At 34.9% G+C, this 239,478-nt stretch overlaps 5 protein-coding genes and 1 non-coding gene across 11 annotated transcripts; 4 read left to right on the forward strand and 2 right to left on the reverse strand.

Moving 5' to 3' along the window:
• Positions 1–2,531: 2,531 nt before the first annotated feature.
• Positions 2,532–60,067, forward strand: LOC136034498 (uncharacterized). Of its 4 annotated transcripts, none has more exons than XM_065715713.1 (6): positions 2,532–2,623; positions 31,613–31,756; positions 34,892–35,012; positions 47,953–48,266; positions 52,493–53,040; positions 57,535–60,067. In XM_065715713.1, exons 2-6 carry the CDS (start codon positions 31,656–31,658, stop codon positions 57,663–57,665), a joined length of 1,215 nt encoding a protein of 404 aa, XP_065571785.1. In that variant the 5' UTR covers positions 2,532–2,623; positions 31,613–31,655; the 3' UTR covers positions 57,666–60,067. The 4 variants fall into 4 exon arrangements, with proteins under 4 accessions (XP_065571785.1, XP_065571788.1, XP_065571786.1 ...); XM_065715716.1 differs by lacking the exon at positions 57,535–60,067 and adding an exon at positions 55,235–55,403; XM_065715714.1 differs by lacking the exon at positions 2,532–2,623 and adding an exon at positions 15,342–15,415.
• A 12,180-nt stretch (positions 60,068–72,247) lies between these two features.
• LOC136034499 (bifunctional peptidase and (3S)-lysyl hydroxylase JMJD7-like) lies at positions 72,248–99,058 on the reverse strand. The gene is made up of 4 exons (XM_065715717.1): positions 98,973–99,058; positions 80,001–80,154; positions 75,135–75,445; positions 72,248–72,725 (listed from the first exon to the last, which is right to left on the reverse strand). The coding sequence occupies exons 1-4, from the start codon at positions 99,034–99,036 to the stop codon at positions 72,289–72,291; spliced, it is 966 nt and encodes a 321-aa protein (XP_065571789.1). The 5' UTR covers positions 99,037–99,058; the 3' UTR covers positions 72,248–72,288.
• Positions 98,838–130,652, forward strand: LOC136034500 (small ribosomal subunit protein eS12-like). 2 transcript variants are annotated; one of them, XM_065715719.1, is made up of 5 exons: positions 98,838–98,878; positions 116,256–116,305; positions 122,497–122,622; positions 127,190–127,394; positions 130,489–130,652. In XM_065715719.1, exons 2-5 carry the CDS (start codon positions 116,298–116,300, stop codon positions 130,546–130,548), a joined length of 399 nt encoding a protein of 132 aa, XP_065571791.1. In that variant the 5' UTR covers positions 98,838–98,878; positions 116,256–116,297; the 3' UTR covers positions 130,549–130,652. The 2 variants fall into 2 exon arrangements, with proteins under 2 accessions (XP_065571791.1, XP_065571790.1); XM_065715718.1 differs by lacking the exon at positions 98,838–98,878 and adding an exon at positions 109,006–109,092.
• A 9,976-nt stretch (positions 130,653–140,628) lies between these two features.
• LOC136034501 (acyl-coenzyme A diphosphatase FITM2-like) lies at positions 140,629–155,413 on the reverse strand. Its single transcript, XM_065715720.1, has 2 exons — positions 155,316–155,413; positions 140,629–143,228 (listed from the first exon to the last, which is right to left on the reverse strand). The coding sequence occupies exon 2, from the start codon at positions 143,218–143,220 to the stop codon at positions 142,075–142,077; it is 1,146 nt and encodes a 381-aa protein (XP_065571792.1). The 5' UTR covers positions 143,221–143,228; positions 155,316–155,413; the 3' UTR covers positions 140,629–142,074.
• A 2,972-nt stretch (positions 155,414–158,385) lies between these two features.
• LOC136034502 (vinculin-like) lies at positions 158,386–230,822 on the forward strand (the record flags this gene model as incomplete). 2 transcript variants are annotated; one of them, XM_065715721.1, is given in 16 exon segments in its annotated part: positions 158,386–158,487; positions 164,178–164,285; positions 166,453–166,598; positions 170,823–171,018; positions 179,977–180,169; positions 181,587–181,738; positions 192,071–192,376; positions 194,077–194,315; positions 195,572–195,854; positions 202,407–202,584; positions 203,109–203,306; positions 206,316–206,407; positions 214,408–214,486; positions 222,272–222,436; positions 227,890–228,017; positions 230,492–230,822. In XM_065715721.1, coding segments are annotated over 16 exon segments (2,851 nt in total), but the record flags the coding sequence as incomplete, so codon positions are not given.
• On the forward strand, positions 185,080–185,270 carry LOC136035120 (U2 spliceosomal RNA). The gene has a single exon (XR_010619341.1). It is a non-coding gene; the product is annotated as a U2 spliceosomal RNA (small nuclear RNA).
• Positions 230,823–239,478: the final 8,656 nt, after the last annotated feature.

Consider the following 239,478-nt stretch of genomic DNA (forward strand, 5'->3'; position numbering starts at 1 on the left):
TAAGATAGGGTGGCATACGGACATCTGTATTATATACGTTTTCTCATTGCCCTAAACATGAAAAAACCTTAGATCCCATAAAACTTACCAAAATGAAAATGAAATCCAATTTGAAATATGACATTTTGCTAAAGAACTTTCATTTATTTACAACTACTTGAACAAAACTTAGTTTTCGCATTGAATCATAAGCAATAACATAACGTTACCTAAATACAGAGTAAAAAGGGCTCGACGTGTGATTTATTTTTTCTTTTCGCCAATCCCCTTCGTAGGGAAGAATTAAAATCTCTAGTTCCTCACTCTTAGAAATAATTGAAGAGCAGCCAATTCCCCTTCCAAGAGGATCGAGATGGATTATAAATTAGATCATACGTCCTATCCCTTCTCGAAACAAATTCTATAACTATCTAAAGCCTCAATGAGAATCAGGAAATTTGAGTGTAAAAGATGTTTTTGAGGTTTTCGGCACACTCCTTCTGCCCATACAAAAATGCATTGACCCCTTCATAATTGCTCTAGGTACATCTAGTTGTGAATAAAGAAAGTTAGTTAAATCAAGCTTTAAAAGAAATATTCATATTAGTCTTTTATTTTGTAGAAATTCACACACATCGTTAGGAACGAATAGACTGGTATTCTCTGAAATTTGAAAGTTCAACATACAAATTTTTTGAAACATTTAAATCAATTGACTCTCTCAGAATTTTCGCTCGATAGCTTTTAGGCAACCTTTGGACTAAGATTGTTGATGATGCCACAAAATGGTAGAAAACAATTCTTTATTTTGGCATAATCTATTCTTGTGATTAAAAAGGTCAGTACAATATTCAATTCTCTTTCTAATGAGCTTCCTTTTGGTTTTCTAGAATCCAATGGTTCGATACTATTGACCTTGGAGAGGAAAAGATGTGTATTATGAAAAAACAAACAAACAAATAACCACGCATTCCTGACCGTTCATATCGGATAAAATAAACAATTCAAGTATTTTTGTAGATAAAGACTTGAAACCTCTACAATAGTTTTCATATACACTGAATTGGACGGCACAATTTTCACCAAAATAACTCTCCTATTTTGGTTAGTTTTCCCTTTTTAAATATGGGTATATTTTCTCAGACTCGTCACTTTGGATTAACAGCTTTTAACGCAATAAGTTTACCAATACTAGCTGCGTAATATAAAAATAAATAATCCTAAAACTCACTACTTCTATTTTAACATTAGTAATAACAAAGTTTCTGGTGTCACCTGCCTCACCCTCTTGGTAAATTTTCTGATGGTTTTCATAATTTGCGCCCCTCCTACCTTTTGTACCAATAAGAAAGTGAATGAAATCTTTGTGTTGCAAAAGAAAATATTTTTAATAAAAAGAGAACTGTCACCCCCAGCACCCTAATTCAGACTTAATAAAAAAAGGAGTTACAGACTAATTCCTACTTCCCAACCCCAAACTCTTTCTATATTTACCTGAAGGTCAATGGAGGGTTAAAATATCTGGGCAGCCAAACGCATCCTTCAAGGTATCTTCCCCTCTTTAGCCTTCACAATGGTGTACTGCTCCTTTTTCACGATAGCTGATCCGCAATTGTACATCACTGCATATGATCCAATTAAACATAAAGTGAATTGTATTGTAACGGATTACCAACGATTCTTGACTACTAAGGTCCCTGCGTCGGCCCTGCAGTGCATTCCTGCAGCATGGTTCGATCTCTGGGTCTCGTATTACCAAGCTGAGGTCAAACCCACTGCTCCATCACAAGACAAATAAAGTGAATGAACTTAGTTTAATGAAGTTTCAAAATAAATGCCTGTTTTAACCATTTATTTTGCATAGAATACGTGCCGAGACTTTAAAGGATGAAACCGCTAACAACATGATTTGGGACAAAGTCATAATTTGCTACAAGATAAAGGCAGGAAATATCACTTTTCCAGGCGCAATCTTTTTGGCTACTTAGAAAAAGCACTAGAAAGTTAAATTCTCGTTCAAATGAGCCCTATCCAAATTATCTAGAACTACCGTTTTGATACAAAGTTCCCTGAGGAAAAAACGAATAAACACGCATCTAGATCTTGTTTTGAGGAAAAACTCAAAATATCACAATTTCATTCTTAAGAGCTTGAAACCTCCTCAATGAGGTTCTCTAATATACTAAATTCTTGCTGGTGTAGTTTCCATCAAGATTGATTTCAGTGGTTGGTTTCGTCTTTTCTAAAATTCATCGAAGTTTTCTCAGGTTTGTATTTTTTTATGGGTAACTTTGGACTAGATGAACTTTATATATTTTGAATTACAATAGAACACAACTATTTCAGCTTATGCATTTCTTATAAACCTCATCTTTTATATGTTGCAATTAACTTGTATTTCTCCTTTGTAGCAGTTTGCCATCGTGAGGTTTTTGATTCTTGAAGTGAAAATTCTTCAAGTATTCATCAATTAGCGTAAGCTAATAATATTTTCGGCTAGTTTCAAAGGTTCTATTAGTTTTGCAATTTTTTTGGGTCGAATGTAAACCGACCGAGTAACTGACTCGAATGGCAACAAATTCAAGAGGAAAGACACGTTAACCTGCAAATTTTGGACCTGGAACCTGGTTTAATTAAGTAGAAGGTATAATGTGGTTTTGTTCATTTGTATGAATTTCTGTTTAATATAAATTTTTCAAAGTTTTAGATATTTTTTTGCTATCTTGGAAAGTAGGCTAGTTCAATCGGTAAACTAATCTTTCTGAAATAGGCTAGGCCTTAATCAAGAGTTTAAAATAGCCTATGCTACCATGTTATTTTAACATATACTAGGAATATGTTTCCAAACTACTACATCTATCCTTTAGAAGACAGGTTTTGCCTATAGCCTACCATCTAAATTTAAACAGAAAATACTTTACATATATTTCTGGCGTCTTGTCTCTTTTTTCTTGCCTCTAGGTATTGTAACCACCATGTTGTGAAATCAGTAAGATTTTATACAATTTGTAAATTTAAAAATTTAAGTAGTAGCCTAGCTTAAAAAATCTTTGAAACTTTATAAATTAGAGCTGAAGAAAGGTACACATGCAAGACTAAAAACACTTTCCTTGCGCATCAGTTATACTGTAGGCCCCAAGTTATGTTTAGTTATTAGAATGTCATTTCTAACACAAGTATTTTCCAAAGTCACCAAAATCTAGTGGCCTTTAGCCTAAATTGGAATGAGGTAGATACTTCAAAACACCTTAGCTTACCAGGGCATTAGGCGATTAAAGCTTTGAATTCATTTCTGGGTGTTAGTTTGGCATTCTCACTCTCCACAATTCAAGAAACCAGGATATTATTAAAGCTGAATTCATTTTTGGGTGTTAGTGTGGCATTCTCAATCTCCACAATTCAAGAAACTGCTTTAACACAAACTAAAATAGCATACTGACTTATATCATTCCAAAATAAAGAAATGAAGCTTTCAATTAAACATCTGTACTAACCATTTGTTTTGTATAGATTCTATGACTCTTTAGGAACAAATGTTTCATAGGGTGTGTGGTATTACTGCCTCTTAAATTTGGGAGCTCAGTACAGAGTTATTCAACATTTTGATCCCTTGGACATCTTAGAATTTTCAGTAGGGTAAGACAACCAGTACTGGGACACTTTGATCACTCTGTGCACTTTTTGACATTTAATCTACTATAACTACTCTATTGGTCCACCTAGAAACTTGATTTTTTCACAGTTAGAATTGCCTCTGTTTTCTGAACAAGTCGGTCATTAATTTGAATAGTTTTGCATATACAGCCCTACCTATTTGTGCATTTAGCAATAGCTATCAGTTCAGCTAATACTGGGACATAGTTTCTCTTATTGACAAAGATATTATGCAATAATACACTATCTGAGACAGAGGCTTGCTTTATCTTGGACACTTCCAAAAGACCTGTTTAGACATTTTCTGCTGAGATCTATGACTCAGGCTCTTTGTCTTGTTATTAGACAGTTTAATGGTTTGAGATTTGCTATTTTAAATGGGTTTTTCAGAGAGAAAATAGTGGATCCAGGATTTTCTTTGGGGGGGGGGTGCATAATAGGCTGCTTGGATAAACTTGCAAACAAAGAAATACCCACAATTTAAAAATAACATTGACAATTATGCGTTGTAGGTAGGTAGTGGAAATGGTCTAAAGTACTAAAGAGTTTTGCCTTTATTTTAATGTTTTAGGATGAAAAGAGGAGGTGATATGTCATATAATGCAGGGCTTTAATTGGATGAAAATAGGCAGTAAAGTGGCCACCATTTCCTCACAAAAATTCAAAACTTAAATTAATAATTTTTGCACTTCTCATACATTTACTTTCTATTATACAAATCCCCTAAAAAACAACTAGGTTATGTTGTAAAAGCCACCCCTCTTGGCAAAAAAAAACAACACAAAAAACCAAAACAGACTGCCAAAAAAGTAATGATAGGCCTTCTTGTGAAGGCCTTTTGGAGAAAAAAGTAATTTCTCCTCCTTGTTATTATGAAATGAAGATTTTCGCCTTGCAGTTGGCTTTTGCGGTAATACGAACAGGTTCCATTGATAAACCTAAATTTAATTAAATACTTTTTGGCGGTATGTGACATTAGTAGAATCTAACAAAGACCACAAAAAGTGACTAAAGTTTTGTTTCAAACTTTTTTTCAAAAAGAAACAGTCTTAATATTGAAAAATTTGTGAAAAACTCAACTATTAAAAATCAATCACAAAAAAAGATTACTGTCGTCCTGACCAAAACCAGAGCAAGCAGTCCCAACCACAAATTCAACACCATGTCATGGGGGTGCGCCCCCTCGCCCTTATTGGATCCGCCCCTGTTCAGATTGAAAAATCTAGCTGTTATTTGAAGACTGGGCTGCTTTGAGGTGAAGATGCTTACATGAATGAATTCCAGATGCTTAAAACAAATTTAATATATCTTAAAACCATATAACATGTATATGAAAGGGATTGTCCCTCCCTCAACGCCCCGCTCTTTATAGTAAAACTTTGTATAAGAATTCTAGCAAATTCCCCTGTTGTAAAATTTCTCATGAGAAATTTACCCCCTAGAAACTTACCTCACATGGGAAATTCTCCCCATGAAAAATTTCCCTACTCAAAAAATGTATTAATATTTCTCTATAATAGACAACATAGGCAAAAAGGCAAATTTTGTAACTTAGACCAATTCCCAGGAGGATCGTGGTATCTCGAAAGGTATAATTGTTTGGCCTTTCAACTATTCTGAACAGAATAATACTTCTACTACTAACAAATTACCGTAGCACCAAGCCGCCTTAGATCGACCCGGCTAAGCTCAGTCCTCTTCCATCCCAATCTATTCAAAGCTTCCCTCTTTACACTCTCCCAGAAAATCCCATTTCATTTAAAGATTTCTTTATGAAATCTCCCACCCCACCCACAGATGACCAGCTTTCTGTTTAGTCCTAGACGGTCGGCCAAAAATAACAATCTTCGGTAATCTGCCATCCATCTTCCACAAAGCGTGCCCTAGCCATCTTAATCTTTCTCTCATTACAGCCATAGAAAGCAGGATAATATCTCGAAATTTTGATTGGACCATTCTTATAAAAAAAATTCTAGGGTTGGATTTCTTCCAGAATTTTTTTTGCATAAGCTACGATTCCATCTCAAAATAGTCTACTCCTTTAGCATACTTATATTTGAAGAAAGACCTGTTTTCACTTAAGTTATGACCCTTTTTAAGATCACGAGGGACCCCAATGTGTGGCAAATATTTTCGGGAAATCCCCCTCCCCCCAATGAAAAATTTCCCTCACAGAAATTTTCTCTACTGAAAATTTTATGAAGAACTTAAATGTTAGGGTGGTTCTTTTTCAAATTGTCACATACAACTTTTTTGTATTCACAGAAGGAAGCTGGCCTAGTCCTTTTTTTATAAGTCAAAAGTGATTGGAGATCTATCAGCCATGGAAGTAATTTCTGGGTGTAAATACTCCCCCCCCCCGAACAGAAAATAGAATCATTGTTTAAACACTTTCAGAAACGCTTAGGCTTATTAGCCTATTAGGAGCAACCCCCCTATAAGGGAGCAATATGGAGCCACCCCCCTATAAGGGAGCAATATGGAGCAACCCCCCTCTCGTAATATGCTAATTTATGTTCGTTTTAAAATCTAATGTTGGTCCTTACTTCCTTTTGAAAAAATTGTTCTCCGTTCTCTCTTTCAAATTGTAAGTTTGAATTACAATCGCTAAAATTTAATTAGTTACTCAGACAACACTAAAATTAAAAAAGATTGTTTTCAGTTGCTAGCCAGCAAAACAAACAAATTTATAATGAGATCTATAACTCAATAGAATTAACGGGAATGACAACGAGCTATTGTTAATCTGTTTCATTTCAAGAAGTAAATTCCGTCTACGATCACTTAGATAAACTTGCGAACAAAGAAATACCTGCAATTTAAAGCGAACCTCGACAATTATGCGTCGTAGGTATTGGAAATGGTCTAAGGTGCTAAACGAGTTTCGCCTTTATTTTAATGTTTTAGGATGAACAAAGGATGTGATATGCCATATAATGCAGATCTTTAATTGGATGAAAATAGGCAGTAAAGTGGCCACCATTTCCTCACAAAAATCCAAAACTTAAAGTGATTAATATCTTGTTTCAAACTTGTTTGCAAAAAGAAACAGTCTTAATATTGACAAATTTATGAAAAATTCAACTATTAAAAATCAATTTAAAAAAAATCACTTTCGTCCAGATCCAAACTAGAGCAAGCAGTCCCAACCAGAGATCCAACACCATGGCGGGGGGGGGGTGCATGGAAATTACGGAGTAATTTCTATACGGTTTAAGTTTTATTGTCGCTCCTTAATTTCAGTTAAAAATAACTTATTTTTTATTTAATTTCTGAACGTTTTTGAATTAATGCATGTTTTGATTTTGGCTCTCCGCACATGAATAATTAGAAAACAATTTACATATTAATCTATATTTTTGGCTAAATGATTTTCTCGTAGTTTTGATTGGACTATTTTGAGAAGAAAGGAGCGGGGGAATAGACCTAGTTACCCTCCAGTTTTTTGGTTACTTAAAAAGGCAACTAGAGCTTTTAATTTTACGAACATTTTTATTAGTAAAAATATACGTAACTTACGAATTAACTTACGAAACGAGCTTCTATATTCGTATACGTATATGAGGGGGTTCGCCCACTCGTCAATACCACTCTCTTTACACTAAAGCTTAAATTTTGTCCCAATTCCTTAAGAATGACCCCTGAATCACAAAGGCCGTAGAATAAATATTTGATTACTTTAGCGTAAAGAGCAAGGTATTAGGAGAAAGTGAACCCCTCATGTGCGTAATAATTTTACATTTTAAGACATTAATTAATTTTAAATTATTTTACTGTAATTAATTTTACAATTTTACCTTTACATTTACAATTTAACATAAACATTTTAAGTTTTAATGCTGGTCCTTACTTTCAGTTGAAAGAACTTTTTCATATTTATTTTTTTAAATGCAAAAAATCCTTCATGGAAATTTTCTTCCACCATGAAAAATTCCTCCCAGGTAAGTTCGCGAGGGAGGGAGCCTAGGTGTCCTCCGATATTTCTGGTCACTTAATTCCGTTAGAATTTAATTTCCGTTAGAATGAGCCCTCTTGCAACAGTCTAGGACTTATGGGTCGATACGATCACCCCTGGGGGAAAAAACAAAACAAAAACAGAGAAACACGCGTCCGTCATCTATCTTGTGGCAAAAAATACAAAATTCCACATTTTGTAGGTAGGAGCTTGAAACTTCTTCTGTAGGGTTTTCTGATACGCTAAATCTGATGGTTTGATTTTCGTTAAGATTCTATGACTTTTAAGTGGCACTTCCCCCTATTTTCTAAAATAAAATAAATTTTCTCAAACTCGGTAACTTTTGATGGGTAAGTCTAAACTTGATAAAACTTAAGTATTTAAAATCAGCATTAAAATGCAATTCTTTTGATGTAACTATTGTTATAAAAATTCAGTTTTTTAGTTTCGGTTACTATTGACCCGGGTCACTCCTTACTACAGTTCGTTACCACGAACTGTTTGATTAGCCATGGTTTGACGTCCGCAACTATTCGATTTTAATTCATTGGATCTCTTGAATTCTATTGAAATTTTTTCTTGAATTTTCTGGTCATTTTGGGATACACATGAAAACAAGAGCTAAGAGCTCATATGGCACTTGTGACAAGGTCGGAAGAGCCAAGAGCTCATATGGCATGAGCTCTAGCAAAATTCTAAGAATCAATAGATTGTTTTTAAAAGCAAAATCAGAGGCTTAATGCCGGTTAGGATTTAAAATAAGAGCTCTGAGTCACGAGGTCCTAAATATCCAAATTCATTAAGATCCTATCACCTACTCGTACGTTAAAAATACCTCAATTTTTCCTCTCCCTTCAGCCTCCATATGGCCGGATCAGGGAAATCAAATCAATTTGTACTGTTCCCTGACACGCCTACCAATTTTCATCGTCCTAGCATGTCCAGAAGCACCAAACTCGCCAAAGCACTGAACCCCACCACCTAACTCCCCCAAAGAGAGCGGATCCAGTCCGGTCACTTCAGTCACGTATCTACGACATTTATAAGCGTATTCCAAGAATTCCGGTCTCCCTCTAATATCAACAGATTTGGTCAGGATTTGAAATAAGAGCTCTGGGACATGAGTTCCTTCTAAATATCAAATTTCACTAAGATCTGGTTAAAAATACCTCAATTCTTCTAATTTTTCCAAATTAACAACCCCCAGCTCCCCCAAAGAGAACGTATCCGTACCAATTATGTCAATCTCGTATCTATAACTTGGGCTTATTCTTTCCATCAAGTTTCATCCCGATCTCTCCACTCTAAGAATTTTCCAAGATTTCCGGTTTCCAAGATCTCTGTTTTCCCCTTCCGACCCTCTATGTCCTCGGATCCGATTCTAATTGAAAATGGAGTATCTGAGACACAAGATTCTTCTATATAGCAAGTTTTATTAAGATCCGATCACCCATTCGTAAGATACCTCGATTTCACGTTTTCCAAGAATTCCGGTTTCCCCCTCCAACTCACTTCAATGTCACCAGATCTGGTCAGGATTTAAAAAGAGAGTTCTAAAGCACAAGATCCTTCTAGATATCAAATTGCATTGAGATTTGATCACCCGTTCATAAGTTACAAATTCCTCATTTTTTTAATTTTTCCAAATTACTCCCTCCCCAACTCCACCAAAGAGAGCGGATCCGGTCCGGTTATGTCAGTCACCTATGTTGGACTTGTGCATATTCTTTCCACCAAGTTTTATCCTGATCTCTCCGCTTTAACCGTTTTCCAAGATTTTCGGTCCCCCCCCCCCTAATGACACTGGATCCGATCGGGATATAAAATAAGAGATCTGCGTTTCAAGGTCCTTCTAAATATGAAATTTCATTAAGATACGATCACTCTTTCGTAAGTTAAAAATACCTCATTTTTTCTAATATTTTAGAATTAACTCTCCCCCCAACTCCCTCAAAGAGAGCAGATCCGTTCCGGTTATATCAATCCCGTATCTAATACTTGTGCTTATTTTTCCCACCAAGTCTCACACCAATCCCTCCACACTAAGCGTTTTGCAAGATTTCAAGTTCCCCCCTCAATTCCCCCCAATGTCACTGGATCCAGTCGGGATTTAAAATAAGAGCTCTGAGACACGATATCCTTCCAAACTTCAAATTTCATTAAGATCCGATCACTCCTTCGTAAGTTAAAAATACCTCATTTTTTCTATTTTTTTTAGAATTAACCCTCCCTCCCAACTCCCCCAAACAGAGCAGATCCGTGCCGGTTGCGTCAATAACGTATCTAGGAGTTCTGCTTATTTTTCCACCAAGTTTCATCCCGAACCCTCCACACTAAGCGTGTTCCCAGATTTTAGGTTCCCCCCTCCAACTCCTCCCAACGTCACCGGATCTTGTCAGGATTTAAAATAAGAGCTCTGAGACACGATATCCTTCCAAATATCAAACTTCATTAAGATCCCATCACACGTTCGTAAGTTAAAAATACTTCATTTTTTCTATTTTTTACGAATTAACCGGTCCCCACTCCCCCGCAGATGGTCAAATTGGGAAAACGACTATTTCTAATTTAATCTGGTCTGGTCTCTGATACGTCTGCCAAATTTCATCGTCCTAACTTACCTGGAAGTGCCTAAAGTAGCAAAACCGCGACAGACCGACAGACAGACAGACCGACAGAATTTGCGATTGCTATATGTCACTTGGTTAATACCAAGTGCCATAATAATATGGGCTATCAATGATAGCAAGACCGAACCCAGGAACCAGGACTAGGTCCCCTCCCTCTCCCTCCAAAAAATGTTTATCAAACACAAAGAGATGTTTAAAGTATAAAACGTGTGAAATCCAACATTTTATGTATAAAACGTTTTATGGTTGGGTGGAGGGTGATACGTGGGAGGATCCTTCCAAGGGGTGGATTTATCACGGGGAAGCGCATTTCCAAAAAGGGGATGCTGGATTTTCCAGCTTTATTTGAAAAAAAAGAACATTTTTGGTTACTTTTTAAGTAACCAAAAAATTCGAGGGAAATTAGGCCACCTCCCCCGCCCCTTATTGATCAAAATAGTCCGATCAAAAGTTTGAAAAAACAATTTAGCCATACAAAAATAATATGCAAAATCGTTTTAATTATTCAGTTACGATGAGCCAAAATCAAAATCTACATTAATTCAAATGCGTTCAGAAATTAAATTAAAAAAAAGTTTGTTTCCCTGAAAGTAAGGAGCGGCATTAAAACTTAAAACGAATAGAAATGATTCCGTATATAAAAGGGGCTGTCCCCTCCTCAACGCCCCGCTCTTTACGCTAAAGTTTTCTATTGTTTTAAAAAGTACAACTGTGACAAAGAGTTAAATTTTAGCGTAAGGAGTGGGGGCGTTGATGAGGAGACAGCCCCTTTCATATACTGAATCCGTAAAGGAGGATGAAGGGATTAGACCCCTCCTGCTCCCCCAAAAAATTTTCTCCAACACAAAAGACGTATTAAAAATACATAAACGTAGTTTTGATTTTTTTTAAGGTTTCTTTTTGCAACCCCTCCCCCCAGCAAGCCTTAAATGGTATTAAAGTTAAAATAAACAAACCCAAGTTTTTTTGAAACTTTAATAGACTTCTAAATTGCATTTTGAGATCCGATGACAGGTTATGGTTTTAAACCGACAAGACCGGAAAGATAACGAACAAAGTTTGTGCGCAATGTATCGTCACCAATGTCTAGTTTTTTTCTTATTCTCATACTCTTCTTTTTCCCATTTTATTAAACTTTCACATTCTCTTCTTTTATCTTTATATTTAGCCAGTCTTAAACTTTGATCTTCCCTGCTTTCACATTCATTCAAGCGATTCACTTCCTCTTTCATCAAACAGTTCGTGGTAACGAACTGTAGTAAGGAGCGACCCGGCTCAATAGTAAACGAAACTCTAAAAAACGGAATATGATACTAAGAGATACATCAAAAGAATCGGACTCTTATGCTGATTTTAAATATACAAGTTTCATAAAATTTAGTCTTTGTCATCAAAAGTTACGAGCCTGAGAAAATTTGCCTTATTTTGGAAAATAGGGTGAAACACCCCCTAAAAGTCATAGAATCTTAACGAACATAATACCATCGCATTCAGAGTATTAGAGAACCCTACTATGAAATTTCCAAGCTCCTATCTACAAAAATGTGGAACTTCGTATTTTTTGCCAGAAGACCGATCACGGATGCGTGTTTATTTGTTTGTTTTTTTCCCAGGGGTCATCGAATCGACCGAGTGGTCTTAGAATGTCGCAAGAGGGCTCATTCTAACGGAAATGAAAAGTTCTAGTGCCCTTTTTAAGTGACCAAAAAAATTGGATGGGACCTAGGCCCCCTCCAACGCTCATTTTTTCCCCAAAGTCAACGGATCAAAATTTTGAGATAGCCAATTCGATCAGCATAGTCGAAAACCTTAATAAATATGTCTTTGGGATGACTTACTCCCCCACAGTCCCCAGGAGAGGGGCTGCAAGTTACAAACTTTGACCAGTGTTTATACACAGTAATGGTTATTGGGAAGTGTACAGAGTTTTTCAGGGGGACTATTTTGGGTTGGGGGGAGGTTGAGGGGAGGGGGATATGTGAGAGGATCTTTCTTTGGAGGAATATGTCACAGGGGAAGAGAAATTCAATGAAGGGGGCGCAGGATTTTCTAGCATTATTATAAAAAATCAATGAAAAAATAAATATGAAGAAGTTTTTTCAACTGAAAGTTAGGAGTAGCATTAAAACTTAAAACGAACAGAGATTATTACATATATGGGGGGTTCATCTCCTCCTAGATACCTCGCTCTTTACTCTAAAGTATTTTTAGTAATTTCAACTATTTATTTTACGGCCTTTCTGATTCAGGGGTCATTCTTAAAGAGTTGGGACAAAATTTAAGCTTTAGTGTAAAGAGTGAGGTATTAACGAGGGGATAAACCCCCTCATATACGGAATAAAAATATAAGAATATACAAGTTCATTATGCAAGTTAATTCTTAAGTTACGTATATTTTTTACTAATAAAAATGTTTGATAAAAATTAAAAGTTCTAGTTGCCAAAAGATTGGAGGGTAATTAGGCCTCCTCCCCCACCCCTTATTTCTCAAAATCGTCTGATCAAAACTAAGAGAAAGCCATTTAGCCAAAAAAAGAATTAATATGCAAATTTCATTTTCATAATTTACGTACGGAGAGCCAAAATCAAACATGCATTAATTCAAAAATGTTCAGAAATTAAATATAAAAAAACTAGTTTGTTCCCTTCTCAACGCCCCGCTCTTTACGCTAAAGTTTTTTACTGTTTACTAAAAGCAGATTTGAGAGAAAGAGTCAAACTTTAGCGTAAAGAGCGGGGCGTTGAGAAGGGAACAGCCCCTGTTATTCACGGAGTAATTTCTGCTCGTTTTAAGTTTTAATGTGGCTCCTTACTTTCAGTTACAAAAAGATAGTTTTTTTTTATTTAATTAACTTGCAATTCAAATCAAATATGGCTAATTCTTTTTTATATATTTTTTTGGCAGGCCACACGACTCTACACAACTGCTCATTTATTTCATTTAACTGCATAATTACACCATGTGCATCTTTTTCATTGTCCTCTAACGCTTTCAACTTATTTTTTACATGCGATTCCAAGAGCTGTCTTTTAAATGCCTCAATATCTTATCTGTTATTTCATTTCTAATTCGTTTTTCTAAACCTACTTTTCTAAACCCCACATTGTAGAAATTTCTTACTCGTGGGACGCGGTCCTTTTGCTAAAGCTTAATAGCTCTGTGATCAGATCTAATAAAGCTAATGTTCCCATATTAATTGATTCAGGTACAGATTGCGTTTTAATTAGCGCATAATCTACAACACTTGGAGTTGGTCCCGAAAGGCAAGTAATCATCAGATCATGTTCCCCACAAAGCGCCAGGAGCTTTCTTCACCATATATTTATTTTTGTTTTTTCATCCTTGTTACTTAGGATGTTCATCAATTTGCTCAAAAAGTAATAAAAGAATTAAAAACTTTGAAAGAAAATGGCAGAATCACTCCACAGTTGTACAATAATTTCCTCCCTCGTGGTGTTTTTTGCTCAAAGTTTTGTGGATTACCAAAATTGCACAAAGAAGGCATTCCTCTAAGACCCATTGTAGCTAGTACAAAATCACCTGCCTCAAACATTGGAAAATGGTTATGCACTGCATTTAAACCATTGCTTCACTCCCAAAAATCTTATACAAAAAATTCAGTTGACTTATAGAAAAAATGAAACAAATAGACATTTCTGAAAATTCCATATTAAGCAGCTTTGACATAGTTTCTATGTATACTAGTATTGATGTTTCAAAATCTGAACAATTATTACAAAATAAATTGGAAAACAATTACCATCTAATCGAAGAGTCAGCAATAGATCTAGACATTGATGTTCCAATGCATTTGGTTAAATTATGTAACAAATATTCCATGCACTTCCAGTTTCGAGATTCATATTACAAACAGGTAAGGGGCCTTCCTATGGGAGCACCTCTATCAGGCCTACTCGCAAATATTTTCGTCGAGAATCTTGAAAATTGGGCCCTAGATTCGTATTTTCTTAATCATGTGTTTTGGGGACGTTTCATGGACGACGTAATTTCAGTTTTGAATTATGGCGAAAGTGAACTTAAAGGTTTTCTAGAACATTTAAATACTTACGATAGAAACCTGCAATTCACTCTAGAGACCGAAAGAGATGGAAAAATACCTTTTTTAGATGTATTGATAATATGCAGTGTGAATAAACTTGATTTTACGGTTTACAGAAAACCTACGCATAATAATAGATACCTTCACTTCAAATCTAACCATCCTCCACAGGTTAAAAGAGGTGTGGTAATATCTCTTGTGGATAGAGTACTTAATATCTGTTCAGAGCCGTATGTCAAAAAAGAATTAAATTTTATTACAGACATACTTTTTGGCAACGGGTACCCAATTTCTCTCATAAATACTGTTATTGCTCAAAGATTAAAGATGCATTCTTCTGGAGCCTTAAATCCCACACCAGTAAATGATTCGAATAAACCCACAAGCACGATTTACCTACCTTATATTCCGAAAATTACTTCAAAACTGAAAAAAGTTTGTTTAAAGAACAATTTACGTGTTGTATTCACAAGCAATTTAAGTATAATGAACCTTGTCAATTCTGGTAAGGATAAAACCCCAATTACTCGTCTACGAGGGGTGTATCAAATACCATGTAGTTGTGGAAATTATTACATTGGTCGAACCCACCAAAATTTAGGAACAAGATTACAGCAACACAAAGAAAGTATTGAAAAAGCATTAAAATCTAAAAATAACTCCATATCTTTCGATTCAGCTTTAAGTAATCATATTTTTGAAAATCCAAACCATTATGTTCTATTTGACGAAACAATTCTAATTAGCAATGACCTAGGAATCAAACAAACTGTCCGCGAGGCAATCGAAATCAAACGAAACTTAAATAATAATACATCCCTAAATAGAGACTTGGGTGAATACGCACTCAACCCTATGTACACAAAATTAATTATAGAAAATAATCTAATTCAAAATAAAACAAAAATAGGAACAAGCCCAATCCCAAAAGAACTATCAGATTAGCTGCAGAGAAGGCAAATATCGCAATAAGAAATCATTCCAATTTTTAATAAATACAGTTAGTGAAATGAATGAACCTTTTTATCTTGTAAAATGTTAGCTTTTATCAGACAGTCTTGGCTGAACTTTTCGTTAAGAAGTAATGATGCCAAGGCTATTTTAAAAAAATGGATTTTTAACTGAGAACTTTTATTGTAAGTGTTTTATTGTTTTTATTTTTTCTTTGCTGAAGACGGCCCTTAGATATAGGGCCGAAATATTCAAATAGGTTTTGTTGGTTCACTGTCTTGGGAAAAAAAATCCTCATTATTCTCTCTTTTGTTGTTGTATTATGGAAAGGCAGTGTGGTCTTCGTCATTATTTACATGTTTAGATTTTGGCTCACTGCACATTTGCATTTAATTTTTTTTTTTTGTTTAATGGCTTTCTCATAGTTATGATCGGACGACAAAACTTTCTGATAAAAAAGAGGTAGGGGAGGAGGCCTAGTTGCCCTCCAATTTTTGTGTTAAAAATGAAAGCGAAGAAGAAATGATTGTTTAGCTAACAGACATGCAAAAGCGAGTATCAGAACATGTAAAAATAAAAGCGAGGAGCAAAGAATTACGCCTCTAGAGGACAAGAAAAAGCGAAGTGAAATTTCGAGTTCAAAACGAAAGTTAGTAATTATGACGCCACAGGTCCCTTAGGGCCCAAAATCGTGGTGCTGATCTCGATCACGTGGTCCTTCAGTCGGGACGCGCAAGGGAGGTTGGGGGAAAACGATTCGGCCGTTTTGCACATCTTTCCTGCTTATTTTCTCCGATTTCTTCAGGTACCCATTTAGAGCAAGGTTGGTTCCGGCTTAGCTTACAGAGTTAAGCTACTAACTTCCGTCCCAAACCAAATATATATATAGCCTACTCTAAATCTGATGCAATTATTTTTAAAGCATGTCCCGGGAAGATATTTGTCAAGCATTTTGATTCAAAAGGGAATTAAAGTGAAAGAAAAAACTGAAAATAAGTAGCGATATTAAAACTTAAACGAACAAAAATTATTACTAATGTAAGGGGGGCTGTCCTCTCCTCAATTCCTCGCTCTTTACGCTAAAATGTGACTTCTATCCCAATTGTTTAAGAATGACTCCTGAAATACACGGTCTGTTTAATAAGAGTAATGAGCTTTTTTGAATGTTCTAAAAAAAAACTTTGGCGTAAGGACCTTATGTGTGTTTTTCTCTGTATGTCTATCCCTCTCTCTCTTTCTGTGACGGTGTTTCTGTTTGTCACTTCCTCAGAACTAATTACCCTATGTATTCATCTGGCGGTTCAATGAGAGCTGGGATGTTTTGACATTAAAATGCACTGTTTTGAAACATCTCCCTGTCTAAGTACGAAACAATCAGATAACTAACCGTCTCGCGGGTGATATGTTATTGAATATTTTAAACCCAACAAGGAACCAAATAATGACACATGAAAAGACAACAATAGCTTGTTGTCATTTCCTTTAAGGTTAATTGAAATTCATTTGTTTAGCTGGCTAGCAACTAAAAACAATCTTTTTAATGTTAGGGTTGACTGAATAACTAATTTTATTTTATTGTTAGTAATTTAAACTTAAATTTGAAAGACGACGAACAAAAAAAAATTTCAAAATAGTGTAAGGACCAACATCATAATTTAAAACACACATTAATTAGCCTATCACGTGAGGGAGGTTGCTCCATATTGCTTTCTTATCATGAATAAGCTAATAGGCCTAAGCGTTTCTGAAAGTGTTTAAACGATGATTCTATTTTTCGTTAAGGGGGGGGGGGGTATTTACCCCGGAAAATACCCCCATGGCTGATTGATCTCCAATCAGTTTTGACTTACAAAAAACGGACTAGGCCTACTTCTTTCAGCAAAAAAGTTTTTCTTAAGTGCAAAAAAACAAAGTTTGGGCATTAGCTAAATATAATAAAAAGTTGTATGCGACGATTTGAAAAAGAACCACCCAAACATTTAAGTTCTTAATAAAATTCTCAATAGAGGAAATTTTTGTGGGAGAATATTTTCATTGGAGGGGGGGGGGGGGTCCCGAAAATATTTGCCGCACGTTGTGATCCCTTGTGATCTTAAAAAGGATCACAACTTAAGTGAAAACAGATCTTTCTTCAAATTTAAGTATGCTAAATTCTGAAAGTAATCCACAGATATAATTTTTTTATCAGAATGGTCCAATCAAAATTTCGAGATATTATCCTGCTTTCTATGGCTGTAATGAGAGAAAGATTAAGATGGCTAGGGCACACTTTGCGGAAGAAGGATGACAGATTACCGAAGATTGTTATTTTTGGCCGACCGTCTAGGGCTAAACAGAAAGCTGGTCATCTGCGGGTGGGGTGGGAGATTTCATAAAGAAAGCTTTAAATGAAATGGGAATTTTGCTGCTTTTGGTTATCTTGGAAAGAGGTTAGATAAGGAAAATGAAACTTTCAGGGATGTGTCTACAGGCTAAAGTGTGTCCCGGGAAGGTATTTTAAAGTACAAACCTCCACTCCTTCTCCCTCTAGAGGGCCCTGAAATTTGCCTACATGACAGGTTATTGAAATTTTGACAAAATAACATTTTACCTTAATTTTCAGTTACTAGTTGCTTTTTCTCTGCCTTTAGTTCTGGAAATGCAATTCCTGTTATTTGAGTAGAATTTTGAGCCATATCAATGTTTTTTTTTCAAATTTAGGAAATGTATTTGCATATCTTTAAAACCTAATAAAATGGAATTGAGCAAAGTTATGAAGCTGAAAACAATTTGTTGTACTTCAATTAAGCAGAAGATCTAGTTTACAAGGTTTCACTTTTATAACACACATATTTAAAGTTTTCTTTCCATTTTACTGATTTGGTTTATATGTTTATTTTTCTTATTCAGCATCAATTAGTTCAGAATGCCAAGTAAAGCCAGTGAAAAAGAAAAAAAAAATAAACTTTTGTGTTTAGCCTAAGACTACAGGTAGCCTTATAGCTTCCCCCTGCAATCCTCCCATTGGAGGGGGACTGAGATACAGTTGTGACAGCAGTGGACAATCAAATGGTATATTCCTTCTTTTTTAATCTCTTTTCTATCAGTAACCTTAACTTAATTCCCAGGAATTTCACTAGGATTGGATAAACTTGGTTGGTTTTGCTGACTGGCAAGTTTCAATCAGCATATTTCAAAGTTTGTTTTGTATGGCCTGTGTAAACTAAGGTCACTAAAGAGTATAGGCATATTTTCTTGCATTAAGCTTCATTCAACTTTTAAAGGTCAGTAAGTTTGTCATAAGCTTTTAAAAAGCTGCAAACAAGCTTGCTTCAAGCCTGCTAAGTGTCCAATTTTCGCCTTACTACAAGCTTAAACCAAGCCCTGAAAGAAGCTTGCTAAAAAGCCAATAGCAAGGCAAGTATAGATTCTAGCTGTTTTTATAAGTCTGTAATCCTGAAAACATACTTCAAATAAGCCATTGGCAACCAAAACCCTTGGTTCAGCATGTTTCAATCCTGCAATTTTGAAAATATACTCAAATCGAGCCAGTAGCAAACCAATCCTTGAATAGTAAGCAAGTTCTTGATAAATGAAGAAACTGTTGGGCTTGACAAAAGATAGAAACATGTAGATGATCTGTTTGTAGTTGAGGTAGTATTTAGAGCAGGTAAAAGCCAAACTTTCAATTACATGGAATAAATTATTTCTGATGCAGCAAAGCTGACTATGGTTGTAAGTAAAGATAAATGTTCAGTTTCAAATTTCAGACATTTTCAGTTCTTACAACAAGCCAATGTGAATTCAAACCACCAATAGATGCAAACCTCCTCAGCAACAGCACTACCCTGCTAGGGGTAGTGATATCTTCTGAAGGATAAACTAACATTAATTTTCATATGCTCATCTGCCCACTACTAAAATATGCATGTCCTGTTCGGCATTCTGTCTATATAAAAAAAAGAAAGCAATAAAATTGAACAGGTTCAGAAATTATTGCTACGAATCTTTTATGGATGCTCTCTGTTTCATCTCTTCTTCTTTGTCTAAAAAGCTCCTGGAATCCTAAAGAGGCTTCTTTTGGCTTCCAACAAACAAACTTTGAACAACTCATGAAATTACTGCTAATTCTGTTATTTTCTGAATGCCAACAAGAAATCGTAATCATACTCAGTTTGATTGGCTTGTGAGAAGTACAAGTACTCAAGCTGCCTGGCCCTGTCAATTTATAGCCCACAGGCTGGCTGGTACATATATAACTTTTCCTGCTTGATCTAGATCTCTTTTGCACAAGGTAACAAGGGTAAAAGTTTATCAGAGCTGACAAAAGGTATTGATATTGACAGTTTGATGACTAAAACCCTGTGTCACAGGAAAAGGGACATTGCACCCTATTTTGCCTTATAAAGGTCAAGCAGTGCTTGTTCTCAAGCTCTAACTTTGTTCATCCTTTGATACTGAGTCTTAGTTGAACACTGAAGCAGCTTTGTGAAAATACTTGTCATTTTTTGCAAGCACAAGCCTGGCCAGCTTACTGATACCATGTAGTCTTGACATATTGTCAAAACCAAAGAACAGAATGTCAGCTAGAGCGCCTACTTTGCTTTTGGAATACTAAAATGCCTAGAATTAGGCTAGTTTTCAACTTGTTGCTTCCTTTTTGGTTATGGACTAGGAGAACCAACAAATCTATGTCAATACTGATAACCAGAACTTACATCTTTTTTTTTGCAAAGAAAAGATAAATACATAATCATCAATCGACCCACACAGAACAGATCATCAACATCAGAGCACATCTAAGTTTTTTGAAATATCAATAACCTGTCTGAAATGTGCTTTTTTAATAAAAGTTGGTAAAGGTGCATCCACAATGAGGTTAATGTCTTGTGAAGGTTTACACTTTTAAGCTAGAGTATTCAGTCTATAAATTCCAGGAGTATTGACCATGCATTCAAAGGAAGATTTTGTAAGATTGCCATACTCTTTATCTAAAAGCAATCAAGAGTGAATGTAGAATTGAAAAAAAAAAACAACAAAAAAACAGTTGCTGCATGCCCCAAGAAATTCAGAAACTTTATCAGGATGGTGAGGCTCATCTCAGAGATAAAAACAGCTTGTATTTTTGCAGCTTCGTCACATCTTTGGCTAATAACAGCATCAACAATGCAACAAGGGAACAGAAGTTGAATTTGAAATGCTGTAAATTGTTGGTGTAGAAATCTTGTATAGTATTTTTCAAATAGTTGCTTGAGGTATAGGGAAAAGACTAAACATTTGTAATGAAGAGGAGAATCATTCATGTTGACGTCTGGGTATTCAGGCAGCTGTCCGGACTGCTTTCCATAAAAAGAAGGAAAATCCACTTCCATTAGCTTTATAATGTATGCTTGCATATGTTATTATGTTCACAATAGGTAAGTAGATATAGTTTTTCCTTCTGTAGTGAAACGGAATTTGAAAGCAGAGTTGTACTCAACATGAATCAGTGGTAATATGCACCTGAACCTGGTGATGGCTGCTCCAAAGGAGATGGCTTTTGCCATTAGACCTGAATCAAACTAGTTGTCAGCAAACCTCTTCAGTACTCCAACAATAGTAGGGAAAAGCTCCAGAAAAGTGACAGTACTAGAATGCCTCTCAAGCCACCATGTGTCACAAAAGTAAAGAACTTTTCGTTTTTCTATGCAGAAGAGCAGAAGCTAATGACTCAGTTCATGTGGGGGAACAGGGAAAAAAACTGCAACTTCTTTCAAGTTTATATAACATTTGAAGCAAGTCCAGTCTTGGGCCCTTCACCAGTGCAATGTTTAAACAATGTGTATAAATGGCAAATGCATACTACTGGAGTATTACTGCATGGGCGTCTTTGTACAAACCAGACATGCTACTACCTCCATTAAAGCTCCAACTAACTTGTCCATGTCTAGTCCAAACTCTAAGCAGGGACTAATAATCTTGTTTGAAAATCATATGCCAGTTCCATCAGTTCCAACTAACTTGTCCATGTCTAGTCCAAACTTTAAGCAGGGACTAATAATCTTGTTTGAAAATCATATGCCAGGCAACTCATTTGCAGTGTCAAAACGCAAAAAAAATCTTTCTTGTAATTGATCATTGTTATAGAAACAAACAAAAAGAACAAGCTGTTTTTTTAAGTTAAATCACTCACCTCATTAGCCAATATCAAACCACTCTGCAACTTTTGCTGTCAGCAAGGCTATCCAGTACTTTAACAACAGCAAGCGAAAGCTCCTGGAAAGTGACAGTACTAATATGTCTCTTAAGCCACCACATGTCACAAAAGTGAAGAAGTTTTTGATCTTGTGTGCAGCAGAGCAGAAGCTAATGTCTCAGTTCATGTGGGGGAAAAAAAAAAAAACTGCAACTTCTTTCAAGTCCATATAACATTTGAATTAAGTCCAGTCCAGAGCCCTTCACCAGTGCAACATTTAAACAATATGTGTAAATGGCAAGTGTATGCTGTTGTTGTATCTCTGCATGGGTGTCCTTGTACAAATCAAACATGCTACTACCGCTATCAAAGCGTTTTTCCATGTAATCCTCCATACAATCCGTTTATGTTACCCTGTTTCATCATCAATCCTTTTCTCTTATTCAACAAGGATTTTATGGCACCTATTGTTGGTTAAAACAAGCAACAGTCGTGTGAACAGATGTTTTTTTATTAGTTTGAGGTATGATTTTAGAAAGTTGGCAATTATAAACCAGCCACTGTAACTCTAATTCTTGTAGGCTATCCATCTTCATTTCACTCCATCTTTCTCAAGAAATAAAAAAAAAACTTCTTCTCTCTATGTGTTTTGAATTTGAGGAAAAAAGAACAGTTAGACAATCAATATATTATTCCTAAAACAACTAAGTAAATACAAACTCTGTAAAAAAAAAAAACTCTGCTGTGCAGTTTAGCCTCTCAGATAGAGTTATGGACCTATGGCAGCTGCTTTATAACTATAAAAAGGTTTAAGAATTTTTTAACTTCTCTGAGGCATTAAAGAGAGTTAGTATATTACCACAGTCAGGATTTACAAGTAAACTATTCTGATTTAAGACTTGCTGGAGACTCGCAAAAAGGGATGAATGATCAAAAGAATGACAATTGTCAGCTAAGAGCTTGATACAGATCTTAAAAGTACTGTATCTAGGCTTAAACAGATGTATGAAAGATCTGTAAAGGGAAAAAAAATTATTGCTGTGGAGCACTTTCAATTTATTATCAAAGTATACAAAAAAGATCAAGAAGGGTGCTGAGAGTAAGACATTAAACTCTTAAAAAATTCTTTGGGAACTTCGGGAAGGGGTAGACCCTTTAGGCCTCCTCTAAATACACCACTGCCTAGTACTATGTACGGATCAAAACGGCCTTTGGTTGGAATTTTTGGTTAAACAGTGGTTACATGGAAAACAATTCGAAGTTTTAAACTAGATTTACATTGCCTGGGCAACATGAACAGTTGCAGAAGCCCTTTTTTGGCTTCACCAACAAAAGTATTGCAGGAGCAACAATTTAGTTAGGGACTTAAAAATATTGCATTGAAATTCTAGACAATTGAACCTTATCATTTTTTTTATTGTTGGCCTTGTTGAATATTAAAATTTAAAATACGATTTTATAAAGCCCAATTATTGCTGTGTATTTATCCCTAACTTGCCAGAATTGTATTTTTGGAGCTACTCATTCCAAGGATATTGGGAACCAATAATAGGCGCACCAAGTAGGGAAAGGTGCAAATTGCTCATCAACAAAGATAACCATGGTCTAACACAGTGGTTCCCAACCTTTTTCGGTCCGCGTACCCCTAGTCAAGGCCCAAAAAGTTTGCGTACCCCTTTCTTGAGAATCGTTGTTTTACTTTTTTCTTAACTAAAATCAGATTTTCAAAAACACGAGATTTATTGTCCAATATGACGGTGCTTAAATGTACGTACAAAATCAATGAGAAACTTGAGGCTGCTTTTTTGCTAAAATATTATCAAATCTTGGCTCGATGTCACTAACGGCAATTATAAGGTCATTTTGTACACTCAGTCTGTTTCTGTGTTTGGTTTTGATCAATGACATTGCCGAAAATGACACTTCACAAAGGTAAGTGGATCCGAATGGTAACAAAGCAGACATGGCGATTTCACTTAGTTCCTTGCATTCTCCTTTCACCTCCAGCCAAAACTGGGAAACAGTTACATTTTGGAATTTCAGTTCTAAGGCGCGATCACTGGCAAGTTCGATCAGATTCTCTGTAAGCTTGTCACTAAGACCGGAGCTTGAGGTCACGTCTTCAACAAATGGATTTTGGATCCAATCCTGCGTTCTATCTTGGTTCATAATCGATGGGAAATATGACACAAGTTCATCTCGCAACTTTGTCAGATGCTCCCGAATACAATCACAGATTGTGTTGAGGTTATCAATTTCACTATCGTCCGCAAACTTGTCAAGGGTCGGGAAGACACTAACGCTGTTTCTTTGAACCTTTTTAAGCCAGAACTCCAATTTCTTGATGAAAGCACACATCTTCGAATTCAGGGAGAGTTCGTCCGTCCGGAAACCTTGCATTGACAGATTCAAGTCATTCAGTTTGTCGAAAATATCCGCAAGATAGGCCAGCCTGCAGACCCAGTCCTGGTTTTCAAAAAGTGAACTGAATGCAGATTTTTGCTCCAGAAGAAACATATGAACTTCTTGTCGAAGCTCGAAAAGTCTGTTTAAAATCTTCCCACGAGACAACCAGCGAACTTCTGTGTGCAGAAGTAAATGTTGATGTTCTGAACCCATCTCTTGGCACAGCAACTTGAACATTCTTGAGTTCAGTGGTCGAGCTTTGATGAAGTTGATCACTTTTACAGCCTCGTTGAGGGTCTCGTGCAGATGTGCGTTCATCCTTTTCGATGCAAGAGCTTGCCTGTGAATGATGCAGTGCAACCACTTCACCTTTGGATTTTTCTTCCTTATCCAGGCCATGAGCCCATTATTCTTCCCTGTTAGGGCGGCAGCTCCATCACTGCAAACTGATAGACACCAGTCCCACAAGATGCCCCCTTCTGCGAAGAATTTGTCAATCACCTTGAATAGTTCTTCTCCTGTTGTTCTTGACTGTAGGTTTTGACAAAACAGAATATTTTCTCTTATGTCAGAACAGTCTTGATATCGAACAAAGACGATCACCTGGGCTTCACCTGACACATCCGTGCTTTCGTCAAGCTGTAACGCAAACATCTTCGTTCAACTTTATTTGCTCAATAACCTGCATGACAATATCGCTTGCAATGTCTTCTATCCTTCTTGAAATGGTATTGTTCGACACAGGTATAGACTGAAGGGCAGTAGCAGTTTTCGTGTCAAACATTATTTCACTGACTTTCACTAGTGCTGGTAATATCAGACATTCGGTGATGGTGTGCGGTTTTTTCTGTTTCGCAACTAAATATGAAACAGCATACGAAGCCCGGAGAGCCTTTGAAGAAACTGATGCCACTTTTGCAATTTCCAAACAGTTACTAGCGAATGCTTCTTGTTTACGCTTGAAAAACTCTATGGGCTTACCGACATGAGAAGGGTGCACAGTACTGAGATGCCGGTTCATATGCGCAGGTTTCATGGAGCTGTTGGCCAAGACTTGACCACAAAGAACGCACTGTGCATTCACTGGATCAGACTTTGTCGCACTAAATCCGAGCCCTAGGTATTCTGACAAATATCGACGCACTTTGACCGATGATTCGTCATATTTCTTCTTCTTAGGTGCAGGTTCAGAGTTTTGGGTACCATCATTCGGCTTCTTGTTATTCCTGATCAGGAATCTATCCATCTTTGTTTGCAACCACAATTCACGAACTTCGTGTTTCAACAGATGACAAGATACTGAACCCGCTGAGTTTAAATCGAGACCTTACGGCTATGGAGAAAAATTAGCGGGTTACTGAAAGCGAAAGTTTTGAAAATGAGTCTGAAATTACGTACAATGGGTTATGTTATCTGATTTTGAGGGAAATGTTGGAACTGAGTCAGAAACAAGTTTTAAAGATGTAGACTGAATTAATTTTGGGACCTTCGCGTACCCCCTGCGAGGGTTTCGCTTACCCCTGGGGTACGCGTACCACCGGTTGGGAACCACATAGACAGCACAACTCTATAACAGCAAGAAATATTGAAACTTTTAAACGAGCTAATTCAAATCAAAATTAAAAGTTATGGTACCCTTTTAAAGAGTAACAAGAGATTGGAGGGCAAGCAGCCCTTCTCTCAAGCCCCTTCATTTTCCGAACGCATCAAGTCAAAATTCTGAGACAGACATTTTGTTCAGCCTAGTAGAGTGGTCCAGCAACTATGTCTTTAGGGATATTAGGCATGTCAACCCCCCCCCCCCACACACACACAAACGATTATCCCATTGGTCCATTATGCTTTTAAATGCTACTTTAAAATAAACCAAAAAGCATTGTGCTTATGGTTGCCAATAAGACACCTAAGCAACATATATTGAGAACGACTAGGGGTAATAAGTTGAAACTTTTAAATACTACTATTACTAATTCGGCCATTACAATTTAAACAAATAAAAAGAGTGTAAGTGTGTCCAGGTTGTCAAAAAGCATAGATAGTATCTTTTGGGAGCAATTCTAAGTTTTATCTTTCAGGTCAACATTAGAAGCTATTAAATTAAATTGAAAATACTGTTTGTGTCAGGATTAAAAATTCGCAAAAAAAGTTTTCTAACATAAACATAGCAACCCATACTATGGATTATTATAGAGAAAAAAAAATTAGAAAATATAAAATATTGTTTTTTCCATGATAAAGACTATGTTAATAAAAACTGAACAGAAATTTATTAAAAAAACATTTTCCACAAAATAAGCATTACAAACAAGAGTAAAGAGCTCCATTAGGCCAAAAATGAGCAGAAATAAAGTCAAATAATGTTCCAAGTGTAAAACTACAACAAATCAATATCAATAAATAAATGAATTCAAAACGAACAGAAATTACAATAAATAGTCAAGTCAAAGTCAAAACCAGCAAAAATTAACACAAGAAGGGCAGATAACCCCCATGCCTTCTCAAGACTAGAACGCAATTTGCACTTTACTAAAAACAAAATACGTTTAAAACGTTTTCATTTTTCTTACTTTCATAACTAAGAAATTATCAAAACTTCTAAGGAATAAATACCAGTATATGTCAAAAAACTGATAATCCACAGTCATTTGTTTTTTTTCTGTTGTTGTTTTTTTGTAAAGTACAAACTTCATTCTGGTCTTGAGAGGGTATGGGGAATATCAGCCCTACTTATATTAATTTTTGCTCGTTTTGCTTGAGTTTCACTTTGCTATTTATTGTAATTTCTGTTTGTTTTCAGTTTCATTCATTTATGATACCCTATTGTATATATTGCATTATAATCCTACTGGACACACTAAGGTGTGGATCTGATCATGCGTCTTAGTGTTTATGTTACTGACCTGCAACCTCTATGGTTCCATTCAGATTCACTTAGGTCTGATAATTCAAGTGAACACAACTTAATTAGACATGGACAAAAGGTTTTGACATTTTGATGCTGTTTGACAACAAGTTTGAAAGTTTTGATGTTTTCCACGAGATTTATCATTAAATCGAAGTTTTGAAGTGATAAAAAATTCTTTTTTAATTTGAACATAAAAAGAAAGAATTTGGATTGAAAGTCAGAGACAATTTAGAAGCTGAAAAATATTATTCGTTTGTTAGACCAGTGGTTCCCAACCGGTGGTACGCGTACCCCAGGGGGTACGTGAAGGTCCCAAAATTAATTTAGTCTACATCTTTAAAACTTGTTTCTGACTCAGTTCCAACATTTCCCTCAAAATCAGATAACATAACCCATTGTACGTAATTTCAGACTCATTTTCAAAACTTTCGCTTTCAGTAACCCGCTAATTTTTCTCCATAGCCGTAAGGTCTCGATTTAAACTCAGCGGGTTCAGTATCTTGTCATCTGTTGAAACACGAAGTTTGTGAATTGTGGTTGCAAACAAAGATGGATAGATTCCTGATCAGGAATAACAAGAAGCCGAATGATGGTACCCAAAACTTTGAACCTGCACCTAAAAAGAAGAAATATGACGAATCATCGGTCAAAGTGCGTCGATATTTGTCAGAATACCTAGGGCTCGGATTTAGTGCGACAAAGTCTGATCCAGTGAATGCACAGTGCGTTCTTTGTGGTCAAGTCTTGGCCAACAGTTCCATGAAACCTGCGCATATGAACCGGCATCTCAGTACTGTGCACCCTTTATATGTCGGTAAGCCCATAGAGTTTTTCAAGCGTAAACAAGAAGCATTCGCTAGTAACTGTTTGGAAATTGCAAAAGTGGCATCAGTTTCTTCAAAGGCTCTCTGGGCTTCGTATGCTGTTTCATATTTAGTTGCGAAACAGAAAAAACCGCACACCATCGCCGAATGTCTGATATTACCAGCACTAGTGAAAGTCAGTGAAATAATGTTTGACACGAAAACTGCTTCTGCCCTTCAGTCTATACCTGTGTCGAACAATACCATTTCAAGAAGGATAGAAGACATTGCAAGCGATATTGTCATGCAGGTTATTGAGCAAATAAAGTTGACGAAGATGTTTGCGTTACAGCTTGACGAAAGCACGGATGTGTCAGGTGAAGCCCAGGTGATCGTCTTTATTCGATATCAAGATTGTTCTGACATAAGAGAAAATATTCTGTTTTGTCAAAACCTACAGTCAAGAACAACAGGAGAAGAACTATTCAAGGTGATTGACAAATTCTTCGCAGAAGGGGGCATCTTGTGGGACTGGTGTCTATCAGTTTGCAGTGATGGAGCTGCCGCCCTAACAGGGAAGAATAATGGGCTCATGGCCTGGATAAGGAAGAAAAATCCAAAGGTGAAGTGGTTGCACTGCATCATTCACAGGCAAGCTCTTGCATCGAAAAGGATGAACGCACATCTGCACGAGACCCTCAACGAGGCTGTAAAAGTGATCAACTTCATCAAAGCCCGACCACTGAACTCAAGAATGTTCAAGTTGCTGTGCCAAGAGATGGGTTCAGAACATCAACATTTACTTCTGCACACAGAAGTTCGCTGGTTGTCTCGTGGGAAGATTTTAAACAGACTTTTCGAGCTTCGACAAGAAGTTCATATGTTTCTTCTGGAGCAAAAATCTGCATTCAGTTCACTTTTTGAAAACCAGGACTGGGTCTGCAGGCTGGCCTATCTTGCGGATATTTTCGACAAACTGAATGACTTGAATCTGTCAATGCAAGGTTTCCGGACGGACGAACTCTCCCTGAATTCGAAGATGTGTGCTTTCATCAAGAAATTGGAGTTCTGGCTTAAAAAGGTTCAAAGAAACAGCGTTAGTGTCTTCCCGACCCTTGACAAGTTTGCGGACGATAGTGAAATTGATAACCTCAACACAATCTGTGATTGTATTCGGGAGCATCTGACAAAGTTGCGAGATGAACTTGTGTCATATTTCCCATCGATTATGAACCAAGATAGAACGCAGGATTGGATCCAAAATCCATTTGTTGAAGACGTGACCTCAAGCTCCGGTCTTAGTGACAAGCTTACAGAGAATCTGATCGAACTTGCCAGTGATCGCGCCTTAGAACTGAAATTCCAAAATGTAACTGTTTCCCAGTTTTGGCTGGAGGTGAAAGGAGAATACAAGGAACTAAGTGAAATCGCCATGTCTGCTTTGTTACCATTTGGATCCACTTACCTTTGTGAAGTGTCATTTTCGGCAATGTCATTGATCAAAACCAAACACAGAAACAGACTGAGTGTACAAAATGACCTTATAATTGCCGTTAGTGACATCGAGCCAAGATTTGATAATATTTTAGCAAAAAAGCAGCCTCAAGTTTCTCATTGATTTTGTACGTACATTTAAGCACCGTCATATTGGACAATAAATCTCGTGTTTTTGAAAATCTGATTTTAGTTAAGAAAAAAGTAAAACAACGATTCTCAAGAAAGGGGTACGCAAACTTTTTGGGCCTTGACTAGGGGTACGCGGACCGAAAAAGGTTGGGAACCACTGGTCTATGATATTGCTTATATGCCCTTTTGAAAACGTGCATACATACAGTTTTTACTCTAATTGAAACTCCTAAACGTTCCCTAAAAGTTTTATCTTAATATCTTTAGCGTCATTAGTTACATTAACTGTAGTGGTAATATTAAAAGTATAAACATTGTGCCTTCTGGCTAGTTCAAAATCCTCTATGATTTACCCTTAAAGGTGAAAGTTCAAGGTCAGCCTAGATATTCCTTAAAACATTCACTTTAATACCCTTAACTTACACAGTAGCAATAGTTTTAGCAGCAGTAGTAGCAGTATGTGCATACCACCTTTGGTTTCTTCAACATCCCCTTCAACACATGCTGGAAGTGTCAGCTTAATACATACCAACAACCAGTAGCTGTAGTAGTAGCTGTAAAATTAATTATAGTAGCCTTAGTGGTAGTAGCAGTAATAGAGGTAGTAATAATAGTAATAGTAGCAGTAGTGTGAGCAGCTCTGGTAATTATGAATTGCTCAAAATTTTGCTTAAAAATATGCTTGAGCAGCCGGTAGCTGCCGTAGTTTTAAGAATCTTTTCTGTGATTAGGAATAGAGCTAATGTGACCAACTAAAAAATATTTAGTAGAATAATTGAAAGAGGAATGACTTAACAATAGCTGTTATTGGTTAATTAAAGCTGGGCAATTGAACAAAGAATGATTAAAAGAAATGCTTAAATTATCATAATTTAATTTTCAATATATTAAATAATTTTCAATATATTAAATTAAACAATGCAAAGAGTGATTAAATTATCAAGATTATTGGGTTATCTCACCTTCGTGAGTGCAGACTCTATATTAGCTGATGAAACAGATAGGGGACCAGATGTTTGTATATAAATTAGTAAGAATGGTTTTAGCTTTGCTAAAACATTGCTTGAAGGTTTGATTTAGCTGCATTAAAACAGATCTATTTAAAACATTAAAACAGATAAAAAAAAATCAAGCAGCATCAAATTTAAATAATCAAATAGTTAACACTTTTCACTATTAATCATATTCCCACAAAATCAAGAGTGCATCCAGGATTTTTTTTGGGAAGGGGGGGGGGGATCACAAGAAGAAACTTAGAAACGTAGCAAAAATTAGTTTATATGCACCAATAATTGGTTTTTGCACCAATATGGTTGACACAGTAGCTTTACAGGAGATGGTGTTGTCTAAACAAACACCGATTAAAATTTATTTTAAACCACGTTTAGAGAAACATTAAAACTTAGAATTCCAGTACAAAATAGTCAATCAAAGCAAAATGAGAAAATAGGTTTATTAACTTTAACAAAGTAGTTTTCAGCAGAATATTGGGAGGTGGTATTTATAAAGGTCATTGGACAGTAAATCAACAGCACAGGTTTACTGTTATAAGAAAATATTCTTTTGTAGATTTTGTCGATTTTGTTTATTGAGTACTTGTAAAGTATTTTCTTCAACTTGTGGCTGTTCGCTGAAATTGGTAGAATCCAAGGTATTTTTTTCTTTGCTTTGGGAAGTTGTGTAGTGAGGTTAATTAAACTTTCAGGAGCGGGTCCACAGCCTAAACTGTGTCTTGAAAAGGTCTTCTGATGCATCAGTCTTTTTCCCTTCCATCTCCAAAGGGCACTGATATTTATGAACTTAGGCAGACTTTGTGTTTTAGTATCAAAACTTCTGGGAATAGATGCTTAGCACAAGTAAGGCCTAAAAAAAGCAATCTTTCTCTTATTCTTGTTTACTAAATCCTCTGAAAAATCCAAATATAATACATTTTGTAGATAGAAGGCTGAAACTTTATTATTGTATAGGGTTCTCAGATATGTTATATTTATTATGCAATCATTACTAATGAATTAATAATGCCTCATGGCAATCCCATACTTCTTTGTGTGGTTCCTTTCACTAAAATTAAACAAACTATTTCATGTAAGTAACTTTTTCTAGGCAACTGAATTCAATAAATTACCTATATTTGAAACCAGTTGCCATACTTTTACATCTCGAAAGTCACAAGTTTTCTAACCTCACTCAGTACAATATGGAGTCTTTTTTTGCGTTTATAGATCTGTTTTTTTTTTATAAAAAATCTATCACAATTTTGGCAAAAACTTTCAAATCCCACTCGTGAGAATTGATTTTTCTGTTCTTTCTATTCTGATTTTTTTTTTTTTTTTTGAAATCCAATTTTTTGTTTCTTTTCATTTTGTTTCGAATCACATTTAAGGAAAAAAAAGTATGAATTGTTGGTTCAATTTATGTTTGTTGTATATGTATGTATGTTTAGCATACATATTAGATAATTGTTTCTAACTTGAAAATTTTGCTTTAGAAAAGGAGCTCCCAAAAAGAGGTTATTTGTTGATGCATCTATCATGGATCTGAGGCGAAAAGATTTCATGCAAGATGGGACGCCCGAAATCCTTCGACTAGAGAAAACTCCTGTTAGATACAGTGTTACACCCCTTTCAGTACCGTAAGTATTGACAGTACGACTTTCCAAAAAAAAACTGCTTTCCAAGCCCTTTGGTTTCTTAGTGCTATTTAAAATCGTCAAAATCTGTTAATTGTACTTGCAGTTAAGTAATAAGACAGTTATAAAAAACCTTTAAGTGGTTCATAACCTTCTATACAAGTTTGATCAATTAAATAGAGCGATTTCTCCTCTTTTCTCTAGTAATTTTAGGGGAGATTGTGGTGTGAGTAGGGGAGAAAGGGATAATTAAGAAGAACATTTTCGACTTCTCTATGGATGTTTTTGAGCTGACAGTTGGAGATCGCTTTTAAGAAGCAGACATTTGTCTAAAAGAGACAATTGAAAACCAAATCTCATGTTATGTTTATTAAAAATCAATAAATTTTAATAATAAGTCATATATGATTTTCTCAAATGGCTCTGAGACCTTCAAGAAACTGACGAAAACGAAGTCCAAAGTTGAAATATGACTTCAAAGAAAACTCCATAATTACTTTTTTTAAGATAATATACTCTAATTTTCTCCACGTATCTGGCCGATTTTTTTCCGTGAATAAAATATATATATATATATATATATATATATATATATATATATATATATATATATATATATATATATATATATATATATATATATATATATATATTTGCTTTATCTCAAGTGCTAGGCAAAGGTTAGAATCCACTGTCTCCAGTGCTCCCAAAAATATATATTTTTGAATATTTTTGAGAGAATATATTTTCTCTCTCTTTGGACTATTTAACCCATTGTAGTTTGGCTGTTATATGAATAATTGGTTTCTTAAAATTTAATATTTATATTCAGCCAATTTTTTCAAATGAACGACCGCAAACGTAGGTTAGTAAAATAACGCCCATGGGAAAACCCATTAGTTTTTTTTTTGGAGAATTGACCTTACATCAGAAGTCACCAGAAATGTGGTCACAGCATGTGATCACAAGAATGTAATCACAGGAATGTAACAGAAAGTGACCTGAGCTGCTTTTTCTTTCTTCATAGAGACGAACCTTCCCATCTTCTGACACGACTCAGCTAGGTTCCTTGCTTTATAGGAGAGATAATCCTTAATTAGTCACGTGGTTTGATCCATCTATATAAGTGAAGTTACATTTTTTGGGGGGGGGGGGATATTAGACAGAACCTGGCCCCATGGGCTTAAATTTTTAGCTTGTAATAATATACAGATTGGTAGTGGTGGCATAACTCACATTTCAGCAACATGTAGGAGGGTGGTTTAAGGAGGCTAGGGTCCAAGAACCTCACTGTACACTCTTCACTCATACAGGTGGGAAATCCCTGTATGAGCCTGGCTTAAACAAGGTGAATATACCTTTCTGTTGGAATTTACCTGAGAAACTTTTATTTTTATATTAAGTGCAGAATTTAAATCCCTTACGGCATGGGCTGCATTTTCCATGTCATCCTCAGAGCAATAGTTATTGGATCTTTAAATTATTCGGATAGAAATTGCTACCTCGAAATTTTGATATGATTCTTTATTACACAGTCGGATCATATGGGACGTTCAAAGGACCTCAGATTTTCCCCTGATGGATTTTTGGCCCTTTAAAAGAACACTATAGTTTAGATTTTGCAATCAAACAAGCCCCTCGCCAATTTTGTATGATCCTTTGCCTAATATGATGACATTTGGGGGGGGGGGGGTTATACATAAGAGACTTATCCGTTTTTACTAAGTCTAGTCTATTGCTTTTACTGAGATCTCAACTGGTGCCGAAAAAGGGGGTTGTTTTCGAATGGAATGAGAAGAGGTTATGTGAAATGTCAAAGGGAAAAATTAATTTCGTGAGAGAGCCCAAGAGCGAAGCTCGAAACATATTTGGTTGGAGGGGAAGTATACGTGTCTGTTATAGCCTAATATGGCTTGGTTCTGCAAATAAAGCAGCAAAACAATTCCTGCTTTAATGTAAACTCTCGAAGAGGTTCAATGGTTCTTTGTTTTTCTTTTATTATTTATTATTGACCCTGTTCACTGGTATGGTGACCTAGATATTTTCGATTGGATTGTACAGATCAAATCGCCATCAATGAAGTTGCACTGTCTTTTTTATTATGTTTTTTTTTATCTTATTTTTGAAATTAAATAACGATTTATATTTTATTGTTTTTTTTAACTTATGTTGATTTGGTGATTCTATGTCTTAGAGATTCAAAGTGCTTAAAGTCATTTAAACTGGTGATAACTTTACCTTTTGGATTCCTATTTAGCTTTAAAATTTTAATGACTTTTTTTCTCGGTATTGACTGTCTATATGTGATAAAATTGAATAACCTCGCATGGCTTACTACACCTACCATGACAGAAATTACAGCTTTTTATGAATTAACAGTACGTTAGCTCTCATCAAGCATTCAAGTTGATACCTTTGATACCTTTTGATACTTTTGGGTTTAATTTGATACCTTTTGTGGTATGCGGAATCAAAACTTTTGTCATGTTTTTTCTAATAATATGTGGGTACTTTAAACTATATTTACTAGGTTCTTTCGAGATGATAATTAAGATAATATTATATTGACAAACGACTATCATAAGCTAAAAAAAAACAAAAAACAATTAGCCGAATTTTCGTTTCAAGTCAAGTAATTTTAAGACCAAAGCAGAACGTGAGTCAAAAATCAATAGGAATAAAAGAAACAATTTCTAACTAGGGAAAGTTTTGGGTTAAAAAAATAAATGAACATCTCAAAACGCTGAAGCTATATCATGAAGGAGTAACAAATTTAAAGAAAATGGCCATATAAGAAGTGACAATATATGAATAACTAAGAAAGGTAGAAAGTTCTTTATTTACTGCTGAATTTATTTCAGAGGGTGAAAATTTCAAGAAGCATCTTAGTATAACGTGAATCCAGATTCAGTAGGAATAAAAGAAACAATTATATATAAAAAAAAAATCTAACTAGAAAACTGTTTGGGTCGAAAAATAAAAGACCGCAAAACTTAAACAAAAAGAAAAAGAGCTGAAGCTACATTATGAAGGAGCAAAAAAATGGAAGAAAATGGTCATATAAGAATTGAGAATATATGAACAACTAAGACAAAAAGACGAAAAGAACTTTTACTTACTGCTGAATTTATTTGACAGGGCAAAAAGTTCCAAAAGGATCTTGGCTCAGACGAATACAAATACCGGCATCGACTTTCTGAGGGTTTCACGAAGACTTTTTGAAGCTCCGTTACAAAGTACACCAAACCACAAGGATAAGGTAAACTTATTGTCAGTTTTATTGGATTTGCTTTCAATTAATTTCTGAATTTTCCGAAGGTTACGAGCCTAAACATAGAAGCTAGACTAAGCCATAGGCTCGTTTATGATGTAGAAGATAAAATAAATTATGAAGATCAAATTATGATGCAGAAGATCAAATAAATTTTTGCCAACAGTAGAATCGAGTTGTTCAGAAGCTTTGTTAGTAAGATAAAAATTCTCGAATTTTTTTTATTTAGGAAATTATTGGAATTTTGAATATATTGAATTGTCAGAAAAAGGAACTTATTCTGGGAGAGAAACTTGAAAAAATTTGGAAACATTTTGCTGAATATTCTAAAATTAATAAGGTTTTAAGTGTACCCAGTAATCTCTATAACAAAATGATAATTGTTATTGCTATTATACATGTATTTCCCTTATTAATACAAAAATTGATGAGTAATAAATACATATAACGAACGAATTCTAATCATATCAGCTTAAAATGAAAAACTCAAAATAAGTGTTATGACACATTACGTCTCAAAACTAAATTTAAGAAATGGAAGTATCCAACTTAAAATTTTTAACTTCATTAAGATCAGTATGTTTCAAAAAGATATATTGAGATGCATAAATACATACCGGACATTACGAATCTCTGTCCGAAAACATTTATTGAAAAAACATATTATCCTCGAATTATGTCATTTTGGGTATTATTCTAAATTTTGAAAATTTTTTGGTTATATTAACCAAATAATATATTTGGTTATATTAGATTACGAGCCTAAACATGGAAGCTAGACTAGGCTTAAGACTAGACTAAGTCGTTTTATTTGCATCAATTTTGAAGACATATTTGACATGATCTAAGAAGCAATAATTTTTGTTTTTTAAGTTTCAACTCTGCTCTTTACTTTCATTCTGGACTGCAACATAACTGAGGAATTCGTAATTGGTCTCTCATACAGTGCAGGTATTCTAAAACTTTATCTAACGCACTTCCTAAGATTGCCAATAAATACAAACTATTTGATTTAATTGAGTGATCACTCTATACATATAAAAAGAAATTGAAAGAGTTCTTTCTGCCTATAATAGCAGGAACTGAATGTAAAATGATTTATTTGTAAATTAGTTTATAAGTCCCATCCGTGTCTCCATGAGTCGATTTTCTTTTCGCTTCTTCTCTTTCTCTCTTTCTCTATGTACTCCGTTTGAGTTACCGAGGTTTAATTTCTTCTTTTTCTCTTTCTCAATTGTTAAAGGAGACAAAACGAGTTGCCTCCCTGTCTCCTTTGTAAAAGATGTATGTGTATCGTTTCTTGTTTAATAAAGTCAAGTCAAGCCAAGTGGTTTAGGACACATAGTTACCGAAATTAAGTTTTTTGGACATTTAGATTTATTTCCTAATCATTTTACTACTTTTGGCTAAAACCTGAATTTGCACTTAAGCAGAAGAAGATAATTTACCTACCTTTCTTGGATGTTTCATTATCAAAAGAAGAAATAAGACGGTTTTCAATGTTTATAGAAAATAAAGATACAACTACAGATATTTGAACTTTTTTTCGGATGTTTCTGGGAGGGTGTAAAGAAGGAGGAATTGAATAGACTGGGACGGAGGAAGACCGTGCGCAGCTGAGTTGGACTCAGGTGGCTTGGTGATGAAGTGAGCTGTTAGTAGTAGTAGTTGTAGTTTCCGACATTACTAAAAAAAGGATAAATGAGTAGAGTTTTAGATAACTTCAGTTTGTTACTCCCTTGAATTTGGGAGGCTTCGATTTGGGGGATCACGACTTAAGAAAAAATTACTCTAAGAAGGCAAATTATGCTGAAACTACAAGAAATAATTGGAAGAATCTAACGATTCTAAGGAGGCACGAAGTTCAAAAATGGGCGAGTTAATCTAATTAGAAATACATTTTTTTTGCCTGCCGGGGCACTTGGGCAGTCGAAAACACAATCCATCTGGGCCTAATCTTGGGGAAAACTCTTCTGTATTCTTGTAAATTTGGGTCTCATCTTCTTCCTCTTTAGTTGTGCTCTGTTGCAACTCGGTCAATCTAGGCCTAATCTACTGGGAAATTCCTATGTAATCCTGTAAATTGGGGTTTCATTTTTTTCTTTTCAAGTTGCCCTCTGTTGCAACTTGGTGATTCTAGGCTTAATCTTGGGGGAAATTCCTCTGTATTCCTGTAAAGTGAGGTCTAATCTTCTTCCTTTTAAGTCGCACTCTGTTGCAACTCGGTTAATCTAGGCTTACTCTTGGAGGAACTCTCGTGTATACCTGTAAATTAAGGTTTCATCTTCTTCTTAATTTACTCTCTGTTGCAACTTTGTGAATCTAGTCTTATTCTTGGGGAAATTCATCTATATTCTTGTAAAGTGAGGACCAATCTTCTTCCTCTTAAGTCGCACTCTGTTGCAACTCGATTAATCTAGACTTACTCTTGGTGGAACTCCTGTGTGTACCTGTAAATTAAGGTTTCATCTTCTTCTTAATTTACTCTCTGTTGCAAATTTGTGAATCTAGTCTTATTCTTGGGGAAATTCCTCTATATTCTTGTAAAGTGAGGACCAATCTTCTTCCTCTTAAGTCGCACTCTGTTGCAACTCGGTGAATCTAGGCTTACTCTTGGGGAAAATTCCTCTATATTCTTGTAAAGTGAGGTCTAATCTTCTTCCTCTTAAGTCGCACTCTGTTGCAACTCGGTTAATCTAGGCTTACTCTTGGTGGAACTCCTGTGTGTACCTGTAAATGAAGGTTTCATCTTCTTCTTAATTTACTCTCTGCTGCAACTTTGTAAATCTAGTCCTATTTTTAGGAAATTCCTCTATATTCTTGTAAAGTGAGGTCTAATCTTCTTCCTCTCAAGTCGCACTCTGTTGCAACTCGGTTAATCTAGGCTTACTCTTGGGGAACTCTCGTGTATACCTGCAAATTAAGGTTTCATCTTCTTCTTAATTTACTCTCTGTTGCAACTTTGTGAATTTAGTCGTATTCTTGGGGAAATTCCTGTATATTCTTGTAAAGTGAGGTCTAATCTTCTTCCTCTTAAGTCGCACTCTGTTGCAACTCGGTTAATCTAGGCTTACCCTTGGTGGAACTCCTGTGTGTACCTGTAAATTAAGGTTTCATCTTCTTCTTAATTTACTCTCTGTTGCAACTTTGTGAATCTAGTCTTATTCTTGGGGAAATTCCTCTATATTCTTGTAAAGTGAGGACCAATCTTCTTCCTCTTAAGTCGCACTCTGTTGCAACTCGGTTAATCTAGGCTTACTCTTGGTGGAACTCCTGTGTGTACCTGTAAATTAAGGTTTCATCTTCTTCTTAATTTACTCTCTGTTGCAACTTTGTGAATCTAGTCTTATCCTTGGGGAAATTCCTTTATATTCTTGTAAAGTGAGGACCAATCTTCTTCCTCTTAAGTCGCACTCTGTTGCAACTCGGTGAATCTAGGCTTACTCTTGGGGAAATTCCTCTATATTCTTGTAAAGTGAGGACCAATCTTCTTCCTCTTAAGTCGCACTCTGTTGCAACTCGGTTAATCTAGGCTTACTCTTGGTGGAACTCCTGTGTGTACCTGTAAATTAAGGTTTCATCTTCTTCTTAATTTACTCTCTGTTGCAACTTTGTGAATCTAGTCTTATCCTTGGGGAAATTCCTTTATATTCTTGTAAAGTGAGGACCAATCTTCTTCCTCTTAAGTCGCACTCTGTTGCAACTCGGTGAATCTAGGCTTACTCTTGGGGAAAATTCCTCTATATTCTTGTAAAGTGAGGCCTAATCTTCTTCCTCTTAAGTCGCACTCTGTTGCAACTCGGTTAATCTAGGCTTACTCTTGGTGGAACTCCTGTGTGTACCTGTAAATTAAGGTTTCATCTTCTTCTTAATTTACTCTCTGTTGCAACTTCGTGAATCTAGTCTTATTCTTGGGGAAATTTCTCTATATTCTTGTAAAGTGAGGACCAATCTTCTTCCTCTTAAGTCTCACTCTGTCGCAACTCGGTGAATCTAGGCTTACTCTTGGGGAAATTTCCTCTATATTCTTGTAAAGTGAGGTCTAATCTTCTTCCTCTTAAGTCGCACTCTGTTGCAACTTGGTGAATCTAGGCTTACTCTTGGTGGAACTCCTGTGTTTACCTGTAAATTAAGGTTTCATCTTCTTCTTCTTAAGTTGCCCTCTGTTGCAATTCGGTGTGTCTAGGCTTAATCTTGGGGGAAATTCCTTTGTATTCCTGTAAAGTGAGGTCTAATCGTCTTCCTCTTAAGTCGCACTCTGTTGTAACTCGGGCAATCTAGGCTTAATCTTTGGGAAATTCCTGTGTATACTTGTAAATTAAGGTTTCTTTTTCTTCCTCTTAAGTTACTCTCTGTTGCAACTCGGTCAATCTAGCCCTAATCCTGGGGAAATTTATCTATAGTACTGCTAATTTGGGTTTAGTTGTCTTCTTCTTAAGTTGTACTCTGCCGCAACTCCGTCAATTTTGTTCAACTTAAGTAATTTCTAATTCGACTTACTCACGGTGATATAATCTCCCTTTGAGTTTAAAAGAAATGAGTAGTAATTGCTTTGGGTTGAGAATTGGCCTTGGACTTCTCTTCTGTTTAAGCTATCTTGTTTCCCAATAAATCCGCTAAGGATAAATATAAACAGGAAGAGTTATAACAAAAAGAAATAAAGATACTTTTGAAACTTAACAAATCTTAAGGACTTCGTCTTTTCTGTTTTATTTTCTTCATTTTCTCTTTTCTGTTTTTACTCTTACTTTCTCTATGTATCTCTTGCATTTCTTCTTTTTATTCTTTCTGATTATTCTTCCAATTTTATGTTGTAGTATACTCTTTGCATTCGTCGACTTTTAATTTTTTTGAATGTCACTTTTTTCAATGATGATTGTCTAATGTTATAATGAGAAGGTGTAAATAGGTAAATAATACAGAGAGTTCAAAAAGTTCACTCAATGCGAGGTACGTAACGAAAATACAGGTACTCTTAGTATAATCACAAAATCCTTACCGGAGCATTTTGTTTCATGATCGAGTTTCCGGGTTCATCGGGTCATTTTATATCATCGGGTTTACAGTGTCTTGAACAATTTGAATTTATCAAGATCGCTGTGTGTACATTATATTTTGACTATCCTGTTAAAGTGCCTCTACGGAAAATCGTCGCTACTATTACTGCTGAAAAAAAACCGAAACCTCTTACCTTCTTAGTTAATGCATCCATAAGTGCTATCTGGTTTCGATTCATTATTTACCTATAATTCATAAGTTTAATTAAATTGTGTTCTGAAGGTCCGCAAAAGCAAAGTGCCAGTACGATCACTGCTACAGACATTCCGAAACCTCTGGCCTTCTTAGAAAAGATAAGATATTTGTGTAAACAAAATTCTTACCACTAGCCCCAAAGGGTGATTTTGTATTTCTAAGCTAATGTGTTCATAAGTTCTTCTTGTTTTCAATTCAAATTTAATTTTAATTCATAAACTGATTCATAACTTAAGGTGTAATGTATTTTGAGGTGCCGCTACAGAAAAGTGCCGGTACGGTCGCTACTACATAGATTCCGAAACATCTTGCCTTCTCATAAAAGATAAGATATTTATGTAACAAAAATTCTTATCACTAGCCCCAAAGGGTGAATGTGCATTTCTTAGTTAATGTGTTAATAAGTTCTAGTTATTTTCAATTCAAAATTTAATTGCAATTCATAGACTAATTCATTAAGTTAAGGTGCAATATATTCCGGAGCGCTGCTACAGGAAAGTGCCGGTACTGTTACTGCTACAGACAATCCGAAACCTCTTGCCTTCTTAGTTTATATATCAATGCTACTAACAACTTCACTACACAACCGCAGCATCAAGCGGCCTGAGACCAAACCAGCTACGCACGCTCCTCAATCCCAATGTACTCAAAAACCCCCTCTTCACACCGACCTAGGAAGTCACCATTTGCACTAAATCTTTCTTTATGACATCCTCCCTTCCCAATTCCGGACGACCTGCTTTCCTTTTAGCCCTAGAGGACTGGCCGTCTAGTTGGCAGTCTTCTGTATTCCTGCAAATTGGGGTCTCATCTTCTTCCTCTTAAATTGCGCTCTGTTACAACTCGGCCAATCTAGGCCTGATCTTTGGGGAAGTTTCTGTGTATTCCTGTTATTTGGGGTTTCGTTTTTTCCTCTCAAGTTGCCCTCTGTTGCAACTCGGTGAATCTATGCTTAATTTTGGAGGAAATTCCTCTGTATTCCTGTAAAGCGAGGTCTAATCTTCTTCTTCTTAAGTCTCACTCTGTTGCAACTCGGTAAATCTCAGTTTACTCTTGAGGGAACTCAAATTTATACCTGTAAATTAAGCTTTCATCTTCTTCTTCTTAAGTTGCCCTCTGTTGTAACTCGGTGAATCTAGGCTTTATCTTCGGGGAAGTTCCTCTGTATTCCTGTAAAGTGAAGTCCAATCTTCTTCCTCTTAAGTTGCACTCTTTTGCAATTCGGTCATTCTAGGCTTACTCTTGGGAGAACTCCTGTTTATACCTGTAAAATAAGATATCATCTACTTCTTCTTAAGTTGCCCTCTGTTGCAAATCGTTGAATCTTTGCTTAATCTCGGGGGAAATTCCTGTGTATTCCTGTAAAGTGAGGTCTAATCTTCTTCCTCTTAAGTCGCACTCTGTTGCAACTCGGTCAATCTAGTCTTACTCTTGCGGGAACTCTTGTTTATACCTGTAAAATAAGGTATCATCTTCTTCTTCTTAAGTTGTCCTCTGTTGCAACTCGGTGAATCTAGGCTTAATCTCGGGGAAAATTCATCTGTATTCCTGTGAAGTGAGAATCTAAACTTCTTCCTCTTAAGTCGCACTCTGTTGCAACTCGGCCAATCTCGGTTAACTCTTGAGCATATGTATACCTGTAAATTAAGGTTTCATCTTCTTCTTCTTAAGTTGCGCTCTGTTTCATCATCTGTATTCCTGTAAAGTGAGAGTCTAAACTTCGTCCTCTTAAGTCGCACTCTGTTGCAACTCAGCCAATCTCGGTTAACTTTTGAGCATATATATACCTGTAAATTAAGGTTTCATCTTCTTCTTCTTAAGTTCCCCTCTGTTGCAACTCGATGAATCTAGGCTTTGTCTTGGGGAAAATTCCTCTGTATTCCTGTAAGGCGAAGTCCAATCTTCTTCCTCCTTAAGTCGCGCTCTTTTGCAACTCGGTCAGTGTAGGCCTACTCTTGGAGGATATCCTGTTTATACCTGTAAATTAAGGTTTCATCTTCTTCTTCTTAAGTTGCCCTCAGTTGCATTTCGGTGAATCTATGCCTTATCTTGGGAAAAATTCCTCTTTATTCCTGTAAAGTGAAGTCCAATCGTTTTCCTCTTAAGTCGCACTCTTTTGCAACTCGGTCAATGTAGGCTTACTCGTGGGGTAACTCCTGTTTATAACTGTAAAATAAGGTATCATCTTCTTCTTAATAAGTTGTACTCTGCTGTAACTCCGTCAATTCTGTTCAACTAAAGTAATTTCTAATTCAGCTTACTCACGGTAATATAATCTTCCTTGGAGTTTAAAAGAAAAGAGTAGTAATTTCTTTGGGTTGAGAATTGGCTTGGGACTTCTCTTCTGTCTAAGCTCTCTTGTTTCCCAATAAATTCGCTTAGAATAAATATAAAGAGAAAGAGTTATCATAAAAAGAGGTAAAGATACTTGTGAAACTTAACAAATCTTTGGATAAAGGACTTTGTCTTTTCTGTTTTATTTTCTTCATTTTCTCTTGTCTGTTTTTACTCTTACTTTCTCTATGTATCTCTTTTATTTCTTCTTTTTTATTCTTTCTGATTATTCTCCCAATTTTATGTTGTAGTATGCTCTTTGCATTGGTGGATTTTTTACTTTTTCTGAATATCACTTTTTTCGACGACGATCGTCTAATGTTATAATGAGAAGATGTAAAGAGGTAAATCAAACAGTTCGTGGTAACGAACTGTAGTAAGGAGCGACCCGGCTCAATAGTAACCAAAACTCTAAAAAATTAAATTTTGATATCAATAGCTACATCAAAAGAATCGCATTTTAATGCTGATTTTAAATATATAAGTTTCATCAAGTTTAGTCTTACCCATCAAAAGTTACGAGCCTGAGAAAATTTGCCTTATTTAAGAAAATAGGGGGAAACACCCCCTAAAAGTCGTAGAATCTTAACGAAAATGACACCATCAGATTCAGCGTGTTAGAGAACCCTACTGTAGAAGTTTCAAGCTCCTATCTACAAAAATGTGGAATTTTGTATTTTTTGCCAGAAGACAAATCACGGGTGCGTGTTTATTTGTTTGTTTTTTCTTCTTTTTCCCAGGGGTCATCGTATCGACCAAGTGGTTCTAGAATGTCGCAAGAGGGCTCATTCTAACGGAAATGAAAACTTCTAGTGCCCGTTTTAAGTGACCAAAAAATGGAGGGCATCTAGACCCCCTCCCACGCTCATTTTTTTCCCAAAGTCAACGGATCAAAATTTTGAGATAGCCATTTTGTTCAACATAGTCGAAAACCATAATAACTATGTCTTTGGGGATGACTTACTCCCCCACAATCCCTGGGGGAGGGGCTGCAAGTTACAAACTTTCACCAGTGCTTACATATAGTAATGGTTATTGGGAAGTGTACAGACGTTTTCAGAGGGATTTTGTTTTGTTTGGGGGTGGGGCTGAGGGGAGGGGGCTATGTTGGAGGAATCTGTCATGGGGGAAGAAAAATTCAATGAAAAGTGCGCAGGATTTTCTAGCATTACTATAAGAAAACAATAAAAAATAAACATGAAAACGTTTTTTCAAATGAAAGGAAGGAGTAGCATTTAAACTTAAAACGAACAGAGATTAATACGCATATGAGGGATTCTAAAAATACTTTAGCATAAAGAGCGAGGTATTTAGGAGAAGATATATACCTCGCTCTTTATGCTAAAGTATTTTTAGTAATTTCAACTATTTATTCGATGGCCTTTCTGATTCAGGGGTCATTCTTAAAGAATTGGGACAAAACTTACGATTTAGTGTAAAAAGCGAGATATTAACGAGGGTACAAACCCCCTCGTATACATAATAAAAATATAAGATTGTGAAAGTTTGTTACGTAAGTTAATTCTTAAGTTACGTATATTTTTTACTAATAAAAACGTTCGTTAAAAATTAAAAGTTCTAGTTGCCTTTTTAAGTAACCAAAAAATTGCAGGACAACTAGGGCTCCTTCTCCACCCCTTATTTCTCAAAATCGTCTGATCAAAACCAAGAGAAAGCCATTTAGCCAAAAAAAAGAATTAATATACAGATTTCATTTTAATAATTTATGTACGGAGAGCCAAAACCAAACATGCATTAATTAAAAAACGTTCAGAAATTAAATAAAAAAAACTAATTTTTTTAGCTGAAAGTAAGGAGCGACATTAAAACTTAAAACGAACAGAAATTACTCCGTATATGTAATGGGTTGTCCCCTCCGCAATCCCTCGCTCTTTACTCTAAAGTTTGACTCTTTGCCACAATTCTACTTTTTAAAACAATTAAAAACTTTAACGTAAAGAGCGAGGGATTGCGGAGGGGACAGTCCATTTCATATACGGAGTAATTTCTGCTCGTTTTAAGTTTTAATGTCGCTCCTTACTTTCAGCTAAAAAAATTAGTTTTTTTTATTTAATGATACAAAGAGTTCAAAAAGTTCACTCAATGCGAGGTGCGTAACGAAAATACAGGTATTCGTAGTATACACTTAAAATCCTTACCGGAGGCTTTTTGTTTTTTGATGTTTTAGTTCATTGGGTTTACAGTTTCTTGAACAATCTGAATTTATCAAGATCGCTGTGTGTACATTATATTTTGACTATCCTGTTAGAGTGCTTCTATGGAAAAGTGTCGCTACTGTCACTGCTAAAAAAAAAACGAAACCTCTTGCCTTTTTAGTCAATGCATAAGTTAAGGTGCAATGTATTCTGAAGTTCTGCTTCAGAAAAGTGCCGGTACTGTCACTGCTACAGACAATTCGAAACCGCTTCACTTCTTAGAAAAGATAAGATATTTATGTAAAAAAAAAATTCTTATCACTAGCCCCGAAGGGTGAATTTGCATTTCTTAGTTAATGTGTTCATAAGTTGTAGTTATTTTTCAATTCAAATTTAATTTTAACTCATTAACTAATTCACAAGTTAAGGTGCAATACATTCTGAAGTGCCGCTACAGAAAAATGCCAGTACGGTCACTGCTACATACATTCCGAAACCTCTTGCCTTCTTATAAAGGATGAGATATTTATGTACAAAAATTCTTATCACTAGCCCCTAAGGGTGAATTTACATTTCTTAGTTAATGCGTTCATAAATTCTAGTTATTTTCGATTCAAAATTTAATTGTAATTCATAGACTAATTCATAAGTTAAGGTACAATGTGTTCTGAAGTGCTACTGCAGAATAGTGCCAGTACTTTCACTGCTAAAGACAATCCGAAACCTCTTACCTCCTTAGTTAATGTGTTAATACTACTAACAACTCACCGCAGCATCAAGCCGCCTGAGGCCAACAAGCTACACACGCTTCTCCATCCCCATCTATTCAAAGCCTCCCTCTTTACACGCTCCCCGGAAGTTCCCATTTCCCTTAAATTTTTCTTTATGACGTCCTCCCACCCCAACGCGGACAAACTGCTTTCCGTTTAGCCCTAGACGGTTGGCCGAAAAGGAGAATCTTTGGCAATCTTTAATCCTTCATCCGCAGAACGTGCCTAAGCCATCTCAATCTTTCTTGCACTATAGCCCTAGAAAGTGGGATTGAACCGCAATTTTCGCACAGCCTACTGTTTGAAATGCGGTCAGTCAGCCGAGTACCTAGAACAATTCGTAGGCAATTTCTCTGGAAATATTTACCAAATCTTCATCCGCCTTTCAGAACGCCCATGCTTCAGAACCACATTTGTGCACTGTCATCACATTATCTTCCAATATTCTAATCTTGGTTTACATACTTATCTTCCTATTCTTCCAAACTTGCTACATTGAGGCTATTGAGTCGGCTATTGAGCCGACTGAATATACCCCGGCTATTGAGCCGGGTCGCTCCTTACTACAGTTCGTTACCACGAACTGTTTGATTTCGCTCCTTACTTTCAGTTTAAAAAACTTATTTTTTTATTTAATTTCTGAATCTTTTTGAATTAATGCATGTTTGATTTTGGCTGCTCTGGACATGAATAATTAAAACGAAATTTGCATATTGTTTTTTTGTTTTTGGCTAAATGGCTTTCTCATAGTTTTGATCGGACGATTTTGAGAAAAAAGAAGCGGGGGAGGAAGCCTAGCTACCCTCCAATTTTTTGGTTACTTAAAAAGGCAATTAGAACTTTTAATTTTTTACGAACGTGTTTATTAGTAAAAATATACGTAACTTACGAATTAACTTGCGTAACGAACTTCTATATTCGTATATTTTTAATACGTATATGAGGGGGATCGCCCCCTCGTCAATACCTCGCTCTTTATAGTAAAGCTTAAATTTTGTCCCAATTCCTTAAGAATGACCCCTGAATCACAAAGGCCGTAGAATAAATAGTTGAAATTATTAAAGATACTTGAGTGTAAAGAACGAGGTATTGGGAGGGGGTGAACTCCTCGTTTGCGTAATAATTTCTGTTCGTTTTAAGTTTTAATGCTGTTCCTTACTTTCAGTTAAAAAATACTTTTTAATGTTTATTTTTTCATTTTTTTAAATGCTAGAAAATCCTGCGTCCCCTTTATGGAAACTCTCTTCCCCCATGGATAGTTCCCTCCACATAACCTCCTCCCCTCCCCCACCCAAAAAAAGTCCCCCTGAAAACGTCTGTACCCTTCCCAATAACCATTACTATACGTAAAGTCTGGTCAAAGGTTGAAACTTGCATGCCCTCCCACGGGAATTGTGGGGGACTAAGTCCTTCCCAAAACATAGTTATTAGGTTTTTCTTCAACTGGTGTTTTGAGTGGGTTACACGAAGGAAACAACTTTTTTCCTTTTGTCTACGATTTGACTATTTTTACTCAGCATAGCAACAACAAGATATTCAGAGATGACGTGAAACTTTTTTTTTCTACCAGTACCAAGTGTTGGTAACAAATATCCTCTGTAAAATAATCTTAGTTGTTGTTTAGTTGACGTTTGAGCGAATCAACCGCTCACATGCTCTTAGATGCTTAGTTTCCTACGCCAATCAGTTATGACATTTGACTTCCGTGTTCATAAATTCGTGTTGTTCTACATTGCGTTCAAAGCTATGACCTAAGAGTTTTATTTCAATTTTTCCCACTTCGTATCTGATTCAGCATTTTCATGGAGTGAGTTTGCGCGCGATGTTGGTGTTTGCTTTGATGTCATTTGAATTTTCATAGATATGGGTCAAAAGTGTCATCTTTTGACCCTAAAAAAGAGCTATTAAAAATTTAATCTCCTGACTGTCATTACACTCTCTTGCGTCATTTCCTGGAGCACTGGATCTCAGTTATGTAGCCAGCAAAATCCATTGATGAACTTAGGGTTGAAAGAGCTCAGAGGGGTGAATTTTTCCGCACCTAAGTTTTTCCCTTCTCATAGAGAATCAGAACCAGTGCTGATATAATTAATGTGTTCCTGAAGAGGAATAATGTAATCATGAATATTTATTATATCAATGCTCATCTGCTTCTGTCATTCAAACTACCTTCCTCCTTTCAAACTTTATGCTACAAAAGTAAGAAAAAAGGGGGCTAAATCGACTGTTACTGAATAGCATGGTATCTTGCATTCTTAATATGAAGAAGCTATCATGGAAACATTTACGCACTATTTGGTAGGGAATGTGTATTTTATGTAGACCGACATCGCTGTTTCATAGTATTTATTTATTTTATCCTAATTAATTATTTTATTCATACAGTGTAGCAACAATGTAACGTTATAATTTTAGTTCATACCAGCGAATGTCAATGGCCCGGATCTTTCCCCAATCGGAAGCGGATTTAGTCAGGAATCCCAACTAATCCCTCGTGAAGCTCATGTGGAACTCACTGAGGGTTTTGAACCTCTCTCTTCGTTTGCTGCATCGAAATCCCCCATTTTGGGTGGCAGCCAAGAGTTATGCCGGTCATCAGACTATGAAACTGTTGGCATGGAGAGTTTTGTGGGTGAAAATAGGTCTCTGTTTTCCCAAAGACCTGATGTGCGAACTTACTCATCAAAATCTGCGAAAGAAAATGTCAAATACATTAGAACTTTCCGTTGGTAAGTAGTATAAACAATTATATTATGGACAAAATTAAAGAAGTAATTGAGCCAGATGATTGAAACTTTCTGGGAATAGTTGAAATATTAATTACTGAATTTTCTGAAGGTTTCTTTAACTTTCCCCGAAGTGAAAAAACTATTTATTATAATTTTTTACAAATTATCCAAATTAAAGCTTGATAAAGCTTTGTTTTGCTCTGCAAAAAAAAAAATACAAGATCGATCATTTTAAAACTAATTATTTTTATTTTTAGAAATACCCTATTCTTTAGAACTTTCAAGGAAGTACTTGAACCAGGTAATCCAATTCATTAAACTTCCTGAAATTTTCAGTCAATTTGCCTGAGGTGAAGCGATTATTTATTTTAAGGCTTTGTAAAGTGTACTAAAAGTAAAGTTTATTTAAACTTTTGTTTTACCTAATTGAAAAAATATGAATGATTCATCGTTTTAAAATAATGTAAAAAATAATGAAGGTCTGGGATATTTCTGTACGGTCTCATCGCTTTGCTGTGGAGTATTGCAGGAGTATATATTTTCTTTCGCTCGTTGGGTTTTTACTTAAGGAGAGCGCTTTAAGTCAACAAATATATAATAAAAAACTGATTTAAACTGCTTTTACTTTATCAGGTTTCTTTATATGTTTCGTTTATTTTAGGTTAGTGTGTTTACTTTTCTTATTTTTATTTATTTTTTTTTTATTTTTATCTTCCCGTCGATGAAGGCTTGTGGACGGAAGGTGACCTGTTTTCTTCTGTTGTCTGATTGAAAAATTATTATCTTTTTTTTATGTTTTCATTTCATTTTAATTGAAAATATGGCTCGTGTGTTTTCAGTCACAACCATTGAACTAAAATCTTAATAACTTTAAGCAATTAATTTTTTACTATTTAGGATTAATCTCCAAAGAATCCTAGGAAGATGCTGGTCGAAAGTGGTCCGATATGTCAAGGTAAAGGGAGGGTTTGTGTTGGAGGGCGTACAGCCTCAAGGGCCGAACAATCAACAGACTGAAATATTTAGAAAGATTCTGCTTTTAAAGTGTAAAATTTCAAGGATTTATGACATGCGTGATTAATGTGTTATAAGTTTGGATTTTTGTTTTGCAAGTTTTATAGTCAAAAATTCATAAATTTTTGAACGCCAATTTCGGCTGAAATCAAACTCCAATTGTTAAGTGTAGTATTTCAACATTAGGCTCAGGCATGTAATCAAGCAAGCTCCGATTTGTGACAAATTACTCAAAAGAGGTACAAGTATTTTGGAACGGGCCCAAGGACCCTATTCAGTGCTCCCATTCATATAGATCCATGACTTTGGGCTCAAATTTTTAATATTTGTGAAATATTTACTAAATTTGCTTTCTTTTAGACGTCTATGTACCCCTAGATTTGCAATTAGCAATCTCAGGATTTCTTTCAATACAATCTTCGGTGAAAACGGGGGGGGGGGTAAATGGAGCCCAAGGTCCACCTCATTACCCCATCAATAAGATTGAAACTCGTTACATAACCCAGATTGTGACTGTTCTAGGAAATCTCGCCCCTTGAAAACCCTGCTCCTGAGATAACTTGCCCCCTCGCCCCCTGCCCTCGAGATATTCCTTGTCAAGATGTGGGGACTTAGAAATATTTAACAGTTCAAAATAGGGATGAAACCTTTTAATCGACAGTGAACAAATATAAAATTTTAACTGAATATTTCGGAAACATATACAATGTTATTGTATGTCACGGTATATATCACTGTACTTCAGTTTTACTGCTGATGATGGACACTGTAAATGTGTCCGAAATATTTAGTTAAAGTTTTATATTTGTTCACTGTCGATTAAAAGGTTTCATCCCTATTTTGAACTGCTATATTTTCGTCATGGAGAGGCAGTGTGGTCTTCGAAGTTATCTTAGGAATATTAGATTCATTTTTAATCTTGGTTCAGCTTATACTCATGCTGCGATGGTCTTTACTCTTTTTTCTCAATGCTTTCTTCTTCTTCTCCTCTTTTTTTGCCTTTTGCTCCTTTTTTTCGTGATCTGTTGTTATTTTTGTCTGAAAATATATTACTTTGACGTGTTAATTTTGTCTTAATCTTCACTATATTAAGCTAACACACCGAGTTCTGTTCTCTTTTAGCTAAATTAAAAATGTTGTCATAATTATTGTATTAATAAAAATTTACCTTACCTTGCGGAAAAAATGCCTTTGCTAAGATCGCCTCCAAAAAAAAATGGAGATGTTCTAGTAAAAAGGAAAAGGTTACAACAGTAACTTTTCGTCAACTCGAAATAGTTGTGCTGTGGTAATCGTTTGGTTTCTTGGGGCAACTTTTGGACGTAATACGGATGAATCATGACCACTTTTGGCCAATTTTCCAGTTATTTAATACCCTTCTGTGGCAAAACTTTTTACAGTTGTTCTTCGTTTCATCGCCCATATAACATGGAAGAACGGGATCTTAGAAACCTTTGAAGTGGGTCATTCGAGGGATTTCAAGCAAAGGTTCCTACTGGGGAGGAGGGTGTTTGGTGCAGCTTCCCAAATATTGCCGTTCTACTAATAAAACCCGTAGTATGCCTTTTTTTTCCCAGAAGGTGACTTCTAGACATCCCTTAGGGATTTAACAATTTTGGTAGCATTTTCGATTTTCCTCTAATGTGACGCAATAACAGATCATTTGGTATTGCTATGGTTATCTCACTTGCAATCCAACCCTCAAAGTGTCCCAGAGGGAAGTTTTTTTTTTTTTTCATTATGAAAATTTATTTCTTTTTTGAGAGGAAACTACAAGTACAGGATTTGTTTTGATTCTTAACTGAAATATTTTTTATTTCCCGTCTAAGTATATTATGCCAATGAAAGTTTAGAAAAGGACCAGGGGAAATTTGTATGCCGTTCTTTCCTTCTTGCTATAACATATTATTTTTTTTATTGATATCATACTATAAAAGAAAAGAAAGAAAGACCCAGATGTATAAAATAAAAGATAAAAGAAAATATTAAAGAAGATTTTGTTTGATTCTTAACTGAAAATTTTTTTATTTCCTGTCTAAGTATATTATGCCAATGAAAGTTTAGAAAAGGACCAGGGGAAATTTGTATGCCGTTCTTTCCTTCTTGCTATAACATATTATTTTTTTTATTGATATCATACTATAAAAGAAAAGAAAGAAAGACCCAGATGTATAAAATAAAAGATAAAAGAAAATATAAAAGAAGATTTTGTTTTGATTCTTAACTGAAATATTTTTTTATTTCCTGTCTAAGTATATTATGCCAATGAAAGTTTAGAAAAGGACCAGGGGAAATTTGTATGCCGTTCTTTCCTTCTTGCTATAACATATTATTTTTTTTTTATTGATATCATACTATAAAAGAAAAGAAAGAAAGACCCAGATGTATAAAATAAAAGATAAAAGAAAATATTAAAGAAGATTTTGTTTGATTCTTAACTGAAAATTTTTTTGTTTCCTGTCTAAGTATATTATGCCAATGAAAGTTTAGAAAAGGACCAGGGGAAATTTGTATGCCGTTCTTTCCTTCTTGCTATAACATATTATTTTTTTTATTGATATCATACTATAAAAGAAAAGAAAGAAAGACCCAGATGTATAAAATAAAAGATAAAAGAAAATATAAAAGAAGATTTTGTTTTGATTCTTAACTGAAATATTTTTTATTTCCTGTCTAAGTATATTATGCCAATGAAAGTTTAGAAAAGGACCAGGGGAAATTTTTATGTCGTTCTTTCCTTCTTGCTATAATATATTAATTTTTTTTTTATTGATATCATACTATAAAAGAAAAGAAAGAAAGACCCAGATGCATAAAAGAAAAGATAAAAGAAAATATAAAAGAAGAAAGTATAAAGAAAGTATAAAAGAAAATATAAAAGAAAAGAGAGAAATTCAGATGTGAGAATTGAAGAACCTGAGCTAATACTTCAAACAAGGGGGGAGTTGGTTTGACCTAATTTATTCTCAGAGCCCAGTCTTACTGAGGATAAATACCTGTTCACTGACTGTTCTTCATTTTGTCGATGTAACTGGTCATTTTGCTTAGTGATCGTAGGTTAGCCACTTATACGGTTGGTAGCTATCTAGTTGCCAGCAGTATCGGGTAGTATCAATAAGTGATTGATGTTGTAGCTGAATTCTACTCTTGTCTCCCTACTCCTCTTCCTCCAAAAATATTGATAAACTGATATATTCTTTTTGTCTTTATAGTGAACCGGTGGTACCATCTACACCACCTCCATTGCTACCTGTCCCGCACATCAATACTCCTAGGCTGAACCGTGGGATCATGACTCGGATTGGTATTCCCTTTTCTTTTAGTCGCTATTCTGTTCCAAACCAACGTACTAATGCTAACTCAAATGTGAGAATTGAAGAACCTGTACCAATACTTGAAAGAAATGAAATAAGTCGTTTTGGTTCGCCAATAGAGCAAGATGACACTCATAGTGTTATTTTTAGAGGTGCAACACGTATCTCTCCGGCTGCCTCTGTACCGATTGAACCGAATCCTACGAGACCCTTTCCAAGTGCTAGTTATTTTGGAGTAAATGCTCAGATGAGTCAAGAAAGTTCTTCCAGTGAAAGCTCTTCAAATGAATGTTCATCCAATTATTTGATTGCATTACGCAATGAAGGAGTTAATTTTAGACATCGAGGGATTGAAAAACCGAGAAAAGGTTTAGTACGGCGAAGGATTACTTATAAGGAGAGGTCAGCTATGCAACAGAAAAATGCAAAATCAAATGGATATACAGGTAAAATGAATTATTGTGCCAGTGTGGAATAATTGTAAGAAATTGGGCGTGGCAAAGAATGACTGCCATTTTAGTATAAGGTCTACATGTCCATCTGTGATAGTATATGATGCATGCTAGCAACTATGCCAGATATATCATATACTATTATAAGACTGTACATGCGTATGGCATATATAATATGCTTGCTGCTTAAGCTGTCAGTGGTGACTGCATCTGCATACCTATCAGCACATAATTCTACATGGTTGTTTTTAGGAGGTGGGTGGGTAGCGGAGTTTTTTATTCTTTTGTGGAGATTGAGATTTCCGGAAAAATATGTTTTTTGGTGATAAGCTTCTTAGTTTCCCTGTGGGATTAATGAAAAGGAAGGTGATTCCCAGTTTCCCTCCGTGCAGCTTTTATGTCTGTGACAATTGCTTATCTTGTATCTCTCATATTTTTTTCTTTTTTTTTTGTTTCTACATTTTTTTTTCTATAGTAACTGAGTGCTCCTAAATTTGTAACCGAAGCTTTAGTAATAATAATAGTAACAACAATATTTTTTTTTCTAGCATAGTAATTTATATCTGTAATGGTTTATATTTTTGTTATTATATTAAATAAAGTAAAAAAGGTCAATAATATCAAAAGTTTGATTGCCTGAAGTAGTATTGATCCCACAAAGTTTTGACCAATTTATGTTCTTAAATGACATCTCTTCGTAGATCGAAGACCAAATAAGTTATCTAGAGAATTTTGCAAACGTGAGATTTAGAAATGTGATTTCATTTTTTCAAGGTCTTTTGTAGAGATAGATTTCTATTTTGTTTTAATAAATTCGTAAGGTAGAATCTCAACAACAATTTTTACGGCGAAAATTGAAATTCGATGAAAGTTTTCATCTTAACTGCTTGGATATTTTCTTAATTTTGTACATTTGCGTTATAAAGAGGAGCTATATTAACTTATTCTTTTAATTAGCCGAATCTTCCACAGTTTACTTCACAGAGAATTTTCTTCAGTTTCATCTTTTTGGCGTTTGTTTGCTATTAGTTCTGTTTAAATGCATCTTTTGTCCTTTTTTTCAATTTAATTCTTCCTTTTTGTTTTCTTTTAAGATTTAGTTTTGCGTCTTAAAGGTATTCCAGGATATAAAAGCAAAATATCTGGAATATAATTATACAATTGTTTTGCATCTTTTATGAACATAAGGTCCAAATATATATTTATCTATTCGTTATCCAAGATCAATAAAACTTTCTACTTCTTCCGAAATGTGTTTTATCGCATCTTCTCAAATAAATCATTGCCAGAATTGAACCTTCAGTACGAAACTTGAACGAAACGATTATTTTTTGAACGAAACGATAAATTTGTTGACTCAACATATTTTAATGGAAATGGCTTACGAAAGGACTATGAAAAGGACACATTAATTCTATCGTATATTGTAAATTTGTTCACTCGACATATTCTATGAAAAAGGCTTACGAAAGGGCTGTGAAAAGGACACATTAATTCAATCGTATATTGTTAATTTGTTGACTCAACATATTCTATGAACAGGGCTTACGAAAGGGCTATGAAAAGGACACATCAATTCAATCGTGTATTGTAAATTTGTTTACTCGACATATTCTATGAGAAGGACTTAGACTTATCTTAGGCCTTCTCATTCCGGCTGGTGCATATGGCAACACTGGTACCTTTCGGTGACGACTTCTTGTGTACTACCGCCCAAACATAAATGTTGCAACCATATTGTGGTCTTTCCATACACACCACTTCTGCAATATATTTTGGGAATTGTATCCGTCATATAGTTCCCAAGCAGTATTGAATGGTTCAACATCAAAAAACATCCCAAGACTTAGTTTTTGAAAAATATGGCCTTAAGTAATAGCTTTTTTTCTTTTCCTTTTTTTTAATTTAAGAAATACTTGTACCTGTTGCGTCGAATTCCTTATACTTCATTTTATTTATGTCAGCGTTATTAATCTTTAACGAAATTTCATTTCAAAGTTAAGCAGGCGTGTTGTTAGGGGGGGGGGGGCAGTTGCTCCCCAATAATCTGGAGAAAAAAAATTGTTTTGTAGTCCATGCCCCTTGACTATCCGGATGTGGACCCCTCTCAGTTTGATCCTCTAAGCTGACTTATTTATTGAATGTTTTCTTTCTTTTTCCATGTATTTTTTACATTGATGACCAATAGCAAAGTTCTACAATTTGTTTACTCGTTCTCCTAGACAGTCGACGTATTCCTACATATGAGGTGTACAGCCTAAGACTGCAATATGGTATATCTTGGATCTCCATTGTCATCTTCCCTACAATAATGTACAAGATAGGCTAGGCATGTACGGGTGATTCATCAGAACCCACCCCTCTGATTAGACACAAATGTTTATTAAAGCTACTTATCATCTAGCAGGTAATGAAGACGTATATATATATATATATATATATATATATATATATATATATATATATATATAAATATATATATATATATATATATATATATATATATATATATATATATATATATATATATATATATATATCGTGAAAAGAGAAATCACCAATGCTACAGCACAAACACAAAAAAAAAAAAAAAAAAAAAAAAAAAAAAAAAAAAAAAAAAAAAAAAAAAAAAAAAAAAAAAAAAAACAGAAGGAGAAAAGGAAGACTGTTTTCCTAAATTAGTGATTAATATAGACCAGCACTTGAATGAGGCCTTAACCCTACTCATCCATACAATCACATAGGTCAAACAGTATAGCCACACACAATCAACCATAAAGAATAATCCATGGACAGGCAGTCATGTCGTCAATAAGTATAAGTCGTCATTTACCGAACAATAGAAAAATAATATAGACAAATAATTCAGAGGCAACACCCAAAATAAGGGCTCATCAGGAGAATACACTGGCCTATATAGGGTTTCGCCACTCTAAATTCTCTACCCAGCACAGTGTTGTGGCTACCACAGAATATCCATGGCATCCCCGCGTCAGGTATCACCCCCAAAATACATGCCTATGAAAAAAAAAACAGCAAATGTAAAACAACCAAGTAAAACCAAAACAAGCTTATCCTGTTAATATATCCCTCCCTTTAGCAACAATAGGTAAACTAAATATTATAAATTTTACCAAATCACAAATATTAACACATTGCAAAAAACCTGAATGAACTAAACAATTATAGAATTCATCTTTACCATGTGGCTAATTTTTTAAAAAATGCGCTCAATTAGAAACACAATTCAAAATAAATGGCGCTGTGACAACATTTCTCGAACCTCCGAAATTAGTTAAAAATTTCTTTAAGTATTTCTAGATAATTCTTTTGATATTTATTTAAAAGTTCGTTATAATGAAAACTAAATTTTTTAAATTGCCAAGTTAATTTATTTGCAGAAAAACCTCTTGATATCAATTTTTGGCTTAAGATTTTACATCTATTTTTAAAATCAATATAATTACTACAAATCCTTGCATAACGAAGTAACTGCAAGAAAAACGCTGAATATGTGATATTTGAGTGTATATTACTTTCAGGGAATGGGAAACTAATCACTTCAAAATCAAAATCATCCGTTTTATTATACATTTTAAAACTTAATTTATTATTATCACAAATATTAATATTTAAATCTAAGAAATGATCTTCATGACCAGTGCCATGACTAGGCTCAAGAATAAGCTCTGATGGATATATATTTTTAGAAATATCAATGAAATCCTTACAATTTAAGACCAAAATATCATCTAAATATCTTTTATTATTTGACAAAGCATGTTTTAAATTAATTGGATTATTCTTATCCATCATATATTTATATTCTAGTTGACTTAAAAACAAGTCAGCTATAAATGGGCTGGCATATATATATATATATATATATATATATATATATATATATATATATATATATATATATATATATATATCTCTATATATATATATATATATATATATATATATATATATATATAGAGAGAGATATATATATATATACATATATATATATGTATATATATATATATACATATATATATATATATATATATATATATATATATATATATATATATATATATATATATATATATATATATATATATATATATATGTATATGTGTGTGTGTTTGTGTTTACGTATAGAATTCCTTCTTGTGTATCTTCAGAGGGGTTATACGCGTGCAAATTCGTGTCCACCTGCTTAGCACACTTCTTGACTATTAAAATTTGAAGAAGTGTCATAAATTCAAAATTAGTCCCATCTGAAATTACCATGTTGAAGTAAACATATCAAATTACTGCGGGAACTTATGTATTTGTAGCACATTTTCTTAAAACAAACCCTGGCCATAAGAAGAAAAATCGTATTTATTCTCAGATAACTGGCTCATTCGCAGTGTACGTATTTAAAATTTCTCTATTCTAATTTCTAGGGCTTCACTTGTTGCTAAGACACTTAAAAACCACTTTTTATGCTTCCAGGACCCAAAAGACGAAGACAAATTTCCTATACTCCTATAAAAGTGATTGGTACAGGGACTCCCCCGGGATATTCTACACCAAGTGGTGGTGAAACTGATCCTGATATGGATTTTCTAACTGATATCCCATAAGCTCTCAAATAGGAATTAACACTCGTTGAATGCCTCAGATGTCTGTTTTGTTAACGTTTTTCTTTTTATTGGAGTTTGATTGTTTCAATTGGAGTTGTTGCACTAGGGATGTTTCGTAAAAGATATATTTTTATTTTTGTGTTTTGCTTGTTGTTCTGAAAAAACTTTTTATTCTATTCAATCTAAAGCTGGGAGGTTAGAAATGAAACTTTTGTGTTTAGTTGTTTTTGCTGTTAACAAAGCTATTTCTAAATTTGCTTGAGATTTGTTCATTTATTCAAAACTACACTTTTTGCGGCATGACCCCCTCCCCCTCCATCACTTCCCCCCCATAAAGATCTGTGTGTGTCTATGTTTATAATTCATCCTACCCTATTGAAACTAAAATGTAAGATTAGAAATGAAACGTTTGTGTTTATTTATACGTGCTGTTAACAAAACTAATTCTGAATTTGCTTAAGCTTTCATTTACTGATTCAAAACTACGCCTTAAGTGGCATGAGTCTCCCCCCAGATACACACAATTTTCCTTGTCTCTTCCATAAAAATATGTGTATGTCTATGTTTGTAAGTCATCCTATCGCATGGAAACTAAAGTCGTAATGTTAAAAATGAAACTTTTGCGTTTAGTTTTCTGTGCTGTTTGCAAATTTATTTCTAAATTTACTCGATTTTTCGCTTGTTCATTCAAAACTACAATTTATGCGGCATGACACACCCCCCCCCTGCACAATTTCTCTTGTCCCTCCCATAAAGATTTATGTGTGTGTGTTTGTAATTCATCCTATCCTATTCAAACTAAAGCCGTAAGATTATAAATGAAACTTTTGTCTTTAGTTGTTTTTGCTGTTAACAAATCTATTTCTAAATTTGCTCGATTTTTCATTCATTCATTCAAAACTGCACCTTTTGCGGCATCTCCCTCCCTTCTACAATTTTTCTTGTCCCTCCCATAGAGATCTGTGTGTGTGTCTGTGTTTGTAATTCATCCTGTCCTATTCAAACTAAATCTGTAAGATTAAAAATGAAACTTTTGTGTTTAGTTATTTGTGCTGTTATCAAATCTATTTCTAAATTTGCTCGAGTTATTGTTTATTGATTCAAAACTGTACCCTTTTGTTGCACGGACCCCCCCCCCACAATTTTGCTTCTCCTTCCAATAAAAATCTGCATTTGCCTATGTTTATAGTTCATCCTATCTTATTCAAACAAGAGGTGTAAGATGAAGAATGAAACTTTTGTGTTTATTTATCTGTGCTGCGAACAAATATGTTTCTAAATCTGCTCGTGTTTTTCCTCATTGATTCAGAACCGCGCCTTTTGTGCTGCACCCCTCCCCCCACATAATTTTTCTTGTCCCTCACATGAAAGGTCTGTGTTTGAATATGTTTACAATTCATCCTGTTCTATTCGAATCAAAGCCGTAAGATTAAAAAGAACATTTTTATATTTAATTATTGGTCCTGTTAGCAAATCTGCCTCCATGTTTGTTTGTTCATGTTTTGTCTGATATTGATGCGCACCCCCCCAAATACACATTGTTTTTCGTCCGCCCCTTGAAATAGAAGCTGTATGCGTCTACGTTCATAAGTCATCCTGTCCTACTCAAATTTTAGTTAAAAAAAAAACGATTTTATTTATTTATGTGTCTTTTTAAGGGATCTGTTTCTAATTCGCTTAACTGAACTACACTTCTGCGGTATGATATCCACCCCACCCCCCCCCCCAAACACACGTAATTTTTTTTTATTCCTCCGATATAGATAGAAGCTGTGTGAGCCTATGTATATAGCTCATTTTGGCAACCTACGCTTGAGGGCATTTCGAGCTGAAAATACGGTATATTATGTTCGCTTTCAAATTTTATTTCAAGGTTTGGCAAAGTGAGTGCTTTTTTCAATAAATTTTTAGCTTGAAGTTATTAAAGAAAAAAAAACTATTGAAGTGCATCTTGAAATATTTAACTAGGAAACGACTATATTATGTTTTATTTGAATGTTCATGATTTATTATTTCAAAATAATTGCGAAGAAAGTACTGTTGCATTTAAGGTGTTTAAGTTTAAACAGAAGAAGAAGATTTTTGGGACTCGGTGTTTTTGTTTCTGCATCCAAAGGATGCTAATTACTTTTATACTAATTTCTTTGATTGATCGCCAAAAATCTTTTGACGACAAAAAGGTGAAACCGTGTCCAAACGTCCACTAATGAGAAAACTTTAATATTTTCTATTTATGCATTTTCTTTTAAAAAGTATGATTATCGTTTAAATATATGTGCTCCTTAACCACTCAGAAAACTGCTATATTTATCCAGTTCTTTGGTATTCTGACTAATTCGGTATTCTGAACATTCAGACTAATGATACATTTTCTACAATTTTGTAAATACTCAAACTTATCAACGATTTATAGTTTTTTTTTTTTTTTTTTTTTTTTTTTTTGGTTAAAATCTCCAATTACTTGTATTCATTTTAGAAACAACTACTTTCTTTTAAAAGTATGATTTAAGTTTGGACAAGGCAGGTTAATTTGGAAAGTCTTTTATTTCAGCAGATCCTTAGAATGTGTATGTCTTTATAGCATATTTTTTTTTAAATTTGTTGTTTTTTTGTTTATTTGTTTGTTTTCACAAGTTTAGCTGATGCATGTAAGTTCACCGAAGTACAAATTTTGTGTACAAATCAGTAGTATTAGCAAACACCATTTAATCCGCATTTTTCAATTTTTCTGTCAACAAAAGCCAGGGAACCTGTTGTATCTGTTTCTTTCCAAATGTATCTACCCCCCCCCCCCCACCCGGAATAGATTTCTGCGTGTTTACCACTTTTAGCCACTTTTTTAAACTCAGCTCCTACCTTTGAATACTGTTTTCCACCGGGTATTTCTTAAGTATTTCCAGCAGGTGGGTGAGACGCAATCAATGCCTTTTAATTTAAATATTCATTAAATTATTTACGTCCTGATTAAAAAATTACGTGAACATTGTCCGAATATTTGTTTCTCTCCAAATTTTGTCCCTTCTCGAAGTAAATTTATGTGTGAATTTCATTTTTGCCAGTCGTTAAGCCTCCCCCTACCGTTGAATAAGCCACTAGCCAGTTGTGCCAATTCAAGAATATGTATATGGGAAGGTGGGGGTGCAAGGATTTTTTTAATGAAGATGCAAAAATAATGTAATCGAAAAATTGTTTGGGAGGGAGGGCATTTTCTGATTTTTCAAACAAAAATACAGAAAATATTTTGAAAATCCGGGATTCAATTATCCCCCCTCCCAATCCTTCAATTTGCACCCCCGTTTTTGGCGAATAATCTTTTAGTGTTCGATTACCAATATTTACTAAATACTGATCATTAGATTAGAGGAATAGATGATTGATTTAGAAAAAGAACTAGTTAATCTGTTTTTGCATCCAGTCGAGAAATTTAAAAGTTAAACACATTTTTAATCCATTGCATTTTCTATAGTATACCACAAAAGTCAGTGATCAATTAAAGTTAGGCCATAAACTTCGAACTCCTTTTCATTTTTTTCATAGAATGTCATAAAAGCTTGCTTGGCTGTTAAAAACAGGCCACAAACCTCCCCTTCCATTATATTTTTTCAAAGAAAATCATACAAGGTCGCTTAGCAGTTAAAGTTAGGCCGCAAAACTCCCTTTCCATTCCATTTTTTCGCAGAATATCATAGAAGGTTGCTCAGCAGTTATAAATAGGCCATAAATTATCCTTCACATTACATTTTTTCATAAAATATCATAGAAGCTTCAGTAGTTAAGCTACAGAATTATGATTTCTCAGAATTATTAGAATAATAGAATAATTAGATAATTACAATTATAGAATGTAATGGGATAATTATAGAATAATAAAATAATTAGAATAATACAGAATTACTAGAATAATAGAAGCTACAGAGGTAATTAAAGATAAGGTCTAGAATACCCATTTTTGGAAATTCAACTTTTTTTGCAAATTTCCGCATAAAAAAGAGAAAATGTCACGCTGGGCTCCATTCAAACCCCAGCTCGTTGGAATTGAGTCTTCTCACCTCCCCCTTTCAACTGTTGTCGCTTGTCGTGATTGTTAGGGTAATAAATCCAAAGAAAATCGTTTGTGGCAGTACCGAGGCTTTGTGCCTTTAATCTTATGCATTTAACTCTATTTTTCTAAGGCATTCCGTAAACGGTAATATTTTATGTTTGGAATTAAATTAAAAAAAAATCACAAATAGCATTTTACAAGTTTGTACTTGGGCAGGGAAATTCTTGGCCTATTTTGAACCACTGAGGAAGCTTCTAAAAAATTATATGAGAAAATAACATGGAAAAGCATAACTTTAGGAGTTTGGCGGCCTAAGTTAACCTATTACGTAAGCTTTTATGATATTCTGTGAAAAATGGTGATGAGAGGGGAGGTTTTTGGCCTATCTTTAACTGTTAAGTAAGCTTCTATACAATTCTTTGAGAAAATGAAATGGAAAGTGGGTGTTGAAGCAGAACTTTGACTACTAAGTAAGCTCTTATAACATTATATAAAAAAAAATTGAGGGAGGTTTGTGGCCTATTTTTAACTACTAACCAAACTTTTATGATATTTTATGAAAAAGTGAAAGTGAAAGGGAGCTTTTCGGCCTATTGCAACGCAAAGGGAGGTTTGTGGCCTTTCTTTAACTCCTGAGCAAGCTTTTATGACATTCTATGGAGAAATGAAATGAAATGGGAGGTTTTGGCTTTCCTTTAACTGCTAAGCAAGCTTTTATGATATTCTTGGAAAAGATGGAAGGGGAGGTTTGTAGCCTATCTTTAACTGATCACTAGCTTTTATGGTATACCATGTAAAATAAAATGGAAGAAGATGTTGGGCGGAAATTTATGTTCCAAACTTTCGTTTTATTTTTTTTCAATAAATGGAATCAAACGTTTATTAAGTGAAAGGTCTATTTTTTAATTTATGGATTTTATAGCACCTCTCCCAAACTCACACCCGCAAGTTAAGAAGATTCAAGGTACAGCACTTATTTGGGCCAAGGAAACAAAAAAAAGTTGGTTTCAAGTTTAGAACGTTTATTCAAATAAACACATTAAAGATACAACTATATTAAAAACTATCCATAAATAGGATGAAAAAAATTATTATTTACAGAAGTTGTTTCAAGGGATGGGTAGGAAAACCTTCTATTTTTCAGTTATTCTGAATTTTAAACCAGCTTTTTATGGAACATTATAGTACGCTTATAGTATGGTTTCACTTATGCATAAACGCAAAGGTTTTATTAATTTAAAACATAATTTTGCCGGCTGAAGAACCAAATATATTAGTTACGATTCATAACAGAAGCAAGCCAAACGTTTGTCAAATTAAGATATTTTTGAGAAACAGCTATGAAATACGACTGTCAAAGTGAAATTTAATTGTGTTTGAACCTAGCCTTACTCTTCCTGATGTTGACGTTGTTTACCGATGAGAAAAGGACGACAACAACTATTAGTTTACCGATTCTTGTTAACATTTCTGTATAGTATATTCCCCGCTTTGACTCCTTTAGTTTTATTTATAATCATTAGGTTTTAACGCATCTCTATTTTTGATATTTGTTGGTTCTAGCACTAGGAAACCCAGTTGTTAATCAAGAATGTTTTTCTGTATTCTTAATGTAAATGTTGAATTCGGAAATGTAATCAGAATGTTTTCATCGCCTAAAGTTTTGCATGATAATTCTTTTTAAGTTTTTTCTTAACATTCGTGTGTTTTATATTAAAAAACTATTGTTGAAAATTCTTCTAATTTAGTTTTATATTTCAAATTTAAGACTATTCCAGCAAACTCGAAGTCGTTTCTGGAGTTTTTGCTGTTAACCTCTTGATTTCAATCAAACCCTTAAAAAAATAATCACGTCAAAACTGGAAGAGATGGAATAGTTGCGATTGTATATTCGAACTTGTCATAGAGTTGATGAGAATTGCCTATTTTAGTCCTTGAGGGGAACAAACAATAAACATCAGTTTTGTTTCCTAGATTGATGTAGTCAGGTAAATTTGCGGTCAGCTTTCTTAAAGTATTACTATTGTCGTGCTCTGTTTTTCATGAATGTAAAACGTGTGTTTGTTTATAAATCGGCAACTTGTTTCTCTTCTTTATTGGAATTGAAATATTCGTTTAATGGCCGGATGTAAGGGGAGGGCTTAGAGGGGGCAAGCGTCCCGGGCGGCAAAATAAGCTTAAATTGTAAAATTTTTGGACAGAAATTGTAATATTTACAATATTTATGGTCCGGCAGGGTACGGCAAAGTCTACGTTTGTCCTCCCCCCTGAGAAAAAACTAACTTCGACTCTTCCTGAATTCAATAGATTCAACTGGGTCTCCTCATCGTTATTAATTTATATGTATTATTAAAAAGAATAATCTTCTTCGAACTTTTGATGTCTCATCCTCTCTCTTCCTTCACCTCTTGGCAGCTTCAAACATAAGTTAGAGTGGCCATCTTGAAATTTTGAGCCACTTCAAGTAAGGAGTCCTCTGCAATATGCACGAGCATGTTTGATTGCCGGAAAGTAAAACACGGTTTTTAATTTAACATTTAGATTTTTTCCAAATGTTATTGGAAAACACATTTGGGGGGGGGGGTTATATATTTGGAAAGAAACAGATGCAACAGATTCCCTGGTTTTTCTTGACAGAAAAATCGGAAAATGGGAATTAAATGGTGTTTGCTAATACTACTGATTTGTACACAAAATTTGTGCTTCGGTAAAATTACATGCATCAGCTAAACGTGTGAAAACAAACAAACAAATAAACAAAACACAACACATTTGAAAAAATTGTGCTACGAAGACATGAACATTCTAAGGATCTGCTGAAATAAAAGACTTTCCAAATTAACCTGTCTTTGTCCAAACTTAAATCATACTCTTAAAAGAAAGTATTTGTTTCTAAGATGAATAAAAGTAACTGGAGATTTTAAAAAAAAAAATCACAAATCGCTGTTAAGTTTGAGTATTTACAAAATTGTTGAAAATGTATCATTAGTCTGAATGTTCAGAATACCGAATCAGTCAGACTACCAAAGAACTGGATAAATATAGCAGTTTTCTGAGTGGTTAAGGAGCACGTATATATAAACGATAATCATACTTTTTAAAACAAAATGCATAAATTGAAAATAAGTTTTCTCATTAGTGGAAGTTTGTACACGGTTTCACCTTTTTTGTCGTCAAAAGGTTTTTGGCAATCAGTCAAAGAAATTATTAAAAAAGTAGGTAGTCTTGGTCTCCAGCATCCTTTGGATGCAGAAACAAAAAAACCTCCCCCTCCCCCCTGAGAAAAAACCTTAACTCCGGCTCTTTTGAAATTCAGTAAATCCATCCAGGTTCCTCATCTTTATTATCTTAACTTAATCATGATGATGCTTTTCTTCTTACTTTTTATGTCTAACATCCTCTCTCTTCCTTCACGTTTTGGCAGCGTCAAACCAAAACTTCAGTGGTCATCTTGAAATATTGAGCCACTTCCAGTAAGGAGCCCCCTGCAATACGCGCGAGCATGTCGGAAAATAAAACACAGTTTTGAATTTAATTTTAGACACTAATCTTCGATAGAGATTGGAATCTATTTATTAGAGTATACCCTTTGTTCAACCTCTGTATTTTGGTGAATCCCTTCTCAATCTTTTATTCTTTACTGTGATCTCTATTCTTCAGTTTGCCGACAAGTACAACCCGACTTTGATTTTAAATAAAGATAAATACCTACAGATTATGAATGTCCACAGTTTTGTTTCATCAGTGTCGCCATCTCAGTTCTAGTTTCCCCAAAGATAGACTCCATGGATGAACCACCTAGCGGAATTCCTAAAATTGCTGAAAACCTCACACCTCGCCAAGGAATATTTGGCGTTCTGTTAACAGGACTTCAATGGGATAATCATTTGTTGAATAATAGCCTACCCTTAACAGTTCCAGTGCCTTATTTATTAGGTTTAGAATTTCTTTTGTTCCATCTCATGCATTAGAATTATAGCCGATTTGATGTTGTTTTATACGTTTAGGTCGGATAAGCATTTAGTGCTGATAAATTTGTATTTGTTGAATTTTTATCTCGGTATTATACTGTTTTCTAGAATAAATAAATAACGTTTTGCAACCCTTTTTTGTTTTTATTATTGTTTAATTTTTTCTAGTATTCTTTTTTTTTGTCGACTCGCATTTACTGGAGATAAAGCAAAAATATCGAATTCGAAAAAGGGAATAAGATATAGAATAAGATAATTAAATAGGGCTAATAAGGGCCCTATTTAATTATCCATTTTTATAAATAAGATAATTAAATGACGGAATAAGATAATTAAAAGAACTTAAAATGGATGATTTTTCCGCTTTTGAAACGTTTGTGTCTCTGATAAAAATGGAAGTTTTTTGTCTAAGCCAACCAAAGATGAACTCCTCCGGATAAGGAGGAAATATTAAAAACCTTAGAAAATAAATAAAAAACAACCAAAAGCAAAACTATACTACCATTATTAAGTTACTTACCATGTAATATCCTTTCTCTTGCATCATGCTTTTAAGACTGTCTTTTTCGTGATTGTAGCGGAAGCTATGACCATTATTAAGTGGCTTACCATGTTATATCCTTTCTCTTGCATCATGCTTTTGAGACTGTCTCTTTTCGTGATTTTAGTGGAAGCTATGACCATTATTAAGTGGCTTACCATGTTATATCCTTTTCTCTTGCATCATGCTTTTGAGACTGTCTCTTCGTGATTTTAGTGGAAGCTATGACCATTATTAAGTGGCTTACCATGTTATATCCTTTCTCTTGCATCATGCTTTTGAGACTGTCTCTTCGTGATTTTAGTGGAAGCTATGACCATTATTAAGTGGCTTACCATGTTATATCCTTTCTCTTGCATCATGCTTTTGAGACTGTCTCTTCGTGATTTTAGTGGAAGCTATGACCATTATTAAGTGGCTTACCATGTTATATCCTTTTCTCTTGCATCATGCTTTTGAGACTGTCTCTTCGTGATTTTAGTGGAAGCTATGACCATTATTAAGTGGCTTACCATGTTATATCCTTTTCTCTTGCATCATGCTTTTGAGACTGTCTCTTCGTGATTTTAGTGGAAGCTATGACCATTATTAAGTGGCTTACCATGTTATATCCTTTCTCTTGCATCATGCTTTTGAGACTGTCTCTTCGTGATTTTAGTGGAAGCTATGACCATTATTAAGCGGCTTACCATGTTATATCCTTTTCTCTTGCATCATGCTTTTGAGACTGTCTCTTCGTGATTTTAGTGGAAGCTATGACCATTATTAAGTGGCTTACCATGTTATATCCTTTCTCTTGCATCATGCTTTTGAGACTGTCTCTTCGTGATTTTAGTGAAAGCTATGACCATTATTAAGTGGCTTACCATGTTATATCCTTTCTCTTGCATCATGCTTTTGAGACTGTCTCTTCGTGATTTTAGTGGAAGCTATGACCATTATTAAGTGGCTTACCATGTTATATCCTTTTCTCTTGCATCATGCTTTTGAGACTGTCTCTTCGTGATTTTAGTGGAAGCTATGACCATTATTAAGTGGCTTACCATGTTATATCCTTTCTCTTGCATCATGCTTTTGAGACTGTCTCTTCGTGATTTTAGTGGAAGCTATGACCATTATTAAGTGGCTTACCATGTTATATCCTTTTCTCTTGCATCATGCTTTTGAGACTGTCTCTTCGTGATTTTAGTGGAGGCTATGACCATTATTAAGTGGCTTACCATGTTATACCCTTTCTCTTGCATCATGCTTTTGAGACTGTCTCTTCGTGATTTTAGTGGAAGCTATGACCATTATTAAGTGGCTTACCATGTTATATCCTTTCTCTTGCATCATGCTTTTAAGACTGTCTTTTTCGTGATTGTAGCGGAAGCTATGACCATTATTAAGTGGCTTACCATGTTATATCCTTTTCTCTTGCATCATGCTTTTGAGACTGTCTCTTCGTGATTTTAGTGGAAGCTATGACCATTATTAAGTGGCTTACCATGTTATATCCTTTCTCTTGCATCATGCTTTTGAGACTGTCTCTTCGTGATTTTAGTGGAAGCTATGACCATTATTAAGTGGCTTACCATGTTATATCCTTTCTCTTGCATCATGCTTTTGAGACTGTCTCTTCGTGATTTTAGTGGAAGCTATGACCATTATTAAGTGGCTTACCATGTTATATCCTTTCTCTTGCATCATGCTTTTAAGACTGTCTTTTTCGTGATTGTAGCGGAAGCTATGACCATTATTAAGTGGCTTACCATGTTATATCCTTTTCTCTTGCATCATGCTTTTGAGACTGTCTCTTCGTGATTTTAGTGGAAGCTATGACCATTATTAAGTGGCTTACCATGTTATATCCTTTCTCTTGCATCATGCTTTTGAGACTGTCTCTTCGTGATTTTAGTGGAAGCTATGACCATTATTAAGTTACTTACCATGTAATATCCTTTCTCTTGCATCATGCTTTTAAGACTGTCTTTTTCGTGATTTTAGCGGAAGCTATGACCTATTAGGAGACGAGCAAGGCCCATAGCAATCGGAAAAACTAGCCTGAAATCCCTGGCGTGGTGTCAGGTCGGAACAAAAAGTACTCTGGGACGTCCTAAATCGAATAACCCACGCCTGACTCCCAGTACTTATAAAATCCCTGTTCCCCAGCAATTTTTACTTATACGACCATTCCCCCTAAACTTGTCATTCATTAAGAATATAAAATGAAAGAGTGGAATCATGGTGATTAATGATGAGTTTTGAAAATTAAAATTACAGAACCTAGTTTTTGGGAGGACGAGGTGAATCCCACCCCTTTTTTGAGAGGCATAGAAAATACAACAACTGGGCAATTATACTCTGCCCGTTGAAGTTCAGTGAATGAAACAATATCTCAAAGAATTGTCTAAAATATAGTAAGGGATTCTGTTCAGCTTGGACACTGCGTTAATTTTCGTCAATTCTAATGTGAATACATGTTCTTAAAGTTACAAGATCTTCCAGGTCTATTCAAAAATAAGACCAGTGAACATAGACAGAAATTAAATGGATAAATCGTGGTTGTCAAATGCTCTTTTTGTTGTGGATGCAGACAATGTTTTATGAGTAAATTTTGTTCTTTGTCTTCTTTTTACGTTTTTTTTTACCTCTAGAGGACGTTGAAACTTGATTTTACTTGGATAATAAAATATCTGTCAGTTTGGACTAAAGTAATAGTTCGTTTTTTGGCTTTTGTATTTAGACTTCAAGAAATCTTATTTGATTTTTTAAAATATACTTTTTAATTCAAACTTGTACTTATCGTTTCTTCTTCGGCGAGAGACCCCCAAAAGGAGCCGGCAATCACTGCCGACTCTTAAAAAGAGGCACTAGAATTAAAAATTTCCAATCGAAATGTATTTTTGCCAGCCCCTCGGACAAGTTTTTTACTTCACGTGGTGGCTGTTATTACTGTTTTTGCTTCTTTTTCCGGTTTAATAGATATATCTCTCTCTAAAACAAAAAAAGAATGAGCATCTTTCAAGTTTCTATATAGACAAAACGCCTCGCTCTTTACGGTAAAGCTTTTAGTTGTTTTAAAAAGTAGAATTGTGGCAAAGAGTCGAACTTTAGCGTAAAGAGCGAGGGATTGCGGAGGGGACAACCCATTTCATATACGGAGTGATTTCTGTTCGTTTTAAGTTTTAATGTCGCTCCTTACTTTCAGTTAAAAAAAACTAGTTTTTTTATTTAATTTCTGAACGTTTTTGAATTAATGCATGTTTGATTTTGGCTCCCCACACATAAATTATTAAAATGAAATTTCTATATTATTTTTTTTTTTTTTGGCTAAATAGCTTTCTCTTAGTTTTGATCAGAAGATTTTGAGAAATAAGGGGTGGAGAAGGAGGCCTAGTTGCCCTCTAATTTTTCGGTTACTTAAAACGGCAACTAGAACTTTTAATTTTTAACGAACATTTTTATTAGTAAAAGATATTCGTAACTTAAGAATTAACTTAACAAACTTTTATATTCTTATATTTTTATTATGTGTACGAGGGGGTTTGTACCCTCGTTAATGCCTCGATCTTTACACTAAATCGTAAGTTTTGTCTCAATTCTTTAAGAATGACCCCTGAATCAAAAAGGCCGTAGAATAAATAGTTGAAATTACTAAAAACACTTTAGCATAAAGATTGAGGTATTTATCTCCTTCTAAATACCTCGCTCTTTATGCAAAAGTATTTTTAGAACCCCTCGTATGCGTAATAATCTCTCTTCATTTTAAGTTTCTATGCTACTCCTTACTTTCGATTGAAAAAACGTTTTCATGTTTATTTTTTCATTGTTTTTTTTATAGTAATGCTAGAAAATCCTGCGCCCTTTTCATTGAATTTTTCTTCCCCATGACATATTCCTCCAAGGAAAGATCCTCCCACACAGCCCCCTCCCCTCAACCCCACCCCAAACCAAAAAAAAATCCCCCTGAAAACGTCTGTACACTTCCCAATAACCATTACTATATGTATTAAACACTGGTCAAAGTTTGTAACTTGCAGGCCCTCCCCCAGGGATTGTGGGGGAGTAAGTCATTCCCAAAGACATAGTTCTTATGGTTTTCGACTATGCGGAACAAAATGGCTATCTCAAAATTTTGATCCGTTGACTTTGGGAAAAAATGAGCGTGGGAGGGGGCCTAGGTGCCCTCCAATTTTTTTGGTCACTTAAAAAGGGCACTAGAACTTTTCATTTCCGTTAGAATTAGCCCTCTTGTGACACTCCAGGACCACTTGGTCGATACGATGACCCCTGGGAAAAAAACAAACAAATAAACACGCACCCGTGATTTGTCTTCTGGCAAAAAAATACGAAATTCCACATTTGTGTAGATAGGAGCTTGAAATTTTTGCTATAGGGTTCTCTGATACGTAGAATGCGATGGTTTGATTTTCGTTAAGATTCTATGACTTTTAGGGGATGTTTACCCCTATTTTCCAAAATAGGCAAATTTTCTCAGGCTCGTAACTTTTGATGACAAAGACTAAATTTAATGAAACTTATATATTTAGAATCAGCATAAAAATTCGATTCTTTTGATGTATCTTTTAGCATCAGAATCCCGTTTTTTAGAGTCTCGTTTACTATTGAGCCGGGTCGCTCCTTACTACAGTTCGTTACCACGAACTGTTTGATTTGATGTTTGGAAGGATGTCGTGTCTCAGAGCTCTAATTTTATATCCCGACCAGATCCGGTGACATTGCGGGGAGTTAGGGGGAGGGGACCTAAAATCTTGGAAAACGCTTAGATTGGAGGGATCGGGAGGAACTTGGCAGGAAAAATAATCACAAGTCCTAGATACGTGATTGACATAACCGGAACGGATCCGCTCTCTTTGGAGGAGTTGGGGGGGGGGGAGGGTTAATTCTAAAAAAATAGAAAAAATGAGGTATTTTTAACTTACGAAGGAGTGATCAGATCTTAATGAAATTTAATGTTTGGAAGGATATTGTGTTTCAGAACTCTTATTTTAAATCCCAACTGGATCCGGTAACATTGTGGGGAGTTGGGGGGGGGGCTAAAATCTTGGAAAACGCTGAGAGTGAAGGGATCGGGATGAAACTTGATGGGAAAAAATAATCACAAGTCCTAGATACGTGATTGACATAACCGGAACGGAACTGCTCTCTTTGGGCTTGAAAGATGGTTAAGTGTCGCCAAACGCTAGATGGTTTTGATAGCTATTTTGTCGACAAAATTATTTTGTCTTACTATTTTGTACTCTTATAAGTCAGCCATACTCGTTGGTCATATATTTGAATTGAGACAAGGGGACATCTACTCTCCATAATTTATAAATTTGTTACGTAAGGTGTACGATTCCGTAAGTCTTTTTGCATCAATTGTGACCGGGCTTATGATCGAGAGAGTGTATCGATAATATCGATATAGTCCAATTAATATCCAATTAATATCAATTAATATCGATTAATATCGATAGTCCAATTTAAATCGATGGACAAATAAAAAAAAAGTAGGCTGTATATCTAAAACTATATATGTAGTTTATGTATGGCTATATATAAAACTTAGAATTAATGCGGTAAAATGAACGAACACAAATATGGTCCTAATATTTTGATTTCAGGTCTTTCAACCTTTTTCGAAGAGAAAGCAAAGGAAACCGACTTAATATCGTTTTTTTGTTATTGAAAGTGAATCTTTTTAAACGAGAAAACAAAATATAATAGAAAAAACGCAAATTGTATTTTATGAAAATACATAAAAGCACAGGAATAGGGAAAAAAGAAAAGAAAGACGATGTTTTGCTGTGTTCTACTTTCTCAAAATTTATTTTATTTTCTTGTATATTTGCTTTCTCTTTGAAAAAGGCTGAAAGATCTGAAATCAAAATATTAGGACCATATTTGTGTTCGTTCATTTTACCGTATTAATTCAAAGTTTTTACGTATATAGCCTACTTCTTTTTATTTATTCCTCGATCTAAAAGTTATGTAGATATTACGAAACTGTGCCTAACAAATCGAAGCAAAAATTCATAACAAATCTCATTGCATTCTATATTTAAAAAAAGAAATAAAAAAAGGTTAAAGAGGTTCAATATAATCTTCAGGGGGTTTGCCTGTACATAACGTTTCAAGCATGGTATAGTATGCATACTTTATATCATAATCCATATCGTACCAATAATTGACTGCAATGCATCCTTGGGTTTGTCTCACATGATGAAACCACATCGACGGGAGGTACAACAAATCTCCTGCATGAACTCGGCACCTTAACATATGCGCGTTTTTAAATTTGGGGTATTTTTCAACATCCGGATTCAGAGGGTCGATGTCTATCCATGGGATTGGGTCACTATCCTCCAAGCTAACAATTTCAAATTGCCCTGTCGTTTCTTTATATACCGCCTGGGGAACAGTTTTATAGGGTATCCATGGTAAGTCGGTAGGCGGAATGAGGATGAAGTCTTTGTGGCCTTTGATGACTCCGTATATGTTTTCAAACGGATCTTTGTGCACTGAAAAACGGGTAAGTTAAAGTTAATTCGCTAGTTGGTGTTCAATGAACTGAATTATAAGCCCCTTCCCTCACTTCTTATTACCTATTGAAATTCTCCAATCCTATAGCGTTCGAAATGAGATTTATACCCCAGCATCATTACTGTTAAATTTATAAATAAAATACACACTATGAAGAACTACAGGGCAAGTAACGTATTATGTGTATGTTTTTATGAGCTGATTTTATGTACCTTTCAAACGGAGTTTTCATGATTGACTAATCAAGACAGAGGTTTCAGTTTTTTTTGAAGTTGATAAAAGCTGATGGGATATTTTTTTATGAAGGGATAAAAGCTGAGTGACACTATTCACAAAAATGTAGAGGTGGGAGGTCAAGTGTTTTTTTTTTATTTTTTAATGAGGATACAAAAAAAAGGTATTTTTCAAGTTTATCTATTTTTTAAATGAAAAAATGAAAAAAAGTGTTTTTTTTTAATTTAGGGAACAATTGTCACCCCTTTCCTACCCTGTCCCGAATTAGCACTCCTGTGCAAACTTAAAATTCCAGTTTTCCTATCTGTCCAATACATCCAGTAAAAGATACAGACTTGGTATTAGTAGAAAATATTTGGAAATAAATTAATACAGGCTTTTTCAAGGCAATTTCTTCTTATTTCAACTTGAATTCTCTGTAGTACAATTGTAACGTTAAAATCAAGGGAAAACATACATCATTTACAAGTCTCGGGTTTTTCAACCAAATATTTTACTATGGTTTTACCCAGGTATTAGTCTTTTTTTTATTAAATTATTTATTCCACAAAAAAGCAATTTTAATTCTGCTAATGAAATATTATGTTTCAAAAAGCTAAGGAATCCAAATTTTCTAGGCTTAGATTGTTCTTGACAGTTCGATTTCATTATTGATTTTTTGAATGAAAAAACAATTTCATACAGAGAAAATTTTAAACTTAAAACGGGCGGAAATTACATAAAAAATATATCAAGCACAAAGCAAGCGAAGATTAGTAAAAAGAAAACCTAACAAGAAAACAGGTTGATTTCGTTCTTGGTTTTAGTAAAAAGAAAACCTGACAAGAAAACAGGTTGATTTCGTTCTTGATTTTTGGGATGAAAAAAAAAGTTTTCATGACAAGTACCACTGAAAAATTAAAACGAGCAGAATTTATCTCAAAAGATGCCAAACACAGATCAAGCAAAAATTCGGAAATAGGACACCTAACAAGAAAACAGGTCAATTTTATTCTTGATTTTTGTATGAAGAAAGAGTTTTGTATGAAAAAAAAAATGGATAGATCTAAAGCAAATGAACCCAACGATATAAGCATTTTTTACGTCCGGTATATTGTGTATGCAGTGTATTGTGTATAAACTGTAAGTTAGTCACAAAATCGCATTGCGTAGCCTCAAGCAGGTTGATGCAGCAATGAGTTGTTAGTAGCAGGAGTAGAGAAATGAGATCACCAACTGACAATCTTAAAATTTACTTTGCATTTTTTAGATTGAAAACTATGCGCAAAGGTAATGAAAAACATGTGAAAACAGGAATTTTTATTTAAAGTAAGTTTCTCTAAGAAAAAGATTAAAGAATATATTAATTCTGATACAGTGAATAGATAAATCTAAAACTAAAGAATCCAATAATATAAGCATTTTGTCCTTCCGGTGAATGGTGTATCTGGTATATGGTGTATGCGGTGTATCCAGTATATACAGCTGTATGCTGGTCACAAAATCGCATATTTCATAAACAAAGTTTTGTCTCTTATTAGCTTAATATACTTTAAAACGTTTTGTATCTATATAGTGTATCGAGTTTATGGTATATGCGATTTATCTAGTGTATAAAGCTGTATGTTGGTCACAAAATCGGCTGTTTCATAGGGAACAAGATCCTTAATGAAACATAGGGAACAAGATCCTTAATGAAACAAAGTTTTGTCTCTTAATTTATTAATTATTATCTCTTAATTAATTAATTTATTAATTTATTAATTAATTTATTATTTAATTTATTATTTAATTAATTTATTATTAAAATCTCTTAATTAAATTTTTATTTAATTTATTATTTAATTAATTTATTAATTATTATCTCTTAATTAATTAATTAATTAATTTATTATTTAATTTATTATTTAATTAATTTATTATTAAAATCTCTTAATTAATTTATTATACTTGCTGCTTCTTACTTGAAGTTACCGCCCTTTTATCTCCCATCCAGAAGTTGATTAATTTATTAATTAATTTATTATTTAGTTTATTATTTAATTAATTTATTATTAAAATCTCTTAATTAATTTTTTTTTAATTTATTATTTAATTAATTTATTAATTATTATCTCTTAATTAATTTATCATTAAAATCTCTTAATTAATTTATTATACTTGCTGCTTCTTACTTGAAGTTACCGCCCTTTTATCCCCCATCCAGAAGTTGATAGCATCAGGTTTTTTTTCTAACGCTAGGGATGCAAAAACAATTTCTTTTGGAACGTCTTCAGCAATCTCCTGAAATTCCTTCACTAAACTTGAGTCTTGTTTTTGAACATAGTAGACACCATTGGTTTTATCTGGATTTTCAATAATGTCAAGGAAATCGGAAAATTTAATCTTCCTTTCCTCTGGCAAAACGAACTGTCCTTCCCTTATAGCATCTGCATAGCCATTGGGCGTAACTGCAACAGTCACAAATTTATTTCCGATAACAGACCTGAAAAAGAAATAGAGTAGACAAATTAATGATACCACGGTTATTAAACCTAATCCTCAACTTAATAAGGTTATTGCCGTTGATTTTTGCAATTTTACTATTTGCTATTGTGTTCAATAGCCAATTGCAATTGTTGAATTGTGTTCAATAATCATTGAAACGTATTGCAATTAATTATTTACTTATTGTGTTTCAGAGCTCAATAAGCTTTAATTCCATTTGTATTGTGATTGAGACCCTATTCCATCGGCCTTATGTGATTCAGAGCTCATGATCCAGAGCTGCAATTCGGCCATATTGTGTTTCAAAGCTTATTAAGCTGCAACTTGGTCTTTTATTGTGATCCACTCCTTATATTTTTCGGCTTTATTGTGATTCAGAGATCAACAAGATGCAAAAAGACCTTTTACTGTGATTAATTTTAAAAACTTTTTCTACGAAACAAGTATTTCAAAGAAAAGTCAAGAGCTCCATTAAGCCAAAAATGAGCAGAAATATAGTCAAATAATCTTCCAAGCGTAAAACTACCACAAAACGGTAAATGAAACCCAAAACGAAGAGAAATTACAATAAATATCCGAGTCAACCTCAGAACGAGCAAAAATTAACTTGACTAGGGCTGATAAACCCTATGCCTTCTCAAGACCAGAACATAATTTGTGCTCTACTTAGAAAGAAATAAAAATGAAATAAAGATGACCTTGGATTGTCAGTTTAATTGACATATATCGATATGTATTCCATAAAGTTTTGATAATTTTATATTTATGAAAGTAAAAAAGTGAAAACATTTTAAAACGTATTTTGTGTTCAGTAAAGTGCTAATTATGTTCTCAAGACATACTCAAGACCAGAAAACAATTTGCGCTCTACTGAAAAAAAAAACAACAAAAAAACAACAACAACATACAAATGACCGTGGATTGTCAGTTTAATTCACATAACCTGACATTTGTTCCTTAAGGTTTTGACATCTTTTGTTTATGAAAGTAGGAAAGGTGAAAAAATTTCAAACGTATCTTATTTTCAGTAAAGCGCAAATTGTATTCTGGTCTTGAGAAGACATGGGAGTTATCAGCCCTGATCATGTTAATTTTTGCTCGTTTTGAGTTTGACTCGGATATTTATTGTAATTTCTGTTCGTTTTGAGTTTCATTTATTTGTTGATAGTGATTTGTGGTAGTTTTACGCTTGGAGGAATATTTGACTTAATTTTTGTTCATTCTTGGCTTGATGGAGCTCTTTGCTTTTCTTTGAAAAACTTGTCTTGTGGAAAAAGTTTTTGAAATTAATTTCTGTTCGTTTTTTATTAACACAATTTTTTTCATGGAAAAAACAATATTGTATATCTTTTCAGTTTTTCTATAAGAATCCATTGCATGGGTTGATATTTGTACGTTGGAGAAACTTATTAAACAATTTTTAATCTTGACACAAACAGTATAATTTTTAATTTAATTTTATAGCTTCTGAAGTTAATCTGAAAAACAAAACTTAATATCATTCCCAAAAGATTCTTTCTATGCTCTTTGACAACATGGATAAACTTAGACTCTTTTTATTTATTTAAATTTATTAAAAGGGCTATTTCACTTCCAATATCTTGTTACTCTTAAACAGGGCACCAGACACTCGCGCTATAATTAGAGTGCAAGGGGGAAGACTTTTCCGTTCATATATAAACAAAGTGAAAAAATTTTAAATTTTTTTTTCAGTAAATTGCAAATTATGTTCTGGTCTTGAGAAGGTATGGGGGTTGTCAAAAACATAATTTCCAGAAATTTCGACTACGTTGAACAGAATGACTATCTCAAAATTTTGATTAGATGTGTTTGGGAAAATTGTGGGTGTGGGAGGGGGGTTAGTTGCCTTCTAATCGCTTTTGACTATTGAAAAGGTCACTCGCCCTTTCAATTCCAATCGAATGAGCTGTTTTTGAAGTTCCTACGACAACAAATACCCATCCCAAAATTTCTATCAGATACATTTCAGGAAAACCCAAGGTGTGGGCGGGGGGTATCCACCCTCCAGTCACTCTGAATCTTAAAAAGGACACTAGAACTTCTGATTACTAATACAATGGGCCCGCTCCGAAGTTTATACGATCACCATTTCTTTACGTACCTTCTATGCTCCCAGGGCGTAACTTAAAGACCTTGCCCCGAGGGTTGTGGGGGGGGATTGTCATCCTTAAGGACATAATTTCCGGACCCATCAATTACATTGAACATAAGGGCAATTTCAAAATTTTGATTAGATATGCTTGGAAAAATGTTAGGCGTGGGAGGGGGGTTGTTGCCCTTAAATCCCTTTCAACTATTAAAAAGAGCACTCGCCCTTTTAATTTTCAATCGAAAGACCTGTTTTCGAGGTTTTTACGACAACAAATTGCCATCTCAAAGTTTCTATCAGATGCATTTCGGGAAACCTCGAGGTATGGTTGAGGGTATCCACCCTCCGATCACTCTGAATCTTAAAAAGGGTGCTAGAACTTCTGATTTCCAAGTTTATACAATCACCCTTTCTATATGTACCTTATAAGCCCAAAGGGCATAACTTAAAACCCTTGTACTGAGGGCTGTGTGGGTTTGTCATCTTCAAAAACATAATCTCCATGCCTTTAAATTACTTTGAACGAAAGGGCTATTTCAAAATTTTGATTAGATGTGTTTGGGGAAATGGTGGGCGTGGGAGGAGGATTAGTTACCCTTCAATTACTTTTGACTATTAAAAAGGACACTAACCCTTTCAATTTGCAATCGAATGAACCCTTTTTGAAGTTTCTACGACAACTCCTTCGATACGAAGTGCCCCGGTCCAAAAAAATAAAAAATAATACTAATAATAAATAATACATTGTGCCTACATCGCTCTTTACTTAGGCAGATCTATGGCACTGCCTATGATTCAGTCATTATTTTTCTCAGCCTTATTGTGATTTAGAGGTCAATAAGGTCCAAATGGGCCTATCATTTTGATTTAAATTTTATTTTATCGGCCTTATTGTGATCCACAACTCAAATAAGCTGCAATTCGGCCCTTTACAGATAGAAAATTCTTGGAATATTTGTCTATTGGCATAAGCTAACAATATTTTTAAATAGTTTCAAAAATTCTACGGGTTTGCATTTGCAAGATTTTTTTTTAATTTTGTTTTCAAGAAATCTGTTTTGATGTTCGAACCACGTTCAATAGATCAACATAATTACGCTTATTCAAAAAAATACTGTGATTAATCGTTATTAAATACAATAGGCTCCGTTGAACGCAGGGCAAAAGTCAAATCGCAAGATATTTGAGCAATTCATGGAACGCTATTTCAGGGGGGAGACCATGGTTCTCCCCTCAACAATATTTAGGTGAATGCTCTACCCTCCCAAAGTCTTATGATATATCTGTAATCTTAAATGATTTCTATTACGATTATCAAATCCACCCTTTCCTTAAAACAACTGATCAAAAGTGAAGGTTAACTAAATCATATTCTAAATAGTAGGAAGCTGGTGGGGACAACACTCCCCCTAATGTGATTTATGCTCGTCTTAAGTTTTAATCATTCCTTTTTTGTACATAAGAATAAATTTTGTATATTTTCATTTAATGAGTAAATAGATACCATCCGCTATAATCAAGATAACAAACGCAGCAGTTACTGCAAAAATTTTCACAATAATATTGCATTTATATTAATTTTTACTGCTCTGGGGAGGTCATTCTTGAATCAGTGGCAGTATCCAGGTTTTTGGAAGAATGAGAAGGGTGTGGATAAGGCGGCAAGAGCTTTTTTATCCCAACACACCTCAATCCAACCTAAATAGGTTGTCCTATTGAGGATAATCCATTTTTTTTATCCAACTTCAAATAGGGTATCTGCAGTGTAACAAATTTCTGATACTGAATTAATTTCAAAATAGGATATTGCATCAGAAACTATTATATTCCAATAAAAATAAAATTTAAGAGATATCGACTCAGGAAAATTTAAGAAATTAGAGTAAAATTCACTTTTCAAAATCTAAGTGGGGGGGGGGGGTAAATTTATGTAAGTTTACAATTTTGTCGATGAAACACGAAAAAAGTTTTTTCAGTGAAAATACTGCCCGTTCTCCTCAAAAGGATAAATTTCAAAATCTGTAGAGGGGGGAGGTCAAAGCTCAGGAGTAATAATAATTAGTGGAGACACATTCCCCCTCTTCCCTCCCACCGAAATGAACCCGATGTAACGTTTATTGTTCAAGAGTCTGAAAACGTAAACAATATTTTTGGCATGGATGCCCAAAAGGAGGGAGACTAGGAATCTCCCCTTCAATTTTAGAAGAAAAAAGACACAGGAAGCAAAAGAACATGAAAGTCAAAGTTAAAAGTAAATGAATAAAAATGAAAAGTCAACGAAACACAGTGAAAAACAACATTTAGTGTTCAAGAGGTTGAAAACAACATTAGTTTTGGCGTGTTTGCCCACAAGGAGGAAGACTAGGAATCTCCCCTTCCCTTGTAGAAAAATACACAAAAAAAGTTTTCAGCATTCGAATGAGAATATATATAATAGTAGTACCTGAGATACTCATGACTCCATTTGGACGTGGCCGGCCAGTATTTACATCCTTCTCTAATAATGAGTGGCAAGTTTGGAGATACACATTTTTTCATAAACTGAAGAGCAGTTGGTTCTACTTCCGTCTCTGATACGCAAGAATGAAGGTATAATTCTAAAACATTGAAAAAAATTATGAAAAAGGCGTCCGTTTTCTCGGCAGAAACAATACTTGGATTGGCAGCATCCCCCCAACCCAGCTTCTGAGATCATCGTTTCCTATCATCTTAGTAGTTACCACAATTTTAAATATTAAATAGTTTGTTGCAGTTCAGCCTCCTATCCCCCTCCCAATGTTATTACCTATTGACTACTAAATTAAGTATCTATCTAAATAACCTATACTAATACTTGCCAATTTTATTCTACCTCGCCTCTCCTCAGGTCATAAAGGAGTACTTAAATCTTAATCTATAGATCAAAAAGCAGTTTTTCAACAGGATTACTGTCTATGGGAGGAGGAGCAGGCGTAACGGTGCAGGCTCCAGGTGACAGTAGTAGTAGCAGTAGTAGTAGTAGTATTACCATTTCGAGGAGGAATGGTTGTTGCCATTACCGATAAGATTCAAAAGCTCTCGAAGTTGTGACAGAAGGAAGAAAAGTTTTAGTAGTGATGCCATTGGCACTTTAAAAGCACACATATCCGCTACTCTTTTCTTCCTAAAAGGTTAAAGACCATAAAGAAGACTAATGGCGATTCCCTCAAGAAGCAAGTGTTAGTAATTTTTTTCAATATGCAAGTGTTTTTACGTAATAGCGACAGTTTTTCTTAAGATGCAGGTGTTTGTTACATAATAGGGGGTGGTTTCTTCAAGATGCAGATGTTTGTTATGTTAATTAGGCAACTTAAAAAACTTACAAGGGCCAGGAAAAAGCCTCAAGGCCCACCAATCAAGATGCAAACGTAGATTTTACGTAATAGTTTTTTCTTAGGTTATTTAAAAACCTAAGGATGTAGGGAAAAACCCTTAGGACAAGGCGTTAGTCAAGCAGGGGAGCCCTGGTTGTAACTGAGGATAACGTAATCTCACGTGACTTGTTTTGGTTCCGGTGCACCTTAACAATTCAGCATAAACAGGTTGAGAGGTTAATGGCACGTGGTTTGTTAGATCTAACGGTTCACTCACCTCAGTATTGAAAGAGTTCAATGTGTCAGCATTGAGGATGCTATTCTCGGCATATTCTTTAGTAATGGGCATTTGTAGGCTATTGGAACATGAAGGACCTAGCAATGGCAAAAAGAAACCTTGAGTACCTAACATAGCAGTAGAAATTACAAGGGGTTGACGGCGAACCTTAGAATGGGACGAGATTTTTGCAAGATATGTAATATCATTCAGCAAATTCAAGTCGGAAGAACAGTTGTTTTTTTTGCAGCAAAAGTGAATATAATGCATATACAAAGATTAAAGTTTTTTTAATATTTCTTGTTGAATATTCTCTTAGCAAGAAAGAGTCTTCATTCTTTGTTAATCTATAATCAGCGGTGAGAGTGTCAAGACTAAAAATGATTGGATTTGAGAAAACAAAATCATACGGAATCTAGTGAGTTAGGAAAAATTTTCGATTCTAAATGATGACTTTCAAGAGTTGTAAGTTCAAAGGAAAATATTCTCTTAAATAATCCTTAACGATGTAATGATAAACGAGTCTCCATCTTTGGACTATTGTATGAAAATTGTACGTCGTGGGCCAGATGCATTTACTCAATTTATTGACAAAATAATCGAAACAAAACAAAATGATGTTTTGGATTTGCTTTTTAACATTACCTAGATTCAACCGAAAAATAAGTCGATATTAAAAACAAATCCTGTCTAAAGAGGTTTAACTCATTTGATATGTGACGTCACTCGATTACTCCTCCTCCTAGAAGACATTCCTTTTATCAATCGCCAGTAAGTCTCTTTTTGAAAGTGAAGAAGTCAACACTGAAAATGTTTTACACATGGCCATTATGTTTGTATTCATTGGGCAGCTGGTCATCCTGTGAGAAGTGTACTATTGTTGATGTCTATAATGAAAAGTGAATATTATTCAATCCATGTAAATTGTATACATGATATGCAGTGCAAATTAAAAACTGTAATTTCTGTCTTGAACATGTTTGTGACTCTCACACTAGAGATTTCCTCTGCTTTAATTGTCACTATGTTAAATGTGATCATTGGAAAAATACTTACACTGGTATGATTGGAAAAACCCTAAACGTGATTATAGTTTACTTTTAAGAGACCGGTATCGGATGGGTGTTCAATTGTTTTGGGACAAAAAACCTGGTATGCGCTTCAATGGCTAAAATAATAAGCGTCTGGTTTTAGGACATCACTGTGAAGATACTGGCTACTATGACTATAAACCTGCTGATTTTTATTTGGCTGTTCCACAAAGTGATTCAACATATAAGATTACCGTGTGTGACATTGCTTTAAATAAGCAAATTGAAATACATGAATTTTATAATATGAGTCAAAATAGTATTATTTACTTTACAAGGAGATATTATAAAAATGAAGTTACATTATATTTACATTATATGAAGTTACATTATAAGAGTACAATCTGAATCCTAACGTGCTTCCACCACTTATCTTTACCGATGTTTACGTATACGTAAAAGAAGAAATTTAAAGAATGAAGACTTTTGTCCATACAAGTTTTATTAATAAAGAAATTCACAAAAATTCTAAAAGCATTTCACTCTTAGGGCACTGATATTTATATTATACAGGTAATAAAGAGTATTTTTAACTAGAAAGTCGTTCAATCGATGATTGTCTACATAAATGCTAAGAAATTCAATGAAAGCATATCCATGACACTGAAAAAGAAAATATAACAGTGTATAAGAACCACAACTTTTGGTTGATAAATCTTGTACTCTTATCCGATTTTGAATGATAGATTTTTCATTTTGCTCAAGAAAGTTTTGATGTGAAGCGTTTAGAATGCGTACGGTAGGCTAAGAGGATCGAAAAATACAATATTCTTCGCTGTTTGAAAGATGCACAGCCAATATCCGGTCTTTACACATGAGGGACTACTATTAATAATGATAAGGATATTGTTAACCCTTTGAATATGGTCGAGAAAATCTGAGGTTATGCAACACGAATTGAATTTGGACATGAAGGGGTCCAAACTGAATTCATCGATCATTTGATTTGTGTTCATGGTGCCAAGTCTAATAAAACACTTCCATCAGGGGTAATTTTCCAATAGGTTTCAAATTGATTTAGCGAGATTACCACCTTAGGTTCACCAAAAGTACACTCTAAACGTGCTGTTCCCGTTCGGAAAATGCTCATACCTTGAGTACAAGACAAATTCAATACAATAATACTATGAGTTTTGAAAACATTGCGACCATTTTCAAATAGTTGTGAATTTCAATCTAGGGATTACATTGGCAATTCACATAGGGTTCTGTAGGATCTATGAAAGGATAAGTTGTAGTGTGGAATTTCATTTACTTTACATACAAGAGTTGAAAGTCATACATTTAAAACATGAGGGGGGAATTTGTCCACGATCCAAAAGCACTAGCACTTTTTACAAAAGCCAAAGCGAGTTTTGAAGGAATTTCACTGTTAATAAATTAAGAGTCAGTGTAGGTACGTGAACCCGTAGCAATATGTCGTTGATTTGTAATTTTATGCAGAAGGAAAGGTTGATATTAATTCCATTAGCACTAAATTTTTCAACTGCCTCAGCAACAAAACTCATAACCTGTTCTTTTCGTACATGAAGTATTACTGAGGTGAGAGAGACTGTTCATCAGGTGCAGTGGTAACTACTTTTTGCAAAATGAGTCTGTACGGAGTAAAATGTAGCTTCATATCAATATTGAAATTGGGAGGCAACCATAGAGGTATCTTAGAAATTTCATGATTTATTTTCCGAACCAAGAAAAATCACTAGTTGTCTCCTCTCTAAGTATATTGATATTGTCAGCGTCCATTTTACATTCATATCCAGTGGCTAAATCTGTCAATTTTTTACAGGACTTTGGAGTCATCAGGATAAGTTTTATGTTACTTGCAAAGTTCCATCTATCAGTGCTTGTGCTCAACAAAATTCCATTTATGTAGACACTTATTTATCTAAAAAAAATGTACATTACACAATTTTCACAGGATATCTCCTCGGCTGCACTTGGTTTTTCACCGTTAGATTTTTTGCCAATCAAATGCATATCTATAAATGTGGAAGTCAAATCTATGAACTAGTCGCCACTGGAATAGACTTGAAAATGAAGGTTTTCAGAGAACGGTTGTTGTGAATAAAATTGTTCATAGTAACCATTTTTTACACTCACATAAACATTTTACGCATTGAAAAGACTTAGAGATGAGGTGACTGAGAGATGAGATTCTTTATGTGGTAAATATGCCATTTTTAGTAAAAAAAAATATCCTTTTTCGATCTCAAGATTTTTACTCTTGGTTTCTTTTACTTCTTTGACAAGAATGATGTTTCTCGCTTCTGACCTCAGTTATTTCTGACCTGAGAGATGAGGTATTTCTTGCCCTTTTTAAACCTTTTCCGCTTTGTCGGGATTTCAATCGCTCGACAAGGGATCACACACCGAACCTGAGATTTTGTGAAACACTTTCTTTAAAATCCTTCCCAGGGCCCCAATCATGTAGTGTAGAGGACGCAAAATCTGCGGCAGCCAGTGCAATATATTTTTTAGGCCAGGGGTAGTGCAGAGCGAAAAAATTTAGAAAACCATTGGCCAAGGCCATAAATGGACACTGACGAACGAATCACAGCCGAATCTTGTGTTGCTGCAGGAGGATCCCCCAATTAACTTCTTAATGTTAACTGACAGAGTTCCAAATACGAAGTGTTTACAAGAATAAATTAAAGATGCTTTATATTGAAGTGGTGAATGTGTTGGTTGGTAATTTTTCGTTTAAGAACACGAAGAAGGGGGACATTGGTATTACCGACTCTCATTTTCTCGACAAAGGACGCATAAAGAAATGTAAAATTGTCCGATAAGAAGTCAGGTGGATAGTCTGCAAAAATGACATATTCCATTCCGCTGATGGTACCAGCACTTTTACCCTTGATTATATTCCGTTTAAAACCAAGAAAATCTCTCAGATTATCGTTGAGATGAGCCATTTGTTCTCGAAGGGAGAGCTAATGTAAACCCTGCCATGTTACATTAAATAGTTAAAGTGGAATGTATTATTCTTGCGAGCTGAGATTTCCCATTGATTGCACGACACCTTACCTTAGTTCCTCCTGTGCCTCCAAAGGCACCAAGGGCAATCCGAAAGAGCCACCAATCATCCCTCATATGTGATGCTGCCCAGGCGTCTTCCCATTCGGGTTGGACTGTCGAATTGATAAACTTCAGGTCCTGCTGGTATTTGAGACGAAGTGTATTTTTTCTACTTTCCTCTTCTTCGGGTTCCCTCTGGTTGCCACTCCAGTACTGTTCTAGGGATTCTATCTTCCGCCATACGGATAATGTGTCCCAAGTGGCGCCATCTTCGTTGGCTATGAAATCTATTACCAGGAGCTGATGCGTGATAAAGTGAACTGTCTGGTTAGTTATGTGGTCCCTCCAGTTAATGTTCAGTATCCTGCGAAGACAGTTGTTCTCGGAAACGAGAAACCTCTTTTCTTGCTGTTGGTTCAGTTTCCAGCATTCACAGCTATAGAGGAGGGCAGAGAGGATGTTACTGTTGACCAGCCTCAATTCTAGTTTCAGGGAGTACTTTTTTGATCGCCAAATTGGCTTTAGTCAATTAAAAGCTCCACTGGATTGTCCAATCCTAGACTGTACCACCTTTTCGCTAGGCCCAGTTCGACTATATTTCCAGGGTATCTGAATTCCCCTACCTGCTCTACTGAATTGCCCCACACTTCATGCCAAGTTGTGAGTCGCTCGTTGCCATGTTTTTTGTCTTGTCCAAACTAATATTCAGTCCCAAAAAACTTACTTTCTCTCGTGTGCCATCGAGAAGCTTCTGGAGCCTTTTCTTGTTCGCCTCAATCAGGGAGATGCCGGCCAAATCAAGATCTGCTAGTCGTTTGTTATTGCATATTTCGATCCCAAATCCCGTCCAATCTCGGAGCGCATTATCGACAGCAAGGAAAATCAGCAGGGGGAGGACTCCTCCCTGTTTGACACCAGACATGATACTCAAATACCTTATGTTTCCTTTGTGGGCCCGAGCGCAGCACTCCGTGTTTTCGTACAGCGTGTTGATCAGGGATACTAATTAATCTGGAATGTCATAGTGTCGAAGGATTTTCCACGGCGACTCTCGGTTTATTGAGTCAAAGGCTTTTTTGAAATCTACGAAGATAAGGTATATCTTTTGTCTCCATTCGTTGCATTCCTCGATCAACATGTGCAGGACATATACAAGGTCTGAGAAGGAGCAAGATAGGCAGAAGCCATGTTGTTCGTCTCTCAAGTGCTTATCTAACGCTGTCCGGCTGCGGGGGAGGATTGTCTGTGAGAATAGTTTCCTCGGGATCGAAAAGAGGCTAGTTCCCCTCCAGTTATCGCGCTTCGATGCATCTCCTTTCTTGAAAGGCTTGATGAGTATGCTTTTCTTCATTATTCGGGGAATTTCTCTGATTTCCAGATACAAGCAAAGAATGCGATACAAGATACAAGCAAAGTGCTTATCTAACGCTGTCCGGCTGCGGAGGAGGATTGTCTGTGAGAATAGTTTCCTCGGGATCGAAAAGAGGCTAGTTCCCCTCCAGTTATCGCGCTTCGATGCATCTCCTTTCTTGAAAGGCTTGATGAGTATGCTTTTCTTCATTATTCGGGGAATTTCTCTGATTTCCAGATACATGCAAAGAATGCGATCCACATCGTTATGGAAGCACCTAAAGAGGTTTTGATCATTTCTGCTGATATCTTGTCGCTTCCTGCTGCTCTACCGTTCTTCATCTTGCGGGAGATTTGAACTATTTATTTTGTCGATAGCGCTTATGTATTGTTTTGAAGGTCCGGGAAAGGAGTTGTGGGAATGTATATTGTGCTGGGAGGACTAGGTCTGTTGAGGGCTTTCTCAAAATGTACGGCTCAAACTTCAGAGATCTTATCGGGGGCTGTGACCATCTTGCCATTTTCGTCTTTAACTAGCCCATTTAGGTTCCGTCGTTTCCTGATGATTTCATTGATAATTTTGTAAACAGCTCTGGAATCACCGCATTTGGCTGCTTCTTCTGCTAAAGTTGCCTTTTTTCTAGAGAGTCCCGTTTATCTACCCTTGCCCTCTTATTCACTAGCTTGTCTTGATGACAGTACAGACCATTTCTCAAGACTTTTTCGCAGTCATCTCCACCGTTTAGAAGACGTTGCTTTAATTTCCAACATTCTTCAATGAGGATGCTTGTCATATCGGATAACCATTCATCGTTGGGTCTTCTTTTGTGTCAAAGCGTTTCTAGTGCTGTCTGGTTATAGGCTTCTTTTAGAGTGTTCTAGAATGACTCTGCACTGCCTTTATTGTTTAAATCTATTGTCAATCTCTCAAACCTGTTTGTAACCTGGATAACTAAAGTTACTGCGTTTGAGAGCTTCTGAATCGTAGGCAGGCTTTTCTTTGGATTCTGACTTCTGTGCGAATTTCAGCTTGAAAAACAGTTTTGCGATCATCAGGGCATGGTCTGAGGTGATATCGGCTCTTCTGTGGGCCCTAACATCCTGGACACTCGACTTTCACTTATTGTTTATCAAGATATGTTCTATTTGATTATAAGTTCGACCTCCGGCGAGTTCCATGAGTGGTTGTGGATGTTTTTATGTTGGAACAGAGTTCCATTGATGATGATATCATTTGTTAAAGCAAAGTCAACCAACATTGACCCATTGTCGTTGATCTCGCCGAGGCCTTGACTGCTAAGAACTTCAGGACAGAAGAACTTGTCGCTCCCCACTTTGGCATTGAAGTCACCAACAAAGCAGACGAGATCATACCTGGGGATATCTTTGGCGAAAGCTTTTAAGATGTTATAGAAACTTTTTTTGTGCTATCATCTGCGTTGCTAGTTGGTGGGTAACAGGCAACTACTGTTAGTTTGGCTTGTTGTCCTGTGAACCTTGACTTGATGATCCTCTCATTTATGGGTGTCAATTTAGTTAGAGCTCTGAATGCAGATTAGCAAAGCATTATAGCAACATCTGTTTCTCTCTTTTGTCGATGCAACTGTGCCGGATTGTGAGCCCCTTTTCTAGGGTTTGACTGCCTGCACCTGTCCAACGGACTTCCGATAGAGCAAGAATGTCGAGGTCATATCTGTCCATTACATTAACAACTTGCTCTGTATGGTCCTCACGTTCCAAAAGCCAAGTTCCGTTCGACAATTCGCTTTTAAAAATCGTGTCCAGGGGCGGTCGAATTCGTCGTCATGGTGTCTGGGGGCAGTTCATAGTCGTCAGCAGGTTGCATATTCGGTATCATATTGGCTCTCAAACTAGATGTTTCTATGGCAAATCTTTAATCCAGGGGCAGGTTGCTAGTCTGCCGCTAAACTCTCCTCCATTTTCAAGGCTTGGGACTGGCTGTATGATTAGAGGGGGAGTTGATTGCACTACAGAAATGAGTCATACTGCCATTTTCTTTCGATTTTATCGTGAAATGAGGGTGTATATCAGATTTATTTGATTTCATCCATTCCTCATACTCACTATACACTTGTAATTGTTTAGTTTAATTTATATCATATGTACAATCCTTTCTCAAAATATCATATGTATTTTTAAGAATAAAATCAAAAAGAGCAACTTCAAACTTTCCATTGAATTTCATGGCAGGGGAGAGTTTAGTCCAAAAATGGCTTGTTTAATTCAAATCATCATAGAGGGGGTTAGAGACATTGGACATGAGCGTCAAATAGAAATCATTAGGCATTGTGAACGTCTTCAGCAGCAAATCCAAGAATCGAAATCAGAGTTGTATCCATGCCAACAAACAAGCAACTGCCTCCTACCATTGCTAGTTTGACTCTTTAATACTTTTTCAATCTTATACATTCAACCGTGTTAACTTTTTGTAATTCATACTCGTAAAACCACCAAGAATCTCTTAATCTTTCATATCACGTAGACAATACCTTACAGGTTTATTGTATAAAATTTCTGACACTTAAAGTTCAGTGGACTCAAAGTAATTCCCTTTTTCAAAAATATTACTTGTTCCATTGATTCGAACTGTATCACCAACATTAAATTTCTTCTTTTTTACTTGCCACTCATTGCAATATTTTTAAGAAAAATGTCCAGCGTATTTTCATTTGAATGAACTACAAGACGACTATAATTGGACAGGGATCGATGAGGGCGTTGATTATAAATCAACATGATTTTATTTAAATCTAGAATAAAAGCAGCAGTATTTTTCAATATGTAATATCTCGGAATTAAAAGTCGAATAGTTCTTATTACACATTCAGCCAATACAATCTTTGTTGGACTATGACTGTGACAGGGTATTGTATTATACTTCAATAAAACCCTTTTTACATGTGGATTAACAAATTAACTTCCCTGATCTGTTTGAATTTTTCTATAACAACCTCGTTCAAAGAATGTTTCAAGGGTTCTATCAACTTTATCATCTTTCCTTAAACGCGATGGAGCAGTATATGCATAGGAACTTAAAACACTGATTGCAAGTAAAATATACTTGTATGGACTATTGTGAGGCCTTTGAATCTCGTTTCGAGTCAAAAGATCTGCTTCTAATACGCGCAATGGAAAAAGGGCTTTAGTTTTTCGATACTGACTGCCACGAACTCTATGATTTTGACGAAGAGTTTTGCTGGGTTCACTCTGTAAATATTCTGTCGCTAGATTCTTTTCAAGTCCAGTAGCTCGAGCAAGTTTGGCGGGAAACTTAAACTTCACGCTTCACCAAAATTTCATAAACACATTACGAAACTTGAGTCATTTTGAATATCAACGCGGTGTGAAGTTTCCGCTACACTTTTGTATACTAAAAGGTAATGTACTGATATTAAGACGCCTTTATTTGATAGCTTTTAAATCATCACCCCCTCTTGGTGTGCTAGTATTAGTATTTTAATAATTGTAACATCTCCTGAGACCATTCTTGAATGGATTCAGCTATATCATCAATAATCAACACCGAGTTTGGTTCAATAATATTAAGAAAGTCAAGTCCCCGTATGAATTTTATGTCTGGCGCAATAAGGGTGGCCAGACGACGCGACGGCCGCTGCAGCGGGTGAAGGCCAGGCCTGGGCCGGCTGGCACCAGGTAAAATAATAGTTGGATACTAAACACTTTTTAAAACAATGATTCTGTCTTGCGCAAAAAAATAAATGAAAACATATAAAAACACTACATATAAAAAAGATTGCTGAACAGGAGATTGTTGGGGGTGGAGACTGTTGTGATGGAAAATTGTTGGGATAGAAAAAAGAGACCCTCCCCTCCCGCCAACTATTGAACTTTCTCCAGACCAAGACGCTGTCTATACTCTACACATACATCTCGATTTAAAGTAAGGTAATGACCGTGTGGGTGTACCTTTTAACATGGCATTTCTTTCGACTCTAACTATACAGACTTTAAATTTTAAAGAGCTAATGGCCATGACATTTGCTCTTTAAAATTTAAAAATTATACAATTAGAGTTAAAAAAGCCCTGTCAAGCTATATCAGACAAAGTCTATGCCTGCAAGGACGGTGTAAAGATACTACCACACCTTCATTACCTTACTTCATATCGAGACGTATGCGTGTAGACAGCGTCTCAGTCTGGAAAAAGTTCAATAGTTGGCGGAAGGTTAGAATCCCTGTTTTCTATCTCAAATGTTTCCCATCACAACAGTCTTCACCCCAGCAACCTCCAGCTCAAAAGTGTATTTTATATGTAGATTTTTTATATGTTTTTGTTTTTTTGTCCAAGGCGGAATCGTTGTTTTAAAAATATTTTAATATTATACTATTATCTTACCTGCTGCAAAACTGACCCGGACCAGGCCCTGCCTTCGCCATCCACAGCGGCCGCCACGTCTTCCGGCCATCCCACTTTCTGGGTATGGGCATTCTCAGTGTTTTTAAGTGTCTATTTTATGTTTTTTTCCACTGCCTATGCAAATGTGTTTAAGTGCCTATTCCATGTTGTTGATTATGTTTTTGTAAATATGTTTTCAAAATATTTGTAGTGTATTTATTTATATTAAGGAAAACATGTATTTTATATTTTGTCTTTTTTAGGTATTTATTCAACAGATTCAGGATACGTTCGGTTAGTTGTATTTTCACACCAAGAAGAGTATTATGCATTATTTAAAACTCCATTCAGATCATTTCTTTGCGAATCATCAATGTCTGGTAAAACAACATTTTTAACGAAAATAATTCAATATCGTGATAAAATATTTTTAAGAAAATCTTAAAAATATCTATTATTGCTATAATGTGTGGCAAGAGTCTATGATAAAATGAAGACTATTGCCCCAGACATAAAATTCATGAAAGGAATGACGTATTTTATATTATTGAGCCAAGCTCGTGGTTCATTATTCAAGATTTGGCTGAATCTGCTTATTTGATATTTCATGATATTCACGATATTTCAATTTGCTTATTTGAACCAATTTCACATTCAATTCGGTAACGATAAGTGTTGGCACCTCGTCAGGATTCAGCTTGTACTTTTTTTGGCATGCAAAGTCAGGGTCAGCTTTAATACAATATAATGTAACTTCATTTTTATAATATCGCTTTGTTAAGTAAATAATACTATTTTGATTCATATTATAAAATTCATGTATTTCAATTTGCTTATTTGAAGCAATGTCACATACGGTATTAACAGATGAGGAATCAGTTTCTGAAACACTCAAATAAAAACCAGTAGGTATATAATCATAGTAGTCAGTACCTTCACAGCGATGCCTTAAAAACCAGACTCTATTATTATTCCAGCAATTGAAGCGTAGACCAGTTTTCTCCTCCCAAAACAATTTAAAACCAACACGATACCAGTCTCTTAAAAGTAAACTGAAATCACGTTTAGGGTTTTTTCAACATACCAGGGTAAGTATTTTCCCATTGATCCCATTTATCACAGTTACAATCAGAGCATAGGAAACCTCTAGTGTGAGAGTCACAAACATCTACAAAACAGGAATTAAAGTCTTTAATATGCACTGCATATCCTATATGCCATTTACATGGATTTAATAATCTACACTTTTCATTATAGTCATCAACAATAGTACAATGCTCACAGGATGACCAGCTGCCCAATGGATACAAAGATACTAGAGATGTGTACGACGACATTTTCAGTGTTTACTGTCTCACTTCCAAAAAGAAGCTGAATCTCGATCAATAAAATGAATGTCTTCTAGGAGGAGGAGTAATCGAGTTACGTCACATATTAAATGAAGTAAACCTGTTTAGAACAAGAAAAGAGTAGCAGATATTTATGCTTTGAAAATGACTATGGCATCACTACTGATTTTGAAATGACTTAAAACAGTTTTTCTGCAATTTTTGTCCTTAACAAAGAACAACCGTGGTAGTTGTAAACTAGGTTATCTGTAAAGCCTCCTAAGACTAGGACATTGGCCTAACTAGCCTATATTTAAGGTAAAACAGGGCTGGACACCCCGTTCTCCAATTCGGTGTTCAGGTCCCTCAAGCGGCCTTTAATCGCAAAAGAAAAATCCCACAAATTTGGAATTTTTTCTTTGGGGGAGAGGGTATTCCCCTTTCTATGCCTTTGTTATAATTCAAATTCAAATTCAAATTCATTTTATTTAAAAAACATTCGACGGACAGAGCCGATTATTAGTTTTTATTGTCATACACACACAAAAATTCGTCGACAAGTCAAAATTAACATTCACAAAATTAATAATATATACAATTAACAATAATAATTGTCACATACACACGAAAATAAGTCAACAAATATACACAAAATTATAATAATACAATTAACAACAATAATCCGGATTAAAAAGTCGATCCAGCATTAAACAACTTAACAAACGAGGGCACAAAACTAAGCTCATAACGAGCATGTGACACAGTCACAGGTTGAAGTTTTGGTACAGGCTCTGCAACGGCCCTGAGTGGCTTTACCCGTGCCGGTTGATGTTGGGGAGGAAGGATATTTCGGTGTATAGGGCTGGACAAAATTTTATTACCAAAGGATAGGGCTAGTTTTAAACGACGAGATTGAAGGGTTTGAAGTTGAAACTGATTAAGGAGGGATATGTACGGTATTTTTGGGGCTTTTGAGATTACTAGGAGGGCACGGTATTGCACCCTCTCAACCCGGTCCGACTGTTCCCTAGTCAGCCCGAAATGCCATACAGGGCAACAGTATTCAAGTGTGGAACGTATAAAAGAGAAATAGATGCGTAGGAGGTGTGGTGCAGGGATTCCATGGCGAGCCAACAACTTTAGAGACCTGATGGCCAAATTAGCTTTTTTTAACATGCCATCAACATGTTTATTCCACTTCAGATCTGAAGTGATATGGACGCCGAGCAGTTTAATTTCGGTCACGTGACTGGCGCTGGGAATAGGTGGATTAAAAACTGGCGCAGATTTTAAAAAAGAAAATGTTAAAATTACAGATTTATCAAAGTTGACAGTCATTTTGTCCACCTTTGCCTCTTGACATATATCTTTCATTAATGAACCTGCTCTGCTTGGTAGGTTTTTCCGACAACATTCAATGAGCGACAGATCGTCGACATACTTCCAGCGATCGTCCAGTGTTGTTCCCAAATCATTTATTATGACAAGAAACAAAAGTGGTCCCAAGAGGGTACCTTGGGGAACTCCACAAAAAATGGGCAGTGGGTCGGAGTAGGTGGACTTATATTTTGTCCGTTGACATCTACCAGAAAGAAAACTAGCAATTAAACGTACAAGGAATGAATCTACACCTAGTCCAAGAAGTTTTTTTACAAGAATTTTGTGGCAAATTAAATCAAAAGCTTTTCTTAGATCTATTGCAATAAGATTAATCCAAGAATCTGGTTCATCGAGTTTTTGCAAAATACTGTCAATTATACTTACTAAGTAATGAGATGTAGATGTGTTTGGCATATTTCCAAACTGCCTTGGATCAATTTTGTCCAGAATACGGTCTTTCAGCCATGCTGCAACAAAACTTTCATACACTTTGCTAAAAATGGGTGTCATAGTGATCGGTCGGACACCCGAAAAATCATTGGGCGCATCTTTTTTTGGTATTGGTGTAATGAACCCATTTTTCCAAATTGATGGATACTCACCTGTTTTTGTCACCTGATTAAAAAGGAGTGTTAGGGGGCCACTAAGATAATCTGGAAATGCTTTGATGAGATCAATGGGAATATCTACAGGGGTAATGCTTGTTCTTTTAAGCCTTTTTAATTTGAAAAACACCTGGGACTCTGATATCAAAGGGAAATCAAAAGACTCAGGAGGAGGGGTGGGTATTCCCACGCTCAGCAAAGGCGGGAGGGATTGCACAATGTTACCCAGATGTTTATTAAGGGAGTTGGCTGTTACGACGTCATCTTCATCAATGCCAAAATCGACTCCTTTTTCCACCTTGCCCGTCATCCTTTTGATTCGGTTGTACCACTGGCTTGGTTTGGACTCGAACAGATGATTAGCTTTACGTTCTACATATTTGTTCGCGTGTTTTCGAGTGACTTTTCTTAGTTTGTTTTTCAACCTGTTGGCTTGTTGGGTATTACCTTGACGGAAAAGCCATCTCTTTTCCATTACCATTTTCTTAACTTCTTGTGTAATATATGGTCGATCTGACGAGAAACGTTTTGTTGACTTCTCAGGAAAACAGGCCTTGTAATTATGAAGCAAAGCTTCTTGGAAAATAGTAGCTTTTTCGTTGCTACTTTTAGCATCTTGGAATTTTTCCCATTTCTCGCAGCTTAACCATTGGCCAAAAGTCAGAAGTCCCTCACTTGTGATTGGTCGACTGATAGTTACAGTTGTAGTGTAATCGATTTTAATGGAACAGGTGGGGTTAAGTTCAAGAGAAAAGTGGTAACTTCCTCCAATTGGAGCCCCGGTCGTAGGTATGTTGTAAAATTCGTGCATATTTGTGGAAATTCGGTCAAGGGAGGTGCCACCTTTGGTTGTGGGAAAATTGACGAGCTGCTTCAGGCCGATTCCGGCGTCCAGGTGATGGAGCTTTAATTCATTGGCATCGCCCATCATGAAAATTCCGCATGATGGGTATTTGCCCAAAACAAAATCCGAACTGAGCTGTAGCTTTTCTACGAATGCTTGGCGGTATTCACTCGTCTGACCCGGCGAGTAATAATACACGCAGAGAGCAATACCAGTGAATTTCCGGGGGAGACGTCGTGGTTTTAGAATGACCCACATTATTTCGTCGTACTCAGTTAAAAAAGGGACATCAAGTCTAGCTGCTTTAAAAGTTTCATGGGCATAAATAAGAACTCCGCCACCTTTTTTCCCCAGTGGATGGTCATCAGGTCGTATTTTTATAAACTCATCAAAACCACCTATTTTCAGGAGTTCTGGGTTTTGTCGATGAACTTCAGAAACCATTAGGACAGATGCCTTTGTTGCCTGAGCTAGACTTTCTAACTCAGCCACTTTATCAAAATTTAAACTTTCAGCATTTGCGTAAATAAACCTAGGGAAGGAAAAAACATCAGAATTATAATACTTTACCTTAGTGGTGTTTGATGTTCTTGTTGTAGGTCTTTGTAAGAATATGTTATTTCCCTGGTGGGTGAGGCTGTCATCAGGATTACCCATACCAACCAGGGGCTCAAATTTATTCAGTACTGGAATTTCGGCTGAAACGAAAGAAATTGTGTCCTCGCCATTGGGGGCTGTGAGGGTGGACAGGAGGGGGGAGGTACGGGGATTTGAAACACTGTCGGGGGGCTCGGGGACGTTATCTTTTGTGGGGGGTAGAAAAGTTGATGCTGCTGAGGTAGCGGATCCGGGAAAAACATTCCGACCGACCGAGAAGGCGCAACACACGCTTGGTTGGGGGTATGTTGATGTACGGGAGGGATTGTTGGTAAGGGGGGCCACGGAGGTCCGCAAAAGGTGTAATCGCGATGTTTTTGAATTCGTAACCCCCGTCCAATTAAGTTTTTTGATGCCGGGTTCGGATCCAGAAAAGTATTTTCCTGTCGATTGGTGTGACTGGAGCTACGTCTTTTTGATGTACCGCAACACGCATGCGCGAAAACACATTCTTTTTCCGTACATGATAAAACACAACATAAATCAACGTGGTCAAAATTACACTCATTATTACTGCAAGTTTTCGAAATAAAGCGCGGACATATATGTAAAAAACGACACTTTTTTCTGTGCTTACAGAAACCATTTTCATTAAAATACCGACATATCTTGTTAAATTTGGGAGCCTCTTTCACAAAAAACCTGCATATAATATTACATCCTTTACTGGTTAAGGGCTTGCGCTTAACTTTTTGTTGCACTATTTTCTCGAAAACAATTAACGGTTCATCTTCAGTCGGTTGAATGTTACGAAAATTATTCTCGTCAGTTAACCTTACGTCAGCTAATTTAACACTTTCCTGAATCTCGTTATCGAGGATCATTCTCACACTGCATGCACTTTTTACGTCACTTAATGAGTTACAAATCTGATTGCTCGGGCCTTGTATAGAATTATTCATTTCAGAGCTAAAGGGAGACGAGCGTAATTTCACGGGTGGCATGGGTGAAAGGATTCCCAACTGATTTAACTGCATCATTAGGGTGTCAATAGTTGTTGTTTTTTCGTCAGTTAAGTTCTGAAGGTTACGTAAATCAGATTGGAGTGATTCGTGAGCATTTCTTAAGGGTAATAGTTCATTTTGAATAGCTGAGAGTTGATTCTCAAGAACGGAACATCTGTTAGTTAAAGCTGAGACTTCATTAACGTATTCAGAACAATTCGTGCATGGAGTTTTATCCTCACTGCTGGGCCTAGTTACTGTCTTAGTTTTGGGATTAGAATTCCTTGGTGTGACTATGGGTGTGTTTTTGCCAAAGGATCTAGGTCTAGGGCACGCTTGTGGCGTAACTTTGCACGGAATTTTCATACCGCTAGTAAATGAAGGTGAAGTGGGGAAGTCACAATTTAAGCACAACCATACCTGTAGTTTTTCTCTTGCTCCAAGCGTGATCCTTGCACACTTAGGATGCCACCATTGACTGCATTTGGTGCACTGAACTGTCCCACTAGTTGCTGGGTTTCTACACTCAGGGCAGTAATATTTAGTCATAACTAACTTGGAAAAAACTAGGTGCTGTGTACTAGGCTGATTGGGAGGAGGACTACCTCGAACCCGACCAACTCGTCTTCACCCGGGGTAAAAACCACAGAAATTCTCTACCTGCTGTGCGGAGATTCAATATCCAAAATAATCCTCAAGTTCATATTTTTAAAACGAAAATCATAGATTAGATACACAAATGTCAAACAACGCCACTGCGTGTAAATAAAATTGAAAATATAATTTTGACAGCACCTCTCCGCACGCAAGTCAGATGAAGAATAATAGCAGGGATTGTAAATAATAGTGGTGAGCAGGGCCGTCACGTATGGGGGGAGGGGGACACCCCCCTCAATGTTTTTGGTCACTTAGTCAAAAAAGTCGGTAAAACCGTGGCGCATTTCAAATCGTTAAAATTATTTAATGCCTAAATCTTAATTCTTAAACAGCGAAACCAACAGAACCTTACATATATTTTTTTAACCAATAGAAAAAACAACGTTTATCAAAAACGAACATAAAACAATTCAAATTATTTTCCCAAAAGTTATTTTTAAAGAAATGTAAAGAGCTACATCAAACCAAAGACGATCAAAATTAAATTCAAATAATAATTTAAACGCAAAATTTACATTATATATTATATATTGAACAGTCCTTCTCATTATATATTAAACAGTCGGTCTACTTTCAGTAGCTTTGTTCAATAATCTTAGTTAAAACATTTTGTCTTCATTTTTTTTTACATTTTGAAAAGTATAGACCAGACTGTGCGAAATAAAAAATTTTTCCGGTAATCCAATCTGTATTTGAGGTAGAAAATAGTAACAATTTCCTTACATCGCTCAAAAAATCTTTATCCTGAAAAATGAAGACAACAAAGATGAAATCCTAAAATATTGATAACTCAAGTGGCATGGGTCCTTCGTCCCTGCTAAATTTTTTGACACAGGATTAATCACTTTCTAAGTTGAAACGCTCTGCTTCAGGAGCGGGCCCCCATAGGATTTTTCTGGCGCCTTCATTCCGTAATTTTCTTTGTTTTTACTGTTTTTAAATAAACTTGTCAACTGGGGAAATTATTCGCACCCTTATCACCCCTACCCCCATGATTCTGCTCAAGAACCACCTTTCCTCTGCATTCTAATATGGCCTTCTTCTTGAAAGTCATGGTTGAATTTAGACAAATATGAAAAATTTCATACGGTCTATAGACATGTTTACCAAGAATAAAAAGAATTACTTACTTGATATAAAATGTATCAAGAAAACACAGAAGAAAAACTACCCATTAGATATTTCCAAAGTTTGGAGAAGAAATTAAGAAATAATATCTTACTAACGGGAAATCAAATGATTGGTTTGTTTTTCCCTAGTATAGATTTTTACTTTCACGCTTCACATGATAATTTGTCTGTTATATAATACATAATTATTTTGCAATTCTGTAAATTAACTGGTCTTTTTTTTATAGGTTTAACGCCAGTTTTTGCATAAAATTCACTGAGGAAGCAACTGCAGAGTCATCTATCATTACTTAAAATTAATAGACTCAATTCTGAGTAGTTTTGATTAAAGTATGGTTAATTAGTTACCGTATATTAGCTTAGTTACCTTATTTAGTTTAGTTGATACCGTATATTGCGTAAAAAACCAAATATATGCATTTACCTTTAGATTCCCGGCTCAGAGATTCAAAGCTAGAGGTAATTTTTGCATTTTCTTCTTGGTCCATATTTTAAAAAGAAAGATGGCGTTCTTACTGAAAACTGCACTTTCTGTTGAAAAGTCACATTTTCATTTGGGGTTTTAAGGACCGAAAACCTATTGGATCTGCCAAATAATAGCACCATTCTCACATGCTTTTGTGAAAATATGTTTTCTTGCCCCTCAGTGAATTAATTGTGCTGAGGGAACAGCATTTCGGTCTCGTCCTTGTTGGATTTCTGTTATGTGTTTTGCTTTTCTTATGTGTTTTGTTGCTCTGATTGCAGTCTAACACGAGTGTGGTTTATGACCTCCTTGGTTCTAATAGAAAGATCGAAGCCCTGACCGAATTGATTAATATGATGTTAAACTTTAAAACGCTGCGCACAATTCTTGCCTGGGGCAGAAAAGATTTTTTTTAGGACAAATTGATGCTGTTTTGCTAAGATTTCTCTTTTTTGAACTATTCATAATTGAAATGAAAATATAGCAAATATTTATGTCTTAGACATTATTTCTTTTAGTCATATTTCTGCTACCAGGTGGAGAACCCCGTTCAATCAGGGAAGATAGCATTTACCAGGTTGAAATTGAAGTAGTATTGAAATCTGAAAGTACTTGAAATAAAAAATTGAGTTTTTTCAATAAACATTTGTTTTTAGAAGTCTTTTCTTTCATCTCTGCACTTTTTGGTAGGGTAATTACTTTTCATGATTTTTTTTTACTAGAAAGTCATTGGCTAATGTTTTTAATTCTGTAGCTCTTTGGCAAATTCTTCTAAATTCAGAATGATTACCGTATTTTAGTTCTTTAATGGTCCAGATATTAAAATAACTTTTTTTTATTTTGGATTTTTTTTTGTCAATTTTCAAAATTTCGTTCTACGTCATCAACGATAAAACAATGCATAAGAAGGATCCGATTATGATAATGAATACGAAGCATCAAAAATTTAATTCACTAGTGCTGTCAACTTTCCCATAACCTGCATTCTAAAATTTTTTCGTTTTATAGTTATTGAAATTGGAGTATATTTTTTAGTTAAATGGCATAATTTTATAATTTCTAATATTTTCTAAATTTGATTTTTTTTTGCATATTTAGGTTGAAACTTATGATGTTACTAAGGAAATCGTTGTTGGATGTTTATGTTAAAATTTATGATGTTACTAAGGAAATTTGATTAAGCACTATTAGCATAATTAGGTTTGTGCATATTGGCCAGCATTTATTTTTAGCCTCTTGGGTTGTCCTAAATAGTCTATAAACCAAATAGTCTATCAGTTATTTGAGCCAATTGAAGGCAATTGTAGACTCGAAAATGATTCAAAGATTTTCGACCGACCATGTCCACAGAGCTTGCAGATAATTGGGCGACTTAGATTTTTCATATTATATGAGCTTTATTTGATATATGATATATGAGCTTTATATTAAGCTCATAGAGCTTTATATAAAGCTTATGAGCTTTATATTATATTATACGATATATGAGCTTTATAGTAAGCTGATAGAGCTTTTTATAAAGCTTATGAGCTTTATATTATATTATACGATACATGAGCTTTATATTAAGCTCATAGAGCTTTATATAAAGCTTATGAGCTTTATATTATATTATATGATGTATGAGCTATATATTAAGCTCAAATTATATGAGCTTTGACCACTGGAATTGAAATGAAGGTGACCGAGAATTTTTGGTTGAGTCATCTGGGTTGCAGCAGTAACTAGAAACTTAGTAAGAAATGTGACCAACAATGTCCACTTGTAGGCAAAACAGGAGTATTTGAGATATTTTCAATTACTTGCATTTTGCCCATTGGGAATGCCCAGCAGAGTCGCAGCGGAACGACCGGGATTCTTAGGAGTCTAATAAGAAACAAACCTACTATCGATACGGAATATGGTAGTTCAAGCAACTTTTCTTGATTTTCAAGCCAATATATTTCCCTTAGTGTTAAAACCATAGGACTATAAGTTTTCTATATAGGGGTTTTGTACAAGGTAGTTCTAATAGTGTACTTCGTTTTTGGATCTGATTCTAGTTATAGGAGTTATGACCTATTTCATTTTTTACTATGGGGAGTAATCGTCTCTTTAAAGGTTACTAGCTACCGCTGCAGCAAAGAGTAAAAGTTCATCTTTACGCGAATACATGGTTTGACATTTTAGAATTTTTGGCATATCTTTCAGATTAAAAATGCCCTTTCTTCAGAATAAGAATGTAAATTAAAATTAATATTTAAAAGAATCGAAATATCTTATTAAAAATATAAATGAATAAAATAGCAACATACCCACTAAAATCAACCAAGATTATGCCTCTGAACCTAGATTATGCCCGTTCAAAAAATAGTAAATTCAACATTTCCTTCCCAATTCCTGTGTGATATCAACAGTTCTGACTCAAACCTAACTCGAGCTAGGCATATCATAGCCCATATTCAAATTGAACTTATTGGAACAACTCCAATGGGAGAGACGAAATCATAGCTTGACAAAAGGTAGTTTGTTCCCAAAACATGAGAATATTACAATGCTTGTTAAAGAGCAATTACTTAATTGGCTGAGCCAGTGTTGGGTTTCGTTGCAGAGGTCGTGAGCACACTTAGGTTCTCTAAACATGACTATCACAAATGCTTGAATAATAAATTTAGTGACATAGGAGATATTGTGGTTATAAGGGATTATCTAAAGCAGAAATTAGTTGGTGGCACAAAATCCCCCTAAAATTCATTAAATTAGGGGCCCAAGAACATCCATATAATCTTTTTATTTTCCTGAATAATATAGAAGACTTTTGTATTGCAATAACTTTAGATATATTTTTTGAGTTTATGGGACTTAAAATCTCTACTTCTGGAAAAAAACCCACAAATATACAGATTTAAACGTTCACTTCAGTTGAACGTTTACGTACCCTAAAGACTTATCTTGGTATTTTTTTTTCTTCTCTACTTTAGTTCATTTCTAGAGTTATAATTCTGAAATTTAGAGGTTACTAATCCCAAAAAATTTTAATTTGTTTCCTAAAAATGTAAATTTTTGTGCCTTTCCCTCCTAAAAATATTGAAAAATCGTGAAACTTCTGTTGGGGGACACAACTGCTGTCACAAGTTTATTTCCTTGTTAATATGAAATAATATGTATCACTTCCTTTTTTTATATTCTGCAAGAATAATAATATATAATATATTATATATCTATATACATAAAAATAAGTTGTCTGTGTGTGTGTGTGTGCGAGTGACGTCATGTTTGTGTGTCGACTGACGTCATGAAGTTAGTGTTCGTCATGTTTGTTATGACGATGACGTCATTAAAGGTATTTAAGACATTCGTTCACGGAAAAATGTTTGATTGTAAAATGACTGAAGAACCTACAATGGCAACAGCCGAGGAAGCTAGTCAAAGAGTCTATGCCAAAAAACTTGCTGCTGATAGAGAAAGTAAGAAAAGAAAGCGTGCCGAGGAATCACAAGAACAGCAAGAAAACAGGCTTGCGGCTGATAGAGAAAGTAAGAAAAGAAAGCGTGCCGTAGAATCACAAGAACAGCAAGAAAACAGGCTTGCGGCTAAAGAACGCCAAACCGCGCAGTTAGATGAAAATCCACCTGATCAGCGAGAGTCAAAACATATCAAAACTGAAAATGATAGCGATGATGATTGCGTTTGGGATTTTGACTTGGATAAGGTCATCAATGCCTACCAGATTTAAGTTAAAAAAAACAAAGGTTCGGCGATATGTACTTCATAGTGACGCTGAAAAATAAAGAAGAAAAAGAAAACTGAAATGAGAAAAAAGGTAAAAAACTAAAAAAAAACTAAAAAGAAAAAACACTCAAAGAGAAATTACAGACCGGGACGCAAATGACGACCGAGACAGAGGGAATATAAATGACGACCGGGAACCTCAAAGAGAAATTACAGACTGGGACACCCGGACACAAATCACGACCGGGACACAGGGAATATAAATGACAACCGGGACACAGAGACACAACTACAACGGGGACGCCGGGGGCACAGGCGGGATATATAAATGACGACCGGGACACAGGGATTGTTCGAATAGAAATTACAGACCGGGACACAAATGACGACCGGGACAGCGGGACACAGGGAATATAAATGACGACCGGGACACTCAAAGAGAAATTACAAACTGGGACACCAGGACACAAATGACGACCGGAACACAGGGAATATAAATGACGACAGGGACACATCATTAGAATAATCAGGTATAGATCTGAATACGGAATGTTTTTCCCATGGACAATTATATGTTGCATGTTCAAGAGTCAGTAAACCTGGCAATCTATTTATATGCACAGACAATGGGACAGCGAAGAATGTTGTATATTCGCATGTTTTACGTAGTTAAAAACATATATTTATATCTATCTCTATTCACAGGTGGGACACAGGGACACAACTACAATGGCGCGTAACTAATATGGCGCGTAACGACTTACGCGCGCGGGGGGCTTGGGGGGCGCGAAGCGCCCAACACCTCGTTGTCTACAGAATTCCCGTTGCCGTTGCCAGAATTCCTCGTTGCCAACAACTTCGGTGTCTACAGAATTCCTTTTTTTTGTGGTCTTTGGTAATCGGAAGAACTGATCAACGACTTACGGATAGATTCACTCAGCACTCTAACTCAAAAGAAAAAGAAAGTGAACCTAGCTATGAATGCTCACAGTAGCTGTTCTTGCAAGACTGGGAACCTTTCCCTCGTATTCTTCAAAAGAACTACGAGTAAAATTCGCAGTTCTTTGTCCCTCTAGTGCTCCCTCTGAGATCATTTTAAGGTGTGGATTAGATAAGATTGTGCAATGGAGAAACAACAAAGACGAGACTATTCCAGGGAACGACGACAAGTATTTCCAGGGAACGGTATTTGTAGAAACAATTTTCTCCCTCAATGCCACAATCTTTTTTTCCCCTTTTTTTGTGTCTTCGGGTTTTTCCTATATCAACGATATACTTTGGGTCTTGGGTGACGAAACAATTAAAACTAAAACAGAAAATATAGAAATATAGAAAAAGCGTGTCATATATGGTTTTTTTCCCCGTTTTCTTTGGGTATAGAATTCTGTGTTTTTTTTTATTGATACCTAACATGGCACAGATAGAGATGGCACAGATGCAGCTAGTATTTCCATCATTGTTTACAAGCTTAAAAGATGTATCGAACACTATTATTAAACAAAAAAAGTTTTTTTTATCTGCAAGTAATAAGCGACCTTAAACTGAGAGTTGTGGGGGGCTATCATCCTTAAAGACATGATTTTCAAACCTTTCAACTATGCTGATCAAAAGACTATCTCAAAATTTTTATCGGATATGTTTGGGAAATGATGGGCGTGAAGGAGAGCTAGTTGCCCTCCAATCACTTTCGTCTGTTAAAGAGGGCAATTACTTTTTTTCAATTTCCGATCGGAATAGCCCCTTTCGAAGTTTCTGTGACTCTTCCTTCTATACTAAGTGCCTGATCTATAAAAAAATAGTACCCAATCGTCGTTTACTTATACAGTGCTATTGCGCTGCCTACGAAAAAGGGAACCAAAAATATACCTCCAATCAAATAAGCCCCATCCGAAGTACTTGCGACAATCCCTTCCATATAAAGCGCCTATGGGGAAAAGTAAATAAATAATAATAATACATTAAAGTCTTATGACTCTTTTTTACTATATGTAGTGCTGATACGATGCCTTGCTTCTTGTAATTGGATTTTTACCCATGGATTAAACTGATGTAACTTCATCTTTTGGGAAACGTGTAACTTTATTTATTAAAATCCTAGCAAGAAATCTACTTATAATGACGAAAGTCCAATATCTTGTCCTATATATATTCTCTGTCATTGCGGTACTTGTCATTGCCATGGCACAAAGGATGGCGTTGAATGGAAATCTCTCAAGTAGTATTCATGTTTGTGTTTTCTGTCTCATGTAATAGCCCTAAATGAGAATGGTTAAAAAGTGATGATGAGACTAATAATAATCTCCATTTACTAAGAAAACTATTAAGGAACTATTTTTTACAATAAATTAATTATTTTATTTTTTGGAGGGGGGGGCAATGAGTATGTATTGTTTCTGATGGTTAAGAATGATATTTTTTTCTTATACATCTGTTGGTTATTGTGTTGGTTTTGGTGGTAAACGATTATTATTGCAGTGATGCCATACCACCATTTATCTGGCAGAAGCATTATTCTTCTATTTTTTCGGTTGTTAACTGATCCATACATGCCCTCTATTTTTGGCTCATTCTGTCTTTTTTTTTCTATCCGTATTTCAGAGCGAAATGCAATTCTCTTTACAAATTAAACAAAAAAACAAGTTTTTTTTTTAACGAAAGTAAGGAGCGACATTAAAACTTAAAACGAACAGAAATTACTCCGTATATGAAAGGGGCTTTTCGTCCTCAACGCCTCGCTCTTTACGCTAAAGTTTGACTCTTTCTCTTAACTCGACTTCTTAAAAATTTAAAAAACTGTAGCGTAAAGAGCGAGGCGTTGAGGACGAAAAGCCCCTTTCATATACGGAGTAATTTCTGTTCGTTTTAAGTTTTAATGTCGCTCCTTACTTTCATTTAAAAAAAACTTGTTTTCTTTTGTTTAATTTCTGGACGTTTTTAAATCAATGCATTTTTTGATCTTGGCTCTCCGCGCATAAATAATTAAAACGAAATTTGCATATTAATTTTTTTGGGCTAAATGGGTTTTTCATAGTTATAATTGGAAGATTTTGAGAAAAAAGAGCGAGAGAGGAGGCCTAGTTGCCCCCCCCCCCCCAAGTTTTTGATTACATAAAAAGGCAACTAGAACTTTAATTTTTTTACTAACGTTTTCATAAGTAAAAAATATATGTAACTCACGAATTAACTTACGTATCGAAATTCCATATTCATATTTTCTTATTGCGTATATGAGGGGGCTTACCCTTCGTCGATACCTAGCTCTTTACACTAAAGCTTAGGTTTTGTCCCAATTCCTTAAGAATGACCCCTGAATCACAAAGGCCGTAGAATAAATAGTTGAAATTACTAAAAATAATTTAGCGTAAAGAGCGAGGTATTACGAGGAGGTAAACCCCTCATATGCGTAATAATTTCTGTTCGTTTTAAGTATTGATGCTGCTCCTCAATTTCAGTAGAAAAAATTTTCATAATTATTTTTGCATTGTTTTTTTAAATAATGCTAGAAAATCCCGCCCCAGAGGCGCCATTTGGGCCAATCTTGAGGTGGGTATGGGGCATTTGATAGAACTTGAGACTTTTATTATGAATCTAACCTACTTTCAAAGTTTACAATGATTAATAGCAAATAGCGTAATTACCCCAAGAGTCGTCAGGTAATTACGCTCTTTTGGCTAATAGGCACGCAGTTAGTTCAAATCATTTGAACAGAATGGATTATGTTGGACATAATGGATAATTATGGCCGGAAAAGGGCCTTCGTGGTGGAAGCTTGGGCCCCCCTGAAAAATCTGGGGTGGGCATTTGCCCACCCCTGACCCCCCCCCCAAATGGCGCCTCTGCTGCGCCCCCTCCATTGAAAGTCTCTTCCCCCATGAGAAGTTCCTCCATGGAAAGATCCTCCCACGTAACCCCTCCCCCTCAACTCTCACCCCTCCCCAACCAAAAAAATCCCCCTGAAAATGTCTGTACACTTCCCAGTAACCATTACTATATGTAAACACAGGTCAAAGTTTGTAACTTGCAGCCCCTCCCACGGGGACTGCAGGGGAGTAAGTCGTCCCCAAAGACATAGTTATTAGGTTTTTCGACTATGGTGAATAAAATGGCTATCTTAGAATTCTGATCCGGTGACTTTGGGGAAAAAATGAGCGTGGGAGGGGGCCTAGGTGCCCTCCAATTTTTTTGGTCACTTAAAAAGGGCACTAGAACTTTTAATTTCCGTTAGAATGAGCCTTTTCGCAAGATTCTAGGATCACTGAGTCAATACGATCACCCCTGGGAAAAAAAACAAAAACAAATAAACACGCATCCATGATTTGTCTTCTGGCAAAAAATGCGAAATTCCACATTTTTGTCGATAAGGGCTTGAAACTTCTACAATAAGGTTCTCTGATACGCTGAACCTGATGGTGTGATTTTGGTTAAGATTGTATGACTTTTAGGGGGTATTTCCCCCTATTTTCTAAAATGAGGTAAATCTTCTCGGGCTCGTAACTTTTGACGGGTAAGACTAATCTTGATGAAATTTATATATTTAAAATCAGCATTAAAATGCAGTTCTTTTGATGTAGCTATTGGCATCAAAATTCCATTTTGTGGAGTTTTGGTTACTATTAAGCCGGGTCGCTCCTTACTACAGTTCGTTACCACGAACTGTTTGATTCTGCCGTATGTATATGTATTAAAAATTTAAAATCTGATTCCATTGATACAAGTGGATTTCTAAAATTCATCTGTGGCTAAGTTGCCCTGCGCTTGTTTTCCATTTACAATTGCTTTTTTAGATGTGTATATGCACATCTTGTGTTTCAGAGATCTCCTGCTGATTGATCTTCATACCAGCCCATTACTTTTTCTTGTAAAATAAGTAAATTACTTGAATATATAATTTTTCTCCATCTAACGAATAGGACTAGTGAAAGAGAGATCAAGTTTGGTTTTCGGCGTTGGGAGGTTTGTCAGCATCGTCATCGTATATTACTATCTCTTCTTCTGAGATAATAAGTTCTAAGAGTAAAGGAATTTACATTTGTGGTTTAGATCTTTCCAAAGCATTTGAATGTGCAATTCAATCTCAGCTTTTTTTTTTATTTCCGGTATATTTTAGGTATTGATTTTTCAGTTATATTACTTCTGCAGTATTGGTATTTTAATTTTTTCCATAGTTTGAAATCTTCTCCAACCACTACTATAAGGTTAAAAGAGGCGTAAGACAAGGTGACGTTTTGTCATCTACACTTTTTAAAGTTTGTATCTCTGGCGTGCTTGCAAAAATATCCTCTATGTATTTCTTTGATGTTTCAGATGTTTCTTATCTTGCTTATGCTGATGATTTGCTCCTGATTAGTCGGAATGGGACTGGTCTCCCAAAAATGGTATTTTCTGTTTCCAATACTTTTTCTGGGATTCGCCTTTTGTTGAATGAAGAAAAGTGCGAGTTTTTTTCTTTCGCTTCAGCTTCTTCATCTCCTCTTAGTTATGATACTTTTTCTATTTCGCCTTTTGATTCTTTGTGGTGGTTGGGCATAACCATAGACGTACTATTAAAAATATAATATAAAATTATAAATCTATGGGCATAACCCTTACTAACAATCTTTTAAATTTCTGTCAGCGCACTGTTTACGATATTTCTAAAAGAATACAGCTTGGGTATGGGAAAATTGTTTCCAATCGAGAAAAGTATAATAGACGGTGGTTGGCAAAACTCTACTCTCCATATTGTGATCAATCACAATCAGTCCTTTACTCGGCAGGAATTAGCCCCATTCTTGTAAAAATTTATTTAAAAAGAATCCAGAGTAGTTATTTCAGATATTGTAAGTTTTTCCTTTTCTTTCCTCCTTGAACACGTAACCAGATTCTAATTAATAAATATAATATACTTGAACATTAAAGTTGGAAAAGGTACACAGGAATCTTTCAGATACTGGTGCTGATGGGCCTTCTCCACATAATCATTTTGTTCATTTTTTCTGTAGTTATCTTATGTTTGTTGTACTTTTCTTGTGAATTTGATTTCCTGTGTGTATTTAATGTTGAAATTCTCTGTTTTTCTGTAGTTCCTTTTTTTTTGTGCGTGTGTGTTTGTTTAATGTTATTTTTTCTATAGTCATTATTTTTCGTGTTTAGTATGTTTTGTATTTTTGTATGTAATTAGGTTGTTTTTACTATACATTTTGATAATTTTATAGTGTTTTTGTAGGTAATAAATAAATTATTATTATTATTAAAATGCCAAATAAACACGGACTTTCTGGATTGCTTAAAGGATTTCAAATTTCAGGCAGATAGTTATTTCATTGATTTTGTCAACCTGTTTCAAGGAAGAAAGAATTACTGTTAAAAATATATTCGGGATATCATTGTGAGTTTTATCTCTTTTAATCTCTAAATTCAAGTCCGGCTGTTTTTTTTCTGAATAGGGTTGTATGTAGATAGTTATTTCCAAATATATTTGTCGTTCTTGATTTAGACTAGACATCCATTCAGAATATTAAGCCATAACCTAAGGAACCATAAAGTTCAAAGGACTCTTCTTGAGATTTATTTTCATTTTAGATCTGATACTTAAAAATATCACTAAAATAAGCTGTCCAAATATAATAGTCACAACCATTGTAATGGCATCTTGACCTTATCTCCTGAGGCCATGGGGGCCTAGGTGAAGGTAGTCTAATACATGCTAAGACTGAAGGGTTGACAACCTAGGAAACTGGGCTGTTGAGAAATCACTACGTTTTGAAGACAATTCTTGCCTTATAGTATGCAGAAAAATTGTAGTTGGCAAGTTTTGAAAAGAATTTGATTAGCCTTTGCTGTACCCCCTTTCCCTCTAATATGCAATTATATAGCCCAACTCATGTACTTCCCATGCAGTTTGCCATGTTTCACCCTTGTTCCACACCAAGTATTTATAAATTTGATTAATGATGACAAAGTCAAGAAATAGAAAAAAGGGTTTGAAGTCAAGCCTAGCTTATACAATTTGGGTTATATATTGGCATGGTGGAGGTTGAGGGCTAAGTAGACTGTAGAAGTTCATTTCATAATTTGACAACTACTGTTGTTCTTCATATTGTGAAGTAAAAACTGTGGTAAATATTTGTAGGTTCAACGTTGGTATTACCTGAACAATTGTTTTGGGTCATGAAAATATTGTTAATAGTTGCATTTTGACTTTTTGAACATCTTTTCTCTCTTGCAAAACTATTGCAAACTCACTATTATGGAGTTATTCTGGCCCAAATATTCTTGTATTTATACATATAGAATTGCAATCATTTCCATCTTTGTTGATCAGATATTTGAAATCACAAATCTGTAATAGTTTAGAAACAAATTTGGGCTATATATTTGCACATTAGGGGGGTGGAGGTAAAGCATAGCATATATTAAATATGTAGACTAACCATTGCTGTATTTAATATATACTATGCTTTACCCCCCCCCCCCCCCCCCTCACCTAATGTGCAAATATATAATAACTCCATAACAGTGAGTTTGCAGTAGTTTTGCAAGAGAGAAAAGATGTTCAAAAAGTCAAAATGCATCTATTAACAATAGTTTCATGACCCAAGACAATTGTTCAGGTAATACCAACATAGACCATAATAATTGATCTTCTTGCAAATTTTAGGCCCTTTTTAGGACCCTAAAAATGATTTCATTCTATATTTTTTGGATATAAAGATCAGTCATAACATGTTTCAAACTTACTCTCATTATGAATTGATTTTGTAAAAGTTGTATAATTCATAGACATCAATTTTTCAAGATTAGGTTGATGAAATGAAATTCAAAATAAATCCACCAGTTTCTCTTTTTGTTCTGTTTTATGCCACTTTCACTTATATGTGAAAGTGGTTTCACATGATCAATATCAAAGCTGACAGAAGAAACATGGTGGACAGAAAAATGGAGAAATTGTTTTGAATCTTTTATCTGACTTAATTGTAATAAATCAATGCTTGTGGATTATATAACTTTAAAGACTAAATTTAGGCAATAATCAAACAGTAAGTCTGAGATCCGTGGTTTAAGTCTTCTAGTACCCAAAAACTAGAAACTCTGGTAATTTTCAAGGGTTCAGAAAGGGCTTAAATGAATTTTCAAGAGAAGCAATTATTGTATTTGTAAAGAGGATTAAAAAATGCACCAAGGGCTATATTTACTTTATTTGTTAGTCAATAATGAACAGCAAAATATTTACCAAAGTTGTTTTGGTAATATTTTTCCTTGCCTTAGTTCTAGGTTTATGCCACAATTCCTTGGCTGTACCTACAGTGGTACAGTGGGTTATTTGCCTGTTTAATGGAATTTTGCTTCCCAATTACTATAGCATATCTTTAAAGTGAAGTGAAAAATTACATTACAGGATACTAGGTTATTGTGTAGGTATAATGTAAATCTTTTTATATTGATAAAATCCTATTTAGTTACTATTTTTTAATATAGTTTTTTCCCTGGCCTAGTGGGTTCTGGCAGTATATTATTGGCCTATATAGAATTCACCAGGAATATGCCTAATATTTCTCTAGTGAATCCTCTTCTCTTCTAAAAATATAAATATAACAACCTGAGGCTGAAATTTCAGGATCTGTCAGTAGATCAGCTACCTCAGTCAGTGTGGCTTAGGGCAGCATCTCTAAATTTCCTCATGATTCATGTTCATATATCAAACAGTTTGTGGTAATGAACTGTAGTAAGGAGCGACCCGGCTCAATAGTAACCAAAACTCTAAAAAATGGAATTTTGATACCAATACCTACATCAAAAGAATCGCATTTTAATGCTGATTTTGAATATATAAGTTTCATCAAGTTTAGTCTTACCCATCAAAAGTTACAAGAGTGAGAAAATTTGCATTTTTTTTAGAAAATAGGGGAAAACGCCCCCTAGAAGTCATAGAATCTTGACAAAAATCACACCATCAGATTCAGCATATCAGAGAACCCTACTTTACAAGTTTCAAGCTCCTATCTACAAAAATGTGGAATTTTGTATTTTTTGCCAGAAGGCAGATCACGGATGCGTGTTTATTTGTTTTTTGTTTTCTTTTTTTTTTTGTTTTTTTTTTCCCAGGTGTGATCATATCAACCCAGTTGTCCTAGAATGTTGCAAAAGGGCTCATTCTAATGGAAATGAAAAGTTCTAGTGCCCTTTTTAAGTGACCAAAATATTGGAGGGCACCTATGCCCCCTCCCACACTAATTATTTTCCCAAAGTCAACAGATCAAAATTCTGAGATAGCCATTTTATTCAGCGTAGTCGAAGAACCTTATAACTATGTCTTTGGGGATGACTTACTCCCCCACAGTCCCCATGGGAGGGGCAACAAGTTACAAACTTTGACCAGTGCTTACATATAGCAATGGTTATTGGGAAGTGTAGAGGCGTTTTCAGGAGGATTTTTTTGGTTGGGGGAGGGGTTGAGAAGAGGGGGATATACTGGGGGAACTTTCCATCAATAATTTGTCATGGGGGAAGAAAATCTCCATAAAGGGAGCGCAGGATTTACTAGCATTATTTAAAAAAAAAAAACAATGAAAAAGTTCTTTCAGCTGGAAGTAAGGAGCAGCATTAAAACTTAAAATGAACAGAAATTATTACCCATTTGAGGGGCTCACCTCCTCCTAATACCTCACTCTTTACGCTAAAGTATTTCTAGTAATTTCAACTATTTATTCTATGGCTTTTGTGATTCTGGGGTCATTCCTAATGAATTGGGACAAAATTTAAGCTTTAGTGTAAAGAGTGAGGATCTGACAAGGGGGCGAGCCCCCTCATATATGTAATAAAAATGAGAATACAAAAGTTCTTTACGTAAGCTAATTTATAAGTTACGTAAATCTTTTACTAATAAAAATATTCGTAAAAAATTAAAAATTCTAGTTGCCTTTTTAATTAACCAAAAAATTGGAGGGCAACTAGGCTTCCTCTCCCACTCTTTTTTTCTCAAAATCATTTGATCAAAATTATGAGAAGGCCATTTGGCCAAAAAAATGCAAATTTTGTTTTAATTATTCCTCTGCGGAGAGCCAAAATCAAAACATGCATTGATTCAAAAACATTCAGAAATTAAATAAAAAAAAACAAGTTTTTTTAACTGAAAGTAAGGAGCAACATTAAAACTTATAACGACCAGAAATTACTTCGTATATGAAAGAGGCTGCTTCCTCATCAATGCCCCGCTCTTTACGCTAAAGTTTTTTACTGTTAAAAGAAGAATTGAGAGAAAGAGTCAAACTTTAGCATAAAGAGCAGGGCAATGCAAGGGCTGTGCAAAGAGACTGGGAAGGGTATTTTTAGAGAGGATTTTTTTTTGGTTAAAATAATGTCACCCCTTTTCCGTCGGTATGTCAGCATTGGCAGCTTCAAACGACGTAGTCTTTCTTTGTATGGAAATTTATTCATGTTGGTAATCTTAGTGGCACAACGCTGAACATCCTCAAGCAACTTCCTATCTTTTTTGAAGAAAGGGGCTGCCAATGACATTCCAACCTCCAGGTGTGGACGTACAAGCACCCTAAATAACTTCATAAGAACTCTAGGGTGTCAGCTGGAGATGGTTCTTTTTATGATACCGAGGGTTTTATTTGCAGAAGATGAAACAGACTTAGCATGGCTGCTAAACTTTAATTGGTGATCTACAATAACCCCAAGATCTCTTTCATTGGAAACAGCAGAAAGGAAGTTGTCTTGAAGGAAATACTTATGATGCTTGTTATTTTTGCCAAAATGAATTACATAGCATTTGTCAACATTGAAAGTCAGAAGCCACATGTTAGCCCATCAAGATGACTTGCTTTTTATTCAGCTCTAATCAGTTGGCCAAAAAGGACAATATGTCATCCTCCATCTGCATAATATGCCCTAGCCATCTCAACCTATCTCATTATGGCCCTAGAAAGCAGGATTAAACCACACTTTTTGTTCAGCCTACAGTTTCAAATACAATGAGTCAGACAGGTACCTAGAGCAATCCATAGACAATTTCTCTGCAAAACATCTGGCAAATGTTAATCTGCTTTTTGGAACACCCATGCTTTAGAACCATATTTGACCACTATCATCTCTGTAGCTTCCAATATTCTAATATTGGTTTGCAGGCTTATCTTTCTATTCTTCCAAACTTTCAACTGTGAAAAAACACCCTGACCCTTGACTATTCTACTTTTAGCATATTCACTGCACCAACTGTCTTTACAAATAATGTAATTTATGTTTTCTTTTCCTATACCAAATTCACCTAGGCTACAATACCATCTCCCCTATGTCTACTGAACAGGGCATTAAATTTTTCTAGTAAAACACTGTATTTCTAACTGGGACTGTATCTGTTTATTCCTGTAGCTGTAAGTAAAATCTACCCAAGTCACTACTATCTGTCAGTTGGTTCTACAGAGGCATATGCTACTATGACTGATTCTCTATAATTTACTCATACAAGAAATTCTCCACAGCCATAGAGCCATTTGAACTGAAATCAAATAGTTGTGGGCATCAAGCCATGGCTAATTGTAGAAAAGCCTGGACAGATATTCTGATTGAGTGAGAGGCAAATCTGGCATTAACCTCCTTATTAGGATTGTATAAAAAATGATGTTAGTTCATTTGTTAATTAAATAAAAAAAACGAGTTTTTTTAACTGAAAGTAAGGAGCGACATTAAAACTTAAAACGCACAGAAATTACTTCGTATATGAAAGAGGCTATTCCTCATCAACGCCCCGCTCTTTACGCTAAAGTTTGACTCTTTCTCTCAATTCTTCTTTTTAAAACAGTAAAAAACTTTAGCGTAAAGAGCGGGGCGTTGATGAGGAAGCAGCCTCTTTCATATACGAAGTAATTTCTGTGCGTTTTAAGTTTTAGTGTCGCTCCTTACTTTCAGTTAAAAAACTCGTTTTTTTTTATTTAATTTCTGAACGTTTTTGAATCAATGCATGTTTTGATTTTGGCTCTCTGCAGAGGAATAATCAAAACGAAATTTTGCATTTTTTTTGGGGGGGGGGGGCTAAATGGCTTTCTCATAATTTTGATAGAATGATTTTGAGAAAAAAAGAGCGGGGGCGAAGCCTAGTTGCCCTCCGATTTTTTGGTTAATTAAAAAGGCAACTAGAACTTTTAATTTTTTACGAATCTTTTTATTGGTAAAAGATTTACGTAACTTATAAATTAGCTTACGTCAAGAACTTTTGTATTCTCATGTTTTTATTACATATATGAGGGGATTCGCTCCATCGTCAGTACCTCGCTCTTTACACTAAAGCTTAAATTTTATCCCAATTCATTAAGAATGACCCCTGAATCACAAAAGCCGTAGAATAAATAGTTGAAATTACTAAAAATACTTTAGCGTAAAGAGCTAGGTATCATAAGGAGGTGAGCCCCTTATATGGGTAATAATTTCTGTTTGTTTTAAGTTTTATTGCTGTTCCTTACTTCCAGGTGAAAAAGCTTTTTCACATTTATTTTTTAATTTTTTTTTTAAATAATGCTAGTAAATCCTGCTCTCCCTTCATGGAAGTTTTCTTTTCCTATGACAAATTCTCGATGGAAAGTTCCCCCAGCATATCCCCCTCTTCTCAACCCCTCCCCCCAACCAAAAAAATCCTCCTGAAAACGCCTGTATACTTCCCAATAACCATTACTATATGTAAGCACAGGTCAAAGTTTGTAACTTGTTGCCCCTCCCACGGGGATCGTGGGGGAGTAAGTCGTCCCCAAAGACATAGTTATAAGGTTTTTTGACTACGCTGAATAAAATGGCTATCTCAGAATTTTGATCTGTTGACTTTGGGAAAATAATTAGCGTGGGAGGGGGCCTAGGTGCCCTCCAATTTTTTTGGTCACTTAAAAAGGGCACTAGAACTTTTCATTTCCGTTAGAATGAGCTCTCTCGCAACATTCTAGGACAACTGGGTCGATACGATCACCCCTGGAAAAAAAACAAAAAAAACAAATAAACACGCATCCGTGATCTGCCTTCTGGCAAAAAATGCAAAATTCCACATTTTTGTAGATAGGAGCTCGAAACTTCTACAATAGGGTTCTCTGATACGCTGAATCTGATGGTGTGATTTTCGTTAAGATTCTATGACTTTTAGGGGGTGTTTACCCCTATTTTCTAAAATAACGCAAATTTTCTCAGGCTCGTAACTTTTGATGGGTAAGACTAAACTTGATGAAACTTATATATTTAAAACCAGCATTAAAATGCGATTCTTTTGATATAGCTATTGGTATCAAAATTCCATTTTTTTGAGTTTTGGTTACTATTGAGCCGGGTCGCTCCTTACTACAGTTCGTTACCATGAACTGTTTGATAGATTGTGGGCAGAAGAAATAAGGTAGATAATAGAGCCAAGATAGTTATAGGATCTATAGTTTTCCAAGGCTTGAACTCCTCTTCAAATCCTCTTTATTTCTGAGCTTTCTACTCACAGCTTCATGTGTACTGTTCTTGTTATGGCTGTTATTATTTTTTAGCTTTACAGTGAAGTTTTTGATTGATAATATTTTATTCTAGAAGGAGTTCCTAACTTGAAGCTTACAACAATCTTCAAGAAACATGGAAGGGTAAGTTTTTTAGACATTCTCGACATCTAAAAAAAACTTATTCTTCTGAAAACCAGCACTTAGAGACCAAATGGTCTCCTTGTCGTTGTTTTTTAATAATAAATATAATAATAATAAATAAATAAATATATTTCCAAATTTGATGGCAGGCCATTAAGCCTCTACAAAAACAAAAATCTTAATTTGCATTTCTTCTAAATTTGCACAAGGAGAAAATGTCACATGAATAATATTCATCAACTTCCTTCTTGAATGTCAGTAGGTTTGTGGAGCAGATTACTCTTTCTGGTAAGTTGTTCCAATGCTGAACCACTTGGTTGCTGAAAGTCCATCAGCCCATGTCCTTGTAAAAGCATTCCATACTCACTTTGTACTGATGTCCTCAGAGATGATTTTTATTGAACTGCTCAATTCTCTGGGCTGGTACGTTATCATAGGCTCCATTGCAGAGCTTGTACATTTCAATAAGATCACCACAATGGAATCTATAGGCAAGGGTTGGGATTTCAAGCTTTCTAAGCTGCTCTTTGTAGGGAAGGGAGCGTAACCTGGGAGAGAATTTAGTTATCCTCCTCTGAACATTTTTGAGAGCAGACCAAATTCTATAATAAATCTTAGAAAGGTACTTCTTGGGGAAAGGTGATAGGATTGGATTATTCTTATATAGCAGTACCTCTGATAATCTCCAGCAGTAAATATCTCTAATGGGGATTGGTCTCCCACCTGGCTGGTCAATATTTAAAGCATTGTTTTGCAATTTCGTCTGCCTTATGGTTACCAATTATACCTGAGTTGCTTTGAACATACTGGAGATAAGTTCTTTTTCATCTTGAAGCAAGATTATCAATAATGCTAAGACAATGAAATGTGTCTATATCCATCTTATACTGAGAAGCTGGAGAAAGCAGCTCTAGGCGTGACAGAGAGTCAGAATAAACTAATATTTTGTAAACTAACAATCAAATTCATTATTTGAAGGTACTCTAATGCCATGATTGTGGTGTTTAGCTCAGCAGACATTACAGACGCATTGTCATGCAATCTCTCGCCCAAAGCAATATTAAGGGTTGGGATAAATGCTCCACTTGTCACTTTCTTGTTCATTTTGGACCCATCAACAAAAATTTGGAAATAGTTTTTATATGTAATTGTATTAAGCTTGGCAAATTTATCCTGGATAAAAGTGAAGGAGATAAGTTCTTAAGTCAATTTTGAGAAATAAGTATTTATTATGGAGTTTGACCGACTCCACAGGGGGGGGATGCAGGTACAATAGATTTTACTGGCACTGGGAATTTCTTGTGGGTATTGGCATATCACAAATCCTTTTTACATGGATGGATTTCTTAACCAGTTATGCAGGGTATGAGAGCTATTGGCTTCAATTTTTGTAAGATAATTAATTAAAAGAAATCTTCTTTCATTTATTGGTGATAGTCCACTCTCTGTAAACAGAAACTTAGTGTTTGTTGGTTTCATAAGACCAAATATGAGATGGATTATATCATTTTGTGTTATTTCAATTTTTTGTACATGGGTCTTTGCACAAACAACATAAACAATGAGGCCATAATCAATATGGGGTCTTATATGTAATTCATGAAATTTGACTAATGTTTTCTCATTACAGCCCCAAGGTGTGGATAGTAGTCTTCATTATTCTTATTTTTCTATAGCATTTATTTATTGTGTTTGTGATGTGAAGGTGGAAATTAACTTTTGCTTAGGTAATTGATTTGATTGTCCTCTGGAATAATTATTTCAGTTAGACTTACCCTTGTATTAAGATTATTTTGCTTGTGGTGGAATTGGATGATTTTTGACTTGGTGGATGCAATGGGTAAATAGGAATTTTGAGAAAACTTTTCAAATTTGAAGAGGGATTTTTGTAACTTGAATGTGCAATCTCAAAAGCGTTGCCAGTTGCCCATAAAACGTGGTCATCAGCATATTGTAAACTGGTGTGTGGGAGGTCCATGTCCCAGAGAAATAGGGAAAAGAGGAGGCAGCCCAGGACTGCACCCTGTGGAAGACCTTTGGTTATCGTAGTTTTGAGTGCAGGCTGAATCTACACAATGAAGCTTCGATTTGATATGTAAGATTTTATGAAGGATATAAGCTTAGGGGGTAATCCAAAATTTGTAAGTTTAATTATAAGAGTCTGGTGGTTAACGTTGTCATATGCCCCTTTAATGTCTAGGAATGCTGTAATTAGGACATTATTTTTGGATAGGGATTCAGTTATTGCATTTGTTAACAATATAAAAGCATCTGTTGAGGAGTTGTGTTTCCTGAAGGCAGTTTCAGTATATATTATTATTCTCAACAAACCATAGCAGCTGATGGTAAATCATTTTCTCCATTACTTTTCCCAGCACAGGAATAATCATTATAGGCCTGTATGACTCAGGGCCATATTTAGGTTTTATTTTTCTTTAAAATTGGTAGAAGAGATGGACATTTCCAAACATTGGGGAATGTGAATGTGGCCCATGCATGGTTGTAGCAATTTAGGAGTTCCTGTTTGTACAAAGGGGTAAGATTCTTTATCCATGTTGGGTCTATTTGAAAAAATATTCCATTAATTGTATTTAGTATTTATTGTTGTTCTTTTGAAATTAGCCTCTGCTTGTAAATTACTTAAAATGTAGCAGGAGCTTTTTTTAAGTATGTTCTCCTAGCTGCATTTTTTTTGTTCTCCAGTTAATTTGGCATTCTTTTGTCCACCATGCTTTAGGAGTGTGTTTAGGGATTGTTTTCCTGTGTGTATTTTTGGGGATAGCATGACTAACTGTATTTGTTAGTATGGATGTCATAACTTCAGCATGTGTGTCAGCTCTTATAAGTGAAGTATGTGATTCCTGGGCGAGACTCAAAATTTCATCATTAAGCTTATTTTTAAACTTAGTCCAATTGGCTTTAGTGATGATATATTTAGTGGTATTTGGCAGAATTTTAGCTTGTTCATTTAATGAGGAAACCATGGCGAAATGGTCAGAGCAAAGGTTACCAATTTTCTTTATATATGTATTTAGATTTGGAGGGGTAGCAACTGTTAATTCAGTATTATTTGATATCAAACTTTCAATAAGCTTACCAGCTTTATTGGCTGGCTTATCTCCCCACAGAAGGCTGTGGGCATTAAGATCACTGCAAGCAATTATGTTTTTAACATAATGCAATTAGTAATATAACTGAATAAATCCATGGCATCTGTAGTCTGGCCATTGGTGTTATAAAGACTTAATATGTAAGTTTTGGTACTATTTAGCCAAACATAGATTCCAATTGCAGCAACATCATTTAAAAAATCTGGAAAGTTAATACCACAAAATTTAATGTTATTATTTATTAAGCTGCGCCACCTCCTTTTCTCTCTGAAGAACTATCCTTTCTCAGGATAGTGTATCCTTGAGACTTTGTTTGTTGGTTTTTAGTCAAATGGGTTTCCTGAAGGCAAGCAATATCAATGGGACTATTATTCATAAAAGATATTAGTTCATTTAACTTATTTGCTGAAAGTGACCTTACATTCCACTAAAGTATTGAGATATGCTGCTTTGTTGTTTTAGTTTTCATATTGCTGTTTGTCAACGTTTAGCTTTGCTAGGAGTAGAGCAAGATCTTTTTTTGCTTGGATATGTATGTGATTAGGTAGGTACAAGTTTGCCAATTCATTTATGATTTTAGCTTTTTGTGGCTGTTGTAGGTTCATTGACTGGACTGCATTAGAGTTTAGTATAAAGAGGCATATATAAGGTGTTAGTTTGTTTGGAATTTCATCTGGCTTTTTGTTGATTAGGTGATTAATTCCTGGTAATGCTTCTGATTTGTTTCTGCTGGGGAGGGGTGGCCAGTCTTCTTCTATCATTAGTTGCAGAGGCTAGTTCGTTTGTCCTTGATGATTCTCTCTGATAGGAATGTGAGCTGAGGTGGTTTGAGGAAGGAGTCTTGGGGGGGGTGCTTGATACTTTGGGTAGATTGGGTGTTCCGTGGGTGAAAGTGTTGGGTGGCTTCATATAGTGTCTGGTCTGGAGTGATTGAGGTGTATTTGCTTCCATTGCTGCAAATGGGTAAGGTATGACTTTTTCTGTTGCTATTTAGAGTGTTAGTGCTCGTTTTTTATATGCAGGGCACAAAGTTTTATTGGTAGAATCATGGGGGCCTTTCTAGTTTATAAATTTTGGCTGATCATTTTTACAATTCGTCATTCCAATGGGGTGGGAGCTTTTACAATTATTGCATGCTTGTAATATTTCACTGCATTTGTTTTTTGTGTGTCCTAGTTTTAAACATTTTTGGCACTGGATAAGTTTTGGCTTGTAGGGCTTGTGGTGTTTCATTTGTCCAAAGAGGAATATCTGGCCCAGGACTTTTGGCCATTGGCATCTGGTTTACCCAGTTGTATGACATAAGCAACTGGGGTTGGGTTACCATTTCTGTCAGAGAGCCCTTACTTTAGCTCCTGAATAGGTATTCCTGAAGAGATATTATACACAACGATTTTAGTTGGGTTGTGGTTTGGGGTCCAAAGAACAAATTTTGTTGGGATGTTAAAAAGAAATTTTGAATTCAGTGATATATCTGCTGATTTAGAATCTTGGAGGGCTATTAGCAGAGATCCATCATGGTTAATGTTTAAAGAGAACATTGATTTTAGCAATTTGAAGATTGCAACCCTTAATAAAGCTATATTTATCTCAAAGGGGTATCAGGAGAAATTTTTAAGTATATTCCAAGGTTTTGTGAAGGAAAAGTTGGATCGTGGGGAGGGGAATCTTTTTTTGATTGGGGAGATTTTCCCCCCTTTTTTTGGAGCTCCTTGATAGGACCTCTTGAGATTCAATTTCATTTTCATCATGGATAGTGACAAACTCTCCCACTTTCACCATTGTGTTATTCATTGACCTATCATGTGAGCTTGACCAGCCAAGAGGTTGAACTTTTTCGGTAGTACTTGGGGTAAGGTCCAGCGGGTATTTTTTGGGGGGGGTGTTCTATGCATTGCCTATTGGAATGATCTTTAATACTAGCAAAATGATATTGTAAAACCGGACTCTCTGCACTCTATTTTTATTTTTATTTAGGGAGGACTTTATTTTTATTTATTTATTAATACCAAATACGGTAAGCTTTCAAGCTTGTCGCAATCACAATCATCCACAAAAAATCACCACAGTGTGGTCCAAAAGATGGTTTGGTACACGATTGGTTGGGTTGACTGCTGACAAATCGAGATAAATATAACAACGTTTATTATAATTTTTTAAAGCGTTGCTGTTGCGTTTTTCACTTGTTTATTTGCTTCTAATTGCAGTTACAATCAGCCACAGTGAGACAGTTTTTTTGGGTCAGGGCAAACATATTAAACTATAAGTTTGGTTGAAAATTTTTTGAATTTTTAGCCAATAACTTAATTTTGCTTTTTATGTCAGTTTTCTTATTCCATTTCAGTTGGTTTACTTACGAAGCAGGAATTTTTCCATTATAAATCAAGTAAGGCATATTCATTCGGAATGTGGTCATTTTCATTTACAATGCTACAAAAAAATGAAATTTTGTTGCTACATTCCCCGTTAGAAAATCTAATGAATATCTTTACTTAAAATTGCAATGCACAAGATTATTTATAATAGATCTATTTAAGCAAGTTGCAATGTAGTACCATTGCCACTTCTATAGAAGTCTATCCCAAGTTTTCAATTTACTTGACCTTTTGCCTCCCAGTCTTGTCTTAACTACAAAGAAGGAACTCAGCAAGTACATGAGATTGATTTTCATTTAGGAAAAGGAAACATGAATTAGACTAACCTTGTGACTAATTTTGCCACTATCAATTCATGACGCTGACAGTGGGTCTAAAAATTTTTTTTAGCGTGATAGGCTTCAAATTTACAGGGCATGTGGAGAGAATTGGGTAGGACTCCATGAAGATAAAACATACTAAATTAGGTTGTATGAATATGTGACATCTGGAATGGGCCAAAAATTTTCTTTTCTTTGATTGACTTAAAATAACTGTATATATAGATGGGACAAAGGTAGCTCAACCAAGACAACAACCATGAATATTTTTTTGTATGGGCTTGCCATGATAAAGACTAATACTAACTACTTATTTATTTTCGTTAAATAATATAGGTAATCACTGCTTATTCAAGCTTCTTTTTTTATTGGATTTTTTTTTTTAGAGATGATGTCCCCACTGGTGCTGGGCCTATGGATTTGAATTCAGCCCTTCAAGAGGTCCTTAAACATGCTCTTATCAATGATGGCCTCACAAGGGGCTTACACGAGGCTGCTAAAGCTCTGGATAAGTAAGTAAGCTTTCACTGTGTATTTGTAAGACAGTGGTACAACCTCCATTACTTCTGTATAACAGATCAATGTGGAAAATCCTTCTATTAGACTGAACTGCAACAAAATAATCTCCAGATATTCTGGTCACATATAAAGTGGCTGTCATACCAGATAAACTGAGTATATCTGCTGTTGATAATTCCCCAGTGTAGTGTGGTAGTGTGGTCTTCAAAAAAAACTAACCTCCATTACAAGAGAGAAAAAAATACCTCAATATTCCTGCACATGGGAGGGATTCTTACCAAAGGATAGGGGAAAGTCACGTTCCTGCAAAAAACAGAACAAAAACTGTACGGCCTCCTCTAAAGGCTGGAACTATATATAATTAATTTTACTGTCTTAACACACAAAATTCTTGGTTTGAAGAATGTGGTTTTGCTGCATCTAAAAACGTTTTCACTTTACTAGTTTGGCAGTTTTTGAATTGCAATAGTTTGATATAGATTTTCTCTATAAAAATCTTTTTGTTCTTTTCCTCAAAGTAGATATTATCAGCAAACCACCTACCTTCCACTATTAAAATGCCCCAAACTGCCAATAACTGGTGATAAAAGTGCAACTAAGATCATGCCCGTAGAATTGTTGCCTGCTGATAGTAGGTGCATTACCTTGTATTAATTTTGTTTATTATGTAGTAGAGAAGTTATTGTTGAATACAGCCAACATTTCAGGATTGTTGTGTTAGATAATATTTTAAAGGGATGGGACTGAAATGTTAAAAAATAGTCTTTTGAGGGGGAGGGTATTTTGCTTAGGGTGGTTCAGAAAGTCTTTCTGGAAACTTAACTGAGCTCTTAGGGGGTCACACTTACTAACGATTTGAAATGGGAGGCCCACATTTGCTCTTGTTAAAAAGGCTAGTGCATCTCTGTCTCTCCTTAAGTTATTTGCTAAATTTTCATGCCCAAAAGCACATATCCTCCCCATTTACATATCTTTTATCTGTCCACTGCTTAAGTATGCTTGTCCAGTCATTTTGGCCTTATGCTGGATCAATCTGATATGCTAGAAATTATCCAGAAGAGAGCCCTGAGAATTATTTAGTCTGGGCAGAGCCTTAAATTCTCCTCCTTAGGGAATTATGCCTCCCTACCTTGACAGTCCAATGTGTCACTTTACATTAATTTCGGGAATAATTTGTGTTGTAACCCATGCTTTAAATGTATGCTATCAGCACCTTATTGCCCTCTAAAGGACTGTTTACTGTCATTTTGGTGGATCAGTCTGATATGCTAAAAATTATCCAGAAGAGAACCCTGAGGATTGCTTACAGTCAGGCCAAAGAGCCTTGAATTCTCCTTAAGGAATTCTGCCTCCCTACCTTGGCAGTCCAATGTGTCACTCTTTGCACTTATTTCGGGAATAATCTGCGTTATAACCCATGCTTTAAATGTTTGCTATCAGCCCCTTATTGCCCTCTAAAGGACCTTTTACCTCAATCAAAAGCACAAAAAATCTCAGTTTTAAATCCTATTAATGCAAAACTGAGCATTACAGAAAGAGCTTTATGCCAGTGTTTGTTGAAATCATAAATAAACGAAAATTGTAGTGTATCATGTGTATTGTTAATGTGTCAGTTTGTTTGTTGCATTTTTATTTGACTGGCCAGTTGGGTTCATTGTTGTATATTTTTTTTATTTATTTATGTGTTTTTTATATTCAATATGGGCTACCTGACAGAAAGCAACAAGTTCAGCAATTTGATGTTATGGAGTTTGCTTGTTGATATTTGGCATTTATTTTTTGGTGTGGGATAGAGTGAGAAGTGTGATGACATCCGTTTCTTCTGGGTTTCTTTGTTTATACTGTTTGTATTGTCGCCCGGCTTTCGAGCCAGTCTCCCTGCCGGGGATGTTATGTGAATAGTTTCAAGTATGTATAGTTAAAGAATAATAAAGAACTTAAACTCAAGTCTGCACAATTATTGAAGAATATCCACTACTACACTTTTACTGTGCAGAAACTGATAGGCGGAGATATTAGTATGGTGTATATGGATATATGGTGTATATGGTGTATATGGAGATATTAGTATGGTGTCCCAACATGTTTTCAATGAAAATTTATAACCTTTATTCAAGTCTTTAAACAATTGAATCTTTTAAAGAATAAGGCAATTATATTTCCGAAGAACTTGCAATCTCTGAGTGAGGTGAATTTACTTCACACAAAAACATATTCAAATATAAGGCAATATTAGTATGGTGTCCCAACATGTTTTCAATGAAAATTTATAACCTTTATTCAAGTCTTTAAACAATTGAATCTTTTAAAGAATAAGGCAATTATATTTCCGAAGAACTTGCAATCTCTGAGTGAGGTGAATTTACTTCACACAAAAACATATTCAAATATAAGGCAATATTAGTATGGTGTCCCAACATGTTTTCAATGAAAATTTATAACCTTTATTCAAGTCTTTAAACAATTGAATCTTTTAAAGAATAAGGCAATTATATTTCCGAAGAACTTGCAATCTCTGAGTGAGGTGAATTTACTTCACACAAAAACATATTCAAATATAAGGCAATATTAGTATGGTGTCCCAACATGTTTTCAATGAAAATTTATAACCTTTATTCAAGTCTTTAAACAATTGAATCTTTTAAAGAATAAGGCAATTATATTTCCGAAGAACTTGCAATCTCTGAGTGAGGTGAATTTACTTCACACAAAAACACATTCAAATATAAGGCAATGACCAAACTAAATACAAAACAAATAAATTACAACATAAAATATATAATGAAAATGCACAAATACTTAATCAAAATTGGAAAAGTACCTTTAGGACAATAATAGTCAGTCAAAGAAGGGTAAGAAAAGATGGGGTGTGAGGGAGTTATTTGTTTAACATATCTTTTTTTATGAAGGTTATTAAAGCTCTTCTATCTATTTTTTATGGAGTGGGGATCTCCACAGATCCCTATGCCATGGTCTAAGGAGTAGAGGGGGTATGGAAAAGCTTTTAAATTTCAGCACATATCAAAGAGAATAAAGATCCTCCACAGCCATTGCTGGCGCATAGGATGTCGAATCGACGTGTCAGTTATTGGGTCTTTTTCACAGGGACAAGTAGCAAACTTGTCTTCCAACCTTGCTACAGCAGGGATCAAACCCTCGACCTCGTATTTCCAAGAAGAGCATCAATCAAGTGTGCTACAATAGGGTACTGCATATATTAACGAGCAAAATATTGTGAAAGGACTTCGAAGGAATCCTTAAGAACTTTTTTGTGTACTGGAAAGTAACTCTCATTTTGTATAGTTTACCACTATATACAGAACCGACACGAAAATAATGATAATGCTGTGTCTTATGTTTACAATATCTACACAACAAATAAATAATTTAACAAATACACAATAGAACAAATAAATATTAAATGTATTTAATTTAGTAATTTAAAAAAAATGTAATTAAAAAAAAAATAGTACTCAGTGCTGCACAAAAAAAGCTTTCTTCATTTTTTATACAGACACATTCGTTCACAAGTCAATGACTTATCTTTCCAGAATTTATCAAAATCATTTTTAGCTAAGTTTCTTTCATGTAAAAGGTGATAATAAAAAGAAAACATGTATAGGAAATAAATATTACACTATCCTACTCAAAACCTTCAATTTTATCATTTCTTATAAATACAGTTTTTTTTCTGTCAATGAATTGCCTTCAAAAAAGTTAATTTAATTAACACTAAATATAGCTTATTTTGGCCAAAGAGTAAGGATAAAAAAAAATCGTAATAAAAAAAAAACCATCCCAATAAAAGTTTTAGGTACAAGATTTTTCCATATTGGCTGTATCTTTTTATTTGTTCATTATAGTTGTCTGAAAGGGAATTGTGTTTCTTGACCTCTTGAAGGAAGCGGTCAGTTATATGTATTTGTATTTATAGAGGTAATTATAAGTATGCTCTGACCTCTGTCAAAATCTTTGAGTATGGCTCAAGTACATTTGTAGTGCCAATTTTGATACTTACGTGGAATCTTCGATTTTATTATTGATTTTTATCGGAATTATTTCAAAACATAAGTTCTATCATTTATCAGAGGATTTTCAAAGATGCGCCAGTTACAACCTTTAGACACAACAGCAAAGAAATTCAAAAAATAAATCTAAAATTGGGAGTTTTTTTTATATTTTTATATTCGGAACTATAAAAATTGATTTTTAAAGAGGTATCTGGTACAACCTTAGGCACAACAGCGACGAAATTAAAAAAAAATCTTAAATGGAGCTATGATAAAATTCTCTGCAAAAACATTTTCTCATTTGTTTAAAAAAACGTCATTTATGTCCTTGTGTTGTGAACAATGAAAAAAGATTCTTGATTTTTAAAAATAATGTATTTCACTTTGTTGACATTCCTGGGAATGATTTGTGGCTAGTAAACAAAACTCAGAAATGTTTACCATTTTGTTTAAACACTATTCTAAGGGAATGAAGGCAATATTCTAACCTGTCTCTCCCCCTCAGTTCAGGGGATACCTTGTATTCTAATGGGATAATCTTTTCTTTTAGGCGTCAGGCTTTGCTCTGCGTTATTGCTGACAGCTGTGACGAACCACTCTACAAGAAACTGGTTACAGCATTGTGTACAGAGCACGAAATCCCTCTGATCAAGGTTGACAGCAACAAAAAGCTGGGTGAGTGGGCTGGACTCTGTAAAATTGATAAAGAAGGAAAAGCCAGGAAAGTGGTTGGATGCTCCTGCGTTGTTGTTAAGGTAATTTATTTTCGAGTCTCGGAGGACAGGAGGGGCAATCGTCCAGTCTAGGTTTTGAAAAACACCTTTTTCGTATTTTCAATATATATATATATAAAAAATGTTTTTAGATACTCGGCTTGCCATTTTCAGATCTATCGATTCACCAAGTCAGAATTGTTACAATGCTTGACTTTTTCTTAGGGAATGATATAGATTTGTATAAAAAGAAGAAAATTATTCTATTTTCGTATCTTTTAGAGGTAGTTTTTAACCTGAAAAAAGAGCTCAAAAAATTGATCCGACAAACGTATAAAGCGAAATCGCCTTTATTCGATGATTGTAAAATTATTGTTTTAAATCGAAGCATTAAAATGGTACACTACAAAAAGCAAACGAAAAATTTTTAAAGGGAACGTAAAGAAAGTTAGTTCGTAAAAAAAAAATGCGGAATTGGTTAACAGTTAGTTGCTTTATTAAAACGTTTCTTTTTAATTTTAGTTAAAGAAGTTTAACGTAAAGAAAAATGTTCCATTGTAAATGGACACGCTGAAAGTTTTGACGATTAGCTATTTCCTTGTCATCTACCGTTGAAACTGCCAAGAGTTTGAAACTGTTTAACAGTCATTTTTAAATCCTCATGATTGAAAATGAAGGTCTGCTCACAAATTATTAACCAGAGATCTAGACAAGGCTTTTTTTCCTGCTGGCATTGATCTGTTGACCGGGGGAGGGGGGCTTTTCTTCATATCTTCTTGAGCGTGTGACTGCACTGCCACATCATTTACAAAATCTCCATCGTGAAGCAACCACCCGGGATGCAGTTAAATTCTTCCATGAAAATTGGAAACTCGTAAAAGAATGAGTTTAGCAAATACCACCAAGGGCAATACCCGTTACCGCCTTACAGTGTCTCAGCAGAAAAAAAATCAATCAAGCTTTTCTCAATTTTCACTGGAATTCTATTGTACAATAATATTTTTCAAAGTCCCACGATGGAGTGAGTCGAATGCTTTCAAAAAGTCAGTGAACATGAGCAATATCTGCTTAGCTTAATGCTACGGGACCCAGAGGCCGGACTTGGCTTTGGCAATACACTGCAGAACCGACACATGGGCTTTGGTAATCAAGAAGATCCGTCGTTCATCTGATTACTCATTTTATTTATTGCTAAAAGATGGAAGATGGAAATTTAAAAAGTGATTTTAAATCAAGTAACGGGCTTAGTCCCTAAACGATTTGCTTTGTTAATAAAGATTTCTTGCTTTATCTCAAATCTTTGAAAGCAGTTTCAGATAAAAAGAAAAAGAACGATATCCACACGGAACGAAAAACTTAAAAAAAGCCAAAAAATAATCTTTTCTTTTCAATCGGCCATAATGACCTTGACAAAGTCTTTAAAAATCGATTAGAAAAAAGCTAATGCAAACAAACAATACGGTTTTCTGTCGAAGAAGTGATGGTTCAAGGATTAAGGTTCAAGGACTAGTTGGTAGAAAGGTAAATCCTATATCTAGTACAGAAATGTTGGTTTCTTTTGTCTTGCTTCGTAGTAGAAAAACCATGAAAATATAATATTTTGAGAGAATAAATTGTCATAGTTTTTGAATTCAACACAGTGAATTCAAACTCATTCGTTTTAATTAAAAGTTGAGACCGACCCAGTTTTCCATAGTTTACCCCAAAAATATTTTTATAGTTCCAGAGAGAATTGCATACATGGAAAGATTACTATCGTTAAAAATATAGACGGAATATTGCACCTGCAAGAATTGCTGCGAGTGCAGATTTCAGTCATAGGAAATTGTAGTTAAGAGTCTAAAATCTCAGAGTGAAATCTTTTGTATGCGCAGTATCCCATTTATTACGTTTTGAGATGTGAAAATGTTTTTGTTTGTGAAAATGATTGGAGATGCACCGAAAAAGGCCTGACTTGATAAAAGAATCTAGTATAAAACAAAAAACTAAATTTTCAAAATTAATCAGTGGAAAAGAAGTAACACGTAAAACAATAATATTTCAGAATAGAAGATCTAATATTTAAAATATTAGACAAAATCAATGGGATTTTTGTAACAAAGGAAGGAAACTATCTTACCCCCCCCCCCCTTCCCCCCGTCGAAAGAAAAAAATGATCCTAGTCAGATGAAAGTGACATTGTTTAAAGTGAAATAAGAAAACAATGATGTAGATATAGGAAAATAGCAAAAAAAATAGAATAATTGTAGCATTCCACAAAAATATCGACAAAATGTTTTTGTGATGTTATTATAGTGACAGAATGTTTTTGTCGCATTGTGACTAGCTATTGTATGAACCCAGAAAACTTCTACACAATACTTTCCAGTTTAATCTATTGCAATTCTTAAAATAATTCTTTTTTTAATTAACTCTTTCTTTTCAAAAGTATTGTTGTTGCTAATAAGAAAATTTTAGTTTGAAAATATAAATATTTACATTGTAAATATTTACAATTGCCCGATATCTGTCTTGTAGATTTAGTTGAGTGAAAAGTAATTAATAAGAGTACTGTAATAAGTTACCGTTGTTAATAACCCTTCTTAGTTATTGACGAACGTCGGTCATGGCTTATGAAAAATATAGATCAAGAAAAGAGTTTATTATTAATTGTAATTTTGGAAAACCGGCAATGTTAAAACTCAATTGATAAAAATCTATCAATTTCGTATCAAATTCAATGTGATTTTTGGCTCTGGGGGAGAGTTGAGCACTCTTTGGGGAAAATAGAAGCATGTACGTGGAAAACGTTGAAAGGTGAAACGTTGGGGAGGAACGTTGAAAAAGCGTAAGTAAAAAAGATGAATCATAGGAAGGATCGAGCAAATTTGAAAAGAGATGAAGGGCCCACTGTTCTATTACCAGAATTGACATTTTTCGGCTTATTGAGGGACTAAAACGTTTAAATGTCTGATTAAACCTACTGTCAATATTAAATGTCACTATAGCAAAATAGTTTGCTTTTGTCTTTTTTTTAAGAGAAAGTTTGAATCATTGATCCCTTCTCCACAACCCACCCGGGGTGTCACCTAGTGTCTGTTATTTCAGATGATTTGCATAAATGAATAGATGTATTAAGCCCATTTTTGTATTGCAGGATTGGGGTGAAGAGACACAAGCTACACAATTTCTTCTCGACTACGTCAAGAAGCAGTAAAACCGCTGCTATATTGTATATCTGATACTAGATGTACGATTTTAAGATACAATTTACAAATTTTATACACTCTTGTTATTATATTTTGTAGTTGTGTCTAAAAAGTCTATTTTTTGTATTCAGTTAGCAATAGGATGGGGTTTGTCAATTAATAAACCATTCCTCTACCTCTGTTGTTCATAGCTTTTTTTAATCCCTCCCTTAAAGTTTCTACTTATTTTATATATTTTGTTATAATCTCTTCTCATCCTGTTGGAGAATGTTTAAGTTTTTGTTAAGCCTCAGGTAGTTTGACAAAAGGAACGATGTTAGGTCACGTGACCTAATAATTTTAACTGTCTTCTGCTATAACCCTTGAACAACACTTTTCATACAGTCTTATTACTTGACACAGCTATTCTTCCAAATAGTGAAGATGTTAAAAGTAGAATAACCAAAGCCCAGGGGGTTTCTCACAGTTTGGAAGAATAGGTGGATAAACTTGCAAACCGAGATTAGAATATTGGAAGGTACAGTGATGACAATGGTCAAGTATGGTTTTGAAAAAGGGACTATATTGAGTGGAACTATAATGATAGAAGGAATAGGAGATAGAATAGGAAGATGGGTCTGCAAACCAGGATTAGAATATTGGAAGGTACAGTGATGACAGTGGTCAAGTACGGTTCTGAAGCATGGGCGCTCCGAAAAACGGAGGAAGATTTACTAGATGATTTCCAGAGAAATTGTCTATGGATCTTTTTGGGTACCCAACTGACTGACCTTATTTCAAACAGTAGACTGTACGAAAAGTGTGGTTCAATCCTGCTTTCTAGGGCTACAGTGACGGAAAGGGTAAGAAAGGTAGGACACTTTCTGCCAGTGTTTCTGCTTCTACTTATTTTCATAGCAGAATATTTATTTTTTGACTATTCTACTTCCAAATATTAAATCTACTTACTTTCTGCTTATTCTTGGAGGCTTAAGTTTTCCTACCAGCCAAGTGTTTTGATTCTGTTGAATTATAATCCTTTAGTTTCTTATAAAATGGAAGGGTGCAATTGTTTTAGCAGCGGCGTCTTTGTTGGGGGAGGCAAAAAGGAAACTGGAGTAATTATGAAATATTGTACCCAATTTTGATTCTGGTTGACTATAAACAGCTATTTTGTGGATTTGAAGATCAGTTCCTGGTAATTAATAAATATATATATATATATATATATATATATATATATATATATATATATATATATATATATATATATATTATTTGTGTAAAAACTTAAGGGTTTTAACTTCCCGTTTACCTTCTCCAACTTTCTCCAAGTACCCATTTAGAGCTGGGTCGACTCTGGCTGAGCTTACAGAGTCACGCCACTGAACCTAGTCCCAAACCAAATAATTGGGTAACTAGGATTCGAACCCTCGCCCTCTCGGACAAAAGATCCTAAATTCAGCTCACCAATCCATTCGGCTAGGACGACTTGAAAGTGTAGCTAAGGTGCTCTGCTTTGGAGTAGAATTGATAAACTAAATTAAAACTTAAAAAGGTTGAAGTTTGATTGTAATTCTACTCCAAAAAAGAATCACCAGCGGAGCTGAGAGTTCAACTGCTCACCGAATTTCCCTTCCCTTTAAACTCTCAGCGCTTCACCATCGCATGCTACAAAGACTTTAAAATACTGTTATTACTCTTGGTCAATCCAAGTGATCGTGGACGTCTATATCAGTTGAACTCTCAGCCATGGTAGTGCTCCTTTTTGGAGTAGAATTACAATCAAACTCGGTAAGTTTTCGTTTACTTTATCAATTATCATGCCTGTTCTTGGAGCCTCGGCTTTAAAAACTTCAAAAATGGATACATTTCGTCGCTTGGGTACCGAAATTTCCGATTTGACCCTGTGTACTTCAGGACTAAGTTCATCAAATAGTCACTTTAAATTACATGCTTGATGTACCATACAAGAATAGAGCTTCACAATCTGTTTATGGGATTTTAAAATATAGACGCTTCCCTTTGCTATCCTAAAATCACACTGTTCTTTTCTTAGCACTTTATCTACATAGTCTGTTAGTCTAGTAAGTATCATGCTAATTATTTCCAATCGGAATCAAGCAAACTGTGGGTGCACAGTGGATTGTTCTCTGCTTGGCAATACGAGGCTTTGGGTTTGATCCCAGCTGCCGCAAGGCATCGCCGACAGGCTTGCTACATTTCCCTGTAGAAAAGATTCGGTAGCTGAATTGTCGATACCTCAAGTGTTATCTCTGGATCTGGAAGATCTTTATCAAACAGTTCGTGGTAACGACCTGTAGTAAGGAGCGACCCGGCTCAATAGTAACCAAAACTCTAAACAACGGAATTTTGATACCAATAGTTACATCAAAAGAATCGCATTTTAATGTTGATTTTAAATATATAAGTTTCATCAAGTTTAGTCTTACCCATCAAAAGTTACGAGCCTGAGAAAATCTGCCATATTTTAGAAAATAGGGTGAAACACCCCCTAAAAATCATAGAATCTTAATGAAAATCATACCATCAGATTCAGCGTATCAGAGAACCCTATTGTACAAGTTCCAAGATCCTATCTACAAAAATGTGGAATTTTGTATTTTTTGCCAGAAGACAAATCACGGATGCGTGTTTATTTGTTTTTTTTTCTTTTTCCCAGGGCTGATCGTATCGACTCAGTGGTCCTAGAATTTTGCGAGAGGGCTCATTCGGACGGAAATGAAAAGTCCTAGTGCCCTTTTTAAGTGACCAAAAAATCGGAGGGCACCTAGGCCCCTCCCACGCTCATTTTTTTCCCAAAGTAGTCGGATCAAAATTCTGAGAAAGCCATTTTATTCAGCATAGTCGAAAAACCTTATAACTATGTCTTTGGGGACGACTTAATCCCCCACAGTCCCCGTGGGAGGGGTTGCAAGTTGCAAATTTTTACCAGTGTTTGCATATATTAATGGTTATTGGGAAATGTAGAGACGTTTTCAGGGGGATTTGTTGGTTGGGAGGGGGGTTTAGAAGAGGGGGTTATGTGGGGGAAACTTTCCATGGAGGCGTTTGTCATGTGGAAAGAAGATTTCCATGAAGGGGGCGAAGCATTTTCTAACATTATTTAAAAAAAAATGAGAAAATAAATATGAAAAAGTTTTTTTCAACTGGAAGTATGGAGTAGCATTAAAACTTAAAACGAACAGAAAATATTTCCCATATAAGGGGTTCACCTCCTCCTAATACCTCACTCTTTACGCTAAAGGATTTTTAGTAATTTCAACTATTTATTCTACGGCCTTTGTGATTCAGGGGACAAAATTTAAGCTTTAATGCAAAGAGTTATTGACGAGTGGGCGAATCTTCTCATATACGTAATAAAAACATACGAACATAGAAGTTTGTTACGTAAGCTAATTCGTAAGTTACGTATATCTTTTACTAATAAAAACGTTCGTAAAAACTAAAAGTTCTAGTTGCCTTTTTAAATACCAGAAAAATTGGAGAGCAACTGGGCCTACTTCCCCTCCTTTTTTCGCAAAATCATTCGATCAAAACTATGGGAAAGCCATTTAGCCAAATAAATAAATATGCAAATTTCGCTTTAATTATTCATCTGCGGAGAGCCGAAATCAAAACATGGATTAACTAAAAAACGTTCAGAAATTAAATAAAAAAAAAACAAGTTTTTTTAACTGAAAGTAAGGAGCGACATTAAAACTTAAAACGAACAGAAATTACCCCGTATGTGAAAGGGCCTGTCCTTCTTCAACGCCCTGCTCTTTACGCTAAATTTTTACTGTTCTAAAAAGTAGAATTGAGAGAAAAAGTCAAACTTTAGCGTTAAGAGCAGGGTGTTGAGGAGGGAACAGCCCCTTTCATATACGGGGTAATTTCTGTTCGTTTTAAGTTTTAATGTTGCTCCTTACTTTCAGTTAAAAAAACTTGCTTTTTTTTATTTAATTCGAAATAAAGCCAAGTTCATACAGTTACTTCAACTTTTCCTGTCATGAGGTTTAACCAAAATTTTGCTAAGATCTCTATTTTTTTTTTAGTTATACTAATTATCTCTAATTCTTCAATCTTCTAATATAATCCCCAAATTCTTGCTAAAGGAATACCCTCTACAATTCAAAAAATTGTTTTCTGGTATTCCAATTGAAAACTGGCTTTTGTGGTACTTCTATTGGAAAAAAAAATCGACAAAAAAAGGGTGAAATTATATCCCCCCCCCCCCTACTAATTTAGGCCACTGAAAGTTGCCCTTTTATTCTCAAAGTTGGCTATACGGAATAATTTCTATTCGTTTCAAGTTTTAATGTTGCTTCTTATTTTCAGTTGAAAAACTTATTTTCTTTTATTTTATGTCGGACCTTTTTCAAGTAATGCTGGAAAATAAGGCTCTCCCTCCATGAAAAATTCCTTCCTTTCGCGGGAAACTCCTCCATGGAAAGCTCTCCCCACATAAAATACTCCCCCTTCCCGGAAAATTCCTTCCCAACAACCCCATCCTTGCTAAAAATTCTACCCCTTCAAATTTCTTTCGGATGATTCCGCCTGAAAAATTCTTTTTGGCGTGCTTCTTTTGAAAAAGACTTTAATTTCTAATCGCTTTTCAAATCATGCCGGAAATCCCCCCTTCCGTGGGAATTCTTTGCTGGAAATATCCCCCTTCTCACGAAAAACTCTCCCCGTGAAAACCCACCCCGAGCAGGAAATTCCCCCTCCTCCAAAAAATGTCTATACTTCCCAATAACAAATACTATACGTAAACAATTGACAAATTTAGTAACTTACAGCCATTTCCCCAGCGGCTGTGGGCAGAAGGGGGGGGAGGGTCGTGTCACCTCTAAAGGCAACTATTGAACCTTTCAAGGAAAAGAGCGTGGTAGAGAGGATAGTTACCCTCCGATCTTTTTGATCACTTAAAAAGGGCACTAGAACTTTTAATTTTCGTTCGAATTCGCCCTCTCCCGATCTTCTAGGACCATTGGTCCGATGCGATTACCCTTGAAAAAAAAATGTGCATCCGTGATCTTTCTTCTGGCAAAGAATACAAAATTCCACATTTTTGCTAATGGGAGCTTAACACACCTACAATATGGTTCTCTTATCTGAATCTGATAATATAATTTCATAGATTCCTTGGCGTTCTGGATGTTTTCCCCCTTTTTCGAAAATCTGGTAATTTTTCTCAGTATCGTAGCTTTTGATGGGCAATACTAAACTTAATAAAACTTACGCATTCGGAATAAGCATAATAAGCCATTTCTTTTTATGTATCTATGATATCAAAATTCGATTTTCTAAAGTTTCGGTAACTATTGAGCAGAGTCGCTCCCATGAACTGTTTGATAAAGAATCTGAAAAATATCTGAAGTATAAACTATTATATAATAAATATGTAATAATATAATAAATATATAGTATTATATTATTATATATTTAATAAATATAATATATATACACACACACACACACATATATATATATATATATATATATATATATATATATATATATATATATATATATATATATATATACATATATATATATATATATATATATATATATATATATATATATATATATACATATATATATATATATATATATATATATATATATATATATATATATATATATATATATATATATATATATATATATATATATATATATATATGGAGCAGGAGCATGTATCCCCTCCCTGAATTTGTTCATCTATTCTCCTCTCCCATTGGGATCCTCTATCTTGTCTGCTGAATTATGTGCCATCCGCCCGCCCTTGGATGACTTATAAATTATAACATGGAATCTGAAAACATACTCTGTCTCTCCGACTCTAAATCAGCATTACTATTGATCCAAAATATTAATAGAATTGCTAATGACAAGGAGTTATATAATATTAGAAGACAGCTTCTTAATCTTAAGATTAAAGGAAATGAGGTTTATTTTCAACATGTTCCTAGTCATAAAGGCATCAAATATAATGATATGGCTGATTCTCTAGCAGCAAAGGCTTCTATGTTAATTCCTAGTCCTTCTTCTGACCTCAATTCACGAGATATTATCAGGCAAAGATCCGATGTTAATCACAGTAAATTAATTTTATCTCCATTTCATACAAGATTAAATACAGTACTATATTACCGGCTGAAATCAGGTGCCCTACTTCTAAATAGCTTGTTATTTAATTGAAAGCTACATCATTCCCCTTATTGTTATTTGATTGCCAGGCTCAGAGTGAGGAGACTATTGCTCTTAAGCGTTTCTGCTCCTTGGCTAAGATTCCAAATACTTCTACAGCTATCCTGGATTCTAACCTGCCACGGGAAATTGATCGTAAGATATTTAAGGCAGCAATTGATATCTTGATACAATTGATTAATGCTTGAAGAAGTCAATTTTTAAAAGGAGGTGATTTATCCATAGTTTTTGATTGTGCAGAAGAGAGCGGGAATGGGTAGGAAGAGTCGTATTGGTACCGGCCGGCCTAGTGGCCTTAAACTGCTGGGGACAGGTAGCTCAGGTACTCGCATTTCCCACAATCAATAACAGTGTATTATTGTTCATATTTGCACATATTCATTGTTTGCAGACTGGAGAAGAATATTGCTTCCAGTGGCTAGTTTTTTTCTGGAGAAGAAGTCAAAGAGGTGAAATGACTTGTGGTTAGTTCATATACCTCCCTACAATTTTTGGAACTGGCACTGGCTTCTGAACTGAAAAACTGACTGAACTCAATTCCAAAACCTAATTATGATTCACGATAATTAAACATTTGTTATTATTTATGTTCCAAAATATGATGGAAACAAAAATTTTGATCTATTCTCGTTAGTGTAAGTGTAAGGGCAACCACGTTTACAATTTATGAGTATGTAAGTGGCTCATCCTGTTGTTATACACCTTTTTATGAAGCTAATAACAAATTCTAAAATAATTAATGATAATTGACTTCTGGAACGCATCCAATTACCAGAAAAATTCAGAGAGCTATGAGTTTATAGAGGGCTTGTGATCAGCTCTTCGGGAAGCTTGGCAGGACTTGCGCGAAACGTAAAATCAGAAGCAAAATTTGTATCTTAATTTTTATGAAAGACAGTGTCTGTTGTTTTAGAAATAAGAGATTTTGTAATATACTGTAGACTTGAGTAAAAAGACTGAAGTATGTAGGTTCCTATCTTTATCAGCGTTTTTATCCCACAATCAGAAAATGTTAAAAAGTTGAAATGAATCTTTTATGCCGAGCATTGCACGCTAGTCTTACTACAGTAGCATACTGAATATATAGCGCATTATTAAACTATTGATACCAGAAGAGATGAGATCAACATTCTGATTATTTTGGATAAGGCCCTCACTCCCCCTCCCCAGAATTTGATTTTAGCTATGGGAAAGCATCTCCATATCAATCCAAAGAAGAATAAAAACAGCAATCAGAGGTGAGCCCTTTGGCTCAAAATCATCAATAACTACAAAATTTTGCAGTAAATAATGATAAGAAACAAGCCACCGTAGCCGATTGGATAGCACACCAGACTTGCAGCCCTTCAGGGTGCAGGTTTCAAATCCTGGTATTGCCGAGACCAAGACTATGCAAGATCAGTAGCCTGGGTGTGGCGGCAATGGACCTTTGAGGCCTGAGCCTCAATCCAGTTGAGGTTACCCCAGCACAAATTACAAAAAATAATGAGACGAAAGTATTTTGTTTGTAAAAAGACAGCAAATTTTCTTCATTATTTCATCATTTATTTATTTATGCTTTATTGAAATAATTATAACTGTATGCAATTATAAATAATAACAAATAATTTATGCATTACCATATTTTCTTCTTCTCTGCTTATAGTTTATTTAAGAGGTTTTTAAGTTTGTTCATAATTAGTGATAAGTAAATAAACCAACGTACGTTTTTTAGGCTATGTGAGACGGTATTTACAGACGCAATAGTGTTTTTAACTGGCAATAGAAGATTCTTACAATGTATAAGACACTCAAAGAGTCACAAGCCACGCTGCATTGCAAGTATCAAAAGAGCCACTTCCTTCAAGTCAGGTGAAGGAATGGGATTGCTTTCTCAAAAATTTTATATGTATAAAATATTGATTTGGTGCTTACATAAATGTTTTTAAAAACTTAACTTATTATTAAACCATCTTTTTTTATTGCGGTTTTGAAATGTGATTAAAAAAAAATAATTTAAAAAACAAAAACAAACATGTTGGAACCATTTATTACAGTAAAACAAGGCAACATTCCGAACACAGAATTTCAAGGCATTACGCGTAATAGACCAAATTAATCAAAATGTAGAACCACAAGTGATGTTTCATAGCTTTATAAGGTTAATAGTAGCCATAACTATGCCACAGACATCAAAACAAAAAGAAAAAAGGAGAGGAAGGAATGACTGATTAGATATCCCCGGGTTCCCATCCCCACAAAGAGGTCAAATTGTGCGTGAAAACGCCAAAAAAACTGAAATCTAAATAACTTACTAAAGATTTGCCTCCCCAAGTTTGATTGAGACTTGAAAACCACTTCTGGTAGAAATTGTAAGAATTTCCAACTTCTAAGAATTCTAAGAATTTACAACTTCTAAGAATTCTAAGGTTCCAAATTCTAAGAATTTATGATTAATTACCACTGTAAAGTTAGGTACTGAAGCATTGTTTCTAATCTGCGTTGTAGTCCATTTCAACAAATTCAACAAAGTTCTAATGTAACGAAACTAAGGTATATTGGAGGTGAAACTGCAGTTAAATGACCAGAAATATAGAAATATAAACATGTTGAGAAGTTTTATTACAAAGTGAAATATTGTAAGTGAAAGAAGTGTTAGTGATTTTGATGTGAACAAGCCGTCAGTATATAATTTAAGGTTGTAAAACAGCAAAATAGATTGACTATATTAATTTAGGCGGAATGGGCTATCATAAAAGTTACTATCATTATAAATTGTGCAAATTATTATGATATCAGAGTTATGCTCAGCAAATAGAGAATAATACCAAGAAACAATCACTTTTGAAGCAAATTCACCTCCTTAACCTGAAATAACAATGGTTTACATGCTTCACGGGAGACAACAAAATGAACATTATGAGAACATACTCAACAATGTGATATTCGTCAACACTGAAAACAAAGTTAACACAACATATAGAAGATGCTAGACTTTTAACACGTTAGACAACTGATTATTCCGGATAACAATGGGAAATGCCCGAAAAATAACACAAATCGAGTTCACCTTATTACAATAAAATTAAGATAGCATGACAGTTATACAGGTTGACAATTGGCTCCATGTTATTTTCTAAAATAAAAATCAATTGGTATCTAAAACCAACACTTAAAACTAACCTTAGATGCTATTCTGGAAACTTTTCTAATTCTCAGAATCTAAAACTGACTAGCAAATCAGCTATACTTTACTGCTGGCTAAATATTTAGTCTCTAAACGAGAAACGTATTTATTTGCTTTTGACTATAGCACAAATATCCTAATAAAAAACAAAAGAGTACAAATATATACACATTATATATATATATATATATATATATATATATATATATATATATATATATATATATATATATATATATATATATATATATATATATGACAGACAAATTCAGTGGACAGACGGATCAAAATGATAAATTAAGCAATATTATTGGGTACTAAGCATTTGTTTCTTTACTGAACCGTGTGAAATGGCAATTATTTGTGCGAAATAATGCAGCCAAAATACATGTGATGAAATCATTAGATGTCAATAATGAGGACAAAATAATTTTCGTCCAAAAAAGCATAACAATGATATTTTTGCTCATCAATCTTATGCCCACGCCACACCATAGTCACATCTTTTGATAAAAAAGCCAAATTTTATGAATGACATGAGGTTTTCCTTGATTTTAGCACTACTTTTATTTTGGAAGCGAAAAATTAAAATTGCAAGAAATTGTTTTAAAATTTTGCACCACTAATTTGTTTTAAACTGTTGTCTACTAATACTACGTTTTCTTAACTTCTGTGAGATTTCTGTAAGAGATACAAAAATTGCTGTTCCAGGCTTCCATTTTTTCTAGTTTCAGAAAATTATGCTTTAAATCATGACCCTGATTGGTCAACTAAGAACTTCATGCTTGAAAGTTCAAGAATGTTCAACTCGAAAAATTACAAATGGCATACGTAATTGACACTGTAGACACCCGTAATTTTGACTGTACAAACAACTGTGGCAACAGTGTAGCCTAGGCATTATCAATATGCTTTATTGTCTCACCTTCCTGCACCTTCGGCATTGTCCTTACCATGGCTACAGGAACAACTGCAACCTAGTAAAGAGCTAACTGACAAAAGGTCACTGTTAGGTATTATTTTTTACTGCTTGAATAAATGTTCTGTATTTTCTTTTTGAAACTGATGCTGAAAAGTGTGTTATTGTGACAGAAAAAACGGTACCATTCTATGACAGTCAACATTTTATGCCCTAAATAGGATGCTATGGACATAGAAAATTTGCAATCCCCAACACCAGCACCATCTGCCAAACACCCATGCCTTTATAGAATGAGAAATTCCCAGGTTGCATCATAAACAAAAGTGAAAGGACTAGAGAGAACTCAATTTGATGACTTTGCATTACAGAATAAGCTCTACGTCAACATGCCGACAACAATTTAACACCTGAAGCATGAAGTGGTAAAGCATATTGGTGATATTGATGAGCAATTATGCAGAGGTGTCATTTATGAACATTTTTATGTGGTATTGTTTGGTCAGGATGTCAAAACTAGGGAACTTTCTACTAAGGAAACTAGGGGAAAATGTACAAAACTAGGGAACTAGCAATATTGATTCCATTTTTCATCTTGAATTAAAATCAACTTGGTAGAAATGATGGAAAACTTGAGAACCATGACCAATTAGCGTGAAGCCAAGACATTAATCTCAGCAAGATGCAGAGCTGTCATAGCTTTTCCAAAATTGTATAAAAATGATTCATTTCACCTGTTGATAGACGAAAGTACTTAGATATTTGAACGCAATTGGAGATCCAAAAAAAAAATATTCAAAGATTTATAAATGAACTGCAAGTCCACATGACTTGTAGGCAATTGGGCAACTGAGATTGTTTTTAACAGACTGATGAATTTTTACCATCAGTTTTTTGCCCATTTTTACCAGACTGATGAATATGCCCTCTTTCCTCAGATTCAATCTGAGGAAAGTTAAGTTTTATGTACATTTTTATGTGGTACTGTTTGGTCAGGATGTCAAAACCAGGGAACTTTTAAAATGTATTTTAATTCACTAAATAAAAACAACAAATTATGCCTCATGTTCCCTTTCAAAACAGGGATGCTAACTAAGAGTGTGCCAGATCTTTCCTTCTGTTGAAGAAACAGATGAAGAGCTACAAAAAGACTATCTCAACAAAATATGTACGAAAGCAGGTCATAGTATATACTTTGGCTCTTTGTTTTAGTGAAAAGCATTTCTGATTAATTTAATCATTTGATTAGACTTACGAAATAGATTTACTAGAGTTTTCATCTAAACTTCCGCCTTCATGGGGGAGGCCCTGATTACGTAGGCTGTATATAGGCATTCCTACAAAAGTGGGCACTTTATCTTTATCTTTCCTATCTGAAATCAATGATGCCTTTCTTTTCATTTTTGATGCCTCTAACGGATTGCATGGATTCATATAGCCAACATTACCCTCCCCAGGAAGACCAGGAGAAATCCCTTTCCTTCTATACCAAAACCTATAAGTAACAAACCACATCAGGATGGAAATGACACCACCCAGAAACTTCTCAATCATACTATGAAAATACATAATGGTAGAAATTAGCATAACATCCCATAAAATCGATAATAAAGACATTCCAATAAAAACTCCACGAATATAAGGAGTAAAGTAACTATAATCATCCTTCAAATTGCTCAGCTCTTCATCACTAAGCTTATACAACTGTGTCTCCTCTTTACCATCAGTTGAACGACTATACTCCTCATTCCTAATCATATCTTTGATACCATCCCAGCCAATGAGGGCTTTTGCCTCCTCCTTAATAAGCATTGCACAATAAATCAAAATAAACGAATGTCCAGATATTGAGAATGCATACCACTTGTGTCCACTGCTTGTACAATGATATTTGTCATTAATTTTTAATGGCTTAGAGCACATACCATAATTATTTTCCACTTTCACAAAAAACATTGTACACATGTACCAAATGCCTGTTGCAACCACAATTCTTAGTAAATGTCTCTTTATCATATCCCAATTCCTGCATGTATAAACTCTTGCTGTCATATATATGAAGCTCACTACAAACAACAGTGTCCACGCCCAGCTAAGTTTGACAAAATAAGTGTTAAAAATATTATCTTTTCTTGAAAAATACGTCCTTGGAAAAGGTGCAAAATCAGATATGATGCTTCCAACAAAAATGCTCCCAAGATAAACACAAATTTTTACATGCTCCTCAATAAAAAGGTATTTTCGACACAAATGTACAACCATTAACAGCAAAACATGTTGAATGCTGCTTGGAGTTGGGAGGGGTTTTGTTCCACCTCCTGGTGGTTGGTCATTTCGTGTAAATTTGAGTGAAGATGGGGTTGATTTTCTTCTTGTGAGTGATGATGGTGAAGGCATATTTGCACCTACAAAATTAAATTATATTAGATTTCACCTAATTCAGGAAATTCATATCTTTTGGTAATACATACATAATTATTTGTTTTTCAGATCTAATATGTGAGGTATTAATATTTTACAGAAAAATAAAATTTTGATCTTGTTTAACAGTCAAGACTTTTGTAACCGGCAGGGTGGTCTAGTTCCAGAATATTTGATTATATTCTGTGACTATATTCTGAGGTGTTGACAAGGGGGCGACCCCCCTCATATATGTTATAATTTCTGTCCGCTTTAAGTTTTAATACTGCTCCATACTTTCAGTTGAAAAAACTTTAAAATTTAATTTCAGATCGTTTTTTAAATAATGCTGGGAAATCAGGTACCCCCTATGTGGAAAAGTCCCTTCTCTCATGAAAAAATCCTCCTGCATACCCCCCACCAGTAAAATTCCCCCTGAAAATGTCTGTATACTTCCCAATAACTAATATTATACATAAACAATGGGTGAAGTCCATAGCTTCCACTCCTTCCCCTGGGGACTGTAGGGAGGGGGGGGGTTAAATTACCCTCAAAGACATAGTTATGTTACCGAATGATTGGGTGATTTTGGGGGAAAATGAGCATGGGAGAGGGGCTACTTACCCTCCAATATTTTTTGGTCTCATAAAAAGGGCACTAGAACCTTTTATTTAAGATAAAATAAGCCCTCTCTCGATCTCCTAATATCACTTGTTCAATATGATCACCCCTGGGGAAAAAACAACAACAAATAAACATGCACCTATTATGTTTCTTCTGGCAAAAAGTGCAAAATTCCACACTTTTGTACACAGGAGCTTAAAACCTCCACAGTAAGTTTCTCTCATATGCTGAATCTGATGGAATGATTTTCATTAAGATCACTCGATGTTTTGGTGCTGTTTCCCCCTTTTTTCAAAAATTGGAGAAATTTTCTCAAGCTTGATGGCTACCATGACATTTGATGAACTTTACATATTTTGAATACGCATCATAATTCCATTCTTTTGGCGTATCTACTGTTATCAAGACTCTGTTTTCTAGAGTTTCAGTTACTATTGAGCTGCATTGCTCCTTACTTACAGTTTGTTACTACAAACTGTTTGAAAAGTAACAAGCTAATCATTTCAATGGTCAAGGATGGGGGTACAAAAATACTTGAAACTTATGTCTACATTGATCATTGTGTTTAAGGTTTCTCTCTCTCTCTCATCTATTTTTTTCATATTTCTACATCATTGTTTTGTATTATGTCTCATCATACTTTCCAAATTAGTAAACCTTGCATAACCAGGTATATACTGAATACAACTGCAAAGTATACCAAAAAACAATAATGTCCTAATTGAACCTCGCCTGGAACATGCAGTTACTTAGGACTTGGTCTTAGAGGGGGGGGGGACTGCAAAAGGAGAAAATTCTACAAAACATAGGAATGCTGAGAGATGGTACAATGGTCCATGTGCTCCATGTGTCAGTAATATAGTTTTTGCTATTAGCTCAATAGTTTTTGTCAGGTCTGACAAAAACTATTAAGTAACTATTTTACTGCTGCATGCTCCTGTGATCTTAACAGAAAGGATATTCAAGGAAAATTCCCCCTGGCATATTAATAACGACTGAATTTTTAAATTTAAAAGTATTTGGAAAATTCCACACACAATACTCCCCCTATGGATAATTATCCTCCCAAAAATTTTCCCCATATAGATTTTCCCTCAATGTAAGCTTCTCACTCAGAAACCCCCCCCCCATGGAAAATTCTCCCCTGCCCTGAAAAATTTCTTCCAGGTAATTCCCCTGGAAATCCTTGGATATAAAACTGAGCTGCCAAAGGAAAAGTAAGACAAATAAAAATAATGGAGAAACAAAGGGGCTCTGGAATATTTTACTTTTGAATATATAATGTAGAATGTCCTATAAGATTTATTTTTTATACTTTATTTCTTTTGACTCTCCTTTTTGTGTTTTGGAGGACTGGAGGTTCCGCTATCATAGCAGGGTAAGATAAACCTTAAAGAAATTAATTTGCTTGCTTTTATGAAATCCTAGGAGACTGAGCTTTGCTCTGTGAAAAGAAAGATAGTTTTTTTTTTAAGAACTTTAATTTCATTGTATTTCATTTAGTGAACCTATCTTCATATTTATGCTAAAAAATTATTCTTTAACATCAAAAATCAAATTAATTTGTAACATGCTTTTTAAAATACTTAGCATCCATCACAAAATTTATTATAACAATTCCTGGAATTTGTGATGTCATTTATAGAATTTTTTTTTGAAAAATACAACTATGGAAAGAACATTCCAATGAAAAATTCAACATCTTTAAGAGTCAAATCCTTGATCTTCAGATTAGGAGTCCAACATACTATTTACTGCCCCAAAACAGGCTTGTAGACACTAATGACGGAAACAGAATGATAAGGATCGCATATGAAGGTGAAATTATTCACATGAAAAATACTTTTCTGTTTCATATCTCTTAGAAACTATATCATCCACCCAATTAAATCTCGATCCAACCCGACAGCTTGGAGATAGATTTGAAGTCTTTTATGTCAGACTCTGTCAAATGCCTTTGCCAAATTGAGTAGCATAATGTAAACTGGAAACCCCTAGTCTAGAAGGTCAGCCACATATTCAAAGACCTAATTTCTTTCAACAGATCAACCAGACCTAAAGCCATGTTGGCATGATGAGAATAGTTTATTATTTGTCAAGTGTTTTGAAATTTCAGTGTTAATTATCCCTTTTAGTAGCTTGCTGATTGCAGAAGTTATACTGATTGGTTGGTTGTATTATCTTTGCTACTGTCCTTGTGTACAGGGTATGAGCCATGCTTCGATCCTGCTGGACACACTTTTCTTAAGGAGTTTCTGAAATAGGTGAGTGAGTGAGCTTGATAATCCAACATGCACATGCTGAATCCACATGCAACATGAACATGAATCACGTTGCAGCATGCAAAATGATCAAATGGAACAAATTCTACTCAAAAGTAGCTTAACCAACACACATTACTAACCTAGGAGCTTCCTCATACCCACATCCCACTAGAGTTATCAATGCCTAAGTATAGACAGCCAAGTACTAGGAATGCTTTTCTTTGGAGGGTGATGAAAATCTCCTCTTTTCCCTCAAGTGACAATTGAGTGTAAGGAAATCAGCACACTTGCTCCCACCTGGCATGGTGAATATCTACTCCTCTTCTTTGGTCTCATACCTGTATGCAATGCAATATGTATGCATTGCTGAAGGAGGGCAGAAACTTTTTAACAAAGCAAAGCAAAGCTTTTAAGTTTTCATTGGCAGATGAACAATAATAGAAATGGTGAAGGCTTCTCAGCATAGACTTCACTGAACAAATAATCTGAGATACCAATCAGAGGAAACACTATAGCATTCCCTATAATGTTTTATCATTTGTTTATCTATTATTTTACCAAGAGCCACTCCATATGGAAGGGTTGGTCATATAGTCTTTGAAGAGAGGCTAATTCAATGAAAATCAGAAGATCTAGTTCCCTTGTTACAAGTCAAAAGTGATTGAAGGGCAACCAGCCCCCCTCCCCCCTTTCCACAAATACTTCTGATCAAAATTTTGAGATAGCCATTTCGTTCAAAATAGTCCAAAGGTCAAATAAGTATGCTTCCAAGTTTGTCAGCCCCTCCCCAATCTCCTGGACAAGGGTTGTAAGTTATGCAAGTTGCTGATTGTTGACATATAACGCTTTTACAAAAGGGGTGGTTTTGTAAACTTTAAGGGGACTTATTTGATTTGAAATCAGAAATTTTAGTTCTCTTTTCAAGAGTCAAACTCTGATGCTGAAAAAACTATGATGTTGAAATGGAGAATATTGAAAAACTTGAAACTTTGACAATCCAAAACATACAAAATTAATTAAAAAAAAACTTTTTGAAAAAGAAAGTTTTCAATGAAAAAGTGGAAAGCTATATTAATTTTAAGACCAGCCAAAATAATTTCTTAAAATAATTCAAACTGGAAAACAACCAGATATTATTAGTAAAGAATAAATAAAACCTGAAATGAACAGTAATTATATGAACAATCATAGCAAGCAAACATACAGCAGGCACTAATGTAAATGAATAAATGAATCTTAAAACAAGAAAAACTTAAATTGAATACTCAAATCAAACTTAAAAAAAATTAAAATCCCTATAGACAAAAGTTTGACAACTGTCCCCTCGCCTAACTGTAGAAGTCTGAATTCAACTGTATCATTTGTACTTTACTGAAATCTAATTATATTATGAATATTTTTGTTTGTACTTACAACATTGAAAATAAAAACAAAAATTACAGTGATATAAAATCTTGAATTAATGAGCTTTCAGCAATTAACACCATTTTATATCAAATATTCAGTTTAATTTCATTACTTCTTTCCAAGGACTGTTCAAGACATTTCTAGTTTTCAATAAAATGGAAATGATGCAGTAGACTTTTGCAGGTAGGGGAGGGGGAAGAAGGCAGTTGCCAAACTCTTGTTTGTAGTGATTTCTTTTTGTTTGAAGTTTGATTTGAATATTCTGTTCAGTTATTTTTCATTTCAAGATTTATTTATCCATTTATTTAGTACCTGTTGTATGTTTGTTTGCTATGATTGTTTATTTAATTTCGGTTTGTTTTGTGTTTCATTAATTCTTTAATAGCAATTTCTGGTCACTTTGAGTCTGAATTATTATAGGAATTTATTTCTGCATATCATGAGTTTAATACCATACAATTCTTTACTTTTCGTTTTTTTTTTAAATTTATAATTACAATAGCCATGAGTAGAGACTGATTTGAAGAAACCATGAGATTCCTATAATTCAATGCCAATTCAAGGCAGCATACACTAAACCATCTTTTTCATGATGAAGCTTATATGACACAGCCAGTTTATAGAAGCTGTCAGAAAAAAAAAACATTCTAATTTTTTTTTAACAAAGAACATCAGTATGCTAGCAAACAGATTATTCCTACTAAAGCTAAAATTTCTCATAACACAAAAAGACCATATCTGACTCTTGATTTAGCACTAAACAAAATCCTTAACTGGGCTCAGAATGATTCTTGCTCACTAGAAAAGGGAGTTGGCAACCTGTCAAAGGACTTTTAGGGATGAAAAGGGGATCAAAAGGAACCAGAGTGGGAAGAGATTTTGACCACCATTCATGGTCAAAACATTTCTTTGCTCGTGAATCAGATGTGGTGGTCAAATCTCCCCATGAATCATCAAATTCTTGAGCCAGGGAAGGAACTCATTTTCCATGGAGATGTGTAAGTTGTCTCTGCTGTTCAATTCTCTTTTTGTTCAACTTCCACTAATGTTTATTTAAAACAAAAAAAATAAAAGCAACTTCAAGGCTAGAAACAAGTAAAAACAATCCATAAGACTTCACTTGCAAGCTAACTCATTTCACTTCTTTGAGACATTTGTTAACTTGCTTATCAGGTCTGACTTCCTCTTTTGAATGTCCTTATCAACCTGCTCTTTTTTATTGGTTTTGTTTTTCAGAAGGGCATCAACAATTGCTAGTTTCTGTTTTTCAGAGACCTCCTTTTCTTGCAATGATTCCTCAAGTTTTTTTTTATAGAGATGTCAACTAGGTTTAGCTCCCTTCTATCTCTTGGTCTTGGACACTTTGTTTAAGCTTGATCTTTTATGTTGCTCTTTAGATAGTCTTAGTATTTTGACCAAACCAATCTAGTCAAAGTCAACAACTTTTTGGGAATAGGAAGCCTTTGGGTCTTGCCTGTATATGTGTTCACTTTGTAAATCACACAGAGCTCTGCATTCAGGACTCTTTCTGACATGGAGGTTTTGTCTGACAGAAGACGTCTTCCCAAGAGCAAAAATCCCACTCTACATAAGCACAACACAGCTTTTACAAGCTTCAACAAAAGCATATACTTTTGCCAACCAAAAGCATCCATCATAGAGAAGATTTGAACCCAGTAATGGTTGACATGTGATGGCATTAGTTCTACTGAGTTTTCAGCTGGCAGCAATAATCAGTCACTTCTAACATCATCAAAATTTTCTCCTAACAGGATCTCTTGAGCAAAAACAACTATATCTGATACACTTCTAGCTCTTTCCTTTCCATGGGATCTAGGCACCTAAGCACTTCAAGATGGCATTAGAAGAGATGGGGCACTTCTTGATCAAGTGTTTGGCATCTGCCATGAAATGCCTTTGCACACTTTGATGGAATTCTGCCAAGGTGAATTTCTGAGCATCTAACACAAGCTCAACCTGCTCACCTACAATAGTGTCCTGTAAATAGTTGTTCAGGTTCTCAAACAAACTGGTAGAAATTTCATCAGCAGAAACGAGAGTGTTCAGTTTCAGAACAGTGATGTAATTTTGTCAAAATCCTGGGGGGGAGGGCAAAGTTGGAGCCAATTTTCCCAAATCAAGTGAAAATGAGAGAGAAAATAAAAAATGAGCCATATATTACCATAAAGGCAAAGATATACCAAAGAAAAACTGGCCTGATTCTTTAGATGCTTTAATTATGCAAGCTTATATTAGCACTGACAAGATTTTTTGCTGAAACTAAATTTTGGCTGGGGTTATATATTCCTTTTTAGGTAGCTTGCAATTTTGAGGTACTTTGCTAACAATGCAACATTCTTCAGATGTTTTTCAATGGCAAGTAATGCAAAAAATACTTCAAGAGTGCCAACCACCAATCAATTGCTCAGCAAACAGCAGGTCACCACATCAGCCACCTTATTAAGACTTGTCAAATGAAACTATTGAATGGGACACCTTTCGTTTCTGGCATTCTCAAAAATCCTCATATCTTGCAGCCCAGTCAAGTGAAAAATGCCTCAAGATGACAAAGTTGGATGACTCCTCTCTAAATTCCTAGAACCCTTTCATGAATGTGTTGTGCACAACATGGATGTTACACATTCCAATGTTTGAAAGCTCTTTTGAAGACTTTTTTTCTCTTCCTATGCATTCATTTGGAACCATTCTTAGTGGCATTAGGCTGCCTATTGGTATTAGTCTTTCAACAGGTAGGTCCTTGCTCCCAATGCATGACATCATTTTTTTTTTCATTAGTTGCTTGTCCCATGAAATATGTCATCAGATGGTCTCAACTATTACAAATTGGTCTCAACAATCTGAAATTCTTTTTTTCCTTCACTGTTTGTAGTTTTGTCATATTAAAGAACAAAGTGAGCTTCAAATGTGTCCTTCATAAGATTCTCTTTACAGTCTAGGTGAAGGGCATCAGCTATCATGTACATAGCTTCCTTCACACATATCAACATCCCAGGTGGTGCCTTACCAGGGAACATGGTTTCAAAGACAACAATGATTCCATCATACAAAGCTGCAGACATCAAAGCTTGCAAGGACTTGAGTACCAAGATGATTTCTACTTTATACACAGCCTCTTTGTCACAAAACATATCAAGACTTTTACCTCCATTGCTGGCTGATGGCTCTTGTTGATTGGGACTGTTGCCTACCAGATCCACACAATCAAAACTGTAATGGATTGATATGGATTGCAATCTGTTTCTTTTACTCATCTAATGAATCATGCTGATTCAACATGCAAAAGCCTATGCAACAGCTAAGGTTTTTCCTGCATATTTTACAGTAAAAAGAAAACTCATCATCACCAGTCCTAAACCATTCACTTATATTCCTGCTACTCATGTTACCTTTAGTTGACCAGGAGAGACAAAATTTTCAGTGGTCCATTGTCTTTCCTCAATAAACTTGCAAGAATTGAAAGAGAAGTAGGTTTAAACACAGCCAGAAAAACATTAAATACAAGATTTTTGCTATCTGAATATTCCCCTCATGGTACTCTCCTCCTCTCACTCAACCTGAAATTAGTTTTCTAACCAACATTTAGAGGGAAAAAATATATAATTTATACCATTGGAATACCTGTCAATACAAACAAATTCATACTGGTATGGTTCATTTCATGAAGCTACAGGAAAGTATCAATCATTAAACATTACCATGATATGGCCAATTCATGCCACCAACTCTCTAGGTCAATGTTAATCTTTATCCATGAATGGTATGAGAATATGACCTATTTATCCAACCCACCATAAAGGCCAATTCAGAACAGTTATTAGCTGCCAATGTTTACATCAATTAATAGACACTTTGGTCAAAGACAAAGTTCCCACTATCTTGTTGCTTCTTTCTGAACAGCCATACCATTATCAAGAGGCCAGTAAAACTAAATTTGATGAGAAGCTATATTACCTAAAGCAGGTTTTTCAAATATCTCATGATCCTAAATAGAAAAGTTCAGGGACTTATGGGGGAGTTAAGGGACTTTCTGCATAAAAAGGGACTAGGAAGGGACTTCAGCCCATTAAAGAGACCTTAGGGATTAATTCCAAGCCCTGCTAAAAGAATAAATTCTTATTTTATAATCATGCTTCATGCTTCTTTTGCCTATAAATTGATTTTTTTTTTTCCTTCCATTGTAAGCTACATTTTTAACTAATTTCAAATAATATTTTTAATATTTATCCAGTAATCACTCTGGGAAGACTGGATCTTATCAAGTCAAGAAACTAGCAATCCATATGAAATACATTGCAAGATGAAAAACAACAAAGAAATACATAATTTAAGACTATATATGGCATCATCAAGTGTAAGATGGGTCTAAGAAATTCCAAGAAGGGTTAGAAATCCCCCAAAAAAGGTGTCATATTAAAACAGAAAGTGCACCATTGGAATCATCATTGGTGAAAACCCTTATGCCATCTTTCTTTTTTGTTATGTTACTTTCTCTCTTTTTGTTCCTAACAGGGCACTTAAACATCATACAGAGTTGTTTATGCCTTATTTAAAAGCTAGTTTTTATATCTAATTAGTTTTTAAATAATTTCAACTTTATCAACCCAGCATAAAACTATAGACAAGATGATAAGTCACCTTTTGGGACCCCATTGTGGCCTTAAAATGGAATTTGCCCAATAAGTGACTATTTAATTTAAAAAGAGCATAAAAGAAGGCATGAAATGATATAGTCACTTTCTTCCTAGTTAAAATATATGAATATATATATATTATTATTATTATTAATTTATTACCTGTCAAAGACAGAGTATATAAAAGAAAAAGAAAGTAAAGCACAAAAATTTAAATACACTTCCACTACAAATATTATAAAATAACACTAGTCCAGGGGTGGTTGGCTCTTAAAACATTGGTACTGAATTTGGAGATTCTTCTCTCTATGGCCATGGAAGGGTTGGTGACCTTATATTTCCTGGAGATGTTGCCATTGCTGTGCCACAAAGGGAGATGCAGGAGAAACTTAGCATATCTGTAAAATGTGCTGCAAATGGCTTTCTTTTTGGGCAAGGAGAGGATGGTTGAAACAATACTTATTGGCAACAAATAATCCATAAGACACTTGTAGACAGGATTCAAGCAACAAGTAATTGTAGATGGGATATATATATATATATATATATATATATATATATATATATATATATATATATATATATATATATATATATATATATATATATATATATATATATATTTATTAATAATTTTTAATCTAGAAATTACCTTACCTCTTTTCCTATATGATTAATGTCTTATCAGTAGCCTTAACCCTCAAAGCTTTGGAACTGTGCTTTTAGGTTCAAGATAAAGTAGGCTCAAACCAAAATTAAGCCTAAAAAAAATGTTTTCTTCCAAGTTAAGACCAGCAAAGACAGTAAATTCCTATATTAATTGACAATTGAGACAGGCTAGCTAAAAAATAGACATAGTCTACTTTTGGAACCAAAATTTCATTCAGAGTCCAAATATAACATTCACTAGAATTATCAATTTCCTTTATCCCCCCTCACCAATAGTCAAATATATGCCCTTAATAGTGTACATATAATGAATTTTCTGTTCTTTTGATAAGCCATATAAACAGCTTGAAGAAAAGTGATTCAGTGCATAGGTTATATACATATATAGGTTATATTTAAACTCATTCATAATTCAATAATTAGGGTCTACCTCTAGAGGATTATTATTTTGATTAGTCTTAACAGTAAAATATTATTATGAAAACAAATTTGGAGAAATTTTTTAAAGAGAGCTGGGAACTCCTCAAAATTAGGCCTAGTTCAGTTTTGTCATGATGTCATTTTTAGGGGTTTTAGGCTTTATTTTAAAATTCCTGCATATTTGTTTCCCAACAACAATTTAGGCTACTAGGTAAATTGTTATTTATTAAATGTTATTAGGACTAAGGAAAATAATTACCATTCCTGAATCAGCTACCAAAAGAAAAACTTCCAGTAAAATTCTAGTTAATTGACTTCTTGCTATCTCAAAAAGGATTTAGGTTAGGAAAATGAAACTTTCATGGATGAATCTATAGACTAAAGTATGTCCTAAGACGGTATTTTGAAGCAACTACCTCTACTCTTTCTCTCTCTAGAGGGCCCTGACCATTGATGACATTTAAAAATATGTGTGTTATGAAAGTAAAACCTAGTAAAATAGATCTTCTGCTTAATTGAAGTACAACAACGTTGTTTTCAGCTTCATAACTTTGCTCCATTCCATTTTATAAGGTTTTAAAGATTTGCAAATACTTTTCCAAGATTTTGAAAAAAAAACATTGATATGGCTCAAATTTCTACTCAAATAAAAGGAATTGCATTTTCAGAACTAAAGGCAGAGAAAAAGCAACCAGTAACTGAAAATTATGGCAAAATGTTGTTTTGTCAAAATTTCAATAGGTAAATAGACCTGTCATGTAGGCAAATTTCAGGGCCCTCTAGAGGAGAAGGAATGGAGGTGGGTACTTTAAAATACCTTCTTGGGACATACTTTAGCTTGTAGTCCCATCCATTGAAAGTTTCATTTTCCCAACCTAAACCCTTTCTGAGATAGCAAGAAGCATGTTTTGAGCAGGTTTGACAAAAATGTTTTCAGTTTCTCTATGTTCAACACAGCAAAAACTTTAAAGCATTTTCACCTTACTTGTTCCAAGCATGTTGGTTCTTCAAAACTGCAATATGCTACACTAGAATAGCATGGTTGAACATGGGTTCTGAAGAAATTAGCCATGTAGAACAAAGAAATTAAAACAATAATTGGTAAAATTCTAGTTAATTGACTTCTTGCTATCTCAGAAAGGGTTTAGGTTAGGAAAAATGAAACTTTCAGGGATGAATCTACAGACTAAAGTATGTCCCGGGAAGATATTTTGAAGCAACTATCTCCACTCCTTCTCCCTCTAGAGGGCCATGACCTTTGATGACCTTTAAAAATATGTGTGTTATAAAAGTGAAATCTTCCAAAATAGATCTTCTGCTTAATTGAAGTACAACAAAATTGTTTTCAGCTTCATAACTTTGCTCAATTCCATTTTATAAGGTTTTAAAGATATGCAAATACATTTCCTAAATTAAAAAAAAAAGATTGATATGGCTCAAAATTCTACTCAAATAACAGGAATTGTATTTTCAGAAGTAAAGACAGAGAAAAAGCAACTACTAACTGAAAATTAAGGTAAAATGTTGTTTCATCAAAATTTCTATAGGTATAGACCTGTCACATAGGCAAATTTCAGGGCCCTCTAGAGGGAGAAGGAGTGGAGATGGGTACTTTAAAATACCTTCCCAGGACACACTTTAACCTGTAGACCCATCCCTGAATGTTTCATTTTCCTAACCTAAACCCTTTCCAAGATAGCAAGAAGTCAGTTAACTAGAATTTTACCCAATAACCCATGTTGAAATCTACATTGGATGTGGGTAGCCTCAAGGCTTTGATTAGGTCTGCTATAGACTGGTTTACTTTTGGGTAAATGTAGCTTTCCCAACAAACAACTGAATGATGAAAGAGGTTAAAAATATCAAGCGATGTTTTCACTTTCATCCTAGCTAAATTATGTTGTCAGCTAAAAATGTAGCTTGAAAGCACCTCTCTAGGACATAAATTGTAGAATTCATTCACCCTCAACAGTCTCTTTCTCCAAATTCAAGTAATTTCTAGGATACAAACTCATAGTTTACAATGTTAGGCTACCATAATTTACAGTTATCTTACCTTTCAGCCTGTTTTGCAGACAAGAAAATTGTTAAATGGATTTCATAGACAAGTCGTTTTCTTCTGCTTCTTTTTATAAGAACAACGTTGGGATGAATGAAAAATCTAGTTTTATGACCATAGACACAAGTTTTAAATAACCATTTCAACAAATTAAACAGCCTTCTAGAGTGTCAAGGACGTAATCTGCAGTTGCAGTATTTTCTATACATACTTTAGATAACAGCCACAAGAAAATACTTGGGATTATTCATGTGTCATTTAGATGAATCCCGTAATGGCGTCAATATACGAAAATTGAAAAATCCAAAAACTAGGAAGAGAGATGTAAAATTTGTCGTTAAAACGGCAAGAAGAAAGGTCAACGTGCAGAAAAAAGGGAGAGTCCTATCGTGAGAGCCTTAGGGGCACCCGCATAGTATCGACTCTTTAATTACGGAGAAAAGGTAGTAGGATCCTACGCTTTCCTTGTTTTGCCTTTATGAAAAAGCCAAAGTAGTTTTCTTTCCCATTGAAAGAATTAAAATCGATGCCGTGGAGAAGGATGAACTAACTTCGAAGTCATAAGGACCCCAAAAGATGCGGTGCCAAATGATTTTCGTCAAAGAAGAGGGGTGCAAATTTGTGTTTTTCACTCATGAATTTTTAGGCCGGGAAATGTGTATTTTCTATGAAATGAATTATTACATGTGTTGTTTCTCCAGTGTTTGATGTTTTGTCATGACGTAGCAAAATATTTTTAACTTGCTCGGTAACTAGACATATTATATACCATGATCTTGCTGTTTCTGTTTGTTTTTATTTTTAGCCATTTTCTATGAATTAGTTATAAATAATCATCTAGACAGAAATAGTGTCATTTTGCCTGTGTAATAAAAATAGATACTACCATTCTAGGTTAGTGTATTTGCGGAAAAATAGCGAAAGATACCAAATTATTAATACATTCAAATTTGATATCTATGCGGAATCCCATTTATAAAAATGAGATAAGTCTGTTCTACATTGAAACACTTTACAGGACTAACTTACACAGGGTCGAAAGCTTTAGGTTTAATCACAACTTTTAGGCAGGGTAAATCTTGCAACAGGAAAAGGGATGATCCGTGAAATTTCAAAATTGCATTTAAACACGCTTTATAGCTTTGAAAATTACTAATCAAAAAATAAAAAAGAAGTGAGTGATACATTTTTTTTGGGGGGGGGGGGAATTGTTTATTGTTCTATATCGCTTAAAGTTGTTTTTTCTATAAAATTTTGAAAACATTCGACCGCTAAAATGGATTTATTTAGGATATAAAGCAAATGCATGTAGCTTTTAAAAGTTGTAAAAGATAGTTTAGTTGGCTTTCCTTGTAAATTTAATATATTTTTAATTCTATTTAGATTTCCCTTTGCAATTTCAAATAAAATCCGCTGAAAGTCAAAATAACAACTCCCAGTTACATTTATTTTTTTAATCAAATAATAAGATCTTAAAATAGCAAGTTAATATAAAACTGGATAAGTGCATTCTAAACTACGGCTAAAAAAATAAATAACAAATGAGAAATCAACTCACCGACACTCCCTGCGAAAACAGCCACCTTTCCATCACCTGACAATCAAAATCAGATTGCCTACATCATAAAGGAACCAATATCAACTAAACAACAACCAACAAATAAGCAAAATCTTATTACATACAACTAAAACTTACTTAACATTTACTCTTAATCAAGAGTTTTCATCATTTTCTTAAAGGATTCAAGTATTTGGGACTTCTGGATCTCAGCCGGAATCAAATTTTAGGCACGCCCCACAGTCGCAGCAAGACTAAAGTCTGAAAAAACTGAGGGAGTAGCTGGAATAATTACATCATCCCAGTTACAAATTGTGTTTGGATTTATTTAGCTCACTAGTTGATGTAGTCCAAACAACAGTTTGAAAGCTCTGCGTTGAAGTGTAGATATGCCAGCAAAGATTCGGATATAACATAAATATCATTTATCTTCAGAAGATCAACAGGAGTATGTGTAATTGACTTTAGAACTCTAGCCACTTTCTTGTGAGGTTGAGGAACATATGCAAGTGAAGAGAGAAATGTAGACATCCAAATTGACAAACAGTAGCTTATATAATGATAAACAAGAGAGAAGTATATGCATTTCCGTCAACGGAGATTAAATCTCGACCCTTTTTCCCACCCTCCAACCGTGTCAAATTTCTTGCCACTAATCTTCGATGTAATTGGTTGAAATCTAGGATTAGCTGCCGGTGAGTTGATCCGAATTTAACTATTATTACACCTAGTACTGAGTCTCTGAGATCCGTGTGAACAGAAAGTTTCTGCCAAGTTATAGTTGTAGTCGCAACTACGATTACGACTAGGCCTCATGTGAATGGTCCCTAAGTGCTATACGGATTACATCTTGGCCCCTTTCACATCAGAAATTTAAATGGGCTGTAGATGTAAAAAACATTAAAAACTGAAAAGTCAGGACAAAAACAAAGTGTGTTTATTTTAGTCTCGTATAGACTGGTGCTGCTATGGGCTATCAATAATAATACAGACAGACTAAGGATCAAGCCGTAAGCTGAACAGCCATAAATAAGCCTACTTACTTAATTTTAATTCTAAAACGACAAAATTGTGTGCCAATAAGAATTTTTCCTTGGATACTGAGTCAAATTGCCTGATTTTTCTATTAGCAAACTCATGAATTTTCGTCAACAAGTGAAATAAGTAAATCTATATCGATATCCATTTTATTAGATACTACATCCTCTTTATTTCTCATTAAAATTTTCATTGTCTTTCCTTAATTTGTTGGTTAATTTTTACCTGCAAAAGCAATTTGCTACTTTGGAAACTACAAGTTTATAAAATAAAAAAGAAGATGGTTACGGTTAGAATATAACCTACTCGCTATCTAAATCTTACATTTGGAATCACGTTTTGTCGAAACTATGATAATGGCCTCAGGCTATTGATTCAGTTAATCATAATAGATAGCGTCAAAATAAGGGAAAAGATGCTCGTCAAAAATAGATGCTGCTGATTTCAGCACAAATAGAAAGAGGTAAAAGAAATATTCTATTTGGATTGGCACTCACTTTAGCCACACCTAGAAAAATGCCTGTTTTTCACACTAAAACTATTGAAAGCATATTAGACCCTGTAGCTCAGCAGGTATTAAAAGAATTATTTTTTGGTAAAATTCTAGTTTAGTTACTTTTTGCTATCTGGGAAAGGGGTTAGGCTGTAGAAAATGAAACTTTTAGGGATGGATCTACTGACTAAAGTAGTGAAGATATGTCCTGAGGAACTAATTTGAAGTAACTACCTCCACTCTTTGTCCCTCTAGAGGGCATTGACCTTTAAAAATGCTTGTGTTTTAAAAGTGAAACCTTGCAAAATAGATCTTATGCTGAAATGAAGTACAAGAAAACAGAAATTGCATTTTCAGAACTAAAACTAGAAGAAAAGAAACTGATTACTGAAAGTTAAGATAAAATGTTGTTTTCCAAATTTTCAAAAGGGAACCTGTAAAGTTGGTAAATTTCAAAAAATTAGAAATCATAATAGCCTAGGGTTGACATAGAAGCTTGGCAATACCTTCCCAGAGTATTTTTTGGTCCTGGATTCATCACTGAAAGTTTTATTTTCCTAACCAAACCTGTTTCTATGATAGAAAAAAGTAACCAAACTAGAATTTTATCCATTTTTTCATACAGATTTTTTTCTGATAAATTTAAGGCTTATATCATTAACTATTTGGCTTCTAAGCTAGGCCTCACCTGCAAACATATAGCCATAAGCCTACTAGTTAGCCTATACTCTTTGGTAAAATTCTATACAAAGTACTTTTTGTGGCAAATTTCTAGTAGATCATGTAATTTAGCTAGCATGATTATGGAATGTCATTTGATGCCTTTTTTATGCTCTGTTGTAATTCAATAATTGCTTCCAAGGCTAGTTGTATCTTGAGCCCTTAAAGGGTCCCTGAAGGTATTTTATATGAATTATGAAAGAGCATAAAAAAAGCATCAAATGATGTTTTTACTTTCATTCTAGCTAAATTATATGGCCCATTTCAAATTTACCTTAAACTTTACCCAATCCAGGCCACATCCAAGATTGGTCTAGAGGAGGTAAACTTTTTAAATTAAAATTGGTAAACTTTGGAGGGGGCTTGTTGGATTGGTAATCAGAAGTTCTAGTGCCCTTTTTAAGAGTCAGAATGATTGGAGGGTGGATAATCTTCATCCCTCCAAATCTTGTATTTTCCCATAATGCATCTGATAGAAATTTGATAGGGCCATTTGCTATTGTAAAAACTTCAAAAAAGGCTCATTTGATTATAAATTGAAAAATTGAAAGGACTAGTGCCCTTTTTATAAGTCAAAAGTGCTTGAAGGGAAACAAGCCTTCCCCCCCACATTCTTCAATTCCCAAAACACATCTAATCAAAATTTTGAGATATCCATATTGTGCAGTGTTGTTGAAAGGTCTGGAAATTATGTCTTTGACAACCCTCATACCTTCTGAAGATCAGAACATAATTTGCACTTTACTGAAGAAAACAAAGCTGTGGATTGTCAGTTTAGTATACATATACTGATATATATATATATATATATATATATATATATATATATATATATATATATATATATATATATATATATATATATATATATATATATATATATATATATATATATATATATATATATATATATATATATATATATATATATATATATATATATATATATATATATATATATATATATATATATATATATATATATATATATATATATATATATATTACTTAAAGTTTTAATAATTTTTAATTTATTAAAGTTAACACATTTTAAACATATTTTTTTATTTAAATCATACAATAAATAACCAAGTCAAACTCAAAACAAGCAAAAATCAACATGAGCAGGACTGACAACCCCCATGCCTTCTCAAGACCAGAACATAATTTCCACTTTACTGAAAACAAAATATATTTAAAATGTTTTCACTTTGTTTTTACTTGTTTAAAATGTTTCTACTAGATATATCAAGGGGGAAGTCCTCCCCCTTGCACTCCAATTACAGCGTGAGTGTCTGGTGCTGTTTTGAAGACTAACAAGAGGCTGGTGGGCAAGCAACCCTTCTCTCAAGCCCATTCATTTTCCAAACACATGGACTGTTGCTGAAATGGTCCAGCAACTATGTCTTTAGGAATATTAATTAAAAAAAAGTTTTAATTAATGAATGACTGGGAGCATTAAGTTGAAACTTTTGGGGATACTTCTATTGCTACTTCTGTTCTTACAATTTAAATAATTAAAACGAGTGCAAGTATATCCAGGTTGACATAGAGCATAGATAGAATCTTTTGGGAATGATATTAAGTTTTATTTTCCAGATCAATTTCAGGAGCAATAAAATAAACTTAAAAAATACTGTTTGTGTCAGGAATAAAAATTGCTGAAAAAGTTTCTCCAACATACAAATAGCAACCAATAAAAAACAAACAGAAATTAATTAAAAAAAAATTCATTAAAAAAAAAATATTAAAGAAATTTTCAAAAACTTTAGCATTTGTGCAAATTGTGTTCTGGCCTTGAGAAGGCATAGGGGTTATCAGCCCCTACTTATGTTAATTTTTCCTTTGTTTTGAGTTTGACTTGGCTATATATTTTAATTTCTGTTTGTTTTGAATTTCATTTATTTATTGGTAGTGATTTGTGGTAGTTGTATGCTTTGAAGATTATTTGACTTTATTTTTGCTCATTCTTGGCTTGGTGGAACTCTACTTTTCTTTGAAAAACTCGTCTTGTGGAAAATTATTTTAAAAATAATTACCTTTACCTATCCCAAGATTTTGATTGGTCTTAAAAGGAAGAGTTGTTGTTGCTGGAAGGCGGCAGGGGGGTAGTGGTTCATTTTGTATATTTTTTTTAATGATATTAGTAAGATGTTATAAAAATGACATCAAAATCATATAGCTTGTTGGTTCTTAGACAATGCTGTTTTTCAATTTACAAAATATTTAGAGAGAAAAAACAAGTTTGATTGAGATAAAGCAATGGAACAAAACACAAGATAAAAAACAACAAAACTTTAATAATAAGAAAAAACTTTAAATAAGTTTTGTTATTTAAAGTTTTGTTGTTTTTACTCTCTTAATTTTTTGCTTGTTGGAAGGGTGTAAGAAGAAATATGTCTAAATCTGTTTGTAATAGATAATTTGTTCTTAGCCAAGTTTTTCTGATGGAAGTGAAGAGTAAAGTTGAAGCTTAAAAACTAACACAAATTATTGCTTTGCAGTTTTTGCAACATATATTTTTGTAACTGGTTTAAATAGATTGACTTTTGATGTTTCTTCATAATTTCAGTATCTGTAAAAATTGGTTATTTACTGAAAACAAGCTTGCTTGAGTTTTTTTTTATGGCTCTTGGTATTTATGGAGTGACATATAGCAATCATAAATTCTGTCAGTCTGTTGGTCCTGATTTTGCTAGTTTAGGCACTTCCAGATAAGGTAGGACAATGAAATTTGGCAGGCATATCAGGGACCAGACTAGATTAAAGTAGAAATTGTCTTTTCCCCAATTTGACCATCTGGGAGGGGGGAGTGGGAGATGGTGAATTTGGAAAAATTAGAAAAAAATCTGGTATTTTTAACTTATGAATGGGTGATCGCATCTTAATGAAATTTGATATTTAGAAGGATATCGTGTCTCAGAGCTCTAATTTTAAATCCTGACCGGATCTGGTGACGTTGGGGGGAGCTGGAGGGGGAAACCTAAAATCTTGGAAAATGCTTAGAGTGGAGGGATCAGGATGAAACTTGGTGTGAAGAATAAGCACAAGTCCAAGATACATGACTGACATAACCAGACTGGATTTGCTCTCTTTGGGGGAGTTGGGGGGATTTCCAGTGCTTTGGCGAGTTTGGTGCTTCTGAATGTGCTAGGACAATGAAAATTGGTAGGCATGTCCAGGATATGCACAAATTGACTTGATAACAGTCGTTTCCCCGATTCGACCATCTGGGGGGCTGGAGGGAGAGGAAAAATTGAAAAAATGAGGTATTTTTAACTTACAAATGGGGGATTGGATCTTGATAAAATTTGATATTTAGAAAGACCACGTGTCTCAGAGCTCTTATTTTAAATCCCGACTGTATCTGGTGATATTGGGGGGCGTTGGAGTGGGAAACAGGAAATCTTGGAAAACGCTTAGAATGGAGAGATCAGGATGAAACTTGGCGGGAACAACAGGCACAAGTCCTAGATACATGATCGACATAACGAGACTGAATCAGCTTTTTTTGGGGGAGTTGGGGGGTGGTGGTGGTGGTGTTAATTTGGAAAAATCAGAAAATTGAGGTTTTTTAACTTGCTAACAGGTGACCGGATTTTAATGAAATTTCATATTTAGAAGGACCTCATAACTCAGATTTCTTATTTTAAATTCCGACCAGATCCGTGTCATTGGGGGGAGTTGGGGTGGGGGACAGGAAATCTTGGAAAACGCTTAGAGTGGAGAGATTAGGATGAAACTTGGTGGGAAGAATAAGCACAATTCTTAGATACGTGATTGACATAACCGGACTGAATCCACTCTCTTGGGGAGTTGACGCGGGTGTTAATTTGGAAAAATTAGAAAAATTGAGATATTTTTAACTTAAGAATAGGTGACTGGATCTTAATGAAATTTGACATTTAGAGGGAACTCATATCTCAGAGCTCTTATTTTAAATCCTGACAATATCTGATGACATTGGGGGGAGTTGGAGGGGGAAACCGGAAATCTTGGAAAACACTTAGTGGTTGGCGTGTCAGGGACCAACGTGTCAAGTTTCTGATTTTCCTTTTAAATTAATTGATTGATTCTTAGGATTTTGCTAGAGCTCATGCCATATAAGCTCTTGGCTCTTCTGACCTCTTTTTTTTTTTTTTTTTTTTTTTTTTTTTTTTTTTTTTTTTTTTTTTTTTTTTTTTATAGAGAGAGAATTACAAATAAAATAAGCATGAATCCTTTCATTTATTATAAGTAAGTAAGTATGTACTTTTATTACCCAAAAATTCACTGGAATTACATTGGAGTACAAATGGAAAAAGAAAAGAAAATCACACTATGAACATAACCATAAGTATATAGCTTACACACTATGGACACTAACAAAACTACTGACTCATGATAGCTAGCCACGGGTTTGTCCTTCCCTTGGCCTTTTCCAGGAAATTCTCTATGACCTGGTTAATGCAAATTGTTAGATTGGACACTCTGTAATTTTGCATGATATATGAGTTTCTCGTCCACAGAGGAAGTCTCAGAAGGAACTTCACGAATCGAAAAAAAAACAGAAGACTTACTTTTGTACATGGGGCGGGCGGCAAATATTTCCAAAAAGGTGCTATATACAGCACATGTGGGAGGGCAATGGCATTATACAGCAACGCAAGATATCCACGGCAGAATTATAAACTAATAGCTGGCTTATCACAAGTACCTTACACCCTGTGAGTAAGTATACAAAGAGGATTGTGTTTTTTTTTCATTAAGATTTCGAGTTTTAAGCCATAAGAAGTTAGTAAGCTATGTATTTTTTTTTATAATTCTACAGTATAGCAATCTCTGAGGATCCCCAAGCAATAATGATGAGTAGAATTGTATATTATAAGTTTGTATTCTATGTCACTTCTCTGACAGCAGTTTTATCAAATGATCTTGAGTATTATTTCATAATTGATTTCTGGGTACAAGAATTAGCAATTGAAAATTTCTTTAAGACATCTTGAAGATTCCAATTCTCTGAATTATTTTAAGGTTGGTAAAATGTAATACAATATGTCTAATTTTTTAGGTATCACGACTTGTGATCCTCCATGAAGAAGCAGAAGATGGAAATGCTATGCCCGACCTTGAGAGGCCTGTACAAGCTGTTAGTAAAGCAGTTATCAATCTTGTCAAGGTAGGTTCTGTTTTAGTTTATGCAATAGTAATAATAATAAAAGAAATATAGGCATGTTTAAGGATAGGATTATCTTTTTTCTTTTTTTTTCGAAGGCTGGATTATCAAATATTGTTTTCAACTACAGATTGTAGCTGTTCCTTATCAAAAACTTGATTCTTTCCTGATAGCAGTTAAAAAATGGATATTTTATGTTTCCATAAAATTCTGATTGTAGTAAGGTTTTTTATTCTGTTATTGACAAATTTTTCTCTTAGCAGTAAAATTAGTGAGCTGATTTATAATAATAACTTCATTAATTAGGTTAAAGAAACAAATGCCTAATTTAAGGGAACAGATTAATTTTGTTTCTTCCCCTTGACAACTTAATTTTTCCCCATATTCATAAAATTTTGAAGTAAACTGTTTGGAAGCATTGGGGTCACTCCTATTGGCCTATGAATATTAAAGCCTTAAAATGGGCCGGTCACATTTTTTGGATGAAGGATAATAGGTTACAAATAGTGTGCTATCTCAAAGAACCAACAACCAAACTATCAAAAAAACAACAACAACCAAAGGCCTGTAATGAATAAAAAGCCTTAAGATGGGTAAGTTACATTTTATGGATGAAGAACAGTAGGTTACAAATAATGTGCTATCTCAAAACAACCAACAACCTTCGAAGAAACTATTTTACGACTGTGAAAATTATTTCTAATGAATATTTCGGATCTATATCTAATAGCCATCATCAGCAAAGCACTGATAAGTGTGAAAAAAAAACTTGAAATAAAATACATGACTGTTAAAACTAAAAAAAAAAAAAAAAAATATTGCTAGCATCATTATTTCAAAGACAGTTCAATAAGCCATATTTTCCTACCGTATTGTGCCATATTTTCGAAGACCCAAACCAAACATTACTTTTTTAAGTATTAGTAATAATTTGAATGTTAAGGAAGTTCGAGAGGCTATAGAAACTGAATTTAAGTAATAATACATTGTTAAATAAACGTTTGGGAGAATATTCATTCAACACATTTAGAAAAAATTAATTAAAAATGATTTAACATATTATATTGGTGTACCTGATTTGTTATTATCTGAATAAATTGCTTTGTTGCATGTTTCTTTTTCAGTCCTGGCTGGACTTCCCTGAAGTGATAATGCTTGGACATTTGTAATTTTTTTTTAGTTTTAGAGGATATGTATTATCTTGCAAGTCTTATATTATATCTGTCTGTGCCTTGCTGATGATGATTCCTGGGTATGGAGCCAAAATATTCATTAGAATTTTTTTTTACTGTCTTAAAATAATCCCTTCTTGTTCTACCTTTCGTCATTTGTACTTTTTATTCTGCATTATAATTTTGAGGTATTTTTTAGCAAATGACGTGTTCTATAAGAAAAGTTTGATTAACATCTGTAACTATCCGTTCCGTTTAGAACATCCGTTTTAAGCCTGTGCATTTCATAAGACCATAATCTTTGGCTCTGAGAGTTTCAAGTTTGGATATTTTCTATTTTATCTGAAGCTTTTCCATTCAGTAGAAGGTCTGATTGACTCCTTTGCCATTGTCATTATAAAAAACGAAAAATAATTGATATTTACTTGGTAAATGACAGTTAAACATATGTTAGGTAATGGGTATTCCTAAGTGCTATAGTGTACTATAAGTGAAGGACAATAGACTCCAGTAAGGAATGGCAGAGACGGAGGTTTGAGCAAAGCTGCTAAAATAACTGGAAAGTGACACCGTCTTAAAAATTATAAAATCTTCAGGCTTGACGTGTACATACCCAATTATTGGAGAAGGGGGTATATTAGAGTATTAGAGCAGCACAAGTTGAAAAAAGGATCAGAAACCCCCTGATGAACCACACATTTCCATTTCTGGACAAGTATCCGATTATGTGATGTCCTTTCAGGGTGTCCAGTAGATGATTACAGTTGGGAAGATTCACTTTTCTGTATTTGCTGTAGACCTACTTCATCATATTATCAGCATTGCATAACTAAACTGGGTGTTTGAGGACTTCATCTCAAATTGTCTCTAAGAACCCCGAGAAAAATTTTGAAATAGTCACCTAATAATACACCTACTGCATGATCTATAGTTGTAGGTGTTTTGTATGGTTATACAGGCTCTTTTGAATAAAGCTGGATATGTATTTTTGCTTTTAGGTTGGTAAAGATACATGCTATTCCAGTGATGATGCATTGCTGAAGCAAGACATGCCTCCTGCACTCTACCGAGTTGAGTCTGCTGCAAAGCTGCTAGAAGAAGCTGCAGCGCTAATTAAAGAAGATGCCTACTCAGTTCCTGCAAGGTAAAAATAAGCTTTGACCTCTATTTTATTGATGGTTGAACGCTTTTATGTAATTCAAGGGGTAAGTTTTCTTCACATCATGTGTTCTTTTGGCTGTCCTATGTATATTTAGAACTCGGCATGTTGAATGGCACCATATCTAATGATGATAAGCCAAACTTGAAACTACATATCTTAATTGTTTAATCTGCATCTGCTTAAACTCAGTACTCTGGTAGGTCCTAAGTAGTATTTCATGGACTGTTAGACAATTGTTTTCCCAGAAAGGATAAACAAGAAGTATTTTAAATCACATTGAATGAGACCAATAATAACATAGCAAGAATATTACAACTTATTACTAATAATTATTATCATAAATTTATTATTAAAATTACTGGGAAACAAACTGTAAAACTTAATCTATCACACTGTTTTTCAGGGGCGTCATGCGGGGATGGGGGAGGCTTTTTTCTGACCCTATGTTTTGAGCCAATCGTTAAAAAGATATTTTACTGGCTCAGTCTCAGATGATGAAAACCAAAAATTGAGTTATTTTAATAGCAGTATCGAAAAACTAGTACGTAGAAATTATCAACCAGTGGGAAATATCCATTGCCACCACCTCCAAACATTTTGGCAAGTAATGCCTCTGTGGTTTACTGATGTTACCAGGTGCCTGGTACACAAAAGTCTAATAATAAAAATACGCCTGGTTCAACATTTTGAGCGAAAATGCTCATTGTAAGTGCAATTCTTCCAATTAATTATCTTTTGAAAAACGCGCTGATTTGAAGAATTCAAGGCAACCACCTTAAGAAAGAGCTCGAGTGGCGTAAATATTTCTTATTTGGCAACACTGCTACGTGTCAAAATTGTGGGACTTGAGAACAACAAAAAAGTGCTATCCCTTTCAATGATTTAAGTACAATTGGTGATAAAACTACTTCATTAGTTTTGAAATTATTCTTTTTCCTTCCTTTTAGGATTGAATAAGATGCAGTAATGAATGTTATAAGAAGTTTTGTTATAATATGGTACAAGAAGAATGTTATAAGAAGCGTAATAAGAGGCATTAACTTGATTTTATTAGTATGAAAATATTTAACAAAAACATATTATTAATACAATTTTAAGAGAAGAACAGCGTGGATGTAGGAAAGGCAGAAGACCTTTACTAGAATTCTGTGCTTAGATCAATGCTTGAAGTGTTCTAATTATTATGCTTTTTCTGTCCTGAGTTTTCTAGGCTATGAACAAGCAATAGCTTGGTATTAGATTTATTTTGGCAGTAGAAACATTTCTTCTTATCTGAATATTTTAGTTTTGTATTATAAAGTGGAATTCGTCAATATTTATCAATAACTTTGGTTACAAATAATAGACATTTATTTGAGATAGTATATAAGACAATGACTTAGTCATAAATGTATGCTGGGCAAATGCCCCCTCACCCCCCAAAAAAGTAAAAAAAAAGAACTAACGAGACAATTAATTAGAAACCAACTTTTTGTATGGCACCTTAAAGACAACAATCTAACAAAACATGACTTATTCCTCTGGAATCTCTTCCACGCCCCAAGCCTACAACTAAAAAAAAAAAAAAAAAAAAAAACGAGACGAAGGAAGGAACAATTACCAATAACCGGACCAAAGCAACATCTTTTGTAATCTATCCAGGGTTGCCGCCCGGTGACAAAAAACACTAGATTTTAATTGATTTTCTTGTTGATCTAGTGATTTTCTTCAATAATCTGGTTCTAGTGATTTATGTGGAAATTTATTATTTTTTTTTACAAATAATAGTTTATTGGTTACAAATAAATAGATTACAAATAATAGACATTATGTCATATCCATGTAATACAATGACCGCATATTAGAGAAAGTATGCATATTAGATAGCATATTAGAGATATTAATCATAACTGTATGCTGGGTACCCTCCCCCCACCTCCCAAAAAAGTAAAAAAAAACAACAACAACTAACAAGATAATTAGTAAGAAACCAACTTTTTGTATGGCACCTTAAAGACAACAATCTCACGTAACATGACTTATTCCTCTGGAATCTTTTCCACGCCCCAAGCCTACAACTAAAAAAAAGAAGCGAGACGAAGGGAGAAACAATCACCAGTAACCAGACTACAGCACAATCCTTAGTGATCTATCCAGGGTTGCCGCCTGGTGATAAAAAACACTAGATTTTAATTGATTTTCATGTTGATTTAGCAATTTTTTTAAATAATCTAGTGATTTATGTGGGAATTTGATGATGATTTTGTTTAAGTAATACAATCACTAGATATGGTGATAAATCACTAGAGGTGGTGACCCTGGATCTATCATCCTTCAATAACCTCTCATTCGTTATAGCCTCAGAAAGTGATTTGTAAGCACACTTTTCGCGAACTTGATTAGTTGATATGCAGTTAGTTAATTGAGTATCTAAACTATTCTTAGGCAATCCACATTGCCGTCAGATAACTGACGGTAACATCATCAGATATTACTGAATATATGGATACCTTATTTAATATCTTCTTATATCTTCTCTGGGAAAACATTTAATTTCAGTTCAGTTCACTTTATTTATAAATCAAATACACTTAACTAATATGCAAGTACCCGCCTCAATAAAGATACAAAAAAGTACTTGCGAGTGGGTGGGTACATAAAGCTCATTTTCTAACTAATAATTCACTACACAAATGAAACAATAAAAAAAAAAAAAAAAAAAATAACAAACAATGTCTCATCAACTATTGATGAGTAACCAATCTCATAATAATAAACAGAAAAGAGAGAATAAAAGAAAGGAAAAATAAATAAATAAAAAAGAACTATGAAGCTTGGCCTAGCAATTACTCTTTCAATTTATTTTTTGATTACCCCGGGTGCTCAGCCGCCCGAATGGTCTCTAGAACAGAATTCCGCACATTAAAATTTGGTGTGACTTTTAACCTATTCAATTGAATATATTTAGATTCATAATTAAGTAAGTAAATAAAAGTAATTATCCTTTTAATTTATTTAATTTATTTAAATAAAGTGAAAATAAAAGTAAAATTAATATGAATCACATACAATATAAATAAATCCAAGCAAAATAAAAATAATAAAAATAAATGTAGATATAACAAAGAAATAAAATAAATATTAAGAATAAGTATACCAATTCATAAATAAATTCAAATTGTAATATATCGTTTGTAACAGCAACGTTCCTTCCCTTCTTACATATTGATGTGACTCATGAGTATAGAGTAAAGAGCTTGAACAGCGATTCTAGAACTACTTGTTACTGATAAAACTGAAAGCAGTCAATCACAATATTTGGGACACACGGTTAAGATGAGCCACCTACTCCATGATGTTAGGCGTTGGGTCCTTCCACGAATCAGAGGACGTAGACGGTAGAGAATGTGTGAATGACGTTGTCTCGCGAAGCAGCCTGAGCTGTTAAGATTATTCCTGGAAGATGTTGGATCCGAAACACTGGAAAAATTGTCATGTAGAGGTGACATTGTCGCCGAATGCGCCAGCTGGTGTGCAAAGCCCTAGGTCTTAGTAAGTAAATGGGTAGCTGTAATTGACCCCCCGCCCCATGTGCATAAAATTCCGAGTTGAGTCCTAGTCTTTATAATTCCCTTTGATAAATTAGGCCTTGGAATCCAAATCGTTCCTTCAATTCAAAAGAAACCTGGGTTTTCCTCCGCAATCGCGAAGGCAGTTGACCCAAAATAAAAACAATTTGATAAGAAAGCGTGAAAATGTTTCAGCCAGTGATCACTGGAGAAAATGCAAGTATCCTGGCAAGGACTTTAAGCTGTAGGCTACTCAGTACAATAAATTGAAACATAAACAAATTATAACAAGAAAACGCCTAAAAGGAAGTCATGAAACGAAGCATTGTAAAACAAACCTTAAGCTACTCAACAAAACTCTTGAATAAAAGCTTGATTATATTTATGTGCATTTTCTCAAAACTTCTTTTTTTTTGTAATCATCTCCGCCCCAAATGTTTTTTTGCTGTTATTTTTATGCTCGAAAAACCTTGAGTCATCACTGTGCCTAATCAAACTCATGGTGTAAGACTTATGATTGGTAGGACTTTGTAAAGTTAGGTCTTCACTAATATTCGTGACCAGATTTTATTCAAGTCTTAAAAATTGCCAGCCCTAGTTTTAAGCCATGCCGAGTTGTCCTAAAACTTGACAGTGTTATCATTTTACCTTTTTATAGGAAGAAATTGATTGAAGGATCGCGCGGTATATTGCAAGGGACTTCTTCTCTTTTATTATGTTTTGACGAAGCTGAGGTGAGAAAAATTGTCCAACAATGCAAGAAAGTAATAGATTATTTATCAGTTGCTGAGGTGATCGAAGGCATGGAAGATCTTGTACAGTTTGTCAAGGATTTAAGTCCGTGTTTAACAAAGGTATGTATACTTGTTGTTTATTTGTAAACTTTAATTTTTGGACTAGCAAAAATATAGCATTGGTGACCTCCAGTGCTGCAACAAGTACTCCAAATTTTTACTTAAGTATCAAGTATTAAGTACTCATTGTTTTTTTACTTAAATATCAAGTAATAAGTAATTCCCAAATTCTTACTTAAGTATCAAATATCAAGTACTTGCCAAAATTGTACTTAAGTATTACTTCAAGTACTACTTCAAGTATTTATTCTAATTATTTATATATATATATATATATATATATATATATATATATATATATATATATATATATATATATATATATATATATATATATTTCTGATATCAAGCCCATACTACCTTTTTTTAAAGCCATTCTGAAGGCATCTTAGCCCCTTCCCTTGCCTATAAAATGTCCCCTGTCATTCCTGTCTTGGAAATCTTAATCAAGAACCAGAATTTCCGTTTTATCGTTTTTAACCGTTTCCCTTATTCGGCTGGTACACACCCAATGAAGTCCAAGAAAATAATCTTAACCAATTTTCAACACATCGGCTTGAAAGCAAAAGACTATCAAAACACTTAAGTGCAGTCAAAAAACTCTTGATTGGATCAGACATATCACATGACAGGATTAACACAGTGCAAGTAGAGTTGATCTTCTGGCCACTAGTGTTCAATCAAATCTGGCACGTTTGAAAAAATACAGGGTTATTCTGAAAGATGTGGGAATGATGGAAAAAATATTGGAAGTACATTTTTCCATTGTTTGGCTCGTACACACCCAACAAAGTCCAAAAAATAATCTGAACCAATTTCCAACACAACGACTTGAAAGCAAAAGACTTTCAAAACAATTAAGTGCAGTCAAAAAACTCCTGATTGGATCAGATAGATCACATGACAGGATCAACACAGCGCACATAGAGTTGAACTTCTGGTGATTAGTGCTCAGTCAAGTCTAGCACGTTTGAAAGAATACAAGGTTATTCTGAAACATGTGGGAATGATAACAAAAATATTGAAAATGTTTTTTTTTCCTTGTTTGGCTGGTAGATACCCAACGAAGTCCAAAAAATAATCTCAACCAATTTTCAACACAACGGCTTGAAAGAAAAAGGCTATGAAAACAATTAAGTGCAGTCAAAAAACTTCTGATTGGATCAGACAGATCACATGACAGAGTTAATACAGTGCACATAGAGTTGATCTTCTGGCGATTAGTGTTCAGTCAAATCTGGCACGTTTGAAAAAATACAGGGTTATTCTGAAACATGTCGGAATGGTGGAAAAAATATTGAAAATAGAAAAATAAAATTTACATTGGCTTTAAAACGGATAAAAGGTAATAAAGTAGTTCATTCTCTGATTCAATAACTAAAAACCTTAGCAACAAAAAAAACTCAAATTTAAAAGTAAGGAGTCAGTTACAGACTTTTTTAATAAGAGAAATCAAAGCTCAATAAAAAGGAGCAGCAAAAATCCACACTTTTGGTAGCTAGCCGAAGGTCGCTTGATTCTCAGTGTGCTGAAAGAAAAGAAGAGTATGAAAATGAAGTCTTGATTCATACTTTGATGACGGCACCTTTACAAGAAAACTGCCTCAAGTTTTCAAGTTAAATTTCAGACACGCTATGAAAATGTATGGCATCTATCCTTTGGCTGGTTTTCACTCAAGCAAGCCGCATGCTGTGTAGTCAATTCAGATGGTCGGTAAAACTCCCTACAAACGTATATTATAAAATCACGGGCCTGCAGCAAGCCCGCTGATTCAGACGCATTCCATACGGCTGGTCAAAATGCAGAATGAATGAATGAACTTTATTATCCGTAAAAGTATAAAAAAAACACAAAGTACGGAGTATTATAAATAAACAAAAACAAAAACGATAAACAGCAAGAAAAAGAAATTCAAATTAACAAAAGACAACATGGACTAATTAACCAGTATCAATATGGAAAAAAGGCTGCAGATGGTCGTAAGCCTGAATAGAGTAGATAGTCTTTTTACATAAATCATCACTGGAAGACCGAATCCAAGAAGCCATATCTATTAAACCAAATCGAGCAATGACTTTTCTGTTTCGGAGCCATCTAGGAAGCCGGAGGAGGATTTTGCAATATCTTAAATAAGCTGCACGTAGAGTATGGCGATTTTTCTTACAAAACAGATGAGCCATGCCTGATAAAAACAAAAGCACATGGGGGCAATAAGCGTTATAAACCATGCACAAACCGTTGCGGTTGTAACGGCTTTAGTTTGGGGATATTTTTCCGTAGACGACGCGTACGTTTTTCACGGCTTGATTCACTAGGGATGAAAAGGTAGTGGAAAGTGTTGGACCGAAACACAGACCAAGCCAACTAACTAAAGAAGAACATGGCAGGATTGCGGTCCCAGCAACGGATGGAGCGACCGCATAAGGGCTATTAAAACAAATAAACTCGCATTTAGACACATTAACTGACAATCCAATCTTAGATAGTTCATTGGTTAATATAGTAAAATTGGAAAACAATCCACGGCGAGTCCGGGCAACAAGAAGAACGTCGTCTACATATGCAACAGAAGACAAACCAATATTACTGTAAGAAACAGAATTTTTAAGGGGACGCAGGCACAATGCAAGCACACACTTAAGTATAAAAGAAGACAATACGGCAGAAGTTGCATCCTATCTATTTCTAGCAATAGTTTTCACACCATGAAGTGGCAAAAACCATGAGACTAAGTCGAAAATCTTCTGAGAAAAAAGGAATAAAACAAGAGCCAAGAGCTCATATGGCAATTGTGACGAGGTCGGAAGAGCCAAGAGCTCATATAGCGTGAGCTCTAGCAAAATTATAAGAATCAATAGATTAATTTAAAAGAAAAATCAGAGGCTTAATGCCGGTCGGCATTTAAAATAAGAGCTCTGAGACACAAGGTCCTTTTAAACATAAAAATTCATTATGATCCGATCACCCACTCGCAAATTAAAAATACCTCATTTTTCTAATTTTTCCTCTCCCTTCAGCCCCCCTAGATGGTTGAATCGGGGAAATCAACTTTATCAAGTCAATTTGTGCAGATCCCTGACACGCCTACCAATTTTCATTGTCCTAGCACGTCCAGAAGTACTGAACTCGCCAAAGTAATGGACTCCCCTAACTACCCCAAAGAGAGTGGATCCAGCCCGGTTTCGTCAATCACGTATCTACAACATTTGCTTATTCTATCCACCAAGTTTCACCCCAATCTCTCCACTCAAAGCGTTTTCCAATATTTCCGGTTTCCCCCTCCAACTATCACCCAATGTCACCAAAATTGGTCGGGGTTTAAAATAAGAGATCTGAGACATGAGTTCCTTCTCAATATCAAACTCAAAAATACCTCACGAATGGTCACCCACTCTTAAGTCAAAAATATCTCAATTTTTGTAATTTTTCCGAATTAACACCCCCTCCAACTCCCCCAAAGAGAGCAAATCCATTTCGGTTATGTCAACCACGTATCTACGACTTGTGCTTATTCTTCCCACCAAGTTTAATCCTGATCACTCCACTCTAAGCGTTTTTTAAGATTTCCATGTCACCTGATCCGAATGTCACCTGATCCGGTCGGAATTTAAAATAAGAGCTCTGAGACATGATATCCTTCTAAATATCAAATTCAATTAAGATTCGATCTAATTTTTCCAAATTAACAGTCCTCCTACCCCCCCCCCCCAACTGGTCGAATCGCGGAAACAACTATTTCAAATTTAGTCTGGTCTGGTCCCTGATGCGCCTGCCAAATTTCATCGTCCTAGCTTATCTGGAAGTGCCTAAACTAGCGAGACCAGGACTGACAGACCGACAGAAAGTGCGATCACTGTATGTCACTTGGTAAATACCAAGTGCCAAACAAAGTAATTTTTCTCTGGGGATGGAATATTTGGTTGAAGGTTGGCTTCAGTATGACTTATTTTGGAAAAGGATTATTTCCAGGCTTTGGGCAACCAATGGGTGGAAGTAGTTATAGGCCCTACTAAACTGAAGGAAAAATCGACTTTCTTAATACTTGAAACCCCCTCCCCCTCGCCCTATTTTAGATAGGGCTTGTGATATCAGAGCTCGATATGAGCCCTGATCCTAGTCATCTTTGGTCTAGCTTTCATTTGGATCCGTTGCTCCATTCGCAAGTTATACTAAATTAAACTAAAAGCTTGACTTTTTTCAGCACTTAAAACCCACTCCCCCTCCTTCTATTTGAGCTAGGGTTTTCATATGAAAACTTGATGCCTGTCACGGTCTTAGGCATCTTTGGTTCAATCTTCACTGAGATCCATCAATCACTCGCAAGTTACACTGAATTAAATGAAAAACACGACTTTTTTAGCACTTAAAGCCCCCTCCCCCTAATTAATCTAGGGTCTTCATCTTCAAACATTATGTGACTTATGGTTTTGGCATCTTTGGCTTGACTTTCATTGAGATCCATTACTTCATTCGCAAGTTAAACTGAGTCAAACAAAAAACTTAACTTTTTAAGCACTTAAAGCCCCCTCTCCTCGCCCTAATTAGGCTTGGATCTCGATCCCAGAACTTAATGCATATCATACTCTTAGGCATCTTTATTCAATTTTCATCGAAATTCATCTCTCCATTTGCAAGTTACAGTAAATTAAATGAAAAACTCGATTTTTTATAACACTTAAAGCCCCATCGCCCTAATTAAGCTCAATTTTAATCCAAATAGTTCAATTTTAATACAAATCTGACTGGCGGTTCTCCCGCTATACTCGATTGCACAGACGAGCGGACAGACAGACAGATCTCAAAAACCTATCTTGATGGATATTTTCCACTATCCAAATAGGTGATGATGCCTGGATGATGATATGCTATTGTTTTCCTTTTTTTGGATCCAATGAGCCAACATGGCTACCTAACACGTTGCAAAATCCGTCTCTCTGCCTGTCTGCGTGTCCATCCGTCTGTGATGAAGACCCTAGCTAAAATAAAACAGGGGGAGAGGGCTTTACCTGCTAAAAACAGTTTTTCGTTAAATTCAGAGTAACTTGCGACTGGAGTGATTGATCTGAATGAAAATTGAACCAAAGAGCCCTAAGACCATGACACATATCAAGTTTTGAGATAAAGACCCTAGCTCAAATTTAACAAGGGGCAGTGGGTTTTAATTCCTGAAAAATTTAAGTTTTCTGTTTAATTTAGTATAACTTGCAAATGGAGTAACGGAACGGAATGAAAACTAGACCAAAGATGCCTAAGATCAGGGCTCATATCAAGTTCTGGTATCACAAACCCTATCTCAAATAGGGCGAGGGGGAGAGGGTGTCAAGTCTTAAGAAAGTTGAGTTTTCCTTTAATTTAGTAGGGCCTATAACTTATAAATGGAGTGACAAATCTGAAGTCAGATTCGTCTGAATACCTGAATTTGCTGGAACGAATTTGACAAAATACCACTGCATTGGATCCAGCTAGAATTGCCTAGACTTGTTTATTGCAGACAACATTTAGATGGGCAAAGATTCATAGCTTCAGTAGCTTTACCAATAATATGGTCCTGAAGATGATGAAATGGTAGAAATCTGGTTCAGTTGACGAGATGACAAAACTTGAACATTAATATCAGAAATATAAGCCTAACTGGAGTACAGTATGCAACATTTAGCACAAAACAAGGGATTTTAGCTCACTGTCGACCAGTGAACTATGAAATAATTTCAGTTTACTTTGTTATATAACTTTTAAACAAAAATTAAACCAAGTGTTAATCCTACTATAATTTTTTTTTCGTCAAAAACAAATACCTTATTTCATATCCAAAAATAAAGCATGGAGCTATATCTGAGTTTACTCTAAATCTAAAGGGTGATGTTTTCTTGTACATTGCCAAAGCACACACACACACAAAAGCTGTATCTGAGTTTGCTCTAAATCTAAAGGTGAGGTTTCTTGTTCATTACCAAAGCGCACACACACAAAATTTTCGTGTCAAAGATAAAGTATTTGAAAAACAAGTACATTAAAAGTATCTTAAGTAATAAGTATTTCGTAATCTTACTTAAGTATCAAGTAATAAGTACACCCTAGAGTTTTTACTTAAGTACAAGTACAAGTAATGGAAAATTTTACTTAAGTAGTACTTCAAGTAAAAGTACTTCAAGTAAGTGACAGCACTGGTGACCTCTTACCGCCTCCCTTCACTCGCTCAAGCCTTTGGCCCTAACAAATACCCTTGGACCTTCGTACCCTACTAATGTGACATTGCTAAGCCTGAGCCTTCGACCCCTGCACGCTTTTCATTTCTTAAGGAACTATATTCTTTTTTTAACCTTGTTCTTTATGACATTTGTTGTCTATGGTGTAAGGAAAATACGCCTTCAGATCGTTGGCTACTTTGGGACGCCTATATTTTTCTACAATGCAAATTAAACTGGCATATCTGTGTTATGGGTGACAGTTACTTAAGTGCGTATGTCTGGTCTGGGGCCCTCAAGTGCACGGTACAGAATATCTCAGCTGTTACATTAAAACTGAACGGAAACATGTTGCATAAATCACGTTCGGTGCAAATTATGTTTCTTATGAGCCCGCCCTCAAGTCGCTAAAAATGCCCACTCTCCGAGAGCGCAGATACGAATTTATGTTCAAGTCTGGACACCCACTAGTCGTGAGTCAGAAGCATTGTTCGTTGCTGCCACTTCCTTATTCTAAGCGTCTGCCAACCCGAAGTAGGTATAAAATAAAACCGTCGAGATGCCGTACCAATTGTTTTACGAATTCTTTTGTTCCTTCTTTTTGTCAGTGAATTTAGTCGTTTGTAGTTCGTTCACTTTGTCATTTATTGATGTTTTATAAACTAGCATAATTTAGTTGCGGCCTCGGCCAAAATTATGACAGCTGTTTTTATTAAATTAATCTTGAATCTTGTTGGCAACCCATTGCTGGGTTTTTGGCCTATATCTCTTTTTGAAAACTGTCTAATAAACAAAAGTTTATTTAATTGCATACACTATTAAAGTCATAAAAAGACTAAAATAAGGTCTTATTATTTAAAGTTTTTTCAGAAAAAAACCTTAGGTAATTAAATAAACAAATAAACCTCTAAATAAACCTTGAAAAACTGCTCTTTACACTAATCTTCCTTACATCCGTTTTATTCGGTTCGTCAGGTGGCCAAACTGTTGCTGCTGCCAGGCAGAACTGGTCGAATCCCTGACTTAATTTTAAGCGTCACTTTTAAGTCAAGTTTGAAGATCATAGATGCCGCAGTGACTGGAAATTAATAAAGTGTGGACAACGGCCCATAGTTGCTGAACTTTGAAAATAGGCTTTTTAAAAAACTCCCAAATGTCAAACATTTCTATTGTAATACTATTTGGAAAATTTTGATTTTCAGTCGATTCAACTGAAGAGTAATTTTGTATTACAAGAAGGTTCAAATTAAAAAAAGAAGAAGAGTGAAACGCCTCAAATTTGTGTCTAATTGGAGTAAAAATTACACTGTAGTAATCGCTATTGTCGATAACTTTGAATAGAGGTCTACACCCCCCACCCCCTGAAAAACAAGGAAAACCCTATTTTATACGGATAGCAATGATGCTTCTCTCTTAAAAAAAAGCTCTTAGAGGGATTCAGCTTGTCGAACGAAACCCAATTGTCAGAATAAGCCTTGGTGCTGAAGTGTCTGTTTTACTATTGCTTTTGCTATAGTTTATAGTAATTACTATAATAATGCTTTACTATAATAATGCCTTACTATAATATATAATTACTATAATAAACCTTTACTATAATATATAATTACTATAATAATGCTTTACTATAATATCTAATTACTATAATAATGCTTTACTATAATATATTATTACTATAGTAATGCTTTACTATTACTTTTAATATAATTTATAGTAATTACTATAATAATGCTTTACCATTGCTTTTACTATAATTTATTAGTAATTACTATAATAATGCTTTACTCTAATATATAATTACTATAATAATGCTTTATTATTACTTTTACTATAATTTATAGTAATTACTATAATAATGCTTTATTATAATATATAATTACTATAATAATGCTTTAATGTAATATGTATTTACTATAATAATGCTTTACTATTACTAGTCATTTTTAATTCTCCTTTTTTTTTATTCTTGTTTAACATCACTAGTAAATACATCACTTGACGCCCTTTTATGCTCTTTCTAAATTTGATAATTACTTCTGTTGCAAATTCTTTCTTGAGTCCTAAAAGGGGTTCAAAACAGCTCATTTTAACCAAAAATTTATAAATTCATTTCTAATAAAACTGTCTAGTTAGAAAATTGACATTTGTAGCTGATTCAGGAATGGCAATTATATTCTTAATAATAAAATGTTGTTTTTGTAAATAAATTCGAAGGAATTCTCAAAAAGAGCCTAAAACCCTTGAAAATGGTAGGGAGAGAAAACGAATCATACACCATGGCAATCACCATTGTTGAACACCCTAAGTAGGAAACTTACGACCCCGATCTTGAACAACAAGGAAATGATATAACAACAAGGAAATTGAACAAAATGACATTTTTGCGTGGGTAGTAATCTTTTTCTTTTTGGCTCTGCTTCTTTTTTTATTTGCTGCTTATAGGATACTGAAACATCATAGAGTTACTTTAGGGCCTATCAAAAGCTAATTTCTATATCTAATTAATTTTAAGTAAATATATAACTATAACTTACCTTTTGGAGCTCCATTAAAGGCTCAAAAGAGAATATGCCCCGTGGATGATTATTATATATAAGAAGAGCATAAAAAATGGAACAAAGTTATATATTCACTTTCTTCCTAGCTAAATTATATGAAAAATATAAATTTACCCTGAAATATATAATTAGGCCTGGGGACTTGATAAAAACGTTGATCCCCTATATACAACTAAATTTGACACTGCTATTAATATTTATGTTTGCATATATAGGTATCCAGAGAAGTGGATTGCCGTCAAAAGGAGCTTACTCATCAAGTGCATCGGGAAATTTTGCTTCGTTGTCTGGAACAAGTCAAGACGTTGGCCCCTATTCTGATTTGTAGTATGAAGATATTCATACAAATTGCAAGTCATGCCGGAAAAGGAATCGAAGAAGCCAGTGAAAATAGAAACTATTTGGCGGGTAATTAAAATTGTTGAATTTGGAGGGTAATTTGAATTAGTCTTCATCAAACGTTTAACCAGGAAAGTACTAAAAAGTTTCAAGAGACTAAATCTGTATATATTAACCAAACATGTTGCAAAACACTACAGTATTCCCAGGAATCCAAAAAAATCAAAAGAAACTGAGGTTTGCTAGATGAATATTTCGGCTCTATATCAAAGGACTGTTGATTTTGGACTATATTCAAGAATTATGATTCTATGAATTTTAATTTTAATTGTTATTGATCACGCATTTTATTGAGTCTTGTTTTATTTTTATATATGCTTTTCACTGTCATAGATTAATTCCTCATTGTTTCACCCGTTGTTGCTTGTATTTTGCTTTTTGTTGGTGGGATTAATACTTGAATCAAATAGTCAATTTCAAGGGTTTTTAGTGGATAAAAGCTGAAAAAATATTCAAAGCTGTGTAAAATAACAATGCATGTCGGGATTAAAAGAATTCTTTCAGAGGTATCCAATATATTACTAATGTACCCAATATATTACTAATGTACCCAATATATTACTAATACACAGAGTCTAGTTCCAAAATAATGTCTTAGGCTAGTTTAATTATTCGACATAATCAGGAAAATACATTTAAACTCAATTGTCAAGTGGGTCTGTTATCTACGGTCCAGTGTTAAGCCAAAGTAAAAAAAAGCAAAATTTTTAAGTTTCATAAATGAGCTTCATGATTTTTCTAGTAGGCATTGATTGTTTTTTTCTTCTTCTTCTTTGTAATTAGAGACTAACGCGAGTTTAATTTCTGGTCAGTTTCTCATACTCTTTGACATCAGGAATTTATTTGAGTTTTAAAAATGATCCTAATGGTTTCTATAGGTGGCATTGATTTTTTTTCGTCGTTTTTTTTTAATGAATTTCTTTTATTACTGTTAGTGGAGGCTAATGCGAGTTTCGTATTTGATCAGGTCTTCACGCTCTTTGACTTGGGGAATATGTTTAAGTTTTGAAAATAAGTTTAATGGTTCTTTCTAGATGGCATTAATTGTTTTTTTTCTTCTTTTTTTGTTGGAGAGTAGCATGAGTCTTATTTCTTATCAGTTTTCTATGCTCTATGCTCTTTGACTTGGTGCATTTAAGGTAGTTTCAAAAATGAGCTGCATCGTTTTTCTTGATGGCATTGATTGTTTTTTTTTTCTCTTTTTGTTTTATTGGTGACTAACGCGAGTTTTGTTTCTCATCAGTTGGTCATTCTCTTTGACTTGGGGAGTTGGAAGACGAATTTTTCAACTAGCTAAAAATCATTCTATGTTTTTTGTTTTTCATCAAACGGTATGGATGCTTACTATTGATACAAACTATAATATTAATGTAATACATTATATCATAATGTATTTGAAATACTTCTATTGTTTTGATTCTTTCAGGTCGAATGTCAGATGAGATCCAAGAGATTATTCGTGTTTTACAGTTGACCACTTATGACGAAGAGGAGTGGGACGCTGATGACCTAACAGTTGTGAAAAAAGCAGCTGGTGTCATTGATAGTAAATTACAGGCAGCCCTTGATTGGCTCGAGGTCAGTTATTTTACCTTTTTCCAGTAGTGTAACTTCATCAAAATACTGGGGATTCAGCCTGAAAAATTCTCCCTAGCATACTTGCATTTGAAGAAGACTTTTAATTTCTAATTGTTTTCTCGATCTCTCCGGAAATCCGTCCTTCCGTCAAAATTTTCCCCGGAAATCTAAACTCGCTGAAAATAATCCCTGGATAATTCACCCGGAATGTCTCTACATGTAAAATGAAGTTGACAGGGAGAAAGTAAGGAAATTAAAAAAAATTTCGTATAGGAATTCTGTCAAATTCCCCCGTTTAAAATTACATGACATGTCTTTGACATGTCTTGTAATTTGACATGTCAAAATTAAAGACATGTCTTTATATTTCCCAATGACAAATACTATACTTAAGCGATGAGCAAATTTCATAACTTACAGGCCTCTTCCTACTCTGGAGGGTCTTTTACTCCTAAAGACATAGTTATTGGCTTTCAAATATACTAAAAAATGGCTATCTCAAAATTTTGATCAGATAACTTTGAGGAAAGAAGGAGCGTGGGAGAGGGGGGCCTAGTTACCGTCCAGTCTTTTTGGTCACTTAAAAAGAACACTAAATCTTTTAATTTCCGTTAGAATCCAACCTCTCCCGATCTACTAGGACCGTTATTTCGATACGATCACCCCTGAAAAAATTTTCTAGCTAATACTCTTTTGTGAGGATCGCAGAAAAGATAATTTGCCTCTTCCCCAAATCACAAAATTGTAAATCCACCCTCCCCCCTGAGTAAAAAAAATTCATGAAAGTTTACAAAGTTGTATATGACCCAAACGATGTATAAAATTCGTCACGACACAGCTTTGAGTAAAAAAGGTATACCTACCTAACTGCTATAAAATCTGGCAAGCTCTAATGAAACCTACTGTTTATTTGTTAGGCCTCTCATGAGAAGTAATCGCTTGCCTTTAGGCTTCAGAGACAAAAAGTACAAAATATATAGCCTGCTCTCTTGTGAAAATCTTAAAATCTCCTGGCTGTCATTGTAAAAGTTTTCTGGAGTAACCGTTGCCCATAGTATTATTTGGCATGATCATTTTCCGATTATTGATTGGTTCGGTGCTATGGACAGGGAAACACTTAATAGATTTATATACTTATGCATAAGTCCTGATCTTTCTTCTGGAAAAAAGCGCCAAATTCCACAGTTTTGCATATAGGAGTTTGAAACTGCTACATTATGGTTCTTTGATGTGCTGAATCTCATGATATGCTTTATATTAAGATTAATTGACTTTTAGGAGGTGTTTCCCCCTATTTAAAAAATCAGGCAAATTTTCTCGGGCGCGTAACTTTTGATGGGTAGCACTGAACTTGGTGAATATTATATATTTGGAATCATCGTAATAAACTATTTTTTTTATGTATCTATTGATATGAAAATTCTGTTTTTTAGAGTTTTAGTTACTATTGAGCAGAGTTGCTCCTTACATACACTTCGTTACCACGAACTGTTTCATTTTTGCCTTAACCTTTATTTTTCAAACTTAAAACAAGCTACATTTGAAACGACTCCAAAAGAAAAACAAAAACAACCTTTTCAGCCTTTTGAAAGGCAATATTAGATTGACCATTATGGCGAACAAAATCGTGTTTTTCGTTGCTTTCGAGCAATTTTTTAGATGATTTGCCTAGTGAATTTTTTTCTTGAGCCACTGGCAACTTTCCACAAATCAGGGACGAATCATGGTGGGCTCGAGGTCTCCCTGGCTTGGGTGTAATTTTTAATGACACTAATGAGGATCGATCTTAAAGTCATCAAACCTGTGATTCTGTTAAGCTGAAAAAACTTCTAAATTCTACCTTACGCAAACATAAAATAAGAAAAAAATTATCAAAATTCTTGACAGAACCCCCTTCCCCCTAGATAAAATTAGAAACATGACAGGAATGCTCATGTTCATTTTTATGTTCTATTTAATTTTTGCCATAGTCGTATAGTAAAAGATCAGAGACTCGAACCTCTGAATTTATTTATTTATTATTTATTTAATATTTGTAAAATTGTTTATTTTCTGAAACGGAAAAAGACTTTGCTGAACTATTTTGTCGGAAAAAGAAATTATGGTAAACTATTAAGAAATTATTTAATTTGCATATGTGTTATTCTGATGAATCGCTAACATCAAAGAGAATGTAAATTAGCAAGGGCATTTGAAAGTAAAGATTGAAGCATGCCTTTTGAGTGTTGAACGTTAAGTTACCTTGGTGTCAATAGAAAAAAGAAAATTCTGTAAATTTGTATGATTGTCAAATATAACGACTCAATTTGTCCTTTTTAGTCTCGCCTTGACTTCATAAGAACTAATATCGGAGTCTCAGTTCTACATAATTTTATATGGGATTTTTATGGGATTTTTTTTTTTTAACATTTTAAGGGAAATGTGATCAAAATTCTAGGATAACCATTTAATTCAGCATTGTTTATTATGCTACAAAAAACTAATTTGAAGGAATATTTTCGCTTTACATGCTCTCGCTCGCTGTATAAATCTCCATCATGAGCACGAATGTGGCAGCGACAAATTCCTCCCAGTCATCTGTCCAATTGAATGTGTGTCATATATTATGCACAACTGTAGCAGAACCACACTTGAGTGCCAACTATTCTTAAATTCAGCCTTCAGGCTGGGTTGTTGCTAACAAGAAAGGAACTAAAAAGTAATAAAGTAAATCAAGAATGGAAAGCATTAAAAAAAGAAAAAGAGCAAGAAAATATGTAATCATTTACCCGACTAATTCATACTGTTTTGTTGTTGGGTATTTTGCATGTGTAATTATAAGTCCAGCTGTCGTGTCCACATCTGGAGCATATATCGATGCCAATAATGTTGACTGTTCGCGGGAAGGAGGGTAAGGAAAAATTTTCCCTCAAAGTTTTTTTTGCCCTCACTTTCAATATTTAAAAAATAAGTTTTTATTTACCCCCCTCCCCCGCCCGCCCCTAATTTCCGGCAATTGGCACAATTTATCAATGGCTAGGGATGCTTCAAGACCGTACTTTTCTCATAAAAAGTTTTTCATATCTGATTTTGTTTTCTTACATTTAAGTTTTTGGGCTTGACTATAACACATGGAAAATTCAATTTTAGAGATGACAGTTTTGTCCATGTTTTGATTAGAAGCTTTTTTGTTTTGGCTTGTCATTCCAAAATGAATTTTGAGATGGTGTGATATGTTTGCAAGAACCTAGAGACAAGTGAAAAGCTGATAGTGTCTTTTGACTTTGTGTAGTAATTACTAGGTTTTTGACAAAATTTGTTACTTTCATTCTTATGAGTTGTTTGACATTCTAATCACATGTATCCCTTCTCGGCCTTTTACCTAAGATCAAAGAGTAGTATCTGTTCTTATTAGCTTATTTTTGATACGATTCCTACATGGGACCCAGAATATTAGACTGAATTTTGGAAACCGGAGGGATGTCGGAGCTTTCTCTGCTCCCTCCACGCGTTAGCCCAGTATCGCAGTACCTCCGGGATTGGTGCACCCCTTCCGAGGGGAAAACTAAGCTGATTAAACCGATGCTAACATGCGAGTAATAAGCTTTTTCAAGTTTAATAGACACCACACTTACGGCTTCCTAGTCCTTGAAATTTGGAAATCACATTTTTTATCTAAGAAAAAATGAAAAATTCTATATAATTTATAACGGTTGATGGCGCAAAACGGAATTAATCCATCCTACCACCCTTGACTTAGACAATAAAAAGGGGAAAATAAAGACATTAGGATGCCAGCTATTAAGACAGAGTACTCAATATTCTATTATGTGAAAAAGGTTGTATATACCTGTGTCTGTTCCACTAATTCTAGCTTTAGAGTTGCATTTCAGACAACCATATTTATGTCGAAAGATATTTGAGAAATGTTATATCTTTTCAAATCATACTTACCCAGGGTTGTCACTGAGGCTGTTTGTACCATTTTTTGTACGTTTTAAGTAAAAGGTTACTTAAAGAAAGAAAACTATCGAAAATGGGGTTTTTAAAGGCCAAACGACAATACTGAAGAAAATACAGAAAGCGAATATTTCAAGAGAACATCTTCTTCAGCGCCAAGAAAATAATATAATCAAGGAAAAAACAAAAATAAAAAAACAAACGCGGAAAGTACAACAAAACCAATGAAAAAAAAACCGCCAAAGATTAAATAAAAAACCAAAAATTAAAAGAATTAAAATCAAATATCTAATAAACAATAAAAGTGAGCTATTCGCCAATATCTGTGATTTGCACAAAATCCAAACAAATTTGAACTGCCAACGACGGATACTAACGAACAACTGAGAAATAAAAGAAACAAATCAGTCACTCGAACAAACAAAGCAGCAATTGAACAAATCGGAGAACTAGGTCACCTGATTTCTGATTTTAGCCATTGCATTTCTTGCGGATACCCTTTGAGACCTAAGGGGATGATGATGTATTTGATTATGTGATTGAGGAAGTGGTTCAACGTTTATTTCAGGAATTACGAAATTATCGGCTTTTCTTCTGAGAAAACCGAAATACGACTCATTTATTGTTAAATCACCTGAATTTCTGTTCAAAGCTAGACCTAAATGTTGGTATTTATAAATTTCAACAGCTTCTCTGTACTGCTGGACAATACCTTTGTCATGCAGAAATAGGCTAGCTTTTTTTATTGTTTATTAGGTAGTTGATTTTAATTCTTTTAATTTTTGGTCTTTTATTTAATTTCATTTAATTTTTGGCTTTTTTTTCATTGGCTTTGTTGTACTTTCCGCGCTTATTTTTTTGTTTTTTCTTTGATCGTATTATTTTTGTTCGCGCTGAAGAAGAGAGGCGGTTATTCTCTCGAAATATTTACTTTTTACGTTACGGTCCTAAAAACGTTAAATTTTTATTATGTTTGAATTTGTGTTACAGTTATGCTATGCTTTTGAGTAATGTTGCATATTTTCTCGGAAATTTATTTTTTCCCGTGACACTGATTACACTGACATGAGTATCGACATCCTTGACATTAGTGATTATCCTTGACATTGACATATAGTGACTAAATGACTGACTAAATTTTACTGACTAAATTTAAACTGACTAAATTTAGTCAAACTGATAGGAATGGATACAAGTTGTTGGTGATTATTTGTCGTTATTTTTACTTTGATTCAGGTGAAATAAGGGAAGAGTTTTTTGCTCTGTCTGAGGTTCGCGATGCCAGCACGAATGGTTTGTAGACTCTTATTTGTATGGTACTCAATGACTAATGCATTCCTTACTCGAGTATAATTGGGTTTCCTTTGGACAGTGCCTGTGTAATGCTAGGTAAACGGAACACCTTGGTACTTAGATTAAATAGATTTACCCTCGCTTGCCATTATTTTTTGTGTTTACCGTTTGTTCTCACTCTGTTCTTCTGTCGCATGCAAAAAACTTCCATCTGACATTGTGCAATTCAGTCATGATTTTATAATAATATTTCATGAAGTACAAAGGGACAAGCAGGGCTAAAAGAGTTTCAGCTTTTTCTACAGGTTGCGGAGCCTCATCTGCTCTATCCATGTGCAGCATGATGGTTGGTGCTTGAATCTGTTGTAGACCGCTTGATTGAACAAAGGGTGGTACTCACTCAGTATTGAAAGTAATAGCGTGTGGAGCCTCATCTGCTCTATCCATGTGCAGCAAGATGGTTGGTGTTTGAATCTGTTTTCGACCGCTTGATTGAACAGTGGGTGATACTCATTCAATATTGAAAGTAATAGCATGCGGAGCCTCATCTGCTCTATCCATGTGCAGCAAGATGGTTGGTGTTTGAATCTGTTTTCGACCGCTTGATTGAACAAAGGCTGGTACTCACTCAGTATTGAAAGTAATAGCGTGTGGAGCCTCATCTGCTCTATCCATGTGCAGCAAGATGGTTGGTGCTTGAATCTGTTGTCGACCGCTTGATTGAACAAAGGGTGGTACTCACTCAGTATTGAAAGTAATAGCGTGTGGAGCCTCATCTGCTCTATCCATGTGCAGCAAGATGGTTGGTGTTTGAATCTGTTTTCGACCGCTTGATTGAACAGTGGGTGGTACTCACTCAGTATTGAAAGTAATAGCATGCGGGGCCTCATCTGCTCTATCCATGTGCAGCAAGATGGTTGGTGTTTGAATCTGTTTTCGACCGCTTGATTGAACAAAGGGTGGTACTCACTCAATATTGAAAGTAATAGCGTGTGGAGCCTCATCTGCTCTATCCATGTGCAGCAAGATGGTTGGTGCTTGAATCTGTTGTCGACCGCTTGATTGAACAAAGGGTGGTACTCACTCAGTATTGAAAGTAATAGCGTGTGGAGCCTCATCTGCTCTATCCATGTGCAGCAAGATGGTTGGTGTTTGAATCTGTTTTCGACCGCTTGATTGAACAGTGGGTGGTACTCATTCAATATTGAAAGTAATAGCATGCGGAGCCTCATCTGCTCTATCCATGTGCAGCAAGATGGTTGGTGTTTGAATCTGTTGTCGACCGCTTGATTGAACAATGGGTGGTACTCACTCAGTATTGAAAGTAATAGCATGCGGAGCCTCATCTGCTCTATCCATGTGCAGCAAGATGGTTGGTGTTTGAATCTGTAGTCGACCGCTTGATTGAACAATGGGTGGTACTCACTCAGTATTGAAAGTAATAGCATGCGGAGCCTCATCTGCTCTACCCATGTACAGTAAGATGGTTGGTGTTTGAATCTGTTGTCGACTGCTTGATTGAACAGTGGGTGGTACTCACTCAGTATTGAACATACCATTTTTAGAAGGAAATGACATGAGTGCTCTCAATCTTCAGTTGGGTTGGGTCAATCCAAAAGTGAAATTGTTTTATTGCTTCCTTAAATAAATGTTACCCTTTTTTGACAGATTAAATGTCGAATTTCAGAGTGTAGACCTGAAAGTCCTTAAATTAAAGTCTATTGTTTAATATCTTCTTCCAGAAACAGGATCCAATTTCATTAGCGACTATCAGCTGAGGCCTAGAAAAACCTGTCCATCTACAATTGATTTTTAACATCCTCGAAATTTCAGGAGAGGAGTTCAGATTTCAGCACGATGGCTGGTGTTTGAATCTGTTGTCGAAGGTTTGGTTCTGCCAACCAATGCATAGTGCGAGTTTACCATGCAATAAGAAAACAAGTTATTATGGAATTTGGAAAAGGTTCAAGTGCACCAAGATATTCTGATGAGAAGATATAGGTTGATAGAAAAAAGTAGATATGTGATATATCGGAGAAACCGGATACCAATCGAAGAAAACTTCGTTCACTTGCAACAAACAGTCAACGAAAAGAAATTCAACGTATTCGGATATGGTGCATTCTGATAAGCAGGAGTCATGGAAACATGACGGAAAAACCTGGTATAAATTTGAAAAATCTTCATTTTTCAAAAATAAAAAATTTCAAAAATCTTCACAGCCTGATGCTTCCTGTTCTAGACCTGTTTAAGACAGTATTGTTGCTGAAAGACCCATATCCTTGTACAATTTCTTTAATGACTGCTGTGTAAAACTTGAATATGATAACAGTCCATGTCTAAACGAAAGGGGATATGAAAGTCCAGCCTTCCAGTGTTCAAGGAAAGATTCCGTGGAAATGTTTACTCCTCCGATAATGCCAAATACAATGAGAGATTAGATAAAAGAGCCGAAAAATTTTGTGAAAAGCCCATCACAGCGCCGATGGAGATACAATATGACCGAATTAATGGTGTTGCCAGATCACGCAGTTCCCACAACAAAGAGGTTAAATATCCGCTTAACGTGTTATTTTCAAAAACAACATCTTCAAACATCATAAAGGTGTAGGGTTTTATTAAGGATGTTAATTCTTTCGGAACTGAAATCAAAATTCTTGTTATGTTAAGTTTTTAAAGAAAAATTTTGATATTTTATATTTTTCTTTGCCTGCTTAAAGATTTTTTTTTACATATTATATATTATCTTATTTTTTTTATATTTTTTTTTTACAATATTTTTTCCGTTGGTGATGGTTGTCCTGTGTGTGATTGAGGTTATTGGTCTTTTTTCCTTTTCTCCGCTTCACTGTTGTGACGAAATTGGATCCATTTCTTTTTTTAATTTATTTCTTCGTTTGCATAAAAGTAATTTTTATTTAGTTGATCCCCCCGAGAAAGACTTTGAAAATAAGGTTGCGCCAGAAATGATCTATCAAATAGTGTTATATTGCTCTTTAATTTGTTGCAAGAACTGATTATTATTTGTGAAATCAAGCAAAATGGGTAGGGCTGTTACATGTGATATTTTTGCACAAGATTGGTATTATTAGGTAGGTATGATAAGAGGTAATTTTCTGCAATTAAAGAAGAAAAAAAAAAACATTTCGCGAAAGAGAGCAAAATGGGTAGAGCTAATTTTCGCGAGATCTGTTGATAGGGTAGAGACAGTCAGAGATGTTTAGAAACATATGTTTAGAGATAAAGGTAGAAAAATCTGGGCTTATGCATATCTGTATTCCTGCTGAAAGGAAGTTTGGATCCTAGGAGGAAAATATGTGCAAAAAGAAGAATATATGTTGTAGTGCTATTGAGTTTACGTTGAGAGCCAACTCTCACTTTTCCTCAGTAAAAAATTGTCTTTGTCTTTTTCCGTGCCCGACTTCGTCTTTTATGACTAAAAGATTATCGGCGATTTTTCAAGTTCGAATTTGTGAATTAGATTAATATTGATCGCCGAAACGATATGTCGCTAGAAAGAACGAAATCTTCGTTTAAACCTCCCTTCTCCCGCTATTTGGCTGTATATGGTTTTCTACAGCGGTGTGCAACTAAAACCCGAGGTGAGAAGGAGAACACATAGAGTATTTTGGTTTGCGATGGTGATCTCTAAAACTAATATTTATCATTAGAATCTCGTATTTGAACCTTAAAACTTGTATTTATTAGATTGGTACCGATTTCTCTTGAGAAAAGAGGCGAAATTGAATTTTGCAAGCCCTCGTCTTTACTTTGTACATAAGGCTGTATAAAACTAGAATGTGGGAGGGGAGCAGATAGTATATTTTCCTATTGAACGGGAATGTTAAATCAACTGTGATGGTGATCGTTCATACTGGTCGTTTAGGTATACGATTAGATCGTTAAAACTACTACCAGTACACTTTGATGTTAGAAAAGACCCAGTTCAGTCCAGTCCAATAAAATCTACCTATTAGTCTACTTTCTTATCTTCAATACCTATGGGCTAGTAAGGCCATAGCCAAAATTTTGTTCGGGGGGAGAGGGGCACAAAAAAACCTAAACAATGCATAGTAAATCTGTTTATGTGCATTTCTGGTACGTCTTTGTGAGTCGGACTAAAATTTTGGAGGAGGGAGGGGTCAAACTTCCTGCCCTTCCCCTAGATACGGCTTTGGGACTTAGCTAACTAACCTTAATGATGTCAGCTACTCTTTTTTTTTTTATACATTTTTTTTCAATATTTGATGTATGAGGTTTGTTCGAATTAAGTGATGAGTTTTATTTTTCAGGAAAAATATTGATTTATTCATTAATATCTATTTTTCCTATTTAATCCCCTGGGATAGAATACATTTGTTTCATCGCCTTTTCCGATCTTTGAAGGACTTCTTTGGTATTGTCTTGAGCTCTTCTAGCGATGTGGTCTTTTCTTTTGGTCAATTTTATTGTGATTATTGTGCTTTAAATTTTGATTATAATGTTGACCAACTATGTTTTGTCACCAACTATGACTCTTTTGAGTAGATCTGGGAATCGCCATTGAAGTTATGTAATAGATTCTGAGTGATGTTTATTCAACTAGTTCAATGATTTCGAGGTTGATGTGGTAGGGCAGTCAGGCACTGCCAATAATACCTTCTTGACTATCTTTGAAGTTCTTATACAATTATATACATTTTCTGCCTTAATTTAGACTCCCCAAATAAATCCGTCTGCATTTCAAAGGCAATAGAGCACCTAATTTTATCTGTTATGTAAATTTGATACATTCTTTGATGCATTTTTCGAAAACGAAAAGTTGTAAAGCTAGCAACAACAGGTCTAACGTTAATAATCGTGAAATATGAACTAACATGGAAAAAACTCGTACATGTTGTAAACACTCGTTAATCAAAACACTCAGTATATGTTGGGAGCCAGTTTACCAGCATAGCAAAAAAAAAAAAAAAATTAACGACTAGAGTTGCAAACTCTGCAAAATTTCGAAACTTACCTTTTTGTTTGGACATTTCTCGTATATTCAATCTGTTATAATCTATACTCTCATATATGTGTGATTACTATGGTCATTTTCAGAACAATAATTTGTATTTTCAGGACTCTAATGCCTTACGAGGTGGCGTTGGCGAAAAATCCTTGAGGAATATTCTTGAGATGTCAAATCGAGTTGCAGAACGTGCTCTGCCAGAAGACGCTGAGATGATTTCTAAGCATGTCTCCGAAATTTCATCTCTAACGGATGCCTTGGGAGAACTGCGTGCTGATGGAAAGGGTACGACACCACAAGCAGAAGGATTGGCTAGAAGTCTTAAAGGCAAACTAGTAGAATTGTCTAAGCTGGTCAACTCGTCTGTTCAAAGAGCTGAAAGATCTGGAGTGTCGCAACCTGCTCATACTGTTCAAGTAAGTTAGTTAGAGATTAGGGAAAAGTAATAGGACAACCTTTTGTCGAGTTGGTGACCATTCACATAGATGCACAAGGAGGGGAGGGGGGCTTTCTAAGTTGTGTCTGAAGGATCTGTTTTATCTTGAAGTTTATCCTGCTGAACTGTATATAATCACTGTCTGAAAGTTCAATTTTTTTCTTACCTTTTTTCAACTCCAGTTGAAATGTTTCACTTTAATTTATGGCATAAAAATGACAATTCATCGTGTCGCATGCTCAAATTGACTAATTAGAGCAAATTGACTAATTATAAGCAAATTGAATTTAACAGACTGAACTTTGCATGTGATTTGTGTCTTCTTTTGAAATTATTTGCCTCAGTTATGCTCACAATCCTTGCCTGAGCTAGGCGGTAATTACCCCAAAGTAAGTCTGTTTGGTATAGGTAAAAGAGAATATATTAAATGTAAACAATTTAAATTGTTACCAATCAATTTAAATGAAATTTAAATGAAAATTTAAATTTCTGAACATGTTTATTACGCTACGAAATTTGCAAGTCAAATTTGTGAACATAATTATCTTGCTATCAAATTTCTCATCAAACAAATTTGCCTTAAAATTAGCGGAAATCCCTTTTTTACAGTAGGATTAGCGGGTAATTAAGCAGTAGTTAGTGGATTATACTGAATGTTACAGCATAAGTTTTGAGAAACAAATAATTAGCAGGTACCTGTATGGCAGCTGGAATAAATTTTCCAGGAATATTTCATAAAGAAAGAGAAATCCAATGCCGTTTTATCTATCTTTAGCAACAGGCAGGCGGACATGCGCGGTTGAGGGTCAAAAATTCTATATTCTCTGAGTTTCTTGGCCCTTTTTACACTACTACTAAGCTATATCTTTCTTTATCTTATTTGTCTATCTTTATCTATAGCATTATTTGTTTTTCTAAAATAACTAAGGAGCAATTAACTTTTGCTCCTTTCTTTGTAATAGTACTAGAAAATTTGACAGTAGTAAAAATAAAAACCAAAAAACACACAAACAACAGCTAAGACAGGTATATTATTTGAAATACGGATCAGTCTTACTTGAGAAGCTAATCAGAGTAGATATTATCAGTTTTTATGTGTGTTCAAAAATTTTTACTCATCGGCTAAGTCTTGATAATTTTTCAAACTGGTCCTCATCCTCAGGCATGAATGTAAAAACACTGAAAAAAGGCTTTATTTCTATAATCAGTTTACTTGGTTCAATTTATTTATTGTCAATTTATTTCTCTAGTCAATTAATAAACTTCATCTGCAGGTTCTATCTTCATCTACAGGGAATAGATTAATGAAAACTTGTTTTTCTTACGAAATTCTTATATTTCATGCCTGAGAAGTAGCAGCGGTTAAGAACGCCAAACCACTGACCCGTAATTTCTCTGGCGGGATTCAAAATTGCTTTCGCTGAAGAATGATTTCATTAGTGTTGTATGGGAAAAATGTAGCGCAATGGTGATGAAAACTTTCATTAGAGTCTGGATTCTGTATCTTGGGGCATCTTCTAGGCTAGCAGGGTTGCCAACACCATGTAACTGACCAGAGTTTACTACAGCAGTGCCCCCCACCCCCTCCGCAAAAAAGGAAAACGATATTGTTTCTTCGTCATTGTTCTGCTGGGTTGGCTTTTATATACTTTTATAAATATGCTACTATGTTTTTGACAGGGTCGTCTAGAGCAAGCAAGGAAATGGCTTACAAATCCTACAATGGACAATGCTGGTCTTGGCCAACAAGCCATTGGATTGATAGTTGCTGAAGGAAAGCGGGTTGCTGAAGGTCTGGCTGGAGAAAACAGAACAGAGATTATATCTCTTTGTAATCAGGTCGACTCATTGTCTCGTCAACTCGGTGATCTCTGTCGTAGTGGACAAGGACACCAACCTCAAGCTCAGGCTGTTGCCAGGTATTTTGACACCTACCATCTCTCTCTCTGTTTTTCCTTCTTCCTCTCTCTTTCTTTCTTTCTCTCTCTTTTTTCTTTTTCCCTCTTTCTCTCTTTCTTTTTCTCTTTCACTTTCTGTTCCTCTCACTCTGTTTCTTTCTGTTTCTCTTTATCTCGGTGATCTCTGTCGTAGTGGACAGGGACACGAACCTCAAGCTCAGGCTGTTGCCGGGCATTTTGACACCTATCATCTCTGTCTCTCTCTCTTTCTGTATATCTCTATTTTTTTTTTCTCTCTCCCTGCCTCTCACTTTTTCTCTCCAAAACTGTCCACAAAAGGAAGGGGTCTTCCGTTCAGATTCGAAATATGTTCATCCAAGTGTTGACAAATTGATATAAAAGGGCACTCTTTTGGGCCTAAGACCCCACCCCTGCCCCTCTTTCTTCTTTCCCACAGAACGATCCATGGACCTTCTTCTTAGTAGTTTATATGCAAACATAATGACACTATGAAACGACGTTTGACAAATTAGGTTTTCAATACTATCTGAGATACTATTTTTCTTTTGGCTTTGAATAAATTTAAAAGAGAAAAACATAACATATACTTTTTATTTGAAGAAAAATAAGCCATGTTTTCTTTTTGAAAAATGAAAATTTCCTTTTTACATTAATGTTTATTCAAAATATAATATTTGTACTTCAGAATCGAAAGCTTTAATCGCTAGATATTTTAAAATAACGTTTTTTTTTTCACCAACGTTATCAGGCTATTTCAAAATAAACCTTAGAAATGAGGCGAAATAGAATTTTTAATGCCACATATTACTTATAATGCTTTTTATTTTTGTCAGTTTTGTTGTGTATTTCAATTTGTTGTTTCCCATCAACGTCATCACTTCAGTGTAATATAAGAATACGCTTTTTATAAAAAGCGTAATTTTTACGGAAAATTACTTAAATTTTATTTTACGTAATTTTTTTAATTTTTACATAAAAAACGTAGTTTTTGATGCTCCTAGTTTATGACTGTCGCAGAAATTGGATGAGTTAAAGCAGAGGATTCTAGGAGCGCTAGTAGGGTGGGTGGTTGCAATTTCGGTGGATATTGTAACTGTTAAAGCAATTTACTGAGGCTGTAATAACACCCAATTTAGGATGTTTAAAAAATAAGCGTATTTTCTCGAATCTTTTTCGTAAAGGACGTAATTCTTTACATAAATTTTTACGTAAAAGAACGTAATTTTTGATGCCCCCAATCAAGTATTCTTTTTCAGACTGTTGTCGCAGAAATTGGATGAGCTAAAGCAGAAGATTCAAGGAGCGCTAGTAGGGCGGGTGGTTGAAGATTTGGTTGATATTTTGACTCCTTTAAAACAATTTACTGAGGCTGTAACAGCACCCGAAGGGACTCCAAACAGAGAGAAAACCTTCAATGAAAAGGCTCAAGCTTTGGTTGATTTGTCATCACAAGCTGCACAGACTGCACGACTGGTTGCCGCTGGTGGAAGTAATGGCAATAAAAAACTCGCTGAATCTCTTATTGGTGTTGCAGCTCAGGTACTTAAATTTCTACCTTGAAATCTGTCTATTAAAGCTAAAAACATAAAAAATATTGAAATGATTATTGAGACCTAAGTCAAGATAAGTTAAGTCAAATATTGAAATGATTGAAACCTAAAAATAACTAGAAAATAGTTGTTTTGTTTACATAAAATTTGTATGTCAATGTCACATATAGTAATATCTCAGTTTTTACCAAAAAGTAATTGAAAATGTTTCTACTAAGCAGGATTCAACAACAACTTATTAAATATAATTCATGCCGGCTTGAAAACCAGATACAAACAAAGCACGAATATGCTTGAAAAATGCAACCAGTACACAATTACTAAATTATACAACTAACCAAATCATCACTAAAATAAACACAAATAAAGAACAACAAAAAAAGATATTAATAGTAGATACAGAATAATAAAAAAAACAGAAAAAAGACCAAAAACACTTAAGTTGTCTTCTATCGTAATTCAGTCCCACACTTACCAACTGCCGGCAAGAAAATGCTTCTTTAACCGGTTTTTAAACTGCGTCACCCTTTCCACTTCCCGAATTGAGTCTTGAAAGGTTTTCCAGACTACCGGACCCGGTTGCTTTGCCACATGGGTTGAACGAACCGGATTTCTTGGCTCACTTACCAGGTCTTCAGCATTTCTCGTAGCATATCCGTGATAAAATGAATTAAAACGAAAAAATTATTAAAAACATCAGGTGCGAAACTATTCCAACTCTGGAACACAAAAATACCAATCTGAAAATCTTTAATTTGATCAACATTCAAAATCCTAAGTTTCCTAAAAATCAACTGTGTACTTAAAACCCCTGTATCATACTTACCAATTAACCTCACTGCTTCATTTTGCTGAATCTGTACTCCTTTAAAATTGCACAGAAAATTGTTAGCGCAAATCATGCATCTATGATTTTTATACGGCGCAATCAAAGATTAATATAAAAGAACTGAAACATGAAAAATTAGAAAATGTTGAAAACGTCTTAAAATCTCAAGACCACACGCTACCTTACTCGCAACCACATTAGCGTGTCTTCTGCAGCTGAGATTCTGATCGAGAATGAATCCGAGGTACCTAGGATTTTACCTAATAGGCACTAGGTACCTAGGTACTAGGTACATCCTCAGCCTGCTTTAACAAAGAACCATTTATTGCTATTTCACTGGAAAGATTTGGAGATACACCCGTCCGATTAAACAGAATATAATTACTCTTTGCCGCGTTAGTGCTAAGCAAGCTAGTGTCTACAATCTCGCTCAACCCTTGCAGAGCTCTGTTTGCTGTCTCGATCAATTCTTCAAGAGTCTTCGCTGCCACAAAAAGTGCTGTATCGTCGGCAAAAGGTGTTATAGACGCACCAGGAATACATAACTACATTATTTGGTCTCTGTCTGTTTGGCTTCAGCGGACAAGTTTATCGTATGCAGTAGTTATGATGCTACTAAATTGCGCAAAACCTTCACATGGGTCTTCATGATTCAAGACAGATTCAAAATATGTTGCACTTATTTCTTCTTTAAACATCCAAACTTTTGAAGGCTTAATCTCTCGAACAATTTTATTTTGCTTTTTATGGCGTGACGCTTGTAAATCTAATTTAAATACCACTGAGAAATGATCAGATACCAAATTCACTCAAATATTAGAAAACGCTTTTCGGGTATACTTTCAAAGACAAACACATTGTCAATCAGGGTAGCAGAGTGATCTATGATCGTTGTAGGTATCGTTAGTGTGGGAAAAAGATCATTAGAAACAAAAAATTTGAAAAATCTAGGTTAGAACCACCCGTAGATAAAAGATCAAAATTAAAATCACCCATGCGTAAAAAATCTTGCTGTGATTTTTATATATGTGATTTTTAAATATGTGTGATAAATCACACATATTTAAATCTAATAAACACTTTCATAGTTCTCACTGTGAAAAAAAAGGAAAAAAAAAGGCGAAACTGAGCTCTAGGAACAGGTAAATAATTATAAAAATAATAAATGAAAAGTAACCAAAACATTGATAGAAAATAAACTATAACAACAAAATAGGCACAAGCAACTAAAAGAAATCCGTCATTGACCGAATCCTGCAAGCAATAGTGTCTGTTGGGGGGGGGGGGGTTGATTTCTGAACCATCATTAGAAGACTTTGGAAACCTTCTGTGGAATCCTCATACGACGGACTTGGAGGTTCATAAACAACTGACAGGATAATTTATCCTGGCGCCAAGCCTCATTCCAATCTCAATTTCATTAGAAAATATTTTTATCTTACCTTCTCTCCAGACATCATGATCCTCTCTTGGCTTCCGTTTAAGTGAATCAGTTACTGTCAAATCAAGTCCTCCGCGGCTCATTGAAGCTCTACTCCTCGCAGTTAGCTGATTGCCCGGAAAACTAAAAGACGAGAGAGGACTATCCTGACTCAAAAAAGTCTCACAAAGGGCCATAACATACAGATTCCGAAATTTCGAAAGAAAATCAAATGTCTTATCATACGAAGAAGTAAAGTGGTAGCTCCACGACCAACTATCTAAACCAGCATTTTGCATAATCCCAAGATACGAGCAGTTGCAATATTTACCAAACTGCCAAGGTCTATAACTCACTGTAGACTCTTCATTCGCCAAATCTGAAAGTAAGTAACTATCAATAACGGACGGGTAACTTTCCTACCGGCTCAACCTCCATATGGTACTCATTGATAAATCACACATATTTACATCTAATAAACACTTTCACAGTTCTCATTGTGAAAAAAAAAGAAAAAAAAAAGGCGAAACTGAGCTCTAGGAACAGATAAATAATTATAAAAATAATAAATGAAAAGTAAAAAACATTGATAGACAATAAACTATAACAACAAAATAAGCACAAGCAACTAAAAGGAATCCATCAATGACCGAATCCTGCAAGCAATAGTGTCTGTTGGGGGGTTTTGTCAGAATTAGCCCATGACCAGACATTTCACACTCCAAAATTATCCCTTGCCGTATTCAGAATGTCACGACGACGTTTCGTTAGGGCCTCAGACACGAAAATGCCCGACTTGGCAAGTTTACTTTTGCTCTTGAAAACTATCCTTGCCATTTCGCTGTTTTTCAATGTCACAATCACCGGTGTAATATCTTTATGGCCTTGTGTAGTGGAATTATTTAGACGGTAGTGGTAAATATTCTTAATGTCATTTTGCGAAAAACCGGCGACTCCCATTTTCTGTGTCGTTATATTCGTTGTTGTTGCTTTCAAATATCCAACGGGTAACTGCTTCACACCATTGAAAACTAGGCTATCTAGCAGCTTTTCTTGTTCAAAATCGTCCATTCTACTTTCCATCTGTGCCATGCGATTTTTTAACCCTTGAATTTCTGCTTTCAAACTTTTGTACGATTGTAATATGCTGAAACTTGTGTAAACTCAAGGTGCATACATTTCACTAATTATCGGGTCGCAGGATTGCTTTAAAAATTCCCCATTTGTCTGTTGTATCCCTTACTTTTCTACTTTTCTGTATGCCCGCGTTTTTCTAAAACTTCCTCAGTAATCTTTCCATCATTGATTTTTGCGTTCTTGCAATCTCATCCTCGCTAGCAACAATCCTCTCCAACAGCTGAGATGACGAGCTCGCTGGCTCGCTGATTTTGAGCGCAGCGTACCATATGCTTTGTTTTTAGATTTTGGGAGAGTTGTTAGCTTCTTCAAACACAAACTTTACTCCTTTTTCCCGTTTTTTGCAACGCTTCCTTTATATTAATTTCATACGATACCAACCTTTTTTCACCGACTCCTATTTCCTTGTGATCTCCGCAGCAGAAAACAATCAGAGTCCTGATTGTCCGCAGCAGAAAACAATCAGAGTCCGCAGCAGAAAACAATCAGAGTCCTGCAAATCGTTAAAGATAGGAAAGGCCGAGACAACTTTATTGTTTTCTGCTGCGGAGATCACAAGGAAATAGGACTCGGTGAAAAAAGGCTGGTATCGTATGAAGTATGTTGGTATGGTACAGAGAATATTAATACTATTAGTCAATGAATTTTTCAGCCAGATTTAAGCTTTGAAAAATCAAAACATTTAAAGCGCGTCTGAGCCCGAATTTATGTAAAAAAGGAAAGGAATATATCAATGAGCAGCAGAAAGCAAATTCATATAAACGGGAAAAAAGAAAGTTTATCTAGTAATAAAATGAATTACATACTATGGTATCCCGCAATCACTATTTTTACATAGCATAACTATTACATAAAATTACATAAACTATTACTTTAGTAAATATAATAAACTATAAAATATTGAAAAAACATATATAAATCATAGACTATTACTTAATTAAGTACACTTGTTCAGGCGGCGTACTTCAAGTACTGAGTTACGAACAACAAGATTGTGTACGCCCATATGATATAATTGGTGTATTTAAGTAATAAAAGTACTTTAAATAACAATTTTCCAGAAATAAAAAATCATGAATAGATAATAGAGAGAGAAGAGAGTACATGTATTGTAAACCATTTTTATATATTATATTACTAGATTCTGTAAAACATTAAAAAAAAAAATAATAAAAAATCTTTGATAGAGGAGGCATAAATCTTAATCTTAAATGGTGTTTTACTTCGGTCAGTCTTTGACCTATTAAGATCAAAATCTTTGATAGAATAGCATTAATATTCTCTGTACCAGTCACCATGCTGACTTTGTTTTTTTATTTACCTTTCTCTCGGGATGCTGGCACATTGACTTTCAGAGGGTCATTGACAACTACTTCTTCTGAAAGCCCAGCACCCCCTGATCCGTCAAAAGAGGCGAGATTTCCGTGTTTTTAGTTAGGTTTTTTTGTTCAGTTTATGTTAAATTCCTGCTGAGTTAATGTTTTAAGCTTTTGTGGCCAGAGCGCACAAATTGACGATTAAAAATGAGTTTATTTCTATATATCGCCATTGATCATTGCTTAATCAAAGCTGGATAGGTGGAAGATCGTGACAGTTGAAGATGTCATCTTTTGTTAAAGATATTCCCAAGGAGAGGGGCAATATAATAGCAGTGGTTTTTTTCAATTTATGGCCGGGCAACCATAGGCTAAAGATGTTTTAGACTATAAGAGGACGTAGGTGTAGAGGATGTAGGACATAGAACTCCCGATATTTGTTGAATGGGGATCACCATATATACCAATCTTGGTAGCCAGTGGCACACCACCTATTCAATAGAGATATCCAGGCTTATTGCTCTAGTTGGGAATTTTTCAACTGATTTTTGGTTTCTCTTTCAATTCTCTTCATGACTATATATTCAGTTAAAGATCTTGATAACTTGGAGAAGGAATGTGTAATATTGCATTTAAGAGACAGGCTGGTTGAGGTTGTATATATTTTTTATTTTGCCAAAAATGAAAATTATATCAAATTAGTGCTTCAAAAGCTCTACTTTTTTGGTATTCTTTATACAAAGTACCGTTTATAACTAAACTCTTTATTAGCAACTTTTTTTATTCATTATATAGAGACAATATCTATATGATGGGTATTGTAAGTAATTTCCAGTGTGGTTGCATCGCAGACCCCTTCCCGTCCTTATACTTGGCCCCAGGCATTACCAAAATAATTTTGCTGTTTCTTTTTTTACCTTTTCATCTCTAAAAAAAATGTTTAAGCGTTATCGGAGAATTTGAACCACAATAACCAAAACCTGATTTTGCAGCAAACCAGGATCCCCAGTCAATGTGCTATGAATATTGATAGTGAATCCAAAGCAGCTATTTTAGCCAATTCTTTTACTGGTATCTGTCAAACATCTTCAGAGAAAGGATAGATTAGCTGGTTATGCTGTTTTTTTTCCGAATTTTATTTTTTTTTTTTATTTTTTTTTTTGAATTTTCAATTAATATATTCCTGAGAATGATTAGCTAGTGCTTTATATTAGCTATCAATTTTAAACAAAAGAATATATTTCTTATATATATTCCTATATAAACAATTGTATAGATCGACAAAATGGGAGATGAACCGAAAGAGAGAGATATATAGAGATTTTGGAAAAAAAACTGTGCCAAGAGATAATTACTAATAAGTTGGTAAATCGACAAAAGGAGGGTAGAGGGAGTAGATAGAGATAGAGTGTGAAACATCATAATTGAAAATATATAAACGAAAATCTGAGAAAAGTTTGCAAATTCAAAAGCAATCAGAAGGATGACAGTGAGTATTGAATTTTCTCTTTTTCAATAGAAAAGGTGGTTACTATAGAAGTAAAACATATTAAATTGTGAATTTTGTGTTGTATGACATAAAAAATTTTAGTATTTCGGAAGCTTGGTTTTATTGGTTCTGATTTTTGGTTTGGTCTGATTTTTGGTTTGTTTCTGTGTTCCATAAGATTAAAACACATTTAGTTATGAATTTAGTTTCGCAATATTTCACCAGTCCCTTTTATTTCAGAAAGTCCGTTTTGATAGATAGCCAAACAAAATCCATCGTTCCTGAGTCTTATTTCCTCTTAAACATTAGGCTTTTAAAGTAGTATTTTGACCTTAACTTTTGATTTGTAGGTCGAAAGCTTGACACCACAGCTAGTAAGTGCTGGAAGGATTCGAATGACGTACCCTGAGCAGAAGGCTGCCGACGAGCACTTCGAAAATCTCCGACGTCAGTATGCCGAATGCCTACATCGACTGAGAGGACTCTGTGATGAAGCCACTGATGTGGCCGCTTTTATGAAACAATCTGGTAACTAACTTACTCTGTTGTAGTTTAATAGTTCTGTTTAACTTTTGTTGTTGTTATTGTTATTATATATATATATATATATATATATATATATATATATATATATATATATATATATATATATATATATATATATATATATACATATAAATAATAAACTGTTACTTATTGTCTTTATACGAGGGATAATTAACTTTTCTTCGATAACAGGAAAATCGGGCATTTTCTTCGATGAATTAATGGAAAATTCTCATCCTTTAACACATTAAGAGTTTTTCATCTCTCTCATTTGACAATTTTAATTAATTTTTTATCTGGGTTTCACGGATAAAAATTAGGACATGCGAACAAGTAAATCATCTTAAAAGATGTCATATTTGACAGTAGATAATAACTTATTATCCCAAAAATAAGTTTGTATGTGAATACAGGTGAGATTTCAGATTAGGGGCAAAATTCATAACGATTTTTGTCATATTTTTCCTTCTTGAACATATTACTGTAACTTTATTTTTCTCATTCAGAGGAAGCGATAAAAGCCCAGTCTAACATGTGTGAAGATTCTATCAATGGAAAACAAGCCTTAAAGTTGGTTGAAGGAACATCCACCATGGCAAGGTTAGCCAACAGGGTGCTGATGGTTGCTAAGCAAGAGACTGAAAACTCCGAAGATCCTCAGTACATTCAAAAGCTACGTGGAGCCATGTCGAATCTCCAAGCAGGTAATTTAATAATCTCCTTGTTAACTACGCCCTAGCCTTTGTATAAAAGTTTCTGCTCAACAGTTATGCCCTGAACTCAATCATTCAGGGACATTTAGATCTCCGACATCAATGCATTTTAAAAGCTATGTGGACCCGTGTCTAATCTTCGAGCAGCTAGTATATATCATTGTGTTGCGAAAGCAACACTTTGGTTTTGTCGTGTTTTTTTTTTTTTTTTTGTTCCTAGCACCCCGATTTCATCTTATTCCTAGAAAGTGGTAAGGGTCTAACCTCTGCGGTTTTTATGGAAAGTGTGGACCTTAGGCCGGATTGATGAATATGACTTTACATTTTGGAAAGCTTCGTAGAACTCTTGCCTGGGGCCAAAAAGGATGGTTTTTGCTTGTCCTTGAGCCAGAGCCTATAGTGTGTGAAGTGAAGAGGAGTTGTATAGCCTATGTCAGAGAGGACTATCTGAAGTTATGCAGCCAAGCTTTCGTTTCATCAAACCATGTTTCTGCTTTCGAGTGGAAAGCTCCGTTCTAGCAGGCAAGCAGGCAGGCACCAGTTTCAAATTGAAGATGGACTAAAATCTATAAGTGTTAAATATATGCGACAGTTACCCTGCCCCACAGCCAATATATCTTCTTTGAGTGATAAATAGAAAAATTTAGAGAAGCAAAAAAGCGGCATTTTCCCACGGGTCCGAAAGTGCTGCCATCTATTGTTTCTACCCATTTCTGTTCGTGATTTCAGCTGAGTTTATCATTCGGTTTTTCGCACTTGGGATTGCGGTAGGGAAATGGTATCAGATGTGCCTCTTAAACTTAAAAGTTCTCTCATTGCTAAAGAAATTAGAGTTTATCCTTTGCTCCTTTCTAAGTGATGACGTTAGAAAGTTGGCCTACGGCAAAAAAGTCAACTTTCGAACTAAGACAGATAGATTTTTTTTTTCGACGGCAGTCGATAGCTTTTGATGAGTTGATCAAAGTGTATGTCATTCATTTTTTTGTACAAAAATTCCTTCATGAGATATATCAGTTAGAAAGTTTAAAGGGGTTGATAACTTCAGTAGTAAGGTACACACTGAAACCAAAAATAGGCCGATACCAATTGTGAGACATATAGGGGAGTTATAAGCAACAGTCGGCTGTTAGCTCATAATCATCCTCGGCAATGAGGGGTTCGCAACTCTTACTAGTTGGTGTACCTATTTTTTGTTTCCGTTGTATTTGATGGTAAGACCAATTTGGTTCCAGTGGTAAGACATGTAGGGGACTTGTAAGTAATAATCAGCTGTAAGGCTACAATCATATTTAGCAATGAGGAGTTTGCAACTTTTGTGAGTTGGTGTACCTAGTATGTATTTTAGCATCCTTACAGATTAACAACTTCAGCGTTTAGTCGCAGCGAGGAAACAAAACCAAAGTGTTGCTCTCGCAACACTTTACTCGGCGAAGCCGAGCAAAGGTTGCCGCAACACCTCACGTTGCCCATGCAACGTAGATCTAGTTTTCTTATAAATTACGCCCTTGTTATAATATACGAAGGTATCTGTTCATACGTTATGCCCTGAACTCAATCATTCAGGGAAATTTAGATCTCCGACATCAATGCATTTTAAAAGCTATATGGACCCATGTCTAATCTCCAAGCAGCTAGTATAGATAATTTCCTTATAAACTACGCCCTTGTTATAATATACGAAAGTACCTGTTCATGATGTATGCCTTTATCTCAATCATTTAAGGCTATTTATATCTCAGACCTCAATGTATTTAAAAAGCTTTTGGACCCGTGTCTAATCTCCAAGCAAGTAATATAAACAATCTCCTTGTAAACTACACCCTTGTCTTTATGTATAAATGTAACTGCTCGTAAATTATGCCCTGATTTCAATCATTCAATGACATCTAAATCTCAGACCTCGATGCATTAAAATAGCTACTTAGAGCCATGACTAATCTCCAAACAGATACTGTAAATCTAAGCAATATGCCCTAGTCTTAATGCACGAAGGTGTCTTTTCAGAAATTATGCCCTGATCACGAAATTCTAACACAGTCAAAGTGTGGACTTCAACGCATTAAAAAGTGACTTGGACTCCAAGCAGGCAATACAAATAATCATCTCGTGAAGCATACCCTGGTTTTAATACAACTGGTCCAAAAATTGGGTTTCTTTGCGTTCAAAGTAAAGGAAAAAATTTGTTTGAACGTTGAATTATGAATCATATATCATCCGCAAATATTGTCCTCAGGTAACCATATTGGAATGTCGTATTTGCTTATGTTATAAAAAATCGGTCCCAAAGCAGAGCCTTGTGTCACTCACTCTTTTACTTTTTACAATGCTCGTTGAAATAACAATAGTCGCCTTACTTTTTTGTTTGAAGACCTAAAATCGAATAATTTTGATTATTTCAAAAAGCCGATCATTTTCAAGAAATTATCCTGTCATTAGCTTATCGTATCTAATAAAATGGGAATAATAGACTGTAGAAATAAAGTGCCCCCCCCCTTGAGAATTTTGGAGTTGCAAAAAAGTCCTAAATACTACAAGAATACAAACCAAAATACTAAATACTACCGGTATATAATACCAAAAATACTTTGTATTTTGCGATATTTTAGTCAAGTTTGCAACAAAAAAATAATTGATTTTTTTTGCTACGTGTAGTTGTATGATTTAGTGACTTTTTTTTACTTATAAAGTAACGTCCGTATAAACTAAATAAAAAATACATAAAAGTAAGTAACCTCCCCCCATTTTCCCCAAAAAGAAAAAACGATGGGTCTTAGAACCTACCTACTAACTTTATAAGTATATTCCAGTTATATTTGTAATATACCTCCTATATCATGCTTTGGGATTTGGATGGGACGTGGCTGTTTTAAGTTTTTGTTAATAATGGATATCAAATAACGATTAAAAAAAACCAATAAATATAGAATGACACATATATGTTTCCTAATGGGACGTTATTCTTTTTTGTGTTTTAAATGTTAAGCATTCTATCTCTTTTAGCGGTAACTCCATTAGTACAAGATGCGAAATGTGTAGCTTTGGACATCAAAGACCAAAAAGCCATAAGCAAGTGGAGAGAATCATCTCAAGCTGTAAGTATAATTTTTTCTTATTTTTTGTACATCTTTTATACTACTTATTTATTCTGAAAAAAAACAGGTATGATTATGATTTTTGCTCATCTTTTTATATAGTTTATGTGAAGCGATAGTGGCTATCGCTCCACATATAACTTGTATAGCCATATGCTCCGCATAACTTTTTATAGCCATAGTGGAGAGAATCATCTCACGCCGTTAGAATTAAATTCTGTCATTGTTTTTTTTTTTTTGCATAGTTTATGCTACTCATTTGTTCTTGAAAAAAAAAAAAAATTGAAAAAAGGTTTGACTATGATTTTTGCGCAAGTCTTTTTATAGTTTATGTCATTTTAATTAATTATTCTAATTTTGTGGATTAATTTCGTAGACACGGGGGAGACTTGAACTTTGTTCAGTGCAGCAAGCTTACTCATTCCAAAAATGAGCTTAAAGCTACATTAAGCTTACAGCTACATTAAAGCTTAAAGCTACACGGCGGAGACTTGAACCTTGTTTAGTGCAGCAAATTTACTCATTCCAAAAGTGAGCTTAAAGCTACATTAAGCTTACAGCTACATTAAAGCTTAAAGCTACACGGTGGAGACTTGAACTTTGTTTAGTGCAGCAAATTTACTCATTCCAAAAGTGAGCTTAAAGCTACATTAAGCTTACAGCTACATTAAAGCTTAAAGCTACACGGCGGAGACTTGAACTTTGTTTAGTGCAGCAAATTAACTCATTCCAAAAGTGAGCTTAAAGCTACATTAAGCTTACAGCTACATTAAAGCTTAAAGCTACACGGCGGAGACTTGAACTTTGTTTAGTGCAGCAAATTTACTCATTCCAAAAGTGGGCTTAAAGCTACATTAAGCTTACAGCTACATTAAAGCTTAAAGCTACACAGCGGAGACTTGAACTTTGTTTAGTGCAGCAAGTTTACTCATTCCAAAAGTGAGCTTAAAGCTACATTAAGCTTACAGCTACATTAAAGCTTAAAGCTACACGGCGGAGACTTGAACTTTGTTTAGTGCAGCAAATTTACTCATTCCAAAAGTGGGCTTAAAGCTACATTAAGCTTACAGCTACATCAAAGCTTAAAGCCACACGGCGGTGACTTGAACTTTGTTTAGTGCAGCAAGTTTACTCATTCCAAAAGTGAGCTTAAAGCTACATTTGATACAATTTACTCTTTTAAAGAAATTTGAAGATATAATTTTCAAAATAAGTCCAGTTGTAATTTTTCTGTACTTCTCAATTTCTGCCGAATTGTCTCATAACTACGAAGTAACGTGAAACTCTGTTCTAGTATAACAGACCATTTATAGCATAAATATAAGTTTTAAAATATAACTTTGGTTAAAGATAAATTTTGATTGAAATGGGTGATTTTAGAGAAAATAAACCAATTACCTTCACAACTATCTTTAATAGTCCATTAATTTTAAATAAAATTGCATATGTAATTTTAATTTATATATATATGTCAAGTAATTTTCTCAATAAATTTAAAATAAGTTTGAAGTTTTAAATACCTAGTTAATTTAAGAATAAATTGGAATTAATTTTGTCACATCTATTTTTTGCCGTTTGTGTTACTTTGTTATTTTGATTTCATAGCTACGACGTGTCTTGAGACTTTATTTTAGTAGAGGAGTATTATTTATCCTATTTATGAGGTCATATATCCTTGGTGTCTCAAGTGCAGAATTTCATCAATGTGTCGATTTGGCAACACTGACGATAATGTGACACTGTCCTAAAAACCCTGCAACTTTTAAATTACCAAATGAAAAATTGTTGGTTCTCAGGTATAGATAGACCTAATGTGCCAGGGGCAAAAATGTTCTTATTTTGATATCCTTGGTAATTTATCAAAAACTTTGTAAATTATCCATCACTTGTCTGGTCTATCTTCTCAAATGAGCAATCTATCGTATTAACCATGTTTTGCACTCCCGGCCACAAAACAAAAGTGAACCTTGAAAGGAGGTTTTAAGATTTAGAAGAAAATGGGAAAGCAACCATTAAAAAGCAGTACTTGACACTATTATTTTAGTTGAATACTCTCTAAACCATCATCTTGGAGACTGTATCTTAAATTACACTATTTTAGCTGAAAATTTTCTAAATTCCAACTTCCATTATTACTACCAAATTACTTCCATTATCTACCAATAATAGTTTGCTTTCTCTTTTATAAGTAGCTTTCATTGGGGCATAACAGAACTGGTTCAAACGGGTTTGAGCGTTTGCTCCGCTCCCGGAACGAACGCATGTGAGCAATAAAAAGCAATAATCTCGTACTTTTTGAGAATACCCAAGAAAATTAAACGTACATACAAGATGGAAGCACATGCTCTGCAAACATTGTATGCAACCAAATTTCTAGCTGTATTCATTTAAAAGGCCAACTGCATTGACTGGAAGAGCCAAATATTTCTACTTTTATCAAAATGTTTCAACTTTTTTTATCAAAACATTATCATTATCTACCAATAATAGTTTGCTTTCTCTTTTATAAGCAGCTTTCATAGGGGCATAACAGAACTGGTTCAAACGGGTTTGAGCGTTTGTTCCTTGCACGCTTGTTATTATGGCACCAGAATGAAAATATATTTCTAATATATTTTTCTAAATATATTTCTAATAGTTCATTTATTGTGATGGTTCAGACACAGTATTTACGTTTTTTTTTTATCAATCAGGATATCGGTACCTGCGCAACGCAGACCAGTCAGCGTGCGAAAAAGTTAAGTAAATTTAATCGGACTATGGAAAGCAGATGGGTTTTGGATAAATTACCGAGAACGTCAAAATAAAACATTTTTCACCTGGCCCCTTCTTAGGTCCATTTATACCATAGAATCAGTGGTTTTTCTTTTGGTTGTTTAAAAATCGCAAGGTTTTTACGAAAGTGTCGCATTACCGACAGTGTTGCCTAATTGAACCGTGAAAATCAATAAGCAAAACTAATCAGTATAATTTGACAGAACTTTTTGTCTATAAATATTCAAAAACGATCTTTTCGTTAGACTCCCAAAGAGAAATATACACCTTCAAAGGAAAGCTACATCTTCTTTAGCTGTTTAAAGTCTATTTTTTAGCTTGAGCTTTGTGGATTTTTCAGCCATGCTTCTTTTTTTTAAATTTGGCACCCGCAGCTCACAAAAACTGCACGTTAAGGTCTTTTTAATTAAAAATTCCATCCTGATTTTCTTAGTTTTTAAGATATATACAGTTGTGCTAGTTCCCACTTAGCCAGTTATCCTTTGTAATTTACTAATATGATAAAAATAATGTTATAAAATAATATATACAAATGTTATAATACATAAAATAATGATATAAAAATAATATAATTATATAAAATAATATAATAAAAGTAATATACTTTACATAAATAATATTTATAACTCCGAATATAATAAATCGTTGGTACTTTACAAAGTTTTGATTTGAAAGCTGAAAAATATCATTGATCATTATCGCGGCCTATAATTCTTTTTTTTATAGCTTTTGTCATCCTTTTTTTAATTCTCTATCTCAGGATAATTACTCATCCCATAAGTGAGGTAAATTTTCCTTGAAGTTTCAAGTGCAGAAATTTATCTTTAATAATTTACCTTTAACAAAGCTCCACGTTCTGTTGCTGCTATGAAACAAAGCCCTTGAACTTTGAATGATATTTATGAACAAATAAATATGATAAATACAAATAAATAAAAAATAGATATATGTACAATAAATATACATATATATATATGCATATACATATTTATATATATATGTATACATATATATATATATATATATATATATATATATATATATATATATATATATGTATATATATATATATATATATATATATATATATATATATATATATATATATATATATATGTATATATATATATATATATATATATATATATATATATATATATATATATATATATATATATATATATATATATATATATATATATATACATATAGACGAAAATAAATAAATGAGGATAATAAATGAAAAGATAAGTTTTAACGTTTACTTCTCTGAAACGGAGTTGATAAATATCTGAATTTCACAAGCTTGTCTGACCCTTAATTTGGCCAAATCCAGTGCTTAGGTTTTTTTTTATCTATTTTGGCGTTTAATCAAACAATGAATTGATTATTAGCTTTATGCAGTCATTTATATACAATATATATATATATATATATATATATATATATATATATATATATATATATATATATATATATATATATACATATATATATATATATATATATATATATATATATACATATATATATATATATATATATATATATATATATATATATATATATATATATTTATATATATATATATATATATATATATATATATATATATATATTTATATATTTATATATATATATATATATATATATATATATATATATATATATATATATATATATATATATATATATATATATACATATTTATATATATATATATATATATATATATATATATATATAATATATGGCTTCATTGTTTGATGGCGTTTAATCAAACAATGAAGTGATTACTAGCCTTATGCAGTCATTAAATAAAAAAAAATAGTTTTTTGAACTGAAAGTAAGGAGTCACATTAAAAGTAAAACGAACAGAAATTACTTCGTATATGAAATGGGTTGTCCCCTCCGCAATCCCTCGCTCTTTACGCTAAAGCTTTTCATTGTTCTAAAAAGCAGAATTGTGGCAAAGAGTCAAACTTTAGCGTAAAGAGCGAGGGATTGCGGAGGGGACAACCCATTTCATATACAGAGTAATTTCTGTTCGTTTTAAGTTTTAATGTCACTCCTTACTTTCAGTTCAAAAAACTAGTTTTTTTATTTAATTTCTGAACGTTTTTGAATTAATGCATTTTTGATTTTGGCTCTCCGCACATAAATTATTAAAATGAAATTTTCATATTAATTCTTTTTTGGCTAAATGGCTTTCTCTTAGTTTTGATTAGACGATTTTGAGAAATAAGGGGTGGGGAAGGAGGCCTAGTTGCCCTCCAATTTTTCGGTTACTTAAAAAGGCAACTAGACCTTTTAACTTTTAACGAACGTTTTTATTAGTAAAAAATATACGTAACTTAAGAATTAACTTACGTAACAAACTTTTTATATTCTTATATTTTTATTATGTATATGAGGGGGTTTGTCCCATCGTTAATACCTCGCTCTTTACACTAAATCTTAAGTTTTGTCCCAAATCTTTAAGAATGACCTCTGAATCAGAAAGGCCGTAGAATAAATAGTTGAAATTACTAAAAATACTTTAGCTTAAAGAGTAAGGTATTTATCTCCTCCTAAATACCTCGCTCTTTATGCTAAAGTATTTTTAGAACCCCTCATATGCATAATAATCTCTGTTCATTTTAAGTTTTATTGCTACTTCTTACTTTCAGTTGAAAAAACTTTTTCATGTTTATTTTTTCATTTTTTTTTTTTTATATATTAATGCTAGAAGATCCCGCGCCCTTTTCATTTCATTGAATTTCTCTTCCCCCATGACATATTCCCCCAAGGTAAGATCCTCCCACATAGCCCCCTCTCCTCAACCCCACCCCCAAACCAAAAAAATCCCCCTGAAAACGTCTGTACACTTCCCAATAACCATTACTGTATGTAAACACTGGACAAAGTTTGTAACTTGCAGCCCCTCCCCCAGGGACTTTGGGGGAGTGAGTCATTCCAAAGACATAGTTATTATGGTTTTCGACTATGCGGAACAAAATGGCTATCTCAAAATTTTGATCCATTGACTTTGGGAAAAAACGAGCGTGGGAGGGGGCCTAGGTGCCCTCCAATTTTTTTGGTCACTTAAAAAGGGCACTAGAACTTTTCATTTCCGTTAGAATGAGCCCTATTGCGAGATTCTAGGACTACTTGCTCGATACGATCACCCCTGAAAAAAAAAGAAACAAACAAACAAATAAATAAACACGCAACCGTGATCTGTCTTCTGGCAAAAAATACGAAATTCCACATTTTTGTAGATAGGAGCTTGAAAGTTTTGCTTTAGGGTTCTCTGATACGCTGAATGCGATGGTGTGATTTTCGTTAAGATTCTTTGACTTTTAGGGGGTGTTTCCCCCTATTTTCCAAAATAAGGCAAATTTTCTCAGGCTCGTAACTTTTGATGACAAAGATTAAATTTGATGAAACTTATATATTTAGAATCAGCATGAAAATTCGATTCTTTTGATATATCTTTTAGCATCAAAATTCCGTTTTTTAGAGTTTCGTTTACTATTGAGCCGGGTCGCTCCTTACTACAGTTCGTTACCACGAACTGTTTGATTAGGTGTTATTATCACTTGTTAAAAAATAAGAATGAGGATTAATGCCCAAAAATAATTGAAAGTCTTTTCCCCAAAGAACATCAGATAACTTTTTTTTTTAATAGTCTTCAGATATTTTATAGTTTAATAAATTTTCTTCTACTTTTCTTAAAGTCTTGACAAATATGAAATGACAAAGCTACTAGTGACAGTCTATTACAGGCTGTAAATTTCACTTAAACAAATAATCAATTTTCGGCGCACTAACCCGTATATACGGTCTTATTTTCTATTTCTACCCAGACCTAGATTTTCGTCTACAGCTGGGGTAAAGTGAGGTTAACTTCAGTCGATTTGCTATTGATGGCATCATGATGGATAAAAGGAGGAGGATTAGAGTGGGCATGGAATAAGGAGAGGGGGAGGTAAGTCTTGAAGGGGGAGAGAAGTATTTAAAAAAGAAAAGAATATGTAGGGATAGGGGGAATAGTGTATTAAAGGTTATGATTTTTATGTAAGATTGACAGGAGTGTCATCAACTGCGAGGTGAGGAGGTAAATGCTCCCTTCCTAGATTTTGGAAAATACTTTTTTCGGTATTTTTGCTGAATACTATTTTGTTACCTATCTTGTTTGGTACTTTCAATGGAAAAAAAAAATCTGGAAAAAACCAAGGGACAGTAAAAAAAATACCTGGCGTTTCTGTCAACAAGGTTAGTAGAACTCATAGAACTGTTTAGTAGAACTCTGCACAAGTTTTGTTTGTAGACTTTTAAAGATCGAAAAACTGTCACGGGAGCCTATTACGTATGAATTTCAAGGAAATAAAAGCAGAATCATCTAAAAGCGTTCAGGAAAGCGTCATCGTGAAATCTTCTTCCATCATAATTGTGTCCCAGTGCATTCTTCACCCATTAAAAAAAGTTCTGAGATCATTTTCGTGGAAATTACCGTCATATCCAGCTTATAGCCTAAGCCTAGCTCCATCTGAAATTTATTTATTCCCAAAGCTCTATTTTAATAGCCTCTATTTTATGTAACCTCTATTTTAATAGCATCCATGGAGCAAAACACGCAACAAAATATAGCTCATAAAGGGGTTTCTTCATTTCTTCAACAATGGCCTGAAAGGACTGAAACACTAACTGGAGAAATACGTTGATTTTAACGGAGGTTACCCTGAAATCCATTGTAGTAGAGATTTTTTAAAGAATTGCGTAGTTCCGCGTATTTTTTTTTAATCTCCCTTGAAAAATAAATTTACTCCCCCCCCCTTATATCTTAAAAAAATATGCACGCCCGTGATATGGGTTAACTGACGCCACTGATTTACTCTAATCCTCACAATTAGTCTTCAACCCAGGAATATTTAAGTAAGGCCTAGGCTTTTTACACTACTCAGACCTGGATTTTTGTTGTTACCCTAGAGGCATGATTTGTTTCTGGGCTTTTTTCACTTAGTACAATCCTTTCTCTGTATTTCAAATTTTTATCGTTAGCTAATTTGCTTTCATATTGTCATCATCAGCCTTTTTCTAATTTTTCCTTTTAGCCTTTTCCTTTTTAATCTTTCCTTTTTTTCTGTTTTTAATTTAATTTTAATTGTAACTGAAAAAGTTACAATTTGCTACTTTCTTTATGTTTTAATGTCTCAATAACTCACCTTCTTTACATTTTTTAGCTAATTGAATCTGTTGGTCAAGTACGACGAGGTGTAACAATGGATGACACCATCAACGGGTTCGATCAGTACGGTCAAGGTAACAATCTTATGGTAGTCTTCTAAAGTGATTTTAGACTATAGTTTTATTACCTGAACAGATGCTGGATCAAATAGAAAAAATATTGCAATATATGAGTAGGTTAGCATCCATCATGCATCTAACAAGAATGGTGGTACATATATATATATATTTAATTTTGCTTGTTTTATTAGCCATGCATAGAAATATTTTTGTATTGAGAAAGTTAAATGGATTCTAGGACTAAACAAATCAGTGCTAATTACTCTTACTATACTTAATTAACTACTTAATTAATTACTTACTGCTTAATTAATTACTTACTACTTAATTAATTACTTACTTAAAGAATTACTATTCTTTAATTTTACAAAATTTATTGCTATTATAAAGAAACAAAACTAAAAATATGAATGAAAAGCCTTAAAAGTGGAAACAAGAAACCGTAGAGATTAAAACTATTGCAATATATGAGTAGATGAGCATCCATCTACCAAAAATGATGGTAGATGGAATCTACCATCATTTGGTAGACCATCAAAAATGATGGTCTACCAAAAAATCCATCTAACAAAAATGATGGTATACATATATATAGTTTTCTTCAAAATATTGTACATTGTTCCTGTCTTCTGCATCCCTGGGCTTATTTTCTCCAAAACTAGAAAAAGTATGAATATGCGTATATAACCTTTAGTCAATATAGAAAATTTTCTACTAATCACCGAACGCAATTTAAAAAAAGAAGAAAAATATTAAACAAATTACGCTAAATTTACAAGAAATATTTTATATTTTTTTAATTTTATGTTTTACGTTTTTTTTTTTGCGTTTTTAGCTATTTACGACCGTTATAAAAGCTACATTCCAAAAGACCTGTCGTAATAAGAATTTCAAATATATAATAACAATAAGAATTATTAATAACAATAAAATATTTTTAATAATATTATTTAAAATTCTTAGTAATAATAAGGATTGCAAGTTTGGTATTAATTTTAGCAGGTTCTTCTACAAGTCTGATTTGTAGTTGAAACATGCTACAATCTTTTTCAGGGAAGGAGAGAAGGAGCACATTTTTGTGGTAATATCGTAACGTTATAGTAACGTATATACCATCAATATAGTAACCTTAGCCGTAGATGCTTCCTTTCTTAAGTTCAGGGAATTTTAAAATGTTGTCCCTGAACAATTCTACAATCAAAGATTCAGAATTGATTAAGATAGAAGCAGTTCAATTCTCGCCAAATTAGGCTCCGACAATTTCATTCCTGCCAATCCAGCCCATATCCAACCGGAGTGATATTTTCTATTTGGCTATGCCATTCTACGGTCTATTCCTAACAAGTTAGGTGGGGTCGCCAAACTATTTAGAATTGATTGGGCGGTCTTGTTATAACTTCTAGAGATCAGTATAAGAGGAATAAGAGTGTTTAAGAGGGGTAATCAGTATAAGGGATAAGAGATCACTATAAATGACAGAAAACTAAAAGTCGACACCTACTTACCTTGAATTCTAGAGAAATCATTAGCTTCTCCCGTATTCTGCTAGAGATAGGAATATTCAGATTTAATGAAATTTTAGGTGGGGTCGTCAAGCAGTTTAATTTTTGCCAGATTAGGCTCGGTATCTCCGACATCCCATCCCCCTAACAATACGTTGTAACCGATTTAAACAGAGCCTGGAGAATTAACTAGAGTCAAAGTAGCGTGTAAACATCAAACTCTACCGGTTAATTAAATATTGAAAATATACATATATATATATATATATAGCTGATATCTTGGATACGTTTTAGATGCAGCACAGGTATTTTGAAGACCACACTGCCTTTCCATGATGTAAAAATAACCGTTCCATAGGAACAAATCCTATTGATTAATGCAATTCATACAACAATTCATTTTATCTGATGAGGATGGCTACTGCATATATGACCGAAATATCCAGAGATTCTTAACTTAACTGTCTCTTAAATTTTACCGTCACTGTGTCTGATAGTATCTTACAAACCTTAAACAACTCAAAAATAATGGTTCTAGGAAGGGTAGAGGATGTGTCTTAGGTTAATAGTTGAGAAGGGTCTGAGTTACCAAACTCCTTTAGTCTTAAGTTTTATAAATTATGAGCAAGCGTTTGAATCAGCTAATAGAAGAGCTTTAGCAAGGGTCTTCTCCTTGTATGATAAACCAGACAAATAAATTCAAATGATTAGTGCTATCAGTGCTGAGGTTAAGGTAGGAAATGAGGTTAGTTGCTGGTATTGTATTAAATCAGGAGTTAAGCAGGGTTGTATTCTATCCCCCTTTATATGGATCATTTTGATGGACTTAGTCTTATGGAGCTTATGGAGTCTTATGGAGGATTAGTCTTAGTCTTATGGAGGTTGTTTTCTATCCCCATTTATATGGATCATTTTTATTGACTTTGTCTTAAGGAGCACAGGAAAGGCAATGGAAGAACACGGAATAAAATGGCGAAGAAAAACTTTTCTGCTGATGATATAAGTATTCTTGATGAGAGTGGGAGTGATTTAAGTTAACTTTTAGAGGTTTTGCGAGTTCAGGGTGCTAGAATAGATTTGAAAATTAATGTTAAGAAGACTAAGTCGTTAAGGCTAGGAATAACTGAAGATGAAGAGGTGATGCTGGGTGACGAAAAGGTCGATCAAGTGGACAGCTTCACTTACCTCGGTAGTATTACAAGTAAAGACGGTAGTGAGGGTGCAGTGAAGATATCTAAAGCAGAATAGCCTTGGCCCAGGAATTTTATTCACAGTTGAAAAAATGTTTGGAAGAATAGGAAGATACGTCTCAAATATTGGAAGCTGCGGTGATGACAGTGGTTAAATATGGTTGTGAAGCATCAAAAATGGCGGAAAATTCGCTAGATCTTTTCCAGAAAATTTGCCCACAGATTTTCTTGGGTACCCGACTGACTGACCGTATTTCAAGCAGTATGCTGTACGGAAAGTATGGCTCAATCTTGCCTTCTAGGGCTATAGTGAGAAAGGTTGGGGTGGCTAGGGCACGTTCTGCGGATAAAGGATGACAGAAGCTGTATCGGCCTCAGGTGGCTTGGTGCTGCGGTGAGTTGTTATTGGTAGTAGTAATAACAATTCGCGTGATTTCAATCTTAAGATTATTATGTTTCCTTCCATTATTATTCACATTCCGAGTACATCCTTTGTAATTTACTAATAATACTATATAGTAAGATCATAGAATAATATATACAAATAATATAATACATAAAATAACACCATAGCAGGCGCTAACGAGCCGCTAGTGACCCCTCATTTTGGATACAGTACTGAGGGCTTTTCGGGTCTTTTTCAATGCTATATTTATGTATCTATCTGTTAAACTTTTAACAACTAAGCATAATGAAGCTGCTGAGGCATAAAGCTATAAAGCTGAATGTGATTTCATGTTTAAAACCTTTTTATGGGATAAAATGTATCAGTATTTTTGCTCTCTAAAAATTTCAGTTTATGTGAATAGATCCCATAGCAAGTATAGTGAATAATATCATAACAGGCGTTAGAGGCCACTAGTGACCCTTCAGACAACGTTCTAGTGAGGATTTCTGAATCAAAGACCAATAACTTCAACTATATTTCGGAAAATAACTTTCAATTCTTTCCTTTCTAGAGGGTAATGCGATTTCCCTTCGGGGATTATTATCCCGAAATTGCTTTCGGGGAAGAAATTTCTAAGGATATCTAAGGAATCAAAGAGCAATAACTTCGACTATGTTACGGAAATAACTTTTACTGCTTTGCTTTTTAGAGGTAAAGTTTCTTGAGCCGATTAGCTCAAGTGACCACATGCCAGTCCTCATCTATACAACTCAACTCCAAACCATCAAAATATACTAAGCAATCCTTTACTAATTACAAGATGATGGTGGAAGAGCTGATAGAGCCAATTTGGAAACTCTGATCTCAGATGATTTGGAAGCTTCATGGCTAACCCTCAAAAATACCCTACTAGAGAGCCAAGCGAAACACACCAGTGTGACATGGAAAAAGAAACCGAAAACTCTACCTTTCCTCACCCCAATAATCAAGAAACTATGCAATAGGAAGAAAAAACTTTGGGAGAAGTTCGTGAAACAAAAAACTACAACAGTATACAAGAAGTACAAAATCGCCAGGAACCTCCTCAGAAAAGAAACACGGAAACTCACTGCAAACTACGAAGAACATCTGGCCAAAAATGTCAAGGAAAACCCTAAGTTATTCTGGAAACATATCTCCTTGCAAAAACCAGGCAGACACTCAGTGCCAGACCTGGAAAATAACAGCTCAGTCTCTTCCTGCGCCCCCGAAAAAGCTAACCTTCTGAATCAGCCGTTTGTCTCAGTGTTTTCTAAGGATGACCCCCAGCCAACCCTCACACTAGCAGAACAGGCTCACACTCTCTTCCCAATGTTATACTCACCGGTCACACTCGAAGAAGTAACCGAACAGCTTAAGGAGCTTCATGCCAACAAATCGACTGGACATGATGGTCTGAGTCCACGACTGCTGAAGGAACTAAGCCCTGCTTTATCAGCTTGTCGCTAACACAAGGAAAGCTTCCAAGGGATTGGAAGAAGGCAATAGTCATCCCAATTCATAAGAAGGGTAGCAAAACTTCAGCAGCAAACTGTAGACCTATCGGCCTTACCTATGTGGCATGCAAGGTCATGGAGAGAATTGCCAACAAACGCATCATTAACCAGTTTGAGGCTAACTCACTCATTAGCAGTAGCCAGCATGGTTTTCGTTCTAATAGATCGGTCGATGCAAACCTTCTTAAGTCTTACAGTCTTGTAAGTGACCTACTAGAGAAAGGAGTACCAGTGGGAATAATCTTGCTGGATCTAGCCAAAGCTTTCGACTAAGTTTGTCACCGCTACCTCATTCACAGGCTACGTACCCTATCTCTTAGTCCACAAGTGATCAGTTGAATCGAGGATTTTCTTAGGGACAGAACGCAGCAAGTGAAAGTGACCACATTACCAAACAGTCACGCACTCTCTGATGAAGTCAAAGTCACCAGCGGGGTCCCCCAGGGCAGTGTTCTGGGCCAAAGTCTTTTTAATATATACATAAATGAGCTAGCCCTTATCACCAGTAACAAAACCACTCTTTATGCGGACTATTCAAAGCTCATAGGTCCTGCCAACACCCCTTCTGCCCTCCAATCCCTCCAAACTGATCTCAACCACATGTGCTCCTGGGTCAAAAGATGGTTGCTGGAATTCAACACTGAAAAATGCAAGGTCATGCACTTCGGACACAACAACCCCAAGCAACAGTACCTTATGACCCAAAACCCAGGGAGTCACCATATACTGGAGCATGTCCAGGAGGAGAGAGACCTTGGAGTTGTTGTAGATTCCCAGTTGAATTTTAGCTCCCATTCATAGACGATCTCAGCCAATGCTACCAGAGCCCTAGGCATCATTAAACACAGCATTACCAGCAGAAGTAGACATGTAATCACCAAGCTCTACAAAGGACTAGTACGATCGAGCTTGGAGACGGGGACCATCCTGGCCACTCCTCGATTCGAAAAGGACGAGGTAGTTCTTGAGCAAATTCAATGCCACTAAGCTGATTGCCGTTATGGAAAACAAGCCCTACAGTGAACGGCTGAGGGAACTCAACCTCACCTCTTTAGTCTACAGGCGGAAACGTGGGGACAAGATCCAGGCGCACAAACTCCTCTCTACCAATCAAGAAAATGAGCTCCTGGAGATTGATTCCTCCCACATAATACAAGGACACCCAAAACGAATCCACAAACTTCATGCAAGGACTGGAGCAAGACGCAGCTTCTTCTCGAACCGGATTGTGAACCTCTGGAACAACCTCAAGGAGAACACTTCTTCTGCTGAATCAACAGATGTATTCAAACGCCGTCTGGATGCTGAGTGGAGTGACAAACCGCGGAGATTTGACTGGGATGCGCCAGAATCTTCCACCAGAATCTAATCAACCACGTATGCAACTGTCATCACAAGGAGTGATTCAACAGGATCGAAAGTCCTTATTTCACTCCAAGCTGTGATTGAAAGTAATTTTAAAAGGTAATTTCCTTTTGGGCTATAATCCCAAAATTCCTTTGAGGAACTAATTTCTAATGATTTCTAAGGAATCATTGACCAATAACCTCGACTGTATTTCTGGAAACAACCTTCAGTGCATTCATTTCTAGAGGGGCATGAATTTTCTTTCCGGGTTATAATTCTGAAATTTTCTTCCGGGAAACCGATTTCTAAGGATTTCGGAGAATTTCTAAGGAATCGTAGAGCAAAAACTTCAACTATGTTTCCAAAAACAACTTTCACTGCTCTTACTTCTGCATTATGTAGAAAGAAAAACCTTCACTGAGGCTTTAAAATGGAATCATTTATTCATTTTGCTAGTGTCAAGGACTTTTGTAAAATGAATTCTATAGAAAATTAGGGAAATTTTCTTAATATATCAACTATTACATTTGCGTTGACTTTTCACCAGTTCGGCTGTTGAGTAGCTCGGTCACTACATTAAGTAAGACCATAATACAAACTAATAAAGGATTATAATAACAATAACTATAAAATTTCCAATAGTTAAACAATAATAACAATTAACCCATAAGACAACTGACGGGAGTGAACCCAATGATTTGGTTATTATGTCCAAATATTTTACTCTAGAAAATATTCAGATTTTAATTTATCTGTGTTTACTTCTATCTACAGCAGGGCAGTGTCGAGAATTTTTTTCTTTATAGTATGGAGGGAGGTGTTGGGGGGGGGGGGGGTACCAAAAACAACTCTTACAAATGTCAACAAAAATTGTTTCTATGTATTTTTTTTTGTAGAAGTTTTAAGAAAATTCGTGGGGTAGGGTTTAACCGGGTACTAGATACAGTGAGTGTGAAACTGATAAAGTACAGTGAGTGTGAAACTGATAAGAGACAATTGAGAGGCAATAAAACCTACTAGTGCCATTGAGAGAGCAGCATTAACCAGTAGAACTACAGAAAAATTGAAAAGAAACAATTTTGAATTTTATTAAAATCTGGATTTCAGTTCAGTTTATTTGAACCTAACATGAATTTTCATGAATTAGGCATATTCAGTAGTGTTTAAACCTTTTTGTTATTTATAAATTGTTTGGGTAATGTTAGTACACAATCATAGGCTATTTAAAACGTATAGGAAAAATAAGTACAAAAAGGTAGAGGAAAAATTGGCTTTTAAGTTTTTAGAATTAGCTTCATGATTTAGTTGGATAAATGATTTTTTTTTTCTCATAGACGATCTGAAACTTTCCATTTTTACTCGTTGAATATTTCATTAAATTTTCTTATTAAGTTTGTCATTAATTTTTTTTTCTTATTCAATTTGTCAGAGACAACAGAAGTTTCTATGCTCTTTTTGAGTTTGAAAATGGTACTTTCTATCACTTTCTGTAAGTAAAATTGACTGTTAAAATACTTTAATATTTTGTGGCCAATGTGCCTACGAATCTACAAAGTTGGTTTTATGAATTTTACATCAAATCTAAAGCGTACACCGATTTGACATCGAGATCGATTTAGAAATTGATTCGATATCTGTGTGGATAATTTGTTGCTCATTGACAAAAAAGACCTTCAGTTCTTCTTCAAGGGGAAAAAAGTTAATTTTTTTTAATGATTAAAGGATGATATAAATTTTCATATAAAATTTTGAAAAAAAAGAAATAGAAAGAAAAGAAGAGAAATGATGTATGGCTTACACACTACCACCTTCTAAGCTTATTTTAATTGTTCTGTCAGCATTTCAATCATCTCAGCATGGTGGAAGTAACAACGCGACAAGTCGCAGCCTTGGATCTAACAATGCGACTTGTAGTTCAGGTGCAGACTTACAATCAATGCTTCGACAAATAATCTCTCCTGACAAGGAATTTCACACGTACGCAAATTACCAGCAAATAGAAGGTAGAACTAACAATAGTTGCAAGCATGGTGATTGGCTTAATACCAATATTATAAAATATATATAAAAACATATGCCCCTTAAAGGTACTTCAGACGGGAAAACCTGATGTACGCCTTGCGAACGCGTTCTCGATTACAAGGGTTAATGTGATATCATGTACTATAGTTGTCGGCAGAGGTGTTGCATGTGGGGGAGGAGTAACTCCTACCTTTAAGGGGCATATTATGCAGTTTTTTTGGGAAATCTTGGTTTGATGCTTTATTTGCAATGCTTATATTTTATTCCAATATTCTCGTGTTGTTATCCTGGACTACATTTGAGATAGCCCTTTTTCAGCCCTTTTAGCCCTTTTCACGTACTTTATATAGAAGAATGTAAGCCAGAGCAATCTTCTCTGATGAAGATGGGGGAAGACATGGTGTTCGTTTTTTTTTTTTAAGTGTCGTTTTCCCCTCACAATTGATAACTACAAGAATTCGCACTTTTTGCATATGTCTTTCTCCAAAGGCGATGTTTTCCCATCCTGCCCCCTTTGTTGTTATCCTTGCTAGACCAATAGCTTTCCATCATGTTCCTCATTTACACCTTGGGAATGGTATTACCCCTAAGTGTGGTTTGGAAGGTCGTTATCTCTCGTATACTACCCATTGGGTCCAGTGGATAGTATACGAGTAGGTAATGTTGGATCCAATGGTATTTTATTATCCAATAAAACACAACATCTAATCTCAGTTTTTGGTATTTTGACAATTATTTGCATTTTACAAATGGAGCGAAGCCTTTTTTCGCTATTTGTATTCACCCTTACTCACGAGTTTTTATAATTTCAATAGCTCTGACAGCAGTTCCAATTAACAGGGGGGGGATGTGCCCCCTAACTTTGTTTGTTCTACTCTCCTAGATTTGTAAAAATAATTTTTTTGACATGTTTTCATCGAAAAATACCCTTCTTTGGTACTTGCATTGGAAATAATGACGAATTTACCCTCCTCCCTCTCCCCTTTGATTTCAAAAATATATTATCCTCCCCCCAATTTTCGTCAATTGACGCCACTGTCTGTCGATCACCTCACTACCTATTCATTGGGGGTGTGCTACCTGCAGTTTATAACTGCTAAATTAGGGTATTATTACATTTTTCCTTATTTTTTTTAAAGCAATAACGAATGTTCTCAGTTTAGAAACATTTGCCTGTTTTGTCAGGGATTAGTCATTCTTCTTCTCTCATATTGGTCGTTTTATTTGTTTTGGCTCTTTTACAATCCAAAACATCTTGTGATTCTACATTTCCATTCTTTTACTCGTTGCCTTTCTTGCAAAAGATGAGAAATTCCATCGATCTTCCTCCTTCTGATCTTGGCCTTAGTACTAGACCTCCTGGTTCCTCTACTGAAACCTATTGGTGTCGATACTATCGGCCATTTGTTATAGAGAACCTAGCCTTCTAAAAACAAAGAAAAAAAAAGAAGTGAAAAAAAGAAGTTGCAACATACTAGCTAGCTTGAACGCTATGTAAAAGAAGGACGTTGATTTCAGCCGAGTTAGATTTGAAAAGCTGTCATGTGCTCGAAATTCTTAATCTCCAGTGTTATTTACTGCGCATATTAGTAAAATTTAGATTTCAAAAGTAATGAGCTCATGAAAACACCCATAAAATATTTTTAATAATTTATTATTTTAATTTTGAAGGGGAGAAAGTAAAAATTGAGTCTTTTAAATCTTAGTATGGTAAACGAATTGTCTTGTTGCAGATCAACCTTTTCCTTTTGGGGGTGGGGGCTGTGAAAAAAGATACTTTTAGGAATAAGTAGAGAGGGCTCCATCATTACAGGCTCAAAGAACAACTTTTATTGTTACGAAACTTTATTTTGCTTAAATACTTTGGCGGTTGAAAACTCTCCTTGATTCGTTTTGACCTACTTATTTATTTATTTATTTTATTTTTCATCCACACGCTACATAAAGTAAATATCTTGGAGTAAAAATAAATATAAAAAAAACACAAAGAGAAAAACAAATACACACGCAAAAACAACAAAAAAAAAAACGGATAAGACGGTGGTGAGGGGATAGGCGCGCAGAAGCTGTACTGGAGAGTTATCTGTGAAGAATCTCCAACTTTAACGTTGTATCGGGAACTAAAAATATTCTAACAAGAATCCGGTTTTTTGTCCAATGTGGAGGATACAGAAGAAATTTGCAAAATTTGAAATAATTTATCCGGATTCTTTTTAAATTACCATTATTAAGAAGGGGGAAAAGTACCTGAAGCGTAATGGATAGAATGATCACAGAAAGTAGAAGCGCACGTCTATATAATAATTATATTAAAAAGTCTAATTTAAACTAACTTTGTCCTGTATGTTTGACCGATGTCACGTAACTTTATTCGGATTGTTGTATCCTGCTCTTCATTGCTGTTGTGAAACGTTATTTGCTATTAATTAAACCTTATGTGCATGAATTGAGGTGTATGGGAAAGGCTTAAAATTTGTCATTCACAGACATACTGAGGCTATAAAGATGTATTTATTGATTATGTGACCCATATGCAAGGCCATATTACCCAGTTGACTAATTTATTATCTTACGCGTCACTGCAAAAAAAGCAAAAAGAAGGAGCACTAAAAAAGAACACAGACAGTACAGCACAGTTACTTAAAAACACCATATCGACACTACTGCTGCAGGAGGGACGACCACTCCTGAAACAGCCTTGCGATGAAATTGTCAATATGTTATTGTCAATGAAATTGTCAATATTGTCAATGTTTTTGAACAGCCTGACATGGTTGTGCAGCAGCCACCTCTATTTCAAGGGACGAAATTGTAGTTTTTTTTTTATTAATGTTATAAATCTTTTGAAAAATGTTGAGGTTTTAAATTTTTTGCTCTGTCAAAAATTGCCGCTTTTCTAGGAAAAAATGGTTTAGGCTTGTCACCGTACTTGTGACCCATTACCATAGTTGAGTCCTCAGTATGCAGTCTTATACTTTAGATAGTGGGCCTCAATTTTGGGTCCCTATTATACTAACTTATGTACTTTAGAAAAAATGTGTTCTGTCTAAAGGGAATCAGCTTGTGAATAGCCTGTCTGCCCCACTGCACTTCGACCAGATGCCGCCTATATAAGTTTCTTGCACATATATGAGAAACCTTTATATCGCTTTTCTCTGTGGCTAAAAGTGGTCTTGGCAGGAAAAGTGGTTTTGGTTGCAATAAAATATTAAAAATCTTTTTATCTCATTTAAATTTTAAGATTTAAAATCTCCACCATTTAGCATCATTGGTGTAACAGTCATCATTGGTGTAACAGGTGGTTTGTATTTATAGTTACCATTTCTTCTTTTTTTTCCTTTTTTTGTAGGGAGGTTTGTGGTGCCCACAGTAGTAATGAGCTGGCCCTCATCTTGACAGTTTTATTTTTAAAACTACCATTACCGTACTTTAGACCTTAGTTCCTCCAGAGACACAGGGCGTCAATGAGTAGTCTCCAATCTTCCCTCAAGTTGGCCGTTGCGTAGATGTCCACCCACTCCGGGATGAGTCTCGTCTAGAGATCTCTACTGTTGCGCTCGTACCTTCTATGGAGCGTGCTCTTTGGTTTTCCTTGGTGATAGGTGACTTCCAGTGGAGAAACATGTTGTCTGTCCTCTTCTATTCTTTTGAACATTCCTATGTTCTCGTAAAAAGAGCTTTTGTAGAGAGTTGCTTTGGATGAGCAGATTGCACTTCCGAGAAGGAATGGTGTAAGCTTAGAATTTGAGATAACGAAGCTTTTGAAACAGACCGCTGTGTTGCTACGGGATATTCATTTTATTTACTTTTGCTTTTTTCTACTTTTTTGGAACATCCAAATGTTTTTGCTATATTCCTTCGTCATTAAAAATAATAATTGAGAATTAAAGCAACAAATAGATGTTAATAATTTAATTGTTTTTCGTGATCATCGCGGATAATTTATTTAATCTATTTACTTTTCTTTCAACTTTAATCCGTACTATTGAAGTCTTAAAAAAAAAAATTGTTCCCAACAAAAAGAAGTGTAAGAGTGGTGGGTATTTTGAACCACGCGTTGCCACCGTGACACGGAAAGTGACTACGATGTCAAACAAAGAAAATGATGAAGCAAATACAGCGCCAAATAATAAACTATTTAAAACTCATATTTGTTAAGTTTAACCAATTAAATATGAAAGATGTCGCAAAATAAGATTAGAAACAACCTAAAATTTTATACCAAGCAAACCCACTATGCTGCTTTTTTTCTCGTAGCACCAGGTATATCAAACAGTTAACTGTAGTAAGGAGCGACCCGGCTCAATAGTAAACGAAACTCTAAAAAACGGAATTTTTATGCTAAAAGATACATCAAAAGAATCGGATTTTCATGCTGATTTTAAATATATAAGTTTCACCAAATTTAGTCTTTGTCATCAACAGTTAGGAGCCTGAGAAAATTTGCCTTATTTTGGGAAATAGGAGGAAACACCCACTAGAAGTCATAGAATCTTAACGAAAATCACACCATCGCATTCAGCGTATGGGAGAACCCTATATCGAAAGGCCCACTCCCATGCTCATTTTTTTTCCCCAAATCAACGGATCAAAATTTTGGATAGACATTTTGTTCTGCATAGTCGAAAACCATAATAACTATGTCTTTGGGGATGACTTACTCCCCACAGTCCCTGGGGGAGGGGTTATAAGTTACAAACTTTGACCAGTGTTTACATACAGTAATGGTTATTGGGAAGTGTAGAGACGTTTTCAGGGGGATTTTTTTGGTTTGAGGGTGGGGTTGAGGGGAGGGGGCTATGTAGGAGGATCTTTCCTTGGAGGAATATGTCATGAGGGAAGAGAAATTCAATGAAAAGGGCGCGGGATTTTCTATAAAAAAATTCTCTCCGCTCTTTACGCTAAAGTTTTTTACTGTTTAATAAAGTAGAATTGAGAGAAAGAGCCAAACTTTAGTGTATAGAGTGGGGCGTTGAGAAGGGAACAGCCCCTTTCATACACGGAGTAATTTCTGTTCGTTTTAAATTTTAAATGTCGCTCCTTACTTTCAGTTAAAAAAACTAGTTTTTTATTTTATTTAATAATATATCTAGAATGCCGTTAATCCTTTGGTTTTATCACTTTGGCTTTATTGGTCTGTTAAGCCATGGATAAGGTGAAGGAGTCAGCAGATGGCAGGACATCTCCAAGAGAGAATGACCAAAAACGGAGACATCTCGCGGTCTTTGAGATATATCTCCAGTTTTTTTTTTTTTTTTTTTTTTTTTTTTTTTTTTTTTTTTTTTTTTTTTTTTTTTTTTTTTTTTTTTTTTTTTTGCTGGCAATTGTTTTGGTTTGAACAGATGAAAAAAAGTAAATAAGCGACAGTCGCACCCAATTTAACATTCTAAAATCGTCTTCTATGTATCACATACTAATATTCGCTTATTATTAGATGCTACTGCTCCTCCACGTCCACCTCTTCCAGGAGGTGAAATTCCACCTCCTCGTCCACCACCACCTGAGACAGATGATGAAGATGAAACATTCCGCCAAGCTCCTAAATCTAATCAACCAATTATGGTATGTTTATTCTTAGTGTTTCAACTATCAACAAAATACCATATTTGCAGTCGATTTAAGTGTTTTTTCTTTCTTTTCAGTATTTATATATCCATCTGTAATGTGACATCTTTGTATTAGGAGTTCATTCTTTCAGTTTCTGTTTTAGTCCTTTGCAATTTTTTTGCGATTGAACAGTGTTAATAAAAAGTGTTAAATAAAGTGTTAATAAAAAGTGAACAGTGTTAAAAAATAATTGGCTTTTTATAGTTTAAAAAGCTTTGGTAGGAAATTCACTTGAAACGTTATTGCTTGAACGGACGATAGCGACTTTATGAATTAAATTTATTCAGATATACTTGTCTGTACAAAATATGTTTCCTCCAAATATTTACTTTGTAATTCAATTAGCTCTCTTTTCTCTCTCTCTATCTGTCTATCTATTTATCTCTATGTATCTTTGTCTTTCTCTCTATCTCTCACTCTCTCTCTTTTCTCTCTATCTAAAAAAAGAGGCAATTTTGCTCCCATCTCTCTCCCCCCACCTCTCGCCATCTCTCTCCGTAAAATAAACAAATTAGGGCACTTCTTTCTCTCATTCTCCCTCTCTCTCCTCCTCTCCTTCTCTTTCTCAAAGAAAAAGAAAAATGCATTTTAGAACCCAGCTTTAACAGATTTGGGCTATATAATGATCTGTACTTTCTCAAGTTGATGGAATTGCTACCCCAATTTTAGTTCTTCAGACGCTGTTAAAATAGCAACTGAGTTGTGAACTGTAATTTAATTATCTGCTAGCAGTAGATGTAGTTATTTTACGGTTCATTTTAAATTGTTTTAAATTCATCAGTCATTGACGTGATTCATACTCCTTTAAATTCAACAAATCTGGCAAAAATTGAACTTCAGTTGGGCTACACATGTATATTTTAATGTTTCATAAAGTAATCTAATAGTTAACATCAAATACAGACTTGAGCCCGTGTCCATAGAGGCTAAAGCCTGATTTGTTAAAAACAGAAATTGTCCTAAGAAACTTTGTTCGTACTTTGTCCCTGTGGTAGACTTACCCTAGTGACTTGGTCGCTTAATGAATTTATGAAATCTGACGACTTATCTTATTTTTGGGTGGGGGGGGGGGCTCTCTGAGTAACCGTGCTCCCCCTTCGTTCCTTGATTTTGGAGGCAATTCCAAGGATGATTCTGACACCATGTGATTGTTCATTCTTGGGGCAGAGGGCTCTTGGAAAATTTTATTCCTATTTTGCTCTTGGGGCTAGACAAACCTTGGGTTTGATCACTCGAAGAATGACTTTAATTCTGACGGTTTGATTTTAGGTTAGAGAGGTTGCCCCTTACAATATCCCTCCTTGCAAATCCCTCTTTTATGCCTATTTTCTGTGCTCTAAAGTTCAAGAAGTTAACTGTTTTTATCATTGTACTCGTGGATCCTCACGTTTATAGTGAGCACTGTTTGTTTTGATAATGATAAATACCTTAAAAAAACATCGATGTTTAATGGCCTTGGGTACACCGTGGTCTAGCGAACAACAGGTTCATTTGAAGCGTGGAAGTATCTTCTATATTTCTAATATTACGCTGATGATAATTTTCTTAATTCTCTAAAAGATATGCCTTAGAACTAGATCATGATGCGAGATACGATAAAACTTTATCATATCAAATGCTGTCTTTAAGAAATTCAAACCACAGACAAAATGTAGGTGTATTGATGTCCTGTTGATTCAAATTCGAGACTGTATCAAGCTCTCAGGCTCAATATTGGGGTTCTTAAGATATCCCCACTACCTTCATGGGTAAAGGTAGTGGTGTAAATATTTAAAACTTCTCAAGAAAAAGAACTGACATTTTAACACGGGCACTATGCGTTGTACGCTTGGATGCCGCGAAGGAGGTAATTAAAACTTCAATTTGAGGCCTTACCCCTTGTGTATTTGTTCCCCTTTTTTAGGTATTTTCAAACCAAGTCATTCTATATTTAACTGATGTTTTGCTAGCAATCAAAACCTTTAAAGGAAATTAACTTATTACCACCACACCTATCCATTGGTCAACTTAATTTTGAAGTGTATAAAACTCTAAAAATAATTAGAATCTTAATGCTTATATGAGCTTATATAATTTTTTGTATTTATTTATTTTTGTTTTTTATTTGTTTTTGGTCTTGCTTTCTTGTTGCTAATTACAAGGAAGTGATTTTTTTCTTGTTCTTAAGATTATAATTTTGGGACATTTTTATCTTGTTTTTGCCAATTCTGAGGATCCTGCCCTTTTTTGGTCCAAAGTAGAAGGAAATTCTATTGGCTATAATTTGAAACCTTATCTGAGGACTGTGTTGGATAGTCTGAACAACCATGCCTACCTACTTAAGGAATAGGTGTAGAGAAGAAATTTTTTTAGAGGGGTATAGAAAAGTTATGTGGAAGGAGAAACATCTATTATTAGTTCTATTTTATACCAACATCGTGAATTTTTAGGTTGCCGCCCATGGTTTACATGAAGAAGTTAAGCAATGGTCTTCCAAAGATAACGATCTAGTTAAGGCAGCCAAGAGAATGGCGTCTCTAATGGCTCGTCTTTCGCAACTGGTCCGTGGAGAGGGTGGCAATAAGAGGGACCTCATTGCTTGCGCCAAGGAAATTGCTGAAGCCAGTGAAGAAGTGACTCGTTTGGCTAAAGATCTGGCGAGGCAATGTACTGACAAACGCATGCGCACAAATCTTCTTCAAGTATGTGAGAGGATACCAACTATTGGCACTCAGCTCAAAATCTTGTCTACAGTGAAAGCAACCATGTTAGGAGCTCAAGGTAAAGACAAATTTCAATCTTTTCTCTCTCTATAAAAAAAAATGAGTAGACAGTGGGTAAACAACAATTACAGATACCTTGTTGTTAAAAAAAAACAGTATTAATAACAGTAAATATAAGGTAAACAGTGCCGCAGGGTGACCTTAAGGTAGTGTTCCCCTCGAGAAATAACCAAGTAAGTGCAATCAGCATTTCACTGAACGTTTTGTATATATAGTATTTGTTACTAGTTGGAATATCAGTGAAGCATGATAAATTGATTGATTCCATGTGCAGGTCAAACACAAAATTTGAAAACTACTTTGATTAAAATACCGAGTTTATTTTATTTTTTTACAGATAGTTGAATATTTCAATGTGTTAGGTTTTAGTTTGACTCTTTGTTTTATTTTAGGTCAACATTTAAATTTGTACGTCAATGGGTATGGCTGTGATTTTTATAGGTTTAGTACCTTATATTTTATTATGACAGGGACTGCCACTGGTCGGCATGACTGATTAAGGTGTTTGACAGTAAAATCATTGGAGTTGAGTTGACCATTTCTATTGTTGCTGTAAAAGAGAAAACAGTAGATATTGAGTCAGGGATACAGTGTTGTTAGGATGAACCAACTATCTGGTGTAAAAGATTTGTTCAGGAAGTTTTATTTCGTATGTTCGTTTGCACAATGGAATGATGAGAATGTGTTAACGTTCGTTTAGAACAGTTTTGCACTAAAAATTTCTTATTATTTATTATTTAATTCTGTTTCCTTTTTACTTCTTGGAGAATTGATTATTTTTTAAGCCCTATAAAGCGACTAAAATTAAGAGCTAAACAAATCCTTAACGTACAAAAAGTGAAATAAAAATGAATTGGTTGATTTGTCTTCTGAATATCTCTGCTTTAATGGGACCTGGTCATATATAAGACTTCCTGGAACCACACTTAGCTCCATTTTGGGTTCCGCAGTTTTGTTGAAAAAAAATGAATCGATTGATATCGTCCTCTGAATATTTATTTGTAATGGGACCTGGTCATGTATAAGAATTCCTGAAAGTTTGATAAGCTCTCTATTTTATGTTCCTTGGTTATGTTGAAAAAAAACTTTTTTGCATGCTAACCATGGTCTGTGCTGCGCAGGTACGATCTCCTGATTCGATGCCTTTGGCTGGGAGTGCAATGCGTGGTTGGGGCAGGGGTGTAGATCTAGCATTTTTGTTGGTGGGCAAGAGGGATCCATGTCTGGATAGTCAGGAGGCTGGACCCCCCTGGTCCAGACCGATCCGACCCCCCTGGCTGGAGGTAAATCTTCCGACGATTATTCCAGCTAAAAGAATATACAGATCAAAAGAAAAAGGAACAAAATGAGATCACCATGATTAAGATTATGTATTTTGTAATGAAAAATATGCCATTTTTTACTATTTTCTATGCCAAAATCAAAATACAGCGGTAACTTTCCTTCTAATGTTGTGATTTTTTGGTGCATATCCTTGCTCTTTTCTTTATCTATCAATCTATCTATTTATCTACCCCTATTTCTCTACCTACTTCTTTTTATCTATCTATGTATCTAATAAGCCTTGCAACTTAGCCTAATCTCCAAAAAGGTTTCATACCAACCGCTATTGGCTTAAAACACGCTAATACTGGCTGAGTTGAACGGTGAAAGAACATTTTATTCTGCGTTTTTTGTTTTGTTTTTTGTCTTAGTACCTGGAAATCCACCAATATGCCGCTCGTCTTTCCCCATTTTAATTACTAGTTCTATGCATTTGTTTAACCTTTGCTTGTTAAAATAAGCATATTGCTTTACGAGTAGCTTCCGGTGGAGTTGTCATTTAAGCAGTCCTTCCTTGGTCTCTCCGCCGTCAGGAAATCAGAACGCTCTGTGCCTGTATATTTCTTTTATCTCCTCGACGAAAAATAAGAAAAAGCTCCTCAAAGAAGGTCAGTGGATGTAATTGTGGGAGACAATCATTTTTAGGTCTCCTAGCATGAAATGCGAAACTAATTTTGTTAACAGGACTAATGTACAGGGATAATTGAGTTGAATTGAAGAACGAGCTGACAATTACTCCCAACTGTAGGGTGCAAGATGCTCGGATTTGATCTTGGTGTGTATTCCAAAAAGATTCAGTATGAAATGCATTCTCTAGAAGTAATTTAGGAATATGCTAAGGAATGTTATCCTGGCTGGGCCTTGAACAAGGTTGTTGCTCCCTTGGCTTTGATTTTATAGCAAAGCTTAGCAAAAGAAGGTGGATCCATGTGAGTGGAATGATTTATCTGATCTAGAGGACATCTGCTAGAAAAAGAAATTTTGGATTTATCGCCGTCCTGATCATGAAGGTTAAACCAGGGCTTGTCTTAACTAAGGACTTGGATGTGCTTTGAATGAATGGGACTTTTGATTGGGTCACTTTTAACGATTTTATGCTCTTTTTTAGCCTTATCTATGTCTTCGAAGCCGTTCAAAGGGGGATGGAGGAGGCAACTGGGTCAGATCTTCCGGGCGCGGCTGGGAGGTTGCGCACTTTGATCAAATTTTTCCGTTTGATTCGGGTGTATTTGCTTATATTTTTGTCGGAGGGGGGGGGGGCTGTAAATAATTTTTCCTCGGGTGCCACTAACTCTAGGAACGGCTCTGTGTCTTCCAGATGGAAGACTCCTCTATTGGCATCCAAGAGTCTTTTGCAAGCTATCCATATCTCATCTTTGATTAAACCTAAGAATTCTCTAATCTCTCTTATGGTGGTAGAATTTGAAGGTGGTTACAGGCCACAACAGCCACATAGTCACCACGAAATGCTTGAGCACTTTTTCACCAATTTCCTTTTATGTTTCTTAAGGAGGTTTTTTAATCCTAAAAATGAATTTGACATTACAAATAAATTTTCAGAAATTGAATGTAGTCTATCAAATGCTTACATATGAGTTTGTTAACTGACGCTTAATAAAGTTTTTAAAGCTTAAATACTTTCTCTAGAGCTTAAATGCTTTCTTTCCGGGATATGTTTCCTGGAAGAATGACTTATGACTGGCGAATTCAGATGATTCATGAAATTAGACGATTTATAATTTTTTACTCAGGCAAGAAGGATGGGGTACAGCCACAGTACTAAAAGGTCTAAAAAATAATAAGACTGCAGGTGCTGATAGTGTAATAAATTATTTTTCTTAAACATGGTGGCTCTGAGGTTAGAAATAAGGTACTGAAGATTATGAATAGGATTTTTGAAAAAGGGGAAGTACCTAGCGATTGTAGGAAAAACCTAATTAAACCACTGTATAAGAAAGGTGATAACATTGATGTGGTATTTTCTGAGGCATTTGCCTGGTCTCTGTAGGTAACAAATTACTTAGTAATATGATACTTTTTAGACTGAGAGATACTGTAGACAAATTTATAAGAGAAGAACAGTGCGGTTTTAGAAAGGGTGGAAGATGTGTCGACCAAACTTTCACTCTTAGGTTAATAATTGAGAAGTGCCTGAGTTATCAAACACCTTTTGTCCTTAGTTTTGTAGATTATCATTCTGTTGGTAGAAGAGCTTTAGTGAAGGTCTTATCCTTGTATGGCATACCAGCCAAACACATTAAAGTGATTAGTGCTATGTACGAGAATAACACTGCTGCGGTTAAGGTAGTAAATGCGGTTAGCAGCTGGTTTCGTATTAAATCAGGAGTTAAGCAGGGTTGTGGTCTGTCTCCCTTTATATGGATCATTTTGATTGACTTTGTCTTAAGGAGTACAGGATAGGAAATGGGAGAATATGGAATCAAACGGGAAGGAAATCTCTCCTGGACTTAAATTATGCTGATGATTTAAGCATCCTAGATGAAAGTGTGAGCAAAATGAATGAATGATTTTTTAAAGGTTTTGCGAGTTGAGGGTGCTAGAATAGATTTGACATTTAATGTTAAGAAGACTAAGTCACTAAGGCAAGGAATAAGTGAAGATGAAAAGGAGACGTCGGATAAGGAAAAGATTGATCAGGTGCACAGCTTCACTTCCCTTGGTAGTATTATTAGTAAAGACGGTAGGAGCAGTGAAGATGTTAAAAGTAGAATCAGGGTGTTTTTCTCACAGTTAAAAAAAGTTTAGAAGAATAGGAAGATAAGTCTGCAGACCAAGATTAGAGTGTTGGAAGCTACAGTGATGACAGTTGTCAAATATGGCTCTGAAGCATGGGCGCTTTTTAAAAACGGAAGAAGATTTGCTAAATATTTTCCAGAGAAATTGTCTACGGATTCTTCTGGGTACGTGGCTTACTGGCCGTATTTTAAACAGTAGGCCCTGCGAAAAGTGTGGTTCAATCTCGCAAAAGGTTGAGATGACTGGGACACGTTTTACGGGTGAAGGGTGACAGATTGGCGAAAATTGTCCTTTTTGGCCAACCGTCAAGGGCTAAACGGAAATCAGGTCGTCCGCGGCTGGGATAGGAGGTTGTCATAAAATAAGATTTAAGCGAAATGGGAACTTCGTGGGAGGGTTTAATGAGCGAGGCTTTGAATAAATTGGGATGGAGGAGGACCGTGCGTAGCTGTATTAGCCTCAGGCGGCTCGTTGCTGCGGTGAGTTGTTAGTCTTAGTAGACAGTAGTTATATTGCTCTGCATTTTCGAACCTTGCGGAGAAGACACTAGACACTCAATATGAGAATATACACGGATCACCATTTAATAGAAAAATTTCAATACCTTGTATCTCTGAATGAACTTAAATAAACAAACAAAAAAATAATAAATTGATGAATAAAGTTTACTGCCTATAAATTACTTGTCTAAGAATATCCTTTTTGTTTTAACTCTACGGTCTATATTTTTTTGCTTGGAATTTTTAAGGACCAACTCATCTGTTTGAGAAAAATAGTCTAGAATTTAAATTTTTTCCAAGAAAATCGTGTATTTGAAACAATATTCTTGCTAAACCAAGATTTTCATTGCCCTCAAAATTTAATTATCAAAAATACTAATTGATTAATTGTGTAACTATTTCTAGTAATTCTTAAATTTATCTACATTCTTTTTATGTCAGTCTTATTTTTATTCCAAAATTTGAAGTCAAATTGTTAAACATTTGACAGATTCTAAGCAGGTGGGATGGAACTTAATATAACTTATTCTGTCAAGAGGATGCTGCGCCCTGCTAAATAAAATAAAGAGGACACATCAATGCTATCCATGCAAAACAGTAACTTTCCTTATTATTGAAGGGGGGCTGTATTTTTCCTGTACGTGTTTTAGACAATAATGATTCCAATGATGTAGTTTTCATTTCTATCCGAGACTATTTTTGAGGGTTTTAAGCCTCGGGCTTTAGTGAGGGGCTGAAATTTCCCTGTATGTGTTTGACAATGTTGATTCCAATGGTGTAATTTTCATTTCTATCCGACAACATTTTCGAGGTTTCCAAGCCTAGGGCTTAAGTGGGGAGCTGAAACTTTCCTGTATGTGCTTTGACAATGGTGATTCCAATGATGTAGTTTTCATTTTTATCCCACCCCCTTTTTAAGGGTCTTAAGCCTTGGGCTTAACTGTGGACTTAAGTGGGAGACTGAGACTTTCCTGGACGTGTTTTGACAATGGTGGTTCCAATGTTGTAGTTTTCATTTCTATTCCACACAATTTTTGTGTTTTAATCCTCAGGCTTAGCTGTGGGCTTAAGTGGGGGGCTGAAACTTTCCTGTACGTGTTTTGACGATGGCGATTCCAATGATGTAGTTTTCATTTTTATCCGACCCCCTTTTTAAGGGTCTTGAGCCTCGGGCTTAACTGTGGACTAAAGTGGGAGACTGAAACTTTCCTGTACGTGTTTGACAAGGGTGGCTCTAATGATGTAGTCTTCATTTTTATCGGACACCATTTTCAAGGGTTTTAAGCCTCGGGCTTAAATGGGGGAATGTAACTTCCCTGCATATTTTTTGACAATGGTGATTCCAATAATGTAGTTTTCATTTCAACCCGACGCCGTTTTAGAGGGTTTTAAGCCTTGAGCTTAACTGTGGGGTTAAATGGGGGGCTGAAACTTCCCTGTGCGTGTTTTGACAATTTTGATTCCAATGATGTAATTTTCATTTCCACCTGACACCATTTTTGAGGGTTTAAGCCTCGGGCTAAACCGGGGGCTAAGTAGGGGGGCTGAAACTTCCCTGTACGTGTTTAGACAATGGTGGTTCTAATTTTGTAGTTTTTATTTCTATCCGACACCATTTTCGAGGGTTTTAAGCCTCAGGCTTAGCTGCGGGCTCAAGTGGGGGACTGAAACTTCCCTGTACATGTTTGACAAGTGTGATTCCAATGATGTAGTCTTCATTTATATCCGACACCATTTTCAAGGGTTTTAAGCCTCAGGCTTAAATGGGGGAATGTAACTTCCCTGCATATGTTTTGACAATGATGATTCCAATAATGTAGTTTTCATTTCAATCCGACACCGTTTTAGAGGGTTTTAAGCCTCGGGCTAAACCGGGGGCTAAGTAGGGGGCTGAAACTTGTCTGTACGTGTTTTGACAATTGTGGTTCCAATTTTGCAGTTTTCATTTCTATCCGACACCATTTTCGAGGGGTTTAAGCCTCAGACTTAGCTAAGGGCTCAAGTGGGGGACTGAAAATTCCCTGTACGTGTTTGACAAGGGTGATTCCAATGATGTAGTCTTCATTTCTATCCGACACCATTTTCATGGGCTTCTAGACTTAAATGGGGAATTTAACTTCCCTGCATATGTTTGACAATGGTGATTCCAATAATGTAGTTTTCATTTCTATCTGACACCGTTTTAGAGCCTCGGGCTTAACTGTGGGCTTAAGTGGGAGGCTGAAACTTCCCTGTATGTGTTTGACAAGGGTGATTCCAATGATGTAGTCTTCATTTCTATCCGACACCATTTTCAAGGGTTTTAAGCCTCGAGCTTAACTGTGAGCTTAAATGGGGGGCTGAAACTTCCCTGTGCGTGTTTTGACAATGTTGATTCCAATGATGTAATTTTCATTTCCACCTGACACCAATTTTGAGGGTTTTAAGCCTCGGGCTAAACTGGGGGCTAAGTAGGGGGCTGAAACTTGTCTGTACGTGTTTTGACAATGGTGGTTCCAATTTTGTAGTTTTCATTTCTATCCGACACCATTTTCGAGGGGTTTAAGCCTCAGACTTAGCTAAGGGCTCAAGTGGGGGACTGAAACTTCCCTGTACGTGTTTGACAAGGGTGATTCCAATGATGTAGTCTTCATTTCTATCCGACACCATTTTCATGGACTTTTAGACTCGGGCTTAAATGGGGAATTTAACTTCCCTGCATATGTTTTGACAATGGTGATTTCAATAATGTAGTTTTCATTTCTATCTGACACCATTTTAGAGCCTCGGGCTTAACTGTGGACTTAAGTGAGAGGCTGAAACTTCCCTATACGTGTTTGACAATGGTGATTCCAATGATGTAGTCTTCATTTCTATCCGACACCATTTTCAAGGGTTTTAAGCCTTGGGGTTAAATGGGGGAATGTAACTTCTCTGCATATGTTTTGACAATGGTGATTCCAATAATGTAGTTTTCATTTCTATCCGACAGCATTTTAGAAGGTTCTAAGCCTCGGGCTTAAGTGTGGGCTTAAGTGGGGAGCTGAAACTTCCCTGTACGTGTTTTAACAATGGTGATTCCAAATTGTGTAATTTTCATTTCCATCTGATACCATTATTGAGAGTTTTAAGCCTCAGGCTAAACTGGGGGCTTAAGCGGTGGGCCGAAAATTCCCAGTATGTGTTTTTACAATGGTGGTTCCAATGTTGAAGTTTTCATTTCTATCCGACACCATTTTCGGGGGTTTTAAGCCTCAGGCTTAGCTGTCGGCTTAAGTGGGGGCTGAAATTTTCCTGTATGTGTTTTGACAATGGTGATTCCAATAATGTAGTTTTATTTCTATCCGACACCGTTTTCGACGTTTTTGAGCCTCGGGCTTCACTGTGGGCTTAAGTGGGGGGCTGAAACTTCCTTGTACGTGTTTTGACAATGGTGATTCCAGTGATGTATATATATATATATATATATATATATATATATATATATATATATATATATATATATATACATATATATATATATATATATACATATATATATATACATATATGTATATTTTCATTTCCATCTGACACCATTTTGAGCGTTTTAAGCCTCGGGCTTAACTGTGGGATTAAGTAGGGGGACTGAAACTTCCCTACACGTGTTTTTGACAATGGTGATGCCAGTGATGTAGTTTTCATTTCTATCCGACACCATTTTGAAGGGTTTCAAGCCTCGGGCTTAACTGGGGGCCTAGGGGGGGGGGGGGGGTAGAAACTTCCTTGTACGTGTTTTGACAATGGTGATTCCAATGATGTTGTTTCCTTTTCTGTCCGACACCATTTTCGAGGGTTTTCAGCCTCAGGCTTAAGTAAGGGGCCGAAAGTTCCCTCCATGTGTTGACAAAGTGATTCCAATGACGTAGTTTTTATTTCTATCCAACACCATTTTCGACGGTTTCAAGCCTCGGGCTTAAATGTAAGCTGGCGAGGGGGAGCTGGAACTTCCCTGTATTTGTTTTATCAATGGTGATTCCAACGATGTAGTTTTCACTTCTATCCGACACCCTTTTCGAGGGTTTTTAGCCTCGGTCTTAACTCTGGGCTTAAGTG

Source organism: Artemia franciscana, chromosome 13 (genome assembly GCF_032884065.1).
Source record: "Artemia franciscana chromosome 13, ASM3288406v1, whole genome shotgun sequence".
In the NCBI taxonomy this organism is placed as follows: domain Eukaryota; kingdom Metazoa; phylum Arthropoda; class Branchiopoda; order Anostraca; family Artemiidae; genus Artemia; species Artemia franciscana.

What these genes read in the sequence shown, in the direction of transcription:
- LOC136034498 (XM_065715713.1), top strand. Translation starts at nt 31,656, where the DNA reads ATGGATCTGAGGCGAAAAGATTTCATGCAAGATGGGACGCCCGAAATC. An exon ending in GTTACACCCCTTTCAGTACC is followed by an intron (nt 31,757 to 34,891) that starts GTAAGTATTGAC and finishes TTTATTTGACAG; the next exon opens with GGCAAAAAGTTCCAAAAGGA. An exon ending in TACATTAGAACTTTCCGTTG is followed by an intron (nt 48,267 to 52,492) that starts GTAAGTAGTATA and finishes TTGTCTTTATAG; the next exon opens with TGAACCGGTGGTACCATCTA.
- LOC136034499 (XM_065715717.1), bottom strand. Translation starts at nt 99,036, where the DNA reads ATGGACCAAGAAGAAAATGCAAAAATTACCTCTAGCTTTGAATCTCTG. An exon ending in TGGAGTCATGAGTATCTCAG is followed by an intron (nt 75,446 to 80,000) that starts GTACTACTATTA and finishes TTTCTTTTTCAG; the next exon opens with GTCTGTTATCGGAAATAAAT. An exon ending in TAAAAGGGCGGTAACTTCAA is followed by an intron (nt 72,726 to 75,134) that starts GTAAGAAGCAGC and finishes CCCGTTTTTCAG; the next exon opens with TGCACAAAGATCCGTTTGAA.
- LOC136034500 (XM_065715719.1), top strand. An exon ending in GCTGCTAAAGCTCTGGATAA is followed by an intron (nt 122,623 to 127,189) that starts GTAAGTAAGCTT and finishes CTTTTCTTTTAG; the next exon opens with GCGTCAGGCTTTGCTCTGCG. An exon ending in GCTCCTGCGTTGTTGTTAAG is followed by an intron (nt 127,395 to 130,488) that starts GTAATTTATTTT and finishes TTTGTATTGCAG; the next exon opens with GATTGGGGTGAAGAGACACA.
- LOC136034501 (XM_065715720.1), bottom strand. Translation starts at nt 143,220, where the DNA reads ATGCCTTCACCATCATCACTCACAAGAAGAAAATCAACCCCATCTTCA.